This window comes from Ciconia boyciana, chromosome 8, assembly GCF_034638445.1.
Source record: "Ciconia boyciana chromosome 8, ASM3463844v1, whole genome shotgun sequence".
Lineage (NCBI taxonomy): Eukaryota > Metazoa > Chordata > Aves > Ciconiiformes > Ciconiidae > Ciconia > Ciconia boyciana.
In genome coordinates, this window is record NC_132941.1 from 38,476,333 (window position 1) to 38,764,690 (window position 288,358).

At 38.9% G+C, this 288,358-nt stretch overlaps 3 protein-coding genes and 1 long non-coding RNA gene across 12 annotated transcripts; 2 read left to right on the plus strand and 2 right to left on the minus strand.

Annotated features, from left to right (window-relative positions):
• The first annotated feature begins 13,936 nt into the window (after window positions 1-13,936).
• On the plus strand, window positions 13,937-42,208 carry RASGEF1A (RasGEF domain family member 1A). Its single transcript, XM_072871017.1, has 13 exons — window positions 13,937-14,070; window positions 16,802-16,981; window positions 23,500-23,628; window positions 28,864-29,001; window positions 32,438-32,659; window positions 32,952-33,026; window positions 33,262-33,354; window positions 35,139-35,241; window positions 35,534-35,613; window positions 36,267-36,458; window positions 38,001-38,124; window positions 38,377-38,449; window positions 39,518-42,208. The coding sequence occupies exons 1-13, from the start codon at window positions 14,044-14,046 to the stop codon at window positions 39,540-39,542; spliced, it is 1,461 nt and encodes a 486-aa protein (XP_072727118.1). The 5' UTR covers window positions 13,937-14,043; the 3' UTR covers window positions 39,543-42,208.
• Window positions 42,209-53,933: 11,725 nt separating this feature from the next.
• On the minus strand, window positions 53,934-88,124 carry CSGALNACT2 (chondroitin sulfate N-acetylgalactosaminyltransferase 2). The gene is made up of 8 exons (XM_072871625.1): window positions 88,035-88,124; window positions 69,345-70,588; window positions 61,501-61,717; window positions 60,868-60,969; window positions 58,984-59,162; window positions 57,276-57,370; window positions 55,737-55,818; window positions 53,934-54,576 (listed from the first exon to the last, which is right to left on the minus strand). The coding sequence occupies exons 2-8, from the start codon at window positions 70,006-70,008 to the stop codon at window positions 54,284-54,286; spliced, it is 1,632 nt and encodes a 543-aa protein (XP_072727726.1). The 5' UTR covers window positions 70,009-70,588; window positions 88,035-88,124; the 3' UTR covers window positions 53,934-54,283.
• A 27-nt stretch (window positions 88,125-88,151) lies between these two features.
• Window positions 88,152-124,814, plus strand: LOC140656203 (uncharacterized). Of its 9 annotated transcripts, none has more exons than XR_012044009.1 (5): window positions 88,152-88,539; window positions 89,146-89,236; window positions 98,179-98,347; window positions 116,354-116,511; window positions 119,065-121,446. It is a non-coding gene; the product is annotated as an uncharacterized lncRNA (long non-coding RNA). The 9 variants fall into 9 exon arrangements; XR_012044012.1 differs by having other exon boundaries at window positions 98,179-98,307; XR_012044014.1 differs by lacking the exons at window positions 116,354-116,511; window positions 119,065-121,446 and adding an exon at window positions 124,785-124,814 and having other exon boundaries at window positions 88,156-88,539.
• RET (ret proto-oncogene) lies at window positions 103,344-187,637 on the minus strand. Its single transcript, XM_072871626.1, has 20 exons — window positions 187,303-187,637; window positions 142,536-142,787; window positions 139,993-140,286; window positions 139,263-139,504; window positions 137,304-137,505; window positions 136,641-136,840; window positions 132,278-132,536; window positions 130,982-131,107; window positions 129,996-130,106; window positions 126,080-126,199; window positions 124,241-124,497; window positions 122,964-123,111; window positions 119,051-119,158; window positions 117,299-117,513; window positions 117,068-117,190; window positions 114,095-114,165; window positions 109,903-110,040; window positions 107,863-107,962; window positions 106,063-106,210; window positions 103,344-104,156 (listed from the first exon to the last, which is right to left on the minus strand). Exons 1-20 carry the CDS (start codon window positions 187,346-187,348, stop codon window positions 103,999-104,001), a joined length of 3,318 nt encoding a protein of 1,105 aa, XP_072727727.1. The 5' UTR covers window positions 187,349-187,637; the 3' UTR covers window positions 103,344-103,998.
• Between the last annotated feature and the right edge of the window lie 100,721 nt (window positions 187,638-288,358).

The window sequence follows — 288,358 nt, forward strand, 5'->3', positions numbered from 1 at the left end:
GAATTTTAAGATATTTAAGCATAAAAAAAGCTTAAATAAAAAATAATGTGAAATATTATAGCAGCAGTGTAGGCACACTTCCTTTGTAATGTGAATTGTAAAATATCAAATTTTAAAGACCTGATTGATGGTTTTAAAGGATAGAATATTATTAGTAGTTGAATTAGTATTTAAATCTTTCAAAAGCAACATAGTTACAGAAAATGCTTTAAACTCACTCACTTGCAGCCAAATCTGTTGAAGCAAGAAGACTTCAGCTGTTTCAGTGTTTGGACCAATCCACAGCTGTAACTTCTGGGAATGGCTGATTTGTTACTCAAAGGCAAACCCCAGATTATTTTATCCTACTGCAACATTCCAGACCACTTCCCAGGCCAGAGTTCACACACCCAGCTGAGGGTACAATTTTATTTGTATTCAAAAATTCAGGCATGAATTTACTAGTAAACTCCCCAGTTAGCACACAACAGTGCACTAACTTACAGCATCCTCTCAGACAAGACTTTCAAATAAAATCCAAACTATTAACTGCTGGAGCTCTCTGGCCATACAGATGTATGCATGTTCAGGATATAGCCCAAAGTCTGATAAAACCCAAGATGACACCTAATTTATACAAACGCAAACAATATCACAGAAAAATTAGAGCTATCACCTTCAAAACTATACTTGGGAGCATTTGAGCATAATGGACTTGTTAAACATCTTTCTTTTTCCTTTTTAACTACTTTGTTATTTCAAAAATCAATTGCAAGAGAACTCATTTTGGTCAAAACCTGAAACCAAAGTACTAAAAAGGAATAAATAAACCCACCTAATAGCTACTTTCTAAAAACAAGTAGGTGACTTGTAAACTACCTGACTGGCCAAGAGGTGTGGTATAAATTATTCTTTGGGAAGGAGAAACTGGTTTTTTTAAATCAACACCTTCTACTATTTATTCATCAACAATATGAAAAGAAAAATTGAAATGTGCAGAAAAGAACTGTGATCTATTTATAAAGCAAGGGACTAGATTTTCAGTTATAGGTACTAGTCTTGCTGGTGTCTATGGATGCCTGAATCCAGTTCAAACTGCATTTTCCTAGTTTTTATCTGTTGCCAAGGAAGATATCAACCATTTGCAGTCTGTAATAACTTTGGTTGTCTTCTAAACTGAGCAGAGATCTTGGTAGGAAACTGAACAGGCAACTTCAAGATAAATCTAAGTACTACCTATGTGTATTGACTTGGGGTGTAACTTCAGTGCTGTAACATTTGGAGTGCTATGATCTTGATTCGGTGAAGCTCCTAGGTGTGTAGAACATTAATAGTCACTTTGACAGAGATAGTATATCCAGACTTAAAAAAAACCATTAGCAAAATCATTAAAGATTTTTGCTCTTGCTAGGCATGTTAGAGATAATTTGTATCTGTGTTTAAAACACAAAATACATGCAGAATCTGACTTCAAAAATCAAGTGTATCATCACAATATAGAGGAAGGGATTATAAGGAAAAACAGTAATAAAAAGAGGCCGTTTAGCTCAGTAATGAAAATAGTGACTTGTGATTGTAGAAAAAAGTAATATGGCTTACTGCAAATTATACAGTAAAGCACTTCAGTGCTTAACATGTTAATCCCCAAAAGCCTGTTTTCATCATTTCATACACTGCAAATGTCTGTAAGCGTATGCTAGAGAGAGGCTGTTTGTAACTGCATCTAGCTTGCAGGGAGAAAAAGGCACTGTAACATTTGTGAGGTTGCAGGAAGGTTTAAAGAACTGTTGTTATTATGAGATATTTGCAAAATTTCAAACAGGAATTAGGGACATGATGTACTTCAGCCTCTGTGAGTTTCCTTCATTTGATGTGATCAGATTCAAACCAGCTGCAATGCAAAGCAGTTCAAGCAGCACTTTTTAGCCCAGATCTAAACCCTGCTCCCCCCATCCTCATCAAAGTCTCAGATGCTCAGCATATCTCCTATTCCTGCAGAACCCATGTGTCTTAGTTTCTTAGGAAACAGGTGTCATTTCAAGCCATAAACTTGCTGTGCATCAAAGGCTAATTCAGCAAACAGGACCTTGTGCACACTGCATCCTCCCAAGCAGTACTCAATAAAATTACCCAGCAAATCCCACTGCTTGAACAGCAAGCATCTTCTGATTTTCACTGCACTCCTTACCAGTTTCACCTGAATTTGGGTTGAGTTTGGAGGGGGAAAGAAGGAAACAGCTATGAGTAGAAGAAAAGCAAATAAAGGATACCTAGAATACTTGGAAGTGTTGAAGATTTCTGCATAATAGTCTTGCAGCACCAAAGGGAAAGCAGTGATTAGGTAAAACTGAAAATCAACCTTTACTTGGGGCTTTATCTAAAACCTACTGAAGTCACTTAGATGAGTTCAGTTGCCTCCAATGAGTTTTGTACTGAGACCCAGATCTGCAGCATTAGACATGACAACGTATAGCACCCCTTCTATAAGATCACTATGAATTTATCATCATTTATTTTTGAAAGAAGAATGGGGAATGTCCCAATATCACTAGCAAAACATTATTTCCTTACTCTTTAAAACACACACATACATATACCGCAAGAACAATGTTAACTGCTGACTTGATGCTCTTTGATGTGTGAACATATAAGACAATTGGAGACATTCCAATTATCTCCAGTTCAAAGTTAGGCCAAAATTAGAAGCAGTTATGAATAATGTATTAGGCTGTAGTAGAAACAGCAATGCTGAGCAGAATAAAGATGAAAGTTTAGCTTAGCTGTGAATATGTGAAACAGGTAAGCAACACTGCTTCCTTAAACAGACACGTTGGAATTGCACATCCTCAGAAGTTCAATTAACAAAACAGATGTCAAAACAGAGTTTTGTGACAGATTATAAATTGCTTTCAGATGCAATTCTGATGTTTTCAGGATAATATTAGAAGCCAAAGTTTTTTGTGAAACTTCCTTTAACTTCTTTATGAGGCTTTTTAGAAGAAATAATCATGTCAAAACCCTTGTCATTTACCATAGTAGCCTAGGAGTTGGTTCCTGGTCAAAAGATGCATCTTGGAAGGTTCATTAGCCAACACATAGGTCAACACGCTAGCCCAAATTCTCAAAGGGTGCTAAGCAGTCTATTTCCATTCATTTCAGAAAGCTTACTGATTTCCTGAAAATCTAGCATTTTAATTAAGGGATAAACGACTTATAGGTAGTAATGCTTCTAGCTGGATAAGCTATTCTTGCTTGGATGTCCATGTTATGTCCCAGATAAAGATGTCCAGTGGGTGTTCCACCATTGCCTTATATTCCTGTAATTCTACTTTACTTTGTGGATTTTGTGAAAAAGATTGGATCTCAGAAGATGATCATGATAGTGCAGATTGTAAGAATGAGAAGATACATATGGCTACTTCTTTGGTTTTTGTACTCTTATCAGAGACCTGTTTTTCCATTATCTACCCTGTATCTTCATAGTTCTTTGTAGCTGTGAGCAATCTGAAGTAAGCATTTCCAGTTAGGCAATGGCTGGCGCTTAGGCTCCGTGCCTTGTTATTGATAGTTTTGATGAAGTTAACTGACAACAGGCCAGAGACGATCTTTCATGGTTTGTGCATGAAGTTATTTGTACTGTTATTTACAATTGCCCTTGTTGAAATCCTGTGTTGCCTTCCTTCACTGACTTCAGTTTAAGTCTGCTAGTATTTTGCAAACCATAAAAATGAAGTGACTGCATAAAACAATCCAATATTCTCTAGATTTTTAGTTGCAGTAAACAAGCTTTAGCAGCAACAGAAAATTGTATCACTCAATAGACTCACTGGGACCTACAAAACAATAAAGCACACAACTTTAACAAATTCATAGAACATCTGTTATAAACATTAATTAATGTACTGGCTATTATGAATTATCTTCTTTATCATACAATGCTAGGGCAATTCTAGGCTTTCATTTACTTTAGAAAATAACTACCAATAAAAAACATTAGCATATACAGTGCTTTTCATCCTTCATTTTAAAATTACAATTCCATTTCCTAGAACCAACTGCTCCACTTGAACAAATCTTCTTTACTTCAATAGATGTAGGTGTGAGAGGGGGTAGGCGTTTGACTTCATCTACCAAGGGCATACAGCAGGATTGTGCTAAATTTACAACAGAAATGTTTGAAATGCCAACACCTGAGTGCCTCTATAGTCTCAAATTTCTCCTGCATCACCAAATTTTTATACCAGTGAAACAGCAGATTCTAAAAGAAAGATGGAAGTAGGAACAATGTGATTTTTCCCCTTTTCTGGACTAGTCTTGCACAAAGTAGAATATGACAAGAAATTCCTCAGCCTACTTGGTGATGCGATGCAGACTGGTGTGTAATCATGGAAGAATTTTGTCTATAATGGTTAATAATAAGCTCATAATCATTCTTGGAACAACATAAAATGATAGAATATAGTGTCTCCAGTTAGGTAGAGAACTGTCCTGATTAATGTACGTCTATAAAACTTTTATGTTGAAAACACACAATAAAGCATTTTTAAATCTCACTGATTAAAATTAGGCTAGACTTCATTAATGAATTTGAAAAGATAGTTATTTAATAACTTAATGCATTTGCAACACTGCATGTAAACCAAGCTGTATTTTTTACTTTAGGATTAGTCTGCCTGATTTCCTTTTAGTTAAATCTATAGCACAACTAACTCTCAGTGGGATGTCTTGTAAATTTAGGATTTCTAGCTCATCTTTGCCGTGCACATGTTCTGTGGGAGCTGCTAATGAGAAAAGAGGAAATTATAAAATGCTCATAAGGAATTAGTCTCCCACACAAGAAAAAAAATCCGATTTTCAGTGAATGTTCTCAAATTATCAATCTGTACTGCAACATTGTTAAGTCATTACTATTAAATGGCTGCATTTGAAGGCAAGGCACTTTGAAGTTATTTTCCTGCATATAGATCTTACAGAAATGTAAGAGTACTACCTGATCAAAACTCCCATATAATTAGGAAAGTTAAGGGCATTATGAATAGACTGCCCAGGAAATCTGCCATGACATGGAAAACTTTTACTTTTAAGCCACCAGCTCAAATCTCGCTCAGACAGTAGGTAACTGCGTATCAGTTCAGGACACATAGAAGCACCAGGGAGGGATGGTGGGGGGAGGAAATCACTTTCACTCTTGCTATCCAAAGTAATTGAAATTTTTTTTTGTTACATGTTTTAATTATTATGTAATATATGTGTGTATATATATGAACATGAGTTTTACATAACATTTTACATTTTGCATGTATAGTGATGCCAGTTTGTTTCTAAAGTTTACAGAGAGAAAACTAAATAACAGAGCTGAGTATATTTTCCTGACCAAGTGGAGGCCACTCTTCTGAACACCACTTAATAATTCTTCATTAAATTTATTTTTATTGCAGCTGTTTCTTACAGATGGCTATCTGTTCCACAAACCCAGTCTTTATCTCTCTATAGCTTCTCTCCTCAGATATACATACAATCTGGACCCACTTCTATCTTGTCTAGCTCTGGAGAAAAAAGGTAGTTAGGAAAGCAGGAAATACAGGGGAAAATAGCATCAACCACAGGAGCACTCTGTGAATTCTACAGATTACAGACTTCTGAGCTCCAGTTCCAAAAATCTTTCACCAACATGACTATTTATTTTAGGGAGCTTTGGCATCCTCACACAAATGAAAATAATAATTAAAAAAAAAACAACCCAAGCACAGATTAGTTTTTTAAAAGTCTCCAAACCTGAGCTTAGAGTAAAACAGGCTCTGCCCATTGTATGCACAGCTTTTGCAGACCCAAGAACCTAGTCTAATGGGGAACACAAGTGAGCACCAGAAGGAACAAGCTTCCCTTGGGGAAACAGTATCAGCTTTAAGTTTCCCATATGTTCGTGCCTGGGGAATCCCCTTTGAAGTTGCTAGCTGACATGATGTGGCATCTGTTTCATGCCACTGGAGCGAGGCAAACAGCAGCAGTAACATTGAAACCCAGGCACATCAGAATATACAGGGCTCTTGAATTCACTATATTTGTTCTATACTGTTTGATTCTTCTTCTGGTGGGGGGGGGGAAGACTATAAATTATAACATTTAAGTAAAATAATAAAATGGCCTCCCTAAATGATCTTTAATATTAGCGCAATGAACTTGAAAAAGGCAGAGAAAAGGGTTACAAATTCAATAATTATTATCCTACTGACATCAAAATAACTAAGTGTTCCAAAAAATATATATTCAAATGGAAATTACTGAAACTTAGTATCCTGTGATATAGCTAGCTTTCAGTTGATTGCCAGTCCTAAATGGCAAAGCCAAACAGCTTCAAGGTGCACATTGTTTTTTCATTATCAGTTATTTGAATTGTGACTTGATCAATACAGATCACAGGGAAAATAAAAGCTTCAGGAAAACATTAAATCTCTTTTATTTCTAGTTCACTTATATGTATTTCCTTATACAGATATTGTCATAAAGGTTGGGTGAAGATAGCTCAGTCATGTTAATTCTTTGACTGATTTATGTCAAGAAGCTTTAGCAAAACAGAAGACTAAGTAATTGTCCAGCTAATTTCACTGGCATACAGGTAGCTCACTGATATTTTTTTTTTTTTTTACTTGCAACATTTATGCATATGTAGCAGCGGGTTTGTTCATCTGCAGGTTAGTCCTCAGCTTAATCCAGTGCAAATCTGACCATATAGGGTCATGATATTTAGTGTTTCATGTTCAATAGTCTATGCTTGGGTAGTCTGAGGCTGTGTCCTAGGGTATATAAGATAGGATAAATATATGTATATATATATGAGACAATATCCTATATTCTGTACTACTCAGCATCAACTCAATATAGATTTGTTTATTCACTATGTTTGTGATATGATAGTGCAAGTCCTTCCCAAGTATCTCAAACTATGCTGAAACACACTGTAGCTGATGGTCTCATCTATACGCATATTTCTAAGTACGCTTGGGGGCTCATCCATCTGTTCGCTAGCTCTTGTTATTCATCAAAATGCTTTCTTAAAAATAAATTAATTTTTGAATACTTAATTTGGTGACAACTTCTTACTAAAATTAAACCATATTTAACTTTATTTTCTCAATATTTCTCCATATCTTTTGCTCAAGATACTGTTCAGACTATCATACCTTGATTCTATTCCAAATAAAGTCATTAGAATTAAACCAACAGCTGTTAACTGGCCTGTAAACTGAGTATATTTTAGCCCACTCTAAAAATTCCCTAATAATTGCTGCTGAACTACTTGGCTGTGTCAGCAAAAAGAATCCAAGCAATAGATGGGTACAGGAACTGAATTACTTGCAGTAATTCAGGTAAGACAGATACATCACATGTTTAACAGATGCACGTGAGTTACTGTACTGTAACATGTACAGCTGCAAGTGAGTTACTGCAAATGAGCTCATCAGCCCAGCATTTCTCACCATCAGCTGTAAAATAAAATTCATAAAACCAAAAAGATTGAAAACAGGAAAAAAAAAAAGAAATTGATCCCATCACTGACCTTAATGAATCTTCCAAAATACCTGTGGGAATGCTAACAATGTTGCTGTCATATCTTCTGCTAAAGCAAACAGAAGGTTGACTAGTCAGAGTGGCAATTTTGATCTGCTAATTGTGATGCCCTGAAGCCTATAACACTAAAAATAAACTTATTTTTTGTTGAGCTGGTTAAAAGAAATAGCAACCCACGTGCATTTACAAAAATACCATATCAAGAAGATTGACATCAGCAGACATGCAGATTTTTCTTCCCCTGGGCACCAAATTGCTGATGTATGTACATGCTCCCCTCTTGGCATAATTGATTTTCACTTTCTGCACGGTGGCACATTCTTGGAATAGCTTGTGTTGCAGCAAGCATGAATATGCAAGTGAAGGACACACTAGCTAGGATAAGACCAGAACTCGTTCATCTTGAACCCAAGCTTGAACCCAATTTAAAATAGAATATCAGTGGCTTTTAAATATTCAGCTTAAAAAGACCCTAAATAAAATTAATAAAAAGAGTGCATATTACATTAACATACCTCTGTTCTTCCACATCATAGTCAAAATCAGACCAAAACACAAATATTAAAACCAGCTTTTTCATGAGAAACAGTGAACAGACTTCATCATCTCCAGAAAACACATAACATGAATAAGAATAGAACAAATCTACAACTATAGTAGAAGCAGCTGTTCAACTACACCCTGATTGCCTAAATTGTCATTTATGCATGACAAGTTGCAGCAGCTCCTTTAAGCAGAGCAGGCTAAGCCAACTATCTTTTTCTGAGATCTTTTCCTTTCTTTCACTCTCTGACTAGCTCTCCCATGCATATAAATGACCTGAGGTCCTGATACCCCTGCAAGATGTGTCTCTTGCTACATCATTGATTCAAAGGAAGCATATCACCCCTTTTTATTTATTTTTTTTTAACCAAAGCTGATTCATCCACACCAATCAAGAATATAATAAGGACATCCATGATATACTACAGTGTTGTTTCTCAACTGGATGTACCTTAAATCTCAATTAGCAAGCAAGATAATTCCTAAAAACCACAGAATTCTACAACTGGAGCATCTATGAAAAACAGGAACCAAACTGACTACTAGTGAACTTTTTCAGGCAGCTGTGCCAAAATACCCATTAAAATCTCAGTCACTAATTAACAGCCACACACCAGTATCATAGGCAACTTGTGTCAGATTATGTTAAATCTCCTATTTTGGCAGAGGCACAAGAAACTGGGGATTAGCACCATGTCTTCTCTAAATCCTGGGAAAGAGCTTTCCTTTCAATCCAATGGGGAGCTATAGTACTAAGCATCAGTGAAAAATCAGTTTCACACTGCTCAGCAAACAGTTATTCTCAATGGTGTCACAGGGCTGACCTTATGCCAGTGAAAACACAGTTTGCTCCACAGATATGTAACTGAATTTTCACAACTAGTTTTGCCTTTCAGGTAGAACTGAAAACAGACATAGCAATGAACCACATCTTAAGTTGTTCTTACATTTTCAGCTTGGTTTGCTCTGAAAATTGCTGGATATCTCAGGGGTAGAGCTGGTCAAGACCTCTTCAGCAAAACTTTTTAAAAATGGAAGATGCCATTTCCAAAATACAACATTCATTGGCTCTGACAAAACTATTATGTGGAAAGATTCATTGTGTCCCAGGTCAGAGAGAGAGACAAAGGCACGGTCAATAATGACCACAGACTGATGGTTAGAGCGTTCAACCTCACTTCAAGTCTCAAGCTTAAAAAGTTTTGCTCAGTTCAGAAACACTATTTGAAACTCTTTTCTCCCACTCCCATCTGCTGCCAAGTTATTAATGTGCCATCAAGTTATTCTGCAGCATGAATCTCTGAAATTTTGAAATCTTCAAATTCATCAAAAAGTGGTTTGAGAACAGCTTTCAAATCTTAAAATTTGTGTGCAACAAGGAAATCTTGAACACCTGTGCAGCCCTACAAATAAGACCAAAAACCTAATGTTCCCTAAAGAGTCACCTGAGGCTTTGAAGCTCTACCTGCATTCTACTCCTTAAATTATAAATTCTTACAAATGGTCCACACTAGCTTGTATCCATGCAAAAGCCCTGTCTTAGGCCACCGTTGTAACTGCTTTAATGGCATTTCCTGGACAAATTCCTTATTTCAGGTGAAATATAAAACTGTTTCTGGAATCATACTGCTCTGTGGGTATAATGTACTACTGGAACAGGATATAACAGGCAAATACAGTGACTCTCTACACCCTGGCCACTTTCAAGGCCTGTAGATCTCTGGGTAACACTTCAGATTCAACCTCAGATTAAGAAACAAGGCTATGCACTAAACCCAGTTGTGCTTCAAAGACCAAAGCGATGGCTATATTAATCCTACCGCATACATAAAAGGGTCAGGGAATGGACAGATGAAGCCTTGATCCCATTTTGTTATTTAATCAACACTATGAAGAATGCCATACACAATTAGGTCCACTTTCCATGCCAAATCCTCTGTTTTTGTCCCTCTTTGCTTCCTTCACGGCAGATACTGGGGCTTTAAATCATGTTGACATAGTCTGTTAAATGAAACCAAATGTTAATAATAACCATATCTGTGTGGAAGGTGACCAACAAGTGACTTGAGTAGCTTGACAATGAAAGTTCCAAAGACAGCATTTCTAGGAGAGTCCCTTTATACTTGAGGTTATAGCCTCAGATCATCATTAATGACATTTGTAATTACTTGCTTTTCTTAAGTACAGTTACATTTTAAATATACACATAAGGCACATTTGAGTAAGTTGTTTTCAAAATGCTGTTTTCTAAGACCAGTGGAAAAAACTCAAGTTTCTTCTTCCCTGACTCTCACATCTAACTTCATAATCTTCCCTCTCAAATCTATTTCTCCTTCACTTTCACCCATTTTTCTTTGCTAATATTCCTTAATTTTACCAAGTTATTGACCAGCAATTTTCCACTTAAGAGGAGATGTAATTGTACTAGGAAATTGTATTCAAACACAGTAAAGCAAAAACTTACTGTCCAAATATAAAAACATACAAAGTAAGCGCAACAGTGTGAAAACATCTTTATCAACATCTCACAGATGAATACTGAGGCACAGTGGGATTAAACAATTTGTCCAGCAAGTCTCTAGCACAAGCAGGAATAGAACCCAAATACTGCAAATGCCAATCCAGTTCATTAATCATAAGATAATAGAACGTGTTATACTGATGTTAGCCAGCATAAAGAGAGGCTGAAGCAACCTTCAAGGTTGAGACAGTCATGGCTTGACTGCTGCTGACGCACTCTGCAGTGAAATACTCCTCTGACCAGCTGGGTTGAACCACAGCAGTGTTGCCTCAAAAGCAAGCTACAGAACAAGTACAGGCTCTGCTGATTAAACTTGCTCTAGGGTCCACCCACCAGTAACATGAGGCAATGCCTAATGAAAACATCTTCAAAATGCAAGCAATTTGTTGAGGAACAGAACTTACATAACTACAAAAACAACCTTAGACCTTAGGGAGTTTCTGTATCGACAGATTTCAGCATTCAGAATATAGATAGCTAAAGGTCATCATCCACACTTTACAGAAAGACAAACGGAAATAAAAAGATAACATGATTCATCTGTTACATGCTATACGAGGTGAATTTAGGCCTTCAGCTTCTCTGATTTATAAAAACTACCTTTCCAACATTGCAAGACTATGCAATACAGTGCCCCCAAAACTAAGCATCATGTATGCTACAAAGAAAAAACGTACACTTCCCTGAGCTTGCATTCTCTAACACACCCCCCAACTTTTATATACACGTACATAGGTATGTGTATAAACAAGAAACACACACACACCCCCCTTTATGTATACATACAAAAAAATCTAAACAGAATGTGCTGGACTGCAGAATGGAGGAGTATGGAAAAACACTTTGATATGGTGCCAATAAACACAACAGAAGGAACTGCAGAGAACAGGATAAGTCTCAGCCATTTGTCTCTACATATATTACTTTGGATTTTGTCCAACTATGGCAAGAATCAGCTCCTATGCAATCTGTACTCTGGGGAAGAAGTACGGTCTGTTAGCTATTCCAAACCTTGGTAGAAACCCTAGCTGCTCTTCATGGTGCTTATTGTGCGATGGTGTAACAGACCTTTGCCTATAGACCAGAGTACTCATACATGACTCTCAGAGAAGAGAGATCATGCCTAGCTTTTTCCTTAATTCTATTAGAACATTTCTAAATTCCTACATTTCTTAGTTCCAATGACAGAATAGATCTAATTCCTGATGTCAAAAAAACCCTAAAACCCAAACAAACAAAAAGAATCAGGGATTGCTTTTACAACAGATTGAATCTGTGACTAGAGCTCAATTAACGATGTGTGTTTTGCTAAGATTAATGGACATATACTTCTACAAGTCTCAGCAAATGTTTGAGTAAGGTGGGAAAACAGATCAGCACAGAAACAGAATGAGATCTGATACTTGTTTTTCATGCATACTTATTTGCAGGCTTGCTGGTGTTGTTCTTAGCTGTAAATATTAGATGAGTTATTAGTTTGTCTAATAAATAATGAGTTGTTAGGTATTCATAGCCTTCAGAAAGAAATATTATCATATTTATTATATGGTGTTAGCCTATGAATTCCTACCTCCTGCTTTTGATAACCTTTTATAAAGACCTTAAAGATGTTTGAAGAAGACTTGACCAAACTTGTCCCTCACCCTCCTCTAGCGTTACACACTAACATCCTAATGTGATACTGCAGCAGGTCAGATCGCTGGATTCGAAGCTGCTCATGCCGCCTGGGACTTCCTTGGTGTCCAAGGCAGGCAGTGTGCTGTAACTGAGGAAAGCCTCAGAGTAAACAGTATCAGATCTGCTACACCACCTGCATGCTCTAAAGGTTGTGGAGCACAGCTAAGATATGGGAGTGAGACTAAAAGCAAAGCAGACGTGGCAGGGAGGAAAAGGACTGAGTTTTCAAGTTGTCATTTAAGAGAAAAAGCTAATTTTAAATAAGGAAAATAAACTCTATAACAGGTCTGTTAAGATTTGGAAACCAAGAAGGAATTTAGTAGGCAAGCAGTAAAGATGATGAGTAGCTACAAATGTTTTTAAAATTATTGTGTGTTTAGGATGGATGACAGTGCTTGCCCCCAAAAGTGAATATATTCCTTATACTCTTGAGTATGTGCATGTTCCCAAATTCGTTTGCCCTGCCCACCTACCTAGACTGGCATGCTTACTTCCAAAAAGGCTTTTCCCCCATGAATCACCATGGAAACCACTGAAGCCTTCTGCTACATATTCAGAGCCATTAACTAAATAAGTTTAATAATAAAAATAAAATTAATGAACGCCTGGAGACAATACTAAAACATCCCAATTCAAGTAAAATGAGAAACGGGATGGGAAAAATATGTTTATGTGGGGGAAGGCTGCAAAGATGGCAACCCCCAGTTCCTCCTGGGCATAGGTGAGGGAGTTTGTGGGGCGGCTGGATGTACCCACTGAGCATTTCCACGGGAGATCAGATTCTAGATATGCACCCAAGCCTGCGTGTGAAACAACAGGGGCTGGTCCAGCGCCAGCCCTACAGCCTATGACCAGCCCAGAACTATCAGATGACTGGCTCAGGCAATTTGAAAAGAGAAACAACTCTAGCAGAAAGAATAATAAAAACAATTATTAGCAGGGAGGGTTGGGCGGCATCCCTCAGTGCTGCAGTAATTACAGCGGGTGCTGCCACGCGTGCTGGCGTAAACAGCTTAATAGGGAGAATCGCGCCCCACGTCTCTTGGGCCACGTCTCCCGCGCTGCCTCGCACAAGGCCGCGCCGCGTGAGGACCGCGGCCCTCACCAGCTGCCGGCTCCGCGCCGTGCTCCTCCGCGCCGTGCTCCTCCGCGGGCGGGAGGTGCCGGCAGCCGGGGCCACGCAGCCCCTCTCCGCGCTGGGGCGGTTTCCCCACCGCCGGTGGGAAAGCACCGGCAGGTGAGGAGCTTTCAGAAATCCACATAGCGCTTGGGGTATAAAAAACAAGCGGCCTGATCGCTTAAGAAGGTTTTTGTGGGGAAAAAAAGAAAAAAAGCCCAAACCAAAACCCAACCAAACAGAAAAAAAAAAAACCCAAACAAAACAAACCCAACAACAAAAAGATGAAATGCTTCCAAAAAAAAAAAAACAACCTTTGAGATAAACACAGCGGTCAGACCAGCGTAAGCCCAACCCCTGCTGAGAGGGCCGAGGCGACAACGCCTCGTGGGGCGCAGGCGGCCGCAGCCCCCCCACACCCACGCACCCCCACACACCCACCCCCCGCGCCGTTGACTCGGCTCCGTTTGAACCGGCCACGCTCGCGCTCAGCCAACAGGGCGCCGCGCTGGGCCCTGACGTCACGGGCGGCGGGAGCGGGGCCGGGCCGGCCGCGCCGGGCGGGCGGCAGCTCCGCCGCGGGCGGGCAGAGCTGTCAGCCGCGGGGCCGCCGGCGCTGCCGCCCCTGCCCACGCGTATGTACACGTCGCCCAGGAAAATGAGGGTAAGCGCGTCGGGCCGGTCGCTGCCGTCGTGCCCCCCGCCCACCGCGTGCGGTCACCGGGGGGACAGTGCGCGGCGGGGCAGAGCCCCAGGGTGGCGGCTCGGTGGTGCCGAGGGGGAAAACCCCATAACGGTCAAAGGGAAACGGCCGGGTGGGCTTGCCTCAGAACTTCGCCTGCGGCCGAGCCGGCGCTCCGCACGCCGCAGCTGGAGCGGGGTCCCGCCGCGCGGGGGACGCCAGCGGCGGAGCGGGGGTGCTGCGGGAGGGGCGGGCGGGGGCTGTCCGGGGCCCCGGGGAGGGCTGGCGGGCTGGCGGACCGCCGCCGCCGGGAGGGCGGAGGGGGCGGCAGGTGCTGCCTGCGAGCGCCGGCTGCGGCCGCCGCAGCGCTCCCCGCCGCCCTGCGCCCCCGAGGAGCCGGGGGCTTGTGTGTGCGGAGAGTATGCGGGTTTCAGAGAAACGTGTGGGTTACAGGGGCCGAGAGCGCTGCGGCCGTTCGCAGAGGCACTAACTGCCCTCCCTGCGGGGGCTGCCTCCCCCTCGGCGCGGGGGGAGCCGGCCGATCGCGTCCCTTGGCTGTTCCGGGGCGGCTGGAGCTGGCACCGCAGAGAACGGGTGCTGGTGGCAGCAGCCAGCCCCGCCGGGAGAGCCAGGGCTCGGCTCCCGGCCTTTGCCATCCGGCGAAGGTCGTTAGAGGCTGCTCCCGAAAAGGGTCTTTAAAAACAAAACTGACGCAACAATGAACATCTTAAAGGAGTTTAAAACACTTGATGGCAAAAACAGGATACGTTTCCTCCTAAAGCACCTTTTCAGTGGGTGCTTAGTTGGTGGTTAACTTCCCTTAAAACCCTCTGCAACTTCGTATTATTAGCCAGAAGTGCCCATCACAGCCTGTCCAGCCCCAGAAGTAGCTTTCAGCTCTATTGCTATGGACCTTAAAAGGGAAAAAAACAAATTACTGGCGAGTTACATAGTATGCATAGCAAAGCTGGCTTCTTCATCGTATGCTCCAGTGATTTGTCAGGCTGTTGTGTACTGCAAAGCTTAGGCCTAACAGATAAATCTGTGAAATACTGAGTAACCTTAATGCCTGTTTGTGCAGAATTGTCATTTTTCACTTCTTTTGGTATGCTGTTAGATCCTTCATTTTCTGTTTTATTTGACTCTTATGTCTTGAACTTCTGAAACTGAACTCCACTGCTCAGAGTAGTCTCCCTGGTCGCTATTAAACAGCTGCTATGTTTTAACTTACGGGGAATTACACGTGCCTTATATCTGTGTCACATATGAATACATAAAGGTCTTGGGGTTAAAGCCACAAAACAGTTCTACTTAGCAGCCTCATATGAAAGTAAATCTGTCACCTTGATGAGCAAGTGTCGTTAATATTGGTATTTTTTCCTTACCAATGCACCTAGTGTTCATCTGAGCTTAAAACCAGGAAAATGTTTTGTATCCCAGATTGTAAACATGAATGATCACTTTGATGAGTTTGAGAGGAAGAATGTGTCTTGCATTAAAAGAATAGAAAGTACAGTTTTGCTCTGCAATTGTTTCACATGCTATCTAAAAAAAAAATAAAATTAAAAAACCCTTATAGCATTTAACGGATTCAGTTCTTAAACTAGTTTTTGAAAAATTGCTGAAGAGAAAGAGAGGACTTATGTCTAAGACACAAGTGCAGTTAGAAACAGCTGTCAGTTTAAAAGGTACTGGTAATGGCCTAATCCCTTTTATCTACATAAGTGCTTTTCAGAGTGTGACTTTATCATGTTTGTTTCATAGAGGGTGAGACAGCAGCTAAAGAGTTAATGCTGCCTTCTTTTTACTTTACCTTCTAAACAGTCTTAACTGTTTCAGCAGCCAGGGGGAACTGTTTTGGTACTGATGCTGAATAGTATTTTCAACCTTTACATATAGTAGCAGGGTGTTTTGTTTAGCCTTCTGCAGATATTTAAGCTGTAGCCAGTTTAAAACAAACAAACAAACATCCCCCACAGTTTACTCGCAGTTGGTAACTAGGGTATACTGATACAGGTTGTGGCCAAGGGGAGGGAGGTGGAAACCCCAAACCTTCGTGTGGCTTTTGTGTTGCGACAGCAGGTTTGTTTCCTAAGCAAAAACAGCATTCAGTTCCACTCGCTTCGTGGTTTCATGTACCAAAAAAAAAAAAAAAAGGCAATTTTGTTCAGACAGCATGTCCTCCACTGTCTCCCGTGATACCTATATGCAAGAGAAGATGCACTTCTGTCGACACCTGGATTATATCTAGCTACAGAAGCAGTGAAGGATTTATCATCACAAGTCAAGTATTTTGGCCAAAGATACGACTTCAAAAAGAGTAAAAAGAGGGACATTAAGGCACAGTATTGTTTGTTTGTTCAGTAAGGTACTGCTTCAGTATCTCTGAAATTCAGAAAGCATTCTGCATTTTCATCCCTGGATAGTTTTATGACTAAAGAGCCAAGGGAAAACTGGGGAGAAAGAAGTCGAGTACAGTGAAGAAAATTCTTACAGCTTCTGCATCTGCAGCCTCAGTGACATAGTTTAAAGTGCATTTCAAACCCCAAAGCCAGCTTACAGATGTGTGACTGCTTGGATTCAGAATTTAGCGCTAATGCCCAGGCTGCGTTCAGTCAACTATGTAATTGTGTTTAATGTATGCCTCTATAAAACCCACACATAAGACATCCTGAAATTTAACCCTCTCTCTTTTTTGTCCCCGCTTCTGCAGGAAACTATGCCCCAGACGCCAATATTTTCCAGCATGCTTGGTTCCAGTTGTAGTGGACAAGTGCAGCCAGATATGGGGGAGAGGTGTGTGGACCCTGTTTATCAGGATGGGAACCTTGTTTCTGGATCACTGGAGGCCTTGATAGAGCGCCTGGTGCCCACCATGGACTATTATCCAGATGTAAGTAGGCACTGAAGGGGTTTTTTTTCTACCTGTGGTTTTCCTGCATTAGTGTCTGGATTGGTGCTTCCTCAAGAAACTCTACCTCCATCTGATTCAAGATTAAGATGTAGGCTAAGATGCATTTATTTTACTTGCAATATTCATTCACTAAAGATGTTGCTCAATGGGGATACTCTCCTTTCTGTTTTTAAATGAGAACACTTGTTAGAAAGATAAAGCCGTCTTGAACCCAAATGGGTGCCTTAAGAACCAATTAAAAGCAGCATTAGCCACAGAATTTTCAATCCCTCTAAGCTGCTTTACCTCTAATACAGACAAGATTAACTACTAACCAGCTCCTGCCTAGGGAAGCAGACCTGAAATCAGCTCCAGTATTTTTTTTTTTCCTTAATTTTCTACGTATCTCCTAGTTAGGCCATCAGAAAAAAACAAAAATAGATTTTAATTAAAACGCTGTCTTTCTCAAGACATTTTAATGGGCCAGAACTGTAATAATGTATGTTCCTGAGCCTGAAAATGATTTTGCAACTGATTAAACATCCTTAGTGCAGTCCCCTGAAGTAAATACTACTTATAACTCCAGGGCATGCAATAAGATTCTGAACCTAGTATATTACTAATAGATCACTTTATCACTTAAAATGACCCCTTGTACCCATTAATGAAAGATGTTATTTAAACAAGTTGCCAAAGATCAGAGAGGCTATATAGCATATATTCCATCTGAGCTCTGAAAAAGGGGCAGCTATGGCAGAAGCATCCCAGCTCTTTGTAAAGACTAACAAGGGGCAGGAAATTGCAATCATTATTAACTTGTATGTTGAACTTCACGCTTGTGGTAGTGGGCCATGCAGTATCTTGTTGTATATTTCTCAGTCCAATTTGTGTAGAACTTTTTACTGTGGTTTCACATTAGTCACGGTAAAGTACCTCCAAGCTCCCATGTATACACCACCCACGTATACACAAATTGCCATGCACGAAAAAGGGACTCCCCATATGAGAGTTCAGTGGGTATAAGCAGCAGAATTGCCAGCAACCACCAGAAAATTAAAAAAGCAAAACCAGGATGTTCTAATATTCCACTTCAAAAGTAATCCCAAACCTTGCATTTAAATATGGCTAATGTACAATTGCACTACCTTTGACAGATGCTGACTTAGTATCAAGTCCTTTATAAGACACAGAGGGATAACCATTGTTAGATATTAAATTTCTGCTCCCTGCCCCCAGGTACATATTGTAGAACAGATGCAGAAGAAAGCAGCAGGTAGAGCTGGTATGGTATAGCAGTGGAATAGCTTTAGGCTGCTGTAGTTAAGCCTTCCGAGGAGTCGGTTCCTTGTCTTTTGTGTAATACTAGAATATAGTTACTTGCTGCTTGGATTTCTGGAATATAGCTAAGTTTTTTAAGTAGCTGCTAATGCACATCCCTTATTGTAACTTGTAAGATAGGGTCTATTTATAATACAGCTACTCTGAAAATGGTTCCATCAAGTGAGCATTACTGAAGGGGTCTACAGCTTATTTTGGAATGCTGCTAGTTTCCATGGTGCTATCCCATACCCTCTGCAAGAGAGCATTGCAAACCAAGCAGTCACGGACCCCACCCTGGGAGGCTGCAGTTTAAATAGACAGCAAGCTGACAGCTGAGAGAGATACAACAGAAGCAATCAAGGGAACTCCAGGGAGAGAGAGATAGAAAACAGCATTAAACCAAATTCATCTCCTCTACAGCAGGACACATTCTTTTAGTTAAATCAGATCACCCAATTTAGCTGAAAGGATTAATTATAAAATTAGTAGATAAATAAGCTTTGAACAACAAAGAAGGAGCTGTATTTGAGTCATCTTCAAATCCAAGTTTTCTGTTTCAGTTCAGTTGCATGTTTATACTTAATTTCATGCTCATTTCTATTTTTAGGGAAGTTGCCACAGAGGGTTAGAGTGATAGCCATTTACCCTGATATCCTATCAGAAGAGTAGCCAATACTGTATGTTCAAGAGAAAAGTATAAACACCTCTCAGTCTCATGTCTCTGGCTACACATGCTAAGAAAGGCAGCAAGGCATCACCAGTTAATTCTCACCAAGAGAAGCTATTGGTAATGTGAGCAGAGATTACCTTAGTTTCAGAGTGACAATCTGTAAGTTGCAGTACTTATCCAAATTTTTGGATTAGTACATCTGAGCACAATGCTTAGAAGGCATTCCCACCTGTGTGGACATGAAGCTAAAGATCACAGTAAGCTTCCAGACAGAAAAAAAAAATAGGGGGTGGGGGAGAAAGCAAACACAAGAGTATCTTTCTGTGCTGGTTACAGAGGCAAAACAAAAATATATTTGCCATGTTGGCAGAACACAAGACAGGCAAGGGAGGTCAGGAAAGATAAGGGCCTACATTTGTGTACTGCTCTTCTGAGGCTTGTTTGTGTACAGGGACTTGTTCAGCACATAGAAAAAAAATGTATGCTCATGAGACGGAGGAGTTTGGGAGGTTAGGAATGGAATGTACCAGGCTGTAACCCTTGTGCCCAAGCAAGAAAACGTTTCAAGAAAATATTTCACAAGCAAGAAGTTCCAGAATGAGCAGTGAGTGCACAAAGAAAATATTTTTCTTTTTTTTTCCTCCTCGAGAAGACATCAGTGCATTCTTCGGTCAGAGAGTAACAATTCCTTCTTTAGTCTTGTGCGCTTGCGTTCTCTCCTTTTTTTTTTTTTTTTAATATAATTCAGCTCATCTCTTAGCAACAACTTTAGGCACTAAAGGAATCTGGCTTCTTATTCTCTTGTAAACCACAAGCCCCTTTTGTGTCAGCTTACGTTGTTCCAAGCGCAGAAGGGATTTTTTTTTTGCCTCTCCTCCTAAATACCTGTCACTTTTGTAGGATAAATGGAGCTTAACTTTCAATCTCATAGCTTATGGAAGCATTTTTTAAATCATTGTCAAACCAGCTAGCTTCATAGCTAAATTTCCTTCTCCAAACCATCTTCTTCATGATTAGGGGACTGCCTGTGAGAAAGCATAGGTTTTTACACTGTTATAACGTTTAGCCTATATCTGTATAGTAGTACCGGTGCAACAAATCACAGAAGTCCTTGATCTAGATAAGACATATGACATTAGTATGAAATATTTCCCATCCAAAACAACGGTGTTCCTAACCCCTGAGACCTACCACTAAGCTGAAATGCATGGCTTAACTCAGCCTGAATTTTCATTATTGGATAAGGAGTGGCTACTAGCAGAGAGGCAAGGAGATGGGGGTCAATACTGCTGTCAGACCTATCTTTGTAATTTCATTCTTAATTGCAGTTACTCCTTGTCTGTGCCAGCATAAGCAATAAAAGTATCAGTCCCCCCCCACCCCCAAGTAGATACCGATATATTGTAAACCAGCATATCTTGATTGACCATAATGGAACAATTTTGTTTTCCAAAGTACTGAACCTAGTTCCAGTTAAGTGACTTAAAAAATTGAATAAAAATACAGCGGATGGCTTCCAGAAGTAATAATAATTTGTTTCTAAAATGTAGCAGTTCAGTGTTGTCTGGAAAAGCATTGCATGGGTCCAGTACAGATACTGCTGATTACAGAGAGACATCAGCAAGCCTAAAATGGAAAGTGTGCACTTTTATGGCCATGCATCTTCCTGCATCTTGCCAGTTCGGTACATTTTTGAACATCATATAAAACATTATCAAAGAGACCAAATAAAAGCACAGGTCATCTGGGTCACACTTTTCTTGCAGTATAACAATAGGGAAATGATACTCTGAGTGGGCCTTTCTCAGAGTCACTCTGGATAAACACTGTCCCACATCACACAAACTTCCACTAAGGAGACCAACACTAGAATTAGTATGAGAAGCAAAATTGTATCTTTCCCTAAAAGAATGTGTTCCAGCTTATCAGAGCGAAGGTCACTGGCAGGGCAGCGTGGCTTAAGTTGTGGTTCTCCACTACTTATACATACAGGCATCTTTTCAGACAGGCTTCTAAATTCCCAACACAAGAACATGGGGAAAGGATTAAAGTATCAATGACCATAATTTTTTTTTTTTTTTTTATTCCCTGATTGTCTCAAATGCAAAATAGGGTAAGTGGGGGCTGTTTCATGTTTCCAGAACAAAAATTTTCACACAACCCAGTGACAGCTGACACACCCACAGCTAAATTCCTTTCCCAGATAGTCCAGACGCCGTTTTATGTTCAGGGACAACACTAATAGAAATGAACACAAGAAGTTGGCTACAAAAAATAAGAGGATAACCAGGCACAGTTTAAAACACAAACAAAAAAAAACCCAACCCCAACCCCCCCCCCAAAATCTCACAACCCAACACTATTCTTTCTCATCCTTTCATTCTGAATGGGGAGTGTATCAGCTTAGGGATCTTCCTCATATATACAAGAATAAAAGATCTGATATGTTGTCCCATAACACAACCAAGTCCCCTTTTGTGAATCAGGTTAGCTCTTCAGCCTGGTTTTAGTGCCCATAACACACCACATACACTACTATAGATTTTTAGAAAGCTTCTCCAAAGCTGACACAGTGTCATCAACTGTTTCCAGATGCAGGCATAAGAGCTACATTGAATTTCTTCTACAAATTAATGAACTTCAATTTTTTTGTCACTGTAAACGTAAAAATAAATTCTGAAATTCTGGAGAGACACAACCAAAATACCAAACAGAAGCCCAGTTTCTTAAATTTTCCCAAGGTACACTTGTGTGGGATGTTTGCAACAATGCCATCAAGAAGGGAGGCCATGCTGTCAGTGTCCTGTCACTGCCCTGGCCACCTGCTTGAAGTCACTGAGAGCCCGATTGTTAGGTGGCCCCAGCTGTCCATCTTCTGCAGGCATCAGTGGAAGCACTAATCAAGCACCTGACCCAAACTGTTCATCTGGTTAACCCTTCTCCTCCTCTCTTCCTCTATCCATAAACAATAGACAAGGCAAAGACTACGGATTAACTCCAGTTTTGATTTTACAGAATTAATGCTATTCCTAATTTAATACATGAACCCCAGTGCTAATAAGATCTTCAAATCAGGATGAGCATTTTAAATACCTCTGCTGTATCACACTCCACTCTGTTCTTTCATTAGCTTCCTCCACAAGCTCAGGACAGAGTTGGATGTTTAATAGATATGTACTTAATCTATTTTACTGTTCACTCACTCCCAGAACACTGTGACTTTTAGTTAATTTTATTTTGTTAAAAAAAATTCCTTTTTCCCCTTCTGATATTTGGAGGTTTTTAGTGATAGATTTATATTATAGGGCACACTGAGTATTAAAGAAGTGGAAACATTTTTCATTAATAGCACATTTTATTGTGATTAGAGAGATAAACCCCATAACCTTTTTGGAGTCCTAAAGATACCATTATTGTTTAACTACAAGTGTGTTTTAGAGACTGCAAGCAGCAGAATTCGGTAGCTAATAGTAGAGATGCCATATTTTAGACAACTGGTCTGAAATTTTCAGATGTCTCAATTTACTTGCCCAGTCCAAGGTGGTATATGCACACATTGACTATTGATGTGCACACCTGGCTGCAGCCTGCCAAATCATATTTCTAAAAACACGGTGCAAAGTAACAGTACACACTGCAAACATAACAAAGGTTAATCGAAGTCCATTGTCAAGGAGATCCCCTACAATTTCCTAACTCCAAATTTTGTCAAAAAGCCTAAAGGAAAAACAGAAGTGCTTATGAGGTGCTACTGTCATTACTGAGGCAATTACATTCAAATACAGAAGCCAAGTTTCAAACACCTGAGCAAGACTAGGGCACAAAGGCATTCTCACTTCAACTAAACTGTTCAGAGCATGATTTGGAATATAATGCATTACAGCTTTTAAAATACAAATGGAGAGGCTATTTCTAATGGGAAATAATAATTATTGGCATTTATTAGCAGTGTTCGTACTCAAAAGACTCTGAAACAGGCCCCAAATAAGTAAAAGTCAAGCTTAAAACTAAATTATTGTCATATGGCCACAGTCTAAGCTAAAGCTTGTGTCAGTGATTGTGGGGGAAAAAAGAATGAAAAAAACCCATACATGAAGAAATTACAGCTGTGGTTTGGAATACACATGAAGCAGTTTTCTGCAGCTCAATGAAAAACAATCACTCTTAAAGAAACAAAGCAGCAGAAATAGTGGTGTTCAAGAGGCATAACACCCTACATTGGACATATTTCATTTGTCTTTTTGGTGAGCGATGACTAGTTAGGCATCTTATGTTTGTCATTTTAAAGGGAAATAATTTGGGAATCTGAAAACACCACAGTTAACAGTGTTGAAGCATACAGCATTTCCTTGTAACAGAGCTAGAAAAGACCACCACGTCTCTGCAGAAAGGAAAAATTATAAAAAGTTTAAATGAAGGAAAGTTACATTTTTGGTTTATGGAATAGTTTTTCCAAGGAAGACTGATTTGTTTTGCTAAAGTTATTTAACTTGTTTGTTCTTTTTTTTCTCTCTCTCTGCTTCCACAGAGGACTTACATCTTCACTTTCCTATTGAGCTCACGAGTCTTCATTCACCCACACGAGCTCCTGGCTAAAGTGGGGCAGATCTGCATTAAACAGAAGCAGCAGCTAGAAACGGGGACTGAGGCAGAAAAGGTAAATGAACCATTATGTCCTTCCGTTAGCTGTGCTGCTGTCATTTATTTCCCACTCTCTCCTTCTCATTGTAAAGCTAATTAGATTGATAAAGAATAAATTGAAACTGTAATTGCCATGTGTTACTGGATGCATTTTTATTTGGGTCTTTTTCCTTGAAGCACTGTTGCTTCTTTGCTAGCCACAAACATCGGTTATGTACTACCTTACGAGTCAGATACAGTCGCTGGAAATACAACTTTGCTTATGAGCTACAGGTCGGTGCTGTGCACTGGAGCAATGTGTATATGCCATGAAATCTGCCCAGCAAGTCGCTTTGCACTTTTGGGCTTTCACCAGGTTAGGTCTTTCCTGAATCTGATTCCCCTTTCTCCAGTCACCCTCACAATCCTATTAGAGTTGAGTGCTCTGCTGTAGGTTATTGGTGGGGTGTTTTAAGTTGATGTAACAGTAAATCAGAAAGTTACCTCTCATGAAAATTAAGGGATGCACTACTTAAAATGGTAGCCTGTGCTGACACATGTGACCATACAGTTTTACTACAACCAATGAAACCAAACTGGGTCAGTTTATGATATGCACTTAAATCTATCCAAGTCTCACCACTATGGAAAGTGGGTATTGAAGGGCTTTTGACTGAAATTGAAGTGCCAGAATAGTCCAAGCTGGGATGCAAATAAGAGCGACAGAAACAAGGACGAAATCAGCAAGTATTTAAAGACCTAAATTGTTCAAATCCTGGGCATGTTTTGGATCCATTCTTCTATGGTGAGAAATTACATGCTCACATTCCTAATCTTCAGCATGTTGATAGTCCCATTTTGTTTTCTTCTTGTTGCATCAGGACTCTGAGTGGGGAGCACAAAAGGCAACCCTGTGGTTTGGCAATACAGAGTTTTTGACAGCAATACTGACCTAAGGGCTTCTTTCTCCCTTACTGTTCCTGGGTGCAGTCTCATATTATGTGACATAATTACTCCACAGGAAAAACTAACCAGTTGGTGCAAAGTGACTTTCATCCAGGTTAGTCCCCTGATCTACTCACCAAATAGCTATGTAACTCGTCATGTAGGTGCTAGGGAATTCAAGGGGTTGGGGAAAGAAGGTGCAAGAACCACTGCATCCAGCTTTGTACACAGAGGTGATAACCATTCTCATCACCACTGCCAAACTAGTTCATGACTGAGCAACCTCAAACTGATGCTCTGTAAATTGTAGTGGTTCCTCAGCAACATGTAACTAAACAACAGAGGTAGGAACTTGTAAGAGATGCTGGGACCATCTGAAACATGAAATGAGTAGACCTGATCTGTAGACATACGAAGAGGAATACTGCTGTCAGTAGCTAGTGTCAAAATACATTTGTGAAATACCTGGATTTAAAAATAATGGGATATAAGATAAAATTTTTGTGAATAACAATACATCTTATAACAATCTCCTTACTTAGGAGATTTTAAAATTAAAACAGTATCTGGGGACTAGATCACCTGGCTGTTTAAAGATATTAGTTGTAAAGTAGTATTATTCTGGCTTTTCAGCAGATGTGTTAAAAAATCATGGCTTCCACATTGAAATGAAATATCGTTACATCCTAACAACAGGATGTAAAATAGAGCAGCTCATACTCCAAACACTCACACTTTTATACCTTCTGCTGACAAATTGGAAATGGGCCTACAGGAAAACCAACAAACAGCAGGGTCACAATAAAGCATGAATGTTTGGGAGGCTGCTTTGATTTACATGCTTTGCTGGTTGCTTTTCCTACTATGCCCTTGATCCCTTCCTACCCGCTTAATATGAAATGTAATTTTTTCCTGCCCACTAAACACAAAATTCTTGGAAAACACTACATAAACTTCTGACATCTCTCTCAAATGACTACTTTACTGCCCTCTACTGCAAGCACCTGTATGTTTTACAGAATAATTTGGCCACTAGCTTTTGCAAACATTTGTTTTTCTATCTGGCAACAAATAAAAGCTAATTTCACATGCAGCATAGAAATTCTCGACTCAAGGCACTCTACCTGTTCACAGTCATACCCATTAAGGTATCATCAGCTACCAGCACCTTATAACTAAGCGGCTCTGTAGCAGGAAATAGCTGGCAAAAGTAGTTAAAGCAGCTCTGATCATTTCTGGTAAGAGATTTGCATAAGCAAAGGAGACGCTGGCTGACTTGTTGCCTGGATAGCGTGTGAGCTGAAAAAGTGGCAAGGAGCCAGGTTTTGAGGTTGTGCACCACAATACTTATCATTCCTTTGTTTTTGACATCACTGGCTAGCCAAAGAGTCCTATAGAAAACAACCCAGAGAAAAGTGGATTAAAAAGAAAAACACTCTGGGATGTCTTGGAGTGCGCCTTGGTCCTTTTGGCCACTCATAAAAAGGAAGAGTTTCACAGTTTAAGCTTGACCATAAAGGATAAAATTTAACTCTCCATAAGCACATTAGAGATTGGAAAGACCCAAACAAGATTGTCACAGAAAAAAGCACTTGTATAGTATTATTCAGTGGAAAAACCCGTTGTTAAATCTATGGTGCATTATTTCTGCAGCTCAAGGGTATTTTTTAAATAAAAAGTTAAAGAAGTAAAAAATAAAAAGAGAAAGTAGAAGTTAGTTTCTATTAAGCTTGTCTTGCCTGTCTTGGATTATGTAAGTCCCTTCAAAAATTATGATTTCCCTCAGTTTTTGTCACACGTTCTCCTTTTTAAAACCAAAAATCAAAAGAATACTCATAACCGGGTCATTGTCATTAAACCTCCCTTTCCTACAAGCACAGTACTGGTATTGCCCTCCTTTCTAATAGGTAGTTATTTCTCAGTGCTGTCTTGTCTCCCCCTCTCAGCAGAACAGGGCTGATCCACTGTACTTAATAGAAGTATTTTTCTTCTCAAAGAAATATTTATGGGAGAAGTATTCCCATAGACTCCAGAGAACTCTGTGTCAGGCCTCACCAGGGGAGGCTCACATCTGGAGTAGGACTACAGAAAAAGTAGGTTGGTAGGTTTATTGCAATCATGACAAAAAGGAAAATGTGTGCTGCTACCCACATATTTGTGTGGTTTCTATCTAGGTTATCACAAATTACATGCATCAAGCCTGTCACGCTGCTCTGAGTTTCATCAGAGTGCACATGAAACGGGAATCTCATGTTTTGCTATACTGATGTTTTTTAGTGTTGCTCTCAGAAAGCATACCTTATTTTCATGATCATTAAAAGCATCTGGTAAAACATAAAGCTTTTTTACACCTGAAGAGTAATTACATGAAGAGTAATATGGTTTGCAGTTTGTCTTGCAACAGATGCCTAGCTTTCCATCATGAAGGAAGGAAGCAAACCCTAGCAACTCATGAGATGCTTGCCATGGCCTAAGGAAGGATTTTGGAACCTTCCTGCCCCCTCCCTCCTTTTTCAGCTTCAGAAGTTAAAAAGAAAGGATAGTCAGGATAATTAATACTAAAAAACAGTTCTGTAGCAGGTTTTGGTAAACAGAAGTGGAGTAGACACATACCTGTTAACTTTAATTGAATGGAAGCACACTGGCTGGCTAATTAATTCTCTATCACCACCTACAGATTATTCTTTTAATAATGTCAGGCTCCATGCATTTCCTAGCAAAGAAGTATAAATTGTCTTTTCCCCAAGGCAGATGACAATGGGAGTTTGGAGGACAGACAGCTATAATCTGGAACTTTGTCCCACACTGTTTAGAAATACCTTCAAGCTGGGCTCCACAGGAGCAGCACTGGCAGAGAGTGCTTTGTAGGAATGCCTACTGCTGGCAAAAAGAATGGTGATGTTTTCTTTTTGCCCTCACTATCCAACTATTCTGCACTTCTCTTACTAGCAGGATCAATTAAATGCTATCAATAAAAACCAGCTAGGAAAAGCATGCTAGCAGAGTGCAATTTGCAGCTCTGGGGAAAAAAAAAAAAGGCAAGAAAATTCCTTTCAGACTGACAAGGAGCACTGGCTTATTTTCAGATTGAGGATTCAAGGGTGCATGGTTTAACTTCAAAGTTCTTATTAATCATTATTAATATTCCCACTGACTGTATACTAGTGAGATGTAAAAAAAATGCAAAAAAATAGCTTAGTTTGGTTGACTTCTGGTTTTGATTAAATAAACTGGGACAACCATGATCAGATGATGTTTTAGCAGGAGTTCCTACCAATTCTTGGAAGACATTCTCTATTTGTCTTAAAAGAAAATACACTGATTTCCTGTAGCAACACTCACATGCTAAGTCACTTTCTGTAACCCATAAGAGTCTGATGGAGAGTGCAATGAGGAAAGCGCACTGTGCATGGGGAGAAGGAACTACTGTGTAGTGGGACTTCTGTAGCTTACAGAAGTGCCAAGGTAAACACAAATGAAAACTTCCTCTTTTTCCTCAGTGCATCACAAGTTGGGTAGGAGGATAAGTATGACCTGAATTAAGTTTTGAGTCGTCTTGTTTGTTAAAAGTGTTCTTAGCACTCACACTCCCAATTTTACAAGAGTGCTCCCTTGGATTTACTGATGCTGCTCTCTATTTCTATAATAGTGGAGTAATGGGCATCCAATTCAGGTCTAACTGATGAAAAGCCTTAGAAGATTCACAGGTAACAGAAGAACTTAGAAAATAGCCCTCCCTCCCCTTTCTGCAGCTGATAGCTTTTTGAGTAAGAGCCAATACTTTTTATTTTCAAAGTCCATTTTGATTTGATGTCATGGAGAGAACACACACATCTTTCCTGTCATTCATTTATTTTAATATACAGCTCAATCTGGAGGGTCTGATAAATTCTATAGAACAAAAATGTCTTTGTGGATGTTTCTCATGAAAGATGCTTGGTAGAGTGCTGCAGTTCGTATGCATTTGAATTCGAACGCTAAGGTACTGCTGCCTCAGATGGCATAAATCAGCTTAAGTCCCATTGATTTCAATCAAGTAAGTCACTTACTTAAACTATTCTGTCCTCTTCCTGCCTTTATACAACCTTGAAAATATCCTCAAAGTGTTTGATAAGAGATATTACTAAGCTATCATGAAAGGAGGCTAAATCATACTATTTAGGAATCTGGCTCACAGTTAAATATGTTCTTTTTTTATCCGCTTCACCTACTACTAATGCGAAGTATTTTCAAGGGTGTCTCTAGTTTTATGTGAACCTTCATCAGCTAATTTACTCTGCAGTCAGAAAGGTCTATGGTCAGTAATCAACTCATTGTTTCTTTCTAGGCAAAGCTAAAATCCTTCGCTGCCAAAATCATTCAGCTCCTGAAGGAATGGACTGAAACTTTCCCCTATGATTTCCAAGATGAAAAATCCATGAAAGAGTTGAAGGAGATTGCTCACAGGATCACACAATGTGATGAGGTAGGGGCAGGGGGGCAGAAAAACCATTAAGTCGGAAAGCAATATTTGTCAACCTTTTTATATAGTTTATCATATTATATACAAACCCTTGCTCCTGTATGCAGTATTTTCTAAATGGACTACAGCAGCAGTTGCTAAGCTGTCAGTGTAACTGCAGGACATGGGCTGAGTGAGGAACTTAATGGTCCATTAGCAGAAACCGTCTATGTATAATCACTAAGTGTAAGAGGAAGAGACAAAATAGTCATGACGATATGAAAAATGGATGTGGTGCAGAAGGAGAAAGGAAAGAACAGTGACTATAATGGCACAATATAGTTAACTTTCATAATGAATTATGTACCATCCGTTATACTTTGTTAGTACTCTATACATCTAAGCCCGCAAGACATATCAACTAGTTGTATCAAATGTACTCTTGCTCAAGGTGAAGATGCTTATTATTGAACAGTTCATTCCTAGCTCCTAGCAATAATCAGCAACTGTTTTGTTGCTATGTTTCAAGTAAGACGCACAGTATTTCCACTAAGGAAGTTATATTTGAGCTCTGCTAGCAAGTCAATCACCACTCTTAACAGCTCTGAGTTTCTAGCCTATGAAGAAAACTAGACCTCACAAAAGACTTTTCTAAAGCAAACAGATAAAGCAAATTCAAATAAAACAAGGACTGTTAGTTTTCTGTTTGTTTTTTTTGTTTTGTTGTCCGTCCGTCCCCCAAACCCTACACTTTTTTCTCATTGAGAAAGTCACTGTAACTACCCATAGACAGAGGAAGGATATAATGAAGAACTGCAAGGCAAGTAATTGTAAAGTGTTTGTATGAGCATGAAGGCTTACTTATATAGAAGTAGAAGCTTCTCCTTGCTTTTAAACCCACAACTTCAAGATATTTTTGAGAACAATTAGCAGGAAATGGGAAGACAATTGTATTAAGTGTTTTTATTGATTCAAGTACAGAGAAAATGAAGAACAACAGGTTTGACAGCGCTGCATGAATCAGTGATAGGACACAATACAATTAGGTGTTACCAAGTTGTCAAAAGGAAGTATGTCAGTTTTGTTGCGTCAGCAAAGCTGTTTACCTGGATGCTACTATGAAAATGTCAGTGCCTTAGTAAGAGGGGAAAAGGAGAGAGGATTATAATATACCTTCTATTCCCTTTGTAGACAAGGGTAAAGAGGTGTTTGTTGGCAGGGATACAACTGTATCTTATCTTAGTATTTAATTTGTCTATTACTTTGACTTAAAAAGAAGTTGTGGTCTTTCTTTCTCTTTCCCTTCCCTCCCACTCTGTTATGTATGAATAAACTGTCATTTGAGAAAAACACGTCTTCATGGAGTGGCTCAGTGCTGTGGTGTCTGAGGCATCTGATGACATCCATTAATTACAGCATTACTGTATTTATCCCCTTAACAAGGCCACAAGTCAAGTTTGATCAGTGAAGAGCTATGCCACATCTGACCCCTAGGAAACATAATTTGACACTGACAAAAAGCAGCTTTTGCTCTCAGTATGTTACCACAAGAAATTACCCATACTGTGTCTCAGCAAGGGATTATGGGAATGGCTTGGGGTTTTATTTTGTATTTTAAAGCTTTTCCAAATCCCCTTAGGACACTATTCTCCATACATAGGACAGAAAGTGAACTGAGAACTTGCACAAAGCGGTCAGGTGCTTGTCCTGACCGCTTTGATATCAGTGATATCAGACAGCATACCAAATAGTTATAGCTACAGCCAGGGTTGTGTCCCAAATGAAGTATAAATGTCTTGTCTGAACTCAAACAAGGACAAATTATTGTACACTCACTGACTTATTTTCCAAAGTTGTAAGAAAATTTAGGGTAAGACTAGTAATGAAAGGAAACTGCTAAAACTCTAAGGACATTTGTCTAAGCATTAAGATGCTAATGAATTCACAATAGCTTAAGTAAGCCATAGTTTTTCATGTCACTGCAGTTTCTTTGTTCACTTTCACATAATATCTGCGATACTCTCACCTGCCTTCAAGTTTGATTCTGCTAAAAGAAAGTCTGCCTCCTTCCAGACACATGGGTAAGTCAGGCATAGCAGCTGTAGTTAAACGATTTACAATAGAAAGCTCTGCATACCAGAGAGCAGAATTAGTGCTTTATTTTAGCCCCCCCCCCCGCCCCCCCATGCTCCCTTGGCATTTCTGAACACTTGTAGCACAATATCCAAAATGGCTCCAGCCAGCTGCTGTTCAGCAGTAATCCAGTTGCCTCATCAAGATGAGCTACACTGCCTTCAGCTTTTCATTTGATTTCACTTGGGAGTCAGATTATTGCCTTGTAAAGCAACATTCTGACACTATTATTGCTTAATTATAGCATGCAATATACAAGTATTTGGTAGTCATCATCTCTCACATCTGCTACATAATTTCAGTCATCACTGCACATTAGTGGCTTCTTTGAACGATCACAGATTCATTGCAGTTCTTTCTAGTGCATCCAGTTGACTGGCAGAAACCAATGCAGCAGGTTGTAAACTAACGGTTAACCTTGTGGCTAACTTCAAGAGAAATAATTTGCATGAAAGCAAGAGAACAATTGTGTAGGAAAGAGAAGGACTGTCTTTGGTAGAATGAGTTTTTCCAGCAGCAGGAAGAACAGGGTCAGAGAACCTGGGTCGTTTAAAGCAGTAACAGGAGGGGTGGAGGAGTAGGAAAGTGATCAAGTTAGCTCTTCAGGGTTGACCTCGTAAAGAAATGTCTATAGGACACAAATAATCAATGGCAGAAAGAATTCAGCCTGCCTTAGTTGTCAAAACACTGAGCAGATGGATTGTATTTCTGAGGCTTTACCAGTATGTATCCTTAAAGATCCTATGTTTAAAATCGGCATCTGATGAACAGAAAGGCATTTTAGTTGTCCAAGAACATGATGTATATTGTGCTGTTACCTACATCTTTGGATGCTGTCGTTGTTCAAAGCCAAGCCAGGGTATTTTAGGGGTATATTCCTGGACATAATGTGAATTCCCTGGATTCTGACTGGGCTAGATGGACTTGATCATTAGTGTGTCTGATCAGAACGAGAAAGAGCTTTTTGGCACTTGGTACACAGAGGATCCAAGAAGCCTTGTGCAAGCAACTCAACCACCTTTCACTATATCCACTGTTTACCCTGTTTACCCTGATGCCTTTGAAATGGAGTACTAGTCAAAAACTGCCCCAAGGAGCAGACCAGCAAGCAAGTGAAACAGAGCTGGGAAGGCAGGCAGGCATAACAATGCCGTTATGAAGTTGTGTGGGCAGTTAGGGCAAGTTCATTTGTTACAGGATGATCAGCTCAGATAAGATGAAGGAAAATGGTAATAGGCATTTATTTTTCCCAGTCAGAAATTCTTTGGCGATCTGTGTCTGCAAGAGCTAAAGGTTTTTAGCAGTCATTGTTTCTGCCTTTGCTTAGGAAAATGGAACAGTGAAAAAGATCATTAGCCAGATGACACAGAGTCTCCTGATGGCCCTCTCCGCACGGAGCCAGTACCAGGAAATCAGAGAGAAATTCCGGCAACCTGTAACCGACAAAGGCACCATCCTCAAAACCAAGCCACAGTCAACTCAAAAGGACATCCTGAGTGTGTGCTGTGACCCTCTGATCTTGGCACAGCAGCTGACCTATATTGAACTGGTGAGACACTAATTTGCGTGAATGATTTCATTTTCCATTTACTAAATATTAATATACTCATCAATATTAATTTTGCTATGGCTTTACCGAAAGCCTCCAATGTTTTAATCAAAAAAATACCAAGTAATGAACAAGAACAATTAGGTACACTGATAGAAACACCTCACACATCTACACTGTAGGAAGATGAAAGTTACAAAAATGTTCTCCTAACTTTGGCTTTATTAATGTATTTTTCACTGAACTCCCTGTTTGTCTGTACAGTGACAATCTCTCATCTCTCCAAACACAGGAAAGGGTGAGCAACATTTACCCAGAGGATCTGATGCAGATTGTCAGCCACATGGACTCCCTGGATAATCACAAGGTACGAGAAGGGGTACAGAGGGAAAAAGAAACAAAGAATAACCGGGGTGAATAACCTTCATGATATGAGTATACCCTGTGCAAGAAAGGCTGACATTTTCTAACCTTCTTTAAGCTCATGCCTTAAAAAATACCCAACAAGATTTTATCAAGACATGAAAAGGAAGTTTATCCTTTGGTATATTTACTTTATTATGATACAGGATAGGATTAACATGTGGCCTGTTCTCTTACAGTGCCGAGGCGATGTGACCAAAACCTATAATTTGGAGGCCTATGACAATTGGTTCAATTGTCTCAGCATGCTGGTGGCTACAGAGATTTGTCGGGTAGGTATTCATAGAAAACAAGATAGCAAAGTGATCCTGGCCTTAAGGACAAAAGGCAGGCAGTGGTCTAATAGAGATTTAAACATTAGCAGTGCAATTAAAGATAATGACATTACTCAAGCATTAAATTATTTGCATGCTTATATGATTAGGAGTTCGTGGCTATGTTGGGCTTTGCATATATTCTCTAATTTTGTGTAGCTTCCATAGTAGCATTAGTCATGCAGTGAAATAGCATTTGTGTGGAGTTTGAGTTAGGAGCTCTTTTGGATTTATTTTTTTTTTTAAATTAATAAAATACATCCATAAATTCTGAGATACTCATCTTTAAATGCAGATTTACCAATAAACAGCTGTCCTTCCACTGCATTTACATATCATTAGCACTATCATATATTCATTTTTGTTGTAGAAAAATCAGGAACAAACTTTCTTCAGAAGTCTGGAAAGAAAGTGGACTACTGGAGAGGTTAAAAAAAAAAAAAGAGGGAAAACAGTCTTCTTAGAGGTTAAAGTAACTTCTATCATATAATAAGCAAAGAAATAGGGTTTCTGGGGCAGCATACTTTTTTTTTTTTGGCATATGTATTCTCTGTCTTTTTAGATTCCTATTAATATGCGCCAGTTCTAGCAAATGGGAAATTTTCTCTCTATTCCTGCTTGGTCAGTAGCCCTTCTGTGGAAATCCAGATGCCTACTGCAGTTTCATGAAGTCTGATACATTGATCCTAATCTCTTAAGATTTCCTGCTCTCACAGAAACTTATTGCAAAACCACACCAAGACATCTTCCAGAGCTGGCTGGTATGGCTAATACATTTAATAAACCAGCCAAACAAAAGGTTTTAGCATGCCAAGGGCTAAGCCAAGCCATTGACAACTGAACCATTTTCTTTTGATATGACACAGAAACTGAAGTATTTAGGTAAGAGGGTTTTTTTAAAAAAGAAAAAGGAATACCCTGCTGAATTAGTCTGCAGTCATCACTCAGCAGCCTGGGTTATATTTTTGTATAACCCAGAGCAAACTTCTAGATCTAAATATGGGAAAGATTTTGATGAATGTAATCTAGGCAATAATACTAGCTTTAAAAAAAACAGAGAAAGAGAGGGAGAGAAAGATTGATGGCTTTTGGAAACAAAGTTTGGAGACAGTGCTATATATTAATTTTGCTTTGCCATTTATAAAAGAACCTGCAAAGCAGATGTTCAGCATCCCTTGTTAGATCCTTTGCATGTTTGCATGAGTGGGAATTTGTATATTTGATCATCATCACTACCTGCTCTCATTAGGTCATTTAAGAGTATACACAGTAAAATGAGAAAACGGGAACATGGCAATTGTTCTCTCTCACATTCAGGTTACATGCCCCTGGTCTTAAGTCTGTTCACTGCTTTCCCCTCTTCTTCAGAGGTTTAAATTTTTTGTATATATTCTTTCTTATAGCAGCTTCATGTTATCTCCCTTTTCCAGTAACAGGAAATTGCTGAAAGTGTCCAGGTTGTTTATACACGATTCCCTAAGACATTGAACTTTACGTATAAACAAAAACTTACACTCCCCCCCAACTGGACAAAAAATTGATAGTAGCCCCAAATACTTCTGCTATTTTATTAAAAGTTAATCTTAACAAAATACCCTCAGGCCTATATCATCATAAGATTTAGCTGGATAAAGTCTTGAAATGTCTATTCAATCAGCTTGTTACAATGCCTTTGTCTGAACATCCCATCTAAAATTCAGGTCATCCCTTCCCTCCTAAGAGATCTTGGGTTTTTTTCTCAGGTTGTAAAGAAAAAGCAGCGTACAAGAATGGTAGAATTTTTCATTGATGTGGCAAGAGAATGCTTCAATATTGGAAACTTCAACTCAATGATGGCTATTATCTGTGAGTATCCTTAACACAGGTGACAAAAGGCACTCCATTTTACAGCCTGACTGGCAAGACTATGCTTATACTTGCCCTAAATTGTCTGACCACAGCAGCATGCACACTTCTACAGGGGCAGTATGTACCAGTGACAGATTAATGGGTGGGTGAGTGTCAGCTACAACTTCTGTTTCTCAAGCTGAACTGCCTTCCACAATGTGTGGTGCTGGTACATAAACACAGAGTTATGTTAGCCCTATATTTTTTCAACTCAGTTGTTTCTTTCTTTGTCTCTTCTCTCTCCATTCAGCTGGCATGAACTTGAGTCCTGTGGCACGGCTAAAGAAAACTTGGTCCAAGGTCAAAACAGCTAAATTTGATGTTTTAGAGGTATGTATAAAGTTTAGACTTTATATAGAAATCCACCAAATAGTTTCATCCAAACTTCTGCTGTGGAATTACTAAGTCAGAGATCACAGAGGCACCTCTGCAGTGGTCACCAGCATATAAACATTAGCGAGAGCATTTCCTGAATTTCAAACTCCCTACTTGCCTGTAAAAAAGTGGATGCAAGTTTTCTTTAGGTTATTTCTTCCTAGCATATTTTTTCCAATTTAACGTCAAGGTAGTTTTCACTCAAGTAAATGGCATTTTGCTACCCTTAAAAGTAAGTAGAGTACTCCATCTAGTGGAGATCTGAATGAAAACAAAACTTAATTGAAAATGTCATCAGAAAGATTGGTGACAGCAAGTTAGAATTTTTTGTTTTTTCCAACAGTCATTTATCATTTCCTTTCAGTCTTCCATTAACCATTGAAGCAAAGCATAAATGTAAAGCCAGTACAGAACCCTCCTTTCAAACAAGATAGAAATTAGAAAAACCTGAATCCAGACCTGATCAGTATAAGGTACTCTATCTTGAAAGTTTAAAAAGGGCCCCAACGAATTCTGAAAGAATGAACTCTCTGATGGTTAGATCAAAGCTTTTTATATTTAGGAAATATGTATTACTTGACTGCCTTTTTCCCCCCCCATAAAAACAGCATCACATGGATCCATCTAGCAACTTCTGTAATTACCGCACAGCCCTGCAAGGAGCAGCACAGCGATCTCAGACTGCCAACAGCAATCGAGAGAAAATAGTCATCCCAGTTTTCAACCTGTTTATTAAAGATATCTACTTTCTGCACAAAATACATACAAACCGCTTGCCCAATGGGCAGATAAACTTCAAGGTAGGACTTTGCTATTATAGAAACTGTAATGCTAGTTAAGCATTGTACATTACAAATATTTGCTAGTTTTGAACTTCTAGCTCATTATATTACCAAGTCCTTCAGCATTGCTGTGATCTAGACATAAAGCATTATCATTATCTAGGGGAAATTATAGAAAGCTAGTGCTTGCAGTTGCCATGTTTATATTACATAACCAGCAGATCCACAACTGCATGTACAGAAGAGAATCCATAAAACTGCTGGAATGTAATTGGCTTCAGTTAAAAGATTAGTTTTAAAATGTACTGAAATAGAGATTATTTTTTGTTAGTTTTACATGAAATGGGAGATGCACTGCAAAACATAAAATTCACCTAAGCAGAAACTGATTGGACTAATGTTAATTTGTTACCAAAACTGATGCATGAAATGATTGAGAAGAAAATAAGAATTTCAGAAGCCAAACTCCCAGCATTAAAAATTACTTAAGTAATACAGAAATAATCTAATGTTAGCTAATTGGAAAGGGAAATCTATTCAAGGAATGTTGTACTCCTGCAACATTTAAAATAAAGGAAAGAACCTGAAATCAAGAAGTGTAAGAATTTTGGTGTACCACGTATGATGGCAGACAAAAATTTGCCACTCCTCAGCCCTACACCTGCCTTATGTTCAAAAGGGATTGGGGGAAGCGGAAGGCAGTAAATAATGGAAAGTAAGCTTTTCTGTGGCAGCAAGCTGCCATATCCGATCAAATTGTAATAGGTAACTTCACCCTAAATCATCAGCATTAGCTGAGTTAACCTCATCAGGTTAGTAGCTCTAAATGCTACACACAATCAGCAAATGGTATGTAGAGGTCTTCAAGGAGTTTCTACAGGTTCTGTATTCTCTCTCCCTGACTAATAAGCATACATATCCAAAAGACCACAGCCTGTCAAAAGTAGTTTTGAGGTTTTTTGCCATTATTAAGGCTAGGTAGGGGAAGGGGAGCACACAGAATATACAAGACAAACCCTAAGTAATCATGCATTTCTTAAAATCCTAGGAAGAAAAGGCTATCTGTAGTTTCTATATGTCATTTTGATTATTTCTTAAATTTAAAAACTGCTTTATGTAAAAATCAGATATGTCACATTTCATTTAAGTTTAAGATTGGAAATTTAAAAAGTAAAGTAAGTAAATAAAAACCATTTACTGACCAGTTCCACTCGCAGGCTAATTTAGAGATAAGACACAGAAAACAGGCCAATAGCACTTTATTATATATGAAGAAAAGGCTGACGATGAAAAGAATTGAATGCAAAAGACCGGGTAGTTAGCAGGGATATGCTATTCTAAACTTGAGAGGCTAACAACAGATGAGGAACTAGGAGCAAGAGGGGGAGATGAAGGGAGCAGTAAGAAAGGATAACAAAGAAGAAGACCGAGTAAGGCATAATAAGAGAAGAAGCATGAATATGAGCAAGACTGAGAGGCTCTGAAATGGAAACAAAAGAACTAATATTTGAAAGAAAACAAATATTATTTTAATAATATTCTTTTAATTACCTCATGCAGAAATTCTGGGAAATTTCAAGACAGATTCATGATTTCCTGACATGGAAGCAGGTTGAGTGCCCTTTTGAAAAAGACAAGAAGATCCAGAGCTATCTACTCACAGCACCCATTTATAGTGAAGAAGGTGAAATGCTTTATTGAACATTATAGCGAGTCTTCCTACTTGTTGAAATGCAGACAGAATATGCAGATGAAAAAAAATTAACATGCAAAAAAAATTTGATAAGTATGTATTATCACTTCTGTATCAGCTTCTGATGAGAATAAACTTCATTATAAAGTCTGCTAAGTTAAACCTACTATATTGTAAATTTTAATTTTTTTTTTTTCCAGTTAAAGAATCCATGTATCTGATTGTTCTTATTTTATTTACTAGCTCTGTTCATTGCATCCTTTGAAAGTGAAGGTCCAGAAAACCACATGGAAAAAGACAGCTGGAAAACACTCAGGTACGAAGCTTCCTCAGAACATGAGTCTTTTTTGCAGACATACGCAGGCATGTGATCATCAGCTTCCTCCCTCCCATTTGCATACCCAGCTTAAGAACATTTTGGCCCAAATATAATTATTTTTTCTTCAAAATTGAAACCTGAAAAAATTCAGTAGGGCTTGGATTTTGATACAGCTTTTCCAGCCAGATCAGTTCAGACTGCAGGATCACTGCTGGGACTATGAAAGAGAATATGCTTTGTTTAGGCTATCAAATACAGTAAAAGAATTTACATTTGTAGCAGTTTTCAGACATGCTTTTCTCAGGAGAACAAATATATAAAGATACTAAGAAGGTATTATCATTTATCATACCTACACGCCTACAAATCTTATAAAAGGATGACATTTTATATGAATACTCTAATTTTCAGCCTACTCAAGGGAGAAAGTCTCAATGACTCCTCCTCCGTCTGAGAGGGGGAAGCACCTCTTCCGTGTACATGATGAGATCAGTTAATTTAGATGAGACTACTTCTAATACTGAGGCCAAGGCAGAAAGAGAGATTTAGACCTTTGTAAATCACGTTAAACATTTAGATTTGACATATCTGTACCAGATAAAGAATGAATGAAGAAGTCTAATATGTCCTGAGCTGCAGTTGAGCTACATTATGACTGTATTGTCCTAGATGAGACACTGTTTTCCCAGTGATCCCAGTGTTTCTTAGGAAGTCCAGATAAGCTTTTCACTTGTCACCCATGCAATGTGCCTTGCATTAAATCTGTTGCTGTTCAGCCAGCAATAGTTTAGGATGACAGAGGAGCATATGTTGTTTGCCTGAGCACATCTTAAAGGGCCTGAAGTAATGTTACAAAGGTTAAATTTTCATTCAATTTAAAGCCAGCATCTTTATTGGAATTCATAGATGTATTGCAGTTTATAGCAGTTGAAAATCTATCCCTTGAAGAAAGGCTTCCAGCTAATGATGCAAGATAGATCTATTGCCAACCTTTACCAAAACTGTAAAACTTCTTGTTGTAGTAGAAAAGATGATAATTTTATTTTTTATTACTACTTCTTCTAGGACAACTCTGCTTAACAGAGCCTGAGATTTTTGGATCTGATCTGCAGACTTTGAAGCACATCAAATGAACGTGTTTTTACAACCTGAAAGACTTGGACTGAGCTAAGAAAGGCCTCACTGGCTGAGGTCTCTTTTGTATATACAGTAACTTTTATGAAATAAAATGTGGTAAATATTTCACATGTCAACCTTAAGGCACTTAAGTGAAGGGTTTTGGTTTTTTATTTTAAATATAAGGGCAGGGCCCTGTTCTCAGAGATGAAATGTATCATGGGAGATGGTATCCCGGGGGAGATCTTACTCTATCAGCATCCAAATTTTTATTTTTTATTACTTCCACCAAAATAAATAAAAATTAAAAACACACATCCCAACTAAAGCCAGTGTTCAGGTTAAATACTCCATTGGACCAGTATCCTACAGAACACTCAGCATGTCTCTCTACCTTTGAAGTGAAGGGTCTCCTTCTAATCAACGATACCGTTCACATGTGATAGTGTTTGTAGAGTCAAGGCCTTAGACATCTGCAGTAAGCATGTTCCTCTCTTACATCAGAAAATAGTGCCTTACAAGGTACTGATATCGTTTAGTGTACCTTCTATTACGCTGGACTGGAAGTAAAGAAAATAAAAATATGGATGTCTTGAAACCAGCTACAATGTACTTTTTAAATAAAATGGAGAATATGGCACATGAAGTAGAGTATACCTGCCTGTAACATTAATGGTGCAGCAAACATATTTTTGTTACATGATTTAAAGAGATAAGATGGGGTAACTGCTGGGGGATGTGCGTTTGTGTGTGAGTATGTGTGTGTGCATGTGTGAAGATGCACACATGTCTAAGTTTTAATACTTCTGGGAACTATCCTTTAAATTCTGGCTGTCAAAATAGTCTGTGTTTTCCTTTTTAAAAATCAGGGGGGTTTTGTTTTGTTTTGTTTAAGAGAATGACGTCTAACCTAGATTATCTCTGCAAAACAGGCTCAATGGTTTTTTGAAAACAGTTTTTGGAAAATACAAATCATGAGCTAGAGAGAGGGAAGTAAACTCAGATGTCCAATTTGAAATTAAGGCTAAAATTTCTAAAGAAGCTGAAGAAGAGTTCACCACTGCTGAACTGGGCATTTAATTCCCTTGTTTCCTTTGAAAATGCTAGTCTGTACTTACAGACAATTAAAGCAAAGACCAACTTATGATACAAGCTTTTTCTAGTATTTTGCAAGCCATGATTAACTGTCTGGGCGAGAACCCATTGATATCTAAGGGAGAATGCTATAAGAAATTGGTCAAACCTTTGAACCCAGGTCAGTACCAAAATTAGAGATAATCTGTAAACCCACTAATGCTTACCATTTCTAATTTCTCCTTTTCGCCTTGAGTTTACACCTAATTTGGCTCTCCAAATGAGTACCTGAGGAGCTTATGTTATGTTAAGATTCAAGGTATTCATTTCCAGGAAAAAATATACAGTTCAGGACTTACTTTCTCACCTGATCTCTGAATTAAGAAAGAAAAAAAAATAGGCTTGGATTAAAAACTATTTTGTTTAATCAACAAATTATTACTCATGAATCCATGAATATCTACTGTCCTTTCCAGTAATTGTTCTCTTAAGGCTTGAGGGCTGGATATTTGTAAAGATAATGACTTGAGCCAGACAATTAGATGTTCTTTGTTTTTTGTTTTTTAAACAAGGCGCTCTAGAGTTCACACTGGTTGCAGCCTCCCTCACAGAGCCTCGCAGAGGACCTCTGCACAAGCTTCTTTAAAAATTATCAATTCTAAGTAGATGGGTTTTAGCTTACTCTGCCTTCTGTTAAAGAAAGGGCAAGACTTGCTGGACCGAGGGTCTGGTTTATTCCAGTCCAGTAGACTCTTCTTGCTGAGTGTCTACAACCAAGAGCAGTGCCACTGTTTCATATAACATCTGCAGTCACTTAGTAGAAATTATTTGCTGTATTGGCCCTGTAGTAAGGTGAAAAATTAAAGAGCCTTCCCTCTCTCCCTGTTCCGCTCCCCCCTTGACAAATACTTAAAATTAGAAGAGTCAGTTGGGGTAAGGAAGGGAGATAAATCAACATTTTGCTATTCCCATAGCATTGACATCAAAGAGAAACAAAAGCAAGTTATGCCATGAAGAAGGAAGAAGTAGAATACTAACTGTTAACAAGAACAGCCCAGAAAAGGGGAAGGGATAATTCTTATGATCTGCTGCTATTTTTCCTGTGCTGAAGTACTGACCTTCAGCCCTGGATTAGAGTAAGAATATTTATACTGTATTATTACAGTGTTTTGCACTTTCAGAGATGTTCTAGCTAGTAACATTGTCGGACACTATAAGAGGGATTGTATATCAGCTTTGTTTATGTAATTGAAATTTAAAAGGGATGCTTAAAATTTAAGAAAAAATATATATTTGAAATGCAATTTTAGAACACTTTCTGTAAATGTATAAAAAAGCTTTCACATGAATGTGCACTTCACTGGTCAATCAGTCCTAGTATATACTTGAAATCAATGCAGTATCCACGTTGGTTCCTTTTTATTTTTCCTCCCTCAGTTTGATACATTCCTTAAATACCGTGTTTTGCTATTCTGAGCTGAAATGCTAAATATAAAGCTGTACCATAAAGCAGGATATTCCGTGTTTGACTGGATGTGCTTGCATTAATAAAAAAAACTTGCTTCAACCAGGCTTAACTTTTTCCATGGTTATTTTTCACTTGCAAACTGATCAAGCCACACACCAGCAGCTGAATGAGGTGAACCAACTGTGGAAGGGCAGTATAGTTGCCATGAACCAACTGGTTACTTAAATTTAAGTTCTGACTTACTTAGGAAGATACATTATGAAATATTTACATATCTTCCAATGGTGGCAAGAGCAGCACTAAGCCAACAATATGCTGCTACTTCTAATGTGCTCTCTGCAATAGGATTTTATGGATTTGATACAGTGTCTCTGCTACAGAATATTTTCATTCGCTCAATGAAAGCGATTAATAGTTCCACTCTGTAAAAACATTTTGTATGTCCTAAGAGTTGAATTTCATTTTTTCCTCCCACATATTTATCCTTTTAACAGGAAAGCACAGAAGTGCTTGTTGGCTGCAGCACACTGCAGGTTTTCCTGTAGCAAGATTCTGTTGATGATACTTCAACGCTCCAGGACCTTTGGTTGCAACCACTACCCTTTTTCATGTCCTACTTTACAGAAGCAAAGCCACTTCTCCAAGGTCACACAGGGACTAGACAAGCACAGAGCTGTAAGGAGAATCCAGCTTTCTAACACACTGCCCCAGTGCTACCCACGCTACCTCCTTTCCCAGGGATATAAGCCTTAAAAAACAAAAAGTGTTAGATCTTGCAGTGCAGGAGCTCTGGAGGTCCCATAAGCACTTTCAATCTGTGGAAAACTCTCTGGGGAAATTGTTTTGGTAACCAGACATCTACAACAGACTCCCAGAGTAGAACAGTACTACTTTCAGTCATCATGGCTCATTAGAAAAGATAATGATGTTTACCAGCATTAAAAGGATCAAGGAGAAAAGTCTTCTTGATGGCCAGTTCACACTCATAATTAATATGCATATCACATCCTTGAAAACTCACTCCCAATTATGTCCCATCCAGTCATTAGGATAAATTAGCTATTTACACAGGCATAAGAGTAAATAATAAAATTGCTTTCCAGGCACTTTAGTGCCATTAGAGTACGACACAGCATGACAAGCAGTAACTCAATGCCAGTAAGATATCTTTAGTTATGTTAGCAGCAACTTGATTTATCGAGTTAATAGTTCCCAAGAAACAGCTGTCTTTTAGCAAATAAATCACATCATAGCAAAATTCAGCTGACAACTGATATTAGTACAGCTTTTGGAGGGAAATCAGTAATTCTTCTGAGGACGTGCAGACAGATCTTCCCTCTTCAGTCTGCAATGTCTATATAATTTTATCAGGGCAACCCCAGCTTCCCAACTAACCAGAAAAGCCTGCAAACAGTGTATGGAAGCACAGTTTTGTCTTATGTTTCTCTGCAGCCATTAAATAGGGCTGTGTGGACAGCGAGGTATTTTAAAAAAAGTTTAAAAAAAAAAATCAAATTGCAGAAAGACTTTATCCTAAACTGTTAGTGCATGCTATCGAGGAAGTTTCCAGACCAGTGAGCATGCAAGTATTAGCAATAGCTGCTTTCAAATTCTTCTTTCCATGCTCGTCCCTGGAAAGGCAGAGAGAGATAACTGGGTATGCTCTGAGGTTTCAGAGACTAACTGGGTAGCCTCTGAGATTATAGGTTCCCTGACACTGCAGAGGTTTGCCTTCGACCGCTCCCAAAGGTGGGCCTTGGAAGAAGCAACATTTGGAGGCATATTTCTGCAGCAATTTGGCGGTACCATCTAAAGTGTAACCATTTCTGTAACATTATTCCTAACACTAAAGAATGTAAATGTTTCTAATATTTCCAACGTTGTAAGCTATTTCTAATATCAGCATTTTTATGGCTTCTTGATACCACATTCAGCTTTTGCACAGAAAATGGATGCAGTTAATTGCTGCAAAATAACTTTGGGATATTAATTTATTTTCATAATGAAATATTAAAAAGCAATGAAGTTCTATGTCATGAAGGGAGTGCTGATGCAGTCTCAGGTATGCTGCCCTCTCCTCAAGAGATGTGATGAGGAAGAAATTCAAACCACCAAGAAATGCAACATTAATTTAAAAATACTAAGCCAATAAATATACTGTTTCTGATCAACTAGGATGCACACCTTATAATATTAAGAATACTTAGGCTTCTAACAACTAATAATAAAATGCACTTCTATATAAAAAGTTCTGTGAGAAACAGCATTTGGCAAAACCAGTATACAGTTACTCGAAACTATTAGTAGCACCTACCAGAAGAAAACAAAGAAACAAACAAAAAACGGAAAAAAAACCCCAAACCACAAACAAGCAAACAACCCAAAACCCAGGGCTGTTGCCATGCAGAGAATTCCTGTGAACAACCCCACGTCAACGCAAGGTGTGGAGACCATTTTACAGGATAGAAAGCAAGCTGAAAGCAAATACATACCAAAGCACCAGATTCAAACGTCCCTGCCTCGTCTGGTTCAGGAAAGAAGAAACTTTAAATTTAGTGGAAATTTGCTTTCAACATTTCTAACCTTATCCAGCTTTTTCAGATTAAGCAGGTATCTTAATCTTAAAATTAATATAATTCTGTTTGGAGGCAGAAGTCCAATGAGATCCAACAGAATCTCATTACACAGACAAAAAAGTACTTAACAGCTTTTTAATTGCTGTCACACGAGCACACTAAGGCCTCTTCTGATTCTGGGGTGTATGAAATTCAAAGAATCTTGCTATCCATCAGTGTCGACATTGAAAGTTTCTTTTTAAACATTTAAACAACATCCAGTTGTTTCCATTCAATTCAAAGAAGCTATTACTAACAACACTCCACCTCCCCAAATATCTATTGAAATAAAGTGCAACACATAATTGCAGCAACAGAGCACTGGGGGACTCAGCAAGCACAGCTGTAAATGATGGATTTGATTAAAGTCTGTAACACTTATGGCACTAGTGGAATTTAATGAAAAATTGAACTATTCCTGTCAGTGGACATTACAGTTCAGTGCTGAAGAACTTGTCTCAATTTGAAAAAAAATCACCCCTAAAATGCTTCAAAAACATGAAATCCAAGCAAGTAATGAATAAATCCACAAATCCAGGCAAATTTTTTTTTTTTCTTCCCCCCTCTACGCCTCTTATCTCACTTTACTTCTCGGAAATTTCACAGTATCTGAGTATCCCAAGAATTTCGCAAGAACCCAGCAGCCAAAAAGTCACTTTGACAAGACTTTAAAAGCAAACAAACACACAAAAAGACCCAACAGCTACTCTACGTGGACTGCATTTGCAGGCCAGAACACCATCCCAGCTGCTCCCCAGTAACTGCACGGCCCAGGAAAGCGTGCAACTCGCATGCTGAGAGTAGCCTGAGCTTTGAGCCGTCTCTAAGCTCCTCTCCAGAGTGTACCTCAGCACTAAGAAATCTCAAAGTTTTTTCTTCAAACTATCCCTTTAATATGATCATTTTCCCCACGGCTTGTAACAAAGTCAAAGAGAAGCCACTTAAGCTTGCATAAGGCTGCAGGAAATCCGTGCAAGAGCTCAGGCCCTCCCACGGCCAAAGCCACCGCTGCGCCCGTTAGCTCGTGTTGCGACAGCTCTGCACAGCTTCACCTCCCGTCTCCTCCACATTCCGCACGCTGTGCAAACGCACACCACTGCTTCTCGTGGGAGAGATTCCGTTTGTTTCACAACCGTTGACTGCTGCCCGGGCACGCTTGCCACTGCTTTCAGCAGGAGCCAGCCAGGTCGTACACCAGATCCGTGAAGGTTGTTTTATAGCCTCTACATTAAATTTTATTTTACTCCATATATATATATATTTTTTTGAAAAGAGCATTTTTAGCAGAAGGCTGAGAACACTCAGGTGCTAGCAAAGAGCATGTGCACCCCCCATGGACATGCAAATGCCAAAGCAATTACAAAAAAAATTAGTTGCTGGAATTTTTAGAATTAGACACCAGCACAGTTATAAACACAACGATCATCTTGAAAATAATCTGGTAAATCACTGGCATTGTAAATGGCAGGAATGGATTAACATCCTCTTTTACATGTAATTCGGGTACAGACTGCAAAGCATTCTACTCTGGAAGAAAATGACAGCTCCTTTAACTAAGTTAACTTGCGTCAGCAAAGGAGTTTTACAGCAGTCGGAGTGAAAGCTTGAGAGGACATGGGTCGAGAGACCCAAGTCATGCGAGACGTACAACTCCTATAGCTACAAGGCCACCTTGAAACCATCTGGGTTAAAGATACTCCTTCGGGAAAACTCACCACACTACATACAAACTTACAGCACTCCAAATAAACCAGTTACATCACCACAAACTCCTATCTATCTAGGCACTTTACTTCAAGCCTAGAGAGACTTACTTCACTTATCCCAGAACAGGACTAAGCTAACCAAAACAGGGCTGTGCTTTAATACAGAATTATGCAAAGATTTAGACTTAGACTTAAACGTTTAGACATTTAGACTTGCAGGGGGCGCTTGCACCAGCCCGTTCCCAGGTGCGTCCTGCACAGCTGCCCTGCAGACTGCAGCAGCCACGCAGCCCAAATGCACCTCTCACTGGGATGCATTAAGAAAAATTGATACTACACCAATAAAAGCAGAGGGCTGCAGAGCCAGTGCAACCACAGAAATGTAAAAACCAGCATTTTATCCTATTCTCCTTTGCTGTAAAGCTTTTTCAGCGAAGAAAGAGGTGGAGCCCTGTAGTTTGCAAGCAGTCAGGCCTGACGATGGGGAGATGAGCATCATGGGGGCATGAACCAAACACTGCTTAACTTTAGCCATATCCCAATGTTCCTCCTCCTACTTCACAGCTGAGTAAAATTTGAATGACTAATGTCTGTAAGATGTAGTTGAGGGTCACACACACAGCAAGGGCACCTCAGGCAAAGGAAAGCTAAATCCACCTTGGCTACACAGAAAGCTTTTATCATTATACCGATGCAGTAGTCAATGAGTTACTACATTTATGCTGAATCATCATTTTAAAGGCTATTTGAAGTTATTTTCCTTTCATTCACCTATCTGACAAAGCACAAAGCTGTTTGATTTTATTCTAAAGTTTATAGTCCAGCATGCACTAAAACCTGCTATTTAAATATATGTCTGCATTCAGATACAAGTAGTTAGGGCTTACCCACCACTTCTCTTTCCCTCCTTATGCAATTCTCCAGTCTTAAATACAGTTTACAAAGAAGTTTTGAGTTTCATAGGTGTGTATCTCAAAGTCCAAAGGGTCACAGGCTTTTATGAAATTAAAAACAAAGCCACTATGTATTTTCTTCTGGATACAGTGGACCCAGAACTAAGTATTTCCCAGTACTTTTTCCACTTTTTCAACTGTATTTTCTGATTCTCCAAATCAGTATCTACTAGCCCCATTGAATGGCATATTTTTAAACAAATTCAAGTTTGCAAGTTCAAAACCACAACCTGAATTCATTCCTGTAAAGGGTCTAACATAAAAGTGTGCCCTGAGCTAATCTCATTTTGACTTCCCTTAATCAAGAACACTTCCCCTTCCCTCCACAGATTGCAAGTTCCTTGGAAAAGGTTACAATTAATGCAGATAGCATACAACAGCTAAAAAAAAAACCAAAAAACTTCTCAATTCAGTGGAGCATGTTCCTATTTAAACAAATGTTACTATATTTACTACTCTAACACTAAAATGGAGTGACGCCTCCAGGAAAACACAGCTGGCTTTTTACACTTGGACCACAGCTTAAAGGGAAACCGTGCGTTATATAAACAGCATCTGTTAAAACACAAGGACGTGGCCCAACACCCGGCCACGTAACCTGAGCGCCGACCATGGGCAGACAGTTGATTCTGACTCCAAAACATAATATTTTCATTTGTCTTTGCAATGCCCCAGCAGCGGGCAGGCCAAGCCGAAGAGTGTGGGTTTAATTCTCCCTCTGCAGGCAGAGCACGCCTTGGGAAAGCCAACAGCAGGTCTCCTCCGCCAAGCCAGTGATGGTCCGTGCATGGCAAACACCCATTTCTGACACCCTGGAGCTGTGCAGGTCGGAGCCGCAACAAGCGACAACAACTCAAGTGCACCATGCAAAACCTTGCTGTTCCTCCTTTCTCCAGAAATTCCCTGTGGAACAGTAATTGGAAACAGTAATGGAACAGCCTCAGCCTGTCGAGCTGACAGGTTTTGCATTTGCACTGGCTCAGGCTGGAGGTGACCAGCAATAATGTGAACTCAGTATCAACACTGAAGCATTAATAATTAAGTTACTGAACTTGTTCTGTGGATGGAGACACCCCTGGGGCTTAACTTCTCCCTCAATTAACTCAATTCCATGTTTGTTGCTGAAGTAGACAGCAAACCCAGACCAAGGCTCCCAAGGCGAAGGCCGAGGAGCTGGCAGCTCCCATGGCACGCACCGGCTGCTGGGAGCTTCTCGCCAGCGGGGAGGACAGCGATGCTGCGTTTTCAGCCTTCAGCCACCCCCTTCCCACCGTCTGACCCGGCAGCTGCGCTCTTTGCACAGGCTGCAGCTCGCGGTGGAGCACGCGGCTGCGGATCCGCACAGTAATGTTACCTCGGCAGTCCCCGCCAGCAGTTACAAGCTTGAGACCAGACACTTAGCTAACATTTTCCAGCCATTTAGCCTAAAGCAACATGCAGAACAGAATTTATTATTCAAGCGAGAGATTTTCATATTTGAAACATGACTAATTTCCTCCCTTTCTTGGATGAGGTTAGGAAACACCTTCAAGGAAGAGTTACACGTTTTACTGGGAAGGAGCAACCCTACCCTGTATTACAGTATGCAGCAGTACCAGGAGAAGAGCTACACAGCTGTATACAAACACAGGCACTGGTATCACAGCATGGCTATGCCAAAACACAATCAGAAGTTCAATACACTCAGGTAACTGAAATCACTTGTAAACTCACTTTATAATAAAGGCATAGCCTACTATTTCTGTTCTAGTTCCGTTCCAGAGCAGAAGCAATGGTGTGCGATCAAACACTGGGTATGGTTAACGGTCTTAAATTACTGCTCTTTGCCATGAGCTTCATCTTGCCATACCAGTTTACTGTATTTCAGCAGGGAATATTATGACAAATACAGAAATAAGAAAAAAGCCTAATCTGTAGTACAGACTTCATAAACGGAGCCCTCTGTGGTTTAAAGCCAGTTCTCAGAGCTGGTAAATGGCAGAGAGCAGTTCCTGTGCTGCCTGGCAGCGCCTGTCCCGCTCGCAGGGTCTGGCCGTGGGGCTTGCCCTTGCCAGGCATCACCGCTCATCCCCACCCAGCTCAGTCAGCTGGGACCCCCAACGGCTCCCACGTCGCCGAAGAGCCAGGGCTGGAGCTTAGAAAAGGCTGAAGGCTTCAAGGCACAGAGTTGGAAAAAGTAAGAGAGAAGCCATATCGAAGAAAAAATAGACGGGGTTAATATGGAAGTTAGCACATAGAGATAGACGAAGCGTAATACAAGCAGCCTGATGCAGACAGACACTGGGGCAACACGATGTGAGATTTAAAGAGGTGACGAAAAGAGCCGTACAAGTTTTCAGTATATATATTTTATACAGCACGTGTAATTTCTTTTAGGTATGCTAAGGACTTGGGGAGGAGAAACTGCTCTCCAGATTCATACATTTTTCTGACCAATGCTGGGCAGTGACTTAGCTTTGTGATAATTGCTCAGGAGTGTAATTAAAGTGTCACTGTCATTCACCGCCACATAAAAGAGAAGACATTTGATCAGTTATCCTGGGGTAACGCGGCAGTAACTGATAACAACAGCAAAATTGGCATCCTGAAACGGGCTCTACCTGTGCCTTTCCCCGAGGCTACGGTGGAAAAGCAAGAAAAAGTGAAGCACTTCCAGAGAACTTTTTATTTCTCTGTAATAGTCATCAGTTAACTTAGTCCAGTGACAACCTTGCTTACCGGAAAACATTGCATCATATTTTGAAAAAATACCTATTAATTCATTGAGGGACAATCATTATTTAAAGTAAGAATTTTAGATATCTTTTTTTAACTAGTCAAGGCCTGTACCTAGCCCAAGAGTAAAAGTTAAAATACTTGAGAATTATAATAAAAACCCCCTATTTTAAGATTTAATTAAAAGCTGTAAAGTTAAGGTAGTTATTTATAATTTTTAATCTAATTTAAATAATAATTTAGAGACAAATTAGTAGGTAAAATGATAAGTCATTAGGGAACATGAACTGTACATGATTAGTAATAATTCCCTGGAAGTGTAAATTTTAAAGCATAACAGCTTTTAATTTAAGTAATTGATTTAATTTCTGAAGTCAAAATTGCTAATAAGCTACCCCTCAACCTGTTAAGCACTATTAGAACCTAGTATTTTCCTGCTGTAAATGTTCTACAGATTGATCGTTAGCAGTAAAACCACCTTCCCTGCAGACGCACGTGGTGAGGCACATGCACTGAATCCAGTACCATGCGGCAGAAAAATGCACCTGAGGAGATTCCACGCTTAAAATTATTCTTGTTCTTGTTACTACCATGGGGCTGCAAGTACCTGGCAATGACTTCACATGGCACATACCAGTACCTCTGGCTTTTGTAACACAGCAGGATCACAATGGGTCATAGTTCCCTATGCTCTTAATGAGCTGCCAACCATAGCAACGCGTTCTTATGCAGGCAGTTACTGCAGGGAGCTGAACTAAGACAAGAGAAAGACCAGGCCTGCAAGGGCCCCCAGAAGTTCAGGAGTCCTCAAATCATCAGTCATTTGGACTACTTGTGTCAATACCCACCCCTGACATCAACTACTTCTGACTTCCTTTTAACTCCAATGCATTCACTTCCATATTTTGGGTTGATGAATGGAAAAAGAGTTTTCAGAAGTGGTTCCTGCTGACTGCATTCAGTTCCAGACTTCCCTGACTGCCTTCTGGCATCTACACCATAGTCTGTCTTTGATCGCATAGATGCGGACAGTTGATGCTGTTCTCCTTCCTCTCCATTGCTGATAAGCACAATCACCCAGTGGAAAGTAGCAGATCTGGCTATCAGCATCAGCAGCCTGCTGTGTTTCCAAAACGTAGAAACTAGGACAACCGCATCCTCCTGAAGTAGTGGCTGAATGATAAGAGCTGAGCTACAGCAATGCTTAACACCTCTGCGCTTCCTCAGTATCCATCCCAACACGTGCCAAGCAGTGGTGGTGTCAGTGAGAGGCATTTTTGATGCTTATTCTTGTGCAGCAGAGCCAGGACAGCAATAGCAGCTGAAGTTTTAAGGGCTGGAGTCTCAGTAGAAGATCCCACTTATATCTTTACCCCAAATCATCATGCTCATGTATTTAATCTTTTCCTCACTGGTACCTTATCATTTTTCTTAGGAACCACCAAGATATCTTAAAGTAAGATTTAAAGTAAGATTGAAAGTGAGATGAGATTCAACACGGCTAAGTGCTGGGTCCTGCACTTGGGTCAAAACAACCCCATGGAACACTGCAGGCTTGGGGAAAAGTGGCTGGAAAGCTGGCCAGTGGAAAAGAACCTGGGGGCGTTCGTAAATATCCAGCTGAATATGAGCCAGCAATGTGCCCAGGTGGCCAAGAAAGCCAATGGCATCCTGGCTTGTATCAGAAATAGTGTGGCGAGCAGGACTAGGGAATTGAACTGCATACAGCCCTGTACTCAGCACTGGTGAGGCTGCACCTCAAATACTGTGTTCAGTTTTGGGCCCCTCACTACAAGAGAGACATTGAGGTGCTGGAGCGTGTCCAGAGAAGGGCAACGAAGCTGGTGAAGGGTCTGGAGCACAACACTTATGAGGAGGGACTGAGGGAACTGGGGTTGTTTAGGCTGGAGAAGCGGAGGCTGAGGGGAGACCTTATTGCTCTCTCCAACTACCTGAAAGGAGGGTGTAGCGAGGTGGGGGTCCATCTCTTCTCCCAGGTAAGAAGCCATAGGACAAGAGGAAACAGCCTTAAGTTGCACCAGGGAATGTTTAGATTGGGTATTAGGAAAAATTTCTTCAGCAAAAGGGTTGCCAAGCATTGGAACAGGCTGCCCAGGGAAGTGGTTGAGTCACTATCCCTGGAGGTATTTAAAAGACGTTTGGATGAGGTGCTTGGGGACATGGTTTAGTGGTGGACGTGGCAGTGCTAGGTTAACAGTTGGACTTGATCTTAAAGGTCTTTTCCAACCTAAATGATTCTATGATTCTAAGATAACATCTGGTATAAGTTTAAGTTGTCTGGGGAACTAACTCTGCACTTTTGTATCTGGTCTGGGTAGATATTCACTTGAGATGCAAAAATGAGCTGTGGTTGAACTTCTCACTGCAAATACTACTACTTGAATCCGGCATGTCATCTGCCTTGTAAAATACTATTGTAAAAAACTTATTTCAAAGAAACAGCTTAAAACAATTTCTAAAATGCAGAAATTCCATTTATTATATTGAGAATATCAATTGCAACAAGTCTTGCAATGCATTCTCTTCACTCTAAGTACAATACAGTACACTGTTCTCCACAATAACTTACATAAAGGCAAATTTTATGTACATATAAAAAGGATCAGTGCCCAGAACTATTTGCACAGCATATCTGCTATTCAGAAATCAACCGTTTAAATCTTTAATTGCCTTCAGAATTCTTGAAGCAAACTGAATTCATAAACAGATCTTAATTACCTGGTTTGAAAAGGGTTTTCAACTAACTTCTAAATTCAGTGGAGACCATGCAAATGGTTTAACCCCTGAATTAGAAATCTCAGCATTCATTCTATAAACAAATGTATTAAAAATGAGGCATGCCATATAGTAGCATATAAGACAACATGAAGAAAAATGACCTGCCTGCATTTAAACTGTTTATGCATCCCAAAATACCCAAAAGGGAAGTAGGGAAGTAGTAGTGCCATTGTACAAGACACTGAGACCACAGCATAATTCCGCTTATGGATGCTCAAAAAAAACCCCACAAACCCCAAAGAAAAAAAAACAAAACCAAAACCCTAAAACCCCCTCAAACTGAAAAAGCAAATAATATGGCTACTAGGATAATCAATGGAATGGAGAGCATCTTATGAAGAAAGACTGGAATAGCACTTGCTTTTTCAGTCAGTGGAACAGCTAAAAGTGTATGACTACCTCCCAAAAACATGTAAGGAAAATGCCAGAAAGAGAGAAAGCAAGCAAAAGGACAATATTGGCATAATAGCAAATGGGCCTCTAATCAATTTATATGGGATGGTTCCTCAACTTAAAGGACGAGATGAACAGGCAGAGCCTTTGAATAAGGAGGAGTGGGGCCAAAAATCTTTAAACAAATGAGTTTAAGAGCATAGCTCAGTTTATAGAAGGGATTCTGTGATGTGGTGTCTACTGTGGGAAAACACCAGACCCAGGAACACCCAACTGGAACATTCCCAACTGGTCTGATCCATCACTGAGATTAAGAAGGTGGTGTCTCTTTTGCAGTGTGAAATTACATTATATGCTCCAAAATTCCACTTAAAAAGATTTTTATTTCCCCCTCTTTCACATGAATTATTCTATATTCAACCATGCGAATGTCTGTTCATACAGCAAATGCAGCACCAAGCCCCTGCTGTGAAATCAGCAACCTGAACAGCTGTCGTAGCAGTCACCACATCCCATATACCTTTCACGGCAAGATTCTTTTTCACACCTTTCTCTTGTTTCTACAATGGAGTGTAAGTATAGTGTCCTTCTAAAGTCACAGTGCAGTGAGCCATACAGACTGAAAATACTCAAGACAACACAAAAGATTATTTAATTTAATTCTTAAAATAATGCAAATATAAGAATTGAAATGTACCATGTGGAAAAGTGTTGAGTTGTACATTCCACTGATTTTTCCAATCGATACTGAAGACACTTTCCTTGAACTACATACACTTTCCAATTTATTTGAGGTGCTTGAACTTGCAAGATATGTAGGTAATAGCATATCAGTCAAAGAATTACTCAGAAAACAAATACAAGAACCAAAACCCCCCTAAACTCTTCTTCACTGAAAAAGAGAGGCACTGCATTTTTAAGCTGAATTAAGGCTGTAAAATGATGCTGGTTCATTGTGAATTTGAAGTCATCAAATGTCATGGGTGTGACATTTAGCCCACTGCTTCGCTGTTAGTCCTGTAAGCCTGCTTACGGAGGTGAGTCTCGATCTCCTCCCTGAAGACCAGCATCCCAAGGTGCGAGTGAGAGGCCTCGTTCATGGCTTTCGACTGGATACACATGCGATACTGCTCTGGAGTGAGTTCGTCTGCACAATGTTTCTCGTGCCAGAGGTGAAAGAGACCAGGGACCGGTGTCCTGATCACAATAAGGTCACCATGCAAGTACTTTCTGTAAAGGTGAACATCCTCACCGCCCCAGCCTTTCACTTCCAAGTCAAAACCCCCTATAAAAACAGTATCAGAAAACGTTATTTTGGCATACAGTCTAGATGTAAGGCAAAAAGAACACAATGGTGACATATTACCAAATCTGGTATGACATACCAGAAATTCTGGAGCAATTAACTTTAAGTTCGCCATGCCAAAGCATGCCAAATTGAGGGAGAAGAGCTTCAAACATACCACATCCTTTGCAGTGGAAACTGCCCAGGACACAGATCATGAACTGCTGGCTTCAGAAAGACTCTTAGAACAGTGTCTCCAAATTGCATTATGCATGACATCCCATGTGACAGCTGCAGAAAACTGTAGGCAAACCTCACTGGCTATGCTTTTGGGTTATTTTTAGCAATCATAATGGATTTTAGCAGCTGGAAAACGAAGCAGTCATGCACCATATGAAAAGCCCTCTCTAAAAATGCCAGCAATTACTCCATAGGTCACAACTCAAAAAGCTGAATTAAGGAAAGGAACCTGTTCCACCACTTTTTAAGTTCTTTTGCCTTTCCACGATCGTAGTCCACCCAGACTCACGCACAATTCTAAAACTCTACAATTATGAAGTCTTCATTTAGCATATACCATACACACAGCAATGTGACTGCTACTAGAAATCAGCCTCCATTCAAGCCCTTACCCAGCACACAGGGCTGTATCATTACACCTTCTAGCAGACTATCTTCAAGATAGCCTTCCAAATTCAAGCACACCAAGCTGTTCTCAGTTTTAACAGCATGCCACAAGGGGGTGCCCACAGCGTACTTCTAAAGCCCCGAACCACTCTCTCCAACTGCTCAAGGTTATTGAAAATAAAGAATTTGAATGCTTCTTGTCTATGTTAGTGGTTTACTTGAGGGACGTGTTTCTTAAACTTGATTAGTTTGCTTCAGAGAGTCACAAAGGACAAAAAAAATAAAAGAATTTTAGAAGTTCTAGAGTTAAATGTTGTTACTAAAAATATTGTGACTTTTAACAAACACTCATCAGATGGGACATCAAAATCTAGAAAAACTAATTTATCTCATTGGTCAAACTTGCCAAGCAAGTCTGACTGCTGGGCTTGGGAAAATAATAAAGAAATACATGCATTACTTCTATGTCGTTAGATAAGAACAGAGAATCAATTTTTAAACACACAAATTTTTTTTTTGCAGTTTCATCTTACCAACAGTCAGAAAGTCTGTCCGATATTGACAAGTCATCCCAAAGCCAAAATCCCGCCAGAAACCAGAATCCTTCTTGTGTACCTGCAATTTTAAAACAATATAATTGTGAAATGCAAAATACATTGAAGGAGGTACATTGCACTTGGTTTTGTAGAAAGCTAAGCTCTTCTGATCATTTGCTCAGTGCAGGATACAGCATATAACACTTCTAGTATTTCTGTGTCATGCACAGACATGGGCTTCCTAATTACCTGCTCTTCACTTCACCCTTTGCCATCCGATTCCAAATACTTACTCACATTGCAGTTTCCACATTTACCTTTCTGCTGCACCACCTCTATTTTCTATGTACCTGCTTAGACCAAGCAGTAAATTTTTGGTAGTCTATTGCCAAATCACCTGTTCCCAATACTCCAATTCCTACCCAGTTTCTAAGGCTCATTTGTCTCTTCTTGTTCTGATACGACAAGAAAAGTAAGTTTTGTGATTGAAGTCAGGAACCATAAAGTTGTTGGATTCATAAAAGTAAACAGCAGAGCTCTCAGGCAAGGAGCAAACTTGTCTCTCACTTGTGACTACCTGAGGCCATATGTCAAAGCTTCCCTCCCACTTTCAGTAGGATCCTTGCAAACAGTGTAGGGGGTGGAAGGTTATGTTTTTCTTTTAGTAAGGCTGTGTTGCACTCTCCTTTCTCTCCTCCAAACCTGTCTGCCTCAGAAGCCCCAGCTGCAAAACCCAATTTAATGTATGCATTCTATTGAAAGAGAGTCAGGCTGGACACTGACCATGGCCATTCCATCTTCAGGCAAAGACCCAGAAACACAGTACTTCCTTCTTTCTGCTGAGCCCCAAATTATGCTTAAACCTATCCTCTTGAATGTTTGTGGGGTTTATTTGTTTATTATTTTGACTACAAGCTTCCCCAGAAGCAGTGTTTCTCATTCCAAAAGCAAGATGAAATCAGCAGTATAACAGCCCATGGTTCTGGCAGATGTTGGATGGCAAAGGTAAAGAAACAATCTGCACAGAGTACAGGTGTCCACAGCACAAAAAAAGCAACTGACTGAACATCTCAGTCCACCTCGAGTTACACGGCACACTTCCTGCAACTACCATTTGGTAGTTAGCAGAGAGCATCGATACTGAGGGAAGCTCATCAAGCACCGTTCCTAAGTTTTTTTTCCTTTCACCACTTTGTTTGTTGGAACATAAGACGAAAGTTGCTGCCATGTTATGCCACTAACCACCTAAAATACTGGCTTTCCAAGCCAGAATTAAGCAATATATCAGAACTACCAACTTCATTTGATTAATAGCACATTTTTTTTTTAAATCTAAGTAGAACTCCAAGTTTATCTAAGAAAGAGTTTTGTACTGTTTGATAAGCTTTTCTTCCAAGTGCTTTGCCCATAATGGAGAAAAGTGTTTAGATACTGCCAAAGGTCATACGATATCCCAAACAGACTATTAAGTTACACTTAATTTTGTTTTAATACAAAGCACAACTTACTCTATCCAGAACAAATCATGCTGCTTACCAATTGTTGCTCCACAGGGGGTGGTATATCTTGGTTGGCATAGACAATAGCAGGATTATAAAGGCTGAATACCACAGGATAAAAAACCTTTTTCCCTGGAAGTCAAAAGGTGATTGTTACTCACTGTGGGCATCCTTTCTGAAGGCAATACGAAACTATAAATATTCTCTTTATGTGAAATATTAGCTATTAGACATCTAGTGAAAACAAATAAATATAAGGTCTAACTACTAGGATTTCCCATTTAGGTAGCCCATAACATCTACTGAGGCAGAGCCCACAGGATTTAAAAAAATATATATGTACACATATTTATATATACTCTATAGGTATACATTTATATAGAGTTATACATACTTATACACATATAAAATATTTTATATATATTATATATCACAATATCACATTAGATGACAGTGAAAAATCCCTGCAATAACAGTATGCAGTAAAGCTAAAAAATAATCAAGTCCAAGTAACACCTTGCATAGCCTGAGTTTTATGAGCGTGCCTCTTTCCACAAGCAGTTAAAAGTGTGTACATCCAGGATGTCCTGCAAGGGTATTAAGCATTGTGAGTATGCTGATTATGCTGTGACACCAGCTCTATGCCTATTACAGAAGCCAGATAAGTATTTTTCAAGGATCTCTTGCATTGCCAGTGGTGCAAAGGTATTGACGACGGCCCACGAGAATACTCAGTACCCTGATTTGGGCATGAACTCTGAATGTGTGAGAAGCATTTTCAGATCTCACTTGAAGCAAAGCTGGCAAACTGTATAAATTGTCAAGCAGTCTCTCAAAGTCCCTTCCTTGTGAAAGCTCAGAAGACGCTCCTCTCCAAAGTTTTTCCAATTATTTATACAACTCATTTCATCAAGTGCAGAGACAGACAGAAATGAAAGAAGCAGCAAGAAACAGAGTCCAAATATCTGGCTTATAGCAGACTTTCTTGCCTGTTTATTATGTGAAGAAAAAGTATCTATTCATTCCAAATTGACATTTGGAGAAAATGGTTTCTGGCTGCAACAAATCTGGAATAAGAGTAAGCATTAAAAAAACCCAACCCAAACAAATTTTTGACAGGAGAAGGTCTTAACTAGCATGCTTGTTAACTCAAGAAAGCTTTATCCTTCTTGGCAGAAGCTTGCAGAACAAGCAAGCTTCATACAAACTTGAGAAAAAACGGTCAGAAAATTTCAGAGCTTGGGATGTAAACATGGAACATTAGCTCAGTCTCTGTAAGGAGCACATTGTGTAGCTCTACTGAAAACCATTCATATGTGATGTGTCTTGGCCATACAAGTGTGAGAAGGCATAAACCAAACTTGTTTGAGATTTCAGTATAACAAAAATCATATTCCACCATAACTGCTGCATTGAGTTGTTATGCAAATTTACATGCAGTCTAATTGTTAAAGCAATTAAACTGCCCAGCTTTCCTTTAGACAGTCAAATCTTAAGCAAATGTGAAAACTATACTTATTGTACAAAAAAGACAATGTGTTCTTAAAACAAGCTACACTAAGGCAAAAGTTATTTCTCAGTCTAAATACTATTGTCTTTTGTGCACAGAGAATTTTATACTTTCCGAGGTGCATGGTATTGAATAAGCTCTATCATTCAAGTTAGTTTTCTATATGCTCAACACAGGTCAGTTTAAGCCAAACAAGATGACAAGACTCAGTTACAGCAACTGTAAAGGAACATACCAGGCTCAGCATTTAAGCGACAACTGTTGAGGAACTCGGCTGTGAAATAAACATCAACATCACAGAAGAACATCAGGACCTCGCCCTTTTCCCAGGCTCTGGCACCCATGTCAAGTCCCCGGCCTCGGTTAAATTCCTCATTCAGAGAGACGAGTGTGTAATTGTGGAAGTTAGTTTCTCTAGAAGAAAAACAGAGCCAAACCCAAAATAAATCCATGTGGGGGGCGGAAGGGACCATTTATACTTTTTCAGCATTTTTACAGTAATTTCATTCTGGAAATTTTTTAAAAAAAACCAGTTATATCAGGATGATAAAAAATATCTGTCCCGCTCAGTTGTCTATTGTAAGTGTCAGAGTTTAGACACTGTAAAAAGATGGACCTCAGTCTTACTTCATAGCTCCACTTTGCATTTAATCAGACAGACTTAAAAGGCCTTTTGGCAACTGACATGAATTAAAGTGTTCTCTGAAATTCCAATGCCATCTGAAATTTGTCCCCACAAACTAAGAAGTCCTGACTAATAGAGCAGTATCTGTCTTCACTATGTCAGAGAGGGCAAACGGAAAGCCAGCGTCCAAGCACCACCAAACTCATGAGGCAAAAGGCCATCTGTCTGGTGATGCCACCATAACCCAGTCGGTTTGCTTCTCCTCGCTATTTCACACCAGCAGCACACATGGCTCTCATCGCAGAAGAGGGAAGGAGCAGCAAAGGGAGACTGGAAATGCACCTGGGGCATATCTTCAAGCAAAGTTAAGTGTCTACTTTGGAGACACTTCAGCCGTCAACGCTTGCAGAGAACAGAGTGAAGATACTCAACAGCAGCACCACTAAGAAGATAAAGAACCAGATAAATGCCCAGTGAGTTCACAGCACTGAATCTGACTCGGTGTGAGAAGAGGAGGACATCTCACAAGCAGCACGGCAGGCAGCAGAGAGGCCTCAGAAGCAGAGGTGGCTGGCACTTGGCAAGCTAGATGCAGAAAGGTCTGTGGGAGGAAGGCAGAAGCACTTCTCCCTTCCTAGAAGATGTCTGTGCACGCCAGGCCAACTCGCTGTCACATTTTAAGCCAGTGACACAATAGCCTGTGCCTAATATATTTCATCGAGCAGAGCCTTGGCCTGCGTTGTAAGATGGGGATACTTGGGAACCCAGCTCATTCTTGACTAACAAGGGTAATGGACTCCCAGCTCAGGGACAAGCACAAGAGCTCAGACAGAGAAGGAGCCCCTTAGCTACAAGCTTACGGACACTATTACCTGTCCCATCCCTCTGGAGCAAAAAAGAAAAGGCAACATTTGGGAATTTTAAATCCATACTACTGTAATGCTATTTGCTGAGACAGCCACGATGAAACAGCGTTTAAAGTTGTTTTATAGCAGAGGGTAAGTATGGGCCCAATTACCTAGTACCTAGAGCACAGGGGGCAAAGCTTAACTTCTCACACTCAGCAGCCCACCAGGCTACTTTGACTACCTTTCTCTTCCTTATCATTAAATAAAATTAATTCTCCAGTGAAAAGAACTATTGAAATGTACATCCCAGTTCCAAAGAACTTTAATTCTGGTCAATCTGTTAGCATGACTGAATATTCACTGCAAAACTCACCCCTGTTGTTTTTTAGACTGTCAGGTAGAAACCTCAAAGCCACTGCTGTTAGTCTTTTTTGGCCTATTAACTTGATTTTTAGTAGTCTTCAGGAGACTTTTGCAACTTAAGCTGTAAAATGCCAACTAAAAAATAGTGTACTGTAAATAAAGCTTAATTTTCCTATCGACCTGTAATGGACTACAAAATTATTCTTTTTATTTCATCCTTTTTAAAAACCATTTTAAATGCCAATCAATATAGTTTGTATTGACTGACATTTGATAGACTTACCTAGCTACGGATTCTAGGATGCTTTTTACTTCTGATAGCCCATCTTGTCCAAAATACACCACTGTGAGGTGAACACGCTTATCCTGATGAATACACACATCCCTATAAGCACAAGGATAAGCTGATATTAATGATTACTTGCAACACAACAGAAGCTTCAGGTACTTAAAAGCTATTGCGTTTAAACGTATTAGCAGGTTTAAGTATTCTGGTCAGACTTCAATTAGCTTCTAAAGAAAACAAGGAAAGATGTTTTCCCTCTTCTTTCCCCATCTTTCCCATTTGAATCAGAAGGTTCCAATACTGTGTGTCTCATTCCAACACCTTATTTTACAAACAGGAGCTCAAAAACTGTTGTAAATACAGAAATGATGTAAGATCATCTGTGTCCAGGTTCACAGTGGCCCTGGCTTGTGGTCTAAAAGGGGTTTTGGTGCAGTTTGAGAATCTCTTAAAACCTTTTAGAGGGAATATTTCTCCATACAATAGGTTCAATTACAAACATCCCAAGGCAGTTGCACACAATGTTGGAATCATTAGTTCTGTCGCAAATCCACCAGAACAGAAATTTATTTTGAAAACAAAATACTGAAAATCAGCAATATAGCTCACTATATAATCTCATGCACCTACCTAAAGTTTTGCATAAATTGTGCAAATGCCTCAGTTCTTCCAGCAAGAGGGACAATAATGTTAATGATTGATCTAGAAATATCGACCGTTTCACTCTTCACTTTCATGAGGGGTCCAAAAGGTCGGAACAAGGTGACATGCCTGTATTCCATGCCATCCATCTTCTTATAAAACAGCTCATACTGTGTCCCCTTATCTCTTTCTGTACGATAGTAACCTGAAGAATAAGTCACACAAGTAATTTGTAAAGTCAAAGATCCCAGCGACTGTATTTCAGAAACACTGTTTTTCCTGAGAACTATAAAGAAGTGAAAAATAAAGCTTTTGGGGGAAAGTTTCTGGGGTTTTCCCAAAACCAAACAAAAAAATCCACAAACCACCAATTATCACAATCACCCTCCTACCTTCTTAGACCAGATCTGAAAAACAATCTCAAACAACCTACAGCTTCCCCTGCTTCTTAGATAGGTTTTATGGTCCTACATCAACTTCTCAGGCAGAATTAGAGTTGGCTCTTCCCAACAAAAAGGGAATTCAGCTATTCACTATGGAAAAGGATGTCTGTAATCTAATATTGCCTGTTCTTAAGCCCTTCAGTAAGGATCTTCCCCTGAGCTAGTCCACAGTAAAAGCTGAGATCATCTGGCCAGCAATCAACACAACACAAGCTGTGGGCAGAACAAATGACACAATAACTCGCTTGACAAAGCCTGTAAAATCTGAAATGTGGTATCTGGAAAAAAAAAGAAAAAAAATCCATGTGATAAATGCTGGAATGCTTTAAAACTGTTATCCCATAAGTAAGAATAAACTTGCTATCCCATAAATAAGAATAATGGCGTTTTACTGTAGCTATGGTCCTGTAAGGACATAAGCAGAAGTTTTCCACATAGCTGTAACACTTTGAGAAAACAATACCAGTTCTCTATAAACAGGATTACGTATTTAGAGTCATTTTACTCCTAATGGGTAGGGAAATCTATCCCATTTAGAACAAATATTTAGGTTAGCTGATAGCTTTCATTTAAGAATCATCAAGGAAGCAACTCAAGCCAACAGCCTCTCTAATTTTACACCACAAAGGAAAAGACCAAGACTCATCTGTGGCTTTGACTGAACTGAGCTCTGTGTTGGTAATCCTGTATCTATACTAACCTGAGAGTATGAAATGATGACAGGAAAAATCCTCCAAGAGAATTGCCCTATGTTCATCCCATCTTAGCTCTCCTCTCTCCCCCACAAGGAAAAGGTATATTATTGAGAAGAAACATAAGCTACGCTATGAACCAAACAACTTTCAGTAGAGCTGGCCACACAGACCATTGAGAAAGTTATGAGTAGCTGCATATCCCCAAGTGTGATGAACACACCTGCCTTCACACCATGCAACCAGTGTCCTTCCAGTCACTTGGCAGGCCTGAACTGCCTCTTCTCCTGCAAGCCAGCCTCCCCCAGCTGAAATCCTCCCCCAGCCGCCCACCCAGAAGGAAGGTGGCAGGGCACAGGATAGATGAACTCTGCTGGTGACACAAAGGGTTGTCTTTTGTGCTCAGCATTAATACTGTCCTTTTTCTTATTGTCTTTTTAGCAACTGAAATCAAGAAGGGTCAAGGTATGTGAAGGGAGCAGCCCTCAAACTTAGAGCAGCTTGGTTTTGTTTGTCAAGCTCAGGAACTAGAAAGAAGTGGTCTTAGAGCTTTGCTTCTCCCCCTAACCCCAGGCCAATATTCCTCCATGTTACCTTCCTCCCATTACCTTCTCATTCACAATACAAGAAGCAAAGGAATGTGTACACTGCCTTGCCCCAACTTTCTTCCTCTATACCGCAGGCTCCCTTACAGAGTCCTTTCCCTAGATCTACCAAACTCCCTCCATGTTCTTCTGCTCCAACCTCCCTCCCCAAACCAAATCCAGTTTCATTCACTGATGTTCCCTCCTTCTGCCCCTGTCCTGTATCTGCCCAACAGCCTCTCTTTTACAGCAAGCTCCCTATTCTGCTCCGCTATTCAGCTCTGTAATGCACTCTTTCTTGAGGGCAAGTGTGTGCACTGGCAGACCCGACAGGAAACGTGGACGACCACCACACAGGGTCTGTGGGAGACAGAACAAGCTGGTGCCATCACACTGGCAGTTAATGGTGACTGAATCTAACCTTTCAACTTAAATGCTTTTTACGCTTTGAACAAAGTTTTGCAATGCACTCCTTTAAGAGAGAAATCCACATTTAGTCCTTTGTGAACCCAGAGCTGCATAAAATATGCACCACATTTTAATGCTCAGGAAAACCATGACGGTTTCAAATCAGTATTAATTACAAGTACTGAAAAGGGTGTTTCAAACAATGAAAGTCTGCAGTGTTGGCTGTTAGAAGCAGAAAAAGATCTTAAATCCCTCTCAATCCTTTTCCACTCCAACCCTTTGTGCTATCTAGTCCAGCACTGTAGCTTAAAAACAGCTTCTTGGTTACTAGAGCAGCTGATGCACCACAGTGTTTGCACACCATGCTCTCATGCAATATGCAGCAAATACTTTGTACCAGTACTCCTGCACAAATTAACATTTGGTATTGTATATTGTATTATTTTCTCTAGTATCCAATAGCTGTTTACAGATGAAAATACCATTTACAATGTAAGTGAATTTTTTAAAAAGCATGTCACAGTTGCCAATAGCTTATCTTTAACCAAAGGATAAGCTTAGATGTCAGTCTACAACAGAAGGCTGTAGTACAGAATAAAAATTTCTAGATTAAAGTAACTTTAAAAAAACCTGCTGCTGTAACTTCATAAAGACCTTAATATGCAAGTCTGAATTTGAGTAGTGCCTTGTCAACATTCAATTGCTGGAATATAAGATTCCAAACTTTTGAATCTCAACATCCTACCAGCACCACACTTATTTTAAATAGCAAGTATGTGCTCCTCAAGTTATTCTCCTTGCTATGAGCTAACCTCCATAGGTAATCTACTAATCTGAATACTTTTATGGGATTAAAGCTTCTATACACAGAAGCCAGAATTGAGAACAGCCAAAAAAAGAACCCACATCTGTTTTACTTCTTAGTGCATTCAGGTTTTTAACACTTGGGACTGACTCATGTAATAAAACCTGCTATCTCACCTTCCAACTAGCATATGCTGGCTGCCATCCAAAATAGAGCTCTATAAGCAAAGAGGTAAAAAGCAGCAGAAATAATTTAACAGCTGTTATTCCTGGTCCGTGAAGCTTTACTCCCTTTGCAGAAGTTCTGTTTCTCACCAAACAAATTAAGTCTTAGGAATACTGGGGATCAATTACTATTGAAGCCAAAAAGCCATTCTTCTATTGCACTGAATACTATTACTTGCTTTACAGCTACCAAGAAAGCTACCAAGAAAGGGTTGGGTCTACGGAATTTAAGGCACATGTCCTATTTATTTTTTGTGCATTAAAATTCTCCGTTGAAGTTCCCAGGACACTGGCCAGTTTCTGGTCCTATGCAGGACATACTAAAGGGGGTGTTTGCATGACAAACAGCCCACACTGTTCTATGGATGGCAAGGACTCTGGAAGAGTTTTGACTCTGAGCTTGCAGCATTGGGATAAACAATTTTTACATGCCAAGGACATATTTGGGTGGGGAGTCTTCCCTTGTGATTCAGACCTAAAGATAGTTTCTGGACTTTGCCCAGTTCCAACTGGAAACACAGAAGAGAAGTGCACCCAAAAAGCAGCACGTGAATTCTGGTGGACATTCAATAACAAGACCTTTATTAGAGATTAACTAATTGCTAATTAGCTTCTGAAAAATATGCTAATGCTTCTGTTTTCCAAAGGTTAATTTTAAATTTCTATCCAATGGAAAAGCTTTTCATCTCTTGATAAAATAAACCCATTACACTGATAACTGTAACCCAAATAAACCAGTTACACTGATAGTACAGTACAGATATCCATGAAGGCTCCTCAATGAGTTTTGCATCAATATTCGAGACTTAATGTTACAGGCTTCTGAAGAAAGGGGATGGACAGAGGTAATACTATTATGCTCTTCCCATCTTGCTTATCCTCTGTTTCTCAATATTATCAAACACTGATGTCAAAGAAATCTATTTTTAATCCAGGACTATCTTAGAATGCCCAATTCAGCAATTAGGTTCATTGTTTGTAGCCCTAGACCCCTTCATTTGTGAAAATATGTAACATTGCAACTTTTATTCTCTCTAGGGATACTCTTCACCCAAGGGGAATAGTGTACTCCTTTCTCATATGCTCAGATCTAATGGAAATATTAAGAAAAAAAACTTCAAAGTGTTTCTCAAACAGCAACTGCAGAACAAGACTTTTTTTTTTAAGGTCAGGTTTTTGTTCTGTTAATATTAGAATTCTGGAAGTTTCATCCTGGGTTGCAGCAAAGGAAAAAGGGTAACAATGCAGCAAACAGAGCCCTGCAGAGCTCAGAAACTTGCTGGTTTTCTCTTCATCAGCAGAGCAAGTCAATTGAGCCTTGTGAAAAATAATTTGGAGTTTTCAGAAAGTATCTTTATAGTTGCAATGCATACTTGCAAATTTTTTTTACTTTGTGTTATTGCTCAAAGCCTGTCAATAGCCATGATGTGGCTGTGGCAGCTCTGCCTAATCACAACTCCAAAAACATTTGGTCATTACTTTGTTTTGCAATGCTAAAAAAAAAAAAAGAACATTAGTTTGGGTAACACTTGAACAGGTTACTCCCTATCATGGATACAACTTCCTTGCACCACTGGTAGAAGGCAGAATATCTTCATGTAAAGACCACAAAGGCTGAGCATGCAGCAAAAAAGCTGCATGAACAGTTAAATCAAGAGCACAGAGCAAAAAACAGAGCAGCAACAAGAAAGTTACCATCCATCACATGTATTGTGAAGTTTTTTGGCTCACGTGGTATTAGAGTAATAAAAATCAGTTGATTCAGACTACCATGTATTAAGTAATTAAGTGTACTTTTTCAGAAAAGTTTATTTAGGAAATATCTATTTATAAAATAGAAAAGGCAGATTAAGTTTAAATTCATGTCATTAGTCTCTGTTGTCACAAGTGACTCCAATATAGGTAAATCCTAAAATAAAGTAAGAAAAAAATTCTTGATGCTTTTACAAATCAGAACAGTGATATTCCACTGAGTGGGCAAAGACAATGTAAATGCTGGGGAAGAACTTCAGACATTCAGTGGTGATGAAGAGATACCATTAGGTAAAATTGTCTGTAAGATCAAACAGCCACCAAATTCTCTAAGGATTTACTAATACAACTTAAAGTACATACCACAAAAGATTACATAGCTCAAGGTTTAGTCTAGTATCTCACAAGTCTAGGAAAAAAGCTGAAATAATTCCCAGAACCAAGCATTTACCTACATGAAAAGTTAACCTATTGAGGCAGGAAGCTAGAACGCTTCTAGAATAAAAATGCCCGTTTCTAGCCTACCTTGTACTTGTGGCACAGTTTTGTGGGTAAGTTTTTGTAGATAAATATGCATTAGTTTTGAGAAAAAAAATTCCTGCAAGTTGGAACAAAAGCAAAATCAGTTTATCCATATTCAGCATAAAATATAATGGCTATGTATTAACTAATGCAGTATCAGCTTTCTCTTTTGCCCCCCTGCCCCGCCAAAGTAATCCACACACCAACTTTCTCAGCCTGTTTCAAGCTGCATAAAACTCTACTCTTAGTCCTAAATCACTTATTACAAAATAAGAGGACACAGAACTTAAGTGACAAACTATTTGTTTTAATTCAAGCCAAGTTTAACAAACTGTTTCTCTAAATGAGCAATGCTAATCCAGCAACAATTTAGCTGTGCTTTTCAAACATTTACAGGAACTGTTGTGACTTCAGTAGATACACCAAGTCTGCTATGAAACTTAAACCCACCAGTTTATGATAGCTTAGGGGAGCAGTATTTTCTAAATGGAAAGACATCAACTTTCCAACTGCACTTCCATCAAACGAGGATACACAAACTGACAACCAAGGTAGTGTGCTACAGCCCAGTCACAGGGCTGCAGGGCAAGGGACCTGCAGGTACCACTACTGGCTGGTTCCATTTCTCACCTCTAAGTTTTGGAGCAACAGAAGAAAAAAAAAGGTGTTAATATTCAGAAGTAGCTTTTTTTGCTGGCCCAGTGTCTAAATTAGCCAGTAGTATTCTAACATACACATAAACACAGAATACCCACACAACCCACAACTTCGACGCTGATATATATCACTATGGCTAGTTGCTAACACAACCATAAGAGCTACAGCATAAAAATACTTTCTTTTAATGCTGCATATTTTTTCTACAGTTCCTGTAACCTATGCTTGAAAAAAACCTGCCTTTACAACAAAAGGAAATTAGTTCAACTTCCAAAATGAATTATCAATATACTGGTGCAAACAGAGACACAGGTGTTAAGTATAGTTCTAAGGTCCTACATCTCCTTGCTTTCTTGGCAGTCTGCAGTCATTAAAGGCAGTACACTAAGAAAAATGAATATTTCAGTACTGGTAAAAAAAATCTGGTAGAGTGTAAGCAGTACCTAAAACAGTAAAGGATAAGCAGCTGCACACTTAATATAAAAAGAAAGCAATTAAAAGACTGCAAGAATGACTACTTCCAGACAAAATAATATGGTTTTACGTGAAAACTGTACTAAGAGCCTAACCCTGCGCTGGCTGTGTTAGACTGAGACAGCTGAGTGGATTCTATGTCCTGCCCACCTTCTGGAATGAAGAAGAGTACTTGCATTAAACTTTAAACACAGTAGCTGTTAAAAGCAGAGACATTTTGTGCTACAGACCAATTACATCATCTTAGACTGAAAGAACTGATTATTTCAAGGCCAACGGTACCTTTCTCCAACATGTGTTTGCTTAATAGTGCAGACATCAGTACTGCTGAGATCCAGAATCCCTTTTACAGTAATGCTCTTATAACATGGTCCAACTTTTGGGGGTTTTTTTATGGCAGCATGAACTGTATTTAATACTGTAAATACAAAAAAGAGGTACTAGGGCAGGTTTTTGATAATACTTATCTCCGTCAGCATTACTCTGTACCTTCAAAGCCAACTTCTATAGGAATTACCATTAACGCATCTTTTAAGGGTGTCACAATGCTGAAAGCATAACTGCTATTTTTGTTTTTATAATAATGTGTTCTGTAATTAAATTCACAAGCACTGAACGATAATTGAATAGAGAACAAGAGAACAGTTCAAGGTTGCGTGGCTTAGCAAACCCCGTAACTAGTATACCATGAAGGGTCTATTCAGGACACCAAGTTCTTCAGCTGAAAGTTCTTCAGCTGACATGACCAAAACATGTTAGCCTACCAATGCTCTCCCTCCAATGAGTATGCCAACTCTACGAGAGTCAAAAGCCTGAATAGCAACTACAACTGGCATAGAGATGAGTGAAGAAGAAAACCCTGTAGCTTCATACTGAATAGCTTAACTATGCTGGAACAACAGAGATGAATCAATTTCTCCTTCCCACTGCCACCAGTTTCACTGGAAGTCTTTCAGTTATTTAGTACCATAAGCAGCTGCGTCACACTGACTTCAGCTAAAATCAGTTACGAATGCCTCAGTATTTTAAGCAGCTACAACTTCCCCTGTACACTTCTTGTGGTGAGCCCTTCTGAAATGGATTTCTTGCTCCCTACACAAAACAAAACATAATGAAGCAGTAATATTCTCATCATTAGAAATAAAGGTTCTTGCTGTGTAATTGCTGTTCAAGACTACATTCAAGTAGGTAAAACCCCTAAAAATACAAACACCATTAAATGCCTGTTGTGACATTCTGTTAACTGGCTGGAAAGCATGTAGTAAACATACCTTCTATGAAATCATTTTCACTATACAGCTGCCTCTCTCCTACTCCATCATCTTCATCTTGTCCATCTTCTTCATCTGGATTATTGATAACTTCTAGGCCAGCCTCAATAACTTCCACCAGTTCGTCTCGTTTATCCTTTCTAACAGGTTTCTCTTCTGGATGCCGAGTGAGCCCCATCTCCAACTGGAATACCTTCATGGACGTAAAGCTTTCAAAAGGAATGACGCCATATTCACTAGGCAGTTTGGCCCCCACGCTCACCTCAGCTTTGTCAATCTGGGAATGAAGAAACTCTAGGAGATCATTGGATGCTTGTTCTTTGGTGCCCTGGTAGTTCATACCATTGACCTTGGGGCTCTTTTTTTCCTGTAGGGATTTCAATTTATCACTCATTTCCTGAAGCTCTTGCTTTAACTGGGCAATCTGACGTTTCAGACTGGTAGCTCGGTTTTGATAATGCTCTTCTTGTTCCTGCAAGAGAGCTTGATAGTATTCTTTACCCATATTTTCACCTACAACACCAGGTAGAGATCCATTACCATCTGTTTGTGGAGCACACTCGAGCAAATACATGAGCAAGACTAAACTGAATAGTAAAGCAAGGCCCACTAATAGCCAGCGAGTCCTGGCTTGAATTACTAAGCCTCTTCTGGGCATTCTCATATTATTTCCGATTCCAATCCAAAAAGATGACTTATCTGCTCATGCCTTCCAAGGAACATCACCCCAGAGTTCAAATCTTAGAAAGAGAGAGAAAGCATGACTGTAATAGTTACTACAAGTTTTGATAAAGTAGCTGATGATCAGTTTTCAACCTTTGCCTTAATCAGGTGTCATTGCAGAGACATAAATCTGAAGTTCCTATGTCATCCATAACCATCAACTGTAAGTTTGGTTGACGCCATACAATTTGTTCAGGATTTCCTACCCCAAACAAAAAACCCAGCAGAGGGGGAGGAAGACTGAAGACACCAGCAAGGAGTCATATTTCCATTTCCTAATTCAACCCTAGTTGAAGGGTTTTAGCCTATCTGAAGTTCAGTGAGGAAAGTCTGCAAGAGTCATTTTATAAGCTTTGAATCGACAGTCCCCCCCACTATGTGTAAGTGAGAGCAGTCTACAGTTTGGTAACAGTAATTTTCATTGGCTAGTCTGGCTTTTCCTCTGGCACTTCAGTATTTTATTCCACTTCCCCTCCTTCCCTTGGAATCTGCGGTTTGAGTCAGCAAAATGAAGACAGAACCTAAAATTAAAAGAAAGGTGCATATTAGAACTACAAAGCAGCCAGTCATTTGGAAAACATGAACAAAGTTGTAACACATGGATGCAAAGGATCGATGGGGGAAGGGGTGGGAAAAAGAGAAAGAAAACATTATTTCTTTCCATTGCATTACCCATCAGTGATTCCCTTTGACAGTGTGTCTGGAAAACAGCAATATGGACAGTCTAATGAAATACATTTTTCACATAGCTAGCTAAAGCAGTAAGGGTTCTTCTAGCCTCATCAAGTTCTATTTGTTTTAACTCCCCTGTTTCTTCTTGGTCTTTTGTTTTGTTTTACTCTGTGGGAAGAAAAAGCCACCAACAAAACCCATGCCCTTCCTACTCCTCTAAAAAAAAAATTCCAAGAACTATTTTGAAGCAGCAGCAGCAGCTTGCATTTCCATTTGCTTTTACTTTAAGTGAGTATCTTTTAGGGAATAATTATTCACTCATGAATAAAGTATTGCAGATTTAAATATCAAAGTTCACAGAAACAGCATTTCAGAATAGGTCAAATTCAAATTCAAACCCCAAATCCTGACTGATGAAAGGGAGCCTCAGACTATCCATTCACGAACATTTCCACCTTTTGATTTGGGTAGGCCAGCATGAAGAGGCGTTGACCGTTTGCATGGGTCACCCTCTTACACTGCTGACCAAATGGGCTCGGAGGAAAAGACCAGGGAAAAAGATCACAGCTGGGCAAGAGGGGGATACCAAAAATCCTACTCAGCAATAATAGTCAGCAAAACAGTTTATGGGCCTCTTCAACGACAGCATAAAGAGCTAAGAAGTAAGCTCAATGCATGTTAGTCTACTTCTAACATTAATAAAATACTTTTGTTTAAAACTTGGTTGTAGAAAATAAGTGAAGCTCATGAAAATTTATCCAGGGATCTACTAGCTCTACATACATTTAAACTGTGTTGTGTAATTATTGTTTGGGAAAAGTTCTGGGACTTGAGTAACTTCAGTTTAGTTTCAGTATGCTTATGAGATTAGAAAAATATTGCCTACTCCAATACTCCTTATATATGGGTTGGACAGACTGTTACCTAACACCACCAGCAGCCACAAACCCCATCTTCCTCAGTCCTTGCAAATATGTCACGGTGCCACGATGCGCTCCGTGTGTTTACAACAAACACCTTGCAACGTTTCTCCCCAGTTATGTCCTTGCAACATTTCTCCCTTCCCAGCATCAGGATATTGCTTTAGTGAGAACCAGGTACCACGTGGTATCATGATCAGCATGATACCATGATCAGCGGTATCATATTCAGCATCCTCATTTGCACGAAAGCTCCAATAACAAGGCCTGAAAGATTAAGTAATTTATTCATACCGCCAACACCAATGCCTGTGATAGCTGACCTAAATTGGCATGCATGTCATGCACACTAAGTTTTGCAAGAGCTGCACACCTTGGAGTTGTCCAGCTGAAGTCTACAGGACTGCTTGAAGCAGTTATTAGTATTTCTAGTGCTAAAGTTCCTGCCTATGACCCCGTTCACAAATAAATTAGAGCCACTGTGTAGAAATTCTTAATACAGCAGCTTAAAAGGCAATAGTTATCTGAAAGTGAAGCTTTTTGAATTCATGTAAAGCTACTGGACCCTTCGGTACAAAATAACTAACAGTTTTATCAACTGAATTCTAAATGACATCCTTTTAAGTCCAAGTAAGACAGAAGTTAGTCACTCCTCATTGCACAAACACATTATACAAATGCAAGTTAAATGCCTATAAAGAGTGATCAACACCAGATGTATCCTCAGACCAGGGTCCAGACATGGTGAATCAGGGGAGACAGAAGAAAAAACAATCTACAGGATAAAACCAGTTCACAGAAATGACATAATACCATCCCAAGCTTTCTTTAGTACAAAGTTGCCTATATAATGTTTTTTCACATTTCTCCCTGAATTCTTGTTCTGTTAGACTGCAAGAGGTGAAGCCGCAACTAATAACATAAAGAACTATATGTTTCTTTAAACCTTGATAAATGCTAGACTGTACTAAAGCTACTCCATGCAGAAGCTGGCACATCTTAGATCAGTCAAGGCATATTGAAAAATGATCGAACTACCTGAGTTGCACAAAGTATTGACAAACCCAGTCCCAACTCTTTTTCACTGCACAGCCTTATTACTGCTGTCAAGAACAAATGCATTTTTACATCGCTGTGTACACAAACACAGCTACCATACCACTACAAAAATCAGCTTTTCAAGTTATGAAGAGATGCTTTTGGTACTGGGGACAGGGTAGGAAACAAGGCTGAGTCTTACAGCTCAGCAGGACACAAAGATGACAGCTTTGTGTTTTCCCTTTACCTTTCTCTTCACTTTTACAGGATAATTAAAGAAAATGAAAGCATGTAATAGAAAGCAGGAGCTAATATTTCTAGTTAAGACTGTCTTAAGAGATTATTTGGGCTACCATGGTACGGCTTGATAATGGGCAGTGCAGGCGGCTGCAAACCACGGCCAGATTTGGTTCATCACTGAACTTCTACCTTAAAGCCACCTAAGTCACACAAACTCCTACCACCACGGGCGTTAAACAATCAGTAACTGTTGTTAAGCGATGAATAGATGCCCCTGAAGCTGGGACATTAGCCTAGTAGGCCTTTATTCAATTCTTGCTCCACCAATAAATTGCCCTGTGTTCAACTTTGATGAGTCACTAAGTTTCTTTAGGTCTCATTCATGTCTTAGAAGCAAGTGACAACAGATTTCCTGATGGGGTGTCAAGAGGACACAATGTACCGGGTGATTAAGATTCCCTCAGACAGTAGCAGGGCGCAATGAAAGAACAACTCTGTTATTAATAACTTACTTAACTGTGGCCAAATGTACATCCTTATGGTAAGCATGGATTAAGAAAGTCAGCATGCCTCCACAGGGACTGGCTGCTTACATTGCATCACCAACGCAAGAACAAAAAATGATATATAACTGCAGATTTCTGAGCCTTCCTACTGGCACTTTACCTGTTTAGAGGCGAGGGCTGTTTGTGGAGCGCTGCCTTAAGGAAGACAAACAATAAGCCCTTTCTGAAGCAATGGAAACTCCATGTGGTGGGCTATAGAGAGCTCGCTGGTTCTTTTCCTTCTAGGGTCTAATTATTCCCTCATTAGTCGAAACCCTTTTCTAGTGAGCTAGTGACAATCTTATTACCAAGACAGCCTTTTTGCACAGATAGGCCTTGCCTATTTATCTTTGACAGTTTTCCTGCGACACCATAAAGAACAGGCATTTTTCCCACTAGTTTCCCTGCGGCCTTTGAAGGCAAGGAATGTTCATGCAACCAGTTACGTTAAACAACATTAAAATTTTAAATTGCACATGGAGAGCTGAAGGGGTAACTTAGTTTGCTAAGCAGTAGGGACTGAGCCAATTTGGACATCTCTTCTTCCCCCCCCCCAGTATTACTTCTGCTGAGAAGAATCATCATAAAGGAGTCAGACACAGATTTAATCTTGCATCCTCCAAGGAGTGAGGGAAGCCAGTAAGAATCTTAATTCTCATCCCATCAGAAAAGGAGGGTTTATGAGCCCTCTATTTCACCACCCTCTCTTTTCAGAAAAGCACTAGTTTCACATATTTACAACCCAAATTTGATATGAATTAGGCCTGGCACAGCACTATTTTAGGAATTCCAGTAACTACTCCCAGGCTGTAGAAGACAATTATGAGAGAAAGCAGGCTGCAAAACCCCAGAATTAGCAAAAGCACACAGGATCCCAAGAATCACAATAGGAAAATCAATTCAGTGTCACATGGTACATTCTGAAGTTTATACAAAAGAACAGTAAGTTTACCTGGAAATAAGTAATCACACAGAAGTCCCTGGGATCAGCATTTCAGTGTTTAAGTTCCAAATCTTTCAATTGCATATGCTGATACTTCACTTTATTTCAATTCTTTGAAACAGTCTATTTGCAGTACTCCCTATGATCTCCAAAGGACAAGACATCTGAGGCTTATACAATGCTTATAAAGATTTGCAAGTTTTCCAGAAGCAACTGGTTGTTATTCTTTCTGCATTTCCAGGGCCTTATGTATATTCAACTATGGAAATGTTTCTGTTCCTTACAAAAGAGCTCATTGATTCTCTAAGCACAAGGGAATAGACCAGCATGCTAATTGAAAATGCTTTTAAATTTGTTTTTATTATATTAGCATTCTGTTTTGGTTCCTTGTTGCAAAGGGTGAGTACGTCTTTCTAAAGAGGGGAAACATTCACACTTAAAGCAGTGACCTAATTCAGTATGCACTTGCTTCATGCCAGACTGTACAGACATTCCTCATTTTAGCATGTTCTACTTTAGACATGTCCTTTTTGTTCAGCATGCCCTAGATGGTCATAGTTTAGCTGCTTATGAAATTCCAGCTGATTTTCATAGTTATTTTATTGTTCATAATTTCACCCAGATGCCACAGATATTCACTGTCTTAAACTCCCTCCATACACACATACTTCTCTCCTTGGCAAGTTATACAATGAAAACATAAGGTCCAATATCATCCCTTGAATATTCCATCTTATTCTGAAGAGCGTCACTGAAAACAGAATTGATTGTGAATGTTAGAGAAACATTGCACACACAGTTATTTTCTCATTTGCTGAAACCAACACAAAGCAAGTTGGCCGTCTTTGCTGTTGAGGACAATCTTTGCATAAAGCCTGGAGTGAGAAACCTCAAACCATACCTTAAGTATGCAGAAACACATCATCTCTGCTTAGACAGCCCGCTGAGGTATAGCCTCAGAAAAGACACAAACAAATTTGTTCAGGAATTTATTATACAGCTCTAGTCAAACAAGTACCGAAGTCAGATTTTTCTGCTGTCGGGAAGGTTAATAGAAAGGGGAAAGCAGAGAAGAGAAAAAATATCCAAGAGAAGAGTTAGGGGCCGTAGTTAGTCTAATATCTCACCCTCACTGGACTGACTGCAAGTAACATTCTTTTGTCACAATTCCACCATCTGATTTGCTTTCAGCTACAGCTCTGCCTCCCGAGCACACAAGCACACACACATGCACGCTGCTGGATGAGAGAGAAGTTGAAAGCCACTATCAATTTAAGGAAAGAAGATCTACATTCAAGAAAATCAGCAGGAAAGTGAAAATAACCACAAACCATTTTAGACTGTACCAGTTTAATAATAAATCCTGAAGAATTTGAAAGTTGCACTTATACACATTGCAACCACTGCCCACGGTAAATCAATCACATCAGGCACAAGCAACAGCTTATTTTCAACTTTTTGAAAGCTTAGAGCATAATACACTGTTCCAATTCATCACAACATGCAAGCTTAATTTGTAAGCACAGAACTGCAGCTTTGCTACTCCCATTATCTGACTGACACTAAAGTGAATTTTTCTTCCAGCTACCTCTTATGATTTTCATCAAGATTTCCTCATGTCGTCCTCTGTACCTTCCCAGCATTCCCACCGCATGGCATACTACCTTGGCATGCTCACACGGACAATACTTGTACAGAACCAAACCTGTAAGAGCACACACCAGCACTCTTCAACAGCACAGAGCAGTTTCTGCAGAAAGTTATTTTTCCAGACATTGCAGATCTAAACCAGAAGTCCAAGAGTTAAAAAAAAACAACACAAAACAAAATGACAAGACATCTGCCTTGGGAGACTAGGTGACAGAATTAGCTCTCCATCAGATCTAACTCAACCCCACAAAATCTGTGATCCTTAATTCCTATAAACTTATCGCCTCAGGCTGGTTGATAAATATGAAAAACAGTTGCATTCGGCTTGTGTCCATCAGTCACACGGCAGACTCCAATTGTCACCTTGAATCGTGTATATATGAGTATTTTAGAAGTGAGGCAACACAAGCAGTAACAGCTATGCAATCTTCTATGTTACTGCAGCCAGCCTCACCTGGCTGCTCATCAGCTAACAACCCAGGATAATGCTGAGCTATCAGTTTAGCACTGCTCCAGTTCGCTCACAGGTTTGGGGTTTTTGTCTCCCTCTGCTTTGTTATAAACTCCCACTGGTAAACACTGCCAAAGCCAGAGTCCCACGGAGGGGGCGGGCAGGGGGTCAAGGACGACTGCACACTGATCACTGAGCATCTTAGCTCATTTTTAATTAAAGACATGGGAAAAAAAACCAAACAAACCACCACACAGTCAACACAAGAACTGTATACATTATGAACAGCCTGCCATGAATTATCAAGTGCTCGAGCATATCTGCACTAGGTAACTTCAGACATTTGTTTAGTTCCTAAAAGGGAAGAAAAAAAATTCATGCCTTTGGCGCAATGATCATAGTAGTACTTGTAGTATATCAGGGACTAGTAGTTCTGCCATGGGAACCTGTAGGAAAAAGTTACTTCAGTGACTGGTGACAACAATCACATGATTTATTACTCAAAAAATAATATTCCCTATGCAAATGGTTTCTTTTACAAAAGCAACATGGTGCTTTTGCCAGCAGAAATGCTGTGCTCCAAAATAAAATTAAGACTAACCCTCCAGAAGTTTCCACTGTCACATCAGAGACTCCAGTACACGGGGAAGATACATGGGGTTTCTCATCTCCCTTGTTTCATGCAATAGATCAACTCACTCTCAACACTAGAGAGGCTTTATTGATAAGGAATTCTGCCTTTTTTCACTTCTAAACAAGGCCCTGATGCTGTTTATTAATTGCACCTTTTCAGAAGATGCAACTGAAGCAGCACACTTTATACTAACCAGAAGCCGCCTTTAAAGAAGAAAGCATAGAAAAGAGTATGGTTTCATTTTAATAGTGGAGCTTAATCATCACAGGATCGAGTCTGTGCAGGTTTAGCCTATGAAGGACAATCAAGCAGGTCTTACTCTTTAGACACTTCCCAAACCCTCTCTTCAATTTGTGCCTCGGTTTCACCAAGTTCACTGGCATGTGTTTTTACAATAGCAACACAGACCATCAGGGTTGTGTGAAGGACCCGTCCTGCCCCTGCACCACCTACTGCTTCCCCACCCTGGACACAAAACCAAAAGATAAATCGGCATGCCAAGCTGACAGAACAGGAAATAGCACGTGTTTTATTGTCTCCCTTCTCAGTGCTACAGCTAACGTAGCAGAGAAAGCGAGCAGAAGGTGATAATCCAACAACCTAGAAATGGCAGTATTTTTGCCACTTTTGCCACAGTCCCTGGAAAAAGCAGTCATGCTGTCATCCTCAAATGAAGGAAACATTAACTGTACTGAAATGGTTTAAACGCAATTCTTACATAATCTACTGTGAAATGACAAGGAAAAATACCTGCCTTTTGCCGAAGCAGTTTTATCTCCCATAAGTTAGAGAAGCAAGTTATTGTACGTCCCAGCATTTGCTATTCCTACACAAAACCAAATCCATGACACCATTACATAGTTAAGTGGACAAATGAAAGAACAACGTTGTTCACATTATTTACTTTATACCTAATCCAAAGTAAGCAATGAGCTTATGAATAGGAGCCCTGCTTTGGCTTCAGTGAAACCAGAGCAAGCCCATTTGTCTAGAAACTGCTGAACTGAAATGGGAACTTGAAACCCAACCAGCTACACCTTAACTACACTGGTCAGTATTATCCCATTTCAGATAAGGCCAGGAAATAAAAGTCAACGCATAGCTGCTTTACTGTTTTTATGAAGAGAGACATCTGCTTGGCAAGAAAGAAGCTAGGTGAAATGTCCTAGGTAAGACACGTCCTAGCCGAAGGAGTTTTGTTTGCTTGCTTTAAAATTATTTTTATTGAATAGCTATCCTGAAAGACTCACTACCTTCAGCTTCCATTAAGATAAACAACTTTTCTATTTTACACACCTTTTCCTGTAGTTTATAATATTTAGCTTGTGGGTTTTTGCCCTGCTGTAGGCATTATTCCCCTTTTTATATTTGGTAAAAAAACCCACAATGTCCAAATGTACAGAAGCAAGACTTCTTCCCTTATTGTAAGGGAATTAAAGGAACAGCAGTATTATATGACTACACTTACTTTGCCTACCCTATTGGTTGCTAAAGCTCAACCTAGAAATGGGAACAAAAGTACCAGTAGCTACCTTAGTACAATCATCAGGGAAGCACTTTCTCCTGGTATTTTAACATCTCATAAGCAACGTTATTTCTCACATGAGCGTTAGGCAAGAATCTGACCTACTTCTACCACGTGCTTTGCAATACCCTTATTAACAACATACTCTCCGTGAGGGACTGCATAAATTATATGGACGCCTGTGACATGGCAGCAAGGTGGGTTCCCGGTCCAGGGCACACCACCTGAGCAACCTTACCCAGCTGATGGCAGTACTCAGGCCTCTTCACTGAAGGCTGACAGAACCTTGGCACAGTGCATATAACACTGCAGACTCAATCAAGGGCAAAAGGACAGCTGCATTATTGTGGAGGATAGCTTAAGCAAAACTAAATCACAGTTCTTACAGCAACTGTAGCTTATCTTCAAGGATGCATAGTAGTCTCTGTTAGAGTACATGCAGAGAAATCTTTATACTCCTTTCAGTATGACAGAGCAACAGCTGCAGCAAGAAGCAGAAATAACTTATGATGTCCAGTAGTCTTCAAAAAGGTAATGCTGTAGGAGGTTTTTTTTGCACAGGAAAACAGCCTGTTTCAGAAGGACAGAAAAAGCAGTTATACTTAAAGTGCATCACCTTACAGTGACTGAGGAAAGGTAAAATACTCCTTAGACACCCAAGGTGTCTAAACATCTTAAAAGGCCCCAGCTAAATATTTTCCCCATACAAGATGAACATGCTCCAGCAACGCAATAGAACAGTAAAAGGTAACTAGTGATCCTAGCTCAGGTGTATAGCATTTGCACAGCATACCTACATTTTCACTGATGCCATTTTCTATTCATTAAAAAATGAAACGCTGAGAATGACTGAAGTTGTCCATTGTGGGAACTGTAGCAGGCAAAAACAAAGAGCTGAAAATGTGGGCTTCTTGGAACTGCTTCACCTAGGTACCACATCTAACTACATTCTCAGAATCAAGTCATATTCTGTTTTATCACATCTCTCTAATTACCATCTAGTTCTCTATGTATGGAGATCAAGACAATGCAGTTACTGTACCCTGAGCACAGTGAAAATATATATTCCAATATATGTAAACTCTTGTGCTATTTTTAAAGGATAGCTGTCATCCAAGTTCATACACAGAGCTAGTGGAAGATTTCCCACTGTGGGAGGTAAGGAGAAAGGTCATGCATCCAGTTTCCTTACACTTGTAAAGCAAATCTGAAAATACTGTACGGCAAACCAGATCCCCTTTGAAGCTCTGAAAGGTACCTAACAGGTGGTTATCACATACAGATTTCTTTTTCTACTCTACCAAAAGAACAGATGGAGAAGTACCGGCCTTAGCCAGGGTGTTCTTTCTAATAGTTTCACAGCTAATTAGCCAGCATTTTAAAAACCAGTTAGACACTGAATCATGTGGAACAGTTAGGGTTTGGTTTTTTTTTTTTAATTTTCTGTAATTTTTCTATAGTAGGAACTATACTGTTTTCAAGGAGGTACAAATTCAGGTTATGAGAAAGCTATAGCAGTTGAAATGAAAATAGTGAGAAGTTAAATTCTCAAGTGCACCTGATTCTTTCTTAAAAAGACTTTCAGACTTCTATTAATATCAGCCTCAAAAGCAGAAACATATAAAGGCAATTGATTTAAATTTAATAAAAAAGTTTCATTGGACAACTATGCACCAATTACTACCACAGCAACATTCTCATTAAAGCTATGATGTATTGCCAAATTTTGTGGGGGGTACCCTGGACCAAGTAATATTTGCATAGAAATCTCTTCATTGCAAGTCTGAAGAGCAATAAAACTCCTGAAGTTACCATTGGAAGACATTTCCATGCATTTTGTCCAACTGGTAGTTTAGCTTGAGAGCTTTAAAATATCTAAAACCAGTTTAAAATACAATTTGATACAGAAGCTCTGAGAAAAACGTTGCCTTGAAGATCAATCACCCTAAAGTTTTTCTTAAATAAACTGACTCAGCTAGCTTAAGTTCAACATGTGATATTCAAAACTGGGCTCACTTTGCTTTTTCCTCAGTCCATGAATTTAAGATGGCAGGAGGAACACAACCTACAAATATTTTTTAAATGGCTAAAAATCAGCGTAGTAGTTTAGGTTCTGCTTTCAGCACAACAAATCAGCCATGAATGTCACCAGAAGTGAAAGCTGGATGCCAAACAATTGAGAAACATCTGGTGCATTCTAGAAGCACAGCTTGATGCACTTATGTCATCTGTAATTTTTCAATTTGACATTATAACTAAGTATTAACTTACTCTTAAAGGACTAGCAATACCAGGCTTCACTGGAAGCAGAGAAGCTAGCAGCTTGTCAGAACTATCTATCTTGATATTCTTTTTTTTTTTTTTAAAGTTGCCTTGCACTGAAAAAGACACCACTGTGAAAAATAGAAACACCAAACACTCAATATTTCGCATTTCCTGTTCCATCTCTCTTTGGTTTGTTATTCAAGTCCCTGAAGTCAGTCTTTGGACCACTGGGACCATCCTTCCTCCTCTTCAGGAAGAGATGATCATGATTTGGAGGTGAAAGAAGCCAGGAGTTTGTGTAAACCTCTGTTGAGTTTTTGCAGGCTCCTTGTGCCATTCTTCTGTTGTGCTCATATTCCACAACTTTTTTTTTGCTAGTTTTGCTTCACAGCAGGGAAATACAGGTTGTTACCACGACACTTGTTGCAAACTATTTATTCAAATTGCCACATTTGACACATGATCCTACTGGCAGCAACTTCTGCTACGCTATTTTAACACTGGTTTAAAATTTGGTTACTTTCTCTTCTTGCCCCTTCAGACAAGTCGACTTAAATCCCTATCACGCTTTCACCTCTCCGTCTAACTAGGTAAAACTCTAATAGAAGCCCAGGACCTTACACAACTAAGGAGCAACTGTGAAGGGTTAAATGCAATAAATTCAAAGTCACTGGATTATGTCTGAAATCTGAAAAAACCCAAAGAAACAGGGCTTAGTAGCACTTAATAGCAGAACCTAATACAGCATTTTGGATGTTAAAACTCAGTCCTGTTCGAAACATTGGGAGCAGTGGGGCGGAGTCTGCCCTGTACAGACATCTTACTGGAGCACTGCTTCCAGACTGTGCTGGGAAGAGGCAGGCACAGCAGTCACGCCAGCCTCTGGCCAGCTGGCACCAACCTCAACCGATACTCACCTCCTACTCTGCAAATTGTACATCCCTTCAGAAGACTTCTATCCATATCAGAAGCTCCCAGATCACATGAAAAATGGACTAAACTACTATCACTCAGCAGTCTTAATTTCCACTCTACTAGAGCACTAGGAAGACATGCAAGCCATCTGCTGCCCCCAGGGCTGCCAGTGGTATCAACAGTGCTGACAAGTGTCTCATCATTTTTGACACCACTGCTTGGGGAAACCCTTAAGAGACAGCGGAAGTGCTACCACAAGTCACCTGAAGGCTATCACCCAAAACACTCTTCCAGGACAGATTTTATTTCATAGAAACTAATGACTTAGCCCTCCATATAATTCCAGAGACTCTAAACTGTGCTCAAGACTAGCATTTTGTATCTTCAGAGTGTGCTTCAAAACACAAGCTCGTTTACTGCATTTCCCCTGCTTTAATGCATTATTTCCCCTGCTTTAATGCATTTCCCCTGCTTTAATGCAGCAGTGTTCACAACAAGCTTCAGTTGCTTCCTGTGCATCACTGCTCAACACCTGCTCTTGCAACAGCAACACAGACTCAACCCAGAAGAATTGTTTAAATATTATTTCTACTCTTTCTGTAGAGAAGATACACATATGTAAACACCAGACAGGAACACTGGAGTAGCAAGAAATCTGCCTGGTTAGCTACCTTGCTACAATTAACTATCAGATGTTAAATGTCATAGGACGCTACAACATCCACCAACAGAATTATCTGCAGCACCTCTGCACAGCAGCAGCTCAGCCATCAGCTTTACACTCCCCCAGTTTCCTGCAACTACACATCTGCAAGCCAGAAACTAGCCTTCCAAGTCTTTATCTTGCAACTGGCATCTGAAGAATTATTAGAGCCCTTTTTCCTTACAGGATTATCTGAGACTAGTCACCCTGACTTCCAAATCCTAATATGTTAATACAAAGCTAGCCTAGCTTTGTATACAACTTTTTGGAGAACTCGGGTGTCCTACAATTTTGATCTCTTATGAAAGTGCTGATCTACTGTCTTGACAAAAAGCACAATTAACAGTGCAGACACATTAACCTCCTTTTGTGGGTGATGTTCATTTGTCAAAGTTAAATACGAGAAGCAGATAGCTATATAGGGATAAAAAGCTAAGCTGTTTAGAAATTTTACTTGTAAAAATTTAATATGTGCAAGTACTGTATTTTTAAGTCCACCTTTAGTTCCTAGCTGTTATGCATTGTATTATTTTACCTTTGAACACATAAGAATCTTGAGTTATGTTCAGCTCAGTGAAAGGACTCTGTTGCCTGTGACAGCCATTATATACGTGGCAGGACCCATCTCCAGAGGGTCCTGCCTTTCATTAGCCATGAAAGAATTTTACTTCTGTTCTACAACTGGAATATCAGTTTCCTTTAACAGAAACTCCCTGCAGTATGCCAGAGAAGAGTAAACTAAGAGCTCCCTTAGTTTTTGGCAGAACAAGTGCCAAACGTGTCTGCCCGCCCAACCCTCTCCCAGCATCAGTCCAGCCATCCCTACGCTGCCGAGATGGCTGCGCTACTTCAGTTCTGCAGTTTTCTTTAGTCACCTATTGTGTACTTGCACTCAAACTCCCATAGGTAACGTTCTTATCCCTCCATGTATTGAAGTAATGAATTAATTGAGAAGAGAGACACTGATGGGAAGACTCACTTTCGACACCAGAAGGGCACGTATGCTGGCCGTCAGGTGCTGATCCAGGCTTTCCAGACAGAGGCCCTCAGTGACATCCCTACCAGAAAGCCCAGTACCATGAGGGAGGTGGATCCTCTTCTAGAAGCTGCTTCACTAGTGAAACAGCACCATTTAGTACGGGGGAGGAAGAAAGGGCAAGAAAAACAGCGAGACAGACCTGCCTTTTATCACCCACCCACTCTACCAGTGAAATACTTGGTTAATACCAAGGAGGAAGAAGGTGAAAGAAAAACACAGGCAGGCCTGCCCTTTCCGTCACCCACCAACACAGCTGCCAAGATGATCCTCAAACATACCTATTGAGTAGACATGCCCATCTGCCACCGAAGGCCAGGGAGGCAGATGGGGCTTAGACCAAGAACGCCCCAGGGCCACGGTGGGGACTAACAGAAGCGATTAGACCCAAGAGCATGGTGCTGGAAGGCACATGTACTGCAGGCAGATGCTAATGAGTAAACAGGCCGATCACTACAGTTATTTTTTACAGTTGGAGATGATTAAGAATGGCAGGAAATGGTTAGATTAAAAAAAAGGACGTGCAAGATTTCCTCACACAGTAGCTTCCTCACCTGAAGTCACATTTGGATGCTCTGAACTTCACTTTGAAACACTGATGCTCCATTGATGCTCTTTCCAACGCTCACATTTGCACTCACAGCACTGGCAACGGCTTACCAGCTTTATCAATTTGCTAATAAGAGTTTTAGAGCATCTGGTTTGTGAATAGGAAAAGCCTTTAAAAACAGGTAAGGTAAAGCAGAGATTATGCCAAGATATTCTTCCCACCATACTCTACTCCGAAATAACTGTGGAGCAAGTGACTCCTGCCAACCTTACCATACACAAATGAGAAGCAGTATGGACAGCCTAGTGCCAGCACAGAAAGAGTACAAGCTTCTCACACGTATTTTAGTGTGCCACATCTTCACGTGCAGCAAAATCTTCCAGGATTAGGAAAAAAGCTCATTTTCCTTTCCCCTTGAACCTCTGATCTTTAGTTACTACATATAGCTTGCAATGATTATCTAGTTACTCTTACTTTTTAAAAAAAAAGTTTCTCAGCTAGCATTGTCCATCAGAATCACCAATTTAGATTAGACACACAGGGTGTAAGATACCCAAGAACTATTGAGCTGTCTAACCCACCTGTCTACATTTTTAGGTATACATAAGATACCCACAGCCTCACTATAAAAATTTTTAAACAAACAGGCTTAGATGAAAGCAGCACCTAGAGGCACCTAAAAAAAAGCCTCAGACAGTATCCTGTCCCACTCCTTTTGCACCAGAAGACGTGCATGACAAGGGGGGCTGCAACTTGCAGTACTGTTCCTGCCTTCAGAAATGTTTATTTTGTTTCAAAATAGCTTCATAAAAAAGAAATTAAGATTACTAAAGTCATTGTACACTTTCAGATTTTTCTAATAAACAATAATATTAATGGAAGTGCTGGGCTTTTCTAATCATCATTCAAAATGAAACTGGTCTGGCAGACAGTGAGAAGCGTCCTTCCGCAACTTCTTCTTACAAGCTGTGGCTATAACTCAGAAGTAAAACTGTACTCCCATTCCCTTAAAAACGCATTATATTTCTTTATGAACATCTTGTGAGTTATGATCTCATTTTCTCATTTCCAGCACTAAGCTTGCAGAACAGTTAGTTGCATAGATAAAGTACAGTATTTTTTTTCCTTTACAAAAGCTATTATGCTCCTGAAACATTTTCTTTCCATTGTACCCTTTGAGAATTCTTTTTTAAGGACCTTTTTTTTTTAAAAAAAAAAGAAGGTCTTGTGCTTGAAATACCTGTCTATTTGCTATTTTATTTTTCCAAGAGCAAGGTTATTACGGTTTCTTCCCATACTTTTCTTCTGGAGGGCTGATCGTCTAAGAGGGTAGAAGACAGATGAGCTAACTGAAAGCCAAGCACGTTATCAGTTCCAGTGCCACCCAAATCCTTATCCAAAGCCTGAGTTTCATCCCACCTCCATGAATTCTGCTTCAGCGTTATTTAAAGAGAAAATACTGCAAGTCATGAAGCTTGCTTCATAATGACAGACTGTTTCAGCGTTAAGAAAAATATTGTGCAATTTGTTCTCTGCAATAAAAAAACCTGGCCTCATATTTCTCATATCCTCCCTCCCCCAAGTTTAGTTTTATCTCTTTTATAAGTTCAGGTCATTCTGGTGATGCTTTTTACAAAGAGGTCCACAGAACACTTCTGGCAAGCGCAAAAGTAGCAGACTGGTGCAGGGGTGGAAATTGTTGTGCCAGATATGCTTGTGGGTTTTCTTGGCAACAGACCACAGCTACTTATCATTTAACTATGCCCTCAGATGATGTTTCTCACTGACTTGGGAAGACCCATACCCCGGGGCTGGAACTTAAAAGCTAAGAATTTAAATTCAAGAATAACTTGGTGCAACTTCTACCACAATGCAGCAGCCTCAATGATAGATTAGGGGTTTTCTGTTTCTTTTTTTTTTCTTCCCCCTTTAAGCCTGAGGAAGGCACTGAAAAAGTCATGGGATCAAGAAGGGAAAGAACTATTCACGATCAACTGATCTTAATTACACTGAAGTTTTCATGGGTTTCCTCCAGGAACAGACAAGCGAAACAATTTCTAATTGTGCTGTACAGTCCCGTACTTCAAAATCGTTGTTCTTCCTTCCATTCTCAGCTTACAGATGGTTTAGGACAGTGGTGCTGTAGCAACACTCAGTGTGGGTCTCCTGATACTTACGATAAGGACTTACTGGCAAGAGTCTCCCATAAAAGCCTCAGGGTATAACTGCAGCCCATAGTTAACACCCCATCCACAAAACACATCTGCCTCCATGGACAGCTACTGGGAATATTTCCAAGCCGCTGTCTTTGACAGTGTTTGGGAACTCACTATCTAGCTAATAAATAAAGGGAAGCCAGAAGTTTCCGTCAAACACACTGAAGCAAGACAGGAACTTTCAGCTAGTGCAAGCTGGAAAAGAAGAAACCGTCTTATTCACAGGCCCTGGCACTTACATTCTCCAAGGAAGAAAAAAAAAGGGAAGAAAAAAGGAATTTTTACTAGATGACCTTAGCTTGAGGGATATTCAGTCTGTGTTAAGCCAACCTCACTCTTTTGCAGCTCTTCCGAGCTACCCGTCAGAGCAATAGAATACGCTTAGCTCTTATCCATCATCTACAAACTTAGCAAAGAGATCAATGTCTCAATTTCTGCGTGATAGAGGGACTTTAAGAGGAAAAAAAAAAACAAACCACAAACAAACAAACTACAAAACCACAGAATAAAGTCAATGTTAATTCAGCAGATCTGGATTATACCTCACTGAAAACACATAGTATCAAGTTTATACTCAGCTTTAAAAACTGTCTTACAAATTGCAAACCCCCTGTTTCTGCTTTAGTATTCCTATGAGTTAAATATAACTCCTATAAACGAGTTAGTTTCAAGATTAATAGACTGATAACAATGATACAATTTTATTTTTGATGTTCAATATCAAAACGTTCCAACTTTCACAGTTTACAAGAGCACTGAATTTACTGAGCAAGAACCTGGCCAACAAAAAGCAGGAGATGTAAACCGTAGTTAAACAAGTATAAATACCCCACTGAAAATAATTAAGTGCCCTCTTATCATTTCTTCTATTTGGGGGGCAGGGGGCGTTGCTAGAAGGAACTGGGGTTTCTCACAGCTTGAGCGAGTTAAAACCCAATCCCCAACCAGCCCATGCACCGAAACAGGGAGATGACATTCTGACCATCCAGCTTGGGACCATCACCAATTACGCCTGGTCGCAACGAGGTAGGGGAGATCAGCAACGATGCTTTCCCCGGAGATGTCAAACCTCACTGCGTTTCCAACGCTGCCTGCAGATACGCGCATCTCTAAAAACGCACTCTCCAGCGTATTTAAGGCTAGTTAATATAATGGTGAGGAGGAAGAGAGATGAGTTTATTGCTGAGATAGCGCCAAGATAAAAACCGAATTAGGTGTGCAAGGCCCCCGCCACGAGGGGGGCCGAGCAGTCCCGGGTAGAGATCCCACCTGCTGACCCCCCCGGCACCGCCGCCACCCCAGGGCGGGGCGGACACCACCGGCCGGCCGCGGGCGCGCCCCTCTCCCCTCCGCCCGGCCGTTAGCTCGGGCTGGCCTCAGCCCCGCCACACGCTCCGCGGCCGGCCGGGAGACGGGGACGGACCCGCCTCGCTGCCGCTACCCGCCGGCCGGCTGCCGGGGCGCCGCTCGGCACCTTTCCCCAGCGGCAGGGAGGTGGCCGCGGGCCAGCCCCCTCGGCGGGCCGAGGCCGGCGGGCAGGTGAGGGAACGAGGAGCCGGGTGAGGAGCGCGGCGAGCCGGCGATGGGAGCGGGGGAGGGAGGTGCCGAGCGGGGGGAGCGGGAGGGCCGGAGGCGGCGGAGGGGCGCGGGGCGGCCGTACTCACCGCGCGGGCCCCGCCGCGGAGCCGCGGCCCCACTTCCTGTGCGCTAGGAAATGAGCGGGCGGGGCCCCTCCGCCGCGGCCCTTAAAGGGGACGGCACCGGCCGCCCCCGACCGCCCCCGGGGCGGGACCGGGCGCCGGCGGCGGAGGCGGTGGCCGCGCTGTGGGAGCGCCCCCCTTCCCCCCCGCACGTGGCGGCGGCCCCGGGCTGCCGCGGAGGGGAAGCGGCGGGGCCCGGAGGGGCCGCTGCCGAGCGGCCGTTAGCGGCGGCAGGGAGGGGCCGGCGGGGCCCCGCGGCCTCCCGCCTGCCCAGCACCGCGGGGTGCCCTCGCCCCTCGCCCGTCCTCCCTCCGCACATCCCGAGGCTGAAGGCACGTTGGGCTCCGTGCACCCTGGAAAGGCGAGAAGTACGCGATGGAGAGCTAATGTCGGGAGTGCAATAAACACACCCGTATGTGGCTGGTAGCAAGCGACACGCAGATCTACCGCGGAGGGCTCGTCTGGGCAGGTTTGTTCATCGCTGCAGCGCCCGAGGCCACGCGTAACGTGGACGGACCACGGCAGATCTCTTTGGACGTGGGGGGAGGAAGGGCGCATCCGACCCCAGGCCCAGAGCGAGCGCTGCCTGGCTTCCACGGGGCTCTCTGCTGGCGGCGACCCGCCGCCTGCTCGGCGTCCCCGCGACGGTGGCTGCCGCGGCGTGTAACGCGGCGGGAAGCGGCCGCCCTGCTGCGGGCCGTGCTCGCTCTGCGCTGCCTTGGAGCTGCCGCCCTCCGCCTTGGGCAGCTGTTGAGGCCGGACAGGTGTTCCTCGCCCCGTGGCGCTGCGTGCTCGGCCTCCTCTCCGGGTACGGCCGCGGCGCTCCGAAGCAGGGACGGCAGACGCTGCTGTGCCAGCCGTGGAGATCAACGGCTAGCAGAGGTCCAGCAGCAGCACAGTGATGCCCATTCTTCAGATGTTAACAAAACTGTAGAATTGTGATGTAGCCTTTATGCTGGAGACGCAGGGTCTACAACAAGCAGAACTTACCGATCATTATTTTCTGCTCACCCAGATATTTATTTACAGTTCTGTATTTCCAGAAGAACATTTCATTATATTATTTTTTTTTTAGTTTTCTGCAGGGCTTGACTTGAAGCCAGGCTTAGGATCTTGTGCATTGTTCAGCTGTCTGCATGAAGGGTGGCCTGTAACAGCTTAAAAGGGTAAGGCCAAGAACGGCTCAGGAAGCGGGTGAGGCAGTAATGTTCTTTCATAACTATATATCAAACGTTTCTGGCCCCGCTTATCAAAAACAGAGTCATACGCACTCAAAAGCACGTAAAGGCTTATTCTGTAAAGGCCTGCACCCCCCACTCGACATCACTCCGCTGGTTTGCCTGTGACTGCTCACCTGCCTGAAAGGTAGGCACTAAGTGCTTTCCAGAGTGGAGCCCCCGATGGTGTTGGCAGCAGAGGCCACCGCCTCTGTCACGTTATTGCTCTGTCGAGGTCTGCACCCCATTTAGCACAGAGCAGCCCTTTGTCTTCAGGCAGACGGAAACCTGTTCATTCATAAATAGCTACACCGCACAGCCTGGGAGGGGGCTGGGTGTCCAAGGACCTGGTCTGTTCAGTCCAGATTTCAAGCCCTCAGACAACAAAGGTCTTTCCAGGGAATACCTTAAATAAACGGTGATTTTAAATAAACAGGGTTTTTCCATATGGACTGGGAACACTCTTAGTAGTCTCTGCTGTCAGGCTCCACTTCACTGCTCTGGTCCATTAACAGGGAAAGCACACTTGGCTGGTGTGACCAGCCGTCCATGCAGGCACTTTCCTATCCTTTGAAGCTTGTCATGAGGCTGGATTGTCAGTTAGGTATCCATCAAAAAATATATTTGAAGAGGCTCATGGAGAAGAGAGTTATCAGAAGGTTTTAGATTTTCACATATGCACTCCTGAAACTAGGTAAACACGGGCTCATTATTTTTTTTAATAGTATGTAAATATACTACTATTTTAAACCTGACCTCATGCAAAGTTTCAGTATTGCATGTTACAGATGACTGTTGAGTACCCCTCAGCTCTTGCTTGTCTTCTGTGTTGTGGTAAACGGGTAGGCGTTTACTAGACACCCGTGTTACTTAACTGATACTGGACACTGCAGTGTTCTGTAGGAGTAGTATTATTTGGAAGTACAAGAAGATAACAGAATGGAAATAACTGAAATTACTGATTCCATTAACGCTACAATGTAGGTCTCAAACTCTGACAACCCTGCATCACCTGCTAGTTGGTCTACAGAGAGCAACCAGACTGAATATTGTCCTTCAGGCTTCCCAGGTACTACTTTTCTGCACAGAAGCTAGTTGCCACTATGTGGGGAGATCTCTACAGTGCCTTACAGGAGATTGTACACAGAATACTTTTTCTTCAAGTGCCAGTTTCCTCTATTTACCGGAGTTCCTTCACCTCCAGAAAGATTTTTATTTTATTTTATTTTTTTTTCAGATTGAGAGAAGGAAAGAAAAATGGGTTTCTTAAACTCTAGTAGTAAGAGCTTAGGTATTCATAGTCATCTCTGTGTGAGAGATCTACCACAACAGGAAAAACGATGTTTTTGCAGTGATGTTGTGTATAACTTCCTGACTCTTCTACCAGAATGAGCTATTCAAGATTAGACATTCCTTCATAACTCAGACCTATATTTATGCTGACAGATGTTGTAGTTCCTATTTGGTGTTAGTCTTACAGGCCTACAGAGGAATTTCTGGTTTGCTTGCGAATAAAGCAGGCAATAAAACATTTAGCAAATGCCTGTGTTTTAAGACACAATTCATTTCAGCCTGGGGATTCTCCTTAGAGAGGGTTTTGCAGACCTCCTAGCATCTGAAAGCAATAAGTGTATATATATATATATATGTGACACAGCTTTGAATTTTATTAAAATATTATGATAGGATGATTATTTTAGAGACATAGAGACCGACTTTAAAAATGTTTTGCTAAACTTTGGTAAACATTGTTCTGAAATTGGTACGGTTAGGGGAAAGGAAGTGGCTGGCAATAGCTGATTCAAAAAAGAAGAGTTTTCCAGAACAACATTAGCTCCAGCCTCTAGTGGTTTTTGGTTTTTCTCTTTTCTTTTTTTTTCTTGCCTTTTTTTTTTTTAAAGCATATGTGTGGGCTGGAGGGGAAGAAACAATAGGAAAAAAAGAGAGAGGAGCTGATCTGAGAACATGATGCTGAAGTGAAGGAGCAATGTAAATGAGACCAAAGGAGAAAAGAAAAAAAAGCAATCCTTCAGCAGTGGATATTTTTGTTCTCTTATCCTTTCGAGCCGAAATGAAATGTGTATGCAGAATAAGAAAAATGGTCTGTTATTTTGCCTGAAAATTCAGAGCTTTAATTGCCAAACAATAGTCATTAGTTTGCCTTGACACAGGGCTTTTTGTCAAATACCACAGCTCAGCCTTACTAATGGCACAATTCCAACACAATCCCATGTGAAGCCACTTTATTTATCCTTGTTTTAATCGTTGCAAATTATTTATAACAGATATTGAACGCAACCAAAAGTATAAAGAATTTTTAATAGCCTGAAATAAACCATCCTACAGTATTTTAATAATCTTGATTTATATTTTCTTCCCTTCAAATCCTCATTTTGAGCTTTTATTCCAAATTATATTCCATAACTCTTTGTCACTGGTCCTGTCCAAATACATCTTGTTGCTATGGGCTATGAAATAAGGGGTCATAGGAGAGGTGGTGCGCTGCAGTAGAACTAACTTATGTCTGGCTTGGGGAATGCTAACCTCGACCTCAGGCTCTGCTGACGACGCTGTAGTGTGAACATCAACCAGGTTGCCGAAAGGCTAACCTAGGGCTCGCTTTGTGTGTACCTCCCAAAGTAAAAAGGACACCATTACTGTCTTATTATCGTGGGGCATCTACGATGAGTATTAAAGGTACTTGGAAGGTCTGGGTATTTTACTTCACTGCTTTAGAGGTTGAAATAATCTCTTGATTTATGATAGGTTTAGGAGAGACAGTGCGTATGTAAACTTACTTTGTACCAGCACACCAGAGCTACTCTACCATGCAGTAATCTTCCTATATTTATTGTTAGTGTTCCCTTTATTTTGCATTGTTGCGACATTTTGCTTTTGGCAGTGCTTGGACTTTTGGCCTCTACGTCTTTGAATGTTGAAGGACTGCATTTATTTATATAGTGGTTTGGTATCAAATAAATACTAATTCTTTGGTATTATAATGTACTAAATTTTGGACCCAGAAGCATATAATTTATATCATGTTTGGGAAACGAACTGCTATAGATTGTTTTTTCCTGCTGTTTTGGGATCACAGTTGCTAAATTACTTCCTTTCAGAAATTCTCGTTAGAAAACAGTCTGTACAGACTTGAAATTCATATAGAGTCCTTTCACACATTAAAGCAGATTCAGTAATTTTTATGCTCATTCATGAAAATAGAAGATGTCCCTTATTGGAAAAGATAATCAATACAATCACAGCTATAAGTTAATGTAAGTAAGATTTAATGACTTTACCTACTATGTGAAAAAGCTTTCTTCTGGTGACAAAAATGCTTATTATAGTCCACTTGTTTTTTCTTTGAATAGTGATAATTCAGTTTACCTTTATCAATGGTATTAGCATCTGAAAAAGTGTATGAAAGGATATATCAGAATTGTTCAGATACAATCTCTTAAAAGAACTTTTTCTTTTTGAAATCAATATATAGTCGCTGTTAGCAACAAGTGTTTGCTGAGCTCTTTGGTGGTAGCAAATGGCTCCCAGAAACATTACTGTACAAGAAGTACGGGCGTCACTTTGGTTTGTGCCGCAGAGGAACAGGAACTCAGAAGGGGAATTGCAGGGAGCTGCGTTAAGTGCCTAGGCTCCAGCTGGGAGCAGCAGGCAATAATCTGCAGTGGTAGCTGATCATTTTTCCTGGCCGCATGGCCGTATTTTTTCTGGCAGGCAGAATGGATCGTATGCCCAGGGCTCCACCACTCACTTGCAACTGCACCAGGGTATCACACCAGACTAACCAGTAACAACGTGTATGGAAAGTAGTCCACGTATGTAGTGCTGGAATTCTTTATTGGTTTATTTCTGACTATTCCAAGACACCTTTACTATATAGCTTCTGTCTAATGACACCAAGAAGTGCTTTAGGCATTTTTCTACGGAGAGAAGACAATTTTGTCACAAATATATTGACTATAAAGCAGCTCTGAAACAAAGTCCAAGCAGCTGTATTCTGTACCTAGAATGGAAAACAAATTAGGAGGACTTTGACTAGATGACTCAATATTATGCAAAACATAGCAAGAATTATACATTCCTTTTTTTTCTTCTCCAGTATTGCAGAACAGTAACCTGTTAAAACTATAATATATTTAAAATGAATCCACTAAATTACTTTTTATACGGTAGATTTCACTGTGTAGGATGCAGAAAGAGAAATAAGTTAGATCATTCTATGTAAGAGATTTAAGCCAGACAATCTTTCATGAGCACTCCTTGTCTGAGAAGATAACAGTATAAATTATCAAGGTCTTTTGGTTGGTTATCTGGTTGAGTTCCTTTTTGTACTTGAAAACCTCATGCACCAAAGCTCAAGTTATTCAGATAAATATCTACAATAAATACAGTATCTTTATAGAGGGAAATATTTAGGCTTCCTTAATCTGAGATGCTTCATGTTTTATACAAAATATTCAGTATATCAGTATTTAATATGCCTCACTGCATAATCTGTTGTACCCACTGGTACAGCAGTCAAAAAAACCACCACCACCTTCCACGCAAAATAAAGACAAAGCTGTAGGGAGGTGCAGTACAAAGATGATCATCCATGCTGACAGATTAGCAAACAGTTAGTACAAATGCAGCATTCATTTCTTTGTACAATAGACAGGACTACAGACAAAGAAACTTCTCATGTGTTCATCATCTGTACTGTGCTGGCCCATTTTTGGCAATATCTATCTACTCCACTCCGGTTTTGTTTTGTTTTGGTTTGGTTTGGTTTTTTTGCCAGTGTTAGCTACAGGCTTGTCTGTCACTGCCCAGAAAACGTCTCCCTCCCTTTGAGTCCAAACTCCAGTCAGTTAGTTCATAAAATAAGTTCTGTTTGTTTCTCTTGTTTCTGGTACCACTCATTGTTGCGTATACATCATTAAAATGTTTTTAAGTGCAACATTTTCTGTATTTGTAAACTATTCCTCCCATAAAATGCCATGGAAATAATAATAAAATCACATTGCAACTTTGATTTTATTAGTAGTACTTTACTATCAAGGACTGAAAAATTCTCACAGCATTGAAACAGTGTAAGACAGGGCTAAAGGAAGGTAGGATGTTCGTTGTTCCCTCGTCAAGAGGGAACCCTCCTGGGTACCATAGAATATCAACAGACAACCAGAAAAAAATACCATAGCTCAAATGAGCAGTTGAAAATATTGTGTTTAGATTTTCATGGAAATGGGCATCTGTTCCTGTGGTGCATAAAAACAGCAGCTGATTTTGAGGAACGTGTTAAAGCCTGCTGTTGCGACTTCACTATTATCATTATAAAACCAATTGGTAAAGACAAACTGATTTGCAAAGTCAGGATCAAATGTCACTGCACGACCTTCCTAATGGTCTCACAAGCTCCTCTTTAATTTTTGAGTTGTAACAATTGTTTTATCTTTATCTTTGTTAAGAGAAAGCTTTGCTAATAAGAATCTTGCAATGGCTCAGATCTGTCAGTGAAATGGAGCTCCAAATCAAATTAATTCAAAGCAATGTTTTACATTAGAAATGCAATCATAGGACAGCTGAATAGGAAGATGCTTTGAAATTCCGTTGAATTTGTTCCCACTTCTCAAGAGCAAGGAAAATTTGTTCCTGCTTCTCCTTTCCTGCTCCTATTTTTAGATCTAGAATGACAAAGACCTGATCTGGTAGGCTACACCCCTTTTAAATAACGGAATAGCAGGTTCAGAAGTATTTACTAGAAATAATTGAATGGGTTTTTATATATATATATATTTTTTTTTTTTCTTTAATTTAAATTTCAAGAATGTCATTTACCAGTTCTTTGACTGTGCTAGACAAGCAACGATTTGTACTATTGTAAAAAACAAATCATATCTATGACAGGATAAGGACAGAGATAAAAAGTTTTTAAAATTGACTGTTTCTGCAACACAAGCATCTTAGAAACTGTATGCAGGCCGTGTTAAAGTTACTGAAGTGTACTCAAAACACGAGGATCTTCATTACAAATGTGGACTGGTTTATAAAATTTGGCCACGTATAGCAGGTGAAAAAAATAGCTTAACCTGTGAATGCTAACAGGCTGTTGATTATTTTGTGTATGTTTGTGTGGGGCAAATGTCTACAGTTTCGATCTGTCAGTCACAAGCCTGCTGCTTGATAGCTGCAACTGGTACAGGCTGGCTGTAAGGTTTGATAAGACCGGGGCTAAACACAAGCAGCATGTCCTGAATCCTCCAGCTAATAACGAGACGTGAAGCAGAACTGGTGATCAGGATGGTGCTCACTTGTGCTTCTGCACATAGGCTGCTCACATGGGGAAAACCCAGCGGGGCTGGGGTTCTGGGAAGATCAGGTGGTGCCAAAAGGAAGGGGTCCTTGGCCATCCCTTTTCCGACATGGGTAACTGCCAGCAGTGGCCTGGCACGAACTGGCACAACTTTCTGCCCCAGCTTCCCAGGCCAGCAGCAAGCTCCCTGCTGCGGAGGGAGGTCGGGACGCAGCGAACGTAGCGCTGGGGATGGGGAGCTGTCGAGGGACTGCATGGAATAAGCAGGCAGGATAAAAGCTCTAATCTCAGTTTTTAACTTAACTGCAGTATCCAGATTAACTAGGGACTCTTGTTTACCTGTGACGCATAAGGAGGTGCTGCTTAATTGCTGAGAGGGATGTGTTATTTTTGTGCACTTTCTGTTGTAATGTGGATTATAGGGTCAACATGCAAGGTACAGTACTGTATCTTCTCCCTCTGCTTCCCTGAGCTATCTTCAAATCTTGTATGACAAGGTCTTTACTGTATGTTTGATGCCTTTTAGAGCAATAAAGATAATATGTGCTATTCATATCACTGCATTTCAAGGTCTAATACCAGGAATAGTGTTCTGTTTTGTATTGCCTAATAAATATATGATTATCATTTGAAAAGGTAACTATTATAAGTAATCTCTAGTTTAAGGCCTAGCATTTCAAAACATTAATTTCACATTTTGTAACATTAGTAAACCATAATGGAGACTCAGTTAAGCAAGTCAAAATGATTCAATAAACATTATGTCTGTTTGGTTAAAAAGATGTCTCTGATGACAACTTGTTGCAGTGTAATTCGATTGCTTACTTTATCTTTGTGCATGTAAAAATGGTGATAAATGTCTTTCAGTATAAATTAAAATATTCTCAGTAGTGTTTTTAAAAAAACCCACATCATCTGTTTCTGCTCAATATTTAACAAATTGTCACAGTTCATTTTAACAAATGATCCTGGAAGAGCAACACTGGGTGAGAATTCCAACTGTCATGTTTTAAAACAAAAATCCTTATCATCAGCATAAACTTAATGCCTTTCTATTTGCTATGTCTGGACCAGGCCACTGTTCAGAGAGCCTCTCTGCACAGGAAAACCAGTTAAGTGAGTGTTTGAATGATTTCCTGACTCAAGGCTAAAATCTTTCTCAATTATTTATACCCTGTAGCAGAAAGAATCATTCTTGTCTTCTGGTGTCAAATCAATCACTGACAGTCCTGACCAGACAAAAACTATCTTGGAGAACAGTGAACTCTGCTTGCTTCTTGCTGGCTGCATACACATTAAAAAAAATATACCATGAATCTGGTATTTATCCCCTGGATATTTCCATAGGCTTTTCCCACATCTCAGTCTTTACAATGCTCTTCCAAACTTTCAATCAACTTACGAAGTGAACCCGTTACCAGCTTTCTCAAGGAACAAGAGCAGCCTCTTTGAGCAGTGGAAGTGGATTTTTTTTTCCCCAAAAAAATAACCTTAAAATTTACTTAAATACAGGCAAGCAAGATTCTTAGCAAACCAAATACAGGTTAATTTGATTTAGTTTTATTAAAAAATTTAAAATACTTCCATCCTTAAAGCATAGTAATTTCAGACAGGAAATTGCATTGGCAGCTAGCTATGAAAATGGCACATGTTGCAAATGAAAATCAGTGCTTGCATCAAACTCTCTCAACTATGATCATGTCAGGAAGGAAAGCCCTGAACAGCTGAAAAATTATATAAGGGCTTTAACTAATACTTATGTGACCTGCAGAATGCAGAAAAATCAGACTGGAAACTGCAATGTTTGATTGATACCCAGATCTAGGCTGAGTTTCTACAGGAATTCAAATCTGTGGCTATATCATGGGCTAAAAAATTCAAGTTTGGCAGTCCAAAGTTTCTTGAGTTGTTCTAAATGAGATATCTACCAGCATAAGGCAGAAACGTAGGGAAATGCATATGTGCTCCAACCAAACTTGCTTCGTTTGCGTCTGAACACAGACTGGATCTGTTTCGCATCTCTGAAGCCCCTAAAGATGCAGAAGGATTATTTTGGCATTTCTAAACCTTCCTTTTGTTGCTGGGAATTTGGTGAAATTAAAAATCCAAATGTTCATGGCATTTCTAAACCTTCCTTTTGTTGCTGGGAATTTGCTGAAATTAAAAATCCAAATGTTCATGGCATTTCTAAACCTTCCTTTTGTTGCTGGGAATTTGGTGAAATTAAAAATCCAAATGTTTTTGGGTAGCGATAACTGCACATTCAGAGAGACTTGTATAAGCAGATTGGTAACAGTGAGAACCCAGTGTTAGAAGTGCCAAGGGGTTTTACCAGCTACAGCTTTCTGTGGGAGGAGATGTGTTAGCTACAACTCCACGGATGTAAGGATAACTTTCTCTTTTCATAACAACCTTACAGCTCTGCGCATGTATAATCACAAACTACGCTATGTTTATTAGGTACCAACCCTCTCTTAACGTCAGGGGCTACATGTGCATTAACTTCTCAGTTCAGATCAGGTCTATACGTTTAAAGTGAACCTCTGTTCTTTAACTTCAGCTTGCTTTTGTTACATTGCAGGGTGTATGAACGTGAGTGTGAGACCAGACCTGCACTTCCCAGCGAGCCTCCCTGCGAGCCCTCACATGATACCTTCTGCGTGGCCTGTACCTGAGAGACAGGACATTTGCCTTCTGCCAATTCTGTCCGGTCAGTAGCTTGTCCATTCACAAGCTTCAAGAGTGAGAAGGTAGGGAACCCCATCCTGCAGAATATGAATAGAAAAAGGGGTCCCCAACTCCTCACCATCTCAAATCCTCCTGTCCCTGCAGACTTCAGCACATGGAAAAGTCCCCTGTGGGCAAATCTGTGTTCCTACCCAGATCAGATCAAATGGGGAGTAAGGGAATAGCGGGGTGATAGCAGAGAAGAAAGAGACCACACATATCTGCTCTTTGCAATCATCTCCTTGTTGACTCCTTGTCCAACAGATGTAGTGCTTGTGTGGTATGTAGTAACTCCACAACTACTTTTGGCACCAGTGTTGTGAAAGATTAAAATCATATGTCCCTGCAGTATTCAATAATAACTTATTTTGCAAACGTAATTCTAGAACTAAGGCCCTAGATGTGTTGGCTTACATTCTCTTCTGTCCTCCACTTAGAGGAGGTTATGAAATACATAAAAACCTAGTCCCACTACAATGGACATACTTTCCACCAGGGGACCTCTATTTCTCTTTTGGGACATGCCAACATATTTCTGAAGTTAAGAAATAATCATAATACCTTGTTCTGTTTCTCTCTTGCAGAGAGAGTGAGAAAATGAAGCTGATACATCAGTGCTTCCCCCCCCCCCCCCCCAAGTCTCTAACTTTATGTTTTATTTGTATGTCATCTTGTAAATACAAGAGGAAATTTACACAAAATGCTAGGCTAACCTAACTTCCCATGGGGACTTCTGCAGGTACCAGGCTGATTGGACCTGCCTCCTAACTACAGACGAGGCGGGAACAGTGACTGCTTTTACCTTCATACCCTACTCACGTTTTAAAACACTGTATTCTACACAGACATATTCAGTAATTCTGACCATGCAACTAGTGGCTCTTTCCACTACATCAATATTGTGATAAAATAAACATCTTTTTATATTGATATTTTGGGTCAAGATTTGCCCATTGGCTATACTTCCTCTCTGTTAAAATCAGCATGGGTTTATCAGGGAGGTGACCTAAGAACAACGCTGAGCGCTTTGTGAAAACCCAATAAATTTTATATTTGGGAGCCAATAAAAAAACCCAAACCAAAGAGAAACACCTACTGTAAACATCACTATTTATTCAAAATATGCACATTACTTGCTATCAGTGTAATAGTTTGAACTTCTACAAACTTCTGTGCTTACCTGATTAAATAGAAAGCTTTTTCTCATGGCAAGGTAAAAATGCACTTAAACCAGTTATCTTATATGTTAATACAGATTTACTTATATCAGCAAGGATAGAATCAAACTCTAGGTCTGATACCTAATGACAACAATCATTACATTGTCATTGATTTCAAAAGCTACTAACTTTTTAAACTACATTGGAGATGAACACACTTCTCTCTCCTTCTCTTTTCTAATAGAGAAACTTAGAAAGTTATTTCTTGACATGTAAAGTACAACTGCAGTGGTCTTAAATTGTTTATGAACAATTTCGGATTGGCCTGTAATCCATATGAAACAGTTTCCAGATGAGACGAAGTTGGATTATTATGAAATGTACCTTATTAGCCCAAAGTAAGGAGCTAATTATTTCAGATGAGCTTAAGGGGAGGTGTGCTTGTCTGTACTCGGGTAGGCAAAACCTTTTTACTTAATTTCAGAACATTATCGGCAAAATGAACTTTCATAACAGCTCAGAGAAACACGTTTTAAGCAAGAAATTTGTTGTGTTGAGATACCATGCAACTCTTTATAAAACCAGGTAAAACAAAAAAACACACCATGAAAAGAGAGGAACTATTCATCTTCTCAAAATGCATTAAGAGTATATATATCTCTATCGTAACTGGAAGACGCAGGTTGCTGTCCCAAAGAATTAGAAATGAGAAACAAATACAAAATGCAGCTTACGTGAACAACTCATCTTTACTGAAGAACTCAATAAATATTGAAAAATATTTCATTCACTGTCTCTTCTAGATATACATTAGAGATATATTTGTGCTTACCTGTCTTCTAGTGTCTAGTACCTGCTTCTAAATACTGCTTCTAGATAGACAAGTTACAATATTGTGCTAGGGATGGGTAGACCTGGGCTGTCGCTACTTTGTCCCTGTTTTGATAATATCTTCTATACTTCTACTAGCAGACTATTGGGATATTTGATTTTAGACCAGCAAATGTTTATGAATAATTTATTCATGAATGATCCCACTAACTTCAGAGGGGCTACTTAAATTTCATGCAGATAGATGCAGTGGACCTGAACAGCTTAGGTTTTCTTATTAAGATTTTACATACTTTTATACATCTTTAGGGAATCATAGGGTTCCTTTTTCAGAAAGATAGCTTAGGCTGAAAAAGTCAAACCATTCATCTCACTGTGGACAATCTGCACCTTGTTTATGGGGAACGTTGCCTGGTGCTACCTTGGAGCTGGTGCTGCTGAATGTCATCTCTAGTATTCTGTTATAAATTTACCATTGTAGCTGCAGTGAGAGACACAGGGCTTTTAGGTGGGCTGGGTTTTGAAACAAAGCAGTTCAAAATTATATGTAATTTTTTTTTGAACTTTCAAAAGTTACAGCAGAAATATCCTTTTAAGATATATTTTGAGGCTTGTATTATTCATATAAGATTGATTATAAAACATCAAGGAATAGAAACTTGCTTTTACTGTACATTTTTGAGAATTACTGAAAAGAAGTCCAGTTAAGTGTACCATAGAGGTTCATGCACCTTTTGCATGACAAATTGTAGATAAAACCACATGATTTAAATATTATGTACCTCATATTCATGGGATAAGTTTTTTTTAATTTCTATTATATGAAACAGGCTAATGTCTGCAGATTAAAATCTGCAACCTCACAGCAGATTTCTGAGTATCATACCTCTGGAAAAGTTTGTAGAAACTAATATTTACAATAACTTCCTTGTGCTGTTGTTAATGACTAGAAGAACACATGAGATTCACCCTCTCCCCCATCTGTCACAACTCAAAGCACAGACCAGGTAAACCATGTCATCTCTGCAGATATTTAGAAAAGGCTGGCAGAAATTTTTAGAAAGTTATTCCCTCTGACCTGTACATTTAGGTGAGTCATATGTTCCCTTCGAATTAACTTTCCTCGGAGCAGCCAAGTGCATAAGTATTTCTGGCACCGATGGAAATGATCATCTGCAGTATCACATTTTTACCCACATGGGAAGTACATTTACTCTCTAATGGGGAACTGAAACAAGATTGTCACCATTCTGACTAATGGCAACACAGAACAAGTAGGAAACACTTCAAGGGAAATATTTACAAAAATAGCGTACACAGAAGATAGAAGCTTTCATATTATGAAGGAATACTTGAAAGTAATAATCTATTTCTTACCAACATGAGCAGGAAGGAAGTCAAAATTAGTTGGATTAGGAAACACTTGTTAAGAATTATTCATTAAGCTGCACTTAAGGCAGGTAATGGTGTATCGTGACTATAATGATGAACCATGTATGTGTTTTATAGGCAGAATCTATGTCCAGTAACATAGGTGACAATAACTATTAGTGATTTTTTTCACAGAAATTAATGGTTGAAATAACATTGACTCACGCTGGAAGTCTAAAATACACAATACTTTCTGCATCCACTGGTTATTTCAGCATCACTTACTATCCCGCTCACCTACTGTACAGCAGTGTTGTCACAGAGCTTTTCAGGTTAGAAACTAGGCACTTCACATCTCCCAGTTGAATACTGTTGCTGAAGGTAGCTGATAAAAAGAAATTCTTAATTTAAGGTATAATAATAATAAAAAACCCCTACAAAAATCTTGATGCCTTGATTGCTCATGGCAAATAAAGAATTCCCATTTACAGACATAAAATACAGTTAAAGAACTAGACAAAGCAAAAAGTTACCACAAGTGCCATTTTTCTCTCCTTTTTTCATAGGTGTCTCAGTAGAAAAAAAAGCCCATATGGCTTTATTAAGCCCATAATGGGCTTAATTTTCAGTGCCATTTATTTTAAAAGTATGCATTCTGACAGTTGTGTCATGGCAGTGAAGCTCACCATTGTAACACAACTGAACCCCTTCTGTGTACGTAGCTATATCTGTTTACTGTACATAAGCATTACACAATATAGCAAATATTTGTACAAAGAAAAAGTCGCTCTGCTTCATGCTTGTCCGAAACCAGGACAGGATCAAGTATGATATCCGACAGTGAAGGTGTTTAAATTCCAACACAGCACTTTATATCCCACTTTTTGTAAAATGAAAATCTGTGGTCGGGTTTTGGCAGTCTGACTCTCTTGTTTCTCAAATCACAGACTTTAATGGAAACATAAAGTTGATACACAAAACATCTGAAAACAGCTAAATTAGATTGTAAGTGACAGGAGCAAGCTTTGGTAGAATTGCATTATTTAGAGTAACCGTCACAATGCTAACAAGGAGTCACTTGGGATTTACGCCCCAACATTTGTAGCAAACAAAAAGTTATCTTTAACCATATTAGATTACAAATAAAGACAAAAGTAGTGCTGATCATTTACTCTTCCACATAGAACACAGGACCCACAGTCAGATCATTCTCCCAAATATCAAGTCAGTGTTGTAAGCACAACATTTTTATATTTCACCTTAACAAATTCTGATGACATTTTCCTTGTATAGTTTCATTAATAGTAGAGTTTTAGACAATTTTGCTGTGCAAGTGCTGTTTACTCATGACTTTCAAGGTAATAGGTTTATTTGGAGCTATGTCATGGCAGTGTCCTGTGCATGGCAGTGTATCCAATTTGGAGCTGAGAGGAGGACTCCAACTCACTGAACGTGACTGCAAACAAAATCTCTTTACTTGAATTCAATCTAAAAATCCTGTACAGTCTATTTTGAACTCATAAGAGGAATTATGATTGTACAAGATTGTACATTTTAACATTAGTAAGATGTAGGTGATGGAAAGTAAATTGTGTCAGATGAACACTCTTGATTGCCATCAGTCTATACAGCTTATCTTGTATCAAATTTATCTCCATTGTGCTAAAGGTAAGAGAAGTTAAGACTAATAAAACAAACTCTCTTCTCATTAAGACAAGACAATACATTTTACAAGACTTCAAATGTTGAATCTCAAGTCCTCTATTGAGTTACTTAATGTTTGCTTCCAAACCAAGATACAGGCTTCGTTAGTGCCAACATCATGTAACACTTCTCATTTGATAGCCAGCTCAGTAATTTGGGAGCATATTTCCCCCTCTCCCTTCCATATATTGTTTGTGCTTCCTGCTTAGATTAAGTGGTCCTATGCTAACAGCCGCTATAAAAGTAGCAGTTCAAGTACATTTTCCCATCCAAGAAGGCTGTAACACAGGATGGTTAGTCTAAAAAACAGCGAGAATGAAGTGCAGGGCCATTTGCAGTAAGAAGTTGCCAAATGGAACCATATGCAAAATGGCAATCTAGAAAGAAGTACTGGAACTACAACTCTTATCCAGCTTGATATGTTTTCTGCAAGGGGAAATCGCCAATTATTAGTCTTCAGCATGAATAACACACTTTAGAAACTACCAATAAAAGGATTTGCCAATTTAAAAGTTAGTTGTTGACTGTACAAAGAACGAGCCAATGGACTTTCCATTCTTTGCATCTTTGTTCCCCTCAGGAGTCCATTACCTTTCACAAAGAAAATTTTAGCTATCAAACTTGTCCATAAATTTTGCCGCTGAGTGTGAAACCATCCAGTTAGCATATACACTATCATTTGCATATCTTGAAAACACAGAGTTAGTGCCATCGAATCTTGTGAGTGGAACGGGGCTCTCCTCAGGCCAGTTCGGGTATGACATGCCTAAAAATGAAAACAGATAATTTTTTCTGCACTGAAGAACCATAACTTCATGTGCAGACAGTAAGGCCCTTGGCAAAACTCCCTTCAATATTTTAAGCCAGTCCACTGGATTTTGTCCCAAATCAATTCATATAAATGATGTTTCGAAAGCCCTGAAGCACAAATTCAGATGTAGGCAAAAACACTGAAAAAATAAAGTGCTTACTTGATAAAAAATTGTGCGCGCACGCACATGTGCATAATAAAAAGCTAATAATTTTTCTTCTGATGAGCCTACGACTTTCCATAGTTTTCTTTTTTAACAATCATGTAGAAACATATTGCTTTGCAAGAGGAAGTCCTTGCTGTACAGGAAGTGCTCCCAAGAATTACTAAACCTATTTGGGACAGGATCCAAAGTCCATTCCAATGACTGAGAGTATTTCCATTTACTTAAATGGGCGCCTTTCCTTTGGCTTCAGTGAGATTTTGGGGACACTCTCACACCCTCACCGGGGATCCCCTGCTTAATTTTAGGAAATCACAGGAGCACAACTGAGTAAAGTCCAACAAAGTCCTGAGCACTCTTGTCTTGATTCAGCTTTTAAACGTGTATTTCAGACATGTAATTATTTACATTGAGTCCAGTAATTGCTTCTCAGTTTAGGCACAAGTGATCTCCAAAACGGAAGCAGAGTGCTTAGCACCATGTTGATCCAGCTGTACAAGCAGAGAACCATACCAGGGTCAAGATTTTCAAAAACAGAAATCCGATTTTGTTGCTTATTAAGCATTCAGCATCTGCCATCAGCCTCGGTGGCAACTTTTTCTGTTACTGCATTCTTTTAACAATCCAGCCACTAAGTGCCCCAAAGTGAACGTGAGTTGGGGGAACCTATTAAAGAAAATTATAGCTAGGGTACAGATCAAAAATAGACCCAAAGCCATGTATTAATGGCAACTTTTAAGCTAAAAGATCCAACTTTTCAAAAGTCGTACTGCTTGAAGAATGAAAAAATATCTGTGATGTTAGTAAATATCTAAAAACATGTAGAGTATTTAATCAGGAGACAAAATGTAGGAGTTTTGGCAAGAACCATTTTTACTGTCCATCTCACCATCACAATATGAAAGCATATGTTCTTTTTAAAAACACTTGCTACATCATTCAATCAAGGTTTAGTACTGACATTTTCATAGTAAAGCAAAGGACGTGAAAACAGCTGAGTGTATTTTCAAAATACCCATTGTTAATTCAATTTTCAAAGGACTTTACATGTTGATTTAATCTGTATATAATACTTATATACAGTATTTCTACCTTCTGTATATAATACTCTGGTTTCATTCTATGATACATTAAATAGACATTTCAGCTAATGGATCCAGAATGCATTAACAGCAGCTGAAATTTAGAAATCCATCTTGATAAATGAAAAATGTTGCAGATGGGCCCTATCATTGAACTATGGTAAAAACCAGTATTTAAAAAAAAAAAGTCTATTGCTTAAATTAGCGGTGCAGAATCTAAGATACTTGAAATGTTCCTAGCCCCCCCCCAACAGGATAGTTGAATTAGATATTCATTAGCATTTTATATTTCCCCTGAGAATACTTCCCTGATCTTTTTTTTTCTTTTACTGTATGATATCTAGTCATTTTACTTATTTTCACATCCTTTTAAAAACGTTTATTTTAAACACAGCTGCAAAATGACTAAAGGATGATCCTGATGCAAACTTTGACATTTACCAAAAGAAAAAACAAACAAACAAAAAAACCCAAAAAAAGCTTCCAAGCAAACTTTGATTGGCTTCATTCAGACAAGAAACACTGTAATGGGGTTACAGAGTCTGAGAACAGTGCAGAAGAAAAATCATTTTTTTTTTGTGTTGCTAGAATCTAGTAAATGCATGTGAAATTCTACCATAGAGTTTGTTTTCAATCCATGTGGAAGGGAGGGTTCGAGGGAGGGGAGCATTATTACAGTCCACGAGTGGTGTCTCCTCTTCTGAGAGCCCATCATCATAAAGTAAGGAATCGGAAGGTGTGGAAGCCGCAAGATCTAAGTAGTCCTAAGAAGTGAACACAGAAGAAGCTGGGTTAATGTATGTGGCAGCGTTGCTGGTTGGGTATAAAGGCTGAATGTGCATCTGGTTTCTTTAAAACACCTAACTACAGACCTCAGTGCATTTGTCTTTTGATAGTACCTCCAGCACCCGAGTAGGCTCTCCCTTTCTGCAACCATAGCATCTTTGGAAGTATCTGATTTGCCAGAACACTAGACATGCTAGAGACATATTAATACTTCCCTTACTTAATTTTGCATATCGGTAAAATAACCAAGAGGTTAAAGGGCTGTGCTAACTGATTTATTTGACATTCAGTTTCTGTTATGTCTGATATATATGTATGCCTGAAATATATATAGATAGATACATATATATGCTTAAAGGAGAAGATACTCAGATCTCATAATTTTACAAAAGCTATTACATAATCAAGTATAAAATTAGCTGCGTCAATATTGCCAAATAAAGCTTTTGCTGCTGTTGTTCTAAGACTAAATATTTAGGTCAACCATAAGAATTCATAGGTTTTCATCTATGCTGCTGAATTGCTTTGATGCAAAAAACAAATGTGAAGCATTTTCAACTAATCTAAACTATATTTTTTCCTTCCAAATGGCTTTTCCTTTGGAAATTTACTGAAATTATTTAAAAAGGTAAAGTTACCCAATTTTATAAATTGAAAAATCTTCATAATTTTTCATTCGGAAAGGCAAGAAGAAAAATGACTAATTTGTCAAGCTCCATCTTGCATTGGCTTTGGTTTTAATGATGATGAAAATTTCAGAAAACTTGCCAGCCTCTGTATTCCAAGTCTGTCACTGGACATGCAGATTGTTTGCATACTGATTCTCAGCAGCTATAAGTTAGTGGTTGACAAGTCAGAGCAATTGAATGTACGGCCTAGAGCTTTCACTTTGCCATTTTCAATTTAGAACTTATTTTTGTATTCACATTCTGAACAAAATTGTTCCCATTTGTTTATTAGTCCTTTTTGCACCCAATGTAAATGCCATCACATTCTCAAATCTGATAATGGTTGCCGTATTTCCTCTGTTTTTCATTTGTAACTGCCCCCCTTCCCATAACTAGTGATTTAAAAAAAAATAAATTATGTGTTTATGTGCAAGTAGGTATGTATCCATTTTATAAATATATGCAACTTGGACTTATTTTTAGACATCAGCATCCATTCATTCAAAGAAAGTCTATACAGGATTATAATAGTTTTAAAGTAACTCAGAATGGTGGAATCATACGGCTTTCGTATCTCTGTTGCTATCATCATATAACTAGATCAGATTCAAGGAAATACTGCATTCTTCTAGTTCTAGGCTTCTTATGGTTATTTATTCAGGAGTGCAATTTAGGAGTAACTTTTCACAGTATTTTTATTTATTTATTTATTTATTTTAATTTAAGGAAGCTGAACAGAACAAGGATAATTCATCTGCATTTAGGGTTGAAGTCACCAAAGCCACTATATGAAGCAGTACTGCTTTCAAAAAGCTGGGTGCATTTGGAAGAAACTAGATATTTAAATGCTTCAAAATTTGATGAAAAGTAAATTACTTTAAAAAAAAAAAATCATTATTTCTGTATATTCAAACTCAGATGATCACAAAAACTTTCCAAAACTCATGCTTTCCCACACTTACCCTACTCTTCACCATCATTTTCTCTAGTTCCTTGCTGATCTCAGCAAATGTTGGTCTTTTATCGGGTTCTTGCTTCCAACAGCGCAACATCAGGTTGTACCTGTGACCCGCCGCAAGGTAAAAAAAAAAAAAAAAATTGTTAGAAGTGGGTCATGCTTCTGTTCAAATGATTTATGGTATTGAAGTTGAACTGTGGCATGAAGGCCATCCACAAGAACATCAGTCTTTTTGTCGTGTGTTCTGTTGAACATTCCCTTGAATCAACAACTGACATTCACAAGAATGGGCTTTTATTTTCATGAGTTGTTATGAGTTTAAATGATGATGCACTTGGCTGTCCTTGAAGGACTGTAGTCTTAGGTTTCTTTCATTATTTTCACTTTTTCAAAGGACCACCTCACGTATAGGCAGCATGCCAGATTTCTAATTGATTTTGTTTGCACATGACTGAAGAAATTTGTATATCTTCACTGATGTGCATCTCTCAACCTGGAAAACTCTGCTGTTATATCAGAAAGTAGAATTTTGTTCTTCATTTAAATTCTGAAAAGTTTCTGTAAACTTTTCTTCAAAGTGAAGCCTAACCTAAGACTATTTGCACAAACTAACATTCTTTTGATTACTTTTATTATTGTTATTTTAATTATAACTATTCTTAATCTGTCTTTAACTGCCTTCTATGGCATACAGCATGGAAACAAAAGGGAGCAGAATTAAAGTTTTATGGTTGAGTGACTATCAGACAGATATTGGCCATGTTCTGGATGTGAACTCTCCAACCTGTGCCGTTCATGTTATTTTTCTACCTCAAGCGTTTTCAGGACTAAGTGATCTAGTCACAAAAGTGCTCTAATTGTGGAAATAGTTGGCTACAAGAACTACAACAAGGTATTGAAAAATATTGCATTTTTTGCCTCATCCACGATCTCTCTCTTACTTGACTGGATAAAGCGGAGAATACAATTTAAGAAAAATGGTCCCTAAAGTGGGCTCTCAAAAGCTGTCAGAAAAATTTCTGAGTAAAACAGAAAAAAATCTAAACCAGTCAGGAAACCATGATGTGGCTTGAATAAAAAAAGAAATTCAGACATGGTCAGCTTGCCTAACCTAATAATTATCAATGATATAACATATGTTTGAGAAATGAAGTCTTATTCCTTGTTGAGATGAAACAAAAAAAATTAAATATTAAGTATTTGCTAAAGGATATTTGCCAGTGACTCTTGTAAACTGCCCTAAATTCAGAAACCCTTAATGTTTTTTCTCTGTATATAGTACTAAAAAAAATAAAATTATATTATTTATACTGTATTTTCTCAGCCCAGATGTGGCCAAAGCATCCTTCATACTGAAAATCAGTTGAGAGAGATGTCATAGTGATTATAAGCTGGTAACTTTCTAAAAAAACCTGACCATGACCAGATTTGCAGGCTGAACATAAAATTATGCCTCATCTCCAAATGCCATGGAAGAACCATGGAGAGAAGATATTTCACATTGAGAGTGTTTTAATAAATCAGCCAATAAAATATGAACTTTCTCCGAATAGAAAAGAAATTGCCATGGGCTTATCAAGTCACAGAAAATTTGTGTCTTCTAGGGTATAGGTTTCTGGGTCAAGGTATCCTTTCTCCTATGTAATACCAGGACAACTAATAGACAATGACTGTGGTTCTCATTTGCAGAAAAGTACTGAAACATTTTCCTCAATATTTCAGCTAGCGCTGTGTTTTATGAAATTCTCCTCCTCACCTCACCCTCAAAAGTTTTGAATATTCAAACACGTTTAATTGTTTGGCAAGTGTGTTATTCGGTATCCTACAAATATTTTTGACGTAGCTGCAAGCAGTCAGTTGACAGTTCTTTTCCTGCACTTTACAGTTCAGTAATTTCATTACATTCTTTTGAGCACTACATATTTTGATTATACCTCTGAGATATACAGAATAGTATTTATGTGGTATTTATTTAAACCTTTTTTAAAAAATGTATTTATTCAAGAGATGTTTCATGAATCTAATCAGATCAAGAGCTACTTACATTTCTTCACTGCAGTTTTCTGGTCTTTCCATTCTATAGCCTGTTTTTAGGAGGTTAAAGAGTCTTTCAGGAGCAATACCTGGGTAGGGATTGCCTCCCAATGTTACAATCTCCCACAGCAGAACTCCAAATGACCATCTGAAAAAGAGAAAATTAGCTTTTATTTAGAGTGGTAGTTTTCAAGAGCTTAGTTTGGCTTTCACCCAACAAATCTCCTTCTAGTGTTTTGAGAACCCAACCAAATTCAAGACATTGCTGAGCCAGAGGGGCCGTACAGATGCATATAGGACCATCCTTGTTCCCAAATACTGTTCATTAAAAGGATTAGCAAGCAAGACAGTAGAGAAAAGGGATACCCCTCTTTTATCCATTGACAAAAGCTAACTGTATCCTTGGAAGGCCCATATTCTCTAGACAGCAGAAAGAGAAAGTCCTTCCCATGGTGGCCTAGCCCAAAGGCTTGTTCCTCTTCTGTACAGTGCTCCTGGAAGTGCCTCTCTTTTTCCTTTGGCTACAGAGTGAGTCTAACCTCCCTAATTAGCCCTTATAGTCCTGTTCAGAAATAATTGTCTAAATTTACACAGGTTGGCTCAACCAGTTACCAAGGGACTGGTTTGCTGTCTTGACTCTGAGGTTGTGTTTCTTTACATGCACACTGTGTTTATTTCAATCATAAGCAACGCCTTTGATTTCAGCTGGTCTGTTGGGCCATTTCAGTGATCCAGGACTTAATTTTCTTCTTAGAGTTGATGAAAGAAGAGGAAAGAATTTATTCTGGAAATACCAAATGCCTAAAATATAGTTTAACATAGAACAGAAGACACTGTTTTCTGAAATGAACAGAAGAAATGGTGACTTTTTTTAACCTACTTTATTGATGAGCTCAAACAAAAAGACCTTGCTCAATGAGTTGGAAATATTTAGATAGATTAAATTAGTCCATTTTTGGAGGGCACGCCAGGAGAAGAGAGGCAAAAACGTTTTTCATTCCTTAGTGGAAAGCTTTTTCGAGACACAAAAGCTACAGATTACTCTGAATCTGCTCAACTGACAGAACTGCCAAAATTTGGATGTTCAAAATGAAGGAAATGAGCCAACATGGTTTCACTCAAAGGGAATATTCAATGGGATGCATCTGGAAGCAAAATTGCATACAATTTATGACAAATGTTAGCTTTTGTGCTCTCATCATTGGGTAATTTCTGTGAAAACTCCACTTTTAAGAAGATTTTAGGAAGAGTAACACACCTAATGCCAAACCAAACAGCAGCGTCTAATTCCCTTTGAAAATTCAATCACACAAATTTAGCCACAAACCTCACCTCCTGTCTGACTACATTCTACCTGTGCTTCTCACATTTTAAAGAACAACAGTAACCCCAACAGTACAGCAATAAAACTTCCAAAATGGGCAGAGAAGCCAAACTGAGTCTCACACAGTCCTAAGTGGTATGCTGCAGTTTTTCTCCCTGATGCCATTCATTGAATTAATTTTTAATCACTCTGCACATCCTTGAAAGCTAATGAATATTTATAGCATTTTCATACACTTTATTAATATACCTCCTCATACCCTTTTTGAAGCCAATTATGCTCTGCCATGAAGTTATAATTCTGTCCATGATTAATTCAAATAAACTTCGTAGTGCGGCAGGTTTTATTTTTAAAATCCACCTCTTCTGCTTAAGAGGAATTTTACAGAATATGGAAGGAGGGATCAGATGAGTAATTTCTTAATTAAAGTTGTTTAGTAAAGGGGCATATTAGAACAGAATGCTGTAGAATGCTGCAATGCTTTCAAATCATTATACAAATTAAGTACGATGGGAGGAGAAATGGGAGATGAAAAATTTCCCATTGTGCTGTGTTTATTGCTGAATAAAAATGTGATCAGTAAAAGCCAGGAAAGAAAAATATAATGTGAAGAGGAAGACAGTAGCTAGCTTTCCACTGATGTCATTGACCTCTGAAGCAAAAAGGGATTTTGTAAATGCTGGCAAGTGGTACTGCTATTAAGCACTGCTAACCACTAAATATATGGAAAGGCTTTAGAAGGAAGAGGCTGGAAAATAGAAACGCAGAGTATCAGAAAAAAAGAGCATATTGGAATGGTTGTTGAGTATATTAATATATATGTTCACCTAAAATATAACTGCGTCACCACAAACAACAAAGAATATTCATAAAATAATGTTTTCCGTGAGTGTAATTATCTAAAATAACAATCGGTGCTGCAAAAAAGTACTTCATTTATCAGCTTGCTGCTGTTGCAATGGCATTTGTGGAACCTAGTGCTGGAGAGGATTTGCTTTGCAACTCTCTATGTGTGTCTCAGTTCTGTTCTGTAGGGACTTGGCTAAATTAGGAGCTGCTATATAACGCTCTTAGATTACTTCATGTATAATGACATGAATAGTGAAGGTGACCTCACCAGTGAGTCAAAGGCACCATGTAAGTGGCAGATTTTAGACCTTTTATGCCATTGTATTGAAGCAGACCTACAAAGCACAATGCAATGCTCTGTTGAGACTACCTGATGCATCTCCAAGAAAGCTGGTAAATGAGCATGGCTTTACACAGAGATACTAATCCAGATCTGGGAAGTGATAAAGCTACACAGCACCAGCGTGCTGCCCAGGGCTCTGAGCTAGCTTGTTTGACGCCAGCTGGGCAATCTCTGAGTGCCATTGTATCACATGTACAAGAGATGGGCTCCTGGGCTTAATAGCAGCCTATTAGGAAAACAAACGGGGAGGAATGTTACTGGATCCAGAAGATCAATCAACAATCAAAGAAGAGGCAGTTACGTGACAACACAATCTGTTCTGGCCCCAAACCATAGTGACAAATCTGTTTTGCAGAAAATGAAGAAATTAAGAATATGCTAAGAAGTTTTTAGAAGAATTTTAACAATTCTCTGGGAAAAGTCATTGTAGAGAAGCAGGTCAGCACAATGGATACTCCGAGGAGGATAAAAAGAGACGCAGAAAAACATGTAAGCAGACCTAAGTAAAAGTTATATTCTCCTGAGAATTACACCAATCTTTTTTGTTTTCTTACTCCAAGTGAAACAAAGTAAAAGAAAATATTTTGGAAATTCATTTTGTAAGGAATTTCCAAGGCAAGCAAAATATTTTATTTCACTAAAATTGCTCTGACCTGCAAAGGGAAGAGTAAAAAGTGAATGCAAATAATTTTAGAAGTACAAATCAAAAGGCTCCTATTTGCACATACTGCTGTTATCAAAGTGTTTTTCCCCAAAGTGAAACGTCATTGAGACTGGCATGTTTTAGTCCATTTGAGTTTAATGAAAACATTACTTTAGTCAGATTCTCTTTCAAGGGAAACTTGGAAGGTATCAAAATGCTACCTAGCAGAAAATCAGGCATAAGTACTGCTGCTTTTGCAGTCCCTTAGAGGTTTTTCTCCTAAATAAATAATACTTAGTTTTACAGTGTCTGCCTGGTGACTAGTCAGTCACAAGCGTCATTCATCCCAGAGAGAAAGAAATGGAAGTATCTGATCCTGAGTTAAATGTATACAAACACTCCTCTGCCTGGCTCCCTGCTTATCAGATGTGAAAGAACCACAGCTTAGCTGCGGTTGCTTTGCCACCTAGTCATCCCAGGTGGAGATAGGAGCATATCCATCTTCAGGATCTCTGTTTCCCTAATCATGCAAATGAACTTGCATCTTGGCGCTGGAACTGGACTATTCCCCTAAGGTCTGAGCTGGCTGTCATTAAAATTAATTGGAGTTTTGTCATTGATTTCAGTAGGAGTGAGGCCAGGTGTTAAATTCTTCTTCCCACCCCATCCCTCATCTGTCAGCAAGGGTTATAGACAATTGATGAACAGGAACTGGGAAGTTTGGGTATGACCATTATCTTTAGCAAAGACTAATAATTTGTGTCTATATATTCAAAGGCAACCATGGCACATGAACAGATGCAACCCTTGTTGATTTCAACAGGACTTATGTACCTAAATACCTCTGATAATCTTTTCTTCAGGTTTTATTCAGCAGCAAAGATTTTATGTATCATTGCCAGGTGATGGTGCCATCCAAGCTGTGTTCTTCATGTTTCTTTGTAAGAGTAACAGCTTTGGCTACTATGTACCTTGTTGTGCTTCCTCCCTGATCTCTTTAAACAAATACATAAACCACAAAGAATTCAAGTATTTACACTTACACATCACTTTGTGTTGTATAGATATGATCAAATAGGGACTCTATGGCCATCCATTTAACAGGTATCCGACCCTAGGAGGAAAAAAAAGCAACAATGCAATTACGGGTCAGAAAATTAAGTTTCCAAGTGGAAAACCAAGGTATTTATCTTCAAAACTGTAACAGATACTCTACCCATACTCTAATTAATTTCCAATGGACTGAATGATTTGGCATTTCATAAGAAAAACAGTGAGGAGAACAACGGTAAGAGTTTTTAAAATCACTCATTCATTTCATTCCACACATTTCAGTAATCTAATTACGTACAATAAAGTGTTGTGGTTTTTTCCAGATGGTCACCAGTTTAAGTTAGATAAACTCAACTCTCCTCTTAACAAAGAGCTTCACCCAAAGAGTTATATTCTTCAAACATGAATGTCTGTCTTCTAACAGGATATACCCCATTGCTTTTGGGAAATGTGCAAATGCAAAAATGATGGGGAACGATGATTAAAGAGGAAGAGCTGTCTCATTTATATCAGGGATGATGCATAAATGGAAGCACCTAGACGTTAAGACACCTTAGGTTTTAGAACTGTACCTGGACAGTCATATTTGGCTACTGGTTACTAAAACGGATCTACAAGTTGCTACTTTCCACTGGCAGAAATTCATTTATAGAATCCGAGAAATCTGCTCCAGATATTCATGAAGATCTGGCTTTGCAAAATTTCCAAGATGTTTCATAACCTTCACAATATCACTAGCATTCATATGCCTTACTTCTTGTTCTCATAAAATTCATATATATATATATGCAACAATTGCTTCAGTAGGATTTGAAACTTGTCCTTCTTCCTTCCTCTCAATTTTTTCTCTTCCCTGTTTCCCAATGCAAGCAGACAGATGCTTGTTAGGCTCTGAAGAATACTACAGTGATGAGTGTCTCAGAAGTAAAGAGGAAAATATCCATTCAGTACATCAACACCCTGCCAAATAAAATGAAACTGCCTTTATGTAAATGCATCATTCTTAAAATAGAGCAACTGGTGTAGATCAATGGAAAACACATACATCAGAAGATAGCTAAATGAACGTGGCAAAGCCCTTTTACACATGATCATGTCTTCCAAAAGGTTTTTTTTCTTTGCAACTTATTTTGACTTACGAAACATTCACACAAACTGGCCTGAAAAATCAGGGAAAGCTGAACTGAAAATTCACAGTATCTTTTCAAAATCTTTTTCATAAAATTCTAAAATTTTCACATGCAAAAAATTCTGTTGGCAACTCTTTCATATTAAGTCATAGAGGGAACTGAACCAACACTACTCATCTTAGAAAGAGTCAATAGAAAGTAGGGTTAGTGAACGTCACAGGCTGGCCTGGGATTGACTTGTAAAAGTTCTGCTGATGTCAGTGACAGGTGGATGTAAACAGGCAGAAAGCAGGATTTGGCTTGCTGTATTGGACAGTATGTTTTACAAGAATAAATAAATGGCAAGCCTTAACTTATCTTCTTAGTCTCAAAGTTATTATGCTCGAGAGTTTCTTTTCAGGGAAGTAGTGATGTGACTCAACTTGTTTTTCCATCAAATTTCCTTTGCACAGTCCTACAGCTGAAACGTTAACTGTATGCTGAATCCTGCCATGAGCACTGCGAGCAGACAGAACTGCATCTAGGTACTTGACAATAATTTACTGTGGCAGGCAAAACAGAATTGCTTTAACTGACCTCTGGCAGGTAGCATTAGCTTCTAATCTACCCCGACCTGTGATGTACCATTTTGATTAAGATTTGGTATCTTTCATACATTTGGAAGTATTTGTAGGAGTCCTTTGCTTCAAGTGTTCTGCATAGATGTGATAACTCCTGAAATTAGGATCTTTATAGAAATTGTCTGCATTTTTTTCAACTCCTTGGGATTTTTTTTGGTTTATATTTTTAATTATAAATAGGAAAAGAGAGAAGAATGGTGGGGTTTTTTGTTTGTGTTTTCAAGCAGTGTGCTGAGGAACTGGATAAATGAGAGGGCCCACCTCATTTAAAAATGGGCTGCCCTCTATCTGTAAAAAGGTTAATAGTTAAAAGCTCCTGCAATGAAAAAAGGTGTCATTCTTCTGTATTTACATTAACAAAACACATGCTATTTTTAAGCATCCTGTGTGAACTCTCTAGCCTTAAGAAATAATTTATTACAGACTATTTGGCACATCGTTTTTACGAAACAGCAGATCTCATCCTACTCTTTACATATTGTCTTGCAACTTTTCACAGGATCACAGAACCGCTGAGGTGGGCAGGGACCTCACCCCTCTGTGCAGAGCAGGGTCAGCCACAGCAGGTTTCTTGAGACCATTTCCAGCCAGGTTTTGAATATCTCCAGGGATGGAGATTCTCTGGGCAGCCTGTTCCAATGTTTGATCACTGTTATGGTAAAAAAGTTTTTCCTTTTCTTTAAATCGAATTTCTCATATTTAAAATAGCACCCATTGTCTCTTGTCCTGTCACTGGGCCACACTGAGAAGAGCCTGGCTCTGTTGGCTTTATTCCCTCCCATCAGGTATTTATACACATCAATAGGATCCCCCTGAGCCCTCTTTTCTCCAGGCTAAACAAACCCAGCTCTATCAGCCTCGCCTTGCATGCCAGATGCTCCAAGGCCTTAATCATCAGTGACCCTTCTTTTACTTCTATTAACTTTTACATATTAGAAATAAATTGGTTTTGTTGACAAGTCAACAAAAAGAGGTGGAGGAGGTAATGGTGACTTAAATATGATACATTTTTTTACACATATATATATTACTGTCCCACTGATTAAGCTCATAATTTTGTTCATCTTCATTTTTATTTCTTTAAAATAGAGAATTATTCTAAGTTAATAAAAAATAGTTACTATCTTTTTCTTCTGTGCTCAAGTCCTGCAGTATAAATTCATCCTCTTGATTAGGTAGTAATTCCCACTACTGTTTTTAATGTGCACTGTACCTTGCTCCTCTTGACATATGAATCTTCTTCATATACATCACGGGAGAGGCCAAAATCAGAAATCTTCATTTTGCGCCCTTCTGCCACCAACACATTTCTGGCTGCTAAATCACGATGGACAAGCTTTTGGAAGAAACCAATAATAGTGTTTATGCTTCTTGCGGAGGAACTGACTGCTGACATGCCCATCTATCACAAGGACAGGCTCAGATCACTATTACACTGCCCTACCTTCATTTCTGCAAGGTACTGCATTCCTCGTGATATCTGCCACGCAAATGAGATCAGATCTCCCATTGTTAAGGCTCTCTCATCAGGGTTATCCAAATAACTTGAATTTCTGTTGCCATCACTACCCACGTAGCTTGGTCCTACTTTTCGACTTTCCCTGAGAAAACTGCGCAAGGAGCCATATTTAGCATATTCCACAATTAAATACAGCGGGCCTGAAATAAACAAACACACTGGTAAGTAAACAATTAATAGATCCGCCCCCCCCCCCCAAAAAAAAGTCTCTTCTAATCAACACGTTGTTTTGAACAGTGAGAGGCTCCAGACGCCTCTGGCCTTCAGTAAAAGGCACTGAATCAGCCATGGAAACATAGATTATTTTTAGCTTACATCCTCTATGCAAAGTGAATAAGTTTCAGCCTAAATCAAAGCAGAATTCAGGCTCTTGCCTATATTCCCTCATCTAGATAATTTGAGACTGAACAAACAGACAACCTTCTTGCCAATCAGACCTGTGAAACAGCCCAACTTAGAGAAACTTTTAAAAAAAATTAAAACGAAAATACTTTTCTGGAGTGTGTGATACTGAGCTCACAAATCATCTGCTAATTCCAGTGTTGTATTTAAGGTGCCTTTTCAGAGCACTTAAAAACATTCTGACATTTCAATCCATTAGTTTCTCCTCCCCATTACCCACATGAATAATATCCACTCAGTGCTTTAATGCTAAATACATTTGTCTGCTGTATCAAAGCCCTCCCACCCCATACGCTAATGAATTAACTTGATATTTATTAAAAGCCTGTGACTCAGAAACAATTCACTTCCTTTGGGATGAAAAAATACATTGTATTTAAAAGAAAAAAAAAAAAATCCCACCCTGCTGGTTCATTACCTTACTAAGACTCAGCGATGACTCAGTCCTGAATTATATTCTCTGTCTACAACTAAAAGTGCCACTTGCAAAGAAGGCAGACCTTTGCCCAAGGTTGCAACATGCATACTGTGATTTTAGGCTGCATAATTACAGATGCAAAAGGAAGAGAAGAGTGCGATGCAACTTCATTTAACATGAACAGAAATTATTCAGATTAATTTCTATGCACAACAATGAAAATTTGCTTCATTGGCAGTTTATAATACATGCGTCTGAAAATTTTCCCCCTTGAAATATACCTTTCAATGACTGTGGCTTTTAGCAAATATTTCACAACAAGAGGAAGACAATAATTTTGTGACAGAGAAGGACTGAGTATCAATCTAACTATCCAGCTATATTTTAACAAAAGGATCTGTAGTTGTCTTTTTTTGTTGTTTTTTTTCAAAGGGAGATCTCATTCCCTGGCTCAGGCCTCAAAGCATTGTTTTGGTATGAATAACAACAACGATAATGAAAACCCCATTAAACTTTAAATATAACCCACATTTGAAAACACTTACTGAACATCAACATAATATAAAAATATATATTGATTGGAAGGGACTTTGTAGTAGATTGATGAAATTTAAAATAGCTTCAGAATCAAAATGCGTATTGAAGAAAACCACAGGAAGAATGCTTAATTACACTGAATTAGCATTTCCCCTTCCCTTCAAAACATTGCTTTTCTTGTATGTCCCTCATTTTTTCAGATAGCAGCAAATTTAAAAGGTGCTCAGCAATTATTAAGCAGTGGTCCAAACCCATCAACAAACTGCTCTTTATTTCCTTGCTTGACATTTTCATCTTAATAACAAGCTTCTAATATTTACCATCTTGACTGCAGGCTCCATAAAGTTTGATGACATGAGGATGGTTCACCTGTTTCAAAAGGTTGAACTCTGAAAGCAGATCTCGCAGCTCACTCTGGGAAGCATTTTCTGCAGAAAGTGTCCAAACACAGAGTTGTGGTTAGGAAAGCATTACTCAAGAGTTCTGTATGCGCTGTCTGAAGTATGACATCAGCCATTTCTCCTGGAATTGGCAAGGGGTTGGAAAACTCCGTACTTCCCCACAGAAGAGAAATTTCCCATCTCCACTGTCCTGCAGTCATTCATATCAGAACCAAGGGAATGGGACTGCTGCTGTTCTGGCTTGGTAATCTGCTATCATCATCACTCTGCCCTGATACAAATGACTACAGAAGGAGTAGGTCAGCCAAGAATGAGGACCAGAGTCTGTAATGTCTTGCAGATGCCATGAAATTATCACAGACCTTTTCTAGTGTTCTAAAGCAACTTTTTAGGGTGAATCAGTGCAATTGAAGCTTCAGAAGCATATGAAAGCCAAGATTTTATGTTGATCAAACAAAAAAGACTCGCTCAGTTAACTCCCATTATATAGCCCTCCTCCTCCTCCTCCTCAATACATTTTCTGACGGAATAAAAATCCACTAATCTACTGGCTTACACTTGCAGCACAGCTCCAGATTTAGAGTTCAGAAGCTAAACGTACAGTTCAGATTGATTTTACTGGGAGACATGGATGCAGACTTCGCTGATGCCAGTGGGAATTGTGTGACAATATATAGCCCCTAGAGGCTTTCTTAGCCTTTCAAGCATTTTGTTTTTGCAGAAGTCTTCTGACTAACAAACTTCCTCTTTGAACGCACTGGGGCTTGAAGGAGATCTTTAGTCATAAAGACACCATAGGTCAGAGATAACCCTTTTTCTACCTTATCCTTCATCTCTCTGACGCACAGAACCTCCCTGGATAGTTCCTACAGAGTGTTATTACTGGGAAGTTGACAAGTGATGTGGTCACCTTTACTTAAGGCTAATAAAAAACAAGCTCAGCTTCTGATCTTTGGTACTGTACTGTATGTTTTTCCATAAGAGCTGTAAGCACCAAAGGATTTATTTACATATCCATTTAAAATACGCATGCTAAGAAGTTTGCCCTGGTAATGATAATTTTTTATTCTGTTCTACTATAAGTTTGTATTGGTACTATATGTTTTTATCTGCCATATATTATATTATAGTCTGAACCTCCACTCAGACTTCAGAGTCTTCTGCCCCAGGGAGTGCAAGATCAGATGGTCTCTCACTACTGATAGGAACTAGAAAAAATATGCATTTATGTAAAACAAAAATGAACAACATCAGCTTAATGCCTGTGAGAAAGTCCTATTTTTATGTCTCTGGACCTGTGTAGCATATGCAAGAACAGAACAAAGTTCCCCATGTACCATGCCTGTTTGTCTGCTGGAAGAACAACCTTTGATAGTGCACAAATGGCGACAATTAGCTCCGAAGCTTTATCCCCCTTGTTTTTACAGATTTTGAATAATGTCTATTTACGTATTGGTTGGTGTTTTCCCCTTTAATTTTATTGTAATGAGGGCATTCATATCATGCAGGAGGTCAGATTTAATTCATATGAGAAAAGTGGTAATAATGGGCTGAAAATTTATCCCTCTGTTCCTTTAAACCTCCATCCATAGCTCCAAGACTATTTTGGCTCATCTAATTACTTACTGCTCCTTGTTCCCTTCCCCAGTACATAATGCCGAGTTGACAAAGTAGGAAGAGACCTACCCAGGTCTGTTTTTAACCACAGATTGTGCCCATCTACACAGCTCAGGCAGGAGATATGTTTTCTGCAATAAGCAGAAGGCTTTCTCCGTTAACGTACTGGTAATACATAACATTGCCTTTTAAAGATCAGGCAGTGTAGAGTCCCTAATACTTGGACAAATTACCCCCTTTGCATCTGTTACAGGGAAAGAATGGGTGATGTTGGCCTGATCCAAAATACCTGTCCTTTATACTTCCTGAGAGCATTATAAAGACCACTGTGAACTAATGCAATGTTTCTTATACTTGAGTTGTCATGTGTTAACAGTAAAGTTAAACTGATAACAACAGATAAATATTTGCAGAATGACAAATGTTCTCCACAGTCAAGTTGGAAAATGGAATTTCAGGTGACTATCTGCAATATAATTTACATTACAAAGGGATTCATTAGAGCCTGAAGTATTACTGTAAATGTCAGATCAATTTATTAAAATAAGGTGCTTAAAATAAAGGATTACTCCTTTGCATTATCAATTCTGTCAATTCTTTCCTTCATAATAGCTAGGGAAAGCTGAATGCTAAATTATCTGCAAGTAAAAGCAACTTTTTTACCATTATGTCTTGGAATCTTCACTCAGTCACATGTTGTTGATGAAAATGTGCTAGAAAAATCAGTGACATTAAGTGCACAAATAAATATGAAATGAAATTATTACTAAGGCTATTCTATTGATAATGATATACAGGCTGTTACTTGAATGTTACAAGTAATAGTTGACTAGTCTTCACTTCTGAAAAGGCTTAGTTCCTAGATTTCCTGCATACGACCTGTTCTCCACTGAACCTCTTGCAATGCAGGCATGCACTTCATAACGCATTTATTTCTTTGGTAAAATGATGGGATATGCAGCATCCTTGCTCTCAAGCAGCAAATGACGTGTTGGGTTTTTTTTTTAAAACCAATCTTGCATATAATAGAAATGGTAATAAGTAGTATAACAGTCTCCTATAATTACATGCTTTTACTTATAAGCAGCAGTGAATGGTTGAGGTCATTCAGCTAAAGCTAGCAGCCCAGCTAAAGGAATCTTCTTGCATCCATAAGCCTTTCTGAAGGTTGTTTCCCCTCTTTGTCTCATATATTCCTAGGTGCCTGATATGTAGAGACTACATGCACATATGAATTAGTACACAAGATGGTAGAGAAGGACACAATTTTCTTTCCATATCTATTTAATCTTTCAGGCTGTGGTGAATAAATGGCCTTCTGAAGGAATTGGTTTAAGCATTTCCACTGACCTCCTTCACTATGATTGCATGTCTTGTGAAGTCCTTATGAGAAACCAGGCTCAGACATTAGATATGTAAAATCTATACTCATATATATAACTGTAAAGGTGGCAAAAGCCACGCATTACAACAGCTTCCACCTGAAACGTACAGTAATACTGGAGACTTTCTACTTCAGAGACCAAGAAAAACCATTATTTTTGTCATGTTTTTCTTTCAGTGCAATTTCTGTTTCTATATGGGAAAGAAGCAGGTATATTTGGGGCAGAGATGGGGTCAAGAGCTCAAGGTCTCACGTTATCATCTCAACATTATCTAGGCATACTTTTTTTCCCCCAGCTTTAAAGTCTTAGGGAAAACTGAAGACAACAGGAGACAGCACTGGACTATTCAAGCCAGTTTGACAGAGCTCCTAGTAATTGAAAAGCAGATCAGAAAGTATAAAAGTAGATGGAATTCTCAATCAGAAAAGTAACTTAATAGGTCTATTATGTCTCTTGACACAATTATAACATGTTTTATTTAAAAAGCTTTGTCAAAGAGAACTGGGTAGAGGGAAAAAAAATAATCAGAAAGCTTTAACAAGCCCTTGCAATATTTCCATCAATGCCAAACAAAATTAAATACATTTCCTATGTTACGTCAGAGGCTCCTTGCACATCATGAATTAGAATTTGTGGTAATTACTTATTTGGATCAACGTGATGCTAGCTCCTAAAGTAAGAAATCTGTCAGAATATAAAAGAATGGAGACTGTGACAATTAATGGTTGGTTTTAGCTGACCTTTTACCTTCATGCTAGCCCCTCTTAAAATCCATTCAGAGGTTACAACAAATAGTTTTCAAATCATTTCAGACCCAGATGTGAATGTACCTTTTAGCATTTTCACTGCCACAGTGGTATAGCCTGCTCTTCCCTTGAGTCGGAATGCTGTTGCCTTGACGACCTTTCCAAATTCTCCTTCTCCAAGAGTCTTGCCCAGAACCAGATTCTTCCGAGGGAATTCCCACTTCGGATCTTCCTGCAGGAGAGAAAAGGAACCCTATAAGATGAAGCAAGAAAAGGAGTGGCTAGCTGCACCCAAGGCAGTCGAGAACATTCTTCAGGAGTAGGTACACTTTGGTGTACAATGTTTGGTTGCTCTTTTTATCCATATCAGTGTATTCCTATAAAAGCTTCAGAACCTCTAGGTATTTTGAAAGTGTTTTTCCATTACCTTGAAATCACCTACTTCAAAACAGGCTGTACATGTAGTCTATGGATAATGGATTATATTTACAGGTCTGGGAAATTGGATACAAATGAAATATGAAGTGATACAGGATAAATGTTTGCTTTCAGAATAACTATGAATATGTGACCTTGGACTTCACAGAGAAGTAAATCAGTTTTACTCACAGAATAAGGCTTTCCCTTAAGAGTTCATCAGAGGCAACAAACCTCCCCTTAAGAGATTAGCGTTATTAAGCCTTACGGTTGCAAAATTATGACAGATGTACAAACCAGACAAGAAATTAAAGTGAACAGAGCACAAGGTCCGTGAAGACCTCAATATCTAACATCCAAATAGATTTGACGTTCATATGTCATATAAAGCGGCAGTGTTTCTCTAGCGTGTCGGTCCATGAAAACGTACCAGCTGGCAGGCATCCTGGATAGTATGTGATTCAACACAGAAAAAAATAGATTAAAGGTATGATAGCGTGACTGGGAAAAAAGCCTTAAAATGTGGGTAAAACTCACACTCCAAATGACGCCTACACTCTGTTTTGTTTTAAACCTACCCTTGTTGTGATACTATGGCTCATCACAGAGACTACAAACCTAGTGATTATTAGTATTTAATTGGACAAAGTAAAACCACACTACTGTCAAATGTAGAGTTACATTTAGAAAAATACATTGGCTCAAATTAGGCCTAAGTTGTTACATTATATTAAAACATAACAAAAATAGAAGAATACATGGTTTATCCAATTACTCATTAAGTATCTTCAGTTCCCTGCCTGTACATGATTTCTGTTTTAGTTATTTGAGTTGGATATTTCTACGAATAGATTGTGTCTCTGTAACATTTTCTGCATGCATAAACATTCTTTAGGAACAAGACAGACATAGAAAAAGAGCATGCAAAATGACATCAGGCTTACTGGTATTTTAAAGGTGTCTACAGACACCTGGTTCTCCATGGAATCTAAAGAAGGCCGGCGGACATTAGTAGAAGAATAACTGATGGGGTAGGACTGGGCTGGGCGCCGGAATGTCATTTCTGCGGATGCAATAGGTGGCTTTGGAGAATTCTTGTGGTAACGATGGATGAAATAGGAAGAAAGCAGCACGGAGATGATGAAGGACAACAGCACTGCCCCTGCTATCACAGTCTTGCATACGTCATCGCATAGTTGCTCTGTGGACCAAGAAGAGCTTCTTAGAACTTTGCTTGTTGTCTCCTACTTTCCGATTGGGCAGTGCACATGACACACACAGGTGTGACAGAAACAGAACTCAAAATAATTTAAAAACCTAGAGGAAAACCTAACAGCTAATTCTCAATGAAATCTGAGAATTTGCAAATATGCCCACTGCACCTACTAATTCTTTTTTTATTTTGGACACCAGCGGGTAATTGTTTGCCTAACTGCCTGGGTAAATGTAAGGATAGGTAGCTTGACTCCATATTCCTTATCTTTACAGGCATAGGCTACTTGTGACACTCTTCTTTAAGACTCAGCCTACCATATATTGATCTTCTGATACCACTTATCTCTCTGGAGACATATGACTGAATTTTGCTTGTGGACAACAGTTTATGTTAGAGCCATTCAACCCATCAAATAAAATCTTCTTCAAATGCGAGCTTAATTCATTATGTTGATTGTTAGGCATTAAAGAATATTTATCTTCTTTTTAGATTATAAGGACACTTAGAATATTTCTGCTTTGTATTTAACAAAATAACTATTTCTGAAAACATTGCCTAATGCTGCAACTGCTTCTAAAGTAAGATGCGTTTTTTCCTCCCCATTTACTACTTCCCCTTTTGCAGAAGCACTTTTAGTGTCCTACTTTGGAAACTAAGTTTCTTTAAGCCTGTGTGCCCTTAGACAGCATTCCCAGGGAGTCACTTCCAGAAGAAACTGAGATCCAAAATACCAAAATACAGTCCTTGCGCTGTTGTTCATCAGATAATCCTGACTTCAGATACATCGGTAACTTAGCTACATCTGCAACCTGTACCCCAGAAATGAGTGGAAACAGCACAATATCTTTCTAGAATTAAAAAGAAAAAAAAAAAAAAAGGCAAAAGCAAGAAGCTTTATGCTTCCTCTTTTTCTTCTTATGCCTATAGAAAATTTACTCCAAAGAGTAAACTGAGATATATTCCAAACAATTCAGTTTTAAAGATGCAAAATATTTTGTGTTACATTTATTATTAGCATTTTTTTTGGAAAAAAACCCCAAACAGTACTTAATCCTCATCAGTCTTTTTCAAACAACTCTGTGGAGCTTTTCTGTTTAAACAAAGGTCAATGAAAAAAGTAATCCATTCCTCCTCCTAACACAATGGGTGCTGGCTATCTCTGACATTCTGAAGCTGAGATTTTCAGAAATGATTAGGAGGCTGGAATTACTTTAAAGTAATAGAAGTTGTTATTCTAATTCTCCTAGCTGTCTTTGCAAATATCAGGTGAGTCTCACTGAAATGCAAATGCTGCTGGAAATCAAAAGACAACCAACCTGTTTGTCATGTAGTAATGGATAAAAAAGAATCTTTAGCCAAGGATAGAAATAACCCCCCTCTGGAGGTTTTCAGGCTCCATAGAAGAAGTCAAGGTGCCAGTTCTTAATTAATTTTATATTAGCATTCTCTGACCAAAGGTATTGCTTATGAATGTGCCCACAAGTTTAGATCATTGTATATATACAGATGGTAGATACAAACAGAGGAAAAGATTAATATGAGAACAGCAGATAATATTTAGACTTACCCTTGATATCATCTTTCTCACAATAACAGTTCTGTCTTGGGAAGCAGTAACAAATCCCATGTCCTGACTTAATTCCAAGATTTCCAATGCCTTTCCCATGACCACCAATAATGTTTCCACCTAATCAAATACATACACAAGCTAAGATTCTCATATGTAGTTAAAGGAAAAAAAAAAAAGCCTCAAAGTTTTCCATGGGTTTACCCTAGTATGCATCTGAAATTTGACAGGGCAGCACAGTGCAGCAATAAAGTCAGGGATTCCTGAGAATGAGGAGAGAGTCTAAATTCTGAAATTTCTTAGATCCTGAAATGAGAGGACCTTGGACTGCTTGAATATTAGCCCTGATTAGCAGTTATTCCCATTATAGAAGGCTCTGGATTAAAATTTATCTATAATAAAAATATAATAGTTCTCTTTGCATTGCATAGTTGGGATACTTTCCTAATTTCATGTACCCCTTAAAACCTTATATAGAATCCCATTCTTTAATGCCAAACATCTACCTCAAATGATAATCTCATTGCTGTCCCGACTCAATTTCCTCATAAAGCATTACAGTTCTTGTATCAGTGAGGTCATCTTACATTTTAAAATTCTCCCTAAAATATCTTCTCTAGTCTACTTATTTCAGTTGCTCTCCACCATTACCTTAGGTATTTTTTTACATGTACAGTCCAGTGGCATAGACCTGCTGTCTACAGACTTGAGTTCCATTCCTGGTTCTGATGCCAATTTCCTCTTGCCTTGGAAAAGTCAGCATACTGTTCTAGATATCATTTGTTCCAGTGTCAAATGGAGATAACAATATTTAATCATGTCTGTAAAATGCCACGGGATAGTCTAGTGAAAGCACTAAGAGTGAGTGCCAAGTGTAAGTGATAAAAAAAATGAATCTTTCATTATCTAAAAATGCATTGTTTAATATTAGGAAAAAAGTGCAGCAACTCATAGAGAACTACTCTTGATTTCAAGCAGGAGTTCTTCATGCAGAGTAACTGCAACTGTATTTCCAAGTAAAATAATTTTTTTTCTGCATATAGTATAAAAATGACCATTAGTTGTGACATTTTTCATCTATAAACTGCCTTTAATCACAAACAGTGTTGTATAGACAAAAAACAATCAAGTTCTGCAAGTTCAGCTGCCTTTCAGAAAAATCACCTAAACCATAAAGGGATTCAAAAGATGAACAAGTTTTTTTCAATATAGTCATCTTTTTATTTCAACTCATCTTCCTCCATCCCATCTAAGTTGATAGCAGAGTGAATGACTGTTTCTTTTACGTTTCTTTGGATGTGTAACACGAATTGAAGAAGAGGGTATTTTTTGGCAACAAAGGCAAACATCCTTTTTTAGAAGAAGTGAAACGGGGACTTGAGTATTTAAGCAAAGTAGACAGATTTTGACCATCTTTCTAGAGAGGCAACACCTACTAAATTATATGCAGCTCAGATGGTTAATTTTGGAAAAGTGTGCTGAGTCATTGCTCTCTGACACTTGTTTGAAGAAGCATGGGTGGTCCCAAAAATTCTTGATTATCCCCCTACCAGCCACCTTTCTCTATTGTGAAAGGTGATGAAATAAAGTTTCCATTAGCCTCAGAAAAATCATATGTATTTATCTATATCTTCCTATGTTTGAGGACCTGGTAGAAGGGGGAAGCAGGGGATAAGCAGGTCCTATCTAAACTGTTCTTGAGCAAGGGATTTGAAGACAAAGGGGTTTTAGACAGCAGGGAGGGAAGGAGTACATTTTCGCTGCAGGTGTGCACTAGAAACACGGAGCTTCCTACGTGCATTCCAGAGACCCAAAAATGTATTTTTCACCAACGCATTGCTGGTAGGGAAATTCCAAGAATTATCAATATTGTTTTGAATTGCATGGTGTTTCACATGCTTCTGTTTTAAATTATCAGCTGTTTCCATTGCCCTGTGCTGGGAAAGAGCTTTCCCTGCTTCAAGATCATTTGGAAAAAGGAAAAACTGTGGCCCTATCCCACACACCACATAGAAACTCCAGAAATTCAGAAAGTAAAACACTGGTTGTTGGACAAAACCAAAGATGATGTCCAACTGCCGTTGAAAATAAAGACATGCAAAGCAAGGTAGAAGCCTAAGCACTGTATTTTTTTTCCATTATCAGAAAGCCAAAGTTCAGAGGAACCTACAAAAATCAGTCATTTACAAATGTTTAGCCAGATTCACAGACTACAGCTAGCCCTGAAGCAGCTACTTACTACAAGAAAGTCTCTTGCTTAGAATGCAATTAGTTGCCTCTATTTGATAGGCACAGCCACAGCACCAGTTGTTTCAGCTGAGTGCCCTTGAATGTAATATTCATAGTGTTAGTGTGAGAAAGCAGTTTTGGGACTCAAGTACATAGCCATCATAATGATAGATGAATTATAAAAATAAGTATTTTAGCAACTGTCTGTACTTAAAGAATATCCTTGATCTTAATGCAGCTGGGGATTTCTATTTATCACTTGCCATTCTCAAAGAAATGTCCTCTGCCAGTAAAAGCTGATATAACATACTCCTGCACCTCTGAGCTCCCAAAATACACTCATTTCTTTGTCTGTAAATATACTGCTTTTGGGCACCAAGCCAGGTTCTGAATTGCGTCAAACCATGTATAAAATTATCCAACTTAGGCATTAAAAAGGCATACATAACATCTTGAAAGCTTGTCTTACTTGCCTGCTTCTATTATCTAATAAGACAGCATTTCTTTCAGGCTTCTGTTGAGCAAAACATCTGATGCTGCATATGTTGCACATTACGTGTTTTAGCACTGCAGCCTCTGGCACAAATATTTCCACTTTTAGAATGACAACTGATTGTGGTTATTACCAATAAAGAATTCTTTTCAGATGATTAGAGAAGTTACTTGCATTCACTTCAAGCATTTCTGCCACTTTAAGGATTGTTTTTATGCACTCTAATGAAATAATTATCTTTGTGATAAAAGTAATTTACAATACACAATCACATTCTTGCATGTAAGAAATACAAAGATGCCTCTTTATTCATTCATTTTATAGAAGAACGTAAGTCCTAGCCTGTAAGAAAATGCTAGTTCCTTTAAGGCTCCATTTTAAAATGTAAACTTGGAGTATACAATGTCAGAGCCAGAAGAATTGTTCAAGAAACATCTGTGTCTTTATTCCTGAATTAGATACTGATAGATAAAAAGATCCACTTAAAAATTATCATCTCATAGAAGACTGAAATTGCTTAAGTGCAATACACTGTTTTTCTAACCTTTATATCTTCAGGGTGATTGTGAACTTGCAGGTATGAGCAGGTATATGAGTGGAATGTAGAAAGACGTGTTCAAGAAAAAACACAAATGTATTTCAATTCTTCCTTCATAAATGCTGTTCATATGAATCTCTGCCTGTATCTTCAAATAGCTAAGGCATTGGATCATTTTGATGGTCACCTGTCAAATAAGGCCAGGTGCATTTCCCCAAATGATCCTCTGTAAGCATGTTTATTTTAAATTGAAATTTGTTTTTTGTTACTTGTTTAAATTAGAGTTCAAATAGGCATGGTTTCTATCACGTTGTGCTAAAGTTTGGAAATAGGGCATTAACTTACCTAAAACCTATACCTGTTTCAGCAAATACCTCCACTGAAAAACAGTACCTGCGAATTAGCAGGTGGAGCAGAATAAGAATTATGGAGAAAACCTTATCTTTCCATCACTGACAGCCAATAGGCGTTGGCTGACTGGCTTAAAAAAGAACAAGACTAGTCCCCATAAGCTTAAGTCTCTTGTACGATTCAAATGCAGGTATGACAATGCAGAGATGCTAAATATGTTGAGCTTGTAAAGGTATCTGGGATCGAGAAAGTGGAACAGTGATCAGCGATGACCCAGAAAAACCCCTCCTAAAACATTTGCATACTTGTGCAGTCTTGGGGGCACACAGCCGCATCTTTGCTCTCAATCACATCACAGGTGCCATCTGGACAAGTCTTGATACTTGGGGTGCACGTGGAATAGTTTGTGGTGATCCCTGTTAACACAGAAACAGACAGCTGCACAAATACCACGAGGCTTTGAAGGAAAGCATACTGCATCTTCGCACTGCACGCTGACACACCAAAGCACCGTTACTTTTCTTTTTAAAGTAAATACCATCTGCTAAAGTAACAGGCAAGACAACAGCTAAAAGCAACTGGAAGAAATATATTTTTCACTATGTTTTCTGCTTTTGACAGCCCTCTGGGCATGTCACTTGCAGTTACAGTGAGTATTACTGGAAAAAGAGCTAGTTGACCATTTTGAGACCAAAGAGTGGCTTTCATGACTAAGGATGTCTGTATACAATTTCACACATACTTGAATATGAAGGTTACAAGTAGTCAAAGAGGATTTGTGATACTCATGCAGTTTGAAGGGATAAAGCATTGGCACAGAAGCATTGTTCTGGAAGAGTCAAGAGTACTGTCACCCGTCAGATCTGTGCTACAGACCACAGAGAACAGAGACAACAGAGACAAAGCTTCTGTGCTCACTGTCTGCTGGGGCATACCTGCTCAGAGGCTCATTGGTATGTTCCAAACTCAATTCACGGTCGCAGAGATTATCTTGCAAGCCATAAATTATCCATTCCAGTTACACTGCTGCAAACCCAATTCACTACCTGGTGTTCTACGTATCGTGTTCAACATCACCAGGGACAAGATCAAGAATGACCGTTCCAACGTAACCTCATTTTCCTTCCTAGCGCATGTTTCATTTGGGTATTATGATTAATTTTTTAGTCCCAGCTTCTGTGTAGTTTACTATACCATGTTGTCCAGCCAGAATAAATCCGTTTATATCTGTGGAAGTCAAATGCACAACTATGACTAAACAGAAGCTTAATTTCACACAACAGAAATGTACCTTTTCCACTCCCCTGTCTCCACTGGCATCTTCCTGTTAGCACTCCCAGGCCACCACACTCTTCACATTCAGCATGGTGCTTACTCACAGCACAAGAGTCGGGGCAGTCCTCCTCTTTTTTTAAAACTGTTGGGAAAAGTGTTTGCTGTCAGTGCAGGACAAGGGAGATGAATACACAAGCAAGTCAGCTCAAATCAGAAGGAAAACTCCGTTCTTAGGGGTAGATAGGAAGGAAAGAAAGATGAAGAAAGGAGAGAAAGACTGAGCACTGACTGACCCAACTATCAGTAAACTTAGATAACAATTAAAGAAAAGTCCAGGTGTTTCTCTTCTGTGAAATAAAAGACAAACTGATGGCATGGTTATCTTTGCTTGATAGCACACTGTCAATGCCTAGAACTGTTGAAATGCACTTAACATACTGATAAGAGAAAAATGGGGACAGTAAGTACTTATAGCTTCATACAAACCTTTTAATTAAGGGAAAACACTTAGTACTTGGGCTAATGCATTAGTAGCCCAAAGAGCAACGGCTAGGAATGTTTGATTTCAGACAGCACAAGGCTCTTGCAAAAAGAAAAATCCACTGCAGGCTTTTGTTTCTTCTTCCTCAACCTGTTTGCTCTTGGCATAGGAGTTATGATATGATACAAGGGAACGGAGGTAATTGTCATGTAGAATTGTAAGGTTCTGCACAAAGTGCGATATGGTTTGGAGAGAAATGATTACATTTCCAGTGTAATCCTCCTCTGCTGTGGCTGTTGTAGAATATTTCTAACATTCTGCCCTTAGGAACTTTTCAGTGAAAGGAAGTCAATGCAATTGCTACATAAATGTTAAGCACAAAAATTAAAAAAATAAGAAAGAAAAAAAAAGAAAAAAAAAGAAAAATTGGAGTGAGAAGTGGGGAGAAAGATGATTGAATAAATATACTTAGGCCAGGAATTTGTGTTTTCATAAATATACAGGCTTTTTTTTTTTTCTTCCATAGGAATATGTGAACAAAATAAAGGTCACACAGGCACACAAAAAAGATTCTTCTAAATCAAATATCATCAAGAATATTAGGAATTGCATATGATATACCACCTTTCTGTGCATTAGTTCTTCAAACAAATATCTGCTACAGGCAGGTCTGCTTCAGAACTCAAAATGCAAACTTTGTGACCTGTATCTTGTAACTCAGATTCGTTGTCATTGTTAATGCCATCAGTTTATAGATACCCTACTAATGCATCACCTAATACTCATAACTCTTGTAAATAGTAAATAGTTCTAATTGAGTTGAGTACTTACGAGTTCCTTCCAACACAATAGTGAGGAGGGTTTTGGTATGTTTCCTGCTCTGCTTGTCTGTAGCTTGAATAGTGTATTGTATTTCCTTGCATTCAGGTCTCCGTAGCATAGAGGAATCATTCACATAAAGGCTTCCCCATTTGTCTTCTCGGCCTTGAAGTATGCTGACAGGATAGCAGCTTACGTTGGGGGACAGTAACTTGTAGGTGATGTTCACACCACGGAATTTCATACAGTTTTCAATGCAGATTTTTCCTATCTAGGCTCAAACACCAACAAAGAAATCACAGACAACAGAAACAAAACTATATCAGAAATATTCTGTGCTTCCCAAAAATATCTGAAAGAAACTTGAGCATATTACACCTTGCAGAGTTCAGCATTTATCTTGGGTTTACAGATTTGGTATTTTACTACCAATGCAGTACATGAATGCTTCAAATGTGATTTATTCTCAGCAAAAATGAGAGGTAAAGCATTACCATTGTCTTCAGGCTAACAGTGGAAATGCAAAAAACCTTGACCCAGAGACTCAGTGATACTTGGTGCCTACTGCTGATGGTCAGCAGTGTTCAGAGAGAACAGGACCCTGTGATTTGGGAAAGTCTGAGTTCAGTCCCTGCTCTGTCCCAGGCTGATCAGTGAGAAAAAGTTTGATTTTGCTTGAGAAAGCGAACAGCTCAGTGTGAACAAAGCTGAGACTCTTTTCAAATAACACAGAAATAGAAACTGCTAATACATAATTTTCATAATATTACAGTCGAAAAGTTTCTTGCCGGCAGAGTTCTCCGAAAGCCTTAAAAGGAAATAAGAACCTCATTGTTTCCCATTTGCAATTTTTTAAACTTTTTTATCTAAAAATGAAAATATGTTGGTTTGCCATATTTGAACTTCTGCCTGCCAGAATATCTATGCTAGAGCACTCTTCAGTCTGAAACAATTTATCTGAGAAGCACAGGAATGTAAAGCCCCATCTCCTGTCCAGCTCCTATAGGAACTGATCCAAAGCTCACTTTGGTTTTTCCATTTACAAGAGTGGGATTCGGATCAGGTCCAGAGGCATTGGCTTTCCTTGCAGGGAAAACCACAATATGAAGGGTGGGGTGTTATTTAAGGGAACTTGGTGATGGATTATTTTCAAATGCTGCAGTTAAGATGTGTTTTCAAGTAACACCACTGCTGGTAAAAGCATATCTGTACATCTTGGTTTTAGCATTCTCATTAAAGAACGTGGCGGGGGGGGGGAAGTTTTTTTGTACTAAGACTTCTTCCTATGAACCTGGCCTATTTAAAGTCAGAGAGGAAGCTTTTGCAGTCCTAGAAGCATACTTTGTCATAGGATAGTCCCACTTCATCTGACTTATTCCCATTCACATCACTGACTGGTCACTTGGCATCATTTGCTGGGGTTTTTTGTTGGGTTTTTTTTGGTGGCAGGATAACACACAAAGACTATTAAAGCAATCAGAAGCTAGGCCATTTCTTCCACGCCGTCTCCTCTCCACAGCATGCTGTGACTGGCAGGAAGAAAAAGAAGTAAAGAAAAGACTTCATCTGTTCATAAACTCTGTCTAGACACAAGGTCTAGACAGGTCCCTTCCAGAACCACATCATCTTAGCTTTGGTGCTGCGTTGCAACTGGCAGTGTTTTGCAACTGCTTAGATGGTGTTTCTTTGAGGCAGTAGGAGAACATAATGACGTTCCATGGCATTAAACTTTATATAGACTAGATTAAACTGTCCTTTCTGCCTACTCTGTCATAACTGTTTTTTCCAGGCACCTTTTTGATCAACAGACATTTCCTGCAAAAGGGATGGAGAAGACCCCATAAATTCAGGGTCCCTGAGGAGCAGATTATCCTTAGAGTAGCGCATGGGCCAGTTTTGCTTTTTCTGTATAATTTGAGGAGAAGCTAAAAATGCCCCCCCTCAAGAAGTTTCTACCAGAAAGATGGGCTTTCTCTTTTTGCCCGATCCTGCTAGGTAAAGGCCAAGCTTGTAACTTTGCCCTGCACCGCAGGTTCTGGAGTCAGCCCAGCTCTCAGATGCAGCGGAGCACAGCACCAGGGGAAGGAGGTAGAAGCAGGCAGTCCCTCTTTTTCATGAGGAGGCTGAAAAAGAGCCTGGTAATCAGGATGAACATCAACATACCGGGGAGGAACCTACAAAGGTGCATTTTGCAAGACACACAATAGTTAACACAGAAAGACCATTATCAGAAATAGGAATGGAAAAATCCACCTTTTGAGCTCCAGAGTTTAATAAAGCCTGGATAATGATAATGTTCCTCTTCACTGAATTCCAGGGACATTTGGACATATAACCTCTCTAAAAATCTCAGCCGATGTTATTCATCATTTGTCTCAGTAAATGTCAACAGAGCTTTAAGTCCTTTGATAAGTTAAATGCCACTGGGCAAGCCTGTACTGTCAGGCCATGCTTCTGTTATTCAATTCATTTAGCTGCTCAAATAGACAAATGGCATCAGCCCAGCAGTTAATCATTTCTTCACGCTCTTGTGTTTTCCTTAGGGCAAGAGACAGTTCAGCCTTCATATTGATTTGGCCCAGTACTTTTCCTTACTGCTCTGGCACATCACAGCTAATTATGCAGACGACTTTAATAATGTGAAGTGCTGGGGACTAAGCTGCTTCCATTGACTTGTGCTCCAACCTGAGCACACTGTGCATTCAAACCCAGCCTCAGAAGTAAGTGGATGACAGAAACTGATCAAGACCCATCTCAGAGCCAGGATGAGTTCTGCATTTTGCTGGTCAAGAATCAGAACAAAATCTCTTTGTGAGTTTGTGTTTCGGCAGCACAAAGAGATATCTCTTGGAACCCTTCTTGCCAGAAACAGTTTTCCCTGCTACTACTGCCACCCAGTGAAACTGCACAGTTAGTGGGAAGCGCCATTGTTTCCAGAAACCCTAAAATTCCCTTTCAGATGTTTGATTGTCCTGGCAAAATGCAAAATCACACATAAAAATCAATTAATTCATATATATACACATACACACCTAACAGTTAAGTTTCCACACTTTTAAAAATTACAATCACGTTGTGACATACATACATTTGGGGCCTATTTCTACATGCTAGGAGCAAGACTATGAGTATCTTACACACCTATGCTGTTACTTCTTTTAGGGGGAAACCTACTGATTTCACCCTATCTTCAGGCAAGAGGTTTTTTTACGCTGCTGAGAATAAAGCTTTCACAATCTGCTGCTACAAAAAACCCAAACCTAACATCAAAGATATTGTGATCTGCACAAAAAGCACAGAATATGCTCTGAAGTTTCTAATGGACTGCAAATTTAAAAGTTGCAGCCACAAGGCATCACAAAATGTGATAAAGAAGTAGCTTTTGGTAGGGAGCCTGCTGTGTGAGCACACTTGATATCTTTTTCTTGTTTAGGATATTCAGTGCAGGCCACGGGTAAAAATGTCCCTTGACTAAGCAGCAGCATTTTTATTGGTCATGTAAGGCCTGTTCTGTACTCTGAAGAGCTATCAGGCCATAGTGCATGTCATCAGATTAAATATAAGAACAGGCAATATATCTAACTTTCCTTTTTCTTTCTTTTTACAATTAGCCAGAGGCTTAAAGATTAATAAAACTGAATTCTTCCTGAGAAGTCTTCTAATGAATTGGTTTTCTCTGCAATTGGGATGATCATATTTTAGTCTCAATCCTCCTCTCTGCGGGAGTTTTATAGCTTTATTTAGTTACGAGGTATACTTTCCAGCAGCTCCTCCAAAGTGGCTCATCACTGGTGTTTTTAATATTCACTTTCATAACATTATATTGAACTAGTTCTTTATTAATGTACATGTTCCATAGGAATTACATTGTAATTTTCACCTGATTAATGTCAACCTGTTAGAAAGTGTTTCTGGAAGGCATTATTAATGGCAATGGTGGTGATTAAGCTAAAATGAGGGTTAAATTAGGAAACGCATTAATTACTAACTAGCTATTATCTAGAGAAAAGCCATTAACATACTGGAATAGGTAGAGCTGGGACAATTCTTTTTTTTTCTTGCCCTTGATATTTTTCCAGTTATTTATGCCTAAGCCACTCATGGTTGCAAGTCCTTCTGTCTCTATTTCTCTCTATTAATACTTCCATGTGTATTAATGTTCCATGTGTTCCTCTTCTGTTATTATGTGATGGGAGGGCTAGTGTCCAGTCTACCTACTGCCCACTGCATCCAGCAACACTCATATTGATATCACATTTTTCATTGATTCTACTTAAAACAGCCACAACCAACGCTTTAACGCATCTCGCCCTAGTGATCTATCTACTAAGCTCTGTCTCTAACAGAGAGTGAGTATAACTAACACAGTTCTTACTTGTGCAAAACGTTCAGCATTTCTGTTCACTGTGAACTGGTAAGTCATATTTGGAAACTGAATGCTGACAGGGAGGATGGAGACATTGAAATGAAGCATCACCGATCTTTCTGGGCCATGAAATTCTGTGTCATTCACCAAAACATCCAACTGGAAGGAACGATGCTCTGTGACCGAAATACTTTTATTCAGTACCAGTTCTGCAAAATAAAAGATTAGTCTATTACCGACCCACATTATCTGCAAATGTATATTTTGATACTGCAATCCCAACAAAATTATATCAAAATTGCACATATCAAAGTTAATCCTAACAGGAAACAGAAGGTGAGTTAAATATGAAAATATGCTCCTATGGAGTTATGGTCTGTGCCATTCATGATATTTGGAGAGGTCCTCTTCCCTTCTAACTGCCATGCTGAGAATCCTACAATCAGAACCTCTTGCTTATCAATCATCTTGCTTATCATCATCCCATACACTCCCTACCCCAGAGATGCACAAACTCCATGCTTTCAGTACATGTTTAAAATTCAGCATTTACTTAACTTGAAATTTCTCAGCTTTCTTTGGCTTAATATTTACAAAATGCTTGGAAAAGTTCAAGAGCTTATTGGTCAATTACTAACAAGAAACTTCTTTATTTGAAGAAAGAGACCTTACTGTACTCATGTTGAGTTCCCCTCACTTGGCTGCCATTTGGGCTGAAGTGGATTTCGTCGAAGATGTGCTCTACCCGAAATGTTTCACTTATCCAGGGATCATCAGTAATGATGGTTCCTGTGTATTTCTTTCTGCTGCTTTCAAGGGGATAAATAGGTGTGGTGTCTGCATCGTATACAGTTAGCATTGCAAGGACAGTTCCCTAGAAGGAAATAATAAATGACATTGCTGAATGACCTTGAAGCTTTCTTCCCCTGATACACATTAGGAGATTGAAATATTGGTCAAATAAAACCTTACAACTTTCACTCAACCCCACTTTCATTCAAGTTAATTTTAAACCTCAGTTCACCACTATTTCACACCTATTTGGATCTGAATTAGAAGCTCAAAAGAAGATGGCAGTGAAAAAGAACTTGTCATATAATTATGTGAGTCTATGTTTAAATACAGTGCTAAACTTTTGAGGTAGGAAATGAGTGCACATGCACAGCTCTTGGGTTTTTTTTTCTTTTTTTTTTTTCCCCTTTTCTAAAAAAAAAAAATCAATGTTATTCTACAATAATGCTAAAAAAGCAGGTAATATGTGCACTTAAAAGACAATGAAATACATACAGGTCTAACTAATTTCCTGAAATGACAGAAGTGGCCTGGGTTGGCTGTCTTCTGCTTAGTCTACTAGATATTGCTGTTCTCTACCTGCACACTGAAGCCACAAGGCCTTTAAAATTTTTATTGGCAATTCTGTTGCTTCAAGTTCGTTTAGTTACTAGAAAAGATTGAAAGTTTCCAAATATAATGCTTTTTTCCCCACTGAAAAATGACAGTGAAACTCACTACGTTCTGAACACTTTGCAGGCATGTAATTTCAAAGATAATATTTTACTTTATAAAACAGTTTTATCAGACCTTCATTTTCTATCCAGCGCTAAATCAAACTCCCAAATCTCATAATTTTCAAGAGTAAAAATGAATTACTTTATGACCAGGCAAATGTGATGTGTTCATAGGTGTCTTGTCAACACTTGTTCTAGTCGGGAGGTGGCAGCAAAGTCCCAAAAGCATTCTTTTCCCTTCCAGACACAAACATGAGCAAAACACACTTTGAAGGAAATTTGACTGCAAAAAAAATGCCGCTGTTGTGAAACAGAAGTCCTCTCACAAAAAATGCATTGTTTAGGCCCCAAAAGCAGTGCCTTCTCTATACCACTGACTTATAAAGGGTTGTTGCTCCAGTGGGAAGAGCCAAAGAGCCCACTTGTGTACTTCTCTACAGAAGCAAGGGGCGTACGCACGCAGGAGGCAGACACAAAGACACCCAGGGGTTTAGACCTCCTGAAAGATCACCTTGGGGCGGTAAGGGAAGAGTGGGAGGGCACCGTTAAAGCAAGATCCTGGAGCTCTCCCTTAACAGCTTGACACTGGAAACTTCAACACCTTTGCAGGTGCAATGTTTGTCTGCAGCAGACAACTGCTCCTCCTAGCTTTCTGTTAACTGGTACAGCATCCTAATAAATGTTCTGAATGTAGTTCTGATAGCTTATATAGACTTGCATATATGGGAAGGATACACACTTACACCTGTTGTAACAACTCTCAATTTTAGTCACCTGGGGGAAGCAACCCTGTAACAAATACAGAGCAGAGCTCAGTATGGGGAGATACAGCGATCCTGACCACAGTCCTAGCAATGGTCCATCCTGACCTCAGGAACTGCTAACACTTCTTTTCACTGTTTAAATCCCAACCCAAACTCTTCTTACTTTGGGGTCTGAATAAAATATAACTTAGGGGAGAGGAATTCTACAGACTCAGTGTTTTACAATCACAGCTTTGAGGAGCATGGTGTGGTCATGTGCTTGATGCTGAGATCCATTACCCAGGGCATGGCGTTTCCCAGTCATCATGCCTCCCTCTGCTGCGCTCCTACTTCAGGGACTAGATAAAGAAGAACATTACCTCTTTCCTGTTGAACTCCACAACAGCATCTGCAGTATCAGTGCCATTGGGAAGGAAGGGAGGAGAGTCATCTTCATCTAACACATTCACCAGGAAGGGCACCTCAACCTGCATTTCCCTGAAGCCCTCTCTCACGGTACATTTGGCAATCAGCTCGTATCTCTCTCTCTCTTCTCGATCTAGGCGCTGTGTCACACTCACGCCGGTGGTGTTCTCATTGTATCGAAAGGGCATACCTTCAGCTGAAAAACATAGCCACAGTATAAATAGGGACAAGCACTTCCCATTATAGAACTCTGATAGTTTTCTTCTTTAATACTCTTTTGCAATCCAGTAAATCCTTTTGGACATCATAACTGCATGATAAAAGGCAGACTCAGAAGTGAAACAGAAGGAAGTTGTAGGGCTATATTAGGGTAGGCAGAAAACACGGAATAGATGGGAAGATCCTACAAGTCTAGAAGCAGCACAATTTAAAGCTCAGGATATTCCCAATCTGCTCTTAGCAGGTGCAAACTTCTAAAACCAATCTTTTTTCCTTAGGGAAGGAGATAGTCCTCCTTCCCATCCTCTCTGTATATCTCAAAGGCAAAATCTTCAGGCTCAGTTCATGTTTGCAATGGAACTTCCTTTACAGAATCAATCTAGAAGATCTAATACAAAAGAGATCTTAACAGTGCCACTGTTTACATCTATTGCTGGTACGTGAGTGGCTCAGTTCCAGTTTTACCTGCCAGCAGTTTGTAGGAGATGCTGAGATTCTGACACAGATGATGAACTGAGGGTAACTGGAGCTGATGAAATGTGCCAGGTGGTTTATTCTCTTTGATGTGAAAGGAGAGATCCATTTCTGTGAAGCAAAGCTGCCTTGCTGTCAGGGAACTGCAAGCTGGTGCAGTAGCATTGATCAAGGAGAGGAAAACTGTGGTGCGCGTAGCAGAGTCGCATTCCTTCTCTTGGAAAGGGTGGGATGAAAGGAAGACATACAGCATCACCTTTGATAACGGCATCCAGTTTCCTACAGCTTCAGAAAAAAACATCAGAATAAATATTTTATAGAAGACAAGCCAACATTTCTTTTGCCCATTTTGTGCTCTAGTCCATTATTCCACAAACCATACAGTCCTATTATTGTGCTGGTTTTGGCTGGGATAGAGTTAATTTTCTTAATGGTAGCTAGTATGGGGCTATGGTTTGGATTTGTGCTGGAAACAGTGTTGATAACACAGGGATGTTTTAGTGACGGCTGAGCAGCGCTCACACAGAGTCAAGGCCTTTTCTGCTCCTCACCCCACCCCACCAGCGAGGAGGCTGGGGCTGCACAAGAAGCTGGGAGGGGACACGGCTGGGACAGCTGACCCCAACTGCCCAAAGGGCTATTCCATACCATATGGCATCATGCTCAGCATATACAGCTGGGGGAAGAAGAAGGAAGGGGGGGATGTTCAGAGTGATGGCGTTTGTCTTCCCAAGTAACCGTTGGGTGTGATGGAGCCCTGCTTTCCTGGAGATGGCTGAACACCTGCCTGCCCATGGGAAGGAGTGAATGAATTCCTTGTTTTGCTTGCGTGTGTGGCTTTTGCTTTCCCTATTACACTGTCTTTATCTCAACCCACAAGTTTTCTCACTTCTACTCTTCTGATTCTCTTGCCCATCCCACCCGGGGTGAGTGAGCAAGTGGCTGTGTGGGGCTTAGTTGCCGGCTGGGGTTAAACCACGACAATTATGTAATAAAACAATTCTTGAATACATCATCTGCTGGTTGGAAGACTTTAAATCTTTATCTTAATAACCCCAGTAAGCCAAAAAACTATAGGTGTTACCACCAATTTTACATTGTAGAACCTCACAGAATGATATCAGCGTTCTGTCTGTAATACACTGACATAAAACAGGTCACTATTAGTAACCAGCTTTTTCATAGGACTGGTTTTTGGAGAGACTAGAGCAGGGTGGTGTGGCAGCAGGGAAAAAGAGTGCACAAAATGGCAATAAATATTCAGGACAGACCAACAACAACTGCTGTCGTTTAAGTCACAGTGTTCTGATAGTTTATACCAGTTGAGGCTATGCCCAAAATTGTTTACGCTTAGAGGACAAATTGCTTCATCATTTTGAAATATAAAGAGCTGGTCAAAAGATAACACAGAAGTTAAAATCAACCTGTGGCATCTACTAATACAGCTTCAAGCCTTAATTATTTTGATTACCTTGCTTTGACTACAGACAGAATGATAGCATCTCTGTAACAGATCTAATTGACTTGAAAAGATGATTTAGGTCACTTTGATCCACATGAACAAAACAAGACACTCAAGTTCGGGATAGCTGTTCTTCCTTTGTTCAGTTACAAATAGCTATCTGATATTCATGAACACTGAGTACCAAAAATGCAATGAAAATGGGTAAGATATCAAGCACTCAGCACTTAAAAAATAAAGCAGTAGGTGTCTGAACTTGAACATTTAAACATCAAGGCACCTAAGGCAAAGGGTAGTGTTGACATATGGCTCTTACAAACTCAAGGCAGTTACTACAGTCTCTCTCCAACAGCAGAATTTCTGCAACTGATCACAGCGGTATGCCATTAACTCCTCACCCATTTCCTTCTCCACCATCTAATGATACCTAATTTCCTCATAGATCAAAATCACCAAAACCAATTTACTGCTAGAGCATAAAAGAAGGGGAAAAACAGATAATTCATTTCTGTAGTTCAATAGTAAGCTTCTCTAACAAAGCCAACTCTCAAGAGAGGGAGAGAGGTACACTTAACCATTTCTTCCAAGAGCTGTTTGGTGTTACATGCAAATGTACTTTGCGAATCCACGTTACCAGAGTTTGAGGACCATTTATGTAAGAGTTTGAACTAATCTAACTGCATTGGTCTGGGCACTAAATGCCCAGCATTAACACAGTGGAATCGGCTTAATTTGCATCAGTAAATGAACAAACTACAAATCTCAATGTAAAGCTGTGACTTATACAGCTGTGAAATGCAGAAAAAAAATATTTCAAGTAATGCAACTTTCCAACCGTATTGGAGTCCACAGTGTGAGCAACTGGATCTGCCCCAGGTCAGTGTTTGCTTTGGCATATGATTCCCTGCATTTGCTGTGGGTTTCATTGGGTCTGGTTCCTCATTTTAAAAGGGCAAATGTGTTTTTTCCAGATTTGATGTTCATATGCTGATGGGATAAAACTCATGATCTGAATGTACTTTCCTTTAACAACAGATACTTCAACTAGAAAAGCTAGTCTTCTCATACTTACACAGCATGTTAAAATCTTCTCTATCCAGGCTTTTGCTGAGGTAAAGTAGTCCTGTTTTTTCTCTGATTTGAAACCAGTTATTTTCATGGGATCTTGCTCGAGAAATGATGAGATTCTGGCATAGATGAAAGTGGGCCACTTCCCCATGTGAGTCCCTCAAGGCATGGATGCGCAGGAGCGGTGTACCTGCTGGCTGATCAATGTAGACATTCTCCGAGTACTCTTTCCTGGGGAAGTAGAGACCAAAGGCAGCTGCAAAGGAAGGCACACAAGAAGAGAGTTGCTCCCAGTTAAATGATTCTTGCACTGACATTTTCTTAAGAGATGCATTTGAAAAGAACCAAAGGCTTCATTCTCTAAGGACTAAAGAAGCATTAAAAAAGATGTGGAAAAAGGCAGATCTTCATCTGGTGTAAATAAATATAGTTTTACTGCACTCAAGCCAGGGACATAGCCACCAAAAATTTGGCCTATAGTTTATGTTCAAGTTACGAAATCATCTGCTTTTTGAAAGCAAAACTACTTTGCTGTAAACACGGCTCAGTTTATGCAGAAGGTTTAATGAAGCTCTGCTTGCCAAATTTTACTTAAGTTCGTATCTGGAGCTCTCAGCTGTAATTCCATTATCTCACAGATGATGTTCAAAGAAGGAAAAAACCCTTTGATGAAATCACACACTTCAGAAGCCTAAACACACTCTCTGTTGAGAGAAAACACAGAAATGTATCAATGGCTCGCACACTTTTCCTTGGATTACGTAATACCTCTCTTACCTAGGAGTCCCTTTTGTGGCTCCCTCCTTTTCTAAACAGGCCAGCATGATACTTCTGGTCCAGAAATTGGGAGTTGTTTAAATAAAATTGATATGAAAGTCTTATAAGTATTTTAAATATGACAGGTGAGAAAGCTGAGAACTGACTTGCCTGAAGTGGGGACGGAAATGTACATTTATTTTTAATACAATGGCTGTGACTGACCCATTGTTCTTCTCCCATTCCCTCCCCCCGCCATTGCAGACATTTACATTCAGTAGGGCTCAACTGCCCCTTGATGCCTGCTTCTTCAGCTGATCTCATCTTACCAGGTCACTTTGCAATGGCCTCTCTACCTCTTTCCAATGCTTCCCTTCCAATTCTACTGCTTGCAAATATGGTCACAGTGGAACGCTTGACAAGCAAGGAAGGTACGAAGTGATGCTCACTGCACTCATGTGCACTGAAATACTGGAACTGTCACTCTTGTACTTCACCTGCACTGACAGTCAGTACTTGCTCCCACACAAAAGAATACTTGCATATTGCAGAATTTTGCATCATTTAATCTGATTTGATAAGGAGTAAGGCATATAAAAGGCTCACACATCTGCTGAACAAATAAAAATAATAACAATTTCCATATGTTACTAATACAAGACTATCTTAGCTTAAATCGAGCCAGATACAACTGGAAACAATGGTAATACAGCAGTAAAATTAGGGATATAATGCCAAAACATCTTCAAAATACCATCAGGCTATAGCACGTATTTATTTTTTATTATTATTGGATCCATACACTGTTCTACTGAATGGAGAGGACCGCAAACAAACTGTAAACAAGAGACCTCTAATTTCATTTGGAAATACCACAGAAACCACCGTACCTTGCAGTGATTCATGACATCATCAGTATCCCTGGATGCAATTACATCCATGAGATTTACAGAGGCCCATTAGTTTTTCTACATATACTTTGCAATATATAAATAAAGTGGTAAAGTAATATGGTAGGTGAATTCACTCCAAAGTAATTAGTTCAAAGGGAAGCCAACACTAACCTTTTTGGGAGTTTTAGAAAAGCATTAACTCCTGACATCCCCTGTCTGGAAGAAAACTATTGCTTCTGATTCTGGTGCCATCACCATCTTTTTTGTAAGTTAGATTCCTGAACATTCATAATAAATTTCAAATATTTTTCCAGTCCCTCTGTCTGTCTTTTTTTGAAGTGCAGGAAAAGCTGGTGAATATGCACAGCTAGAAGTCCTAACAAACTGGTTCATTAACAAGAGGGATAAGGTGATATCCAAACAGCAAGCCCAGTCCCAGTGCAGGCAAATAGATTTCCTTGAGGTATTTTCTGTAAAATCTTGATTCTAGAATTATGAAAACTTCCTCATGAGAAATTCAACACTGAAAATTCACTGCTCAAAACTAAAAAATTACTTTTAACCCACCGATGCATACAAACAAGGCTTATACAACATTAGCAACAGGACAGAGGAATATTTACTTATTTCCTTATTTCTAAGACTGGGGTGAACAGTTCTAATGTGAGCGATGCTGTGTGCTCAGCATCACAAACACGTCACACATGCAAGAACCGGCACAGTAGCAGAGACCCGACATCACCTCCAGTAAAAGGAGCATATAGAAAGTAGAGTATATATAAACAGTATGGATGTGTAAAGTCTGAAATTGGAAAAGAAAAGGGAAAAATGGGGTATTTTGAGCTGTCATTATTTATTTCCTTGTCTTAAGTGTGTTAATCTTTATATGCTTTGCTCTACAAATCTGGGCCCACACTGCATGCTAGTACATACACAGTCGTGTTTAACAAAGCACATGAATAGTTATGACAGCCATTGCCACTTAAATGTCTGAAACTTTGCATGCAACTATACCTCAGCAGAGGTCAGCATCCTGACTGCTCTGCATTTGAGAGAAAAAGTTAGTATTTATGCTGCGACACTCTGAAATTCTTTGGCATGAGTTCACAGGAGCAGTCTTCTCCATTCTCAGAAAAAATCCTGTAGTATAAAAATTTGATTTCTCTGTAGGTAACAGGAATGCAAAATAATGCTTTGTATTTTGAAAAGAGAGAAGGACTCCTTCATAAAATAATTTAGAATTTGCATCAGTAATTAACCAGAAATGTTTTTCACAAATATAAAAGCCACTTTAAGAAATTAGGAAAAGCCGCTGTAAGAAATTTAAGTAAAAGCAAGATCTTTTTATCTCTGATTCAAACCTAAAAGCTGATGAAACTAAATTCTGTCCATCAAAAGTGTTAGTTTTTAGTACAGAGCATATTTCTATATTAAGGACAACACCTAAGGATAGTTTTAAGTGACACCAGGGGATCTGATGTCCTTCCATGTTTTACTTAGAAAACAAGTATTTCAAGTGAAGAAACTTTACAACACTGTAGAACCTTAGATGGTAAAATAAATAAATAAATAAAATATAAATTTGATTTAGCCATGTAACAGGATTCACCCAGTGCTGTTGATCTTGCAATGACCGGGATTTTGTAAAGTGGTTTGTGGCACTCTCTAACTCCATTTCAAGCACTGAAAGAGATGAGAGGTATGCAACAGACTGCCCAGGTCACAACCACGCTCTGCATATAAATCTTTGGAGGCTGATTTTGAAGGAGACCTTTGAAGTAGAAACGTAGCACCCAATTCTCTGAGCTGTGTTCATTCCTTTAAGCCCTAGTAAGTTAAAACCAGATTCAATAAACTTGACATCTGGCAAGTATGCGGCAGGAGGAAGAGGTTCTAATCCTGGCCACAGTTCCTTGTGTCCTGAAGAAAAAAAAAAAAAAAAAAAAAATCATCAATTTCCAAGGACTTGTGCAAGCTTCCTATGGAAGCCAGATGGAGTTTTTATTGAATCTGCCATTTAAATAAAGAGGAACTGAGATGACTATGCTCAAAACTGATGGTTAAAGTGCTTTTGCTTAGGAATTAAAAGCAGAGAAACATTTCACGTTACAACCTTGAAATACACCACAAGAAGGCTGTGCTCTGTAACATATATGAGTAACATAATATATGTAGAGAGAGAGAGTGGTATTGAAATATTTTGTAATCTCTGAACTTTTTTTTTAGACTATGCTTGAGCTCTCCTCTATTCTATAATGAGCACAGAAAACATGGCAACCTCTGATGGATGAGCAATGTTACGTGATAATAGCATATCAGTAACATACAGAAGAGAAAAGTGATCACGTTTAAGCGGATGTAATGCTACTGACTAATAGCTCCTACAGGAAATAGATACAGTTATGACAGCAGTTTGCCAGTTCAGGGAGAGAAAGCAGATAAAATGAGAGTGGAGAAATGAGATTATATATATTTTGAAGCCTTGATGATTGCCTTTTGAAATAAGGCGATTTTTCATGTGGGTTTTTTCAGTCATGAATGATTAGGTAAATAATGCCTTTTTGTGATACAAATTGATGTTTTTGTACAAAATTTGTTATAGAAAACTTAACATGTTTTTAGTGCTTTTAATGCTTGCCACTAAATACTTGAGTAGCATAGGTGGACTACTCTTGAGGAAAACTATTAAACTGACTATAGCAACAGTATACTCTTACCATCAACCACAATGAGGAAAAACATAATTTAACTTTTTAAAAGTTAAAAAATTTTTTAAATTTTTAAAAGTAAAAATGAAGTGGTGTGAAATTTTTTATGAGTACAGAGGAAAACCTCACTGTGAAAGACAGCCTCCCAAACAATGTTTGCAACCATCTTTCAAGGTAAGATTGCAGACTTCAGAAAACATGTTCTGAAGCAAATTATCCCAGTCACAAGATTTGCTCTGGGAAAAGACGCACTTAGATAACTGGGAAACTATCTCAGCTCTACGTAGATCACTTGCAAAGTGTCAAAGCACATTGGAGATGGTGAGAAGAGAGGACAACCAGCATATGGCAGGGCCATTGCTCAGGAGCATCCTGTCACCCTGGTCTACAAGGCAAAGGACCCATCCACAGCATCCTCTTCTAAAGAGAAGCTGGTGCAGGTTGTAGCAGCCAGTGACTTGCCGGTCAGTGAGATGCAGCAGCTAGCTCGCTCTTGAACCCAGGATTGAGAACCTAAGAGCTAAACCCACAGTAACAGTGAAAGCAGTGCACTGTTCAAATTCAAGGCCCAACACCTAGCCAGACGATTTGCCCCAAGCTAAGCAAGCAGGTGTCTTACATAGCTCATAGTGAAAATTCAGAGCTTAAGTGACCGCTGCTTGGTTTAAGTTACACCATGTATTTGAACTAGAGGCCCAGTCTTGATTTAAAGTCTTCAAATGACTGAAATCTAACATATCTCTCTAAAGTTATTTTGGGTTTCTTTACTCACGTCATCTGAAAAATGTCTGCCTAGCCTAAATGTTTGCTACCGTCCAGCTTCTTTTCACCAGATCATGTTTTAAGTTACACTTTTTTCCACTAGATAAAAACCTTTGCAAGTTTCGTAGTGTCTGCTGGATGAACTTGCATTTAAAAACACAAGCACTGGGTTGTGGTTTTAAGAAAACATTAAAAAAAAGAAATCAGCAAAATAGAAATGGAATGAGGGTTGTTTTTCATTCGGCAAGTAATATACATCTATATAACCCATGTCTCACAAGAGTTACTCATAACTCCCCAGCATTTTGGAGGACAACACAACAGTTTATCAAGAATAGAACAGACCTCATGCAATCAAAATCCTTAATCAAGAATTGACATGCATCTCCAAGAAAAGGGGTATGCTTTTAATGTAACGATAGCCCTATCATTGTAACATACAGGATTTAATGATATAACAGATGAACATAGGAGTCTGCTGTTAATAATCCCCCATTTGTTGCACAGCATCAGATTTCAACAAGCAATTATCTGGCAAGGTTAGTTTTGTGTTCCTGAAATAATTATCTTTACTTTTGATGAGTAGCCATTATGTTCCATTACTAGTATTAATATACCCCATGTTTGATTCATCACAGAACAAGAGCAGCAATGCACTTGTATATTTTAAATTAATGGACCTGCCCACTTAATGCCCTTCTAGCCCTTACAGAATTAAGAAAGAAACTCGCCCTCATAAACCAAAAAGTCAGTAATTTAGAAAAAAACCACTGTCATTTAATGGAAAGGTAGCATGAAACAGCATAGCTGGAAACAACGCTATGTGGATTGAACACCTGGCAAGGTATTCCAAGACAATATCCACCATTTAACACAGGCTAATCCATCCCATAAGAATAAATATGGTTTTGCCAGCATTTAGATGAATGACTCTTCAGTCTGAGACAGTTTAACAGAGAGGACAATCTCCACATTACGCAGGGAATTGCTCCAACCTTTCCTTCAGTTCAGCAGCAGGATTTTAAATGAAGAACTCCTCACTGCACTATCCATCATTGCACTGGGACTCATTTAAAAGATAATCACAGAAGAACTATTTCCAATAGACCTGGCTGCACATCACCAGAGACAGCCACTCAGAGAATTAATATTCACCAGGGCAAAACATAACCATGGTTTAAAGTAAGCACCCTGAAAAGCTATTTGAACATCTCAGAAGGGGACCTGTCAACAAGGAATGGCTCTGGAGCTCAGCTCATACTTGCAGTTCGTGGCAGAGCACAAGGTGACAGTTTCCTTTTTTAAGCCAGGGTGAGAGTTTCGGTGTCAGAAACTGCAGGCTGGGGAAGAGCTCATGCCAGGCAGCACCGCTCACTCAGGTCCTCTCAGCACCTCTCTCCAAGGTCCCCGGCTGCTCGTGGCACCGGACTGTGCCAGACGGGGACACGGCACCAGTGGCTGAGGGACCGCGGGTCCACTGTGCTCCCCTTTATGTGCCTGCACAGCCAGGCATCAGGGTAAGCCAGCCTCCCTGGCCGTGCTAGGCGTGTAACCGCCGCTCAGGGGAGGCTGTTTCTTGCACAAAGACGATTATTAAAAATTTCTCCTGGTTTTATACAGAGAAGTCCAGTCAAATTCTGCCACCAGCTCATGGAGTTTAGGCTGCAGCATTAGTGCCCTAGGTGTACCTCCCAGTGCATTTGAGAGTCACTAGAACAATAACAAATAGAAGAACTGGCAGATACTTAATTAACTAGCAAGCCATTAATGAGGCTCAGCAGCATGACGTTATGTATTTTTAGGTGTGTTATTTTTAAGCTGATCGTTACAGAAATTGTAACAGATGTGATATGAACCAGAGAACATAAGAAACTGTATTAAAGTGAAAATAAAATTAATTCCTTTTTTATAAAGCTGCTCCTCTGAACCCCAGGTTAGAGTGGATTGGGGAAAGATCACCGTAGAGCTTCATAGCAGAATTTTCTGCAAGTATGCTGAAACTTTATGGAGCCAGATAATTGCTAAGTTTCACCTGTTGCGTACATTTAAATGTAGCACAATTGTTAGAAAATGATAGAATGAATTTCAATAGCAGCAGTATCAGTGGAATACATGTGTTTACAGAATATGATACTTCCAGAGGGAACAGGTCCTTACAAAGTGATGGTAAGCAGAAACAATACTTAACTAGAATATATTCCAGACCTGTTAAACTGGTCTGCTTTAAGCTAATTGCCTCTCTTGTGATTTTCCTCACCATATTCCCATGCTCGTATTAAAAACAACCCTGAATTTTAGACTGAAAACACAGAAATTAAGTAGGTACAACTATTAGATAAAAAAGCTCAGTTGACCACCTGTATTAACCTGCTAGTAAGGCAAATGAGAATGAATTCCACAAGACATTAATAAGATAGACCTGATAAAGCCAAAAGATGGATCAAACAAAAAGAAAGTTTGCTTCCTCTATCAGGCATTTTGAACATAAATTTTAAAAAAGTCAAGATCAAAGACAGAACCTAAATTTGTCAAAAAGAAAATATTTCAGCTGGATTTGTGAGAACTGTCAAGTTTTTCATTTTTGTCTCAATTCAAGCATGGAAAATCCATGCAGCACGGTATCTAGCAGAGGACGGGACAATGCTTCTACTAAAGCTCTACTGCTAGTTCACTAATGCCCAGTTCAGACCAAGGTCAAACCTGTGCCTACACTTTCCTTTCAGAGCCTGTACTTCTAGGTAAGTTTTAGAAACTCACTTTTGAACTTCTGTAAGTGCAAAAAAGGCTAGAAGCTCCCTTTCTCTTCCTTTCTTATAGTTTGGGTTTGTTGGTTGTTTTTTTTTTACTTTAGCAAGAAAGCAAGTTTTTGATGCTTCATTGTTCCAAATACCAGTGTTACTAAAACTCAAAGCACCCCTCATAGACATTAACATACATGGAAAGCTTCTGTAAGAGATTGCAGGGGTTTCTGCAAATTCTTCAGATCCTGATTCTGTCACTCCTCCTTGTTTGTGCGATGAAATACTCCTTCATTATTAAAGCATGGCTTAATTGCTTGAGAATAACTGGATACAATTTTGCTCTGTATGAGTACAGAGCTGAAATGTAAGACAAGAAAACTGACTGACTATTGTATTCTAGCACAAATTACATTAATAAATGTTTAAGAGAATTTATTTACATCTGGGTCAAATTTAGGGTGTTTACAAGGCAGCATAAAAAATGAAGATGACAAGGTTTCATTTTTATACCACTCCAATTCAGCTCTGTACAGACATGATTTATCATGTTCCATACTTCTGTATTTCCAATGATCTCTCTGTATTTTGCTTTGACAACTAATCCTGAGTTCACAAGCATTAGAAAAATAATATTACAAGGAGAGCCCATGCTAAAAGCTGCAAAGCTTGAGGGTTTGTTTGGGCTTGCTTACAGTAGGTGACAGGTAAAAATCTTCACTTAAAACCTGTGAAGGTACAGAGAGTGTGTGTGTGTGCATACGTACTTACATATGTATCAAGATTAAAACAAGATCCTAAAAAGAAATGTATCAGTTGGATTATGAATTTGGGAAAATATACACGCATACACACACAGAGCTGCACTTAATTCTGCATCAAAATGAACACGAGCCTTCCTCTCAATTCTAAGTAGACAGAGCTAACCTAGCACTGCTGAAGACATACAAATAAGAGATTCAAGTAATCAAAGGTTCATTTTACATTTGAAATGGCCCTCTCTTTTCTGCATTATATAGGTTTGTAGAAAGGGGATGAGATTATCAAGAAGAAAGGCAAAACTGAGAGTAAGTGTTGCAATACCATCTTTATAAAATTCCCATCTCTGTCATAGACAGGCTCTGCAACCACTGGGTCACCCTAATCTACCGTTTCTTTTTAGTAATTTTCTTTTTCTTTCACTAGTTTCAGTGAACCCCAACAACCCAACACATTCGAGGTTCGTTCACATTGCTCGTATTTCTGTCAAGTGGAATTATTCTGCATTATATGACAAGAGATGCCAAGACAAGAAGGTGGACTCAGTCTGCGGTTTTATTTCTAATTTTTAAAATAAAGACCTATTTTTCTGTTCACCCTCCATGTGCACTCTCTATGTGCCTTCTAGAACGTGTTCATGTATTACGCATATGCAGAGGTTGTGATACATGAGAAGCTAGAGAAGACCAGCGATGTATGTATCACTGTTGTGTGCTAAAACTGACGCACTAGTTGTAAATCTCAAACCCATAAAATCCCCAGTTAATACTGCAGTGACATACAAGTGCTCTAAACTCTTGTTATACTTCAATTAGCTTTCACATATATTTACATGAAAAATGCTGAGCTCATATGCAGGGTAAACATTATAGCAGTGATTTGGAGAACAAGGTACTGACAACTAAATATATTTAAAATTCACAAAAAATAAAATGAAAATAAATCACAGGACACTCTCATCTGTGGAAATTGTCCAGCATACTTGGATGAGATTAAAGGATCCTCGAAGGTAAAGACAAATAAGCTTAAATTCGTTGTCTTAGGCAAAAGAATATCAGTATCACAATGCATTTCCTACATTAAGATAAGGATTTAGATCACTGCACTGCTTCCTTAATAAAAATAAAGTACTAAATTTTCACAATCCTAAGTCATGAAAATGAATGGAAAAAACCTAACTGTTGATTTATGACAAAGATTTGTATACGCACAAACTCCTGCATTGCATTACTACTTTAGCTCAAGTTTCCCCATTTCCTTTCCTCCAGCTGCACTTGATTCTGCATCATCAAAATGAACACAAGCCTTCCTGTCAATTATAAGTAGACAGTCGGACATCAGGGATCACTTTCTGACAGCTCAGTGCAATTCTGATGCTAATGACCACAAACACCTCCATCTATTTCCCATGCCTATGCCATCTTCACAGGGCAAATACACTCAAGTGAAATATGTACCAATATTTCTCACAAACAGCTTTTTGTCCCTCTCATTGTCACTGGATTGCAACAATTAACAAAACGGTAACCCTTGACCACATGGTAACAGGATTGGGTTTGGCTAATTGCACAATGTCTAATTCTTCTTGATCAACAACAGTGGCTCCTCTGCCAGAGTCATGGTACGAGGGGTCTGATTTTCAGAGAAAAGGTGCATGCGGCACCTTCTCATTTTCCGGAGAGTGGATGACTTTACAGCATCTTGATCGATTTTTACTTTGGATTCTCCACTGTTGCACTGGAAAACCTATTTTCTGTATTTAGTGCAGATAAGTAAAAATTAGCCTGCTAGACCTTACACAGTGCATAGGAAATAGCTCAGCCTGAACTGCGTTTTATCCATAGCTAATATTTCTAGCTTCCTTCATTTTCTCCAATTCCTGCAGTTCATGAAAGAAAGAGACAGCAGTATCATTACTGCCTTACAGTAGGAGGCAATCAATGAAAACTTTTGCTGCTGGTGGTGGAAAATTTGCCAGAAAAATGGTAATGACGTGAACATCCACCTCTCACAGGAAAGTGCTCTGTTATTAAGAACTGCTATTCTCTTTCCAAACACTCAAGGGAGCTATGAGCCTGCAATTCAATTTTTCAATCCAGGAAGTGAAATCTCAGTGTAATTGTGAGCTTATTTATTTATTTAAAGTTTTGTCATGAATTAATAGAGCATTTTGGTTTAGATTATTGTATTTTAGGTGATCTATGAAATGAAGTGCAGACGGTAAGGTCTTGTCATCTTGTTATTTTTTCATTTTTAGTTTATATTATTTCCTTCTAAGAAATATACATGTGCTTCAAACGAAAATATATGAGAAGACCTAAAATAGTGTTATGACACATCTGCATTTGAACCTCTAATTCCTTAAGACACCCTGAGAGAGAATACATTTTCTTACGTGTTCTTACAATACAGACCTGCTTTTAAAATAGTTTCATAAAAACCTATATTACACCTGCCATCATTAAAAAAAAAAAAAAAAAAAAAAAGACAAGAAACCCCTCTATTGCAGCTGTGAACATCACTGTTTAATAAAACTGAAGAACTTTTCCTTTGGGGACTTTTAGTCATTACCACACAGTAGTTAGCCATTATGCTGTTGTCTTAAAGCATAGTGTTGTCAGCAAAAGGGCAGAAATTGTATTGACAAGGCTTGGACATGGGCTGACATAACACTACTGATACGCATTTGACAGCTTTTCTAGACAGCTCTTATCAACTAGCTTGAAGACAGACATGAACTACATTGTATCCCTGACAAGTTATAAGAATGAACTAGAGAAGTCTAAAAGAAAGAGTAATAAAAGCAGCAATAAAACCTGGAATAGCAGGGGCCTTTACAGGAGTTTACAGAAGCTTTATTTTCCTTTAAGTGAACTTCTGGGTTCCAGCGCAGTCGCTTGCTCCAGGGCATGCCAAACAATCACAGATACCAAACAATCCTCCTCTGATCATTAAAGACTGAATTTGCTTAACATATTTATAGCTATTTCAATACCTTTTTTCACTATAGATTTTTACTATAAAGTTAAATCTTTGCCCTACGTTTATATCCTACACTGCCAAAACAAGAGAAGACAATTCCTTTATATCTTCCATACAGTCACTTTTGATAAAGGTTTCACTAATTAGAAAGCAGCAACATTTCTGTTGGGTAACTTCTAATTACTTACTGCCTTTAATTATTAGCAATTTCTACTACATCGAGGTCTGAACTGAGTCCTGGGTTGCACTGATGCACACAGATAGTCCTTGGTGTTGACATTTATTCTGAACTGTAAGACTACCAGAGTAGTCATTCTGATCACACGTTTTTGATGTATCAACAAAGTGTAAGTGACAGTCCCAGACTGAAAGAAAGTACTGTCGCCGTTCAGCAACTAGCCCCTGGGCAACCTGACCCCAAAAGAATATTGAAGCACAAAGTTCATACATTTACATTTTTCTCAGATGGTGAAAAGGATGCTTTCTCTCTGATGCTTTCTGCTCTGTTTCCGAGCTGGAAACACCTCCGGTGCCATCTCCAGTTGCAAAGAAGTAATCGAGTCTTGTTCCAGCACAGTATCTCCGTGCACATTTCATCAAGGCATTTTGATTTTTCAACTCCTCTGCAAAGGTGCTTGCTGCACCGTTTCGTCAAGAGCTCACATTTTAAATTTAAGTGTCAGCAAAAAACCCTCATTTCCTCCGCTTCCCCTCTTTCCTTATTGAGGCAGTAATATTCACAGGCTAAAAGACTATAATACATAATGAAAATAGAAGTTCAGATTTCAATTGAATACCACAGAAATGTAAATTCAAAATCACAAGTTTAGTCTCTCTGCTCAGAAACTCTTATCTGTGCCTTAAAAAAAACCCAACCCAAACCCACCACCTCAAACACATTGGCATCAACAAACCAAGCAGGGTTTTATGTCATGGCTAAGACTCAAGTGCATTGACTTTTCCATGAATGCTTTTCATGAAATAGAGTCTCCCTGGAGCAGGAATAAATAGCTGCCTGGCTTGATGATTTTGTTGTAAAAACTTAACAGAGCTTAAACTTAAGGCATACACTTATTTATTCCCATTTTATCATTCATGATAACTATTACATTTCATGCCAAAAAGAGATGACAACATACAAACCTTTATAACTTTCAGATTTCTTTCTATGCTACAGCTACTAATAAAATACTCGCAGGAGGGTGTACTCTTCCTTTCATAAATCTTCTCTGCTGACAGGTTCAGGACTCAAGACTGAAGCTAAACTTTCCCAGAGTTTGTGAAGTCAGTGTAACAGAAAGAAAAGAAATGGAAAAAACCAACCTGCTGGACTAAGCTCCTGGGATTCTCATGCTACACGGGATTAAAAAATACTGGATTGGGAAATTTCAGGTCAAAGTTCCAATTTGCAGTTGCAATTAAAAAAAAAAAATTGAGAAAGGGAAGAAGGAGGAAATCCAACATGGTCTCTGTAACATAATGAAACATCCATAACAAAACATTATCCGTGTATCTTTGTATTCAAAACTTGAGCAGACCCCCACAGATGATTATTCTGGAAAAAAACATGACCTAAAGCATTGTTTGGTAATCTGAGCCTTATTGAAAATAAGAAACTCGGTTTTACCGTGGATCCGCTTTGACTCTCCACACTGCCACCATGTGTTTGATGTAAAAAGCATACAACAATCGACTAAGCCAGGTACCCAGGAACCTTCTTGAATAATATTCTCCTAGTTTGGGGCTGCAGTATAAAAGGTCCAGTGTATAAATCAATCTTCACGTCTCAGAGGTTCTGTGGTGAGCACTAATGCTATTTCCCAGAGCATTAACCAACCACAGGTGTCAGTTTTTACATAAATTTGGTGCACATTTCTTTTGCTGATGCACTAATATTTTTCTGAGTGAAGGACAGCAAAATGTACCGGACAGCTGCTCACTTTTCTAATGAGACCTCAGCGTACGAAAAGTGACAGCAGAGTTGCTTAAAAGTATTTTGCGGCTTCCCTGTTGCTCTGCTCTGGAATGAGCATTGACAAGTTCTGCTGGCACTCACTGGGAGTTCCCACACACCGGCTGGCAAAGATGAAAGCGGTCAGAAGGAAAACAAGTCTGTGTCAGTCCCTTGCATATTTCTCCACTTTTAAAGCAATTACCAATTTAATAAACACTGATTTCAAGGGAAGAGATAAGATTCTGGCTTTAGGCTTGCATGAATCAGTCCGACGGCACTGCTGTTTCCAGTGACTATTCCCTAGTTTTTGTATGTTATTAGAAAGGGTCTGACCTCCCATATTTTTCCATGCACTGGAGAAAAGGAGAAAACGTTGCTCAGCTAGCTAATCCAACTGACTTGTGCATTTGGAACACAACATTGAATTAAAAAACTCCTGGTTTCTGACACAAAGGAACTGCCAGTGAAGCCTGGCACCCTCATGCCTCTCTGCCCATTCCTCTGGAGGTACTCTACATAGGTCTGTCTCCAAGTACTCAAACATATCAGTTCCATTTAATGCTGCAACTACAGTAGTCCACTGAGAGACAACACAACTGTGGGAAGCAATTTAGATGAAGGCTATCTGATCTGCTCCAAAGGCGTCCTCATCACTAACATTTTTAGGGATAGCACCACACATACAACATTTTTATCCTATATAAAAAATAAAAATAAAATGTCAAGAGCACTGGAAGCACTCGGCCTGTAGCCCCATTTCCTGTGATGCAAACACAATATACCTCCCTTACTGACTGCGTGGCCTTCCACATGCACTTATATACTTGCATATAAAACTGAGTGCTTCAGAAAGATGGAAAACAACTAATAGGCATCAGATGCTTAGTTACACGGATTACAGTTAGCGTTGAATTGAGGATGGAAACTTGGGTAACAATATGTAAGAGTAATAATCCTAGGAGTAGACCTGCTATTTGCCAACACTTTTGACTAATTTTCAAGCCCACCAGCTCCCTGGTCTTGCTGGAAGAGGAGAACCTTGAAAACCACAGACTGACGACTATGCCTCATTAAAGGACGCACAGTGGGCTCAACGGTTTCCTTAAATGCTTCTAGTCTTAATGAACAAGTGATTTTCATCAGCAGACTTGGCTCTTAGATTGGAAATAGTTTGAGAAGAGCTGGGTGGAAGGTATAGGCTAATTGGCCGGGAGATATCACAGTTGGCACTGCTGTGCCAAGCCTGTCCAAACTTCACAGAGGAGAGCCTGGACATACAGCACTTCAGCTCTCTTCCTCAGAGACCACACATTAAATGCACATGTGAGTTCACGCTTCTGGGTAAATAATGCTGAGCCTGTACCAGACTACAGACTCAGATTAACTGACAGTGCAGGCACACCTTACGAAAATATCTATTTTTAATACAATCACTGGTCTCATCCAAACTTGCTGAGGTCAAGAACCCTATAGACTTCACCAGGTTTGAGACTACAGGCAACGCTTTGCAAATACTTGCAGACAGGATAAGATGACAAATTTTAGCATCTCCACAATGACATAAATGTGTGAGAATATGGGTTACACCTAAGGAGAGAAAGATGTATGCTTGGGGACTGTTGCATAAAAATGCTTAGTCAAGGAGAAAATGAAGAATGAGAAAGTGTTACATTTTATGAACTTATGCTAAGGAAAACATATTTATAAGTCTCCGCTCCTACTCCCTGGGTAATGATATATCTTGTTTTAAACTTCTTTGTCCAGAATTTAGATTCAAAATGGTATTTGAACTGTTAGCACTATTCTAAGAGTTTAATGTGTTTAATGTGTTTCTCTGTAGCTGTAATGCAGTAATATTTTGTTTTTAAGGTTGGACAATATTCCCTTTTAAACCAAAATTAATGTAGCACATCGATTGTAATTCTTCAGTGATCCTCATCCATTTGAATGAATGCTACTTTACCAAAAAGCCCAGTGGAGTCAGTCAGTCTACATATCATTAAAACCACTATTTTTTATTGGATGCCATAAGGACTTTGTGAACCTACCCAACTCAAAGCTCTTTGGCTGACCCAATTTTGCTAAAATACCACTTTTTACAAAGTCACATTGCTCTGACTCTCAAAATGGGAACACCTAGCTGCATATATTTTATTTTGTATTGCACTTCATACATTTGATTGGTGAACCTCAGAAAGGATCTCGCATGTTGCTGCAGTGATGATCAACAATGTAATTTTAAAATTAGATTTATTCATTACAGGTTTAATTCACTTTTCTCTGAATAAAGGCAGAGTAAATCAACTTATACAGCTGTATGAGCAAAATATAACTCTTCTGGAGCAAGAGACAGAGAGTAGAGTTATACAGCAGACCTCCATGATCATAAGGCTGAGGTCTAAAATGGAATGGGTAACCTCCATGGCCATATGGCTCGGATCCAGAGTAAAGTGGCTTGCTCACCTGCAGACTATATCTCTCTTTCCTCAGCATTACCCTAGTCATGGTAGATTGGTTCATTTTTGAGACACCTTGTCCATCTCTCAAGCATATCCAGTTATCAATTATTTTCCACTTTTAAAGGAAAACTGAGAAGGCACAAACAGATGGCACTTGTTCAGAAACCATTGTCTTATGCTATAGATTTTTTAAAAACAGCACATCGCAATCACAGAATGCTTGAGGTTGGCAGGGACCTCTGGGGATCATCTGGTCCAATGCCCCTACTCAAGCAAGGTCACCTAGAGCCACTTGCCCTATTAGTTAAGATAATCTCTTTTACGCTGAGCCCAAAAGAATGCTAGCCGAAAGACATTTTGATCAGAGACATTTACAGTCCCAATATTATTTCCTAGATTTTACCTTTGATTCAAGAAAATTAAAAAAGTTATACATAAGTGAAAGATGACCTTCCTAGAAATGTTTCATTTTACAAAATGAGAACCATCTGCCAAAGATGTAGCATCATGCTAAAAGATTAAAAGTAGCAAGTTTTTAATGCAGCTATGGATTTTATATTTATAAAAGCAAACATATATAAATAAATTCCACACTTAATAAATATATATGCTAATACAAACAGCACTGCATAGATCTTAATTATAATCAGAAAAAAAAATTTAAATTGCTTCTTTAAACTGTAATCATGTTTCTTCTGGAGCGCTTTGGATTAAATCTGTCTCTTCTTAAGTATGCAGAATACCCTGGTTTCTAAAACAATTAATTTACCCTGGGAAGCTCATAAGTGAAGTTGCTCGCTAACATTCAGCATATCAATCATGACAGAGTCCAATATTTAAAATACAGAAACAAAGCAAGGACGAGATTAATATTGCTCATATTTCTATTCTGATTTAAACAATTTACATCTCAACACTTAAATTTCATATCGGTTACCAACAGACTAGACTACGTACTAGTACATGCTCATTCATAAGCATGAATACACATTTGGGAAACTCAAACAAAAGCAGTAATACAGATATACAAAAACAGACTTTGAACCCTAATCTTTTACCTACAATCAAGACCTGTTTAGCATAACTGCTCATATACTGTTTTCTAGATAGAGTATTCACTTAGTGTGTTCAGATTTTATATCTGAATACATGGCTACATCCAGTGGTCCTTATAAAATCATAATCAGTTTTTCCAATGTTAACTTTATAGAAGCCTTGTTTTTCTTACAGTTTCAACTTTATTTCCCAAGTTTCCTTTGAATTGTCACAAGATGGGCACCTGCAGCACTCCAGAGCTCAGGCAAACAGAAAGCCTTCTATTTCCATCTGAACTGGGCTTTTAGTTATCGACAGATAAAAGGAAGTGAAACTGGATTGTTTCCTAAAATAATGCACCACAATGAAGTTTCCAGTCCTGGAAACACGGTTCATGTGGCTAAATATAAGCACAAGTGGTTCCCTGAAGCAAAGGAAGTTACTCATACACTCTGTGTTGAGCTTGTGCCTTGAGGCTCTGAGACCTCAGTGCCACAGCCCTTTGCTGCTATTGGCAATACCAGCAAAAGCAGTTCTCGCCCACATTTCATCTTTACCCCTCCTGCACCGCCGCCTCAGCTGTGCCAATGCATTGCAGAACTGTGCATGACTAAAGGAGCGAGCCGGGTTTAAATCAACTCTGCCCAGCAGAAAGGCTGTATGGACAACCCAGATCTGTGGTGCCTGGCCACATACAAAGGCGCTCCAGTGCAAGTGAGAAGGGCGGTTGCCCATCGTTGCTCTTCTCCCTTTCTCTCTGACAGAGGCTGCCAGCCAAAGCTAGGAAAACTTAACTGTTCTTTACAAGCTGCTGCTTACAATCCAGCCTATTACAATAAGCCAAAATATCCCGAGTTTGAAGATGATCATGGTTCAAGGGGATTTTCTGGCAGTTTTTCACTCGCCCTCAAAGTGCCACATGTTCCCTGGGACAGGAAGGGCCAGCAGCTGGGGGAAGCATGCGGAGTGCTACCAGGCACTGCCAACTGCGAGTTAAAGCTTTATGGTTTCACTAGATCAAGCTCTCTGGGTAGTACTTCAGCGAGGCTGCAACCAAGACACTACAGTTCATTGGCACAACTGACAGGATTGATGAGACAGCAGTGCTGAGTTACTTGTTTGGGAGATGCATGTGCCTTGTCCATCTCCATGAAAAACGTATGCTAAGGTCTTTTAATGAGGACTACATGCGACGTCCGGTAAGAGAACAGATTGCTGTATTACCTTTTCCATGATAACCCAGACAGATTGTTGAGCACAGACTGGGTCAACTGCATGTATTTTTATTTTTTGCAATTCCTCTGAAAACCGACAAAAGAAACACAGCAAAACCCCAATGAGAGTTGATGGCTTTTGTATTTTGACATTGCTTTACTCTGCCTTTGGGATGATGAACTTTCTCACACATTTGATTGATGTAACTAGCTTAACTGATTAATCACTTTGCCTCCTAGCAGTTCCTTCCTGCTTATATCCAAGGAAACAGTCAATTAGGACTATAATTAATTCTTCCTCTCATGATGGGGTAAATTTGGAAGGTTGTGACCACATGAATGCAGGCAGTGCAGCTGGTTAATCTGCAACCCTGAGCCTCATGCTCCTAGTGAACAAACCACAGCTCTTGTACTTCAAACAACAGACAAAACACCCAAATCCTCTACAGTCTGTTTGGATACCTACAAAATAGCGCATGGAAGAAGCGTAACATTTAATCAGGCAGTTGCACTGAAAAGCTATGAATGTGCTTTATGTCAAAGATGTATTAATGGATAACTCGACAGAAACCATCAGAAACTACAAGACAAAACAAAATACTGGAAACTAGTAAACCAAGATTAAGCACATCCAACAATTGGGTGCACACAACTAGAGAAATAGGATTAAAATTTTTAGCACAAAGATAACAATGGAAAACCTTGTCTGGATATAATGCAGATTCTCCATCATGACTTTTTTAAAATCTAAACCAGTTGTTCTTCTAAAACAAACTCTACCATGACAATAGACCTTGAAAAGCAGCAATTCCTTCAGGGAAACTGCAGACACAGGCTGTTCAAAACTCAGACTACATAACTACCACACGCCTTTCTCACCTTCAAGTAGAAGTGTTCAGCAAACATCTAAGGAGGAATTCAGAGAATATTTTAGTAGCTTGACTGCACTCTTATAATTTCCAATGATTTATCTGCATTACAGTTCGATAATATTGACTCCAGAAAATAGAGAAACCTCCTCCTCCAAGGTATCGTGAGTTTGGAGATTATTAGGTTATTTTTGTGAAGTAGGTTTTGAAAACTTGTTCTAAGCATCTAAAAATTATTCTGGTTGGTCAGATCATGTGAAATTTATAATACTTCAAATGATTTAATGTATTTTTATATTGAGCGTAATTTGCTACATAAATCTGGTAAAGGCAAGAGATAGAGGCGGATTAGCAAACTAGTGGGAATAAGCTTCTGAAATTACAAGTGAGCTAAAAAAGATGCCTTAATTAAAAATTTTTGGAATGAGTGAAGAGGTGATACTGAGTTCCATGTATACAAATTTGCTCTCAGAGTTACAGATCTGGATCAGACTTCAGACTGAGAGGTTTGGTTTCCTGCCCAGATCAGCTGCAGAGCAATTTCATGAAATTACCACAATTCAAGAGAGAGACATGAAAAATCTTAACCCCTGGTTTACTTCAGCCTTAAAAAAGGCTGAATTTACATACAGTTTAATTTGGGTCTGTACTTCACTCCTTGGAACATTCCAAATGGAAATATCATTATTAGCTTAATCCAGGTCAGCATTACCTCCAGACACTCAGCTCCACTGCCCCTCTTTTTTTTTTTTTTTAAAGTCCCAGTGAAAGGAAAAATTGCTAACAAACGTGCTAAGTAACATAGCGGTTCCCTATTGCTCATCATTATTTACATGGAAACAGCAAATGGTTTCTTAAAATAATTATAATAGTGGGTTAGTAATTTGATCACAGATTCCAGATAATTTCCAATGTTTAAGGCTTTAACCACAATAAAGTTTGATTTATTATTACATTTTCTCTATTTATTCTCCCATGAATGGAATAAAACTGTGTCACAAAGGAGCAGCTAAGACAGACAACAATGACCTGTTATTACCCTGCATGTGTATAAACATGTGCACCCAGAAAAACACTAAATGTACTTTTAATTAAAACCCAAAATATTTATTTTCAATCAAATAATATTTTAAATAACTCTAAAAAAAAAAATCAAGTTAACGTAATGCCATTTATTTTTTTTGAAATAATCAAACAGATGTCCCAATGAAGTTTGCCATTATTCTTTCCAGGAGGAGAGCAGCCATGACTTTTCCAATAACTTTAACAGAATTAATTCCAATTCTGTTTTCCTGGACAACGTACTAGGAAAAAATGGGAAATTGGTTTCCTGAACATTTCTTATGAGGAAAATACCATTAAATCAATCCTCATTGATACTACACCACCAGATTGAGCAGGCAAGCGCCATATTCTGCATGCTATTCTACTCAATGAATTTGTTCTTTACTTTTCTTAAAACTTTTAGGTGATTACAAAGATTACAGTTCTAGTAGGCTATCATACAAAAGATACTGTTGTACAGTTAGGTGGCCACAAATACAAATCATCAATTAATATGCCTAAATAGAAAAGCATCTCTGTGTCTTCTACTACTTCAATATAACTGTTCCCCAATTTTTCTGTGTGTATTTTCCTATACGTTCTTAAAAACATGGGAAGCATACTGCTGAACTGTTCCCCTTTTTAAGGTTTTGATCTCCGAACTAAATTTGTAATGCCTACAAATTTGCAAGCTTTCCATGTAAGGACAACTACTACAGCTGTTCACAGAACTGCTGGGGGGAAAAAGCCAAAACAACAAAACCAACCAACAGTGAAACTGAAGTATTAAGATCATTTCTTGCTATTGGTTAGATATTATTAATGGGAAAAGAGAGGGTCAACATAAATGAGTAGTTTATTAGAATTTTTGTCAAGAAGATACGTGAGCTGGACTGGAGACATTCTAGTATCAGCCTAAACACCTTAGAAAATGAAGGTATCCTGCTAATACATGGCTGACACGGATGTAGGCTGGGAGACTAGCAATTGAGTTCTGATTTTATCAGCACTTAGAAATAAAGGAAGTCTACCGCCTGTCAGGAAACCATGCAAACGAGAAGCCCGCTGCACTGATCAGTGTTCCAAGTCACTGATCTAACAGAGAAGGCTTCAATAGCTTGGGAAGTAAAGCCTGGACTGGGAGCTCTAACAACTGGTTGAAAAAACACCCGCTTAGAGCGGCCTCCTGGATCATCCCGCACTGTCGGATAGATCATTCCAGTTTCCTTTGGTTGTGTACAGTGTCAGGTGGTTGGAAAGAAGGCAAATCTGAGCTTCAGTGTCGTTCCTGCCCTGAGAATCCCCTGTAAGTATTCAGTATGTTACTTCTTTTCTCAAAGAAGTAACATTCATTGAAAGATAGCTTTAAGGTTACTGAAAAAATAAGGGTTCTGACAAGTGTCTGATGGGGTACTGCCACTTTGAGGACCAAAATATCCACAAAGAATCTCACTGGCCAAGGTCTCCCAGTCCACATTTCCTCCTGCCTGAACCCCAACAGCATAAAATGATCAAACAATTTTCATGCCGACTGGATGAGTACTCCTATGGTTTAATAATGTATGAACAGTAAGAAAAAAAAGTAGTCATGTTTGTTTATGCATTCACATTTGTTTGGTAGTGTAAACAAAGTTTTTAAACCCCCAGCATATTTCCTTCATCCCTTTTCACAGACCTTATGCTCTTTTCACAATATCTGACTTGGGACAGGAAAAAGCATTTCCAACACTAGGTTGATAAATATTTACTTGCCCAATCAGAAAAGCACAGGACAGTTTGAATGTGCAGTTGTACAACAGCTATAAGCTATTCTAAGATGCAAAAGGTTTCTTCCTTTCAGAAGGTTTTCACAGAATAATGAACACAAGTTACGCGGTGTGGTTTCTGTGTGGATTAGTGTTCCCAAGCCCTTAAAAACATAAACATGAAATAATATCTCCTCATTATAGAATCCCACCCCATTACTGTAGTACTAAGTGGTCTCACGATGTTTTAATGTATTCCCACTCCCTCCTTGAGTTGTCAAGAATCTTATCCCCATTTTACACCTGGAGAACTGGGGCACAGAAAGGTTAAGGACCATATCTAAATGGGTTTTGCTGGCAAAACTATGTCCATCAGGTAAAATCTCTAACACAGATGTGTCTTCAGTACAGACCTAATCCATCTACAATCTGTGCCTTTAAGGATATAATTTCCTTTGCAAAGAGGAGCTGGAAGTAGTAAGGAGGGTTACGATCCAAATGCAATGTTCCTCTCTAAGAGTGCTTTGCATTGACAGTCCTAATACACTGCATACCAGCAGACCCAGGGGACTTAACCAAAACCACACACCCTGCTTTGTCACAGGCACCTCATTTAACTGAGGTCTAATAAATAATAGATTAAAGCCCTGGCCGCGATATCATCTCTCCTCTTGCTGTGATTCTTGTAAAATTGTACAAAAAGGATTTTAAAAAAAAATTAAAAAGTTCTCTTTATGAAAGCAGATACAAAGATTTTAAAATAACTACAAAAATTCAAAGCATTAGAGCAGGACTTTGCTCACATGATATCTGTTAATGGCCAAGGAAGGCTCCACAGTGAGCACCACAGGCATCTCCTGAGCAGCTGGAGGAGATGGGAGCACCCTGCTCCCACGCAGCACGTGGAAGTAACCCGGGGTCTGCAGGGTCCCAGAGGCTCCTCTGGTCTAAGTGACCTGAGACCAGGCTGCAGCTGGGGATAACTCAAGGACAAGGACTGCACAGCTCCCTGTCGTATAGGGAACATCATCCAATGCTGGCTTAAATTCCATGGATTAAAACAATGCAACAGTGGTGTTACTGAAATAGTTTTGAATTTTGCTCGTAGGTGTCCTTGAGTTCCAAGATTTTTGATGCTTATCCACCGACTAAGTTTTTTGATGCTTATCCACCAAAATAAGAAGGGTCTGATAGGAAACGATCATCACAAACATCAGCAGCTGCTATGCATAGATGCTACTGATATGGAGACAGCTGGGTACACATTTCTGCGGTCATTTCCTTGATGAATAGAGAGTGCACTGTTGCACATAAAAATGGCATAGTCAGCCTCTCTGAAAACGCTATAGGTTCAATCCTGATTTGAATGACTAAGACTTGTCTTTAAGAGACAGAAAGACTCCAAAAATCTGTCGATCTTTGTCCTACTGGTATTCCACTCCTAGGAAGACAATAGCTTTCACCAGCAACTCTCAAACCTGTAAGACATGCATCTGATTCTGCAGAAGGTCCCAACCGACATGTCACTTAAATGCACAGAGAACTGAGGTTTTAAAAAGGATACCCGTTCAGCCAGCTAGGTCCTTGCTCCAGCAGGAGCCAGAAAACATGTCGCAAGCCCTCTGGGAAAACTGAACTGCTAAGTGCTCTAGGCAGGTGATCCAGTACAGTTGGCAAAACAACGTATGAGAGAAAGAGGAAATCATCTCCTCAAAGGCTAACAGGGAAAGGGGCAAAATATGGACATGCTGAACCCTGCTCCTACAATGTCATTATTCAGGAGGAAGTTAATGACTCTTCCCCTCATCCACAGGATGTGTTCTACCCCCATAAGCTATCATTTAAAGAATCAACTAGTACTAACCAAGCACGCTATTAGCTGTTGATATTTAATAATACAGGAACAGAAGCTACAGTCCTGGCCTTGCCAGGCCTCTTGATTAAGGGCAGCATTGTAACTAACAGTGCCTTTGGCACTTTAACAGTTTCAGGAGGTTAGTGGAAATTTCTCACAGGATTTGCACATCAGTGCTTTACTGAATCACTGACCAACCACTCTGGACAAAAAAAAAAAAGAAAAAAAGAAAAAAAGAAAAAATTAATAAGAAAAAAGTCCTGTGGTTTCAGAAATAAATCAGCAAAATTATGACATTTTCTCACAAGGTATTGCTCCTGACCTTTAGACGTGGTGAAGAGCAGAGCAGCAGCTGCAAATCTCAGACAGTTGAATTTTTCCATTGTATCAGCAAAATGAATATTCAGTAATTGATATACTGATGCCCCAATCAAAAACTGCCCAAGAATGACCGATACCCTAGTATCCCATGGCACACAGAAGGAAACTGTCAATAACACAGAGAGCTGATGAAGAAAAACTTAGAGGCGCTTCTAAATTAAGGCAATCTAGGTCAGCAAAGAGAAAAATCTCAGAGCAAGGACACAGTCATTTCTTTCTGTAGAAACCACATTTTTTACACCCTGTACCACACTCTGAATACTTAAATCAGTTATGGATGTCTCAGCCCTCAGAAAACAAATCAAAACAAACAAACGACAAACCCGCACAACCCTAGAAAACCATTTCCACAAAAGCAACAACCTGAGCTACAAAAATTCTGGAAGAAGATACCACCTGCATTAACCAACTACAAGCTTTTAAAGGTTGTAAAAATATAAGAGCAGATATACAAGGAAATGTATAAGCAGATGCAAAAACAAGACCAAAACCTAGGAAAATAGTTTTCCAAGCTTCCTTCTAGTGAGATGAATTAGACCATGGAACAGTCCCCATGCTTGGGACAGGTTGAACCAAGCTGGACAGAACACTGGAAATGCATACTGCAGGGAAACTTTGAAACCAGACACTTTCAAAGGTCCTTTCCATCTTTAACATTTATTCTTCTACAACTAACAGGTCTAAATTGTTACACGATTATATAGTTTCCACATTTTCACTAAAACAAGGATGAGATATTTGTCATTGCAAAGCTGCTTCTAGCAAGCGAGACACAGTAGCTCAATGAAATAAGATAAAGCAGTCAGATGTCAGAACTCTCCCGCTGAGTGCTTTTCTGAGGGCTCAGTTTAGAAACACGAAGATGTTTATGCTGGCTGCAAGAGGACTTCAAATGGCTTGTCTACAGAAATTACTTTAGAGGAATATTATACATGACATCATCCAACTACATTAAGTCAGTTCAATTACTGCTAATCAACTTAGAATATATCTGTGTAGTTATTTTTAGAGGTTTTACTGAGGTTTATTAGGAGACCATATTCTAGCACTCCCTTTATTAAGATGCCATGATGTTCAGCTATTTTGAAAAAAGACAATTTGATTTTTATGCCTTTTGTGTAACATTTAGATTTCTCAACAGTTTTATCCTTTCTTACACTCTCCTGGGTTAGTTTCTTCTGAGGACAAATGTCCATTGATTAACAATGAAAACACACTGGTTGCAGAGAATTTAATTAGGGGATAGACTACAGATTGCCAGGTCTAACTATCCAGAAATTTGCTTCTCCCTTCTCCTTTGAAGCTCAAGGAAAACGCTCAAAATCCTGACAGCATCCATTGCAGTTACGTTTCTTGTTTTCAGAGTTCAAAATAACACCTGTTGTGCAAAGGACAGTAAAGTTCCCAATAAATACTCTGGGATAGACGTTTTTACCCTTTAGACGCTGAACGCTACTGGGGTGCGGGACTGCCGGTTCGTTTTGCTGAAGAGAAGCTTTACGTTTTTGTTTGTGACTTACACAGGCAGAGCAGTGCCCTGGTCTGGAGCTAGGCACAAAGCCCAGTCCTCGGGCGCTGCAATGGCTAAGGACGCCGCCGCTCTTTCCCTGCAGCCAGCGTGCCATGCGCTGGTGTCAGCAGCTCAGCTGCACGGGGCTCTGCGTGCCGCTGCCAGTACTGCGGGGAGGGCAGCGGCGTGCAGAGCCTTGGCGGAACAGACTCAGCACCACTATTTGCTACTGTGCGAAAGATATTCAGCAGCACACCAGTATGGCAGACTTTTCTACCGTACAACGACTACATGGGAAAACTTCTCTTCTAATTCTTTTGGGAGCAGGGAAGGGGAAACCTTTTCCAGCCTCTTCAGTTTTCTCTCTCATTCTCTTCAGAGTAACTGTATTTTAAAGTAATCTTCTGCTTACCTATTCCACATGGATCTCGTCTTACCTCTCATGCCATAAGAAGTCAGGAGTGAATCCATAAAAACAATACTAAGCTAACATTAGTGGAGTGAGGATAAGTTAGAGGAGGCAAGTTAAAAAAAAAAAATTCACCCTCCCACTCCCTACTTCCACACTCTCTTTAGACCAGCTTTTATTACTTGACCAACATTTTTTAAGGGTCTGTTTTGCTTTCTATACACATGTAACTCCCATTACTGTCAGTGGAAATTATGTATGCACATCAGTAGCAAACCAGACTGCAGGATATTTAGCTCTCTAAGGTATCCATGTCCCTGTTACAGTCATGTTTCAGGAGAAAAGCCAACAAATGTATCTGGAATTCTGCCTTTAAACAAACAACATACTACAACAGGCACAAGCACTGCCTGATTCTTCCGAATGGAACAAATACCCAAGTGAGGATCCTGCTTAAACCAATGAAAAAGTGAATTAACAGGATTTATCTTTTTCCACCATTCCTACAATGTTGCAGTGTCTCACATGATGAAATTGGTAAGAAATATCTCTATAAGAGAAACAAATAAAGCCAAGGTTTTGCACTAAGCCGTATACCAAAATGGTTAAAAATTTACAGCAATGCTTGAAAATAGCAAAAAAGAAAACTGTAATATTTAGTTACTAGAACTAAGAGTACTTTTCCACTCACAGACCACAGAGAGCTTTTACAATATTGGATCTGTATCACCATAAATTGGAGGAGGAAATAAAGGGTGAAATGGAAGAGATTTGGCGAAGAACTGAAATTACAAGGAAACCATTTTTCCTAACTCCTCATCTGACATTTGGTCCTCTGCAGCCTGTCAAGCACTTCTTGACAAGCCAGTATGATGCCCACTCAGCAGCCAGAATTCCATGAGATCATGTAGGTTATTCTTTTCCACATAAAGAATCCTGATATGCAAAAGCTCTGACAATAACCTGTTCATTCAAGTTCTTATTGTTTTCCAAAGTATCAACAAACCTCCCTTCAGATACCTACACTAGTTTTCTTTCTAAGGCATTTATATTCATGTGGCTCTTAAGTGTTCCTCTACTTCTAAGGCTACGAGTGAAAAATGCACATTAGCAGCATCATATTCATCATCGTATCCCTTAAAATCTGAGGAAAGCGCTCAATTTCCAGTAAGAGCACATCTTTTCATTCCACCACTAATCATCTGACACTGCAGTGTTTTCCCTAAACCACACTTAATGTTTTCATTAAGAAATTAAATCTAATCATGAATGCAGGGATATGAACTACAGCATCTTTGGGCACAGACACTTGTCCTGCCAGGTTACATACCACAGGACTATAAAAGCAATCATGGTTTCTAAAACTCTGTATTTCCTCAATGAACTTACTGCTTTCTCTGTGCCAAATGAAATTCTGACAGGGTCTCAAAACCAACACAAGAGGTGAAATTGAACTTAATGAGAGTTTTGCAGCTGAAATCCACAAAGCTTGATCCTATCCAAAGTTATTTCACTTCTATCACAAGGGAAAAATTAATAATAGACCTTAAGCTCCCTTTGAACACCTCTGTTTGAAAAAACAGACCCATAGTAGCAGTGCATTAGAAGTCACAAATGCTAGTCTAGACATTACAGCTACAGCCTCCTCCTTTAATCTTCTCTGACTCACATATATATCTGCGTGCACCAGGTTGTGTTTGTCCACATGGTCTTCTTGGTAATTTGAATATTTCAAAGACCCTGGCCTGAAAATTGCTCTATAAATATCCAGTGCATCAGTTTTACTTATAAAAGTGATTAATTGAAGAATCTGAGCCGTTACTACCTTGAATAGGAAATAAAATGTCACTCAGCAAGCCATAAATCATGAAAGCTGCCAATAAAAAAACCACCTGAACCATACTACAACTCGAAAGCATGCAAGTGTACTATCTGGAAAAAACAAGTACATCCTTGCAACAAAAATATACTGATTACTTGTTTTTTTAAACATCTATAAACTTTTCAGACAATAACCAACTTTGTGCAAAATATCCTTCCCTGATTTATCACGGATAATCAGTTTGTGGATGCAAACATTCAGGGATTTTTTAACTTTTTTTTTTTTTTAAGGGGGTGAGTCATAAGGATTGATCCAAGCCCTCTGAAGGCAGCAGAGCTTGTCATAATGTTTGGACAAAACTTAAACTCTTTTTGATGGATGGCTATCTTATTGCCTACCAGTTCATTTATTTATTTACTTTTTTTTTCCTTAATCATTTAACATACTGGGATCAAAGAACTGCTTGATTCTCAAGTAACATATCGACTTTGTGGAGAATAAGTGAAACAAATTAATTCATTTCATAAAATTAATTGTAATGGAAATACATCTATCATAACAAGATTAATTTTATCAAGCAAACTGTCAATTAGCTTGTAAAGAAATACTGGAAAGTAAAACCAGCCTTGCTGGCATATTGTACTGTTTTCCATAAGTATTTGTTAAACAGTGTAGCTATATTGTGATAATGGTTTTCACTGTAAATCTGTTTATTTCATTAGTGTTTTATTCTCTATTTTCAATAAATCTCTTTTGCATAGGAAGAAAGACCACTTTAATAAGGCAACTCCTACTCTGCTTTACAATGACTGTGGAGGGCTGGCATTGAATATTTCCTTTATTTATCTTTGACAGAGCTTATATAGAGAGATGTATAGCATGTTAAAATGTACGTTCACATTTTAACACACACAAGCTACCATGTTTCTCACTTTTTCACAGTAGGAATGATACACAACAATCATTAACAGAGTTCTCAATACATGGATCTAGCAGTTTTCTAATAAATCAAACAGCCTGATGAGGAAAGATATCTTAAGTTGCATTGTTCTCAGGAAATTAAAAATGGTTCATGATACATATCAAAAATTGTGAGTAATTATAATCATAGCCTCACAAAAACATACTTCATAATTTTTTGTAGTGTTCATGACTGTCATACCTAAATGCTGCCTAAGTAAATTACTTCTATACTCAAAGATTAAGAGAGACTGGAACAGAAGAATCTGGTCCTTGCCCCTGTCTTCAAACAGAGCCTCTCAGAACAGGTGGCTCTCTTTAAATTTGGCTTGGACACCATTTTCTAAGGTTTTTAGGAGCATTTAGAGTGGTTTGCTCCAGTCTAAAAGCAGTTTTTCACCACTAAGTTTCCCCATGAGCAAGCAGTCTGATCCTGAATTTTCATGTGCTTCGCTCTAGGTCTTGCCAGATGCTTTGCTCCAGAAGAACACAGTAAATCAAGGGGTAATGCTCTTGATCTAGACCGAGTCCAAACTTAGCAGGAACGTTTTCTTGATCCCACCCCCACATCCACAGTAAATAACATTATTTCTCTGAAGCAGCTAATGACAACAGCAACAATCTGGCTGTCAAATAAAACAACTAGCTTTTGCTTATCAGAAGCAACCCCAGGTGATGAATAAGGAAGTACGGATGGAACTGTCACATGAAGAGAGCTAGATACAGCTTGTTTCTAAAAAAATTACCTCTCTGAAATATCCTTCTATGGCTTGTTATTGCATTAGATTTTCTTGTTCCTTTGCTGCAGCTGCCTTTAAAAAAAAATTAAAAAAAAGCAAACACAGGTGTTTACTCAAGGATCAATTCACCTGCTGTTCCACTGCTCCACCTGCCCCTGCCGCCTCACTACCTGGTCCAGCCATACAGCTGGGATGACTCATCTCTGCATGAGTACATTTTTAAATGATGTATTTTCAGAGGTTTGTTTCTGCAAAAGGAGAAGGGGGATAAAGCCCTTTCTTTAATACCACATCACTTATCTACTTTGCATCTCTCTCTTACCTTTTTTGAAGCAGCAAAAGCACAGTGGTTGAATCCTTCAGGCTTCTGAATGCCAGGCTAATGTGCAATTCACCCCTTCGTAATGAAAGGCATCATAATTCAAGGGCATCTGCATCATCCTCCCCCAGATAACAATTTACTGAAGCAGTGAAAGGGAAAGAGCTTTCAAAGTTTGTTGCAAAATTTCAGATCTGTGTTTGAATGGAGTTGATGGATTTCCAGAAGCAGAGTGGAGTGATCTGCTTTGAATTAGCCATTATCTTTTACATCCCTCCATGTTTCCTGTCATCACAAAAGAAGATGAGTTACCCTTTAACTTACTGTAGAATAATCTCTGACTACCAGCAAAGGGGTAGTTAATGCTATTGGCAAGGATGATTTAGGAGACAATTTCAAAGCTCAGTTAACTATAAAAACAGAAGTCATACGAAAGAGCCTCATTCATTCAGCATACCAAGTGTGAGGGAAGCAGGGCTTCATACCACAGCTGTGGGGAGATGCGACCGTATGACGAGAAATGGTAGTTTCTTTTCCCACCACTTTCTCACTTGACAAATGTATCCAGCTTTGCTGACAGGAATAGGTGTTAATCAACAGTTGCTAAAATATTATGTATAAAGTGTGACATCAGTGCCCAGAACTGTCCTGGCCCAGATCTGACAAGCCTAAGTGTACAAAGAAGAAATCCTTACCTTACAGATCAATCAGATTAATCCTTACTTTACAGATTTCTTATTTAAACAAACCAAGTAACCTGACAGCTGCAGACAGACCAGACAAACCTCTAGTATTCGGAAGAAGGCTTGATTCTAAATCTATATTTAAACATATTTTTAAGCTTTCTATAATGAAAATGTCCATTGTTTCAGAAAGTTACTTTACAGACCTTTTTGTGTGCCTAAAGAACAGCGGCAAACAAATGCCCCCTAGCCATTTGACAGTCAGAAGTTTTTGTTTGCTTTGACTTTTTTTTTTCTTCGATTGGCTTGTCATTCTTACACCATTAAATATGTACACTTTTCACACAAAACCACCCCCCCCCCCCAAAAAAAAAAAAAAAAAGAAAAAAGAGGAGGGCAGCTGTGCATTCAAAATTGTTTAACAAAAATTTTGTTATGGAATATCGTCACCTACAACAGGGGTTCCCAGCATTTTATATTGCTATATGTCCCTCAATCCTCTTCCTCTCTTTTACGACAATATGCATGTTTATCATCAAGGTTTTAATTGCAAGCACTACTGAAATAGTTGTTTAATACGGCTTCTTGGATCTTTACTATGGTTGACAGGCCATCAGTAGCATGAAGCCCACAGTTCAAGAACCAGTGATCAAAACGTAACACATTTTCCCATGGATATTCAGCTGCCGGAGGCACAATACAGAAACACTGACATGGAGAGAAAGACCACCAACATCTCTGGATCATGTATTGAACTAAACCATAATTTAAGTACCACCACTCCAGAGAGAGTAAAACCAAATAAAATTGCACATATTTACCTGTGTACTTGACAAGTTGACTCTTAATTTTATAATGAGAAATCCAGACTGCTGCAAATGCAAAGCACCTTAAATGCACTTGATTCTCCTCCAGCATTTTCAAAATAACAGTAACATTAGTGAGATAAAATCAGCAAAACAGTCCATGTGGCGTATTTAATTTCTAGTATACTCATTTTATGTCAGTCTGCAACCTCCCACTTCATATATTACCATACAACATCTTGTTATTGAAAAACAACCATAGATATTTAAAATAGAGAGCCACTGCAAAATTTCTGTGTCTTACTCCATTGGTAGGATCGCTGGATGGTCTTTGCCAAGGCCTTGAAGACCCTGTTAAACATTCACCTAACTCTGGCAGTGATCATGATGCCCATCACTGGCCATCTGTTTCCCACAACAGTCCAAATGGGTAGCTTGTTCATCCAGACAGCTCTACTAAAACGATCAGCAATGCAAGAGTTGACAAGGACCACATTTAAATGACTTTTTAAGACTTCAGTGTTAATGTCGCATTGAGATAAATGGAGCAATCCCTCCCTTTTACAGCTTTTATTCCAAAGTAATTTGCAAACTCTGGAAGTTGCGACCAAATTTGGCTTTCATTACTTGATGTTGGGAAAAGTTACCATGGCAGAAGGAATGGAAACTAGTCTCAATGTGCTCTCCAGAAGCAAGTATAGCATCTTTAAAAGAAAAAACCCTGCTATTAATAATAGTGGCAATTTCATTCTTGTCTTAATTATTTTACAGTCTACAGGTTACCTGAAATCTAGGGGAAAAACCAATCTTCATTAGGTGATGCTAGAAAAGACTATGACCCCATTAAATGCACTGATGAACCATTACATGAAAATCTTGCCCATTCTGCTTTTGACAGTACTTTCTGCATTGACAGTTTCTTGATTTCCCTTACACTTTGGTCTCTTTTCCCTCGTTAAGTAGAGCTGACATTAGCAACAGAAAAGAAACATGCATTTTAACACCAACTTTGCTGGAATTTCCCCAAGCAAGTAAGATAGGCACAGAAGCTGGAGTCTAGTACCTGAATCAATTTGTTATATTTTTTTAATTTTTAATTTCTTCTCTCATTGACAACTTTTTTTTAAGCGCATTCTTTCTAAGCAGGGCTACATTTGGGGGCTTTGGTCAACCCTAGCTATGTATGGGCTTCTAACAAAAAAGGTACAGGCAGGTCTTTGCACAAAAAACTTCAGTGTTGTCAACAGTTTAGGCAATATACTCCATGATACATGGGTGTATCTGCGTCTACTATTTAGTGATATCTAAGGGCAGTCGTAATTAAAGTTGCTAAAAGGAGGTGTCTGTTGAGAGAAGGGAAAGATAGGTATTCTGCAGTTTCTTCAGGTCAACTCTGTAACAATAATGCTCCTTCCTACCTTCTTAATTAATGAAAAAAAGAGTTAAGGCTCAAGGTTTTCATTCTATTGCAAGACTGATGGTACTCACAAGCTATTCAAAAGCTAGATGTGAAAAAAAAAAATCCAAACAAAACATTCCTCCCAGACAAAAGTCACATGTCTAAAAAATCACAGATGCTGTGACAGTGTCTGCAGTCTTTATCAGGATGTTTGGAAAGGTAATCACGTAGTTCAGTGCAATTTCATTTTCAACAGCAGTTCCACACATTTGTAGGTTTCTGTCCAAATGCCAGAAAAGGTGACAGGGTAACGATTCTGCTTTAAATCAAGACTAACTAGGATTGAATTCTGTCCTTGGAAAGGAGGAATAATAGTCTCTTCTTCATAGTGATTTCCTGCCTCTATCTTGCATTCAGAATGGGATACAACCTATTGTTATGCCATGCTGGCACACATAGGATAAATGAAAATCTTCTCAGAAGCAGAACTAGGATAACATTATAGGATTGCACCATATTCCCCCATAGTTTTATTTTGTAAAACACCTTATCAGTTCCTCCCATGAGACCAGTACTGCCAACCAACAGCAGTTAAGTAACTCATGCCCCAAACTCCATCTTAAATTAAGCACATTTAAACATAAACACTTAATTTGAAAATGATGTGGAATTACAATAAATCCATTATTGCAGTGAAAGATACTAACTGTGAAACAGAACCAACAATGAAAAAATACAAGCTGCAGTTCTTCAAAGATTAAAATCTAGCAAAGTATTGCATTGACAGAAGGGAAAACTAGGGAAGAGTTCTCAGCAGCAGAAGTCAAAGACAGATAAATGGTCCTGGCAATTACAATTTAGGATTCAGGGTGGAAAATATTGACAGTAAAGTTATAATCCCAGCACTGATTTTTTCATGGTCTTTCTGCTATCGTTAAATTCTCATTTAATGAGAACTGCCTACCAAACCATAAATCCAGTTTAACTCTTAAGAAAATGGATCCTCAAATTCTGTGTCTACTTCAACAAATATTGTCACTCCAACGCATTTTCCTTTCTGTCTGGAGAAAACAGCACTCCCTTTATTCTTCTGGGTGACAAGGTTAGGCCATACATATATAGACTTTTTCAAGGCACTAATTGGAAACGCTCAGTGCCAGTGTGAGGTCCCCAACTCATTGCCTGGGATTTGAGAACACTGAGCATAGCATTAGAACTTGATTTTTAAAAAGACAAAGACCACCACATATCAAATATATCCCTGGGGATATTCTGGAAACCAGAAACTCCAGAAGCTCATCTTGATATCAAAGGCATCTAGCTCCTGTCTATTCAGCTGTTGATGATTAACAATATAAGCATTTTGATATCAACTCTCAAATTGCGTTGACCACAGACTCAAGTTACGACGATCTCTGAAAGAGCTCTAATTGATCAAACACCAGGCATTAACTTCAGCAGACATACAAAGGCTGCGTTTGTCCTATTTCTTACACCCTAAGCACAAAACCATAAGAAGATGAAATCAAAAGTTTCCAACAGAGGTCATCTAACTCACCCAAGGTATGACCGATTACGCATAAGCAACATCAATACATTGCTGTCCCACCTGTTCTTAAGATACTCCTAGTGACAGAAATCACACGGTAACTGCAGACAACTGATTCCTGTAGCTCCCCGTTACCAAAATGCTTCCTGAATCTTACTTGCTATGACATAAGCCCCATGTGTCTTGTTTCCACCGTTACTCCATTTTCACCATTACATCCATCTTTATAATACTTCTGCATAAACTGAAAAATTTGAACTCTATACTGTCTCAGTTGTCTCTTTGTGAATAAATATTGCCAAGCGTTTCTATTTTTCTTCAAAAACAGCATTTCCTAAACTTCTTGTTATTATCCTTTGCATTCCAAGAAGTATGAAGGTCAAAAGCGGATACTGCCAGTCATCGTCAGGAAATAGGCCACGGGGCCAGATGGACTTCTAGTGTGACTCCATGTGGTAATTCTTACATTATCACCACTACCAAGGATTAACAGAGGAAGGGGGAAAAAAAAAAAAATCATCAGAGAGATTTTTTTAGCAACAGAACATGTTATAAAATAAATAAAAGTCCTTGTTACCAGTCTCCTTATTACTCTGACATATCTAATACTATATTCAAACTAAACTGAGTTTGAGATTACCAAGCTAAATACTTAAATAATGTGCCTTTCCCTTATTGTCTCCTAGAAGTTGTGTTGTGGACAAACAAATTCTGAAAGGCTAAAGAAGAGACTTGTATAGTTTATTCTAATTTGCTTTCTAATTGTCAGGTACTTAGGATGGCTTGCCATGGTACTTAGGATATGCCATGATGCCAAGATTTCCTGTGCAGAGACAAAGGACAGAATTTTTTGATAAAGTTAAAAATTCCCACCTAACTGCATGATGCCAGGAGACAAGGCTTTAATAAGTTATTGGAAAAATTATAAAAATACAAACAAAAATACAGTCTGTAGCAGCCAGATTTAGGGAAAAAAAGGGGGGGGGCGGACGCAAAAAAAAAGCAAGAAGTAAAACATTGGGCTTTCTAGTCTTACTTCTTTTCTTTAGGCATTTACTGCCCTGAAACTTTTGGTCCAATTTTCATTTCAAATTTTATTAGACTAAAATCTAAGAAGAGAAAGAGTTAAATAAATATCCTTTCCCCAACAACAACAGGCTCATTTAAATGCCTCAATATTATAAGAAAAAAGTCATTTTAGAAGCATTTTCCTTTTTTACAGAGGTTTTATGGGTGATCTATCACAGTCTCTTAAGATGATCCTGCTTGTTGTTGAATTTACAGAAACTAAGTTTTAAATTTTTGGGTTATTTTCTCTCTTTCTCTCTCTCTTTTTTTAAATACAAAAGAATCTGGAAAATATATGTTATAAACTCTCTGACTATCCAAAAGTCCTTAGCAAAGCAATTTAGGACAACTCTTCCAATCTTCACAAAGGCAAAAGTTTATCAAAGCAATAAAACTACTTATAATGCTTTCTCATTCAGAGCATGTCAGCAATGCTGAATTGAAATGTGCAATAAAACTTATATTACAGCCATATTTTTCCCCCCTCATTACTTTAAAACTTATATGTTCAAACCCAAAATTTAAACATTCTCATTGCTTTTTTTGTTTCATAATTGCGATTGGGATGAGTCATTGTACAGAAATCATCTTCCTCACACCTTTTTATTTCAGTGACACCCACAGGCTCAACTAGAGAAACCTCTACTCTGAATTGCTCAAAAGCAGTAACAGGCAATCATAATTTCTTTATATTTCTTTCTGTATTTTTTTCCAAAGACACTGTGACTATCAAAATACAAATGGGGTACCTAGTACATAACTCACAGTTCAAAAGCAGCACAAGTGATCCAAGGTAGCGTAGCACCAAAAACCATTGCCAAACGTTTATAGTTCAAGAAAACAACAGGCCTATCGAAAGGTTTAAGGGCAGATCTTACCTGGTCTAACTCAGGGAAGTTAGTTAGACTATTAAGAAGGCTACTCAGTAAAACTATCCAGTTAAATAAATAAATATATATATACACACAGAAAGAACTTTGTTCATGCTGTCAGTGAAAAGTATCTCAAACGTGTATCTTAGTCACACGGAGAAAGTGGTCAGGAGCATTGTATCTAACCCTCAGATGACAAAGTAGGACAAAGATATCCCAATTAGCTCTAAACCTACTAGCCTAGATACTGTAAACTCAGGCAACACGGAGCTCAGTGCAAGCTAACCTCACCTACACTCCTGAGTAATAAAATGTGCTGCTTCCAAACTAGCTGGATCTTTGCATTCTGCAGGTGGCAAAAGAAGTTTGAGATGTTACACCTCCTTGTAATGTGTTAGTCTCACAACAGGAAAACCTGCATTTTGGAGACATGACAGTTGTTAGTCCAGGTACACACCAGGAAAGGGGAACTTTACAGCAAAGGGTAGCAAAGAGAAATTTGGCACCTGAATGTACTGTCACAGTTTTAACTTTGGGAAATTCTGTGCAATTCTTTACAGGGTCTTGATTTAGCAGTCCCAGTCTAAAATGCTTTGCTGATATGGGATAAACCTGAGCATATGCCTAAATACCTAACTACTTCAGAGATGTGAGAAGGCTCCGTTAAAGCGCTCTACAAAATGATGTTCTTAATACTGCAGGTGCCAAAGCAGCACTTTGTTGTTGCTGTTAATAATGAGCATTGGATACTTTCTCCCACTGTCCTGTCACAACTTCCCAGTTATCACAGTGCAATTTCACATGACAGTATCAAAACAGCCTGTGCCCTCTACCCAAATCCACTCTCATTCCCCTACACCCAATTTGAATTTTTAATATTTTCTTTTCCTGGAAAATAAATTTCTCCTCCTCTTCCTAGTAAAATCAAAACTTTAAGCCTTTTCCTGAGAGTTTTTGTATCCTCTCCTTTCCCCTCCCTGTTACTTAGATTTCATGAACAGCACCCTTTTGTCTTACAGTCTTGCACAGCACAAAGCAATGGCAATTTAATTTAGAAATATTTTCATATAATTTGCCAGTGTCTGTTTTTATTCTTTGTAAAAGAAAGCCTGACTGCAGCCCTAGAGTACACGCACATTTCAAACCTTCTCCTACTTCGAGACGACTGACTGTCATAAATGTATGTATTAATCACTCTATACTGGGTATTCCCATCCAAATAGATGTGATATTAAATAATTCATTTAATTTAAAAAAATCAGCTGTTTAAAGCCATAGATGAATGTTATGGGCTAAATTTCAGTAAGACATAGCTTTTATTTGACTTTATGTTCCATTTTATTTGTATTAATCCAAATTCTTCCCCCCCCCGCCCCGTTCTGTGCAAAACAGCAGGAACACTGGTGGTCAGTGTCTTCCTCCCAAACACACAGCAGCAACACGAAGAGCTACTTTCAACCTGATAGGTAATTCTTGAGGAACACAGTGGCAGGGTGCGGTGATGATAACCAAGAGAATCAAATCCATTCTCACCAACATTTTGTAAACCATTCCTCATATTTCTTACATTCTCATTTCTCTTTGCAAAGAAATACTTTTCAATGTCTACTTTTAGATAATAGGGTAAGGTGGCCTTCCATAGCAACAAAGGCAAAAAACTCCAGAAGCCAATCAGTGTAGAAATATCCTCTAAAGGCAGTCAAAGGGAGCTGCTCTGCAACATCCTTGTTAGGGACCAATCTGAAAGTCTCAGCTCTTGAAATAGGAATGGTGTGGTAAAGAACTACCTGAATTTATGCATCTACTCTTAACAAGAACAGAGAAGCTTCTCTGTGTCTTTAAGCCACTGTGAGATTTAAGCCTCATCTCAGCTTTGGAATGGCACTGACAGGACTAATGGATGCCTGCTCTAATTCAGTGGCAAAACTAGTCTTTAGGGGCCTTCAGAGATATGTGAAATTCTGGTCTACTGATGTCAATATGAGTTTTGCCATTTTGCACGTGAAAAGAACACATAATGGAATCGTCCATATCGGGAAAACTTGGTGTCTCTGAATTAGGAGAAAAACCTAGGTTTAATTTTATTATCCGAGAGTGAAATTTGTCTCACTTAGAAGAAAGCCATAATGGCCACTATAAAAAACACCCATTACAGCAACACAAACAACTTTGTTATATCAGTCAAATATAATGTTTAATTAGTTTTCTAAATGCATACACTGAAAAGCCATTAGACAACCATTAGGAGTAATATATCCATTTTCTTTTTACAATCACCTGATTTAGTTAGGCAAATTTCTAAAGTAATTCAGTCAAACAACATTTTTGGCACTCTTATCCCAGTAAAGTTTCCAATTCCCTTTTTTGACTGTGATCACTGCAATTTTCCCTTAAGCTCTAAAGCGCTGATCATCACCTTCATTTCGGTAGATTTACAAAACATCTTTTAGGTAAAAATGCGCCTGGTATGTTTATGGTCCCATTTCAAGATCCAGAAATCTGAAACTATTCAGCTATTTTTATGAAGTAATCTTTAAGAAAACAGTTTTGTGTTCTCCTTATGCGGGGGGGAAAAAGACAAAATATCTGAAGAGTAAGATGGCTTTAGATACCTTTGTGATCCTTGTAAAAACAACTGGGCTCCAAAAGGAGCAAAATCCATCTGGCTATTCACACCTCAGCTGACTTACTACTGTATTAACAAAAACTTTCTTAATGATGTTATTAACTAGCAACATATCTACATGAAACTTGTCAAAAGGCTCATGATGACTTCACCAAAACATTGTGGAAGCGGCCAATATATCTCACTGATGAAGGACAAGATCCCGTTGTAAAAATAAAGCCTCTGAACAGATTTTATTCTACAGCTACCTACAGCTGCTCTGATGCTGTTTTTTCTTGATGCATCACTCTAGAGATTCTGTAAAGTTTTCCAGTGTATTTTCCCCACTTTGTGTCAGCTCCAGTATGGAGTTATGTGATGTGCAATCAACAATGCATATGACATGCAAAGAAGCACGTTATTGATCGTGGTATTTATAGAAAACTAGGAGATAGTGTGAGACAATGAACAAATCTGTAGCACAGTTGTCAACTGAACTTGAATCCTGAGCTAACCAAACTAATACGCAAACCTCAAATCTATCCTTCTCCTATGGCTTTGTTTATTCTTGCAATGCTTCAGTTTGCTTTCCAAAATGTAATAGAGAGTTTAAAAAAAAATCTGGAGAATAAACAATTCCAAAGTTTATTTTGAATAATTTGGTGAATTTTTAAGCTCTGCTTCTGCCAAACCAAACGAAAATAGAAAGTAAGAGCTAAGAACGGACTCTGAACCATGAAAATGCCTCAATCCTGAAAGAGCATGCTCTCAACATAAACCTTGTTCACGTAGGGAATCAGCATCTGTGTCAAAGTAAGTTTTGCAACGTGACTAATACAAATGCATGCACCCAATAAGCAGTGTCAGGCAATTTGTTACATTTCAAAACCAAGAGACAATTCCAGTCAATCACCAGCTGGCACCACTCTCGGTTCTGCCGGAAAGCTGAAGGATGCCAACATATGAATAAAGCAAACCTTATCCTCACCACAGACAAGTGACCTTTACACAAAAAGGCTCTCTAGAAAACACTGAGCTCCTATACTATGGATTTTTTCCAACCCATGGCATATTTGTGTTTGCTGGTTTGCATCATGGGGGAGATCGCAGCCCAGGAGGAGCGGGAACCATGAATTCTTGTTTACTGTTAGTATATCTCCTTTAAATATATGGTATGCATAAAACAGTACAGTTGCCATGAAGTACTGAGGAGAGAGCTACTATTTGGCTTCCCTCAAACCAGTTACCTCAGTTCAAATCCTAAAAAGACTAGAATTAGTACTTGCCTCGTTACCAGCCTGAGCAGCGGTGCCAAGAATGCAAGTACAGCAACAAGCGAACAAATCCTTTCCCTCCTGCCAGGGGCCAAAGTGGGGGACAGGGGAAGAAACGGAGATTAACAAAATACATGCTTCTTCACCAGTCGTGTCTGTCTTTTCAGTAAAAATTAAAAGACTATAATATGACGTACAGATGGAAAATTGAACATGGGCATGCTACTGACTGTGCATCTTGTATTCAGGTGCTGAACCAACACTGTCATACAAACTGACTGCTTATGTTAATACTACAAGAAATCTTGTCTGTTAATCAAAGCCTAATGAATGAGTTTCTTAGCATTAAAATGCTGGCTTTTTGTTATCTTCATATTAATTTCCTTTATACTGTCTTTATGATAGTAACAAAACCCATGAATGAAGCCAAAGACCAAGACTCCAACAAACTGACTGGCAGAACTAATCAAGCCAATACTGCATATTGCCCTGACACACACCCTGAGAAGACAGGCAGATAGGCAAACGCAGGCAGCTGAGGGACAGAAGGTACAGGAAAAAACACCAATGGGAAGTAAAGGGAATTAAATATAACACACATATAGATCCCATTAGCATGAGTTAAAAAACCCCAACATGGTACATTCCTTTTTGTGAAATGGAAAATGCTGCAGGTGATGAACTTCAGTGCAAAAGTTCGTTTGTGGAGGAACTGGAAGGTGAAGGACCTGGGAACAGGAATAAAGCGAGGGAAGACATTAAGCCTGGAGGGCCACAGAGGGACCAGGCACCTTCCCTGGAAATTAGCAGGAGTGCTGGGATGAACCCCGCAATCAGTCGTGTACGAGTGAAGCAGCAGTTTCACGGTCCATGCAGGCGAAGGAGGTGACTGGAGCGAGGGGAAGCGCTGGCACCACCAGCGGGCTGTGAGGTGCCTGGGGAAGAGCCAGCGCAGCGGATGCTGCATCTCTGAGCAGAGAAAAATAACAAAGTAGGAAAGAACCGAAGTGTCATAATACTTTTTACCACCAAAAAGAGCAACGAGGTTTGAAATTTCCTCATAACTGTTAGACCCTCTCCAAACAAGACACACAAGATGTAATGAAGTGCCTCCCTCTCACTTTTCTCCACAGATTCCCTTTGTTTAGATTATAACCCTGACTGTAGAGCAAGAGCAAAGTAAAATGAAAACCACGTATTGTCTGACCAGATCACTGCCAAAATGACAGGCACACAAACAAATTTATGTCTATCTTTAGCCTGGTCCCTGACTCAAGTCAAAGGCCTATGCTCCACCATTTGATCTGATTAGCCCTGTTTTGATCTAAAGAAGTTAGTGTACAGGTGATCTTTTTTTGGGAAGAATCACATAGGTGTTCTCTTCCTAGGGAAAACATCCGTTTTGTATAGCGAAATACAAATATTACACAAAATATCTAAACTTTGGGGAGAAAAATGACAATATTTGCACAGTTCGTTTCTAAAGTCTGTCCTTGATGTAGATACATGAGTTGAGCCAGGGCTCGTTGTAAATTGTAACCAGACAAAATAAAACATTAACAGCAACCCTAGCAGCATGAAAATGCACTATAAGAATCGACCCCATACAGTGCTTAAATGAATATCAGAACTAATACATTCATCAGTAGTTTCATATCACAGTCAATGAAAAAAGTTTAAGTAGCCTGTATCCAAGAGCACATTTGTTAAAGCAACATTTATATTATTTCCGTGTAGATGCATGTTTCCCTTCCGATTTTACAAAATATGCACAGTGTAATGCTTACAAAACTTTATTTTATTCACTGAAAATAGATTACCTCTTCAAAAGTATTCCCTTTAATAACAAAAATTACTTTCCAGAGAAGACAACCCTACCAAGTCTTTCCCACAGGCGCTCTTTTCTACACTTAACTGAACAAGGTCCTTCTCTTATATCAATGAGCTTTCAGAAATGAATCAAAACTCCAGTGCCAAAGAGCCATGCAGTGCGGTGTGCAAGTAAGCCCTGAAGCCCTACAACTAAAAAGATGTAAAACTTTTGAAAAATACATGTGCACACTCCATAATAAAAATCTGCGTTTCTTTTAATTGATATTGATGAAAGAGACAGAAGTCTAATTTGAGAAGAAACATTCCTTTTATTTTCTCTATTTCTAGGCTGCCGCATGTTAATACCAGTGCCTGCAGGAGACTCGCACATTGCTTATGGTGCAAAACCAGCAACGCTGCAGCCTTTCTGCCTCAGAACAAACGGTCCAGTGTGCTTTTCAAAGCCCGCCAATACAAAAGAACTGGATCTAATCCTTTCAACTAACAGCACGCTCACCAGATTGATTTATCCAGCTCACTTGGTAAAATGCAATCTCGTTCCAAGTTAGAGAAAACCTTTGGGTTAGTTGTGAGCACATGTTTTAAGAACTACTGCAGTTTTAAGCTTTCCAAAACCCCACAGAGTTAGATAAACCAAGGATGCACCAACAGGATGTGAGTACAAGGGTATCACTGCATGTTAACCTTGGGTGGGAATCCTCTATGGTAAGGTCTTTCCCAGGTGAGAGACATTCCTTTGCAACACCCAGCGAGAGCACAACATAGTTCCCCTAGGATGGAGCCCATGGAAGTTTCACTGCATTCCTCTCCCTGCCCAGGGAATGCAGCATCACACATAAGATAGCCCTGTTTCTAAACTGGAACTCTGTGCACACGGGAATTTTGCTAATACCTCCAAGACGTAACGACTCATCTTACCCCTCCTGTCAACTCAGCTTTTATTACATAAATAGGAATTAGTGTCACACATGTAAACAATGTGAAACAGTGCTTCTCCAGCAACAGACACCCATACAACATTGCTAATACGCTAGACTTCTTGAAATAACTATGAATACAATTACCCTAAAGTGAGATCCTAAATGCATACAACTTTTCTTCCCCACAGTTTTAGTAAAAATTAAAGGGATTCAAAGCTGAGAGTGTAAACAAAATTAATATTTGCAATTATAACTATAAGCAAGTGGTATTAAAAAAAGTCTACTTGGCAGTCTATCTTACTCAAATAAATTAACTCCTATAATATTCCTCCAAGCTATGGACAGATCCAAGAGTTAACAATTTATGGTCACATTTAATAATAAAAAGTCTTTCAAACTGATTTCCACCTGCTTAGGTCTGATACTTAAAGGAGAAGGGTTTAGATATCTATCTTGAGTAGGGAGAACACACAGAGACAATTCCCTTTCCCACCTGTGACTTTTAGAGTGAAATTCATATAAAGTTATACAAGTAAAATCAAATGACGGTCCAACTGAAAGGGAAACAATGAAGAAAAAAAAACCCGTATGAGAACGCAGCTCAGGAGTTCCAAGCACCAGTTAGTTCAGTACATACACTGTTCTGGGGCATCACAGCATAGGGGCGTCATAGGAGCAAGTTCATCTGTCCAGCTTAAACGGAAATATCACTGAAAATCATTTTCAAGCAAATGCATGTGACTCATTTTGGCTAATGAAAACATACCCCTCAAACTGAAGAACTTAGGTAAATTACATTTCTCCTAATTCTGCCAAAAACATTAAAGAAAATGGATTTGCCAAAGATAAAAGCAAAGCAGTGTGATAGATCATCCATTAGCAATACAAGTATGGCTAATTCTTCCTGACAGTGAAATGACTTGGGATACAACCCATTCTGGTTTTTTTAAATAAGTGTTTAGATGTATTATATCCCACATATTTTATTCCCAGACATCCTAAGTTTGAGTACCAGTGAGTTTTTATGAAGATTGGGCCTTAACAACAATGTGCTAGGAAGAGAAAGAATAAGGGCAACTTGAAATATTTTAGCATACCAAAGAAAAAATTAAATAAAATAGCTTTATACTCTCTGCAAGTTACAGAGAGTAGTTTAAGATGGTGTGAACTAATACAACTAATTTGAAACAATAACGAGAAGGAACAAGTTGCACATTTTACAGAGAATCACAAGTACAGAATTACTATTGCACTTTACTCTCTGTTATAGCAACTAGTGAACTATGGGGCTGGTTTGGGGTTTGCTTTTTTTCATAAATGCATTTTTGGTGTGCAATGTTGTACTGCATTCTCTAGCAAACAACAACTTTGATTTATTCATGTAAACATCAGAAATGCATTGGCAAACAAAGCCATATGGAAGAAAGAGAGATATAATGGATTTTCTGTTTGCTTTAGAAACTTGACATCTGTGGATAGCATCACCTAAGTTACGACCCAGTAACTTTTCGTATTTTGGTCATTTTCATTTATCGATCCAAACCCAATTTAATTTGATGATGCAAAAAGCTCTGGGAGGGGGACAACAGAGAAGGAATAGTGTTTTAGAGACTTAAAATAGGAATACACTTGAATACTCTTCCCTTTCACGCCATAAATCTGAAGAACAAGGAAACTCACATCTGTTCTAACTTAGCCTTAGAGCTTAAAAAGCAGAGAAACGGTACGAGGATTATTTATATCTTGCTTGTATTTTGGGAGAGATTCCCGGACCCGGACCCAGCCGCCGGTGGCACCCATCACCTAAGCCCGCAAACTTCCCGCGGGGCCGGGCTCGGCGGTACTTACCCCCGCAGAGGAGGAGAAGGCCCGCCGTCCACCCCGCGGAGGGCATCTTCCCCCGCGCCAGGACGCCTGCGGTCCCGCCTCGGCCGCCGGCGCTCCGGGCAGCACCGGGCGGGCTGCCGGCCGCTCCCTCGGGCTCTCAGTCGGGCCGGCCCATGGCCCGGGGCGGCGGCGGGCCGCGATGGGACGCACCCAGCCGGGCAGGGAGGGGATGGACCGCGCCGGGATGCCTCTTCGGGATGCGTCTCCGCCGGCGCCTTCCCTCGCTCCTCCTGGGTCCCGCCCCGCTGCCACCGGCCGGGAAGAAGCGCCCTTGTCCCCTCAGCGGCGCCGGCGCCTCTCGGGCTCTGCGGGGAGAAGCCGAAGTCACGGGCGAAGCCCCGCTCCGCTCCGCCGCGCCTGCCGCCGAGCCCCCCGCGCTGCCCGGGCGGCGGCACCGCCCGGCTCGGGCCAGCCCCCGGCCCCTCCTCCGCGCCCGGACGAGGCCGCCGGTCCGCGCTACCCGGGCCGCTCGGGGCCGCCCCCGGCCGTCCGCACTTGCCGCCCCGCCCGGCGGGGAGCCCCCGCCCCGCCCCGCCCGCGGAGCCGCCGCGGAGGGGCGCGGAGGCGGCTCCGCCCCGAGCATCCCCGCGGGCAAGGTGCGGGGGGCCGGGGCGGCTCGGAGCGGCGGCGCGGAGCCGCCTCCCGCGGGGTCCCGGCGCAGCGGTCCGCGTCCGCCGGCCCCGCAGGGAGGTAGCGGGGCGCGGGCGGGCGGAGGCGGCGGCTGGGGGGAAGGAGGAGAGGCGAGCCGCGCAAACACACCAGGTGCGAGACAAAGCAGGGACAGGCGCTGCGGCAGCAGGATGTATCCGAGTGGCCGCCTCCCCCCCGCCCCAAACACATTAAACGTGCTGAATAATTAATCCTTGGGAGAGGAGACAATTTTTGCTTGATGTAGGAGGATGCTGCGAGAGATGAGCTCTACCTGGCAGGCGACCAAAGTAACCCGGAACGCGAGCATCCCGCTCAGCGGCGAAACGCCACTTTTAAACCGCAAGCGGGGGGGGGGGGGAAGAAAGAAAAAACAGATAACAAATAATCTAATCGAGCCAAACCAAAAATACGCTTTAACGACAGGTCGGGCTCGCCGAGAACAGCAGTCCGAAAGAGCCGCCGGTAGCAAACACCGCCCAGAGCATTTGGCGCGCCGCTGCCGGACCTGCCTCCGCCGGCAAACCCCGCCGCAGCGCCGGTGCCGGCCCCTCGCCTCGCCGCGGTCCCGGCTGCGGCAGCCGTGCCGGACCCCGCCGGGAAGCCCCGGGATGGGACGGGGCGGGCACGGCCCCGCAACCCCCGCCACCGCGCCCGCGCAGGCTCCGCGCTCCGCAGCGCCAGGCAGCGGCTCCCGCCCGCCCGGCGGGGCCGCATCGACCTCTCGGCTGAAGGAAAACCCTGCCCCTTCCCCGCCGCCTCTCCTCCCGGGTCACTTCAACCTGCCGGGGAAGTATTTTCTTCCCCTCCCTCCCCAAAGCTGGTGTTGCCTCGACACAGCCGCGCTGCTCTAGAGATCCGGACGTCAGGAGCCAGACTCAGAGCAGCAGCTACAGCTCTGACCTTTCCCAGCCTTCGCACTTCGAAACGCCCGAGCAAGAGCAAGGAGACACACACAGTAGAATGGTGCTCAGTGTCATTTCACCGAGCAAGATCTGCTATAGATCACTTAAATACAAATCGAACAGGAAATTCTCTCTCTAGTCTAGCAAGGACTCTGCTTAAAATACCCAACACTGTAAGAGGCAAAACAAAAGGAATTACCCTATAGAACTGATAACAGAACTAGCCCATTTTAACTTTTCTGTTAGATCTCCATCAAGCATTCCCATGTTCTTCATCAGGCTTGGGAAAACAACAAGCCAAGTGCAAGCACCTGAAGGGGTAGTAATGAATTTGAGATGAACACTAGCGGCCACCATAAATTGACTGCATTTGAAGCTGCCTGACAGATAGTACACATTAAACTTTTGAATACTTACATGCGCAAGTGTTTGTGGGGCTTTCACAGATGCCTGACAACAGAGGGAACTGAGAAGCATATTTGGGACGTCTCCATAAACCAAGCGAAAGGCTATAGCAAAGAAAGGAACATATAAAACATTAACATTAAATCAATGCTTTGTGGAGAAATGTCTTACGTTAAGCTGAGCTTTATCTTAAATCATATTCAAAAGCTCGCACAGTATACAAATCAATATTGATGCCATCTAAAATACACCACTATCATCTGCACTGATAAATGCCAGTTTCCATATAGGACAAAGTGACTTCTTGGAAGAATTTCAAGGACTTCCAATCTCTTCTGGCATCTCAGCAACTGAAGCCAAAGCTGTACTCTTTTGCCAACTTCAGGCTCTGCTCCAGCACATTAAAACTGGTTTTAGATGCCATCATGTTCGTCATACAAGGAGCAGAAGTAAGGTCACCAGAATAATTTTTTCCATTTGATTTCCAGGCTTTTAAGTTAAGCAGATTTATGCATTTTCAGAGGATCATAGCTTATGCACAGCACACATGGGAAAAAGTTGCCAACTTGGATGAGAAAGGGACTAAATACTAGTGTCTTCAGTGTTCCAGCTACTGTGATCATCACTCTAATACTAATGTAGTCACCAGCCTTTCTGGAGCTGTTCTCCTTTATGGTCTCCAGTACACTGCAAGCCTTCAACAAGGAAAAGTGATGGTATATTGAGGAAACATAGTTCACCCAGGAAACATAGCCTACCATACGGAAGACAAAAATAACTTAACTGCAGCTTCTCATGAAACCCTGCAAAAGCCTATCAAAATGGAGGCATCTTGAATTTTCACTCAGAATTCAAACTTCAGGGGGAAAAACCGAAACACTTCCTGCCCAGCCTTGTTTCCAAAGCCCTAAAGAGGCCCAACACAGACTGTGAAGCATCTGCCCTTGAGTCACTAGAGGAATACAAGCCTACAACCACCACCTCCTTCCAACAGCTAACTTCTGCTCCGATATGCATAAAATACATGTTCATGTCATTCACTCAGTTTCTTTGTCTGAAGGCCTTTTGAAAACTGAATGAAAATCGGTGCTAGTAAATGGGGAAGAAAAAGCTAGGTGTCCTTAACTCTCCAGACAAGCTCAAGGTTTATAATCACCTCCCATCACTCTCCTAGCAAAAATACTTTGGAAATAAATTGATGCTTTCCTGCAGGCTGGTGCAATTGTGAAACTATGGCTCATACTCTTTTTTTTTTTTTTTTCCTGCTTTGAGTCATTCATTTGGCACAGCAGACTGAGCTATTAAATTATTGTATTATTTTCTTTTATAAAGGCACCCTGAGATGTCTTGATATGATAATGCTTCCTGAAACTGATGCTAATTGATAACTGTTTCTTGGTTTCATCAGAAGTCTTAGGTCATGCTTATTTAGCATCAAGGCAGGACACTTGAGGACTGTTCCGCCTTTCCATAGTTTCCAAACATTCATACATGAACACCAAAATATTTTCATAGACAAAACCCCTCCTAGAACATTGTGTTTGAAATCCAATTCTTGATCAGTTCAGGACTTAAACACTTCTTTCCCCTGCTATGAGGTTGGTTGTTGTAGAGTCTCAGATTCTGATGCGCTACTGTTGATCATGTTAGGAAAAAAATATTTTAAAATGACAAAAATTGCTTATTAACACTTAACACTACTTTGTGATCAAACCATCAAGTCTTTCATAGTTACGACTAGGATGGCACAGATATTCTTCCTGAGGTAGATCTAATGGTAAAAGGACTGATCAAATTTTGATCCTGATGATGACAAAGAATTCATCTGCACGGCATACTTAATTCAAGTTGTTATATACATGTTTTTCCACAATCTATGGGCTTTATTTTCTTATCCTTCTGTCTACTCCTTTCTTCCCCACTTGTTACATACAACTAATATTTAAACTGCGCAATATCCACACCATCTATTTAATTTTAGTCCATTTGAGATCACTGAGAGAGCTAAGAGCAGTGTCTTTTCCTGGAGTACTCATGCAAAACTGCTATGAAATGGTCAGAAACACCCGTTATTATGAGAAGGCAGCAAACCTATGCTAAGGGATGTCTCCATGCAGCACCTAGGGAAGGGAACCAAGAAGATATTTCTTTCATGTCAGGAGGAAATAAATCATTCTTGTGGAGAAAGAATGCCACCAACTGTCCTGATCACAAGAAGTTTAAGCAAGGGCTCAGCGTTGTCCAATACATAGAGTTCATGGCAAAACCAGGATTCTTGCAAAAACAGTGACAAGGGACTGGCATTAGCGAAGATGCTGTGCAAGGGAAAGCAGAACAGCAGATCATGAGGCTGGGCTAGACCAGGAAGAGCCAAAATCCTTTGTTGACCTGACAAAGCTATCCCTCCTGTGAGCTGGCTGCCACAGGGAGCGAGGGCTCATCAGACCCCACTGCTGCTTCTTGGCAATAAGATTGTAAGTTCCTCCAAAGGGTAGTTTGTGCAAATATAATATAGAGCTTTTGAAAATATATTAATCTGCAACAATGCCTGATTTCTGGCCATCGGATTGTTTCACTGAAAGCATAAACTTCAGTATCAAAAACATCATGAAATCATAAATCATACCCATCTGTTTTCTTGGGCAAAACAGACCTCCATGTCTGATGCCATCAGAAGTCGGTAATAAAATAATTCCCAAACCATTGATTTATCTGAAATTTTAACTTGCTTGACTTTATTGCTGCAGGTTTATGTGATGCACAAGATGACAATGCTAGAACGTTTCCATGCAAAGAGGAAACAAGTTGTCCCAATACTTGGGAAAAACAGGTGTTTTCTTGTCTTATTTCCACTAAGAAGCTCATGTTGTCTTGCACCTGTCTGGTTACTTTAGCCCTCAAAACTGACAGAAAACTATAGCTCAGTTTTCGTATCATTGTTCTAAGGATAGTCCTGGGAGTACCATGAGTGCTACCTATTATATCAATTAAAAGGCATATGTGCATTCACCGTGATGCACACTGACACTCAACTGTTGTACTTTCAGCAGCACGAGTTTCAAAACTCAGAGTCAAATCCAGATCTGTATTTTGTATGCTGTTATGGACCAGCAGGATTACAGGAGTGTGATTAAAACAGGATGTAAACCTCTCATTGTGATGATGCACACTGCCCCATGCGAGAGAGCCCGCAACGTCGCAAGGCTGATCTGCATGTTGCGGGGCACCCAGCAGAGCTGCACCGGCGGCCGCCATTCCATTGCCACAGGAATATACCCCGGCTAGTATCAGGGACAGCAACAGGGCTGATGACTCATGATTATCTCATGTGCACAGACAATCCTTTTTGCCTGGAACCATACTATAACATAATCCCAACAGTTGTAACCCACAGGCACCTTGGCATTGAGGCTCAACATTTATTCCATTACTCAAGAGGCATTAATTTCCCTGAGGTATTAACAGACATTAGTATGATAAATCTCTCCACATCAGTATGAGCAGTAAAGTTCTTCTGAACTTTGAAGACCGGATTTTTCTAGCTTTTAAACAAACATTTTGAATCTGCCTGGAAACATTATGAACACGCACAAGCACATTCACACATCCCCCATCAGAATTTGAATGGTAGGGGGTAGGTATTTTTCCAGAAGTTACAGTACAACTAGTTAGAGACATATATTGAAACTGGCAGCTGATAAATTAAAACCAGCTAACAAAATATAAAACACCCTTTGTTGACTCTTCTCCAGGTCTGTTTCCAGTAGATAATGTACTACTATGATCATAACAACAAAAAGGTTATTTTTATCCTTGTTTCTTAGAACTTAGTGTCAAATATAATAGCCCACCTGAGAGATGTGAAAGCTCAATTCCCTACTTATTCATAAAGAACTTACAGCCCGGGTTATGGCCAAGGCAAGCTTCCTGCTCACTGCCTGGCTAAAGTACTGTTACAGCAACCTGGGGGATGTGAATGTGTTGGAGAGTGATTCTCTTCAACATAGTCAAATCTACCTACCATGTTTTACAACTCACCAAAACCATTTCTGAAGTATGTAGATGACCCTAAAATATACTCCATCACCAACTCTAATAAAAATAGTAACAGCCAGATAAAGCTATGATATTTTATAAATGCCCAGTAGATATTTGTGAACCTCAGCTTTCATTTTATTTCTTCCTTAAATAGTACACTTGGCTGCAGAGAACTTGAAAACATGACCAGAGCATACCTTAGCAATTTCAAACCTGAAGAGCAAATCTAAGAAGTTTCAAATATGATAATTTTAAAAATAACTAATAACGTAGAGAAACTAACTAAAAATATACAAATGCTTGGGGTTCAATATGAAATGTAGTTAAATTGGACTGACAAAATCACATGTTCCTTGAGCAGTATAAAATCAGAGTTGCTTTAAGTTCAACAACTAACCTCTGCAATCTTTTCAGCTTTACCTTTGCCACATTGCTGCTGGGAAGAGGCCTCGCTCTCCTTGCACAGACATCTCTGTGTGGGTGAGCTAAGAGACTTTCAAGCCATGCTACTCTTCCTGCAACCTACAGTAAGGGTCGATACATGCCACAGTGCCACTGGCAACATCACCCATAATCACAGATGGGGTTCTGCCAGAGTCAGCAGTCTTCAGTCCTAACAGGATACCATGGTGGGAACCAGGTGGCTGGAAAAAGCATGGTAGCTGCTGACTTACCACCTTACAGAGTTCCCATACAGATCAAACAAAATCCATGGCAGAGCTTCTACAGAGCCCAGGGCCAAGGGTGCAAGGCATGAACTCTCAAATCACTCTGTCTCCCACAAAAGAAGCCACTGGCAGCAGAAGTGCTAGACCCTGCTACTCCTATGTATGATCTAGTACCAGAAGAACAAAAAGCAGCGCTTCTTTTATATCTTCTTTGTAACACAACAGCTTTATGGTAATAGCAGGTAAGATTCTTGGTTGTTGTAAATTTTCATAGGTTCGGAATAGAGCTACAATAACTTCCATTACTGGGGGATGTGCCCCAATACCATAAGGGCAAACAGTGGCCTGATAGTTTTTAGTCTCCTAAATCATCAGGTCAAACCCTGCCAGGGAAGAGCTGACAAAATCGTGACCATTATTCAGTTATGAACATAAGCATGAAGGCACACTAAAGTTAATGAAGAGAAGATCACATTCAGTGGAATGACAATTAATTTTGTCGCTATAGGAATTAGTATAAAAACATCAGATTCAGGACTTACAAGGGACTTCACCTCTAAGTTAACCTGTATTGGGTTAAATGATCTACATAATCTGATTTACTTTTAGCACCATGTGTTACTAAATTGTAATCATTAGAAACCAGGAAATATGATCCTAGGCTAATTCAAGAGATCTGGATCCATACTAAAATGTGTCTTTAAATATATGGTATCACGGTCATAAAAGAAAGCACTCAAATAGTCAGGTCACACATCTTCATTCGCGCCATGGTTTATAGAGGCACGTTTGCCCCTGCATTCTATCGATCTAACAGGATGTGTTTTTCTATTACACATGCACACAGTCTCTACATTTAAAGAACATTACATTAAAAATGAAATCAAGAGCTTGCCTGTCAGGAAATGTGAGAAGGCAGATTGCCCCATACATTTTTTATTTGCTCACTAACATGCCTTCTAAGTCTCATTCAGGAACAGCTAGAAGTCAGTGTCAGAAGTAGTGCCGGAACTTGTAAATTCCTGGGGTCCAACCCAAAGATTTAACCTCAAAATAACATACCTGTGACGAACAGAGGACTCTGCTTTGTTCGTCTTCTACATCCAGTAAGGCCCGAGTCCTGTAAATGCAAGAATATAGAATTACATATACTCTAACAGATACTCTGCACAAAGGGGGTGAACTCAGATTGAAAAGTTAAAATTTGTTCCTATTTTGAGTGCTTAATACTATAACACTGTCCTTGAATGTAAGCTTTTTCCATATGTCATTTCCTAAAATCTTTTTTAAAAATACAATTTCAGGATTGCATCATATGGAGCCACACCGAGTGCTGCATGAGTTACCGCAAGAGTTTAAATGGCTGAAAACAACCATTTCAAAGGAAAATAGCAGTCTGTTGGGCCAGTTACTGTAGGTAGACATGATATATTATAAATATACAAAATGCCAAGCATATTAATGTAACCTGGTTTTCCTTAAAAACAAAACAAAACCCAAAACAACAACTACCATAAAATGAACAAAAGTGTGCCATGATTCATGTCTGCCCCTTAACTTTGGAATTTGATCATAATTTGAGCTTAAAAAGGACTAGAAAGTTCTCACAATTGTCATGACCAACAAAAGGAGAAACGGATGCTAAGTCATGGCCAGCCCAGTAGAGATTCACCCTGAGACAAGAGGTCCCTGACCCTCTAACATCCTGCACAGCCCTAAGGCTCTGTAGAGCTGAGAACACATTACAGACAAATGGACCCCTCTGGGATTTCAGCAGAAAGTCTTCAGAAAGTGCTGGGTGTGCAAGTTCCTTTAGTTAGAGGCTTAACACACAGGTAGATGTAGGTTGATTTTCAAGGACATGGGAAAAATCCAGTCCTCTCTTCCCTTAGGTCCCTGTTCAAAATGCCAGGTCACGACAGGTTTTCAAAGTACACACTGAAAGAGCATTTTCTACCATTTCTTCTAGAAAAGGCACACGTACCTATATACAAGTGCAAAATACTGTATAAATTGTATCTTGGGGAGAGGAGACAGGGTCTCTCTCACAGTTACCCATTATCTAACACAACAAGGCTCTGACTGCAGTTTCTCTAGTACAAACAGCAACAACAGCACGAGATAACTTAAACTAGACTCTGCCTGTAACACATATTATAAGAATATTGTAAAATGATAAGTTTTTTTTGTCTTGGTGTTGCAAATCAAATCACTGAGGACAGTTTCATATTTATTCTGCCTGTTTTCAGATAGAAGAAAGTATTTCTGTTTTAGTGAAATTATGCCTACCTTTACACATATGCATAGAAATAATATAAGCCCTTAGAAGATCATTCTACTATTCCTTTGTGTCTTGACTTCCATGAACTTAAAGAGTAGGAATCAGAGCCCAGGGGAGAAAGACAAGAGGAACTTTAAATGCCTAAAGCAGATAACCAAAAGTAGGTTACCATCATATTTTTAAGTTATGCATATTACAAGAGGAGATGACAGTCATAAATATGTCTCCTATTATCAATAGCTAGGCAGTTTCTCTTTTAAGTTAGCACAGTCAGTTCGGCTACTTAAAGTCTATTTCTATTTGTTTGGGCTGTGGACCATCCTGTATTTTAGCTCAGAGAAATTTGCCTTGTCTGGAATTTCTCTGAAGCAGCATATATGAAGGAAACAGTTTCTTGTTTCTACCTTGCAACTACATGGTAACTCAGAGCAATTCAACACAGCTGTTTCAGTTTTGTTAGCAGGTACAGCAACTTTTAACTAAAACTAAGAGCTCAGTGAATACAAGCAAGGCCACACAGGTGGTGTTTGATGCGGGGCAATAGTTATGGAGCAGGCAAACCACTCATTAATTGGAAGAGAATATTTTGGAATAGTGGCTATTGTCCCTTAGACTCTAACAAAATTCATGAGATATGATCTGAAACTATCATCTTTTTTTCCATTACCCTTACTACTCTGAAACATTACTTAGTTAACACCTGGGAGAAACTGGTTTGACTGACCCAGCTAAACAGAAATCAGGTAAATCAATGCTCTATCAACTTGCAATCAACAGCTCCCATATTTTTTACAGCTCCAATATTTCTAAGTTAAACCAGACCTTTTCAGCCCTCCTATAATACATCTCATGTAAACTAGGCACAGCTGGTCTCTCCACCGATAAATCAACTGTTGAAGGAGTAACAAAATATATACAACTAAGGCACAGACAGGACAAAAGATGGAGATTGAAAGAGAAACCATGCAGTGAACCTAAGAAGTCAATTTAGAGAGTCTTGACACATCTCATCAACATGCACCTAGGAAACGCTGCCGTGGGGAAGGTGGTTTTGTCTTAATTTTTTGATGTTGGTTCCTCAGTGAATGCTTTGCATAAGGCATCTCTGAATGAAAGGGATGTCTGGTTTATAAAAAAGCTGCAATCCCTTTAACTACTGATGATGGATACTGTAAGAAATAAAATCCTAGAGCAGAGAGATGTAGGGATGTTGACATACAGGATGTTGACTTCTGCGGCCAGGGAACGCAGTCCCATGTCACACTGGCAGGCTGGTTCTCCTGAAGGTGCCCCAAGTTGCAGTGGGACCACGGAAGCAGCCTGAACTGATAAGGACTCCCTGTATAATACAGTTTGATTCCCTATATAATAGTAACTATTTATATATTATTTTGGAGGGAATTTGAATTGCAGTCTGCTGACCACAATCCCAGCTCTATTGGGAAGATACGGTAGAGGTGTTGTACTTGCTTTTTTCAAGGGGTGCTGTATGTCTACATTGACAAAATGCTTAATGTCAAACCAAATTAAACAAAAAATTATATATTGATGGCACACATACAAAAAATTACATGTCTGAAACAAAGCATACATATCTTTCTATGCCACTGGCCGGAAAACACAGAAAAGCACTGGCTAAGTGCACCTGAGACTGGTTGATAGAGTCTCCTAAGAGGCTAGGTGGGAAACTGCCTTTGGTGAATCTACTTTTGTTATTTTGCACACCTAGCACAATAATTCTTAATGAAGTTCCACAGATAAGAGGACATGAAATTAAGCAGTTTGCATTGAAGTACAATGTTAGATGTTAAGCTGACAGTGCTCAATACCCACCATCTAAGAGGACAGTAGGAAACAGTGTCAGAATAATAAGACATTCACAAGAAAGGGTCATAGATTAAGACTCTTTAACCTTGTTAACTACACTAAGGAAACACTGGTTGTCACCTGCTGACATTTTGTTTAGCAGAAAACTGAAAACAAGAATGCCTGCTCTGTCAGAACTAATTTCCAAGTCCCTGGGGACTTGAAGAACTTTAAATAGACAGAAAATGATAAGAGGCACAAACCAACTGGAACCACACTATCAGAGCATGGAGTTCATAATATTCAGTGCTGATGAGTTTCTGTTTAATAGCTTCTTCTAAGCTATGAAACAAAAACCCCAAATCACAACCCAGAAATTATCTTAAAGGACTTACTGCCTTCAACATCTTCCATCTTGGATTTCAAGGCTTTAACATCACCTAACAGTGTCGCACAGATCCTGAATTTGTAGGTATTAGCTTAGGAGTCTTGCTCTGGAAATCAAACTATTTGCTGGATGTTTTCAAAGTTATTTTGCTCTATGCATTCATTATGAATCCCATCCAGTCTTTCTAAATACATCCTGAAATGCCATTGTACCTGGGTCAGCAACACATCTATCCCTTTAAACTTCTTGTGATTACCCATGAGATAGAACTCCTGAGAATAATTTTCCCTCCAGGAAATGCTTGAAATAAGACTGAAAAGAAGTTTCTATTGATTATTGCCATAAGAAACCTGCAGTGACTTCATAAAGATGATTCAGAGCTTAGTTTAGGCAGGGTGACTTAATGTCGTTACAAAATCCTACATGAATAGGAATTCAAAATATCTCCACTGTGTCATTACACTAAAAATTTGTCCTCTGAACTTTTCTTCTTTGTACTTCCAGCTCCCTCCCTGAACTTCGAGGTACACTTTCTGCATGTCTACATCTTATTGTACTTCTCTATATAATTCCTCTCTCCACTATATGAATCTTCTGCTAACAGCTGTTCAAGTGTTTCCCTGAAGCCTTTATACTACAAACACAAGGCCGCTAAGACTAACATGAGGCACAGTGAAGGGACCTGAACTAAGGACATGCATCATTGCATAATGGAGTGGTGAATGCTGTCCAGCAGGACACCATCAGGTAGGACAAGCTCAGTCCTTGTCAACGTCCTGTCCAACAGCCACCTTCCTAGCACCAATGTTCAGTAAAATGTCATGACTGACTTAGGGCTTCTTACCTGTCTATGGCCCACCAGGATCAACTTCCTGATGAAGTTAGGGTCCCAGGTCCAAGTTGTCTCCTAGACTTTAGTACTGGGTGGCTACAGACCAGCTGCAAGTCACAGAGCGGTGACAGAGTGGCCCAGAGCCTGCTGACAGAGCCCACAAGAGTGGCCTTGTTACTTCAAGCTGCTCAGCAAGCCTGGGAAAGTGGCTTTGCTGCCACCCCCGTCCCAGTACAAATTGGCAAGCAGCTCACATATGGCTCACATCAGCGTGCAATCAACACAGTCAGCATCTAAAGCTAGCCCCAGGTGTTAGAGCCTGCAGCATTTGGGACAAGAGTGATGACTGAGTTTAAAGGCAAAGGGAACAGAGTCAGGAAATTTCTTTCCCAAACAGAATGTTTCACCTGTTCAGATGTTTATTCCCAGCACAGCATGGAGACCTCCACTCCACAGATAGGAGTAGGAGGGCTTCATCAGCTGCACTGGGCTCCAGTGAATAAACCCAGGGAGTTTGTTGCCAGCCAGTTGAGACTCAGAGCCTGGCTGCAGCAGGTGCGCTGCGTCTCCATTGTGTGAGTGGACATGCTCTGAAATACTGGATCTGGCAGCGACGGTTTTCCCTTTTGCGCATCATCTGCTTCACTGCTCTTGCATAAGGATGATCTAAAGCTTAGCAAATACTCGTAGCTGGAAATATTACACACACAAAGCGATTACAGTAATACTCTTCATTTGTAGAAAGCAGATCATTCATTACCTACCCAAAATAGCTGAATGGCTTGAGAAACTACAGCTAACAACAGGCATTTAAAGCATCAGGTAGCAGAGAGCAGAGGTGCGGTCCCTTAGCAGGGGTGGAGTATTTCTCATTCACATAGCTGCTGTGGCAAAAACATTTCTACTGCTTCCTGTCTGGATGCCAGAAAAAAAGCTCACTGCAAGTATTAGAACAGATTATTTTGCTTTTGTTGCTACTATGCGAAAAGCTTATAATTTATCTTTCTGTAATACAACTACAATATTGTTCATAGAAATAACTCACATGTCTGTTGCTTTTAGTGTTGCATGAACATTAATCACATGCTCTCTGTTCTCGGAACTTTATTTCCCATCTCGAAAGGGATTCAGTGAAAAACACATTTACTATTAGAGACCACAAAGGTGGACTGTGATATAAAGTGAGTTGCCCAGAGTCAGTAGCATAGCTGTGAACAGAGCTCAGAGTCAGTATCTACAGACCTGTTCAGTGGACCACAGTATTTGGCAGACAGGAGGAGACAAAGGAAAGTTTCACCTGACTGCTGGAAGTTGGTAGGGAGCCCCAGGTAAGCTTGGCTGTGTACATTTCTCATTCCCTGTGACTTACAGTCCTCACAAAGCACTCACTACTTGACATGGTTGAAAATCGGTTACCAGGCTGCTTCCTCTTGAGTCAGCTTGATGTTTTCTCCTTAAGCCTCCATCCCTTGAAAATCATAGAGATGCAATTCATTCTGGTCCTGCAGCGTTTAGGCAGATTGCTAGGCCTGTGGATGAACTGACGAGAGTCTTTAGAGGACTTCAATCACAGTACCCAACGTTCTGGGTCACTAGTCTAATAAAATGCATGTCTCAAGATGGACACAAGTAAGCATGAACATTTTGTCAATCAAGAGAACAGCCATGGTCAGTGACAGACACTGGAACATAAAATAATAATAAGGTATTCAATGCTAGAACAGTATAAGCCACTGAGATGAAGAAAAATAAAATTGAATCCTGGTCCATATGCCAGGAGAAACAGCTTTGCTTATCTGATTTACTTAGACTCTGTTTTATTCAAGGCTCACACTTTAAAGCCTAGCATCTAAAATGCTACAACCCTACATGTAGTACAGCTCAGTCCATTCTCCCTGGAAGACTTAGTTTAACAGCTTACTTTCTAAGTATGCTTTTAGATTGCTAATATTAATGGCAGCTTAACTGCTCCATGCAAGATGGGTTGTTGCTCTTTCAGTATTTCCAGGCAGCCTGCAAACTCGTTTCTGGGATATATATAACGTATTTGCCACTCCACAGATACTACCACAAGATATAATGACATACATGTGTGGAGAATCAGGATCTTATGAGCCAAGTCGATTTCATCACTTGTTTACTGTGAAGGGTCCTGCTAGCTGCAGCAGAGCCTGCCTCAGATTTCTGATGAGCAAATTCACATGCACGTAACTACCCGTGATAACACAGTCTGCCTATTCAAAGCAGAGAGAACGTTTGTGCGTATATATATAACTGGGTTTGAGTTGAGGTGCTAAGAAAACTGTAAATAAGGGTTACGTTTCTTATTTAGTAAATATAAGAGTATCTACGGATGACGATGCAATCAGTGTTATTACAGAGCATAGGAGAAGTGTTTTAATATTAAATTCTATCTCTTTCATCATTACAAAAATGTTGATTTGTGGCAAATAGCAGTAGATTTCAAAAACATGTGTGGACCCTCACAACTATTTCACAGTGCCTCCAAATAATTTATTAGACTAACACTGATCAGTAGTATCTTTAATATCTTTTTTCCTGACAGATGTTAGTATTCCTTCCCCTCCGCACCCTTCTACTCCTTCACTCCCTCAGAAATGATAAGAACGCTCTGCATTTTGGTAATAAAGTATTTAGTTCAAATGAAAAATCACGTCATAATAAAGCAAGTGTTAGCCAGATCAAAAAAATCAATTAACCGGTGAGGATTTTTATTAGTCAATCATGTAACTAATTAAAACCATTGATTGATAACAGACAACACTGCAACAAAGTTATCTTACTCCTAACCAAGCAAAACGATCTGCCTGCTGCACATATAGATAGCATGGGGTGACCTGCTTACAGATAAGTCTGCAACTGCTGACCAATCTATTTTTACTTAGTGGTAGTATTTCCCCAGCTCAGCAGTTCTGACAGATCACAGCTTTGAGTCTGAGACATTTGTGAACCATCTCTTTGTTAGTCACAAATAGCAAAGTGCACATCGATAAATCACACCCTTTGTCTCTTTCTTTTCCCTCCCCCACACAGTTGCTGCTTTTTCTTGTCAAACCAACCCAGGCTGAACACTCCTGAATCATCTCTATTAACCTGTAAGAAATTCTGAAGAACAGATCCTATGTAATAGAAAATGACCTCAAATAATTAACATTTTTGAAGTGGTTTTTATCTGAATTTTGTCCAAGGTACATAAATCATCATTCATCTTTCCTCTTCCTGGCAGTGCACTTAGACATAGCAAGTCTTAAAATGATGACATCACCATCCCATGATCCTTCATTATAAGTAATTAAAGCAGTAATATGCCTCTTCTCATGCACTAGTCATCAAGCAGACTTACTCATATGAAATCTCAGGCATAGTGCACCTGAGGTGAATCAAGAGAGCACAGGACTCAATGTTTTTGGTGAACTGCTGGTACTTTTGTGTGGATTTATTGCTGCTGAGAGAGTAGTGCATGTTAACATGCAGGGAGACTAAATTCTGCTATTAATCCATGAGACAGGCACTGCAGAGGTAATATTAGGTTTCCTATCCACGTACAGTATCAAGGCCTTGACAAGGAAGGAAGGAAGGACTTAGTTTAGTCTGTGCCTCTTCAGATTTTGGCCTTTCTCATAAACACACTGGCAAAGCTATCAACATTAACGTCTGGATAATATGTTCAGTGACAGGGACAGTACCCAACAGGAACTCTGTTAGACATTCGAAACACCTTTCTGCAAACACTAATGATGATGAAAATTTTCTTATGCTGCTCAACAAGCTTTGGTCTAAAATCAGTAAGCTAGACCAGCTACCCAATAGCAGAACAGCCATCCAACAATGTAGTCATTATGGGTTTTTAATCTGTTATTGCATGAATTCCAGATTATTATTTTTACTCATTACAAATTTTCAAAATACGCACTACTATTTTCTACATAGCAAACAATAAAGCATTTGTCTTCCATGGGCAACTGCAACACCATACATCACATCATATTTTAATTCACATCCCACCTGGTGATCTCATCTATGTATTTCTCTTTAATAGCGACTCCAAAATATGGTCTGGTTTGGAAGACTCTTTGAGAAGCCCCATTCCAGCTTTAGTTGCTTCCATATATACAACAGTTTATAGTGCTACTGCCATAGCCGTATTCATACTACAGACTGTTCTGTGTATTTCTTTTTTCTGTACCATTCTGGATTCCACTGTCCTGGCATCATCAACACTATTCATGTTACCAAGCTTAGTTAGGTGACTATCATGGTTAGACCAAAAATTTCTTGCAAGTAGACCAACCTGCCTTGGCATTTGCAATAAGCATGATAGATATACAAGGAAAAAAGGCATCTAGGAAAGGAGAAGAATGCTATCAAAGAGTTGTTCTTTTTATCTATTGTTTTGCTTGTGACCAACAAATTCTGGATTGCAATTAAATATTTTTGATTGCTTCCACAATTTACTGGATTAAATGATGCTCAGTATCCAAAAAATCTTGGAGGACTGGCTGTTCAGAACCTGATAATCTAGAATTGATTTCACCTTGATTTCTTGGCTGTGGTGATTCAAACTATCTGCACACCTGCCCCACATCTACTTACATCTTTCAAGCCTGTCTCCTGCCTCCACCCATCCTGAATCCACACGATGGCACTACACCACACCTGTGTCAAAAACTGCCCAAACACCAGAGCTTAGAGCTCAGCATATAAAAGAGAAGCCTCACCAAAACGAAATGTCAAATAGAACTTACCTTGCATCACTAAGTATAAATCTTCATTTTAACCTTCTCTCTAGCTGGGCAATGCAAATAGAGGCAAATCTGAGAGTACAGGGAAGATCCAGAGGCTGTGGTCATGGTTCTGCAGGTATGATCAACTTTGGCAAGGTCCATGGTATGCTTTTAGGAAAACAAACCTGTTCCGTTTCATGTGGAAACAATGAAAAGAAAGAAAGAAAGAAAAAAAAGCAGAAACCATTCCGTATGGTGATAAATGATGAGGTGCATACTGACTTTCTCATCAGTCTTTTTAGATAGGTAATGCATGATTCCTTCCACACTCATTCTTCTACAAAGGTTACACAGTCTATCCCCTGTTCCAGAGAAAGATCAGACATGACTGTCATTCCTAATTAATATTTGTCTAACTATTTCTTTAAAAAATTGAAATTACAGAGCCTGGCTGGCTTTCTATTCCAATGCTTCATATCCTCAATATTAGAGTATAGAAAATGTTTTTCCTTCTACCAAATGTAAATTTTCCTTGCTGCAATTGAACCTCTCTTGCTTTACCAACTGTATTCCCACATATCTGCAGTGGACAAAAGGTATAGTTTTCCTGTCTTTGTATTTACATTCCACTGATTAGGCAATCTGTCATTATTTTGACCTTATTTTGCAGGTAAGCAAACCAGAGAAAAATTTACTACAGTATTTTAAGAGTAGAGAGAGAAGTGTTATAAGAAGAGTAAGCAAGCAAACCAACTTGTCAGCAAGTTTTCATATTTTAAAAAAAGCCCACAAAACCCAACACACATAAAACCCCCCAAAACCCCCCTAGAAGAATATAATAGGAATAATATTACCCGGAGAGATAAAGGTTATATCTAATTTATGATTCAAGATACAATAATGGGATCTTTTAAGAGCAGGTATTATTAGTCACCCTTCAGTCTCATCATCCAGTATTCAGAAAAATATATTTCCATAGAGAGCTGTATTTCACCACTACCTGCAAGAAAAGCTTGGCTAAAGAGCATTTTATACTTCCGACCAAAAATATACGATTGGCTTTTTGCCTTGATACAAAAAATATCTTTTTTTTCCTCCTATCATTATCATCTCTTAGTTAATCCAATACAAAGGGTTGCTTAATTAGTTAATTCTTCCATTTGTTTAATCTATTTACAAAGCAAAATTTTTCATTAAAAAATTTTGGAGTGCAGGCCTTAAAGTGTGATCATGTCTGTAAGATTAATGTGTAATGTATATTCAAGTATGTACTGAAGCTTATAGATATTATTTAGAAAATATATATATTTTAATTATAATTCTAAAATACTTCCTCTCTGTGTGAAGAACATTAATAAAAAAAGGGTTTATATTTCTTTGTTTGAATGAACGTTCAGTTACAATTCTGGTTTATTTGTTCAGACTGCTGACATTTCCATGGTCTTTTATTAAAGACCTGATTAACCTGCAGAAAGAGCATGATGTTTGTACAAAGCTTACGTTCTCTAAGCCTGCTTCACACCCACATATTGCCTTCTGCTAGGAGAACACCGGTAATGTCAGCATCCCCTATCATATGACAACACCTTCAGAGGACTGACTCCTCTGTCAATACAACATGATTTATAACGCCAGGAACCAGAATAGGAGTAACATCAGAGTGTTAGCCTGAGCCTTTGGTCAGCTGTAGCGCTGCTACTAGGCTCTGGGCATGCAGGACATAACTGAGCATGCAGCTCTGCTAACACCTTTATCCACATTGCTGTCCTCTTGCCAGCATCCAGGTGCTGCACAAATCAACTTTCTCACAGCAGTTTTGCTATTTCTAGACAAAAGTACTGGCTTAAAATAACTGAAGCCCTCTGCATGTGACTCTCTCAGATGTGCTGAGGATAATATTCTTCCCAAGTTGATCACCCTTTCCCTAGTTTAGCAGTCTTTGAAAATTAAAGCACTGTCTGCATGGACATGGGGCAAATGAATACGACTAGGAAAATTTACCTACGTGCATTTTAAAGTAAGCTGTCGGAAAGATCTTGCATCAAATTAAAAAAAAACCCAAACAACCCAGTGGTCTAAGATGTTTAATGAAACCAAAGTCTTTAAAGCCTCGGTATCCATTTTCCCATTACCTGATGACTCAGGTTATGACACTCATGAAGAACCAACAGATCAGCAATTCCTCTTTTATCTAAGCCAAGTGTTAAACAGTTAGAGATTCTAAATTCAAAGTGAATTTATTAACATTACACAGTACCATGAGGTCCACACTTGAGATGCAAAATTGGTAACAGGTTATAAAATGCAAGATATGACCCTACCGAAGTCATTATCAACTAATTTAAGATATGACATGGTGACACTAAAGGGAAATAAAGTAATTGTGAGGGGATGCAACAGGAAGAAAGGATCCAGAGTTATGTAATTACTGAGTCAAAGACAATTGCAAACCTGAACAGATTAAGCTTTCTCTGAACAACATCTTTTCAATTTATTGATCTATTTTGCACCAGCTAAACCACCATAATATCTCATAATTTTAAAAAACGATCACAGTCAGGAGTTTCATTTTTCTGGGCTGGCTGCATGCTGTTTGCCTTTCACTGGTGTATGATGTTTATATTATTTCCCAACGTTGTATTTTCTAGAAAAATGAAGCTATCTACATACTCAACCCCCCAAAAAAATTTGCAGATGTAAAAAATATACATCTAGGTTTATGTTCCTCTGTGCATCTTCTTTCAGTGCTTCCTTGTACACACACAAGATTTAATATTCAGTAACTTAGCCAGGTATTCAAGGAAGGCATGGACTTGCATACCTTGTGCAAGTCTTTTCTGTGTTAAGAATCTCTGCTGAATGTGATATTGTTTGTAGAGAAAATCTCTATGAAAATCTCCGTGAAAATCTCTTATGTGATGGGAATATAAACACGAAATTCTGCTTGTAGATCCATGCCTACCCTTTAAGGTACACTGCAAATTCATGCTTCAGTAAACTCTGGCTCTTTTTTTGACTCAGATAAATCGACGTTATGCCTCTACTCTTGCCAGATAGCTACGGGTTCCCCTAATGGGCCTGCCAAATCCGCGCAGCAAAGGCTCCACGTGACAGAAACATGAGACTTGGAGGGTGAGAAGAGATTTTCATGCACTTTCTGTCTCTGTACATTTCCTCTTTAAACTCCTGTTATTCCCTTTTATTACCTCTGTGTCTGTTAGCACCTCAGCTCAGCCTGCTTCCTGAGTGTTAGCAGTCCCAGGATGCAAGAGACGGCGTTTTCCAGCCAGCAAGGTACATATTGACAATCCAAATCTTCACAGTGTTCCGAGTGTGAAGATTACACACACTGAAAATAGCAGGGTAGAAGGAGAAGATTTGTCTTTCAAGGATCAGCAGGATAGCAACCTATATTACCATGCAATTGTTTACAGACTAGTGAGTGCTGGAGTAGTTGGGGGCCAAATTTTTAAAGGTGTTGTAAAAGTGTTCAACTTCCAGTGAATACGTACACCTAAAGACCTTTCAAAAGCTGCATCCTAGATCTTTAAGGGTATACAATACCAAAAAAAAGTTATTGGATATTACATATCTTTTTTTTTAAAGCACAGCCCTTGAAAATGCTAGATGTAAGATATATCAGATATTAAATCAGAGCTAAACTTGATGTTAGCCAAAAGGGCACTTGCCTGTATTCAGTTTTGAGTAACATCTATATCAGATTGGCACTCATAGCCCATACAATGACCTTTTTAAAATTCATTTTTAACATTTGGTTTTGTATAAGTGGGAGAAAACTTTGGCCCAGATGCTGCCTTTAAAGGAGTGCATTTGTACTACAGAAGGGAGGAAGATGGGAGGAAGCACCTCACGAGGCCATAGTTGTTATTCAAAAGAAAACAGAGTGTCTATGTTATTTAAAAGGTATAAAAATCTCTCTAGGATATCAACAGCAAGTTCTTTTCACAGAGAATTAACCTTAAAGAAACAGCTGGATGTAAACTAGGGCATCATGGTATGTTGCATACATGTGGAATTTGGGATAAAAATGTAAGAGTTTAATGGAGTTGATTACTGGAAAGGTTTTTGGTTTTATTATGGAAAGAATATGTGCTCCTAGTCCTCACTGGCAACTGAAAAGTATAGAAATAGCAGAGCAGCTATCACTGATGTCTAGAATAGGGCAGAATATTTTGTGGCACTTTGAAAAGGCTTTTCATGCCCAGCTGGTTTTAAATGATACCAAATACAAAGTCCTTTGGACTTTAATCATTACAGCAAAGGAGAGAAGGGTTGGAAGAGTTTAATACCTAACTCTTAATCTAGTTGCTTTCTGTTCTAGGAATGCAGGAAATGGTTGTTTCAATCTAGTAACTTTTCAATTTCTAAATTCTGCATCTCAGAGCAACAAAACAGCAGCATTCTTCTGCTCAATCACAAAATGAGACTTTAAGAAATGCAATAGCAAATCTTGGAGGGTTAGTATTAAAGCTAGCTTCTTCTCTGTACAGCCAGAGCTGCAGTCAAACGTATGAGTTCTGCTGACAGTGCCTTCATGCTGGCTCCAAGTGACGGCAAGCGAAATAACGCAGAAATATCTGTAGGCTTGACATGTACTAATATCCTTTTGCTAATGCAAACTGTTAATCCTAACCCAGGTAAAGAGAAGAAAAGAAATTGGGTTCTTATCTTAAAGAGTCCACATTGGCCAGATGAACACTTCAAGGTCATCCAGTATCGCTATAAACAAAACAAACCTATCGGCTCTATTATGTTGCTAAAATCCCATCTGGCTGACAACATTTTCACCAAACATAACCAATTTATTTTTGTTTTAAGCTTTAATTAAGTATTATAGATTGAAGTGAAGTAATTAATAACTTTAAAGTACACTGACCCACAGAGAGCCAGTACCTCAATCAGGTGAAGCCTGGGGAAAGGAAACGCATGAAGTAAAATAAAACAATTCTAGCCCCTCAGTCTCTCCTAGTAAATCAAAGAAAGGAATTTTTATATTAATTGGCAATGAGTCTATGTCTAGTCTGACTGCTGACACAGTTAGCCATAATAATAAAAAACATTTCTGTGGGAAGTGAAAATGCAGTTTGAATGTTAATAATGCCTTCATTTTCTGTCCTGATTGATTAGTTTGAATAAAATTCAAGCAGCAATGTCCCTGCCTCAATTGCTTATCTCAGGAAAATCACAGAAATCAAGTAACGTATGAGTAAGTAATACATATAAGTGACTGTCTACATAGGGAGTTCCATTTCAGAGACAGTTCTCAAAAAAACATAATGGTGATTAGGTGGGAAATCATTGCAGAACAAGTTTCAAATTCTGAGCATTTTTCCATTCCACATTGCTTACATTTATCACAGATAGACTTGCTTAGCAAATACAGTATGGAAAAAGCTATTTAGTGCAATCTGGACAGTAAAATTAAAATTACTTGCCCTATATCCTAAAAAATTTAAAGTATTCATACCACATTTTAAAAGAATAAACAGATAGTGTATTCTGACTCTTTCCCCCAAACCAACCCTCTAAACCTCAAATGAGTAAGCATAAATTAGTTAAATTTCTCCAAAATCTGACTCAGCTTGCTGATACATGCAAAAGCCAATATTCGTGAACAAAATCTGTGTATTAGATTTGCATTTCATTATAAAACTTCGTGCACCACATCTTTTAAATATGTGCACCACATCTTTTAAATATGTTTAACATATTTACATTTCTATTTTCCAAACAGCTGGGGAGATATTCCATTATTTAAAGCAGTATTTTTAATCTTCTGACACTGAAAACCCCAATTTCAATGTTTTCCTCATATGTTAAATGTGAATGACCACTCCTCATGAAGTTCAGAGCATTAAACTTGTGCTTTAACATTTGTTAAAGGACTCATAGGTCATTTGAGTTCTTATTAATATGGAATAAAAAGAGTTTAACATCATCCATAACCCACTAATAATTCATGTTACATTACCTGAGTCATTGTTTCCATATAACAAATGTTTTCAAACACTGAAGCCTAAGAGGCAAAATAAATCATTGGGTATTTGCTGTTTATTCTCCTCTATAGGAAGAAGTAGGTCTTCAAAATATAACTGCATCTGACAGAGATGTGGCTGGTAGGTTTGGAAAGAGGAGCTGGGCACGTGAAGTTTGGAAATTTCATTTCCTCGTCAAAAGGGAAGTAGATGCCCTGAAATGACAGCATTCATACCTTAAAACTGTGAAAATCAACCACTGTGCTCTTCCTTAGGATTAAATAAAACTGCACATACAAACATAATAGACGAAAAATCTGAAAGAAAAAACATCTTTAGAAGTTGAAACATGAAAGGATGGCATGCAGCAATTTGCAGATAAAGCCCCATTTCCCATACAGGAAAACAGGAATTAAAAGGGAAGCAGTCCTTGTTGTGAAAGACACGAAAACTGATAGATTATTTAAATTTCTCTTTGCTGAAATTGGTCCTGGAAATCAGACTTTCAAATGTTTTGCCCACCCCCTCTCTTGGGGCTGAGCATCAACAGTACACTGCTGTGTACTCGGAGTGTTGAATTATGACCTACTGCGGAAACAGTACATTTGGCATCACAACTTCATAAATTACAAATTGATATCCCTGAACAAATATACAATGAAGTAGAGTTTTTCCAAATGTGTCCAGAGGAGATTTTGGATTAAGCAAAAATAATGAGTGATTTATCCCTGACTTCCCTGGGAAATATACACCCTGTTTTCTAAGTGGCTCATGTTAATAAGCACTTAAAATACATCAAAGAACAGCCTTTTCACTTATTTGGATGGATATTGTGGCATATTAGATGAGGAACAGGGGTTTATTCACACAGCAGTTATTTTTCAGTAAGACAAACTGTTTTGGGAACAAGCTTAGGGTTCTCACTGCTGAGCAGCTCCTGCATAATTCCTTTACTTCAGCAACAGAGTAATGATTTAGTTCCAGTGTCCTCCCTGAGATAAATGAAAGGCTGGACACTCTACCAGTTTTTCAAATCAACATCACATAACATTAGTCTCAGAAGGACAGAAAAGAAACAAATCACTGTAGTCACAGAGGGTAGAGGTGTGGCAAACAAAAAAAGCCCCATCAGATTGATACCCGAGAATGCTGATAAGCCACCACTGTTTACAGTGAACATTTAGATTTACTTTTCCCACTGCAGGAGCGAAAAGTGTAGAAAACAATCGAAGCACACAGTAGCAATATCTTGTTGCATTGGCATTAAAAAGATCAGCAAAATCCATGGACCTGGATCTTCGAGCGGAGGTACCACAGCATTGCTGCGGTTAAGCAAATAGAGTTGTGTTATCTTCACATTTGCTAAGGAGTGTCCTTGGAGCTGAATGCTTCAGTTTTAGGAAAAGGTATGCAGTTAGCTTTGACCTGTGCCATTAACAAAGACCAGTCAAGCTTTCTTATGTGTGAGGCAAGCACAAGTACCAAATTCAGGCAGCTAGCTGAGAACAGCAGATTTGTAGCTGATTGTCACCAAAGACAGCAGAAGTTAGACATATTCCATGCTAACAGGGGAGACCATGAGCAAAAATATCCACACAACTTTACTAGAAGCAGAAATACTCAACATATTTTAAAATTCTCAAAAAGTGCTTAAATCAAATTTCCAAAAGAAAGGGATATAAAGTGTTCCAAGAAAGTTTCAAAAAACATCTTACTGGTTTGGGTGCCTATTTCAACCATACCAACTCTTTCAGATCTTGATAAGTTCATAATTTTATAAACAGTCACAAAACAATAAAAGCTTCACTGCATTAAAGTTTGGATAGACTTTTAAGTATCCAGCAAAGACAGAAAGGCAACAAGAACAGTTTGATTCTTACTGACTTTCATGCAGGATTAATGTGTTTGATTCAGAATTATCACAATATTAGAATCATTTCCCAAAAGACAAACCTGAAATTGTAGCTGGCCATTTTGTAGTACTGTCATCTTATCTTAAATGCCTTAAGCTGAATTGTTCTGAACAATAAAAAAACCCCCAACAATATTTTGGGTTGGGGCTTGCATAATAAAAGTACTCTGGACAAAGCACAGCCCTCAGGTGACATTCAGGAGGCATCAGGGCAGAAAGAACTCAGTCTGTAGTGCTCTCTGAGGCCATGGGGCATTAAATGGTCTGCAAGGGTTGACAGAGGTGCCGAGGTGTATCCCTGGATATGATCTCGGGCTTCTTACAGCCACGTAGTCTTTTGTTTTCCCTTCTATGGTGAAGACTGCTTGCTAAAAGATTTTTTTCTTTTCTGGGCCAAGATCAATGCATGAAATGGTGCAATCTTTAGAAAATTATCGAAAAATGAGATATTAGATTAAATTGTTCTGAACATTTAAATGACAGTAGCTGAAATTGTTTATGCCATAATGAAGTGTCACTTTTCATTACGTTTTTCATTAAAACAACATTCAGTTCCACTTTTTTCCCTGCTACTGCAATATTCAGAGTTTTAAAATGTAGAAATAGATAAACAGGAAAAATCATTTAGCAGTTACATTTTCATAAAAATGTACACATTTACTTTTTCTGCTTCTAATTGATCTAGGTAACAGTCGAGAAGGTACATTTTCTCTGTTAGGATCTGTAATACTTTGGGAATCAAACCAAGATGCATACTCTCCAGATCATTGCTTCCCATGCTTATACTGTTTGTTTCATGACTCTAATTCTAACCTTTTTCCTTAGATTTTCTAGCTATCCATTTTAATCTTAAACATTGTCATTACCGAATGTCCAGGACTTCCTATGATGTAAATTAATTTTTGGTATTATAAGCAGTGGCTGATTTCTCATCTGATTTTGATAGTGGACTTGAAGAGTAAGAAAGCACTAGTGTTTACTCATATATTATAAAGCAGCAGGAGAATTTGGGGACAAAGAGAAATCTCGTTATTCAGAGATGGTTCAGTTTCTGGAGCTAAACCACTGAGGGCAGCTTTTACTAAAAATAAATAAATAAATAAATAAATTTTTACAAAAATCCTCAATGTATACATTAGGGATGTTCAAACCACCAGCCCTTGCAGTGCTGTCAAGGCTAGCTCCAGTGCAGGGTGGGATGCATGGGGCCAAGGTTCAAAGGCTTGGGTGGGCAGAGGCAGGGAAAGAGCAATCGCCCACCTAACGACATGCATGCAGTCCAAGTTACAGAGAAGGGGGGCAGCAGCTACAAGGACCCTAAGAGCTTTCTGATGGCAACTAGTTCAGGGGCCAGTGGTTATTTTAACAACTGTTTTGACTGACCCAAATCGGACAGTCTCCAGCATTATATTCATCCTCATTATGCATGTTAAGAGACAGGAAAAATTCAGTAAGACAACTATCAGATGCTCTCTAAAAATAAGAAACCAGAAGTTTAGCAGACTATTAGACCTTCCAGACACAGGCATGAGGACAGATGATCACTTGAAGTTCTTCAAAGGATTGCCCAAGAACTTCCTACAAGCCAGCCTTCCCAGCAAAGCTAGAATTTTCACAGAAGCATTTGTCTTTTACATCTGGAATTACCATTTCGGCCCCACTCAGTGCTTTTAAAGTCTGAAGGCTAGATCATTGTCACTACTCGATTTTAGAAAGCTGAATAACTAGCCAGGTATGCAATGAATTATTTTCTTGAGGCATAAGGAGTGGGTACTTAAAACTCTTACACTCCACCACATCCTTTCTTTAGTATAACCAGTAACTTATTCATGCCTTCACCACTCATAAGTGTAATGCAGTTATCCAGCACACATGCCAATATAATCCTTACAAGCATACACTTAAGAAGCTGTGATGCACAAAATATTTCAAATCTTTTACATTGAAATATTATTTATCACATGTAAAATACTTCTTTGTATACAGACATTTAAATTCTACACAATTAAAAAAAAAATCTATTATTCTCTTCATACACCCTGTGGAAATGAAGCCTTTCTCAATGTGTTAGTTTGGTATTGGTAGAAGTTTGCATTTCACACAAATAGGCCACATCAATTCCATGCCTTTTTCTCTGAAGCACTTGTTGCTAGGAATTCATTTGCAAAGTATTTGAACACAGTAAATAACTCAAGCAGGCTCTTGTCAACATGCATTAACACCTTTTACTGCTTCGTTTATAAGAGGCATTTTTCCTCTCTCCCTCCACAGCATTTGTATTGAAGTTCATTGTTCTACAAGTTGTATTGATGTTGCTGTACAAAGTTCAGACTTAGCAGAGCTGCTTATCTGCATACTGCAATAGTCTAAGTAGCTGCCTATTGATTTTTGCTTCTCCTTTAAAACCATCATGACTTCTTCCAATATTTTTCTCAAACACCCAACGTAAAGAACTGGAAGATAGTACATAGACACACAGTTTTTCAAAGAAACTCGTAAAGTCTTAAGACTAGTTAACTCTCCATTGAGAGAAATGCATTTCCTTGTGTTTCATGAAGAATATAAAATAAATTCAATATCTTAAATGAAATCCCCTTTATTCATTACAGAAATAAAAATTCAGAAGGACATTGTGAATTAATATATCATGTTCTAATCAATATCACATAAAAATAGATGATTTTTTTTCACGTTTAAGGAACTTCTAGAAGTACAGTAGCCTTACTGCAATTTCTGGACATAAGCATTTTAAAAGGCACGTATTAGAACCATTCAATTATGAAGACAGACAGCAGTATTTTTAGAAAGACCTTTCTAGCAAGCCATTTAAGATATATTACACATAGGTGCCCAGAGTCCTGTCATATATCTTGAGCATGGATGATATGTCTGCAAGAATGCTGTAGCTTCATGACAATTTCTCAAATTCTATTCATGGGTTTAATAACTTCCCCATTTTTAAAAGATATCAGCTATTTTGGCCTTCAGAGTCCTGTCATTTTATTAACAAGTTAATTTTAAAAAATGGCAGCATGGCTCTTAGCAGACAGAAATCTTTAGAATTATGCTTTCTTTAATGCTCATCTCAATACTGATCAAAAAGACATGAACATTCGGACAGGCAAACTCCAGCCTTTATGGCTTCTGATAATTCTACAGGCGGGCATTTCTCCAACACGTAACATTAACCTACTGTCTTCTTTCAGTGATCAGACAACTGCTCCTGATTTGATATCTTACAGTGCATTTATTACCTTCTGGTAGACTAGGCACCTTTTTACATTATAAGATATGTGCTGTGTTTGGTAACTTTCTGAAAGCTTTTAATTTGGCTGCTTTTTTGTGTTGGTAGACTAGATAGACTGACAAAATTCTAATCTTGAGCACGACAAGATGACTTGCTCTGTGCAAAAAAAGACCAGTGGTGAACATTACTAGCATTTTTTTCCATGATCAGTAGGCAAAATTCAGGTCCTTATTTTGGTGACTACATGATTCAGTTGTGATTTGTCTTTTGGCTAGTTTCTCAGTTTCATGCATGCCTTTGAAAAAGAACTGTACAAATTGTTTGTAATGAAATCCAAACCTGCTGACAGGTTTTATTATGAAACCTACATTTGGGCCCTTTAAAAGCTTTCTCCATGATCCCAGGCTGAGTGACTATGAGCAGATTTATGATTTCGGGTGGAAATGATGCTGAACTCAGAGGTTTTGTATCATTTAATGTGAAACCAGGCAAATCTTAGCAATTTTGGATGACTTTTATTCTGTACTCTTCTAAAGGTTCAAACATGAAAGTCAAAGGAAGGCCAGGGAAAGTAAAGAGACACAAAAGACTGCATGAATCTCTGAAAACAAAGTGGTATTTTTGCCTTTCTTGAAAAACAAGTAGAAGGATTTACACAGCTGGAATACTCAAGAGTTGCCAATACTATGTAGTTTGCAATTTTCACAACATTTAGTTTTGATTTTGGTTAGAGGGTATTTTTGCTGATAGTCTCCTGTTCACCTGCTTCAAAAGACCAAAATAGTCACTGCAAGCTTCTGTTATTCATGTGATGCACAGACTCCTTTTGCTTAAGTGCAGCATGTTTACAGCCTAGGCAAGTACACAGAAGGATATTACTATTTCTGATAGATTACAGAGCATTAAAGCTGTACTTTTCTCAGAGAAGTTGATGGCCCCCTCACCATCGATATATAACCAAGCATAGAATTAAAACGCATGACACAGGACATGAGATTTTTGAGGGCAGAAAGAAAATGGAGTAATGACACAATGCAGAGGCAAACACTGAAGAGAAAGCTATGGGGCATAAAATGCAGAAAGAGTAGGAAGACAACCATAAAGAGCACATGAGGCAGGAAAATTGTAGGAGTAGAAAAAGGAGTCTAACCTGGGTGGTGAGGATGATCACAAATGATGATTGTAAAGAGATAAGTACTGCTAGAAAAGGCAAACTAGAGGGCTCAAATAGTGATCCACAAGAACCTTGTCTTCAACATGTACTTTAGAGGAGGCTGGCAAGAAGCTGCATAGTATGCACACATCGCATCATTTACTTCAACTTAGAAGATCTTCCTGTGACCAAGGTCTTAATGTGCCACTTAATTAGATGCTGGCTCTCACGAATGAGCAGTGGTTTCAAATATTTTCTGATTCTCAGTAATATTCACTGCAGTGATTCCAGATATTTTTCTTAGCTATGTATATGCCTAGTCTTCTGCTGGAATAGCTACGCTAGTATTCTGTTTTGAAGTGGAAGCAATTTACTATTCCTTTCCCATCAAACAGCAAGTAATGAACCCTATAGAGAAATCTTTGAAGGAGTTTTTTCTATATAAGCTCCTCCAGTGGTTTACTGTAAAAAAATTGGAATCTGTAAATGTGCCTAACAGAGAACATTTTGATTTGTCCACAAAAAGTCTCATGATCATTTTGAACTGTATAAGTAAATATAAATAAATCCTTTTTTTTTAGCCACTTCTCTCTTCTGCTGGCTAGGGGCAATAATGTATTTCCCACCATTACTTCATTAACCAAATCATGTCCAGTTTGATAAAGACATCTCAGATGACTACTATTGCTACTAGTAAAAGCACATTAATAAAAAAAAAATAATAATATAATGTTTGTTAAGGACTAAAGGATAGTATTGAGGCTATTTTTAAAGGTTGATTTGTTAAACTTTTGATGGATTAGCTTGATTTCTGTGAATTGCTGGATCTCACAGGTTCATACATGTTTCTCTAGTTAAAAAGTGGATATGAAAGTCAAACATTCTGAGTTTGACAGGAGGGGATAATTTTTTGTTAGCTTCTTAGAAATGTTGAGAGAATCCATATGGAGATCAGACTTCTGATCAGAAGCATTTCATTTTCACTTCCTAGGCAAACCACAGTTTGGTCTGGAAGTGATGTGGGTGGTGCTAGTTTTCAGCTTTAACATTAACAGGAAGAAGAAAAGGGGAAAAAAACCCACAACTGAAAAAAGACTAAACACAGCCCTGAAGGGATATGCCAAACATGATATGATCATAAAAATCAACCCCCCATTCAACACTAATAGATACGATTTCTGGCTAAACATAATATTTTCTACTATATTTCCCCATAACTATCAACTCGCATGCTGCTTTGGATTTGAAAGCACGTACCAGAGATTTTTTTTGACACGAATTAATCCTTGACTTTGCATGCACTCAGCTAGGGCAGCCAAAATAACCTCCTTAAGGAGAAGAACCAGGACATGGGTCCATGACAAGCAATATCTAGTGTAGAAATCACAGAAAATAAAGAGTGAGAGAAGAAGGCAGGCATCAGCATCCATACCAAGCTGTAAGTGTTCTTACTGATTGGATAATCAAAAGGTGAATTGCTCAATAAGAACAGCAGTTAATCTATACCATAGTGACAGGGAACCAACTCTGATTTTAGATGTAGTTCTGTTGCAGGATGAGAATTAGAAAAACTCTTTTGGGAGGGGAATTTTATTAACTCAGATAAACAAACTACACTGATGTAGAAAGCAAATCTAATTCGATTGTGGCACAAATACATACATTTAGCTGTAGACATTAGGTAAAAATTATTTAGAAATGCGTATTATTACAAAAATAGATCTTCTGTGTAATTTAATCTTAGCTCATGATTCTGTACTACTGAACAGTCTATGCTGGTTTTCCCTCTCATCTCTACCTTTTGATTCTGAAGTTAATAAACTTCCAAAAAGTTTAAGTGAGCCTGTATCTCATTGACATTCTCAATTTCTAATTACCCAGGTCGCTTTCGAAATTAAGATCTAGTTCCTACACTTTTTTTACTCATTTTTTTTCCAAACTACCATGTGATGACTCCTTTTATGATTATCTAACACATTAAATTATTGGGTTTTGCTTCAGTTTTATTTTTTGAATGCTGCCTGGAATTCTTGGGTCACAATCATAATTCTAGCACTGTGGAAACAAGCCTAGTTTCTGTAATAACATTTTGCCCTTTGTACTGATTTTATCCAATATTGTGAAATCAGAACAGCCAACAATACAGAACATTGAAGCTTTTCAGATGAAGCACATATATTTTTAACAAAGCTTTTATTTTACAGTTTTGCTACTAGTGAAAATCCTTTTATTTCTGTGGTCTCACTCCATGGAAATAAGCTATGTTTTTAGTAAATATTCATTTATGGAAAAATAAAACAACTAAATACAGCTCAGAAGATTGAATGTTTTTCAGGACTATGAAAAACACAGCAAGACAAATGAAAATGAAACACAGAAAATATTTCCACCATCTCTGGCTTCATAAAGCCTAGTCCCTTATTCAGGGGCACACAAAAGATGCTCAGACCACTTCTATGTACACATTGTAATAAATATTCAGTCCTTTTTGACTGCTTGCATTCTCTCTTCCACTGAAAATAATTGTTTCCTCATAATAATAATCTCATAAATGAGAATCACCGAATTCTTATGGCTCGTAATTGTGGCATGATCAATACTACAAAATAAGTGTTATAAATGTAGCTATTTTACATTGACTTAGTTAAACTGTGCTTGGACTTTTACTGGGATTTACTCATCATAACCCTTACCCCCATTTCAAGTAAGCACTGGAGAAACATTAAGAGAAAAAATTTTGAAACTGTGACTTCCTCTGGATTATGTCCATCCAGCCAAGAAGCATCATTAAACATCTCTGTCTTGCTCTCTTTCTCACATGCACACACATATATATGTATATCAGAATATATTCTATTTGGAATACTTCTGTTCTATGAACTTGTCTTATCTATTTGAGATGAAGTTTTTCAGCACAGGAATCATGACTTCCTATGTCTGCATACAGCTGCTACCAAAAACCTTGCCCTAATTTTAATATGTCTGCATTATATATTAGCATAATATAAATTTACTATTATTATTGAAACCACCACCAGGAAAGAATCCCTTATTTTTGCAACCAGCATGACACCAAATCACAAGACAAGCGTGGATTTGTATTGCTACTGATTTTATCTGTTAGCACCCATAGACTTCATTGTTCCACACAAACAAAATAAAAGAGGGTGGTCTATGCTGTTTCAAGATCACATCCAAGAAGGGTATTCAAGAAGCATATTCTTAAAATTGTTAACATCCCAAGTAACAATTTGACCACAGATGCATCCATACTTCTACATGAAACATCGTGCAGATTCAGGAGTCACTAGGGATGCATCAGTGTAATAGATATTTTTTTGGTAGAGAGAATATATAGCTGTTTTAACTCTAGCATCATAACACAAGATTGAAGTTGCCAGTTCTGCTCCATGGCAGCAGTGTTAGTTAGCAGCTTTAGGTCCGATCAGCTATTTCAAACTCTTTCTTGGCTGCAGCTTGAAAAGAACAAGGGAGGACACAGTGAGGCAGAGGATACTTAAAATAAATCTTGGCTGGTGCGGTGGCTGAGGAAAGAGTTACACCACTTTATCACATACCCTTTGTACAATGTTAAATCTAAATTAATTAAATAAATCAGTTGATGAAATCACCCTATAAATGTGACAGCACATCATAATTCACTGCAGCTGCAAGAGCAGGGAGCAGATGGAAGACGCTAGATTTTTCTTTGAGCTGAACTGCCATTTTGCTGGTCCCATTCTATTTCTTTTAAGATTACTACAAGCGCACGTGTACAAAGGGCCTGATTCTGCAGCTGCTTCTTGCACAGTACTTCACTGTCAGGAAACTTTCCACAAAAACAAAGCAGCTGCAGAACTGTACCTTTCACATTTTGTTCACTCATAGGAGGAAAATCCTGGCCTGTATTACACTGATGGAAGTGAGGACAAAAGTTGGCTTTAAGTTTAATTGTAGTCCATTAACAAGTGAAATGGTCCTCCCTGTTTTCCTCTCATTATGTACTGTACATTAAACAGAGTTCTTTTAACAAGGGTAATTGTTTCCTCTGAAGTTCAAGCTTCAGTATCAACAAGCAATCTGCATTTGGCTCATCGCAGGCAGCTCCTCAAATAGAATACTACATGCTTTAGGCTAGCTAGAACTGAAACTTCTTAATTCACCTTTACACCATGCAAAGTGAACAAGGAGGAAAGGAAAATATTAAATAAAAAGGATTTTGAATAGTCAAATATGTCCCAAATGAAAATGGAGGTGACTTGGAAATTGTTTCAGGAACAATTTATAGCTGTGTGTAAGGTGGAGCTGCCAGCCAGGCTCCCAGGAACAGGCTGACCACCTCAGCCAGGAGCCTGCGTAAGTGGATTTACTGCACATGGAGCTGCATGCTGCTTGCAGAGGCTCTGGCAGCTTGCTGGAAACTGCCAGAGCTGCTTTGCTCCACGCTTTTTTCTTTAAGTCATGACGGAGTGATGTGGGAGAACGGGAGGGTGACAGGCAACTCTTGGTCTCTATTTTCACCTTCATGTTCCCAGGGGAAAAAAATGGTACAGTGCAGAGTGATGTGTGTTGTCCTCACCAGAGGAAACCAGCATGCATGCTGCTCCCTGTACTGTGGAGGGACAGTAATGCTGAAGTATCAAATAGCATTGATTTGCAGCAACTTGTAGTCTCACCCAGAAGTGTACCAAAGGCAATACAAATCCTTCTATACACTTTGCTGGATGTGAGTTTATGGGGTTTTTTTTTTCAATTCTCTCTGAAAATTGTCATCACACTCTGATGAGTAGCAAAAGTAACCTCCAAAACATGAATCAGATGGGAAAGGAAGACCAGGAAATCTGGAAAGTGCCCATATCTAGGTACCATGCTCTGACAAATGGGAATGATTCCTGTGGAGTACAGGCTGAGGCTGCTAGAAGGTTGGGACTCATTTCCCCTTCTCACTTAAAGCTGGCCTTAGAAATGAGGATTAACTGTGGTAATATATTAAACATTTTCATGAGTATCTGCCCAAAGACTAACCACTAAAGACAATAAAAGACAGAGAAAACCACCCTTATTTTACTGAGAGCACTGCTTGATGGTGGTGGTATGCATGGACAGAGCTCAAGCTGTAGGGGGAGAGATAGGCATTTCTTTTCCCACTGAGGTGCCTGGACATGGTAACTATACTGTGCCTCCCAGTTTCCTGTCTGCATCCTCATGGTTTGTAGACAGAAACATGCAAAGAGAGGTAATGTATCTATCCTGAGGTATACATTAATCATGGTCAGAGTCAGTCTTAAAATTTAAGAGTTTCCAGAGGCCAGTCTAATAGAACAGGGTCAGTACAGAGCTGAAAAAGTTACGTGATGTTACTCTACCTTCACTTTTCATCATCTACCATACTTTTAAACTTGATTTTGAAAGTTTAAGGATTCTGTACACCTTTATACTGCCACTCATTAGCTTATCATTCTTTCTTCCTACTCTGTTATTTGTTAGGCATATTTGAAAGCTTAGACTTATAAAACCAATCCTTAGGCACTTAAAGATCAAGAGTGAATTTTAATTGACAACTAACATTACAACCTCAGAACTACAAACCACAGATCCAGAACATTTGCTTTAATATTAATTTTCAGATCTCATAAACTTATGGATAATTGCAGCCTATTTATATTGGAAGTTGAATAGTTATTTTGTTTCTCTAATCGTGGTAGTCAACAGCCTATTTGTCAAGATCATAGTACATTCAAGAGAAGGTGAAACTGCTTAACAAAACCATCTGTTATGTGGTCTAGATAAAAGACCTTAATGATTGCTTCTATAAGAGAATTCTAAACTTTATCAGTTTCAGAAAAATACAGTAAAAATTTTCCTTTCCAGTCTTTTTTTTCCTTTTTATGGGGGGTGGAGACTAATGCTAGTTTTTATTTGCATCAATAAGCCTGAAAATAAGAAGGGGTTGTGATTGAAATGGTTGATACTGACCTGTTGAAATGATATGCTTTCATGTTCTGAGAACGGTTACAATGGTTTTGAAATCAAACCTTTGGGGTGGGATACAACTGAGAAGGAAGTGGACAGATGTTCTGCAATTAGAGAATGAACAGAAAAAATTGTTTCCAACAGTTCTCCATTTCAGCCACTAACCTGCAAATGAGAAGGCACACAAGAATGGACTAAAAAGGTGACGAATTTAATGAAGAGGTAAAATTAGGTTTTTTGTTGCTGTTGGGTTGTTTTGGTGTTGGGGGTTTTTTTGGCATGGTGGTGGGGTTTTTTGTTTTGGGTTTTTTGTATTTTTTTTCCTGTTCTATTATTCTCTATTTTTAAATTTTTAAAAAGTAAGCTCTTTTCTGTGTTGGAAAAAAAAAACCAAACAACATTTTGAAAATGCCCTTATTCTTAGTAGAAACATATAATATTCAAATAGTTAAACGTGGTCCTCAATGCAATATGCTCTTAATGTGCAGGTCACAATTTGGTTAAAAATTAAATATTTAAATACAGAGCAGACTTCTGATCTTGGCTTCCCAAACTTAAACTTGAGATCACACCACTGGTACAGATTGCATTACTTTAGAGACACAATATGGAACAGCTCAGCTAGGATTAATATTGTTATTAAAAAAATTGCAGTATCATGGCACAAAGCCTTAAGATGCTTGAGTGAACCAAAAAAATCTTTCTGACTTGGGTGAGTACTGTGCGGATATGCCAACAATGCACACACATTCAAAACAATACAAAGTTAGCAGCTGACCTATCTATGTGCCAAGCCATTTCACACTGATTTGCAGGGTCAGAAGTAGAGATCATAATAATAAAAACAAAAAGAACAATAAAAATAACACCACATACAATTAATAAAGTCATCATCTTCAAGAAAAAAAGCAGCAAAAATGAATATGCTTCCATTAGAGAAGAGTCCAAGCAGCCTAATTTAGATATGAGTTCAAGACTAGTCCTCAAAAAGCACCAGTGAAAGGACAGCGAGATTCAGATTTGACTGTCTGGGTTATATTAATCTCTAAATTACTTAGTTACTGTTAACAACTGTCATGCAGCATGTCAAAGCAAGTTTTGCACAGAAAAAGCAAGACTTTCCCATGTAGATTTATCGCAGAAAAAAAAAGAAAAATTGATGGCGAGCTGTGACTGTGGGATCCCAGGAGCAGTTGCTCATTTGTAACTTTCTGTCCCTCTCTAGTCTGCGCTATGACGTAATAATACGTCCATTGATGACATCAGATTTCAGAAATGGATAAACTACCTTGAGAACTGGGGGGATAAATTCCCTTTATCATGTTTCAATGGTGATTTTATCCAAGAGTAGTAGGTGATACGAGATCTTTCCCTCTAAACCTTTCAGTTGCTTATCCTGCCGTTGTGACAGATGGCAATCGTAGAGCACTGTGTCTTTATTTTACAAGATTACTGAAAAAATAACTGAAGTGAACTGATAAATCCTGTGCATGACTGTTGTTCCAGAGCTGTCCTCCTACTCTGGCATAGAAAAGCTTTATAATAGGCTTCCTTCATGATCCATAATATTGATTTTAGGTTTTTTAAATACCTCATCCAACAGTTTCAAATTAAGCAAAGAACACTGCACCTGATTTCTAAACTGTCTTAATATGATGAATAGCTAGAAAAATCTCTGTTGGCCTATTTATATAAACTCTAAGCTTTACACGATACAGCTTGAACTCTTTCTCACCTATCATTGCTAGAAATGCTAACTATCTTATTAACATTACATACATCTACTCATCATTATGACAGAAAAAAAACATGATCATATTTACAGCAAGAGTCACAGCTGTGGGTGTCCCTTACAAAATGAAATTAGTTTTGATTTTGTGTCATGACAATGTTCATTAATGACATGTACTCTAAAAGGGCGAGATCAGACAGATCCATGAATCATTGCAACAACAAAAAATGAGTATCTTAGTGAGGGTCCACACGCCTCTCTCCTCTATCTGACTTCTGACATATATTAGATGGTCTTCATGTAAAACTGCTGGAATTTCACTCTCTCTGTCCTTCAAGGAGGAAACCCATGGAATACAAGGATGATACAATAAATACGTATATTAAACCATCAACAAAGGCTCAACAGGCCCTGTTGACCACCTGAATAAAAGTGCTACCCAGATGGATAATATGATAAAACCTAAAAAAAGCAACAAAAACTGCACATGATCCTGTGCCTCCCCATTTTTTTGAACTCATGCTAGAAATAATTCTACTATCAGAAATCAGCTAGCTCTGAGAAAGCCCTTAGCTGAATGTGCAACACAAGTTTAAAATGCTTTATTTTGGAAAAACAATTTCAGCATTTTCTGAGAAGCTTACATCTGAAAATAAAGTTACCTAAGTTATAAGATATTTGAGGCAAGGAGCAGTTTTGCTCTGCATCTGCAAAATGGCTGATAAATTCTTGGGAAACAGATAAATAATAAAAATTATTATGATTTCTTAACTTTTAAGCAAAATTTGAACATTTTAAAATCCAGGCAAATCTACTTATCTCTATGACGCTACAATAATGAAAATTATGTAATTTATAAAAGCATAAATTGCTATGTGAACTAGCAATACTGGAAACACTGAGATAGTACTAAAACTAATCTTTATAGGAGCAATGAAGGCTACAGGCTAGAGATGTGTGCAAATAAGTTTCAGTTTAGTTGCATATAAAAAAAAGTTAGAAGATAAAGTTTAAATAAAATTATTATAAGGAACTCCTTTGGTGTCTAGTTGATTTTTCTATCAAGATTATAATTGCACTACATTTCTTTAGATTTGGAAGCACAACCTTTCTCCCTCCATGTGTAAAAGAGTATGAGTACAGCTGGTACACAATGTAAGGAAGGAAATGTCACAACTTTCCTCACCAAACGCTCTTTCTCCTTTTCTTAATTTCATGTATGTTAGAGTAAAAATTTCACTAGTTGAATGAATGAGTGTATTTAAAGGGTATCTTCTTGACTTTTTTCTTAATTTTTTTTTCATTTAAAAAATAAATTTCATCATTTTAATAAAACAGTAATATTTGCTTTTCAGGGCAAACTTTAGACACAAACTGGATTGGCCTAATTCTTGATAAACTGGTTTTAATTGTGCCCTTGATAAGCACTAAAGGGAAAATGGGACATTAGGTCATAATTTTCTAGATTTTTCTAGTTACTTACTTTCCTGCTGAGAATATAGAATATTTACAGGACTAACAGTTTAAAAACACTTGCCCTCAGCAATCAAAAATAGGGAAACTCATAAGGGATGGTAGGAAAAGCCATATGTGCTGAAGATCCGATTCACTCTCTAATTCTTACCAAAATAACCCCACAGTTCATTAGTTTCCTTTTACATCAGCTGACTCTTCATATCATCAGGTAAGTTAGAATTCTAGTTTGTCTCTCGTTGTCTCAGAGCCAAGTGGAAGGTCTTTAGCCGTACTTTATTCTCAAATCTGTGTAAAAGTTAATGGGCCCTACAGGAATGGTCTGCTATCTCTTTAGTGAGGTTCATAGAAAATCTTTCATTTTAAATATCCTGTGTAATTACCATTACTGACACTAAACATGTAGTAAAGGTGTTTTATTTTCCTTGAGAGACAGACACCTCTAAATAGTAGTTTGTGAAACATATGTACATATCTATACATATAGAAACACCGATTTCTCAGATTACATGAAGCTTAAAAAAGAAAATTTATGGTTAAGATTCATTACTTCAATTTTATGCTGAAAAAGATCAAAAATGCTGAACTTTGTATGCTAAAAGGCTTTGGTAGAAGACTGGCATGTAGTACAAAAGATAATCTCCCAAACTTGAACAGGATTGCAAACATAAAAATGCAGTCAGTGTCCGACCAGCCATCACTTCCTCCTCCATAGGTAGAGACGGTAATACTACAGTTTCTGAATAGCTAATGTTCACTTCATACCTAATAAGACAAAAAGCTTCCTGCAAGAGGTAACTGCTACTGCTCAGTAGGAGTGGATGGACTAAACAAGAAGGTAGCTGTGCTGAAAGGTTGTGCTGTCCCAGCCCAGCCACCTTATTTCATGTATTCTTTTGGCAAATGAGACAGAAAAATCCATTCAGAGGATGAGAGACTACTTCAAGCAGGCATGCTGCAGGCTCCAACAAACTTTTCAGAGCCACTAGGAAACCTCTGGTAGGAAATATAGTACTGGGAAGTAATAACCCTTCAAAAAGAGGGAAGAATGACAGAAGAGGAATATGTGACAGTCTTTGGGGCTGTTTTACATACGTGGTAATCAGAAATAATTCCACTGAAGTTAACTGATATTTATAAGCATAATATGAAAGTAAATGGGAAAAGCATTAGACTTCTCCTAAGGATGTAGTTACATGTTCATTTATCTTGGTGACAATGCATGTTGAATAGGTCTCGGCACTCTTTCTGGTCCTGCCAAGTGTTTATTTCTACTATCCAGAATGATAATGCAAAATACTTCTTAGTGCTGGCCTCTGAAAAGCATTTATGTAAACAACTACATATGTATATGTGCTCACCAATAAAGCTGCATGACATGAAAGAGAAACTGGCCTACTAAAATGATTTTAAAAAGAAAAACTACAATCTTTACCAGTAGGAAATAATTTAAAAAAACCCAAACCCAAACACAAAATAGTCCCCAGCAAAAATACAAAGAACCTTTTCTACTGAACAATGGTTAAGGGTAGTTTTTTGGAAGATAATCTAAAAATATATGGCTAGCTTCCTCTGACAGGCTACATTTCCAATTTCACACATTATGTGAGCTTGTGGATCAATGGCTCAGAAATTTTCCTATTCACTCTAGTCAATTGTGCCCTGCAGTCTTGTTATGCTATGGCTGGGCAGGCACCCAATTCCCAGCTTGCCACCTCCCTGACAGATGTTATTTCCAGGGATGTTGATAGCTTCTAAAGAAAATGCCAAATTAAGAGCACTCGGTAGTGGCGATCTTGCCCAAAACAAGTTTGACAGAAGGAAACAGAAAGCAAAGTGATCCAGCGGTCAATCCAGAACCAAGAAAGCATGTGAGAGAAGAGAGAAATGCTTTCCCGGCAGCCAAGGTGGACGACAGGCATCCTACAGAGCCCAGGTCCTACGAGGTGCACTGTGGGAGCAGATCCTCACCCCTCCTCGGAGCCATGGATCACTCCCCAGTCCAAGAACTGTTTAAAAGGGAGAGGATCTCCAGGGAAAATTACAGCTTCTTTCTTGCTCCAGATAGCTGTGCCAAAGCAGGAAGCCTTCAGCCTGGGGCCCTGAAAGCATATGAGGCTTTGAGGTAAAAGACAAGTACTTTTATGTCATACAGCTGTACTATTATGTCATTTAATAGCTGTACTATTATGTCATCATATTATGTCATTAATATTATGTCATGTACTATTATGTCATACAGATGTACTATTATGTCATACAGACATAATCCAGGTAGATGGACCCTTGTCACTGGTACTTCAGTGCCTTATACCACCGTGCCTGTAAATCACTAATGAATAAAGGCAATAAGGATAAAATAAGGTGAAAACTCTGAAGAGATAAATAACAACCAACTTGTATAAAGAACCAAACAAAACTTAATTGTATACCTATAACTTAAACTGTACTCATGGGACAAACAGATTTAGGATTTTTTTCCCTTTTGTTCAATTCACCATGAATTAGACTTTGAGTTTAAAGTAACCAAGACTGTTATGGCAACTGACTGACATTCAGCCGATTTTTTAAAATTGATACGTTGATTATTTGGGTGTCCTTTTACTAAATGACCTGAAGGACACTGTCATCACTTTCCTTCTGATGAATCACGTCAAGTTCAGAAGGAAAAGCTTTCCAGGAGTTCATGTCTTCTGTGACACCACTGAGAGAAGGACAGGCAATTTTCTGAAAGAGGTGGTGGAGCAAAATCTCTAGCACAGAAATGCCTGGAAGCGTACAGTCATGATGGATTACATACTGAGGAGGAGCCACACTTTGTATTTTAAATCCAGAGTCAGAAGTCCATACTCTGAAACACTTTCTCTCTGAGACCACTGTAAACCTGACTGCATTAAGCAAATCTATCAAGCAGACTGTCGTTGGTAAGTCACTTCAAACACAATATACAAATGCAGCAGAGGTCCTGAATGGTGGCAGCAGAGACAACACACAGCTGGTTTTGGAGATACAACCAGAGTTACAGGCTCTTTAAAACTTCTTTCAGACTCTGCGCAGCTCTTTATAAAGGCACACCGTGTGTGCAAGTTGTGTCTTTTTTTCTGCTGAGGTGACTACTATGTTTGCCAGCTTGCAAAGATGCAGTGAAATTGATTTTAGTTTCGTGCTTAATGGCTGTGACGCAAGTGGCACCTGCACACCGCAGAGCAGAGCTCCCCCGGCGCTGACCTTTGGCCGCAGCACTCACGGCTCTAAATGGATCTCGGCAACCTACTATTTTGTGGAAGGGATTATTAGATGATTACTATGGAAATACAGAACACTAGCAGAATATTAGCATAATAAAATATAAGCCAATAAATACAGCAGTTGCTTGTTGAAATATAATTTCCAGTCAGGCAGCTATATAGCAATACAAACAAAACAAAACATAGACAGTCTCCATTCCCTTTTAAACATTTAGCCTTTGAATCTTCTGGAAAATTACATTAGGGTTTTTGGTTGGGTTTGGGTTTTTTTGTACACTTGGGTTTTTTTCCTAGAATATTGCCAGCTTGCTTCTCCCCACACACAGAGGCTCATAGCTCTTATTTCTCCCTGACAGTCTACTAGCTGAATATCAAACAATCAGTGTTGATTAAGTTTATAAAAATGGAGTTCCTCATCTTCTAATCAATATTTTTGTTGAATTGCAACACTATAAATTTTCTTGGCCATTTACTTTATTCCCCTTCCCATGCGAACTAACCCTTCCCAACTAGCAGTTAGGAACGTAACCTATTCACACATTAAAATGATCTATTACCCAAATCCCCAGTGTGCTGTTTTCTGTAATAGATGTTTAAGTACCATACTTTATATGCACACACAAATGCACATGAATGGATAAATCACTGAAATCTTTTTGAGGTTCATCCCATTGAAACTACACGTATTCCTTAATCCCTCCCAAAATATTGAGCTTTAATTAACCTGAGCCACAAATGAACATGCAAATCTGTATTTAAATCACTTTCTTCTGAAACAAAGATGCTCTTAAAATTGCCTCAACAGCCCAAAGCCTGGAAGAAAAACTGCAGAAGCAAAGGAATGAGTGAATAATTATGTATTGTAGCGACATTTTTCTGATTAATATGCGTTACATTTTTGTCTCTATGCTGTTTCCAGTATTCTTCTATTTACAATACAGAATGAAACTTTATAAAACTTCACCCATTTTGCCATGGTTGTATTCAGCTGTGACATGAATGGGAATGCTACAAAACTCACTGTGTTGCTGTTTTCCCAGACATGAGGTACTAAAACTTTAACTGCTCTCCCTACTGCTCCCTCCACCAGATAAATGAACTCCAGTCCATATTACATATCACCAAGCTTTCTAAAAAATGCTTGTGCATACGGTAGCATGCCCGTGCACTGTGAAGTGCATGACAGCTAATGACATATCTAGTCTTGAATACTGTGACAAGTACATCAACAGGCCACCAGTTTTAGCACATGGTTAACTGAACAAAGATTGATTCACCAAATGTCTTTTGTCCTATGTTAAACCAATTTTTCAAAGGTGCTTATGTTGCTGTCTTCATTGCCACATCTGCCCAATGCCATGACCTCTTCATAGCTACATCAGTCAGGAAAAGTTGTATTCTTTTGTAAACTCTTCTTCTGAATGTGCTTTAAGATCCATATATTTTTCAAAAATATAACAAAAATAAAATCAGGGATTTATCTTGCACAACTACAACATGAACAGCTTCTCACATTAACAAAAATCAGTGAGTAAATACTGCCTTTTATGTTGGCTCCCTTTGATTCAGTCATCTGTACTAGGAACGCCCTGATGGAGGGCAAAGAGCCAAAGGGATAAGCTGTTACAGAAAACACTACCATCAGTAAAACACTTTTTTTGACCTACAAGTGACGTGTTACTCTACCAGGATATTGCTACAGAGAAGACTGTATGTTGTGATACTTGTCAGAAACCTCATAGTTTTCGTCTATCATGAAAGTCATCTCACATCCTATCAGCAGAATAAAAGGCAGGAAGGAGCCCAAGTGTATGCAACAATATTGAAATTAGGATTAAAAGGCTAAGGCTTGAGCACTCTGGTACCCATTATCTCTTTAATTATGTGGAACACACTCATTCAGTCCTCTCAGAGCCTCACAGAGTCCCCCCAGTATTTTGGGGGGATTTTGATAGCTTTTGATCAATTCTGGTGGGTATACAGTAAATCAACAGCTGCTCAGTTAAAATACACAGAACAGTATAAGGAATATGTTGGAAATAGGCAGTATAGTGTTTACACAGCTTAGAGAAAATCATGATCAACTTTTACAGAGGATATGTTTAGCTTAGGATTCTTGACTATTCCAGTTTTAGAGTACTGAGTGTTAAGATTAATACACACCCAACTAACTATAATTTTCTAAATGACAGAGTACTATCACTGGAGAAAGTGCCATATTTCACGTCTATGAATGAAGAAAATGCTCTAAAATACATAGACCACTAAAATTCTTATCACAGACCTCAATCCTTAATGAATGTCTGTAACACTTATGATACCAGAGTAAACGTAGGCACTAGAGAACAGAAGTTATTATTGCAAGGAATGTTTTATACCACATAGAGAAGTATTCTTATTTGAGAACTGTATAAAGCCTTTAAAACATTAAAAAAGAAGGAGGCGGCAGGAGGCACGGAATCAGGCACCTTCAAATATATTGTGAAAAGTATTCACATGCTTAACTATGCATCCTATCCGTCTGCCTGACTTCAAAGTTTGTGAAGCTTATTATATCCTCAGATGAACTCATCAAATAATTATGTCTCAGATTAAGATATCTGGGTGAAAAGACACCTGATTCTCCTTCCAGCTCCTCCATTAACTTTTCTGTGATCATTGGCCTATTATTGAGATGAGATTTGTAACGGAGCCTAAAGGAATTCCACAGGGAAATTCCACTGAAATTCTCTGACAAAAGGGCATCTCACTTCTTTACACTTCAAAAGTCTCAACCATAATATTCCACGGCATCAGTTTCACCATCTGTGGAATAATTTAGTTCTTCGACTCACAGGGCTCCTGTGACAGAATTAATATTCAAAAATTACTTCAACCTTTTATCCTAAGAAAAGTATACCACAGTTGGATAAAAATGTACATGTATTTGAACACATATATGAATAAAATTATTCTTAACTCTAATAGGTCTATTTCAGCATATATGTAGAAATCTGCTACAAAAGTTTATCATCTCCCTAGTGCGATTCACTGGTATCTAAAGGAGTTCAATCCATTAGGATATGAAGCTCACGTGTGCTAATGAAAACGCAATGCCTTTCTCAAAAGTTTCTGATATCGGCCATGGAAAAAGATAGCAGAGGTGCATAGACCAAGAAAGAGACAGCAGAGAGGTGAAGCAGGTCAGTTTGCTGAGCTCACACAAGTAGCAGTCTACTTCAAACTGAAGAGCTGCTTGCAAAACGTGTATTAGCAGTCAAGTACTCTCTCTATCCATGTATGGTTCTGGGATGAACAACAGAAAGCTTACATTGTTGTGCCCTTGTATACACACACAGTACATATATTCCATGTAAATGAGAGCTAGTCACAATTAGACATACAAAAAAACAGAAAAAAAAATAAACTTGCTGAGTTATGTGTTAAAAAGTTAGGAAACATCAAAACTATTGTGACTTATAACTCAAATTTGGCCCTGTGTAGAAAGATATTGTGATCCAGTCTTTGATTATATGGTTTTCCACACATTTTCTTCCACAAGACCTCCTTAATTTAGGCTGTGGGTATGTTAGATAGTACAGTCTCCTAGGAAGAAAAGGAATGGAGAAATTTTGTGAAGAAATAATTGAATGAGCCTTGAAACATTTAGAGATTCTGCCTGTTTCAGTTCTAAAACTAGTTTCTCCTTTGCACTCCACATATGTATACTGACCGCACATATGACTGGCATAGAAGTAAGCATACTAACATTTTGATATAGTTACTTCCACTTCAGTTCCCATTAGGATAACAGTCACTTTTGTTTTATGTTCTTATACAGCCCTTATGATAAAAGTATTACTGAAAACTGCAGCTGACTTCAGAGTATACGCTGGAGGAAGTATGGGACTCAAACCAGACAAAATAGCCTGTCAGAGTGAAAACCACAGAAACTGCATATTTAAATGACAGCATGCACAAGTGTAGTTAGGAGACCAGAGTCAAGGAAGGTTTGGTTGTTCTGAGTTTATATGTCGATTGCTAAGAGGAATGTTTGGATGACCAGTTACGATACATAAGTAAATGGGCTAAGGATCAGAATTATTTTTAAATGCAAAATATGGCCCTAGAGTCACATCAATTAAACTACAACAGAAATATTTGGAAAGATGCAGTACAGAGTGTGCCCTTGCTGACCTCACTGTTCAAAATGACTTCCATACACAGGCAACAGAATTAGACTTCTCCCAATAATCTCTTCTTTTCATTGGCCACCAAAGAAAGGCTTCTGATTTATATATGCAAACACGCACATGCATAAACATGTGTGCAAACACCCACCCACATATACATGTGCTTAGGAAAAACATAGTGGAGGTAAGCCTTCTCTTGCTGTCATAAATTAGGACAGACGTAGAGATCTTGAATACTCCTGAGTCATGAAAGTTTGAACTAGAACCACGTTATCATCCTGGCAAGTATGTCTTATGGAAACTGCTATTGCATGATTAACTAGTGTCTAAATCCCTGCAGGGAAGCAAAACAATTATTCTTAGCCTTAGCACAGTTATTGTATTTGTATTAATGGGAGGGAAGAAGAGGACCATCTGCAGAGCCTTCTAATAGGCAGCCACAATAAAAAAATACCCCAACAATTTAAACAAGTGCATTTTTGTTGCTCTCTTAGAAGCTGTGAAATCCCTACTTTGGACACTGCAAGACATGAGAGCAAGACAGTCCAAGTATGGACTAATTCTGCTTTTGCTTTTAGCACTGCATGCGTAAAGCAGCAATACCAATTTCACAGGGGGAAATCGGAATGATGCGACACACACAGCTAGGTGGCTATCAGACAAACCCTGAAGAAGTAGAGCAGATACTTCTAGGATGAAAAGAAACTAGCAAGGAATGGGAAAAGGGTGATTTGTGTCCACTTCCATGAACACTTAGTTTACAGTATGTCAAAAGGAGCCAATGGAAACCATGGCACAGAGCATTGGTCCTCAGTCTCTCTGCGCTGTCACCTGAAAATTCAATGACGGTTTCAGAGCTGTTTAAAGCATATAGTTCATATAAATAAAAGACAAACAGCATTTCAACATAGGTGGTCCATTATCAACTCTGATGTATAACTGCTTCAAACTGTGTTTGAAACACAGCTGCTTACTATTTATTTGTGAAGAAATATCTTATTAATAAAGATAGAATTAAAAGAATGGATACAGATATGCATATAAATTTAGCCTACATTGAGCTAGGTTGCTACAATTTAAAACTGTATTTGATGTAGTCTAATTAGAAATATTGATTAAAATGAAGCCAGCTCACTGGAAGGATGATGATAATAGGCTAATAATAACAATTGATTTTGCTTTGATAAATGAACCAAAATGCGAGCTGAAGGTACTTAGGTTTTGACCTATTTATGGCCCACATTCCCTTTTCTTCTTTGCTATGTTGAGTTTCTGAGATTTTTGCAGAATACTATTAGAATGATAAATCTGAAAACCACACAATTCACAGAAGGATTTGACAACAGCTACTTCTATGATGGCCCATTTTGAAATAGAGAGTTGTTGGGTTCCCCCCCTCAATCCACTCCAGCTTTACCAGATTACATGTAGTGTGTGAGCAACAGTAATACTAATTAAAAATAATGAGGCCTGCTAGGTCTGCTAATTCTATTATCTTTATAGCATCAGGCTTCAAGCAACTCACCAGCAAAACAGCCTAGATGAGAAATCTCTTCAGAAGGTTCAGTGGTTGTTTACAGTGCAACAGGCTAATCTTTCCAGCCTGGAGATAAATAAATAAATAAATAATATCAGAAAACAAAATCAAAAGCAGACATGGTTCAGAAAAAAGCAAAGGTTAATTGTTGATAATTGGCATAAAACTATTCTATTTTATTATTTTTTTCTCCCCACAAAAAAATCAGGGGTAACTAAATAAGGTGCTGTATCATTAATTTTTAAAATTCCTTTGCAAAAACTCTTATTTCTTCATGGAGTAAAATGAAGAGTAGAATTTTGCATACTCTGACTTTCTGTCTACCCTATTAACTCAGTGTAAAAACCACAAAATTTTTCAGGAACCTTCTGCTATTTTCAGCTTTGATGGAACCAACAACACATCTAACTTGCAGGGTGCTAAAAAGCAGAACTGAGGTGTAGATCTAAAAGAGGACTATAACACAGTCAGTCCTTTGTCTTTCCAAAACTACTAAACACAGGATTTTATTTTATCGCTGCTACGCTCTGATACTGTCTCTGAGCCACATAAGCTACAAATGATCAGTAGGGGATGTTTTTTGCAGTTCACTAACACTTAATTCCTTCCAAGGAAAGTGACAAGTGAAATAGCAGAATTTCAGTTCCTAGGTTTAACGTTTGCAAAACAACTTTCAGAAGATGATTAACCATTGTGCAATCTTCCTCTTTCTGCAGGCAGCCAAAACCAATAGCCTTCTGGAAAACCATGGATAGGCACCCTCTCTGGCTCTAGAGCCTCATTCAGCAGCTCATTTGTGTTCACTGCATCACCAGCTCTCAAGTAATGTCTTTATCCACCATGACTGGGGGCACATTTGCAGTGTTAGACGTGAAATGTGCACGCGCGCGCATGTGTGTGTGTGTGCACGCGCACAGGGGGCTGGGGGAGGGAGCTTGCAGTAGTTAAATTATCAATATTTTTTGTGTCCTGTATCACAAGGTTTATCAAAGGAAGACAGTGTGGGTCTGATTACAGCATTTGGCCTCACTACAAGCATCCTCAAATCTCCTTGGAATCACAAAGCTGTCCAATGTCATTAAGAAACTAAAAAAGTAGCTATTTAAGAAGATGATCACAGTGCATCACAGTTTAAGCACATGGAAACTACACATTACTATTTATAAATGTTTCCCAAAAACTTGATCCTCTTGCAGCAGAATTTAGAAAGTAATCCAAACTGGCAGGCACTGCGGTAGCAGATATTACTTGCAGACTTGGGGTGGGGAATAAAATTCAAAATAAAAACATTCAAGAAATGGACCCTATATTTTGCATGAAAATCTAAGAAGTCTAAATTTTTTAATTTTTTTATTTTTAAATGGAACTGAGAATAGAAATAGAAAAAGATAATAATTTCTCTCAAGTAGATTTTCATGTTATTTGGAACATTATACAAAATAATGCCATTGACACTAGATGCCATTTAATTTTTCTGTTTAAATGGCAAAACTGAAAACCCAAAATATACCGCGTAACAGATTTTTTTTTTTTAAATTCTGTGACACCACCCTCATTTATTTGGAATGTTTCAACCAGCTCCAGGTCTTTCCACAAATTGGTCTAGGATATATTTTAGGATACGTTTTATTTTTAAGATACATATCTTAACAATAAGGAGTTTGTGGGTTTACTCTTTTTAATGTATTTTTTCTTCTAAGGTTTTTTAAGATAATGACAAAGCATACCTAATCATTCCGAAAAAATGCACTTACAGACAAAACTATAGAGAACTTGTGTTTCAGGGACATATATGTACTCCTGGATCAGGAAGATATGCAGCTAAATTCAGTATGAGGTTGCTTAATTAAGTGATTAGTAACAAAGAAATGACTGCATCTGTATCCTGTATAACACAGTAAAAAATGTAAAAGAAACAAATAATAAAAAAAAAATTTTAAGCTTTGCATGAGAAATAAAAAAGAGAAAACCACATGTTTAACTATTCAATATACAAGAAAAATGGACATTAGCCTTGAGACAATTTTTCCCATATTTCTTTTTTTTATTTCCTTCAGCAACAGAAATATCTGAATAATAATGCAGATTATATTTATTTCAGTAAACAATGTCCTTTGCATGACTTGCTTTCTCCATGATTTGCTACTATTATTTCAGTGTGTATACCTTATACTCATATTTCCAGTATTTCTATAAAATCATCAAATTCTATACCACATCTTTTTGGTACATACAGTATGTACGTAGTCTCATCAGAAAACGTGCCCATCTGCCTGAGTTGTGTTGCCATCTGTCTGTGGATTCCTCCACATCAGAAGCCACAAGGAGGTAACAGCAAAAACAAAGGTCAGAGGCCAACAACAGAAACTGAGAAATCTCTCATATGTATTTCTATTAAATAGATAAGAAACATCTTAACATTCAGCACAAATGAAAGCAAGAGAGAGTACTGCCTATCTGAGATGTGGCAACTAACCCTCTGGGATCTGTGCATCACTTGCTAGAACCAGCTAGAGCTGAGGGGGACCTGCAGGAGATGCTTACCAGCACCTTTGCATCTAGCAAACACAGTGTCGTGAGACTCTTCAGCTAACCTGGACTCTTGACCTCCTTCCCTTCAGAAGTGCACAACCCTCTTTTCCTGGGACTCGGGCAGAAATCCACTACCCTTCCTGTCTTATAGCCCTACTATCAATATGAATGTTATCTAATGTGGATGTTGTTATTTTAGGACAGATTCACACAAGAATCTTCACATGGTTCTCCACACATCTCTATATGAACATGGACTTCGTTTCCATCTGTTTGGAAAAAACAGGCTGGCCTTGGTTCTCACATGCAGAAGAGCAAAGACAATTCAGCACTGTGTTTCAAATATCGTACCGGACTGAGATAAGTTCAAACACAGACTTCCAAGAATAAAGATCAAAGCATTGGACATGCAAGTGTAGAAGCAGAATCCTCAATGATTTTAACAGGAGTTTTGAAGAGACTCTAAGTTCAGACCTGTTATGCATTTGATTTAGCAGTGGTTGTTTAGTTTACCTTCTCATTTTTTTATTGTCAATGCTCTCTTCCAGCTATCTCATATATCATACTCACAATTGCTGTGAATTGGAGAATACCTTTCTGTGGATTGAGTGGAAATGGAAAGCATAGGAGGGAAGTCACAGGTAATTACACTGGTTAGCATTAGTCAGAGTCCAAGGTAGCGCTGGCAGAGAAATGCAAGGAAATATGAAATTGCTTTTCAGCCCAATGCTGGAGAGTTGCCATATGGAATCATAGGGAAGGCGCTCAGGGAAAAATGTATTAAAAACCAAGCAGTATGTTCCAAAGAGAGACAGCCCATCCCCGCTTCCTTTCAGGGATTTGCAACGGAGCACTGGAACTCCTAAAGGAAAAATTCAGTAATTTCAGCTATAACTTCTGAAAAAACATATAAACAACTTCAATGGAATAAAAAAAAAGAGAGGAATAGACCCTTCTGAATATGTGGATGTAGGCAACAGAAGCAATCAATCTCACCAGTGCAAGAAAAGAGCACGGGGGAAATGTATGGCTCCAGTGAAATGGATCATATATCCACTCTCATTGGGAACTTTCACAGCAATCATCTGCATCATTGTTACTTTTAATTAAACGCACGTTAACACAATGGTGATAAAAGGCTTTTGTGAGATAGGAGTCGAATGACATCTTACAGTACTCAACATGGTTCGTTTGTAAGGAAAGTGTAAAAGTAATAATTAGGAAGTTAATTATAAAATCATCTTAATCAAACATCATTACAAGCTGCTATGTAAAGTGTGGCCTTACCCTCTGTTCCCAGTTCTTTGCTCTCACCTTGCACTGACACTAATGACGGTGTTACTCTAACATGTGCTGGATCAGGAACCTGATTCAACCAAAAAACTTACCAAGTAAAAAGGATTGGTTCTCAGGCTGGATCCGGTCCCTTGTTCTAGGCTCAGGGCATGATCACACAGACACTTACTCAAGCACACAGGAGGAACAGGGTGAGCACCTGGCAGTGATAGGGAGAGAGGGTGGGACTGTCCCTTTCAACAGCACTGCAGAATTATGCCAAATGGCACTGGCTGTATAACCTCAGCCTGGGCATCCAATCTTCTCCGAGGCTACAATCAGACAAAAAGCAGTGTTAAATAGGTTCTGCTGAACAGAACATGTTCCAACATACATGCATCAACTGTACATCCTAAAGCACTTCTGAAAGCTACAAAGACAATGACTTCTGTCCCTATCAGCAGAAAAGGCAAAATCAGTCTTTTCAAAGTTGTGAAAGAATTACAGAGAGAGGAAATGGCTAGGCAAGAACAATTAACGCATTTCTCAATTATGCCCTGATAAAAGTTCATTCCCCCCACACACTATCTACTTACTTTCCAGATGGAAATAGATTAAATTAATTGGGTTAAGCATGTTTTGTTAATGGCACTACAGAAAGGGTATCCACAAACCTACAGTGAACAGGTACAGCAGCTATGCAAAAGAACTACCTTGGCAAAGGACTGCAGAAAGCCCCATTTTTATATATACCAATTATAGCTCTTTCATATTCATAAGCTCCTGACTTAGGCTATCGCCAACCTCTTTCCGCCTTTATCAGCCTCGCAAAGCCAGAATTTGTCACTTTGGTATGGGCAGTCTCAGCTTTGCAAATAGACTGCTATTATAATTGCTTTCTGGCTCTTATTAGTGGAAATTTTAATTTGCTGAAGTTACATATGCCAGAACTGGTAATTCTTCTAAAAGTAATTGTATACATGTTCCCCAAATCCTACAGTAATAGATGGCTCAGAAATATATGCAGTTATGGGAGTCCTACTGAAGACAGTGATAGAAAGTGCAGCCAGATTCCAGTGTTTAGTCCCCAGCATCACCCAATGGTGTTTAGGGAGGATCCTTTCAAGTCAGTCATCAGGAGACATTCATACAGTTGAAAATAAATCAAAATATCATTGACTAGTGTTTCCTATTAGCTCTAAGACTAGGAACATGCTTTCTCTGAACATGTGCCTAAAATGCTTTTTTTTGTTGCTAGGGATTGGAACTGGCTTCTTTACATACGATGGACATCTCTACATGCCTCAGTTTAATATCTGTTAAGTAGAATTAAAGCTTATTTGTTTTGTCTGAATGACTATGTTAAGTTGAAATAGCTCTGCCACTGAGAAAAGCAGATGCTGGAGCTGGCCTTCCTAAACTCAAGGCAAAGTCTGCCATAAAATATAATTATGACTTCTTTTGCCTTGTCTTTGTACCACTGTGTCCTAAATCTATACTACTTGTAAAACAAAAGTAGTATCGCAAAATACATTTGCTATACTACTTGCTAAAAACGACTTACTGTATCTCAGACTGAACACTTTAATCTGTCTTCAACATAAACATGGAAATCATAAAAATAAAAGCCTGTACTCACATCCTTTACCTTAGCATGCCTTCCAAATTTTACAGAATTTTACAAGATTCAAAACCCAGAAAAAGGTAGAACAAACACTGCCATTAGTGTATAGTGTGCTACCAGAGCAGAACTGAGGACGTGAGAGTGCTCACGAAAGTCACCTTCATTCCCAAGTGAAAAGAAATGTAACTGTTCAGCCTGGTGAGTACGCACTGCTGAGGGCACCGTTCTGGTCCTGGCTTGGCATGATCCGAGTCCCAACTATGCCAGTCCTTTCCTCCTCCCTCCTGTTAATTCCTACTTTTCCCTTTTGCTATCATTGCCACACACACATAGCCATACCAAGAACTGGGTTCAGGGAACTGATTCAGCTGAAAATTAGCTGAGGAGGAGGAGAAACAGGGACAATGAGGGTCAACAGGAGCAGCCTGCAATTACATCAGCTTAAACTAATCTTGAAACAATACCCTTAGTACCCAAAGAGGCTATTCCTCTTTGTATCTATCAAGATGTGCAGAGTGTCAGCTACCCCATTTAATTGCATAGGCATAGCTAAAAGCTATGAATGAGAGAGGAAGGAGATAGCCTTGTCTGAAACTTTATAATGCAACCTGGTGCACTGTAGACATAATAAAATTATTTGCTAAGCCAGTCCACACATTAAAAGAGCAGCTGCCTAGTGCCTAACTATGAAATTACTCTGTAAATGAAAAGCAGGAATAAAGAGTAGCCAAATGGAAAAATACTTCCTGACCCAGCCAAAGAAAATAATTTACAACAGTTTCCCAGCACAGATAAAGAAAAAAGGGTGCATGCACAGCACTAAGATGTAGAAACTGAACTTCAGGGTAGTCAGTAAATAATTACATATTTGCATGGGTGTTTCGAAGACAGTTATCTGGGGGGAAAAAAGGTAGACTTTTTTTTTTACTATATAGTTTCATGAAGAAGGATATTCAAGATCTAAAACTTGACATGTAAGAACAAGCAACTGATGCTGCATTAATATTTATATTAATGTAAAATCATCTGCATCTCCATACCACCCTTCATCCAGTGATCCCCAAGTTCTTTACATATGGCATACAACTGTTCCAAACAAAGGTTAATTCTTCAAAGTCAATAAAGGGACTATTTTATAAAGTTAGTCCATCCCTAAATGGAACTTACAGCATTTTATAGGCATGGAAATAGTCACAGATTTGCCCCATTGCATGGCAAACAGAAGAAAGACCCTAAGGTGTCATTCCTTCCCCAGTGAAATAAATGGCAAAAATTGCATTGGCCTTCCCTTGTGTTTTTCACCATAGTGGTTAAATTCTCAGCAAGTTTAAATTATCTTAATTTCAATTAACTTAATGGATCTATAGCAATTTACTCCCACAAATGATCTGCCGTAAGTATTCTGATGTACCCATTCAGTTACAACTAGGGGAATTCAATTCTAATTATTACTCTCACTTTTTTTCCCCCCCAAAAAGCTAGTTTTATACTTTTGCCTATAACAGCTGTGGGACTATCGTAAGTAAAAATAAGTGCCTGCTTTCTTAATCTTGTCATCACATGCCTAATTAAAAACATGTCTCCATTTTGGAGGCCCAGGCCTTGGAAAAACACAAGTTTTGGCAGACTTGTCCTAGTTGCTAGTATATGTTTATTCGTGTTATGCAGTTTTGGATTGATAGCATTCTACATACAAGAGGAACAAGAGTCATAATATTTTCTCCAGATACATGGAGAGAGCTGAGAGTGTAATTTGCACAGTAATGCCCACACTGTACTCTTAACAAGAAAAATGCTCTTATTACAAAAATTCTGTACCTGGCTACTGTCAGGTTTTTTTCTTTATTTTTTTTCAGCAACTCTATCAATTTAATAGAAGCCTCATGTCTTTCAGATGAACACTAAATATATACAGATTGAAATACACAAATACAGGGACCACATATGGTCTGTTGACCCACTGGTTCTCTTGGATGCTGCAACTGAAATAAGTATTATTGAACATTATCCCTGAATCACCATGGGACAACCAAGAAAAAAATTTCTCAAAGTCATAATTTAAGATTACAGCAGAGGTAGGGATGGAAGCCAATTCCCCCAAACTTCTAGTCTGCACCTCAAGCTTTTGAGAGCTGCATATTTTTAAAAAGAGATCTGGAGTTTCAAAGGAACAACAGATACACTGGAATTGGTGATCACTGCTTCAGATAAGGATCCAGCTCTCCCTAACTTCCACATCCAGTTATTAGATTTATAAGGCTTTTTCATTGCTTAAGTTTCATGAGGTGTGCAAAGCTCAATGCCCTTGGCATTGCTCAATGCACTCACATGGAGTGCAAGGCCCTCCATGTGAACACTGAAAAAATTATACCTGTGAACAAGGTGGTTTCAGTGACTCAGTAGGTGACAATCTTCCCTCTGCTATGACCTATAAAGAACTTCATTCACAGAAATAAAAAGAAAAGCCTTCATTATCTTTTAAATGTGATAAGGAAAAATATAAGCACACTGAAGTATTAAACCTGTTCTTATTTGTGCATATTTTGTCAGAATAAGAGTGCTAGCCCTCTTATCTATGCAAATGATAATTTTAGAATTTGTCTGTGACAGTTACATGCCTCCCATCATTTTGCAACATAAACCAATTCAGCAGGTTATTTGGATTTCCCTTGTAACAAAAAAATCATGCCATAGAGCTATTGGTAGTGAAATAGCTGGTATTATCAAAGATTATGACAGTATGTATTAAGGCTCACGTTCCCAGGACTAGAAAGAACAGAATACTGAGAAGCAACAAAAAAGACATTTAGAAACCAATAATAAAAATTAGTTGATATATGCTAATACAAAAAGGTGATATCTGTTTCCCATGGCATATACTGTTTTTTTCCCCTCTTCCACTTATAAACCAGGGAAAACATTGACACAAAAAAGCCATACCAAAAAAAAGTTCAGTTGTGCACAAGAAAAAATAAATTCTAATATATATATATATATATATCTTTTATTTGAGACATTCACCTTCTGACTGCTTGAGATGCCTGTCTGGAAATGTGAATGTTTGGTAACCACATCTACTGTGAAGCAGGAAACAGAGACAAAATCTTTTCCTACAGAGTGAAATGGAATGAAAATGAGTTCTATGAACTCAGTTGTAGATCGCATAACCCAAAGCTGACTCAATTTCCTTCTACAGTTAACAAATTTAATCAACACCCTGTCACCAACTGACTTTCTGAGAAGACTTCTGAGATTTAATGAGCTCAACTTAGAAGTGCCAATGGACCAATATGGACGTGGGAATTAGTCAAGACTTCTGCAAAACAAAAAAATTAGAGAAAACATACTGTTTGGCAGGAAATGAACTTAAATTTATCTGAGAATATGGTGGTCTCTGGATAGAAAGTAATAAGAAAGCATTAAATTTTGCCAGTCCTACTGAAAAACTGCCAAGTAGAGACATTAATGTAAATAATGAATTAAATATAAGTTTTAAAAGAAAAATAAAAGATATAAATTTATTCCTTAATGGTAATTTCTTCTTTTCTTATACTCTCTAAAATTCTAGTGAACACAAACAAACTTGCAGACGAGTGGATGTTTCTTCCACAAAAATCAGAGGAGAGGTGGAGGGAGCCCATATACATCTTAGCAAACTACTTTATTGTCCTCTTCTTAGGAACATCTTTTTACACATCAGCAATGTTCTACTTCACTTGTTTATGAATTCAACATTTAAACTTTTCTGAAATGTTTCTGCGTACAGCAGATTTTTGCATATTTGATTCAGAATAACAATGGATTCTTGCTATTTTTATTCAGAGACAAGACACAATATCACAAAATTTGAGAAGATTCTATTCTTAACAAATGATACAATTGAAAAATGCAACTATAGGATATTCCATCAGGAAATTTTTCCTGGGATGCAACTGATTATGGCCCTTCAACAGGAACAGAATCAATATTATAAATCCTAGAGAAATTTCAAGAAAAGAGTCTGTAAAAATAAATTGAAGAGAAAAACAGCACAGAGAGGATTATTGAAGTGAGGATGGGTGATACAGTTAAAGCTGAATAAAATATCCAATTTACAAGGAAAAAAAAAAAGAAATACAACCATATTTTGCTGCCTGATAATCTTTAAGAGATACTTAAAAGCTATTTGAGTTGCCACAGCATGTGGGAGTCCAGTCATGGAACCAGCCTTCTTATAAACTGGGCAAACTCTAAGCAAAGGAACAGTCATCTAGCCAGAGTATTCAGTGTAAGCAGAAGATGATGGACACAGAAGGACCAAGACGTGACTTTAAGGCATTTCAGTACTTTCATGCTTTCTGGAAGAGATGATTACAGTAATAACTAGTTGTTTTGGTTGATATTACTAGATGAAACATTGCAGTACTTGGCTAATTTTTACTCAGCCGAGCTGCCAACTGACTGTACGGTAGTCATTCAGTATCAATTCAGTTTTGGCCCAGGGTTTTCATTACTGAATTTCTGTTTGGATAGTCGCAGATGTGGCGAGAATGTTAGTATGCTAAGGTTTCTGTTGGAAGGCTTTTTATACACGTTCATGAGAGCTTTCACGTTTGTGACTTCAAGCAGAGTATTGTGCTTGAAGTATTGTGCTTCAATCAGTGCTACAGTGAGCATAATTAAAATGCACGACTTAAAAAGTTCAGGGTTTTTTTTTCTTAAACAAAAATAAGACTTACCAGTTAGTAATGCAAAACATTAGTACAGGGTTCATAGTTCTGGGAAAACCTACATTAAACCCAGCCAGGCAACACTACAGCATCACTCACCTCTGTCTGGCACGCAGCGACCTGGCTCGTGCTGCTTACTTCCTACTGCGGTGGGAGCACACTGCGCCAGCTTGTCACTGTGTATTGGACTCCTCTGAAGGCCAAACTCAAAATCATCACTCAGTAGGAGCCTTTTGGCACTCTGTGAAGCTGTAGCAGGAACCAAAACAGCCGTTAGTCATTGTTTAATAGGTTTTTTAATACGAGTGTGGTGAATGACACTTTTCAGCCTGCTTCTGCCTCCTCTCCCCAGCTTTCCAGAGGAAGGAACCAGAGGAAAAAGAGAAAAACAGTAAGGTACAACACATGGTAGCTGATATCCCATCACTGACACTAAAAGTGGGACTTCAAAATGGTGCCTCTGGTTGTTAATTGCAAAGTCCCTACAAAACTGCCGCAGGGAGAGACCAAGGCATGAAACTAATGCTAACATAAGGAGTGATATTTTTTCCTTCCCAGTAACTCAAAAATTTTAGGTCTTTTCTTTGTCTCTTCTATGCCTTTTTCCCATTGAGACAATCTATCCAAGAGAATGTCACATTATTTTTTTTTAGCAGCAAAGTAAGTGCATACTTGTAGCAATAAGGTGGCTGACAAAGACAACTTCACAAGGTATTTAGACTAAGAATTTTTACTCACATCCAACAGCCACTATAAACACTTTAACATTGATCTGGAAAGCAAGCAAAATTTTTCATTCTTCCACTATCACCACTAAGAGACATGCAGGTTAACTGTGTACTAACAACTTCCCTGACCAGCTCTGTCTCAAACTGGTATTGCAGATGTAAGATTTGCCTGCAGTCTCATATTTGCAGTTTGTAAAACTGTTTGGGGCTTTTTTTTTTTTGTTTTGGTGTTTGGGTTGTGTTTTTTTTAATTCAAAACAACTGCTAAACCAAGCTGCACATGTAATTACTAGATCAAGTTTATGCAAACTGCATCTAGATACAAAGCAGTTTGCACTATCACAGAGTAACTAGGCATGAAAAGCCAAGATTTTGACAAACACCCAGAAGTTTCCTTCAATAAAATCCAAAGGCTGTTTATTCAGATATGTAATAGTCCTGCACTTCATCTACAAGAGGAGCTTTTGTTTAGAAGGGCTCTTGTTTAAAACAAATGATTAACACTTTCTTGAATGTATTCTAAACTTTGGATTTTTTAAGAGTTTGATTACAGATTAATTCTGCTGACCTGCTTTAAAGCATGCATTCCCAAATACTGCCAAGAACCAGGCCAATAACTTGATACAGGAGGGCAAAACCTGTGTTTTCTATATACCAAAATTGATCCTTCCATGAAAACAAAAGGAACAGGCAGCTTTGTTTTAAACAAAAGACAACTTCATCCTGCAGGCTATTCTCTGCAGACATTAGATAACAGATTTTGCATTTATAACTCATGATAATTTATGTCTCATCGACATTGTAAAGGAAAAATCACCACAAAATTAAATCCACACCAATGGGCAGCAAGAGGAGACCGTTTTTATCCTCCCTAGATTTGTTTTTACATTGCTCTACAGTTTCTGTGCACCCTCCATGTAACATTGAAAGAAATAATTAAATCCCTAGTGAGGGCTTTCACTGTTTTCCATTTTCCAAGGTGAATATGTTGGTTGAGAAGGGGATTGGGAGGATTTAGAGACTTGCTTTAAACTGGGGAACTGGTGAATAGCTGGTGGCCAGAGGCAGACACAAACTCAGCAAGTTGGGTAGGAGCAGGCAAAGCTCAGAAGTCTGGGGAGTAATGTAAATGGCAGGGATATGGCCCCTGCTCCTGGGTCTTTAGAAGACTTGTGCCTTTCCAGGGAGGTTGCTCCACAGTGCTGCAAACACAGGGTAAGTTTTTCAATTGCATTTTTTCAAATATAATGTGCATTGTAATGTGAATTACTGATATTTCTTCCTCATGTCAGTAAAAAATGAAAATGCATTACTTACACTAAAATAGAGTGATAGGACACAAAAAGAGCACAGTGAGAACATAACATAAACATGAACAAATGCATATTACATGCAGACTTAAAGTTCGTCATCTAAGACTTCAGATGACTAAAATTTTAACTGAAAACTTAATACCTTCCTAAAAGCCTAAAAGGGACCTTGCAAATATATATGGTACAGATGGAATGGAAAACAGAGGCAGTCTCAATGACTTGCAGGCTAGTCACAAAACAGTCAGCAGTAAAATAAGTAGACAGTGAAGTTAATCTATTAAGCTTTTTCCTAAAGTAACTATTTAGTCACTCAGAAGGGGCCTGGCCACTCACATGAGACTAAGCATTGTCCCAGGGAAACAAGACACAGACATACAGTACTGCTTCAATTTAGATGGAAATCCTAACCACTCCTTCGGCTAATGCTTTGCACATATGTTAATGTCAATAACAAATTTCAAAACAAATCCTCTGTTGGGTTACAAACATGCTGTAAAGACAATATATAATCAACTGTTCTTCCTACTGGAGCACCAAAATCAGTAACAGTGACTAAACTAATTTAAAATCACACTCAACACCATCATGCTCACATATACAACCAGAAACATGTCTTTTATTTTTTTTAAACAACTGTGACTAAACAAGGCAATATTAAAAGACGTTAGGGGGGAATAGCCTTTCTCAAAAATTGATCCACAAAATAATTTACAATTAAATTAAAATTATTTTTTTAAATGTGATTAAAATTAATTTAAAATTCAATTTTATGTAATTAAAACATTAAACCAATTGCTTAAACCATTAGCAACCAGTAAGTTAAATCAAAGCAACCTGTTGCAGAAACAGTTCAGAATGACAAAGATTCATTAATAACTTTAATATTTATTGTGAAAGGTACCACACATTCAAAAAGGAAATTACTTAAGTAAACAAACCAGATTAGGAACAAAATGGTGAAATAAACCTTTCTTAAAAAAATGAAACAGCTAAACCTGGATGAAGTATTAAAGGTCCAGTTTGGCAGAATACTTCAAAATATATTTTTAGTTAAATCTGAATCTTTGCTTATTATGCTTTCTATTTTTATACTGTGAGGGAAGGAAAACTGTTTTCCTATTCACAGGTTTTAGGAAAAGTTAGTTTGGTTTCTTAAAAGAAAGAGACAGAGGCAAAATAACAGACTTCAAAAGAACGCTTAGGAGCTAATTCACCTCTTGGGTACAGCTGATATTGAAAGGTCAGGGACATTTTCATTAAAAACAAAGTTTGTAAAAAACCTCTACTGATATTCAAAGTGTGGACAAACCCCACTGTATAATTTACAACTGCACTGCCCCAAGAATGGTGACTGCACCAGTGTAATGTTTGGTAAAAGTAATAAAAGAAACAAATTTCTTCATAAGTTCTTAAAAAGTTCTGAAAAAAATACGGCAGCTCCCTGTCTGGATCTACTGTTGCTGCAGCACACATCTTAGAGACTCTAATTAAACTAGCTGTTTTTCCAAATGGAGCAGATACACATGAATCAATCACTTCCAGTCCAAAATAGAAGTATTCTTCCTAGTGTCCTCTGCTAAAATTAATACTACACCTATTGATGAGTATGAACAGTGCTTAGAAGCACCTGCATTAGGGTATAAAGTTAGTTTGAAATGTGTGTGCCCGGTCCCTTACCAGTGAGTTGCAGAGGGCAGTTGGTGGTTAATGTCTCATCTCCTGATGAGAACTCAGGCTGAGCAGTATCAAGGCCACTGCAAAATGACTTATCATTAAACCATCATGCTTCTGTCTCGGTTTACAAAATACAAGTCTTTTTCCATACAGGGAGGATAAAAACAGAAGAAATTGACAACACTGGTGGGGCCTTTACCACATACGGATGGGAGAAAACAGTAATTTAAAATACTTTCAAAAAAATAATCCAGTTGGCTGAAGAAATAATATTAAAAAAGAAAAGAGTTGGACAGAAGAGAGAGACTGCCACTAGCAAGCTCTGCATAACTTCGCTTTAAAGCTGATTTGTCCAAATAACCTTATACTGAGCGTTCCCTTGCCTGTTAATGTAAATGTCTAAAGCCCTAGAAAGAAGCATGAAGCCATAAATAAATGATATTTAACCAATAAGATACGACAGACAAATAATTTCTGGACCATTAATGAATGTCTCAGGTGCATTGTAAAGCATGGGGCCAAAGGTCTAGATTGTCTTATCTTTCTCATAAAACCGGAATGATGAAAAATGTGGGAAGAGGACATCAGGGAAGAATCATACTCCTGTGCTTCCAAAAGGATGCCCTGGTTAAAATATGGCTCATAGCCAAGATGAGAGCTCTATTTTTGGTGAAAGACTAATTAATTTCTTGGATATGAAAGGTGACTGTATCTTGGTTTAGGTTGAAATTTAAAGGTTTACCTTTCATCAGTCACTAAATTAATTTATAATTTCTCATGCAGTTTGGCACAGGGACTTGAGAGCTTTCCACTTTTATTCATATTTACCAATAAACCAGAGAGCAACCTAAACTAGTTGAAGAAACATCTATAAGAACTAGAAGTTGACAACCTTTTACAAAGCTATACCAGGGACAGTTGCTCAGGATATCAAGGAGAAGGAAGACGCCAATCTTCAATAGCAGAACTTTCTCGAGTCCCATGAAACATTTTGATGAAATACATAGTCACCATCTGCATTTTTTCTCAATAGCCAAGTCTGTCACTGGCTTTTGTAAGCTGATCCTTTTTGTTCTTGTATTTACCACAGGAGCCTTTGTGTCCTTCCCCTTTGCACACTCGCTACCTGCAGGGACACCTTTCCCCGCCTCTCCCTTGCAGCTACACCACAAAGGTAGGGTGTTCACAATGTCATTACAGCAGTTTGCAGCTTCAACGTTACAATCTAAATCTAAAAGAAACCTTAAAAACTATCCCCCAACTTCTAAATCTTCAGGCAGATTGATTCAACATATACATTTATTTCAGTGGTGCAAATCAATATTAAGTGCCAAAAAAAAAAAGAATATTGCCCTTTTATTTGGGCAACATAGTCATTTTCACATCTCAGTATCCATATTACCAAGCAGGTATATTACAAACTTTTTATTTACCCTTATACTATGGAGGCAGATAATGATTAGAATTAGCACATGATTAGGATTATCAATTTGCCTTTTAAAAAAATTACAGTTTATACTAATTTTTTAACAGGGGAACTAAAAAAAGTAGGAACCTTTATAGATAATTCAGCCCACAGAGCATTCACATTTCTATGAGATGCTCTGTTATTCAGATTGCTAACATGTTCATTGTAGATAGAAGATAATTTTTGTTTGACAGCAATAATGTTTAATTTCTAGTAAGCGACTTGTTTCTCCTAACTGTGTAGCTGTAAAGAGCTGTGAGAAAAACCGGAAAGTAAAAGATATTCTTATATGTTTGTCTTTAATTTCAGCTACAAGAAATTACCCAGAGGATTTTATCTGGCACTTTAATCTCAATATTGATTTGGGGAGATGAAGGAATTTGTTGAGCTTGTTGTTTTTAAACTGTGATTTTCTACAACATCGACATTATGACTCCCATTTGTTGGCTGTCTCAGATACAGATCAACAAAGAAATACTTAGTTGTAACAAACCGACCAACCTCTACAGGCACAGGGAAAAAGCCAGAAAGTTAGCCCAGTCTGCAGCCAATTCTCAAGGTAACCTATGAACAGAGCACTTTATTAAATAGATGTGACTGAGGTTAGAGATGAAAAACCCTTGTTCTGATCTCTTTGTAGGTGGAAATCCTTGTATTATCCAAATGTACCCATTCCAGAAGAGCAGAAAAAAACACCTAGCAAAAAACTGTGTTCTCTGAATTCCATATTTCCTTAAATTCCACATTGAAGCAAGAGTTTACTACTGATCAGTAACTTAAGAGTACATAAAATAGTACTTTGATAGAGTAGCTTGGAAAAATGTTACATAGCCCATTCATCACAGGTTTTTGCATCTACCAAATAAATATTTCATATTTCTAAACAAATGTTTGCTAGTCTTTAAAGCAACAAAATAGTTAAAAGTGCAAAGCTGACACCAGGCTGGATTAAACAATTTCCCAGCAAATTACCCAGCCAAAGTCTGCGGGGATTTCTAGCACACACCATGATGTCACACAGCAGCTGTACGGGAGGGAGCTCTGCTGAAAGACCACTGACAACACGAGGCACGCTGGGGAGAATGTTCTTTCTGACTTGCTTGCTAATCTTCCTTCTCACAGCTGACAGCCCTGACACCTCTGACAAGGCTGAAAATTAACTGCCTTTATAAAACGAGTGAACAAGAGTCTCATGAAGTTGAACAGGCTTTGAGCTTATGAATTCTGCTGGCAACGCATCTTTGAGCAAGGAACTCAAAAACTTTTTTAAAAATGCAACTTTTCTAAGAATTAGTGTCCCTTTTTCAGAATTTTTCGACAGAGGTTACAGGTCTTTTCCTTTTGTTTCACGTTCTCATGAAACAAGTCATCTGCTGAACAGCTTAGGTCTTAAAATGCCTGAGAGCAGAAAGAACATGCACATTTTTCTTCTAAAAGCCCCAACTCAGTACATTTTAGGATTATTCTAATTAGGGTTGAATTTCCCTATTTTGAGAAAGAAAAAAATATTTGTAAACAGTGTTCATGGGACTGAAAGTAATTGCACCTTTGTCAGAGCCTTATAAAAGAAAAACAACAGAAACAGCAGAAGTCTGGGTACACAAGTGGCCTCATAAGGAAGGGTCGCTGGGTAGTATTCTGCCACGGAACAAAAGCTACACATGCTTTGTAAGAAATGTGTTTTTACAAATTGCCTGAAAGTTGTCCTGGAGGTACCAGAGGGCAGAGGAAAGAAGGTGCTGGCTAATGAACTGTGGAATTATGAGAGGTGGAAATGAGAGAGACGTATTAGGTTAATATCCAATTGTGGAATAGCTGTACATGGTTCCCTAGAGTACCTTTTCCTGACATTTTTCTCAGTCTCTTTTAAATGTCTGAACCTAGCGGGTTCCTATCTCTTCTCTTGAGATTCAGTTCCGCTGTCTAATAAAACTTCCTGTCAGAAAACTTTTCTTGATGTTCAGCCTAAATTTCTCCTTTCTCAATGACAACACATTATTCCAGGTTACAACCTCTTGCCCTTTTGCAAGAAGATAAATTATTTTTAATTTTTAATGTTTATCCTTCACAAATAGTTATTAACAGTTATGTTCTTAACAATTATGTTTATGGCCAAGCTTTAAACATATAGATCCCATAAATCAGCCATGGTGCTAGTTTTTTCTCTGGAGTCCGTGAAATTTCATTATCTTTTTTAATGCTGAGATTCCCATACAAGGGGGGAGGTAGGCAGGTGGCTCACAGACTATTTTCCCCCCAATAATCCTATTTGTTCCTTAAGCAAAAACTGATGTTTTACTGTGAAAAAAAAAAATAAATATCCACGGTTGCTCTATCAGGATTCTGGTTTCTCAGCTTCTGCTTTAAACCTAAGACATACAGAACTTCATTCTAGTTTATGGCAATAATTCAGATTACAATAGTCTTTCCACTGGATGACCATGGAACAAAAGCAACTGGCTGATAATATTTCAGTCTTTAGTCATTCTGAGCTTTCCTAGTGTTGTCAGTATAACTGGAATACAAATAGCTGTAGTGTACTGCATGAGTATACACTGTATAAACAGTCAAAACAACTATTAGTAGTGTATTAAGTATATACACAGGTCTTGGCAGGAGACAAAAAATCCAGCACACAAACACACACTTAATGGAAAGTCTTTCAGAACTGATCTGCCACTGCAAGTGCAGTTTAAAGAGACTGGGTTTGTGGGTTTTTTTGAAACACACTTTGTATTTTTGTATGTTCTTTCCCAATACTCATTCAAATCCAAATTCAAATCACATTCTATCACAATATTTAATTGCCTAACTCCTGACATAATCTTGGCACACATAAAATAGGGCACAGGTTGAGATACACCATTTTGAAGCAGCAAATAAAAATTTATTTGACTTTTAATTTGCAAAGCAATTTTTCTTTACCAGTTTGGGTAATGTCTTTGGAACTGTTGCCTACATCATAATCTATCGTGGATGTTGATATTTTTAAGCAATAAAATTTAACATCTGCCAAAACCATAGTCTTTGTTAAAGGAAAAATAGACTATAGTGCACAAAGGAACTATCAAACATACTAACTGACTAAAGATCCAAAAATATTTATGAAATCTATCTGGTTTTTCAGATTTTTAATCTCTTTTTGTTTTCTTATTTATTCCTAGAGATTGTAAACTATGGATACTGGTGAATTATTTATTCCTATAAATTGTAAACTATGGACACTCTCAAATTTTTAAAGGTTTTCTACTTCAAACTGAAGATTGAAAAACAAATTAGAAAGCTATTCTTCTATTAGAGATACCCTGCTTTTGTATTGTTTTCTTCTCATATATCCGGTGAGAGTCAAGACAAAGGAACTATTAGGGGGAAAAAAACACCAGCAAAAACTGTATGCATTTATTGTTGCTCAGTTACAGCCACACAGAAGACCAACAGACAAAAATTTGGAATAAGTCTGAACCAGCTGGAAAGGGAGGGGATCTTTGCTAAACAGGCCAGGTGCATTGCAGACTGGCTGTGGGCTTTGTCTTCTTTTTTAATGCTGCGAACAGGATACTTAGCCGTCAATATTTTGCAGTATGACTCTTTCTATGACTTTTTTCCAAATCTTTACCTTATTTCCCATTAGACTTACAGTATTAATAGCAAGTTCATATTGTATATAGGACTATGAAAGTAAAGAAAGAACAAGCATCATTGCAATTACCTAAAAAAGGGTTATAAATAGGAGTGGCAATGGGAAAGCTAATGGTTTCATCTACCTGCCACAAAAACTGAGTTGACTCTACCTAAAACACCTTCAGGGTCAAAAGGCCCTGCAGTTTTAGTCAGTTCCCACAATGAAGAAGAAAAAAGCACATTGCTTGTGTTAAACCAACACAATGATGCACTTGCAGTGGAAATCTGAAACAATGACAAAAGAAGACATTAGGAAATATTTAGCTCAGCCACCTTTGCAAGAGAAATCTGTATACAAATTTACAATGAAGAGGATTAAATGGAAGCTTATTTAAGGTCTCTTTCTGCTAACACCATTGCTAAACATATGCTTTCTTTATTCTTCACTCTTTTCTTTCTCCTGTACTAATTCTACTACTTTACTGGGACACAAACATATTTAATTTACATTTAGCTAACATTAACCTTCTTGGTAGCTGGAAGCATTTATGCAGTAGAGAGGAAACAGAAAGCATATGCAAGCATCTGAACAGTTTCCAGTTCTTTTACCTTCTGTGCTTTGTGCTCCCTCTATACAAACACACACACATTTAAATACCAACCTGTATTTAAATACCTTACCTCCTGTACTTCCTGCTCTCTCTGTACACACACACACTTAAATATCAACTCTTTACATTTAATAATCTCTGGTTTAAAGACCTCATGTAATTACAAAGGCCAAATTGTTACAGCAGTAGCTAGAGCCAATTTGGATAATTAGGCTTGGGTGAATTTAGAATGAACTAGTTTTAACGATAGGTAAAAATGCCTCAAAGAGAGTCTAAATATATCATCTTATATAGCAACGTCCAAATGTATAATGGAAAAAGGCATACAATAATACAAATATATTTAAAATTTTAAGCTTAATCTTTAACTGAATGTTGGGAGAAAAGGTGGCATTATCATAATTTTTAATGGATGAGATTGTTCACCTAACCAGACTATGTGTACATGATACATGATGAGACCCTGAAAATCATCAGTAGGATACTGAGGTCATGTTTACTATGTTTCTTCAACAGATCTGCACAGACCCATTTCCTGCCCTATACGTGGGAGAGCTCAAGCCCAGGCTGAACACTGGCTGTCCTAGCTGCAGCCTCAGAGGCAAGGCAGGCTGGCAGCCAGCAAGCGTTCAGAAACTTGCAGGACAGACATGGGCCAAATTTCTCCCTCTGAGAACAAGTAAGCTCATTGCTGTTGTTGGCTATTACTATACCAGTGACTTTTGTTTTGCCTTTTAAATTAGAAACACGCTCGCAAGAATTATCTCAGACAAATGTCTGAAGAGCAAAGCGGGGGCCAGAAACTTAATTCTGATTATGCCTAACCCTAAATCCGATGGTAATTAAGATCCAGCTCCCTGTTTTTTTTCTTCTTTTTGACACAGTTTATTGACCAATATCCATCTTCATGGATCACTGAAAGAACTCAGTAGGCTGCTGAGTAAAGCTGGAAGGCACAGACCATTCTTTGCTTCCAGTCCTGCAGCATTGAAAGTGTCATTGTATACAGTTAAAAGCTACTGGCCATTATTTTTCACTTTAGAGAACACAATACAAAGGCCTGCTCCAAACCCCATTGTACTTTCTGGATTTGTATTCATTTGACATTACACTACTTTTGAATCAGGCTTTACATTCATAAATATCAGAGAGTATTGCTGAAGAAGTAATGCCTGTGAAGTGTCCTGCAATCCTTGAACAAAGCAGACCTTGCTCCCCCCATCATCATTATTCACCAGGCATGGCAGAATGAAGGGCTGAAAGGATCAAAGAGCAGAGCAGCAGCAGTATCTACTAATAATTGACAGTGTAAGCAACACCACTAATCAAGGCCAAAATACAGGACATCGTAAAGGACAGACATTTAGGTTCTCTGGCTTGGCTGACATAATTTAAACTGGGACCAGTCGAGCAAAATGAAGGAAAGTCCTTTAAATATAAGGAAAGTTTTAAGTTAAATAAGTGAGAGCAAAGTTGCACTCGCTAAAATTAAAAATAAAACTGAACATGAAGCAATTTCAGATAACATAATTCTGTACTGATATTTTCTGAACCTTCTCCTTACCTAATAGATAGCTGATTTCATGCATAAAAATAGGTGTAGCTTGGGCAAATTAACACCATCATTCACATTTTACATTTTAGATTTTGCATTTCTTGACATTTTCTTTAAGTCCAACATCCCAAAATAGCACCTTTATTTAAAAAAAAAAAAAAAAAAGGACAGAAGTGCCAGTAGGTAGGAAGGAGATGAAAGAAGTCCACTGGTACTCTCCTTGATTATCAAAGGAAATGGCTGAGAGGAGAGCATTGGTTGCTGTCCTGACCAATACTGACTTTCATAATCACTTTTTCCTGTGTGCTTGTCAATTCAACCATTTCTACAGAAGCAAAATGTTACTACATTTTAGCTTCTAATTATTTTATATCCTAAGACAACAATGAATTTACTCTCACTGTAGTCAGTATTCATGGTCTTTAATGTTGAACAAGGAATACTGTTGTCCAAGTGACTAGAACCCTCTGATTCAGACTAGTAAAAGGTTGGCAAACTAACTATGAAGAATTGTGAACAACTGAGTCATTGTCATGGTTTAACTCCAGCCGGCAACTAAGCACCACACAGCCGCTCGCTCACTCCCCCCCGGTGGGATGGGGGAGAGAATTGGAAGAGTAAAAGTGAGGAAACTCGTGGGTTGAGATAAGGACAGTTTAATAGGTAAAGCAAAAGCCACACATGCAAGCAAAGCAAAGCAAGGAATTCATTCACTCCTTCCCATGGGCAGGCAGGTGTTCAGCCATCTCCATCATGTGTAACAGTTACTTGGGAAGACAAACACCATCACTCCGAACGTCCCCCCCTTCCTTCTTCTTCCCCCAGCTTTGTATGCTGAGCATGACATCATATGGTATGGAATAGCCCTTTGGTCAGCTGGAGTCAGCTGTCCCAGCTGTGTCCCCTCCCAGTTTCTTGTGCACCTGGCAGAACATGGGAAGCTGAAAAGTCCTTGATTTAGTATAAGCACTACTTAGCAACAACTAAAACATCCCTGTGTTATCAACACTGTTTTCAGCACAAATCCAAAACATAGCCCCATACTAGCTACTATAAAGAACATTAACTCTACCCCAGACAAAGCCAGGACAGTCATTTAGATTTACCAACATACTTTGAACTTGACCCAGAAAACTCAGCTCTAGCACAGAAGTAATTTAGTTTCTACAGCTCATCCAAGCACTGACTTCTCTACCTGAAGCGTCAAAAATGTTTTCCAGCAATGAGAGCTAGGACAGCCAGTTATATAGTGTGAACCTTGTGCTTCTTGCCCACCAACTAATACACAGAGGTTAGCAGAAAACCAGCATACAATATTTTGTCTTTACTGAACTAAAGCTTTTAGCCATCATCAAAATATCCATCTTTTGCAGTAAACCTTCTGAATAATACAACCCATTTTCCAGGAATAAAGCCAGTGTCCCCAAAGCCAGTTCTCATAACTGCTAAACACTTGCAGATACATTTCAAGCATTTTTACTAAACAAAGTACAGTGGGACAGTTTGCTATTCTGAAACACACTTCAAAGGAATTTCAGCTGAATGGACTAAAATGAAATATTCCATGCTCTCAGTTTCAACCATATTCTGTTATTTAATTATTTTGTACAACTCACTCCAAAGATAATTACAGTTGCAAATACCTGAAGTCTTCAGACTACTATGTTTCACAGCCAGGAACAGTAGACAGAGAACAATTTGTCATGTTCAGGTTGCCCTGGAGCCATTGTAGGAAGCCATGCTACATTCCCAAACCTGGTTGAGATCAATAATTGTTTATAATTATTCTATGCAATATTCCTGATAGTTGAAAATACCCTGATACAGAAAAAAAGCTGATAAACAGATGTCAGTAAAAACCATTTAGCTAAAAGCAGAACTGCCTGTTCCAAATGTACCTGGCAGAAACGCATTGGCCCAATAGCGACAGGAAGTTTAAAACATCAAGAGCTGTCTTACAATTAAATATTTAGAATGATAAATGAAGTATCATACTAAATGCTTAGCATTCAGGTAGCAAATGACTAAGAAAACTACTTTTGCCCATTTGTGGTTATTTGAAAGAAGGTCAGCTTCAATGTAAGGCAAACCTCATTTTTAATGTAATTCATTATCCATGGATGAAGAGGTTGCAGCAGGAATAAATGTGACCCGTTTCCTTTAGAATCCCTCAAAGTCCTTTGCTTTTTTTCAGGATATGACAGAATAGCCTTCCAAGCAGCAAAATGCAAGCACTACTGCTGCTATTTTACTGATTAAGGATCTATTCTAAATGAAAGGAGTGTCACGAAAGTACATGTTTCTCCAAGTAAACATCACAGCCTTAGTAACACAAACATTTTTGTGTTTCTACTTCTTCAACAGGAGCCGTGAAATCAAAGGTGATCCAATCCCTTTTCTTATAATTCTAAGGTTACCTATCATGGATGTATAATCAGTGTTAATTGTAGAAGTAAACATTATATTATCAAGTTACTTGGCTGAGAGGGCTTAGCCGAGTGAATTCCTAGTATTCTGTTTTCTCAGCCAGCCTGTAGTTTGCAATGAAATACTACTTCACTTTACATTATTGTATTTAAATATTTTAATGCAATTTATAGAAAACTGTATTCCACATGATAGCAGCTTTGGATTGAATGAAACAGAAGTAAGCGTACCTTGTCAATTCAGTTTTGTGGTCCTGGCACTATTTCTTTTGCAAAATAAGCAAACACAACAAGTTAATATTTTTATATTGGATTACTGTTCTTTTCATGATAGTGTGCCTGCCACATCTGGTAAGTGAGCTAAGAAGTTTTACTATACCAACAAGGTATTTCTCTCAAAATTAAAGGCAAAACAAATCACATCTTGTAATGCTCACAGTCAGATAATCCCTTCTACAACCAGTTGCCCTTCATGTAAGGCAGTGGTAGATACCATCACCTCCTGAATAACCTGCTGCTTCTCTTGCACAATTGATGTATTTTCCATCATCCTTTCACGTCCCAGGTAACTTCTGTGCAAATCAAACAAAATTAATTTCAGCTACCAGGTCCCAGCTCTTAACATATTTTGTTACATCATCATACTGATATTACGGCGGGAAAAAATTGAACAGAATAAGCAGCTTTGTTTGCCATGCGTGGTTACTACTTAACGTAATACATTACTATTTTGTCCAATACCCAGCCTGATGATAAAAGAACCAGAGAAAATCCTTTGTTTTGTTATGTTTGATCTTCCATTCAAACTGAATTTAATTTAAAAGTATAATAAGCCAACAGAAAATATTTTTCCCTAATTGAGATGTACCATCTGCTGCAGTAATCAGCAAAACACATCTCAACTCATTTGGATGTTTGATGCACTGTTTTTGTACAACTGACAACAGGAAATATGATCATGATTAGAATACAAAGTAATTTTTGTCCTAGCAGTATTTGTTTTACACATGCACTCAGTGGAACTGCTTCTGGTAAAGCTAGCTTGTCCTGCTTTTCTTCTACCCCAAATATGTTTTATAGGTATTCCATTCTCAGAGAGTCTAAAATAGGGATTTCATCTGCTAGCCACTGAAAAAAATGAATTTAAGTGGGTTTTAGATGGGGAATTATCTGCAAGCAGCTATTTTTCACTCATAATTTTCACACAGATTACCTGTGCTGATGACTCACAGAAAGCTCCATTCTAAATTACTTCTCTGTAGTTTGAATTTTTTTCCATTTTTTAAAACTCAAATGCTGTTATTAAGTAAAATATTTAAAATTTGGAAGTGGATTTGCTAGTTTGAAATAGGATTCACTCACTCCACATACCAGACCAAATGTGGTTCAGAGGTGTGAGTTTGAGGTCCATGCTATTTTAGCTCAAATTAGCCTGTCAATATTGATCAAGCCTTGAGACTATTTTGGCCCATGTAGAGCACAGGACTTCTTTCAGAATGATAGTCTGCACCCTGAAAAGTGTATTAGTTGTGCATCTGAGATAGACAGGGCTTCTCTACCAGAGAATCATTTTAAAACTTAAGGCAAACCAGCTGAAGGAGTAACATTAAAGACAATATTTTGAAGCTGTTAGACATAAATAAATCTTCCCTTGTAGGAGGATTAACTTGCAGTGAATCAAGGGCATTTTGTCTTAATCTCCTTGTGTACCTCTTTAAGAAAGGGATTTTGTCTTATAGGACAGGGACACAACAGGGTCATTTAAACGTCATACAAACAGAATTTTCCCTTTGCTGCCTGTATGAACTGTACATGAAACAAGTCTTCCCTTCCTCTTAAACAATTAATGATCACTGGCGATCAAGACAGTCAATAGGGATTTTCTGTTTTATAAGACAGTTATAAAGCTTGAGCTTCTCAAAGGCTACTTTTTCTGGGAAACAGAAATTTTAGCTCAATTGAATCATTGATTTATCTGAATTAGTTTGAGTGTAAAGTTCTTATTTTAAGTGTACTTTTATTTTATGTGAGATTATTCCAGATTTACATTGAAAAGCTTTTGGTTTTGTACAGTTAGTTTTCATGTTCTTGTCATGAAAGAGGGACCAAAGGCTGGCACTGCTTCTAAGGATGGAAAATGAATGAAAAATAGTTTTTTCAAGCACTGGGACAGCTACATAATGACCAAATTTATGTTTTAATTCTTCCATAACAGAAGATAATCAAGAGAAAGATAAAAAGGTATGCACAAATTTCCTTTTCTTTATTTTCTAGATCTGTGCAAAGGAAATAGGAATTCAGAGCTCTGGTCCCTTAAGTTCTCGCTTCCCTTCTTTTCTGCCAGAAGCAAGCATTCTTTTGTATTTAAATTATCCCAATTATAATAAGTGGGTTTTGTTTTGTTTTAATTGAGAGATATATGTAGAAAAAATGAAGAAGGCTTCAAGAGGAAGTAAGATGGTGTGAGGAGACTTGGGGAGGTATACAAAGACTCATCTAGACTTGTAATATCTTAGTATCTTCCAGTAATAATAATTCTCAGTACTGTGCTTTTCCACCTCAGACCTCAAAACCTGATGGAAATAATTTTATCTATTTTAGATGCAACAAATGTACTAAAAGCAGAGCAGTTACATAGCAGCAGGGCTCAGAAGATAATCGAGTTCACCCCTTCTCCCACCGAGTAGCCCATCAAATTATTCCAATTTATATTAATCATATACAGTTAGTTTATAGGATAATAACTAGTATAAGAAAGGTCAAACATTGTTCAGTTCATCAAGTGATAGATTTCAGAGGTTTCGTATCTTAACTGACAACACTGCTGTAAAGTTCAGCAGTCACTGAGATAACTTGTTTCAGTTCTATTTTAGGGTTTTGTTTGCATTAATGTAAGATAGTTCAATTTTCAATTTTGCAGTGAGGATGTACTAAAATTTCAGATTTCTGTAAGTTGTCTACTTTGTAACTATGATTTAGCTGTGAGCATCTAGTATTTTTTACTGATTTCTGCAGAATGATAACATTCTTCATTGAACTCAAGATCAAATTCTTAACTTCAGAAACACATAGTGGCCAAAAAAAATTAGATGAAATTTGTTATATTTCAGTATTTTTAATGTTTTTGAAAGAAAAATTAATCCCAGCTTCACAAACTCCAAGTTCCAATTCTTGTATTCCAAAGGCATACAAATAGAACTGTATCAGAAAGAAGTTTTTTGCTTCTCAATTTTCCATTGTAATTGAAAGAAAGCAAAGATGCTTCCATTTAACTAGATTAACAAAAAAGGGAAATTTTAATTTTTTTCAACTGCCCATATTTACTCCTGTGTTCTGTCCTGTATTCTATCACTAGCAAAAAATTTATTTTTTTTTTAAATGCAGTTATAGTTACTAGAATTATAACTTCTTCTTAGCAACTACCCTTGTACTTTTGTTTTGCTTCCACAGCTTCCTGCCAAGTTGACTTAATTCCACTAGTGAAAAATTACAATTAGTGTGTTGAAAAATTAGTGTGTTGGCTGTGCATAAACCCTTGCACATTGTCATCATACAAGATATTTGATTTTGCTTAAAACAACGCTATTAATTTTCTCCCGCTATTGATGTAATTCTTTCAGAGAGTATGGGACAGCTTAATCTCCTTCATAGTTATGCAGCTCAAAATGCTCACAGATTATGAACATATTTCTCTCATACTTTTTTGTTCTGCTGTTCCCAGTCTGGATTCTTTCAAATTTTAACTATGGGAGGAAAAGTCAGTCGTAAGTGAACATCTTGTTAGAGCTTATATGTGCTTTTATATGTCATACAAGCCTCTCATATTAAAAAGCAGGTTTTCTGTGTCAGACTCACAGAGTCAGCAAGGCTGGACAAAGGAAGAGTTAGAAGAAAAAGAGAAAGCAAGCAATCCAATAACGATGTCTCATGCATGAGCACCAGCTCCAACTTTAAAACTCTCTGTGGAAGCATGGAAATCTAACCATACAACAAACAATATTCCCAGAAACTGAGTTCTAGCCTTATATGGGTTATATGAGTTTAAATAATGGATGTTAGTTAAATTATACACAAACATCAGACCTTCCATAGTTTTATTATTAATCTTTACATGTAAGTAAGTAACAAGCAAGCTACAAATCTGCTGTATTTGCAATATGTTGAGCTCTCAGCTGTCTCCCCAGACAATCTGTGGATGCAAAATATGCAAAAGTCATTGTCACCCACACGGAGGTGCATGCTAGCCTTGTTTTCAACATTTCAGGATCCTAACTTGGGACCTATTAGTGAGAAGGCAGACTTTTATTATTTGAAAAGCTGTTCACTGTGATTTATGGCCTTGTATTAGCCTCCTCATCTTGAGATATTAGACAATCATACTTTGTCATGGACAATCTGAGGTGGGGAAAACATACAGCATTCATCTTCTCTTGCCATCTAGGACACTTCTTTTCATCTATTGTTTTTTCCTCTGGCATATCATTTCCTTGTAATCAATTTAAACTGAAAACTTTAATGACCTTCCCTGAGTGTTACACTGCCTTTTCACCTACTCTGAGGGTTTTTCTGCAAAGAAATTAAAACCCCAAAACCTTTTAGAGTTTGCAGCATTTTCTCTACAAAAAGGCATACGAGTCTCATTGGTGATTATCACAGGGTTTTAGCTAATTACCAATTAGGCAGACCCAAAAGACTGTGTAAATATTTCCACATTTTAAGTTACAAAAAAAGTTTTATTTTCTATAAAAAAGAGGCATAATATTTTTTTGAAGTGATAAGAATTTACCCCCATCCCCCCAAAAAAGGAAAAAAACAGTAAAAAGAGGTTTTAGAAATCAAGAGTAAAGGTTTCTAAGACCATAGCTCCAGAAATAAAACATCTTCCTGGGACTCCAAGATTCTAAAGAGCAGGCACAGTTCTAAGGGGATTATCACCAACTGGTGGTGGGGTTTTTGTTCAGTTTTTTTGCTTGTTTTTTTGTGTTTTTTTTGTTTTTGTTTTTAAAAGTCAGTCACTAAATGACCAGCAAACAAAAAATAACAATCATACAGTGTCGTTTTGATTCACTGAACAGGATCAGGTGCCAGTAAAAAAGGTACATGCAAAGATGTTCCTGCACTACATTTTAAAACCTCCACGTGGAAAAGAATGAATCAATGATAACTTTAGTAATTCAGGTGAAAAAAATCAGAAGTATGAACAAGATCAATATATTCATACAGCAAAAATGTAATTTAATCCAAGGAGCATACAGCAAAGACTGAAGGGAAAAGAGCACCACAGACCTACACTCTCTACCTCTATGTTTGAATGCATTCTTCTCTGGTTTAAGGGTTCAGATGAATTTGCATGTTAGTAATACAGTAATCTGTAGAAATATAATTACCTCTAGCAAGAAAACAGAAAATGAATGAAAAATAATAATTTGAAGAGCCTGTTGGAGGAAAAAAAAGAAAAACAGAAAAAAACCCCAACTATTTCCCCACTGGAAATAACAGATTTTTTTAATGTGGAGCCAGCCAACAAGATTGTTGCCATCTCTGTCTATCAAAAGAAATGTCAACATTATGTTTTATTCTAAGCTAACAAACAACTACATGCAAAATACGCACAGAATGAAAACAGATACTGACATTTGAAACCACTATGCCACAAAGCAACTGCACGCCTTAGGCAGAGTCTGCTGCAGGTCATTTAAAATGATAAACCAAAAGGTCACATGGGATATAATAACTGATCTTTACAATTGCCTTTCTGAAGGATGTATCACCTGAGGACACACAAAAAATTGTTGAAAGGCAGCAGTGGGGTCATAGGAATGAAAACTCAATGAAAAAGTAATGTTGGAATACAGAACTATAAAGACATTATGGCTGTTTTTATGAAAACTTGGAAATAAAAGGGTATGACTTCGCTGTGTGGGGGGTATATGGACATAGGACATATAGACATTTTATCTCCTTACCCTTAAAGTACAAGGGGCAATTTCACTGGGAACCCCAATGTATTCCTTCATACTAGGAGGAGAATAGGAGGCAAAAATCTGCTATTTATGGATTACAAAAAAAAGAATTTTAAAAAAAAGAAGCACTACCATAAAAGCAGAGTGTTCTTGCCAATCACATTTTTGTTCTTCTCCCACCCTCAAAGAAAAAACCTGTTACAAAAGCGGTCCCCAAATCAAGTGCTTTGTGATGAAAATATTCCCCCCCAATGGGAGGAAAGCTGTGCTGGACTGCTTGCCTTGAGGAAGAGCATCTGATTGAGCCAAGGACTCCCACTGCCATGTGAGTATCCTAATACCAGGCCATCAAACGATTCCAAAGTGCCCTCCCTTATTTTCATCAAAAATTTCTATGTTGACACCTCAGAAACCTCTCCAACAGCATCTGAATAAACATGTCAGTTTTTCAAAAAAATTTACATTTCAAACAATCTTAACCGACCTAACTCTTCACAGGATCAGGATTTAGGTTTTCAATGCTAAAATACATAATGTGCTGAATTCAGAGGAAAGGAGGGAAATAATAGTGAGCATTTAAGCATCCTAGAAGTTCAAGTGCCACTTACTCAGAAAACCTGGGCATCTAGGACCTGAAGTCTGAGCAAAATATCATTGAATTTAAGTCTGAATGTACCACTGATACTTTTGAAATTACACTTCTGTCTTCTTTGCACTTAGTTTTGCCAATTATACCAGACTGGCATGATTCATATAGCAAACATTCATCTCCAAGCTGTGTTAAGCAACAGCACATAAAGTTGTCAAAATAATTTCAGAGACCAAAAAAGGCGAAACCAAAAGAGCATTAAAACTTAGAATCATAGAATCGTTTAGGTTGGAAAAGACCTTTAAGATCATCAAGTCCAACCGTTAACCTAGCACTGCCAAGTCTACCACTAAACCATGTCCCCAAGGACCACATCTACAAGTCTTTTAAATACCTCCAGGGATGGCAACTCAACCACTTCCCTGGGCAGCCTGTTCCAATGCTTGACAATCCTTTCGGTGAAGAAATTTTTCCTAATATCCAATCTAAACCTCCCCTGGCACAACTTGAAGCCATTTCCTCTCATCCTGTCACTTGTTACCTGGGAGAACCAGGTAGGTTCTCTACAATTACCTACAATTGCTCTCTACATGAATACAATATATGTATCTCTACATATACAATAATCTACAATTGCTCTCTACAATTACCTTTCAGGTAGTTGTAGAGAGCAATAAGGCCTCCCCTCAGCCTCCGCTTCTTCAGCCTAAACAACCCCAGTTCCCTCAGCCCCTCCTCATCAGACTTCTGCTCCAGACCCTTCACCAGCTTCGTTGCCCTTCTCTGGACATGCTCCAGCACCTCAATGTCTCTCTTGTGGTGAGGGGCCCAAAACTGAACACAGTATTTGAGGTGCGACCTCACAAGTGCTGAGTACAGGGGGACAATCACTCCCCTAGTCCTGCTGGCCACACTATTCCTGATACAAGCCAGGATGCTACTGGCCTTCTTGGCCACCTGGGCACACTGCTGGCTCATATTCAGCTGGCTATCGACCAACACCCCCAGGTCCTTTTCCACTGGCCAGCTTTCCAGCCATTCTTCCCCAAGCCTGTAGCGTTGCATGGGGTTGTTGTGGCCCAAGTGCAGGACCTTGCACTTAGCCTTGTTGAACCTCATACAATTGGCCTCAGCCCATCGATCCAGCCTGTCCAGATCCCTCTGTAGAGCCTTCCTACCCTCAAGCAGATCAACGCTCCCGCACAACTTGGTGTCGTCTGCAAACTTACTGAGGGTGCACTCAGTCCCCTCGTCCAGATCATTGATAGAGACGTTAAACAGAACTGGTCCCAACACAGAGCCCTGGGGAACACCACTTGTGACCGGCCACCAACTGGAGTTAACTCCATTCACCACAACTCTGTGGGCATGGCCATCCAGCCAGTTTTTTACCCAGTGAAGCGTACGCCTGTCTAAGCCATGAGCAGCCAATTTCTCCAGGAGAATGCTGGGGGAAATGGTGTCAAAGGCTTTACTAAAGTCTAGGTAGACAACATCCACAGCCTTTCCCTCATCCACTAAGCAGGTCACCTTGTCATAGAAGGAGATCAGGTTAGTCAAGCAGGACCTGCCTTTCATAAACCCATGCTGACTGGGCCTGATCACCTGGTTGTCCTGCACACGGCATGTGATGGCACTCAGGATGATCTGCTCCATAACCTTCCCTGGCACCGAGGTCAGGCTGACAGGCCTGTACTTCCCTGGATCCTCCTTCTGGCCCTTCTTGTGGATGGGCATCACATTTGATAACCTCCAGTAAACCAGGACCTCCCTGGTTAGCCAGGACTGCTGATAAAGGACTGAAAGCAGCTTGGTGAGCACGTCCACCAGCTCCGTCAGTACTCTTGGGTGGATCCCATCCAGCCCCATAGACCTGTGTGTGTCCAAGTGGTGTAGCAGGTCGCTAACCATTTCACCTTGGATTATTGGGGCTTCATTCTGCTCCCCATCCCTGTCTTCCAGCTCAGGGGGCTGGGTACACGGAGAACAACTGGTCTTACTTTTCAAGACTGAGGCAAAGAAGGCATTGAGTACCTCAGCCTTCTCCTCATCCTTTGTCACTGTGTTTCCCCCTGCGTCCAATAAAGGATGGAGATTCCCCTTAGCCCTCCTTTTGTTGCTAATGTATTTACAGAAACACTTTTTATTGTCTTTTATGGCAGTAGCCAGATTAAGTTTAGTTGGGCTTTGGCCCTTCTAATTTTCTCCCAGCATAACCTCACAACATCTTTGTAGTCCTCCTGAGTTGCCCGCCCCTTCTTCCAAAGGTTATAAACTCTCCTTTTTTTCCCTGAGTTCCAGCCAAAGATCTCTGTTCAGCCAGGCCGGTCTTCTTCCCTGCCGGCTCGTCTTTCGGCACATGGGGATGGCCTGCTCCTGCCCCTTTAAGATTCCCTTCTTGAAGAGTGTCCAGCCTTCCTGGACTCCTTTGCCCTTCAGGACTGCCTCCCAAGGGACTCTGTCGACCAGTCTCCTAAACAGGCCAAAGTCTGCCCTCCAGAAGTCTAAGGTAGCAGTTCTGCTGGCCCCCCTCCTTACTTCTCCAAGAATCAAAAACTCTATCATTTTGTGATCGCTATGCCAAGACAGCCTCCAACCGTCACGTCACCCACAAGTCCTTCTCTGTTCACAAACAAGAGGTCCAGCGGGGCACCTTCCCTAGCTGGCTCTCTCACCAGCTGTGTCAGGAAGTTATCTGCCACACGCTCCAGGAACCTCCTAGACTGTTTCCTCTCTGCTGTGTTGTATTTCCAGCAGACATCTGGTAAGTTGAAGTCCCCCACGAGAACAAGGGCTAGCGATTGTGAGACTTCTCCCAGCTGCTTATAGAATATTTCGTCTGCCTCTTCATCCTGGTTGGGTGGTCTATAACAGACTCCCACCATGACATCTGCCTTGTTGGCCTTCCCCCTGATTCTTACCCATAAACACTCAACCCTATCGTCACCAGCATTAAGCTCTAGACAATCAAAACACTCCCTAACATACAGGGTTACCCCACTGCCTCCCCTTCCTTGCCTATCCCTTCTGAAGAGTTTATAGCCATCCACTGCAGCACTCCAGTTGTGCGAGTCATCCCACTTAACCAGCCGATTGATAAAGCTTCCATTTGCATTATTATTTGGGTTATGACATACATGTAATAAATGCCTTGGTGAAATGATTAAACCAGAAAAAATTGTCAGCAATTCTATGAGTACATTATTTTTGAAAACAAGGCTAAAACTCCCAATCCCTTTAGTCATTTTGAGACTGCTATTTCTCATCAGCCAAAAGGTGCCATGTAAATTGTGCTATTTTAGATATTCTTGGGTCACCATAAATTTTTCCACAGGCAGAGACAGATAAAAAGATTACTTTTGAGATATGCTCTTCTGTTCACGGTAAATCATTCCCACTGAAGTCTCAGATACAGAAATAGCCTTCCTCTTGTCCTGTGTGTTAACCCTTTGAACTTATTTAAAATGTCTTTACATCAAGAAGCCTTGAGATGGTTGTCTTGCTGAAATCACATGGTTAGAGAGCTGGGCAGTTTGGGAGGAAGAAGGGTGGATAATGTGTTCATACAAAACAGTCCCGGGCTGACAAACATGGTTGTGAATCTAAGTTAAAAAAAAAAAATCAGTCTGCATTTTCAGTTGAAAAACCTTTAAAAAAAAATCTGTAAAACTGAAATAATAGACTTGAAACATTTTGATGATTCTTTTTGCTTCAGTTGCCTTGAAAAACCCAGTTGTTGGGCATCTTCATAGTTTAAAAATAAAATGCTTTTGTCCTGGCTCAAATGAAATATTTCATCAACCAGTAAAAGACTGAACCAAAAAGAAGAGAAAAAAAAATGATACATTCTGGTTTCATGTTAGTGACATACCTGAAATACTCAGGTGCCAGCAGGAAGAACGTCAGACAGCCACACTGCCTGCGGAGCAGCAATGGTCAGGAGGGACGGTGTCCCTGACTGGAGCCCAGTGGCTGCCAATCAGAAAAAACACAACAAACATTATCAGAGAAACACAATTGGAGAGGTCCATCTGGGCACTTTAGAAAGTCTTCACATACACATCAATATTTAAAATGTTGTCTTCTTTCATGTGAATCAGCAGGAAAATCTGCTTTAACCAGACTACAGACAGTCTGAGAAAGCAGCAATTAAAATCTGTTATCCACATCCTATCACTTTCACTTCAGGGATTTCTCCCCCCCCCCCCTCCACAAAACTAAAAGGAATACAAGGTTTTGCCTTTATGATTTAATGTTGCAGGGAGCAAAGAGCAGCCTATTGGTTGTCAGTATTATGGCTGCAGTTAGGTCGCAGTTACAGGTAGGGACTGAGGATGAAGTGAAATAATTCCATGTTGGGACAGCTTCAAACTTGCATATACACAGGCACACAGCAGAGTACTCAAAGTTATGCAGATAAATGGAAACCTTCAGAAGCTCGATCCTCTATGACTATCACCTTGGCTCCACGAGGCTGCCAAAGAAATTAAGGACACATCATATTGATAATTCGCTTAGCAATGGGTATAGAGGCACTAATGACAAAACTCAGAGGATGAAGAGCAACAAGAGGAGCCCCAGTGCAGTGAGCCAGTGTCAGTGCAAACTGGCACAAAGCATACAGAGAAGACTGCTGACTACCACACATTTAACCTGAAATTTACAGTTGAAGCCAAAGGACAGCCAGTTTAAATCATGTCTGTATGTGGGTACAACATACAGGCTAAGATCCCACTGCCCCAGCCTGGAGCACTGTTGACACAGTGCTGTACCTAAAGTAATATATAAGTGTGCTCCTGAGAGGCCGCAGTTGCTTAAGCAAAGAGCTGCTCTAGCACATAGTGGGAGCTAGCTTGTGCCTTACCAGGCAAACAGGCAAGAGAGCTGAAGACATGGCTACATAAAATATTTCCCTGCTTAATGTCCCCTACACTCAGCAGAGCTGGCTGAAATCCTCTAACAAATACTCTCTGAAAAAATGCCAACTGCTGAGCTGTTTGAACCTCTCCAATTTGACAAACTTTCAGTAAATCAATAGCAAATCTCTGAAGGATTTTAGTTAACATTTGCAGCCTTCTTCATCCCAATACTTTCATACTAATACAATAAGCACAGTGCCCAAGAAAAAAAAAATATATATAGGTTATTGATCCAACTGCTTTGAGACATAACTGATTATTAACAGGAGCCAGTAAGAAATATTACCCTTTGGTTCAGTGCAGTGTAATTAAGGATATTAATCAAGTCCACATGTTTTCTTGTGCAGATTCTTGTCTTTGCTATGAATAGTAGCTTGGGATCCAAAAGGGTAATGAATACTGTAGCTAGTATAGGAATAACTACATAGATATGGAAAAATACATCCATCAGTTATCAAATGCTGGTAGGTTCAATCATTTAATTTTCTTCAAAAAAAATTTCATTTATCTTTGAAAGACAACAAATTGTCAGCATTGGAAATGGCAATGGTAAAAAGCAAAGGATACTGGTAGCCAACAGCATTTCTACAGATGAACACAAGTTGCTAGAAACTTTTTAACAAATTGCACATCTAAACAGTAAACCAACATCACACAGGAATCAAAGGCAAAAGGACACTCCCTATCCCAAAATATTGTCTCCTTGGAAAAATAAACAAACAGTGAAAACCAGATGGCACTTCTAAGAGGAAAAGAAAGGGGAAAAAAAAACCAAAACAAAAAGCAGCTCACAGACTCTGGAAGAAGTTCCCCAGCAAAGCAAAAAGGATAAAGCTGATTTTTTGGCCCAGCTTTGTTCCCATGTTCCCAAAACTTCACAGAAAGCCTTCCTCCCTGATGCAGTTTCTTAGCAGGTCTCCTCAAATGCCAGAAAGTTATTTCACACCTCAGTACATCCTGGTGCTTGTCACTTCCCTATCTGCAAATACACACCTTTTGATAAAGATTTATTGCGTAAGAGCTACACCATTTTCAAACTACCTTCCTAGACTTTAAAGTGCATACAGTGTTGCATATGAGAAAGAGAACCTAAGGATTAATCAACAGCGTTCATACCCTTAAGTGTTGGGCTTCATCCAGGCTGTATTGTCCACTTTGAATGAAAGTATTCCCATCAGTACATTACTGCCATTTATTCTTAATGTACTCTTAAGCTTTTGTTGTGCAAGCATAAAGGGGACAAAGACGGACGAGGACGATCTTTCAGAGCCTTCTGCTTTCTAGTTTTTCCCCATACAGAAGAATCTCTGTGCATAAAGCACAGAGTAATAATGTTAAGGGTATCTGACTAGCCAAGAAATATTACTTACAACAAATAACCCAGACTTCCCCTGTTCTCTTCTGTGTAGTTTTTTCTTCAAGTATTCATGCATCCATTAGAAAATCCCCTTCAGACTTCATCTGGAACATCAAGCATTAAATGAGGTTTTCAGGTGAAAAGACATGCCGGTATTTTGGTACAAAAGAAAATAAAACGCCACCATCATTTGCACATAATTTTGTTGTTCCTGTACAAGATACCATATATTTCAGACACAACTAATAACCTTGCAATATGTGAAGGGAGCTCTTGTTTCTCTACATGTGATCTGTGAGAAGGTGACATCTGAGCTCCATCACCCCTTACCAAGACTTCTCAAGCAGTGGCCCACAGGCCAGGGCAGCAGGTGACCTGCTGTCAGCACCAGCTGGATTCCCCTTGCATATGACCCATGCATAAATCTCTGCAGCATAGGATCAAAGGTAGATGGATGATATGCAGCCAACTGCAGTCTTAACTATATGAAGTTTTTGTCTTATCTTGCCCACTCAATAAACATAAATTGAGAAATATTCCTTTATTTGTATGACCTTAGTATAGTCTGATTTTAAATGAAACAGAACAAAACAAACCAGATTAAAAAAAAAATCTCCTAAAGTTTGAATGCTCTTAGGGTTCTCTTCCCTCCAGATCATTCAGATCACAACTTAACTTTCATATTCCCATCAGATAAAGGGGGAGGAAAGTTTTCCAGAAAATGCCTCTAGTGCAACACAGGTCTTTACTACAGCTCCACAGTTCTCTCCCTTACTAGCTGGCCTGATAACTTCAGATGAAGTTTCACAATAGTATTTCCACTTGGCTGTTTTTATAGACTCCCTATTCATCTAGAGATAAATAAGAGTTATTTAATGTAGTCATGTGTCAAACTATCTGAGATGTTGTATTACAGCAGACCACTTTCTTGTGCAAACTGAAGTTGGATTCTTCTGTGGCCTTCTCTGAACTGTAATTATGCAGAAGGACTAGTTAGATATACGGAGAGTATAGAGCTCATATATTATAGCATCCAGATTTAACACACAAAGTATTCTGAAAAGTTATAAAATGTCTTCCTGTATGTCTGTCAGTTACCTACACTTCGAAAACAGAAATCATTTTACGTATTTATTTCTTTCCCCAAAGAAGAAAGTGCATCTTTCTGAACAGTAACATGAGTATTAAAAGCAACACTATCAACAAGCATGGCTCAGGGCAATAATTCTGTAATATATATATTCTTTATAATAAGGAAAAGAGTAATTCAGAAAAATCACAGCATAAGACGACTAACTCCCACTGCATTATGAAATTTCTGTTACAATGTGTTGGGACGTCACTACATTAGCATTCATTTTGAGAACATGATACTTAACAGCATCGCTCTTGGGAACATGCTCAGGAGGAAAGGACTAAAAGTGAGACATGCTTTTTCTAGTTCATCAAGCTCATTTTTAACCAAATTCAGGAACCTGAGAAGAATATGTGCAAAAAATCTTGTGCCATACCAGTACTGTAACATTTAACACAATATTTGACACGCTTACCTCATTTATATACTTTCCCTTTCACTAGCAGGGTTTCATCAGCTCTTCTCAACACAATTTATTTTCGGAGGCTTGACTTTCCTTTAAGTCTACATTAGAACACTTGGTTCTTTGGCACTTAACTGGTAGAATAACGCTACTGTATCTAAACATACTGCCATTCACCAGGGGATCAGCACTTCATTGTGCCAAAGTATTCTAAATGACTAAATTCACCCTGATTTTCCCCAGTGGCAGCTAATGCCTATGTATCAGCTACTGGCCAGCTGGCAGCTTACTCAGAGGAGAAAGTCTTTTCCAGGACATGCTAATAGTACAGAGGACCGTAGAAACAGAGAATTGCTGGGGAAATGGAGTGCGCTCAAATCTGTAGAGCATGCAGCAATACTTACACAAGTGTCATACAGCAAACTGTACAATAGAGTAATTTAGTATGCCAAGTCTACAGAGGCCATACACACTAACTGGCTATTGTACCAGTGAATTCCATCCATGGCAGTGCTGCATCCCTGGAAAAACGTGCAACATACTTAATTTCCCAAGGCATGCCTAATTCAGTCACTGTTCTAAATGACGTTAATAGCACATAAATATTAGATGCAAGAATTTGAACTGTGCTATATGTTACTTACCATTTGGAAATTCATAATCATGCCAGGCAACACTTTGATTTGCTTATAGTATCTAGTTATACAGCTTTCCAAACTAAGTATCAAAGCTCAGATAGGAAGTGGTGGGTTTGATTGCTGGTGAGTTAGATTAGTCTGCTAGGTTTATGAAGGAGGCTACTGTATGTCCTTGCTCTTTTTTTGATTCTGTAATCCAAATTTAAAAATACACATAAGAACATATGTTCTACCTCAAAACATTAATCTTCAGTACTTTAAATATCAGTAAATTTAACTGAAACAAAAAGGTACAATTCAGAGTATTTATACAGTAATTTGTTTTGCCTGCAATACTGACACACATTTTAATAACTTAAAATACATTATCTATAAATAAATTTAGTCTTTGTCAGAAATACAACTGCAATTCAACTAAATCTAAACATGGCTTTTGTGAGAGTTCTATTCCAGAAACGAATAACCCAGTTAGTCAGATCTGACCTATGCACATTATGTGTACTTTACCTGTATGTGGCACAGCAATATCAGGGATACTGATGCTTTTTCCTGAATCCAGCACTTCCTCCTCTCACCTGTGAGCACTGTAATGCACTGCAAGCAAAAAAGTAAATTGGCTGGTCTTTGGAAGTTTTTAGCATCCCTGTCTCCCACAGTCAAAATAACTGGGACATATGAAACATGACAAAGTCCAGTCCAAAACTTCCTTATATGAGGTTCCTACAAAAGCCTGGATTTTGCTGTTCAGACAGGGATTGTCGATACAAATTAACTGAGGCATGAAATATCTGTGCATTGCTTTGAAATTCCATTTCATACATGGTACCATTTCAAATAGATGATTCAGAGAATCACACCACACAGGGCAAAAGGTAAGGCAAGAGAAAAGGTTCAGCTTGGGTTACTCTTCTCTTTGCCACCTCCTTGCAGAGGAAAGATTCAGCCTGGGTTACTCTTCTCTTTCCCATCTCCTTGCAGAGCCCACTTGCCACAACACTTTATCTATGTTCCTTGGACACAATTAATCTAACTACTAATTAGGTCCTTTGTAACCTTACTTTGAACTAATTAGGATTTTTTTAACCTGCCTGTACATTTGTTACCTTATCACTAACTCCTTTCTTCCTCTGGATGTGTGCCCAACTGTTCATCCCCCATAAATGAATGCCTAAAACAAAGAATACATGCTGCCTTCTTGCATACACATTCACAGCTGTCTTCATGCTAATCTGTAACAACAGCTAGGCATAAAACTACTACCATCATAACAAAAAGCGGGTGAAACCTCCCCATGAAGCATGCCCGCTGATTATCACTGTAAGGGATTCAGAACTTTGACTATTTCACAAAGTCACATGCCCTACATCTACTGACAAATCCTCACTCTGGGTTTTGCTCTTGCTCTCTTAGGTGCTGCATATGGTGCAGCAAACCTCTAAAACTGTAGTGAGGTGCAGCTCTCTTGAGGTTTATTGTAATTAAGCTTTCAGCAAAAATGTATTCAGTCATCACCTACAGATCTTCAGCACAAGTCTAAACCACATTTGTCTGCAATTAAAGTGCCCAGTGGTAAGGTTTCATAAACCACAATAAAAGCAAGGTTGTCAAGTATCAATGGAGAGAGAGTCACTGCACTGATCTTAATTCTAGTATCTCAGAAAAACTCCTCTTCTGAAAAGAAGATCATGGTGAAGTTTTAAAAAATTCTAACATCAGACACTTTTTCAGGTTAGTTCACCCACAAGAACTAACCCAAAGTGGTTAACCAGTCACGTTAACATGGCAGGAGAAAGACCCACGATAGGATGCCTGATTCAGAAACAAAGAAAGGAGATATGAACTCTTTCAATCACTTTGGGGCTATCAGGAAAGCCTACGTGCGTGGAGCAGTTAATAACCCAAAGTTTATATAGCCTTAGAGTCCATGTCTGTGCATCCCTCTCATGTAACACTTCACACAAAATATCTTTCCCTGCACACCTTGGATTAGGTCTGTATATGTTCTCAACAAGGTCTTCTGAGGTTCTCCTGGCATTAGCAGTCCTCCCACATCTTCAGCATAAACCTCCACTGCCAGTCAGGGTTTGTTTGCTTCCAGTATCCAGAGATGCCAAGACATGAACTGTAAAGAGTCCCATGGGAGATACTCATCTTCTGGGTACCCTAGTCTTCTGTTGGCTGCCTCCTCATACAAAACCAGACTGAACAAGTCACTCGGTGTGCAGTAATGAAAGCGCCCTTCTCAGCTCAGCAGGATTGCTGTTGCAGCAGACTGGCATTGGTAGCTTACGCAGTTGAGAACTTACAGGATGCCCACGCACACACACAGTGGCAGAAAGTCACATATCACTGTACTCAGGCAATATCTGATATGCATTGCTCTAAGGAGATTGGGATGGGATATACCTATGCCTCAGCATCAACTCACTCTCCCTCAGAACAATCTCAAGTTGCTTTTTGAGGGGCACCTAGGAAAGCTGAATTTTGGAGACTTCCTAACAGGTTTCTTCAGCTACAATCTGACACATTTCTTGGATCCTTTAGCTGTTACCTTACCCCTCAGTAGGTACCAGGTGTGACTCATGGCAAATCCTGGCCATAGCTATGCTCTCAGCTACAACTTACTACAACCTATTCATTCATGCATAGCTGCTACAAGGCCAATTGCCTCCTGTTTATGTCAGAAGCTTTGTGGTTTACATCTTACCCTAGTTATGTACTTTCATTTCCTTTCCATAAAAAGAGCTGCTTTGTCTTGGCTGAACAACAGAAACTGAGCAAAACAGCAAACAAAGAAATGATTCAGTAGATAAATGAACCACTAACATTAGCAATACTATACATATTGGTTTCCCAAAACAGTTTCAATGCCTAAAGGCTTTGCCATGGGGGCAGCAGCAATGATACACCATAATTGTTGTTTCTGAAAGTCTCCAGATCTGATTATTGGCACTAAAAGTATCACCATATTTCACTAAACTGAATTAGTGAGCTATTCTTGCTGGAAGCAGCAAAGTGCTAATAGCTTGTTGTTATGATATTCACCGCACTAAATGCCTGGGCTTTCACAGACAATAACTAGCTATGCTGCTGGTAAATGCTGCCCACTGTCCACTGCAGCATATGGCAATTCGCAAAGGAAAAATGTTGATTGTGAATTTGCCTAAAAGAATGCTTAGCAAAACACCAGGATTTTATTAAACATATGTATTATGTCTGTGGTTAAACTTTTCCATTCCTTTAAAATATCAACATTGGTGGCCCCCTAGCAAGCAGCAGTATCTTAGCCACAATATAAAGAAAAACATTTTAAAGTTACTGAGAAGACCAAAACCACAGTTTACTAAAACGCAAAAGGACACATTCTCTTGGTAAGCATGCCTACTAGGCCAAAATCTCACAATTTTGGACTCCAGAATGGTAAGATTCCTGTGCCAAAAGAAAGCTCATAGCAAAATTGATTTGACCTAAAGGAACAGACACAAAATTAAAGTCCTGATATATAAGGAAAAAATTTGCCTAGACCTGCATGTTTAATGTATGTTTTCAGTGCATCAAACAGAGATTTACAGAGTAAATCTTTGATTTCTCAGTAAAACTTCCCTTCCCCTCACAGTCAGCCTCAACAAAGTGCACAAAAAAAGTGAAATCAAAACTACTCTTTAACAGAAAGTGTCACTTTTCCAGGTTCATAAGACACCATCACCTTAAATCTTTTCTAAATACTTTTGAACGCAAAACCACATACTGATTGTTTTTTAAATTATTATTTCAGGTGGATATACAGAGATAAACTTGATACTGCTGAACCATCCCCACAGCATAAAGCGCTCAAAGAACTAACTAGGGGTTAATAGGAATGTATTTTTGTACTAGAAATCTTGTTTGAGATGTTAGTTTTACCTGTTTTGCATCACATTAAAACCAAGATACTTCCAATTTTCAGAAAAGAGTATGAGAGTGACCCCAACCCCCCAAGTGCCAAGGTCAAGGCAATTACATAAAATGAACTTTAAGAAATCAATATTAATCCAACAAAAATAGTCTGTTAAATATTCCCAGCGAACTCAATTCACATCTCCTTTGGACAGCATAAGGTTTAAATAGGACCAGCAATATAAAAACATTAATTCCCTCTTGCACCAGCATTCCTTTTAACCATTTCAGCTCATTTCTGCTCACATTCCACTTAGTGATGAGCAAATCCATTCATAAGAACAAAGAAATTCAGTTGTATTGAACAACACTCTCCAAATCTTCAAGTTATCTATTTAAGTAAAACAAACATGAACCTACAATACTTCAAACCAACAAAGATAAAATAAAAATAAGTAAAAAAAATAAGAAAAAAATTAAAATCCTGCATACTGCACTAGAGAAGACCATGGCTTTGTGCGCATTCTCACCTCATTCCTTCCAGTGCAGATGGACACAGCCATGGACTTCTGTAGCCTGAGCCACAGACAGAGCACAATGTCCACAACAGCCACCTCTGCCAGGAAGAAAGGCTTCCCTTGTCACCAGTGACACTACCGTCCCCCATATCTATATACATATTGATTGAACTTCAATCACTTCCCTTTTTGACACTGAGAAAAAGCCAGAGCCAATGAAGTCTTTGTAATGAAAACTGACCAGTGAGAAAAGAAACCTGTCGGCATCAGCTAGGATATCCCATTTGTCATTTTGTCCTTCAGTTTAGAGATTTCAGGTTCATGACCAAAGTGAGTCCCATAGTATAGAGGCAATTTTATTCTGCTGTATGGTTTGTATTCACAAAGAAACAGAAGCACTAGCGAGTTTTATTAAACTTCAGTACTTCAATAAAAGAGCCCCAGATGTACGAATAGAGGATCAGTGACTAAACAATTTGTTCAGAAACTTTTTCATTTTACCATCTTCTTAAACAAATATAATAAATCGTTAATTGAAAACAAGTTCCTTTACATCAAGTGTAGATAAATTTAAACTTTGTACAATTCCCCTCATCTATTTTGTGCTTCAAAGCTTTTAATTCTTGCCCTGCCCCATACCAAACTGCTTTTCAAGAGACAAGTCACCTCTGTTGCTCTGAAGATGCACCTTCTTTTCCTTCTCTTGATCTTCTCTTTTCCTTTTGGGCAGATGGAAGCCATCAGCACCCCTATTTTGATTGTTTGTTTCTATAATACTGCTAATATAGCCTTAACACTAGCACAGCTTCTTTACTACTTGCCTTTGTTAAAAATTGTCAGTAGTTCACCACTTGTTCTTATTTTAAATGTTAAATTTTTACAGCAGTTGAAACCATACCTGTTTAATGGCAGACAACTACTTTTGCTGCTTCTTCGTGTTCATTTTCACTAGTGGTATAGCTTTGCACTGTTGTTCTTACCTCAGCTTGCAGAAAAATTTCTCATTTATAGCTATATCTGTTGGCACAAGCCATTCCACCCCTGGAGAGAGATGAAGGGACAAAGAGTATGAAAGGGATGCTTATGGAAAGAGGACCTGACATGTTGCCCAAGGCTTATGGTTTGGTCTGGCACAGCCAGCCAGGCATCCAGACAGAGCATGCAGAAGGTGAAGGATAGAGTGCTTCAGAATAAGTACTAACAGAAATACCGGAAAAGGTTTTCTTCCTCCCTCTTACCACTTAAAAAAAAAAAAAAAAAAAAGACAGCTTGGAAACCACATCACTGAAGCAGTGAACACACAATAATGGATTTTATATGAAGGACTCAGTTGGGGCTTCCTGTGTGGAATTGACTTTCCGATTCTTGCAGCTGCACAGTGCAGGTCACCCTGCCTCCCCTTTTTTGCTCTTGCAGATGTTATGATGGATATGGCAAGCGAACATGATCCAGCCCACAAACCTTGTGTGATTCTCAAGTCGGGTCCTGATGGACATCCAGTTCCTCCTCAGGCAGCCAAAAAGCACATTCCACTGACATGCAGCAGCTGCTGAGGAGGTAAGTGAGCATTTCCTGGCAAGCAGCCAGGTCACCTGTAAATGCCGTTGAGTCAGAGCAACACAGGCAGGTAGGAATACCAGGCAGAAATGATGGCATAAAGATTCCCCCTGAGCTTCACAGGCTCTGTGCCAAATGTAAATAGGCCTGTAGCATAGCCTTGGCCAGACTGGAAATGTTCAAATCACTGGCAGTAAAAACCTCCATAGATGACCCTACGTTAAAGGCAGAGGTACAGCAGTACCTCAGAATGACCTAGCGTGTGTTCGGTGCTCTGATGTAGGGGGGTTTCAGGCACTTCTGTAGGGCTGTTCTAGCTCAGCCTTCATTATTATCTCTTCATCGTCCTGAATACAGCACACAAATGCACTACCTCTCACATTTACAGCATGGTCCACTGTCACAAGTCACTCCCAAGTTCTTGGACCTCCTACAGAAGTTGTGCAGACCACAGCTGAGAGCGGGCATGAACGTTATCACCCCAGCAAAACCCATCAGGCTGGTACTATAGCCAGCTGCTGGATAAACTCAAAGATCAAGTGCAAATTACACAGGATGCTCCCAGCACTGGCACATGAAACACAGCTTTCACTAGCTGTAATATTAACTACAGGTGAGGATGCATGCAGTGGCCTGAGCACAGATGGGATATTAGAAACAAAGAGGACCAGACCCACAGCTGTTGCCTTCCAACTCACCTTACTCCCCAGGGACCTTGGAGGCAAACACAGCCACAGAGATTTCCCTCAGAAACATCTCTTTGTAAGTGAGTTTGTATCTGACAATTTACATAGAAATCACACAGGGAAATAAACATAATGCAATCTGGAATATCAGACAATATACCTAAAAGGTATGTTGACATCCAGCTAAGGCAGCTGAGACAAGAAATAAGCTGATCACACAACACCTTGCATTGGATAAAATCTGATCCAGCAGATGATACACATATATGTAGATCCTGCATAATTGCTCAGGAAACTAGAGCCAGAAGTCAGTCTTTCTCTCCTGAGTTACCATCTTCCTGTGATACTACATGTTATAAAGGGCACTACAGAGCCAAACAGAATTTCCTCCCAACCTTGTTACATAACAACCTATAGAATTTGCCATAGAATTTACTCACTAACATTCAGGCTATTCATTGAGCATGAGTGGTTTTCCACACAACACGCTTATCCATCCACCTGCGTTAATTTATATGGCTGCCGTCAGCATCTGCAATTTCATCAGCTAGGAATAAAGACAGGAGCTTTCAATACATATGTTACAGGGCACACGCTGATCATGGGTTGGTGTCAAGAAAAAACATACCCTCCTTGCACACTATTATACAATTACAGGTAAACTTATTATGGGGATTTATATCTTCATTTGAAGCATCTGGTATAAATCAACATCATGGGCAGGATACAAGATTAGAAGGGCCATTGGGCCTTTCCTGACACAGCAAATAATTTGCTCCGTATCACGTGAAGCACTTTTTTTTTCTTCCCCAATTCCAGTAACTCCATTCGACGGCTTCAATTTCCCTTGAATTGTTTTCTTGCAGCCTCCTCAGTGTGTCAATCACAAAGCAGAAGCTAATCATCCAAAAATGTCTTTTCCACTTCCCCAAACATCTACAGAATAGGATTCAGGCAAAGTGATTAAAAAGCTAAACTCAGCAACTTGTTCTGACTCTCCCCATCACATTCCAGTCACCAAGGGGGTAATTCTTTTTGCTTCAAATATAAAAAAACATTTATAATGGAGTTTATTTAGACCTTCTTGCTTTAAGTAAGCAAGTTTTTAATCTATCACATACATTCCTGTAATGTAGGTTTGATGTTAATGGGTTGTAAAGTGGGTAATAATTTTCTAACTGACCTCTTCAATCAGATTAGATCATATTATCGACCATGCTGTTTGTTTTATAACCACAATCATATTGTGGAAGAACATCTCTTGCAAGTAGCACATTTGTAAGTGCCCATTAAGGCAAAGGATGACAGGTCTGCATGTTTGGCACTTTTTTAATATTTCTTTTTACCTTGCTGGCAGTATTCCCATCAGCATCCTAAAGCTATCCATTTGTATATTCCTGGGTTCCTAGAGTCTGGGATTGTTTGTTTTGTTTTGAAAAGATGCTGTGCTATGAAAGCGACAAAATCTAAAATATGCGAACATGGTAACTTTTTTTAAAAAAGCACCCAAACCCACCAGGCATTCCTCTGGTTTTTTTGAATGGTTCTTTTGGTCACTGCAACATTTCTTCTTAAGAGTAAACCCTGGACATAGTTTCATAGTGACACTTAGTGGGAATTTTTCAAACAAACGTTCGTAAGAAAACAACCGTTCATGTGCTCTTTTCAGCACCCACTTGTGCATTCAATAGCTGCATTTAGCAGAGATTTTTGAGCTCCTGATATCTCCTAAACAGAAATGATAGCTCATGATCAGGCACTGGACTGGGACCAAGACTGATCCAGCCCTCAAGGGCAAAGTCAGCCAAAGAGTGTTTCGAACTTCAAGTTTCTCACACAGTGGTTTCACTTTCCTTTAACACAGTTCGCTGTGTCTTCTGTGGGTGCCATTGCAATGTTCTTTGAGGACAGACTGTGATCAGACAAATAATCTGAGAACAAAATACAAATCTGAAAAACAGCAGTGGAGAGAAGCAGACAAACAAAACAGACTGGGAACTGGTTTTGCTGCTAGAGGAAATAGAGCATCAATTTTTGTCATCAAGCTCTCGAGCATGGCTTTGGCAAAAAGACTTTTCTCCTAATGTGTCAATTGTTCCTCTTTAAAATGAGGATAATATTTTCCCTCACTACCCTCACTTGTTGCTTTGTTCATCAAGTTTTAAGGTTTTTCAAGGCCAGACTTATATTCATGTGCTGTTCAACATAACAGGACCCCAATATTAACTCTGGATATTAAAAATGAAAATACATTCCCATAAAGATTTCAGTTTCACAACATGAGGATCCCAACTAAAACAACTGCAGTATTTATGATGGGCAAGTAAGGGGAAAAAAAACCCTGTCTCCCATTTTCATTTTATTACACTTCACTGAGTCTCCAAATTGTGTTTCAGAGTTGCAATTGAAATGATAAGCACAGAAAAGTAAAGGCAAATGCCAGAAGGAGCAGTAGTGGTGTCAGCTACACATTATTCTTTTCTAGCTGTTATTTCTAGTAATGAACCAAGCTGTTTTCCTCCAGTTCAATGAATATAAATATCCAGATATTCTCTCCCTCCTTAACACACTTTTTTCCTGAGTAGATTTACTGTGAAATGACTGACTGATGCCAAGTTGTTAGCTTTTCATTACAAAAGTCTTCTTTCCATATGATATAAAGATTTCTCCTACTGCAGTTGAAGTAACTTTTCCAGAATTGCCTACACAAAATGAGATTCTAACTGTTGCTAAATCTGTTACTAAATCCCTACTGAATTTTAATGCAAAGTAATTTGAGTAATCTTTACCCTGCAGTAACTTGTTCATTAGTCTGAGCTTTTATGCACCTAAATTACCCAATATAATTTAGATTTGTAGAAAGTATTTCTTCACTATGTACACAGAGATTATTCAGTTCTTAGTCAGGAAAACATCAATTAAGAGTTAAACTGAAGAACTGGAATTCAGCCCAACAACTGCTTATTGTTGTCAGTTTGTTTAAATTAGACTGCAACATATTTTTTGGGAAATGCAAACATGGTATGAAATACAGATAGAAGAAAGTTCAAAAAATATGAATTTCTAGCTCACCACAGCAGAATTACCTGAGTAAGCTGTCAGTCATGTCCACAGAATCATGGAATCATTTAGGTTGGAAAAGACCCTTTTTTATGGTGAGGGTGTGAAACACTGGCACAGGTTGCCCAGAGAGGTGGTAGATGCTCCATCCCTGGAAACATTCAAGGTCAGGTTGGACAGGGCTCTGAGCAACCTGATCTAGCTGAAGATGTCCCTGTTCATTGCAGGGGGGTTGGACTAGATGATCTTTAAAGGTCCCTTCCAACCCAAACTATGATTCTATGATCATCAAGTCCAACCACAAACCTAACAGTGCCAAGTCCACCACTAAACCACGTCCCTAAGCACCATGTCTACACATCTTTTAAATACCTCCAGGGATGGCGACTCAACCACTTCCCTGGGCAGCCTGTTCCAATGCTTTCTTCCAATGGTGAAGAAATTTTTCCTAATATCAAATCTAGACCTCCCCTGGCGCAACTTGAGGCCGTTTCTTCTTGTCCTATCACTTGCTACTTGGGAGAAGAGACCAACATGCAGCTGCAGTCAGTATACTTTCTAGGAGCAATATATACTACCACCATGCTACACTTAAGTGACCCATTGCTCTAGGATGACAATACTGTTTCTGGTGCTAGCTCAGGTAGAGCCTCTTATAGAGTACCCAGAGTCCACATTACAGCATGTCATCATTCACTGTTCCCTTATATACCCCTCATGCATTAGCTTAATGGTAGGTTAAAAGAAACCAAAAGCAAAGCAAACTTTTTCTCCTCACCAAAACTCGAGTAAGTTCTCCTTGAGAACACCTCATGCTCCCTCAGTGCTAGACTAGAGGCAGCTAAAAAAATGGCTAATATCTGTGCTGTGGAGTTGATTTCAAAAGGCTTTATAGCTCGGTATAAAACAAAGCACAATTATATATTAACTATAAACATGGGAAACAGTAAGAAACTTCCACTTAACCTAAACATACAAGGAGAGAAAGATAAAGAAATGTAAATCTGTAAATTCAAGTATCACTTCAATATTGAAACCTTCCTACATTATGTTCTGTAAAGCTGCTTTGAGTTTTTCAGACAGAAACAAAGGTTTCTATCAGAAGCTATTTGGCTTTACAAACGAAATGTTTAAGCTAATGTTTGATTTGAATTTTCAAATTTAAACAAAAAATTATTTTTTAAATTTTATTTTCAAAACTACCAATTACAAAAACATTGTTAACCATTCAGATACCCTGTCTTTTCCCTCTTTTCCCTATGCCTATGAATGCTGTAGAGCTGTGTAATGGTTAGAGCCTCTTTTCCAAACTCTTCTAAATGCTGGAATAAGCAGATCAGATATTTCAAAACTTTCAAAGCAGCTGAGACTGTTCCATTTTACCAGTCAAAATCCACTTGTGAAAGTAGCAGGATTAACCTACAGATGTATGTGGTTTTCCAAGATTAAAATATATATGTAATTACAGTGTATGTTATGAAGATGGTGGTTTATAATCAGAATAAATTGATTTGCAAGTTTGAAGTACAGCAAGAAGCAATTATTGTACTTGGCATCTGGCTTACTCATTTAACAGACAGCTCTATACCAGGAACCATAGTTATATGTTGCTGAGACTTTTGGTGATGGTAACTTGATCTTAAAAGCTTCTCTTTAGCTCTCACATGTCAATACATTCTTTTGAAAATAAAAGATCAGCAAAACTGGGTGGTTACAAGCCTTGCTCAAATGTAAAGGCAGTCTTCATAGACAACACACGAAGACTATAAAATTAAAGGATGAACTCCAGCTAAATAAAGTAATGGTCCTCCAGTGGAAAGACAAAACACAATTAGAATTCACATACTTATTTCAAGATCAATATTTTTCTACTGATTTGCTGAGGAGGCTTTTATGAAATTTAAGCATAGTTCACTTTTAAATACTCTTACCGCCAAAGGGTATGGTAGGCTGTATTAATTCCGTTCCTTTTATAAATCAATAATTAGATTGCCGATTTGCTTAAAGTGCTTTGGAAAAAAAGGAAGGAAGATAGAAGCTATATTTTACCATTCTACAGCACGTGTTGAAAGGCTCAGTAACTCATATCATACACTTAACAAAGATCATGACACTCAGAGACAACATGGAAAGAAATCAAAACCAAATATGAAACATTTTCCTCACAAATATAAACAAACAAATAAATAAATCAAGGTTCACGATGACAGACAGCACCCAGACCTGAATACAATTCTTTGGTTAAGTCCATCTTCCCAGTGTAACTTGTGCACCATAAGGGTGAAGATGCAAGCCTGGAGACAGAAGCAAAAAGATATTAAGAAGATGACAGCTTCTTGAGTGTTAAAGTGATACCAGTATGATTTCTATTAGCTAAAGGTAGAGGAGAAATGAGGGAAAGAGAGAAGTTACCCAGCCACCATACAGATAAAAAGTTGTGTCTTTGCATGATACTGTCCGGTACCATCCAGCCCCATTCACCATGTGGGACTCCAAAATGAAATATACTACAGGATCAGCAGGAGTGAATTTTCTTACAGAGAAGGATTGTGGTTTGGAGAAAGAGCACAAATGGTGGAAATTGTCTGTACTTGTAGATGGATAACCAGAACAGAATCAGGCTCATAAGAACAGATGCAAGTTGTGTAGAGAGGATTAAAATCCTCTAGAACATTTGGAGGAATCCTTTAGGCTATTTGCTAGCATTAAGCTTCCTGGGGTAGGCTGACTCCTTGGGAAATCCCTAAGGAAAATTATATTCTCTGTACCATCTTTAAAAGATTTAATGAGAGAAGTGAAGATACACTCCTTTCCAATCACTTCATGCCCTTCTGAAAGAGAATGAGAGACAAAAGGGTATTGACAAAACTTAAAAAAAAAAACCCAACACTTTTTTTCTTTCCATCAGTTAGCCACCAAAGTAATAGAGCATCTGTAGCCAATGAGTATCTAGTTTGTCTTACAACTACCCTTAAAGACAAAAATTAGAATCATCACATCCAGTTCTACTTTTCTACCTTGTGGTATTTTCATAGTATCTTATTCTACAAGATAACTTAAGAAAAACATTTTTTTTCTTTTTTTATTCTTTTACTGCAACCTTAAAGAATTTGTCAGAAGTTTTTAATCATTCTTCTTGCTTCCTAAGAGAGTGTATTCAAGGCTTAGCTTGATTACAACATTCATTCTGACTTCTTTGAACTTAAAATGGACACATCTTTACTTTCTAAAGTAAAACAGGAAAAGGCCATTCCTTTAACCTTGAAGAAGATCCTGAACAAGAAAAAAAACCCCAAACAAAACAAAAAACCCCAGTCTTTTCAAAAATATCAGAAAATTTCAGCATGAACAATACAGAAAATAATTCCATTTCTGAAGCATATATTTTCCTTGAGGTTTTTGCCTCAGGAATTGAGGGTTATTAAATGAAAATGTTTTATTGGGTTCAGGAAATCCCATTAAAAAAATGATTGGAGGCAGGGAGAGTATTAAGGAGAATTCTCAGAGACATTTGCCCTGATATTCCATTCTTCCCAAGATGTGTGGTTTTGTCCCCAGTACATACAGGATGCTGGATCAGATGGACCTTTGTGTGTGATACATTCATGGAATAAGACCGGAAATCAAAACCTCAACTTTTGTGCAAAAAAAGAGAAGAACCACAAAGGAACACTTCAAGTTAGTGCTTTGTGTCAAAGCTAAGGTTGCCAACAGATAGAAAAGTTCCATAGTCAAAAACTTAAAATAAGGATATTGTCCTGATAAAAAGAGATAAGCATTGAAGTTTTCCTGTGAATCACAAATTTTGCACTCCAAATTCATTCTGAAAAAGAACAGTGGAATGATAAAGGAGTCATTGGTTGAAGGGTGACAGGAGGAAGGCAAAAAAGACCTGTTTTTTGTTAATAATTATTTACATCATTAACACATTTGCAATATCTGAATTCCATATTAACTAATACCTAGTTAATACATGAAAATATTGGTGTATTAATACATAATAATTCAGCAAAACAATAGCATAAATTCATATCTAGACAATCAAGCCAATGATATTGTTCATCCTTTCATTAGCGATCCAAAAAATTAAGTAATTAAAATTCAGCGTAAACTTAATACTCAGTGTGCCTGGTAGATCCCTATGCAGCCTACTGCATCCTATATGGGTAAACATACTAATTCCTTCTGAAAGATCCTGGCACTGCAGACACTGCCTTGAGGTAGGAGTCTTTTGTCCTATGTCAGTGGGTCCCATACAATTCTTAAAAATCTGAATCAGATCAAAGAAGCACAAGTCAATGATAGATGGCCAGGGAAATGTCTTTTATGATACACCACTGTGTGCTCTGGCTTCTTTCCTCTATTCCATCATTTCCAAATAAGTTTTGATGCAATAAGAAGAACTTATGAATTTGTTTCACCTATTACTCACGGAGATTAAGCCTTCTGGGAGCATATAGGTGCATCAAAATTGCCCTAATGGGTGGGCTGGAACAGAGTCTGATACTAAAGGGTCTCTTTTACGTTACGCAAGAATCACAAATGCTCCTCTCCTCTATGAATGGCAGGTCCTGGGTTGTGGATCCCTGCAGCTTCCTTCCATTCTAGCAGCAATAAGGCAAAAAATGCCTAACCTTTGCTGGCGATAGCTGCATAAACAAAAACCCAGTTAGTAATGAGCAGCAGCTTTCTGAAAGGAGAGATAACAGTAGTTGCGGAAATTGATAATTTTGCAGGTTTTGTTTAGGAAGGAGGCACCATCCACAGCTTAGTTTTAATCTGCTTTAGAGAAAAAACTATATTGCTTTTGGCATCAGATAAATACAAAAAGGAGACTAAAGAGATTAATTAGTTTTAGTTTACTGAATGCCCTTCATTATTATTGTTGGAAAAATGCACTTAGGGAGCTAATAAGAAAAGTATTTTAACTCTAATGGACATAAACATCGTATTAGGTTTTGGCATTAGAAAATGGAAGCAAGTTGTCTTAAGGCTGGTTGACATATTAAATACTATCTTCTATTCTTCCACATTAGAAATGTTAATTGAGCAACAAAAGACATCAATATACCAGTGAAGTTCTCCTCAAGTATTAGGAACTTTCCCTGGTGACCCGACAATACTGGATAGGTGAACAGCTGCTCAGGAGTGCAACCATTATGAATTTTATTCCACTTAATAGCAGATGCAGGAAATGGAAGGTTATATTACAGATCAATACACAGGCTAAGGGAAGCTGACAACCTTTGGTTAGAATCAGAAGAATAAATGGCATTAATTAATTTGCAGAGTTGTTGAAAAAAGTACCATTTTTTGGTAACTGAGACAGACTAGAAATGCTCTGCTCTGAAATACAAGATTGATTAATGTGAAAAGCAGACTCTGTTTTAAGTATCCTGCCACTGTAGAACCTGCAAATTCTATTTAAGCAGCCACTTGAAGAAATCTTAACTATTTCTTTTGATCCTCAGCATTTAGGTGATGTGATAGTACCTAGTTGTACTGAATATACTTCCTATTTTAATAATAATGACACTATAATGACAATTAATTTTTAAAACTGTATTTCACAGCATTTGCAATTATGGTCATATACTTACAGCCCTCTAACTCTGAAACTC

What these genes read in the sequence shown, in the direction of transcription:
- RASGEF1A (XM_072871017.1), top strand. Translation starts at nt 14,044, where the DNA reads ATGTACACGTCGCCCAGGAAAATGAGG. An exon ending in GGATCACACAATGTGATGAG is followed by an intron (nt 29,002 to 32,437) that starts GTAGGGGCAGGG and finishes GCCTTTGCTTAG; the next exon opens with GAAAATGGAACAGTGAAAAA. An exon ending in ATGGGCAGATAAACTTCAAG is followed by an intron (nt 36,459 to 38,000) that starts GTAGGACTTTGC and finishes TACCTCATGCAG; the next exon opens with AAATTCTGGGAAATTTCAAG.
- CSGALNACT2 (XM_072871625.1), bottom strand. Translation starts at nt 70,008, where the DNA reads ATGAGAATGCCCAGAAGAGGCTTAGTAATTCAAGCCAGGACTCGCTGG. An exon ending in TGAAAATGATTTCATAGAAG is followed by an intron (nt 61,718 to 69,344) that starts GTATGTTTACTA and finishes CTTATTCTTCAG; the next exon opens with GTTACTATCGTACAGAAAGA. An exon ending in ATCCTAGAATCCGTAGCTAG is followed by an intron (nt 59,163 to 60,867) that starts GTAAGTCTATCA and finishes TTTTTCTTCTAG; the next exon opens with AGAAACTAACTTCCACAATT.
- RET (XM_072871626.1), bottom strand. Translation starts at nt 187,348, where the DNA reads ATGCCCTCCGCGGGGTGGACGGCGGGCCTTCTCCTCCTCTGCGGGG. An exon ending in TGGAGCCTGCAGTCAAGATG is followed by an intron (nt 117,514 to 119,050) that starts GTAAATATTAGA and finishes TGTTTATTTCAG; the next exon opens with GCCCGCTGTATTTAATTGTG. An exon ending in AGTACCTTGCAGAAATGAAG is followed by an intron (nt 117,191 to 117,298) that starts GTAGGGCAGTGT and finishes TTCTTCCAAAAG; the next exon opens with CTTGTCCATCGTGATTTAGC.